The sequence below is a fragment of the Petromyzon marinus genome, chromosome 31, assembly GCF_048934315.1.
Source record: "Petromyzon marinus isolate PM22_M1 ecotype Great Lakes invasive population chromosome 31, UKy_Petmar_22M1.pri1.0, whole genome shotgun sequence".
In the NCBI taxonomy this organism is placed as follows: domain Eukaryota; kingdom Metazoa; phylum Chordata; class Hyperoartia; order Petromyzontiformes; family Petromyzontidae; genus Petromyzon; species Petromyzon marinus.
In genome coordinates, this window is record NC_133697.1 from 12,087,605 (window position 1) to 12,375,962 (window position 288,358).

The 288,358-nt window shown below is 46.8% G+C and overlaps 1 protein-coding gene and 1 long non-coding RNA gene across 4 annotated transcripts; both read left to right on the top strand.

Moving 5' to 3' along the window:
* Positions 1-28,431: 28,431 nt before the first annotated feature.
* Positions 28,432-143,376, top strand: LOC116947861 (kinesin-like protein KIF26A). Its single transcript, XM_076071096.1, has 14 exons — positions 28,432-29,177; positions 32,112-32,447; positions 67,103-67,350; positions 99,142-99,331; positions 108,557-108,802; positions 111,868-111,961; positions 112,880-113,148; positions 114,256-114,436; positions 115,047-115,203; positions 117,980-118,142; positions 120,986-124,772; positions 135,645-135,829; positions 136,354-136,507; positions 137,154-143,376. The coding sequence occupies exons 1-14, from the start codon at positions 29,127-29,129 to the stop codon at positions 137,291-137,293; spliced, it is 6,201 nt and encodes a 2,066-aa protein (XP_075927211.1). The 5' UTR covers positions 28,432-29,126; the 3' UTR covers positions 137,294-143,376.
* A 9,758-nt stretch (positions 143,377-153,134) lies between these two features.
* On the top strand, positions 153,135-172,002 carry LOC116947862 (uncharacterized). Of its 3 annotated transcripts, none has more exons than XR_012945738.1 (3): positions 153,135-153,351; positions 170,966-171,047; positions 171,858-172,002. It is a non-coding gene; the product is annotated as an uncharacterized LOC116947862 (long non-coding RNA). The 3 variants fall into 3 exon arrangements; XR_012945739.1 differs by having other exon boundaries at positions 171,885-172,002; XR_004403730.2 differs by lacking the exon at positions 153,135-153,351 and adding an exon at positions 164,343-164,518.
* The last annotated feature ends 116,356 nt before the right edge of the window (positions 172,003-288,358 follow it).

A 288,358-nucleotide genomic window follows, 5' to 3' on the forward strand; every position in this document is an offset into this window, starting at 1 on the left:
GTACTCAGCTCTCACTCGTAAGCTTGGGTCCACTCAGCCTATAATTGTTTTCGGGTCAATACAATTGGTACTACTTTGGGGAAAGCCAATGGTTGTTGTCCTATGGATAGTCCCCGCCCCTACCACGGGAATGAAGAATTTCCACTACTGAAAACATAGACCATTCCTATGCTCATTCGATGATGGGACACTTTAATATTTACATGTCGAGTAGACAGTTTTATTTTGCTCTGAAACACATACAGTGAATACAAATGGCCTCTTTCCTGGTTAAATAAAGGACACCGAATGGAACTAAAGAGAAACTGACTGGTCAACGTGAACACGTACTTCCAGACTCTCTGAGATCGAGCTGCCCAACATACAACATTAGCATTCTGCGGCACAGAGTGACAAGCATGAGTGCTTCTTCAAATGAAACGTTCAAGTCGTTTCTCCCCGAAAGCTTCTTCAGCTCTGCATCCACACAGCAAGTGGCCACATTTTCTGCTGTTGCTGTGTTCGAACGCATTTTGTTTATCGGGCCACTTTAAAACAAATGTACACGCAGCGGGGCCAACCCTCCATGAAATGAGAAGCTGGTTGCAGCGTACCTCGCTCACGGAATGGATAAACGTGACCGACTCAGCGGTGCTCAGCCATGCCAAGAAATAATTGCGGACCCATAGCGCAAAACAGCCGAGTGGCATCGTGGTTAGAAAATAAACTGCGAACACACTCGGCAACAGAAGTAGTATTGTTGACGAGTTTTGTTGTTGTTGGTAATTGCGCTCGTCCACCACTGCCAACGCAGCAGCGGCATCACCAAACAATTTGAGGTGAGGCAGCTCGACTCACGTTCGGAGTAGGTTTGCGAGTTCGAATCACGGCCGAGGGCTGACCCACCCCACCGTTCATTCATCGACGGTTTACAAAGTGAGTTCCGCTTATTTTTTTTGCAGTCGCTCGTGGTGGAACGATTCAGTTCCACTGCTGAGTGCGGCGGAGGCACGCGTCTGGTCAACGCACCCGCAGCATGAACCAATGGTGGCCTATAATAATAGGGGTTTTCCCCTTTTTTTCTGGCAACAAAACTGAAACCATTTTACAAGGATTCATGTCTGTATTAACCACAATACCTGCAGTCAAAATGCAAACAAAAAACATACTATTATAATATATACATTGTCCTTGAAACTGATTGGTCCACACCAAGGGACGGCTTTCTTTTGAGCATCGACCCAATTGGTGCTCGACCAGATGACGCCAAAAGGCGTCATCTGGTACTGGCAAAGGAGGTCTAATGATGCAATGGTGGCCTCTTGGGGCTCGAGACAAACGACACACGCGCGACTGCTATAGCGGCCGTTCGTGTCGCCGCAATGGAAGACGAGAAGCTGATGTCATTGCGACAAAAAATAAAAACGCCACAGTTGACAATCAACCTAACGGAGGTTCTGGGAGCCAATCATTTTTGATCGAACGCCTCCATCGAACTGAATCCAGTTCTCGCATTGCGAAACATGCATTGCGATTATTTAGATGATTTTGGCGCTATGAATATCCAAATGATGGGCCCACTTTTTTGAGCTATAATTTGTGGGAGCCAGGTCGCTTCTTAAAAATAAGTTAATACCTCAGTGGGCTTTGCCTGGTAGGATGGGGATGGTTTAGTTTTATTTGTATGTTTTCGGATTATTTGTTTACCTTTCCTGTATTACTATCACGTTTTTGTACTGTGTGTTGTTGTAACGTTCTTACCCGCCCCTACTGGACATCTGTGAAAAAGAGCTTCATAGCTCATCGGATTCCTCCAGTATAAATATTCTGATTCTGGAATAACGGGAGACTTTGTAAGGCACACACTGGCCTTTGTGCGGTCCAATGGGTTACATTTGATGACACCTGTGGTGTTTATTTTTTAACCAAGTTACGAGACACTTCATTGTACCCACGTGGTATAGATTCACGCCACCAAATGACAAATAATTGATTTTGTGATCTTCGAAAGTGCCGAGTAAATGATTTATGTTTCCCCGGCTGCACATACACGCCACTTTGCAGAACCAACTCGCAGTATTTTGCGCTAAAGTGTGATGAAGTGTGACGCGTGGACATTCTTGCACTGCAACGGAATGCCACGCTCTTGCTGATGATTGAGAGTAACTTATCTCTTTTAGCGTATAGGCCATTCCACTTACGTGACCTAAAGTTGGTTGTAAGCACAGTTTACACATTTTACCAAAGCACATTTTTTTAAAAACTCCCACTTGCATTCCGATTTGTGCTATCCGCATCGTGCGACGAGATGAAGAAACGTCCGGTTTGAAGCTCGCGGAGAAATGCGTCCACCCGTCTTAGAGAACAGGCCTGTGGAAGGTGACATTATAGAACTACTTCTGAGATTCCTTCAAGTGACCGCTTTGCCAAACAAAGGGGTAGATGCACTTTTATACATGTAACTGTTATGGAGATGTTTAGTTTGATGGTTGGTTTGCTTTATTTTGGTTGTGTTTGTCATTGTCGGTGACCAATGTCACTCTTGTAAATGAGATTCATCCGGTCACTTTAGCTCTCGCCTGGTTTAAAACAAAATCAACTTGACTTGTTGATCGGCTGGCAGTCAAATTGAAATGTTTCATTCTCAAAGCGGGAACTATTTACAATCGAGCACAAATGCCGAATTCGTATGAGGCAGTATTTCTTTTTTTGATGCATTTATCAGTGAGTGAGCAGAGGCCATCAGCTTTGTACACTGAAGGGCCCAGTTTACTTGAAAGTGGCTGAAACCCCGATTTGAACCCAGGCTTCTCAGCAGTGTCGGTTACGTGCTCTGACCGCTGACCCACATGATCCAACCTTGAAACCACACTGCATTTAAACAATCTGCCAATGCATTATCTTAGTTTGTAGCCCGTGGACCCAGTCTACCACTTAAGACCAGCAAATGGATAAAGCACATTTTTTTCGAGTTTCAACGACATTGGCCGCGAAGGCACGGGTAAGATTGCGTCGTGGTTTTTTGAGACCCGTCGTGCTCACACTTGCACAACAAATTATCTGTCTCTAGAGTCCACACAGATAGCAGTGTGGTGTAGAATGTTCGACTCGCAATCAGAAGGTTACGACTCCATATCCTGGCTTATCTTCCCCATGGGGTCAAGAAAATGAACGCGACTTTGTGGGAAATGAACGGTTGCCGTGCTGCGCGGTGACTAACCCCTGCCATGGTAATGTGTAATATCCACCACTGGCTCAGCGGGGTTGAGCAGGACTGACCTTCAAAAAGTGGCATTCACACTGCCGTACTCTAGAGGCATCTGGAATGTGAGGTGGTCAGCTGATGGTAGTACAGCAATTGATTGTTTTTACCTGTTTACAGCGCCTCATATGCTCCTGGACGTCTGTGAAACTACTAGAGATCTGTGGAAAAGAGCATCATAGCTCATCGGATTCCTCCAGTATAAATAAAGATTCAGATTCTGACATACGCCGTACCTGGGGACTTCAATGTTCTCCCACTTGCCAAACATTCTTAAAATACCCGAATGAAAAAAAGTGTTGAGACTTGGTAAGGCTTCTCTGGATAGGTAATGAGCATTATTATTATGGCTACTACACGCAGACACTTTGACTTACCTTTCAGTATAGTCCAGTCATCGTCGATATGTATGAATACAAGAGATCAATGACAGTATTGTCTGCAATCATATCACTTCATCTAACACGTGTAGCCTTTCTCGACCAGTGTTATGATACGAAAAAATGTTTGTTCGTTGTTGGTCAGATGGCGTAAATGAAATGTGTGCCCTGAACACCACTCCTCCACCCGACACAAGCCAAACCAATAAAGTTGTCCTGACCACCTCACGTTCCTTTTGTGTTGAAGCAGTCAAACACTGGCGCATTTGTTCATCACACTAACAACTTCATTCATTGGCTGTGTCGGGTGGAGGAGGGTTTTACGACACACGCATTACGTACGCGATCTGAGCCCCCCCCTTCCCCCCCAAAAAAAAACAATTATGAATCATGACCTCATATTCTTGGTTCTTTCGGTAAAGTCACGTTGAAGGGAAACAATAAAATAATAATATATATAAAACAATAAAATTCTCACGACGTTTCGACTGTAACACAGTCATCATCAGGTGTGAAAACCAACGGCAAGAAACATTTGAAACGTCGTGATAATTTTATTCTTTTATATATATTTTATTATTTTATTGTTTCCCTTCAACATGACTTTACCGAAAGAACCAAGAATATTAATTACTGCAGTCACGAAAGCTTTAAATCAAAATCATGACCTCATCCATTTAATTTGACATGGTGAACTGTGCGGAGATACGACGCTTCCGAGTTCAAGAACAGCTCGTTTGCACCACGCACGTATTCACGTTTGTTGAACTTCTTTCACACCGTACGTAGCCTACCGTCCTGCTCGGAAGTGCGGGCGTGGGGGGGGATGAGAACAACAACACAACTAAATACGAAAAACACCACGGCGCTTACGGAGAGACCATCGCCGCCTCGTTTCTTGCAGCGCGACAATGCGAAGACGCGACGCTCCGTCTTGAAGCGGTGCCGTTGAGAACCCCACTGATTCGAGCAGATGCTGCCACATGGCACGCGCTTGTGATTAACCGCGCACGTGGTGTCTGCGGCGGGCGAAAACTTGACGCAGCCCAAGGTCGACACGAGTAGTGCGATCGATTTCGTGCGCGTTTTGTTTTTCCGAGAAAACAAAGGGGGGTGGATGGGTGGGTTGGGTGGGAGTAGGGGGTGTCAGTTTTCTCACCAAACGAGGGGGCTCTCGTAAAAAACAAAAAACGTGCGCGATGCTCGTCAATGAGATGGTGCATCGAATGGATATGCGCACGTGGCGTGCAATGAAACGACACGCGGTTCAAAAGGCGACGATCGCCAAGGCGAGGACTGTAAGCGATGCAGACGTGTCTGGTGCTCTGGTGAACATTCACACGTAGAGCTGCTTTAAGATTGGGAAAGGTTTGCAGCATTGCCTCTTACAGCGCGGAAACACATTTACAGGGACTTCTCGACTTACGAGCATTCGACTTACGAACTTTCAGAGTTACGAATGAACCTGGTCCGTATGTCCAGTTGCCTGTTGGGACAGAGAGTCGTAAGTTCCACCGCCGCGCAATAGATGGCCGTGGTGGCATCTACATCTACAGAACGTGAAGAACCAGTGGCATACACATCTACAGGAGATTGCACAACCTTTAAAGGCATTCCCCGTGTTTAATGTACACGCCGTACAACACGTTCGGAATCGACAGGAGTAAAGTTGGACTTATGAACAAATCGACTTACTAAAATACCTCTGGAATCGAACTCGTTCGTAAGTAGAGGAGTCCCTGTAGAAATGGCAATGTAGCTCAGGTGTCACTCATTGTTCACGGGCCTTGAATTAGAGTGAGCGCCTTTGTTAATACGCTGCACCCGATCTGCCTTTGTGGAATTAGCTTTAAAATACATGTACATTTATTTAATATGGCAGAGTTAACAAGCGACATTAGACGTAGCATACCCGCACTAATTAAAACTAAGCAAGGAGGAAGATTGATGCATGGGTTTTATCATTCCGACCAATTTGCGTTCGTCCTCGGAAATATTTCATGAGCGGTGATAATTTCACCCTTTTAATGTTTGAATATGAGATTACGTCGCCCATAATGACATCATCAGGGGTGGGCAATTGCACGCGCACGGAGAGTGTGATGTTATTTCCTGGGTTGTAAAAAATGCTTAACCCATTTTGCGTTGCGCAACATCAACAGAGCATTGTGTTGTCGTCGATCAATGAAAACTGAGTGAAGGGATCGAACAGAGATGCTGAGACCCCTTGGTTTGAATGTGCGGAGCCGCTGACGTTTAAACAGGATTCTCAGGTATAGCAAATTGATGGTCTTGGTCCAGTAACCAATGATACAGAAAAAAAACCCATCCTATTAAATTTGGTGTCGAACTTAATTTGCATGAAACCAATCTCTGAGAATTGTATAAATCACCTTTGCCTGTCATGTGACAATCTCAAAGCGGAGTGTATAGCACGGTGCAGGCCCCCCGCTATGTATGGAATACAAAGCCGCTCAAAGGACTTTTCTGGAGAAGATCATGTGAACATGCGTCCATTCTCTAACACGTGGGGTGCACTGCCATGCAGGATTTCCCAGTGGGGGCTTTTCTTCACCTTATGCCAACGCAGGCCCGGATGAAGGTTCTTGTAGGCCCGAGGCACTTCTGTTTCGTAGGCCTCAAGCGATAACTCCCTGCAGTTGGTGCTGTTGGTGCTGCCCCATGTCACTACCGCTAAAGCTGATTAAAAAAAATAGAAAGAAAAAAAAACTGTCTCCGATCAACCAAAGGACGCTTCTCTTCCCTTGGACTGCTCTCTATTGAGAATGAGATTGTGCGAAAAACACCGTTTGAATATGTTTTTTTTGCTAATTTTTGCAATGAAAAATATATTGTTTATTTTCTCTCTCACCTTATGAAAAAAATGACATGCCTCTGCCTCTTTGTATCTACACTGCGCCTATCCTTGTTATATAAATATATTTTTTTCAAGAGGATATATTCGTAAAACATTTTTATCAAACAAACATAAAAAACACACACTTTTTTTCGTAACCCTTTAGTTTTCCCAGGCCTAGGTACAGATGCTTCCTGTGCCTATTGGGTGATACGGCCCTGTGCCAGCGCTGCATTCGGAAATAATTTGAGGATAGACTTGATTGTTAGACTCGCATTTGCTCATCTGCGCTATTAATGATATGTTAACGTGTGCACGTGTAAAGCCGTGAACTGTTGTTTTCCATTAAAAGTTTTTCAACTCTTTAATTTTACCCATAGGCTAATATGTACGTGTGCGTGCGCATGTGTGTGTTTGTGTGCGCGCATGTGCTGCGATGTTCATCTAGTACAATGCAGATAATCATTCATGAATGCGTGCTCAGAAGCGAAGGTCTGATAAGGAACCCCATTCATTTCGGCTTCATGGCCACAATGCAAAGAATTTCAATTACAAATATGACTTCAAAGCCATTGTGTTATTGTTTTAGCCATAGGTTTACGATCCATGATTTAAGACTGTGCCGAGGGGAGTGCTTATTTAAATTCCATTCGTACAAATGAAATGTATATTTCACCACGTACAATAACCGTGGTGATGGAGCGGCGGAACAGTGGTTAGCACGCTGCGTCACGACGAGCATCAGCAGTGACTGGATGTGAATGTGTCCTGGCTAGTGCGGTGAAGTATGGTCAAACAAGACCCACCATTGGCACGGCGTTCGGAGGCCTTCATCAAGCAGTGAATTAACAGTAAGCCTATAACACAATAACATTGCACCATCTATACAAGCTCACGCTTTGGCCAGCGGTGTCATTCACGATAAAGTTACCATTCTTGATTTGGAAAATGCATTGCCATTTTATTTTGCCACCATCGAAGCTGTCGATTGCCGGGCTGCCAAGCAGTCGTCAAACGTTCTGACAAATGACAACAACGCCCCGTTATGAATGTATGAAGATGACCCAGTCAAAGCGTCTCCCTCTGCTCAAAGGAGCAATGGGGTTGTGGGCGGCTCACACCTCAGTTTGGATGGCCCTGAACCACTGGCGGTCAGAGTCCGCATTCCGTACAACGATCTCTCTTGACTTTCCACGTAAAAAAAGTGTCAAAATGTTACACAAATTTGAGCGGTGCCAAGGGGGTTTAAACTCACCCCCCCCCCTCCTCCCCAGAATCCGCATTCTCACTGCGGATGAGGGAGGCTCTTCCGCACAACGACCGCTCTTGACTTTCCACAACGAAATATTACGCAAATTGTAGCGGTGCCAAGGGGTTTAAACTCACCCCCCCCCCCCTCTCAAGCTTTGTCGAGTGACCGTGCCTGCTCACCGCTTCACGACATCTGAAGCTTCACACGGTGCACGCTTCTTCGCCTGCAAATGTAATAGGCGGTTTTAAAATAATGCGACTGCCTGCTACCTGCTGCTGCTGCTGTTGGTGCTGCCGGAACTCTTGAGGACCAAGAGACATTGTTGCCTATTCTTTTACGTAAACATACCAAAGTATCCTTGAGACGCAGCGATTTCAGCCACCGCGTGAATGCAAAGACGGCTGCGGTCGAGCGCGTTCTAGGCGAGCGCTGCCTGAACGCTCGCGCGCGGACTACCTTCGTCACTGTGTGCACAGGTGCGGAATCTTGGGTTGTATACAGGTGCAGCATCCCTTTAAAGGTGTAATTCCGTCCTCGAAGGCTTGCGGGTAAAGGGTTGCGTATCCCTGCAACAGACGGACAGTAAAACCGTGTTACGCAATCTCACGGTTTCTCGTTTATGCTGCACGTGATAGCTCAACTTGCAGATCGCGTTATAAGAAGCATGCGTGTCTGTTGCATACATACATACATTGGATGTACTGCGTTAAATGTATGCCTGCCTGTCGTACACTAAATATGGATGACTTGAAGCGTTGTCTGGCTGACTGGGTTGCCCGCTTTGTGTCCATGCACAGTGCAGGGTTCACCGATGTATACCCAATGGGAGTTTGGCTCTTTGGCAATGCGATGCGGGGACAGTCACACGGGCGTCGCTCTCCGGTGATGTTTTGTGGGCACGCAACGAAATCCCGTGACATTGCCGTGTCAAGGGCCAGTTGCTCCCGCTGGTGTATTGTCAAATGTGTATAGTTATGCAAAATTATGGATAACCAGCAGATTCCCCCGCCCACCCTACCGCTTGGATATCACCAGAGAAAAAAAAAATTGCTAGCTTATTATACAACTAAGCTGACTTTTAAATTTTGATTTAAAGCTTTCGTGACTGCAGTAATTCATATCCTTAGTTCTTTCGGTAAAGTCACGTTGAAGGGAAACAATAAAATAATAAAATATATATAAAACAATAAAAATTCTCACGACGTTTCGACCATAACACGACTGTTTGTGTTATGGTCGAAACGTCGTGAGAATTTTTATTGTTATATATATATATTTTATTATTTTATTGTTTCCATTCAACGTGACTTTACCGAAAGAACTAAGAATAACTAAGCTGACTCTTGTTTTGAACCAATTACAGTATTTTATAAATATATCATCTATCTACCTATGAGACCTTTTTGCCAGTATCCAAAATAAAAATAAAATATGAATTCGCTTAATTATTTTGGATACTGGGAAAAAAGTCTCATAGATATAACTGCTCGACCCGACATCTACGTGTTCAGATAGTGGCATTGTCTTTGTACTGTTCGCCATTTGGCGTTCTCTGGTCTGGCACCGGTGAGACAAGGCCATGAATAAGACTGTCTCTGGTGTAGGCCAATCAGTTTCAAAGGCAATACCATATATACATATTATCATCAGAGCATGTTTTGCCACAAGTACGTGTGGATAATGCAGACTTGATGCCTTGCGAAAAGGTATTTATTTGGTGTTTGAACATCTTAACACCTGTTTTATTGCCCGAACGGGTAAAACCTATTCTTATGTAAATAAATATATATCTTCACCCGCCGAACATGGTCATCAATTCCTTCCTTTCCTCAGAAACTCCTCTACAGGAGTGGCCTCCGAACGTTGGCTTCATCTCCTCACCAACCTTCTCTGGGTGTATCCACACTTCACAGTACACCGTGTGTGTTATACGCCACGAGGGGCATCGGTGAGATGCAACGGTTCTCACACTGCGCTATGAACGTGTAAATCCGAGTTGCATGCACCGCGGTGGCTAGGAGATGTTAACTACCTCGCCCGGTATGCAAGGAGATCGTGGGTTCGATCCAGACCCTGACGCCTGCTACAGTATATTTGGAGTTTGCGCGTGTCTCTCTCTCTCTCCCCGTGATCGCGTGGATTTTTTTTCTGGGTGCTCCGGTTTGTGCCTCCAGCAATAGTGAAACATGGTAAAATAACCTCCATGAGTGATATGACATTTTGAGGCCTTCGTCACATTGTGGTGTATAAAAGGGCTTATTTTTTTACTATTATGAATGTGTTTTTAATGTACAAGTTGTGGATTATACCTGCAATCCAGCCCTTCGGAGACAAGAGTGTGTGGCTCGTGCCAACACAACGTGGATTCAGATCGCGTCTGAATGTGACTGAACCTCCAGTCGCTGCACAGAAACAGCGGGTCTTGTTTATTTTAAAGACAGAGACAGTCAGTCATGGGCAGAGTATACAAAGAAGCGTCTTGAGTCTGCACTTGAACAGCAGACGGGGGACTCGACAGCACGGGCTTTGATACAAATCCTTAGTTTGCTGAAGCAGAGAGTAGAGCGAGACGAGCGCGCAGAGGTGTGGAGGGGCGAGCCCGTGGGGGGGAGGGGGGGGACGTGGAAATGGATCCACGATTGGATTCGGAGCGATGCGCGATGCAATCTCACTCACCGGTGTGGGGCAGAAACCGCGTGGCAGCGGCTTTTCGGAGCTTGGAGATGAGGGTTTGGCAGAGGCCGCGGGAAAAGACGAAGGCGCACGGTTGCCGGTAGTCCAGTCGTGATGTGACGAAGGCACGGATGCAGCAGGGCTCGGCATGCGATGACGGTGGATTTGAGGTGAGATGTTGCGAGGTCCATGCCGAGTTGAGGTGCGTGCGGTGTAGAGAATGTTGCGACCTCCAAAAGGTTTCGCGCATTCTTCGACAAGCGCAGATGCCTGCGTTTAGGACGTGCGCACTGAAACTCACGATGCTGTAATTGTGATGATGACGATGATGCAATTGTTACGCCAGAGTCGGCGCAAAAGGTTAACAACGTGTCTGTAAAAGGAAGAGACGGAGCACTTTTTTTGTTGTTGTACTGAACAGGAAAAAAATCAAACGTATTTCTCGAGGCGTGCACCGCAGGTTACACACCGAGAGCTCAATCAACGTTGATAAGGCATCGCTCCCTAAAGGGCAATCCCACGGCAGTGGGCGAAAAATCAGGGATGAATAGCGGAGATAATTTGAATAAAACGGCGAGTTCGGACGACAGGGAAATATATGGCGCATGGCCCGCCCTGGCAGGGTTCTCTGCTCACATGCTGCGACTGCACACACTTCTAAATTGCCCCATAATGTCTCGTTTATGATCTTTGAACATTTGGCTCGGTACCCGATGCACTTTTAAGTGATGTAGGCAGAAAAAAAGAATACGGCGCGGAGGCTGATTTTATTTATTTTACATGCGTTGCTGCGTTTTGTTCGCTGCGATGTGTACGCGTCCGCATCTTGGGGAGCGGTCGAGCAGCGGTGAGCGCACCGCGCTACGAACCCGGCGACCCCGAGTTCAACCCGCGCTCACGATCGATAACAGTGGAGCATACCTAAACCGGTCCTGAGCCTCTCCCAGGTCGACTGAGCCTTAAATGAGTACATGCCTGGTCTGGTGTGCGCACATCAGCAGTGGGGAGACAGGTGGCCAGGCATGTTGCTGGCCACACACCTCCTGTTGTGTGCCATGCTGGTAAACAACACCATGGTGGCTCTTCTGTTGTGTGCCATGCTGGTAAACAACACAATGCCTCTGTTGTTTGCTTGGATGAGCACCTAGTTGATTCTCTCGTTTTGGTACCGAGAGCGCAGTGTGGCGGGTCGCACACTGCACTACAATCCCGGTAACCTGGGTTCGATTCCTGGTCTGGGTCTCTGCTGGGTCTAGTTAAAGGGTATACACGTGCAAACCCGTCGCCGCTGGTGGAGGGGCCTCCACTAGAGGGAGCTCTACGAAGACGTATTTGGCCTACTCTTCCATGCTGGCCAAACATCTTAAATATTTACGAGCGGGAATACCCACACTTGACCCCACCGCGGGCGATCTTTCGATCGACCAAATGCTGCCGGGTGGGTAGAGGTAGGGGGTTAAACGTGTCCATCGTTTCGACTGTCACGCCGAGAGATCGAACCCGGCGACCTGTGGAGTTGAAAGTCGTAGGTCTGCTCAGCCTAAACTAAATACATGGCGCAGTGCGCAATAGCAACAGCAACACAGCGGCGAGATGTTAACTGCCTCGCCGGGTATACAGGAGGTCGTGGGTTTGATCCCGACCCTGACGCCTGCTGTATATTTCACATTTAGAAGCAGGCGTTTGGATTATTTTGGCTGCTGTACATTTCCACCAGGTGATAAGCCACTTCCTTTAAGCTGTCTTTTGTGATCGCCAGGTCTCTTCTGAAAAAAAATAGCTTAGTGGGCCTTACCTGGTATTTTTTTTTTTTTACAAAGGCCTCCCGGGGCATCGCGCTTGAAGGTGCTTGACGAACAAATCTGGGGCCCAGTGGCCCATGCGGGACAATCGTGGTGCGGCGGCCTCCGGGGTGGGGTCTTTGTCTTTGTGTGCGTGCGAGCGAGTGTGTGTGTGTGTGATGTGTGCGTTCTCTTTATTTATTATTTATGCGAGCTGATCGAAGGTGATGGGTGAGAAAGGTCGCCGGTACGTGCCCCCCCCCCCCCGTCTGCTTATTGAAGCGAGGTGAGCCAATACGAACATGTGTGCGTGTGTGTATGTTGAACTTATTTCGTAGCACACGTAGCCAACCCTTGCCAATAGACGTGCGCTTGCACTCAACATTCCTCCTGTTTTTGAACGTGAGCGCAATAATTGGGCGCAGCGAAGGTTCTGTTTCGCCACGACTGCAGTCGTGTTGGGTTGAATTTTATTTTATTTCCGTCCGAGTGGGTTTTTGGTTTTGGTTTCGTGAAAGGAGAATGAATACTTTTGATTTAAAGCTTTCGTGGCTGCAGGGATTCACATTCTTGGTTCTTTCGGTAAAGTCACGTAGAAGGGAAACAATGAAATAATAAAAATATAAAACAATAAAATTCTCACGACGTTTCGACTTCAACACAAGGAATCATCATCATCACACAAGCAATCATCATCACACCTGATGATGATTGCTTGTGTTGCAGTCGAAACGTCGTGAGAATTTAATTGTTTTATATTTTTATTATTTTATTGTTTCCCTTCTACGTGACTTTACCGAAAGAACCAAGAATGAGAATGAATACGTTGCAAATTTCTGGTTTTACGCGGTTGCGATTTTGAGGGCCACGCTTCTCAACACTCTGGTCAGTGTTAACACCCGCGTAGTCTAGCCAACGCACCTTGCAACACCTGACAGAGCCATGACCGGTGAACACTTAGCGCAGCAATCGGTGTGTGAGCTACTTCACCAACATTAAGAAGCGGTGACTACATTTCCTCAGATCTCAGCGCGTTGCACTTCGCAGTGTTTTCTCATCGTACCGCCCTTTGTAACACAAATAAAATCCGTTTACATCTTTACATTTTTTTCTCTCAATACATGGACTCCTCTACTTACGAACATTCGACTTACGAACTTTCAGAGATACTAAAGAACCTGTCCGTATGTCCTGTTGCCTGTTCGGACCGAGAGTCGTAAGTTCAACCGCAGCGCAATAGATGGCGGTGGTGGCATTTGCATCTGCAGAACATGAAGAACCAGTGGCATCTACATCTGCAGGACGTGAAGAACCAGTGGCATCTACATCTGCAGAACATGAAGAACCAGTGGCATGGACAGAATATGAAGAACCAGTGATCTCTACATTTGCAGAACCCGAAGAACCAGTGGCATCTATATCTGCAGGAGATTATACAACTTTTAAAGCCATTCCCCGTGTTTAGTGTACACGCCGTTCAACATGTTGGGAATCAACAGGAGTAAAGTTGGACTTATTAACAAATCGACTTATGAACAGAACTCTGGAACCTGATGAAATCGAATTTGTCCATCAGCGCTGGGTGATTCCTCACAATTAAAACCTGGATGAGATCCTTGCAGCCATTGCAGTTGTTTCTATGGGCAATCTCAATGTAAAAATTTGAATGCACAAACGCAAGTGTGCAAATATGCATATAAATGTGCATATTTGAGATTTTGCCATGACGTAATGACGGTTGGCACACTTGGATGTGCAATCCTGAGGTCGCCGATTCCATCACCTGGAGGGGCAGTGGAAGCAATGGGAAAGTATCTTAAAATCCACGCCCCCCCCCTCCACCCACCCACCCAGCCACATGAATTGTCCCAGCGGGAATTAGTGGGGCGGTAGGTCGTGTGTGTTGGGGTAAAGTAGTGTGGGTACTCTCACTCATTATTCGAAACGTCTGGCCAACGTGGAAGATCAGGCGGCAAACGAATCCTCTAAAGCGCCGTTCTTCTTTGCAAGGCGACCGTGGGCCAGGGGCGCCCCCCCCCCCCCGATCGCCTTTAGTGGGGCCCCTGACGTGCGGCCCCCGACAATACGCAACAATGAGAACACCACCCCATCATCATCATCGTCGTGGTCGTCGTGCTGCTGTCAAACTCCAATGGTTTCAGATGTGTGGCGGCCCTCACGCTGATGATGTCTTATTGGCGAAAGTGCCCGCCACCCGGACGCTGCTCCAGAGGTGCTCTCCAGAGCTTCCTCGAGTGGAGGCCCTTCTGCCAGCAGTGGCGCAAATGAGCAATTGCAGGGCTGCACCTTGACCTTTAACCCGTTAATTTACCCAGGTCTCTGATGAAAAAAACGCGTCTCAAAAGTGTGTGTGTGTGGGGGGGGGGGGGGGGGGGGCGGCGGGGCGGGCGGGATTTGGCCTCTTTATACGTGAATATTTTTTATAATGATATTTAAAAAATAGACAAGCGACAAATCAATTGAAAGCGGATTTCCCTGGTGAATGCTTCACTGAAAATGGCGCGGGGTGCGTGCATTTCGGACCCTGATATTTGCCTGCAACAGCGCTCGTTAATGCGCTCGCAGTGCGCTTTCTCTTTCGTATCGCGAATCGACTTGTGCCTCGCCGCGGAATTTAATAAGTCATGGAGTGCAGGCGAATTGTCAACATAAACACTGTATAAACGCGATTGCTGAAAGTGAACGTGATTATGTGTGTGCTTGCACCCGCCATGTGTGTGCGGGGAGAGGTAGTGCAACGGCTTAGCGCTCTGTGCTATGAACCTCGGCTTGCCCGAGTTCGATTCCCGCTCACGGCCAAAATCAGTGACGATTATCTGAACCGGTCCTTTTGCCTCCCCTAGGTCGACTCAGCTTCAAATGGTGCGGTGTGTAAACATCGCCACTGGGAAGACAAAGGCGCCCGGGCGTGGTGCTGGCCCACCCACCCCCCTCGTGTACCGTAAAGGCCTTCATAGATGCTCGCTAACAGCACTTGCCCCAACAGTCTGTTCAGGCTATGGGGAGCGGTAATGTAGTGCGGGGAGTGGTAGTGTGGTGGTTAGCATGCTGTGCTATGAACCTGGCAGCCCGGAGTGAGTGGGTTACAGTAACCTAACACGTACGAAATACTGTATACAAATTAAGACACGTTGATTCTTATGCTTGCGATTTAATGCGTGTATCGGGAGCTTTAGTGTTTAGTTGTTGTCCTTCAACTGGAACTCTGATTAGCACGGTTGGCAACGTATGGTGCAAAAGAAGGTCAAAATACATCCGCACATACACACATTGTGGTCGTTACTTAATGTATGTATGGGGCGCCACAGTGGTGAGATGTTAAATACCTCGCCTGGTGTACAGGAGGTCGTGGATTCGATCCCAACTCTGACGTCTGTATATTTGTGAGTTTGCATGTTCTCCCCGTCGCCGCGTGGCTTATTCTGCGGATGCTCCGGTTTCCCCCCCCCCTCCACATTGAGAATCAATATCACGCGTTTGGAGCTCCCGGCTGCTATGCATCTCCACGTGGTGATAAGCCACTTCGTTGAGCTGTCATTTGTGGCCAGGCCACTTCTGAAAAAGAGCGACATCAAATATATAGTTTAGTTGAAAAACATAGTTCAGTTTAAGTTAATCGATCAATGTTACGCACCGTTACGTCCCTCATAATGTGCATTCGTTATCCAGCAGGGATCGTTGCGGTGCGTGTATTTACGTGGCGCTGAATGTCTTGTGGACGTTGTGCATTCGTCAAGTCGACAACGCAAACGAGCAATGGAGTTGTTCGCCTCTGCGTCGGCAATTCCTGAACCAGCGTTGAAAACTCCGCAGTCCCCATTGCAGAAGCTCCTCAATTCTGCACCCTTACATTTTTGTTTTTTTTACACTTCCCGCAAAAATGGAATTCATTTTATTAAGCCTGAAGGGATGTTAGGCTAAGTCGAGACCTGACGGGAATTTGAAATTGCGACCCCTCTCACCGGGAGTCTTTTCCCCCTCTAACCAGTGTCATCCATCCAAATTACCCGTTAATAAGTCTTGAGGTGCGCCTTCTTTCTTAATTTTTTTGTTTTATGAAGATTACCGCCAGACCACCCTGAATACACGTGACCTCCGTCAGATCTCGGAAGCGAAGGGCGGGTTTGAGGTCTGCGTTTGCACCTTTGTGTGGGAGACCGCCTGGGAAGTGCCAGGTGTCGCAAGCTTGAGCTGCAAAGCTAAGCCAGCAGATAGCAGCACAGCAAAGGGATTTTTTTCTAAATCTGTGTGGAGCTTTTCAGTGTTAGCCCCATGAGATGCGTGGTCTTTTCCCAGTGTTCTACATATGAAGCCACAGACACACACACACGCACGCGTTCGTGGGATTGGCCAAACATCCCAATTTGCAGAACCCGAATGAAACAAGTCTTGAGACTGAGTGGGGCTTCCCTTAGGTCAGAGTATTTGGCTGCTATAAATGTCCACGTGATGATAAGCCACTTCACTGTGCTATCATTTGTGGCCAGATCGCTTCTGAGAAAGAGTTCAGTGGGCCTTATCTGGTAAAATAAGAAATGGTTTAGTTTCATAGTTTACTTTTTAGTTTCAGAGGTCGGTAACCAAAATACCAAGATGAACCATTTTTTTCAAATTCGGCAAAAAAACAACAACTCAATGTTCCAAGAGCCATGCAACTAAACTCTTAAAGGTAAAATCAAAGCGTTGCCAAAACGTTCAGGTTTTTTCCACCCAATATTGTCTATACAAGTGAAGCACTGGTATGTAACGGGTCCTCTTTAAACGAAACAAAAAAACAATCAGCTGAATACTTTAAAATAACATTGACTTGACTTGCAGTCCCTTTGGCTTTGGTTTCACGATCACAAGTCTAGCTTAATAGACCAGAAAATTGCCCGCTAACATCCGTAACTGTTTAACAGCGCATTCTAGAGAGATTCTTTCTACGCAGATGCACGGAAGGATGAACAAAGCGCTACCCGTTTTATCGACCTCAAAGGATTGACGACCTGAGTTGATCCCCAACTGGGATTTCAACTCGTAACCTTCTGCCGTAGTGCGGAAGTCTTGAGAGAGGTGGTAAGCACCCATACACCGCATGTACGCGACCTGCTGATCGACACATTCATTCTGCCGTGTGGACAGATGTCGGGGTTTGTTTAATAAAGGTGTCCGTTGTTTCAACTCCCGTGCCGGAGCAACGAACTGGCGACCTCCGGATTGAAAGTCTCAGCGTGCGAAACTATCCCTCCACAGCAGCATTCCGAGCTGCTGAATGCTCGAAATAAATTCGAGCCACAGCAACTTCCAGCGTATGAATTTCACCCAGCGCAAGAGCCAACAAATGAAGTAGGCTAATACGTTCACTACAAACGGGGACATGTCCCCATAACTCATTGTGCATCCCACACAATGCCGAATGCGAATAAATAAATAAACCCCTCCGGTATATGTAGACAGACAGCGATCTATACCCATTTATCGATACGGAGCACAACGTGTGTCAATAGTCTCTAAAGACTGACTTCCCCCCCCCCCCAACCCAACCCTGGAGGTAAAAAGGCATTTGTAAGGTGCATTGGTTGCTTGTCCATGCAGAGGCAGTGCAGTGGCAATTTAAACGTGCGACGCTTTAACAAAGAATGTTTGGCCAGACGCCATGTGCTGAAAATCCTCGCGGCCCTGCAAATGTGCCATCAAATGTCGCAGCCGCGATGCCCCCGAGCGACGCTTTGGCCGTGAGCTTCACAGTGCGACCCCACTGCGTGTATTGGGCCTGTGGATGTTGGCCCGCTTGCAGAAGAAGAAAAAAAGTAATAATACGTGGAGCGTATTTCGGCAAAAAGTTTCGTTTCGAAAAAAAGTTACGCAATTCGGAAGGCATGAATCTAACGTAGCGGGAAGGCGTTATATATGTAATCAGGATGGAGGGGAGAATGGGGCAGGGGGGGGTAGAGGTTTGAATGAGTGGGATAGACGTGCAGGATGGAAAGAGGGCAGCATACCGAGACAGGCATCAAAGTGTGGGCACCCAGAAGTTGGTGACCAAGGCGAGAAAAACCTAGAGCCAGATGTGGGGAGATTGTGAGATTGCCTCTCGGAGGATGGGTATCAGTTGTGCTAAAGCTTTGGGATCTGGCAGAAGGAAGGAAGTAAGTGATGGAAAGGTTTAGTGGCACCAATGGCTGTGATGACCTTTTGACTTCATTATTCAGCACGCCCTCAGACAGACAGTCTGATCGTCCTCTGGAAATGACTATGAAACAAAGCAAACGGCTTTCGGATGTTGAATGTGTAACAAACGTGGGCACTGGAGGACGGAGACAAGTGACGATGTGGCATTGTGGCATCAGTGGCGTTGGCCGTGATGATCTCTTGCTGGATAATGTTTTTATTGTTTGTTCACTCACGGCTGACATAATAAAGCTTCCCTGCACAACAGAGTCTCGATCAGCGTTCTTCACTAATTTTCAGAGGGCTGGGGGGGGGGGGCACTTTCGTCGACAAGACATCACCAGTGCGAGCTCCGCCACACGTTTGAAACCATTGGGGGTTTGACAGCAGCGCGGTGATCATGATGGTGTTTTCACCATTTGTATATTATATTCTTGGTTCTTTCGGTAAAGTCACGTAGAAGGGAAACAATAAAATAATAACAATATCAATAAAACTCTCACGACGTTTCGACTGCAACACAAGCAATCATCATCAGGTGTGAAAACCACAGCAAGAAAATTCAAATTCAAATTTTCTTCAAATTCTAATTTTCTTGCTGTGGTTTTCACACCTGATGATGATTGCTTGTGTTGCAGTCGAAACGTCGTGAGAATTTTATTGTTTTATATTTTTTATTATTTTATTGTTTCCCTTCTACGTGACTTTACCGAAAGAACCAAGGATATGAATCCCTGCAGTCACGAAAGCTTTAAATCATTTGAATATTGTCGGGTGCCACACATCAGGAGCTGCACTAAAGGCCACCAGGGACAGCCAGTGGCCCGCGGGCCTTGCAATGAAGAACACCGGCATGAGGCATTCTTTCTGTGCGCGCATGTGAACGAGAGGTGTAACGGAAACGCGATCGTTCGTGTACTCTGCACACGTACACGGTGATCTGAGTGCCATTCCCAGTCACGGCAGACGTCAGTGGCGGCGAGTGATATCTGAACCAGGCCTGGGACCTTCGTTCGCGTGGTCAAGTGCGGTCGACCAAGCGGCACGAACAACCGCGCTGTGGGCAGGCCTTCATCCAGCAAGTGAGATGACAGTGAGCGTGCACATTGTATTGTTGTGACGGGCTATATTACGTAATCGCGAGCCGTAACATGCAATGTTGTAAACATGTGAATCTCCGTATTGGTCATGAGGCAGCGTTGATATCCATTGGCGGTTCGTGGGGGGTTAAAATTCCACATTGCGATGGCAGGGGCCAGTGTTAGACACAGGACAACTGCTGTTGATTTCCCTCAAAAGTGGAATGCTATATGACCAGCATTAAAGGGAGCTTTACAATACGTGAAATATTACATAGAAAAGGCCTTTATCCTTGGATCTATTAAAGCTGACTCCATCCCTCTGTTCAAGTCGTTTCTTAATAAATAAATAAAAACCCTATTCAGTCCAGAATTCCTCATTCCACCGTTCCCTCCTCTCCCCAATTCCTCCCTTTGCTTAAAAAAATCTCCCTCATCCCCCACCCACCCCACAGTCCCCCATGGTAATGCGATGTCTTTCTTCTCACACAGTGTCTTGAGATGCAGCCGAATTCAGGCGATGTACACGTTCAAAGAGGTGCAGCGGTGGTGCAGACGTTAGCACAGTGCTCTATGAACCGGGCAACCTGAGCAAAATATATTTTTCCTTTCCAATTCTCGCGGGACATACTTGTTTTTTTTTTGTCCTTATTTCGATTTGCTTCATTATTGGACTTTTTTCTCTCTCTGTAAACGAGTGTTTTTGTTTGCTAAAACTATTTTTTTTTATTTTTACCAGGTAAGGCCGAGTGAGCTATGCAGCTATTTTTCGGTAGCCACCTGGCGATCACAAATGATAGCTCAATCAAGTGACTTGTCAAGATTGGAAATTTATAGCAGCCAAAATACTACAAACGCATGGTTCTAAATGTGGAGGCAATAGCCGCAGGACCCGGATAAAAATTTTTTTCCACGCGACCACAAGGAGAACATGCAAATTCCAAATATACAGCAGGTGTCAGGATCTGGATCGAACCTACGACCTCCTGTATACAGGGCGAGGTAGTTAACATCTTGACACATTGGCACAGAAGCTCGCGTAGCAGAGCTGTACACTCTCACTATCCTTCCAATATTTCCACGTTTTAAATTTACCCCAAAAATTACTCAAGTGGCATTATGCATAGCAATAATCGCCCCCTACTGACAGAATAATGGCCCAGATCACACTTACAAATGGGACTTATCCTGGTCTGAGTTCTCAACTGGTTATCCAAAAAAAACGAGACTTGACTAGTCTTGACTTGTTTCTATGGCTAACATGAGTGACGAGGCATATCTGAACTTGTCCTGGGCCCCCCAACCTTTTCCAACATGCGCTGGCCAGAATGGTGAAGTATGGTTAAACAACCCCCATCGACTGACATGGTGTGGGTGGTGCGCCCTTCACCGAGCAGTAGATTAACAAATGGGGCTTTACATTACTTTCATTGTATAATCTGTGCATTACATTTGTATCGTCACTCTAATTCACTGGGCACTAAAGCATGCCACAACACGTGTATGTTGTGTATTTGCGTTGTAGGATGCGTGGTATTCGTTGCCATGGCAGTAACTTTTCTAAGGGCAGGGGCATGCAGGGCAGAATCAGGAACTAAGGTATTATGCTCCGTTCTTCAACGCCCTATGTGTGGTGATTCATACATTAAGTACATACATCGGTGTTGTGTAGTGTGTAGTGTTTGATCTTGACGGGGAGCATATTTGTACTGTCCTGTAACAAGTGGCCTCCGACGCTTTTTCGACGAATTGTTTCAACTGTGGATCACTATTCGATTCAGGAATCTTTAAGTGCTATATACAGGGTACTTCAAAAAAAATGTTAACACTATAGTTTTTAATGGGAAAATAACGGATAATAATACACTGTAACATGATACCAATTGTATATCAATAGCTTCAAGAAGTCAAAGAGTCTCCCACTTGTTCGCCATCGTTGTCAACACGTAGCCTGGAATCTTCTCCAGGTGGTCTCCAGAGCCTGGAGGTACATTTCGTGTGGTATTGTTGCAAATTCTCAGAAGTATAAAAACAGATTTGAAGCGCCCTGTATATTAAGTATTGAAGTGCCTTTTAGCACCTCTAGTGGCTGCAAGGGGGGTCATCATCATATGAACTCATCTAAAATAAATTAATTAAAAACTAAACAATTTTTTATTTTACCACGCAAGGCCCACTGAGCTATGTAGCTGTTTTCATAAGCCACATGGCCACAAATGAGAGCTCAACAAAGTGGCTCATCACGTGGATATCTATAGCAGCCAAATAATCCAAAGTCATGTTTCTCAATGTGGAGGGAAAACCAGGAGGATCTAGGGAAAAAATTCCACGCAACCACGGGAGAGCATGTAAATTCCAAATATACAGGCGTTAGCGTCGGGGTCGAACCCATGACCCCCTGTAAACCAGGTGAGATAGTTAACATCTCGCCACCGTGGCATATGGGTGTGAATTTAAAACGGAAGTATCGCGAGTATAAACGTCACCGTATATATCAATGATCGATGCATCATGACACCCCGAGTAACAACAGATATTGGACAAAATATTGTACACATTAAATATATAAATATATAACAATTGCAATCTGATTAATCAATTATCATTACTTGCTGCCAACAAAGGAAGAATACCTTCTCTAAAAGCTTAATTGGTTGGACACGATGAGCGATATATCTTTTCTTGTAATTTGCAAAAATTTACAAAAAGTACGGGAACATTGGATTCTGAGCGTTATAATGTACACATCATATTTCATTACGGGCAATGACGTCTTTAAAATTATCCGCCTTCCACGGCATTAATTACGAGCAGATTCACTCATTCACAGCTGGATTAGCGTAGAAGAAAATGATGGAAACACCATCATCATCATCTGTTGCTTCCGTCGGCTCATTAGCGATGGGTAGGTCGAATTAATTTCCAACACGGATCACTTTCTCGAGTGAGCCTCATCACTTAATTCAGTCTCGATCCTTTCTCTTCTCGAGCTCCAACCGCTGCGTTTATCCACCTGGGTTTCTGTTCCCCCTTCTCACTCTGAATTCTGACTACTTTGAATCAAAGTAAAAAAAACATTCTTAATTATTCCTATTTATCGTAACTCGCGTGTTAGTTCACGACTTTAAAGATTTATGCTGCTGCATTGTGTTCCAGTGACGTTAGGCTGAAGCGTCTCTCTGCCGACGCTTCACGATTAAATGAAAGTTTAGTTGCCCCCTGCTCAAACAAAAGTGGCAAGCTGGTGCTCGGTCATCTCTGTTGACGGTGCTGAGCAAGCGGTGGAAATTCCACATTCCTAAGGCGGGCGAAAAAAACAGTATTATTTAATCAAGCAGTACATTCGTACACGTTGCTATTCGTCTTGTGCAACTGAACATCGTATCATCAGATGAAGTATCCCCATTGGGAATCATCGCAGAGTGGTGCAGCGACCCACGTTAGGGAGTGGCCGTGGAAAGGGATATCACAGAACTACTTCTGATAAACCTTGGAGTGGCTGACTCACACATTGGCTCGAGACCATCAACCCACGACACTTGAGACCATCAACTCACTCCAGTTGCGAATCTGGTTCAATCATGGGTGGTTTGCCTGGGATCGAACCCAGGTTCTCTTCAGTGACCGCTCATTGCACGTACGTATGTACGTATGTACGTACGTATGTCGAACTTCTTTCTCGCCGTACGCAGCCATCCGTGCTAACCAACCATTTAAACATGTTAAAATCTCACCAGAAAGGATGTAGAGCGTACACACAGAGGGGCTTTGTTAGGAGGCTGGTGAGTGGCTGAGCATAGGGCACACGTACAGCGCTGGATAAGGAAAAGATTAGGAAGGGGTGGCTTGACAGTTATCAGTTAAGGCTTTCAGAAATCTACTTTGGATTAACAAATAACTCGGCCGCACAGCTTTTAAACACAGTAATGTTCGTTGACATTTAATTTCATAACATTCGCCGGCACGTTTCAAATAGCTACGTGCAGATCAATAATATAGTCTGGATAGCCTCTTGGTGATACATTCGAGTGCATGAATAGATTGAATACCGTGTCCGATGTCTGTTGATGAAGTGTGAGTGTACGATGTGAGAGAGGTCTATGTTGCTTGACCACAGCATTCGACGGCCAACAACACAAAGCCTCATTCGAAGCAAGGTGCACCCATTGGAAAGTTGCGTACACCGAATTGAACTTCGCGTGCCACTAAAATGGGCCAACAGTGGCACAGTTGTAAGCCATTGAGCACCACTTTGCAGGAACTCGAGAGAAGTCACCTTTTGAAGAGACTGACCCATTCATAGAAATGTCAAATTTCCATCACTGGTCAGGCACTGCAGATGGATATAAGTGCCACTCCATACTCGTTTGAGCAGGGAGATACTTTGGCTGTTACGTTTTAGATTAGTATAGTATTGCTTACAACAGAGACAACATGCGGTCCCCTTTGTAAATTCATACTTCACCACGCTGTTAAGAATGGCTTGGTTGAATATTACTATTAATAATTTTATTTTACCAGGTAAGGCCCACATAGCTGTTTTTCAGAAGAGACTTGGCCACAAATGATAGCCCAAATGAAGTGGCTTATCACGTGGAAAATGTTCATAAATGTGGAGGGAAAAACCGGAGGGACCCGTGGAAAAAAAATCCACGCAAACACGGGGAGAACATGCAAACTCCAAATATACAGCAAGCGTCAGGGTCGGGTTCGAACCCACGACCTCCTGCATACCAGGCGAGGTAATTAACATTTCGCCATCGTGTTGAATATGGTGACAGCCATTACCAGGAATCTAAATTCATAATACAACGTCCTCACCACTGTGCCACTGGTACACACCACTATTACTTAACCAGGTTTTGTGTTTTTCAAAAGGAGTTATGGAAAAAATAATTCAAATTCGTAAACAGAAAAGTTATGTGTTGGTTTCAACGTAAAGGTTTCGTTGAAGTTGGTATACAAGTATGTTCGCGTGTGTATTAGCATTATAGTGACAGGTCAAGTGTTGACGCTACAGGGTCCACATTAGCCAAATTCGAAATTACCCGCAAATTACTCAATTGGGATTATGCACAAATACATTGTCTGCTCCCTACTGGCAGACTAATTGCCCCAGGTCACGCTTGCAAATGAGACCGATCCTGGTCTCTTGAGTTCTCACCTGGTAAAATAAATATAAACTTGAACTGTAACTTATTTTTTTTGTAGTTTTCTGTTTACATTCTAAGAATATTGCTTGTATTTACAACTAAACCGTTTTTCCCATGTTTGGACCTGATCTACAAAATACCAGTTTGAACACGTAGATTTTCTGCCATAAAGTGCGTGGACATTAACAGAATGTACTCATAATATGGACACAGTGGCTTTCCTGCAATAGCTGTTAGGGAAATGGTTAGTTCTGTTGGAGTCTCTGACCCAGCGTTTGAAATTCCACATTCCCAAGGCAGGGCCAGTCCGTATCATTGTTAACTTCCCACAAATTTGTATCTATGTTTTTCTTTTTATTAACACCAGTGAATGGGCTAAACCATAGAGTGCAATCATAATTGGATTACGGTCCAGATTTCTGACAACAGAACCATGAGTGTGTGTGCATGTGGGTGTGTGACTGTTGACCACCCACCCCTTCGTGTGCCATCATAGATGTTACTCGCGAACGGCTTTTGTCCCAACAGTCTGTTAAGGCTATACGGGGGAAGTTTGTCTTTGTAAGACTTCCTGCATGAGACAGATTGCATGGTCTGTGTATGTGTGTGCACATGTGTGTGTGTGTGAAAATAGTTTGATAGTTTGCATATCTCTCCAGCATATCTGACCAGATGGCACCGCTGTTCAAAGCACTCAGCTCAAAAAATTGCAAGGTTAGGAGTTCAAAACCCGGTCAATGGGATCAACTCACCCAATTGTCCCGCGCGGGCCAATAAATTAGATACCACTGAGAAAAGTCAGCGGTGGGTCATCCGATGGGGGAGACTGGCAACCGTCATGGAAATGTGGAATTTCAGCGACTGACTCCGGGCCGCAAACGAAGATGAACAACTGACCCGCCCGCCGGGGTCAATTGCGCCCGGGGGTCAATTTTGCAATTGTCAATGAATTCGCCCAAAACGCATTTTGGTAACGCCATTACCTTGAGAGAGACATTGGCTACGTTTGCGTGGAAATATTTTTTCGTGTTGGAGACATTTATCCGGATTAACAAAGTTCAACAAGCACAAATGGAAATAATGCACGCACATTTTGGTTTTGCGCGAATCTCAAACATACCCCAGGCTTTGGTGCGTTTTGTAAACCGCGCTTGAATTGCTACCTAAGGCAAATCAACTGGTCTGCGTCTCAGGTGCATTCAATGGAGGTGAGTCCCTTGCGCTCGGAACGAATGCAACCACGTTAACCGTTTGTTCAATTATTAGACGCACATTCCAGATAATTCGCTTGAAGGTTAAATATTGCAATTAAAACATTCTCAGTTTAACACGTAGGCTTTCGCGACCAATATTATTCATATTACCATTCTGGCGAATTGCTTGATGATGCTGGATGTATTTACCAGCGAAACGTCGTACTCAAACTGTAAATGTGGATTAACTCTTCAACACACCGGTGGGCTGAAGTAGTGAATTATTTGTCTTTTGTCAACGTGACACTTTTTTTGCTGATTGGCCGTGTCGGGTGGTGGAGGGTTACGACACATTTATAAATAAACGCGATCTAACCCTAAAACATTCTCTCCGACGTGGAGTCGCCCAGAACAGAACAACGGAGCGAACGCCCCCTCGGCTCGATGCCCCCCCCCCCCCCCATTCACAAATGCGAAGGAGGCATCACAGCAAAACCCACTCGGCTTCCCACCTGACGCGATTGTCATCTGGCAACCACCTCAAATGTGAAACCATCGACGCTGTCTCAGTCAACATCTACAACATCAGGCGCGCGGAGGCGAATATTGCAATGGAAATGTGGCCGATGAGAATCATTCCACAAAGTTGTTGTTGTTGTTTTAGATGTGGTCACGAAGAAGGAGGAGAAAACAAACGCACGCTGAGAGGTAACGCGCGGCCGAGATGCTGAATGGTGGTGGTTGGGTGGCATGGCGTGAGGAAGAGGCGGTGGAGACGGGGGGGGGGGCGCGGAGGGGGTGGTGTAGGGCTGACCGCTACACCACCCGCTCACGGCCAACGACCAGTGACGATTATCTGAACCGGTCCTGGGCTTGGCCTCGGTTGACTCAGCCTCAAATGAGTACCTGGTGCGGTGTGTAAGCATCCCCACTCGGGATACTAATGCGGCCGGACGTGGTGTTGGCCACCCATCCCCTTGTATGCTGTGCTTGCCCGTCATAGGTGCTGTTCGCTAACAGCACTTGCCCCAACAGTCTGTTAAGGCTATACAGGGGATCCTTGTCTTTGTTTGGTGTGGGTGGTGGGTGTATGTATGTAGGCGATCGGGAATTAGCACACTCCTCTTTATTTAAACGCAAGCACGCAAATCCCGCGTTAATGCTGTTGTCGGATTAAGACGGCCTCGTCATCCCCACAGCCACTCGGGCACGAGCCTCAACCCCAACAATCACTCACTCGATACCACCACCTCCTCTCTCTCCCTCCAGGCTAGACCCAATAGCGGGCTAGAGTCCGCCCCGGGGGACAGACCCGAGCCCAGCCCAGCCGAAGCCCGGCCTCTTTGGTGTGCGTGTGTGTGTGTTTTTTTGTGCCTGTTTCTCTCCCCCCCCCCTCCTTGTTTTGTCGTCTTCCCCTTTACTCCACCCCCCCCCCCCCCCCCCCCATTGATCAGCCGCCTCCTATTGCACCGCATGTGGCTCGGAGCCATACATATTATCGGCGGGGTGTATAATAAGAGAGAGAGAGGATGGACGGGAGGGCGAGGGGATGGGATGGGCGAGTGAGTGAACAGCAAAACGTGGGACGTTAGTGGTTTGACATGCGTGTGCGTGTGTGTGTGTTTTTGTTTTTGTCCGTGAGCGACATCGAGTAGAGTGCGAAGTGGTATCATCTGAGCCTGTCCCGTGCGTCCTCGAGGTCGACTCCGCTTTCAAATGAGCCCCCTGCCGTGTCACGTGGGGGGGGGGGGGGGTCAGACAAAAGGTCATGCCCGGCGTCGCGTCGTGCTGGCCTTGACAGGTGCTCGCCAACATAACGTGGACCTACGATATTTATATCAAAGCCTAAACGAGGGATCTTTGTCTTTGTTGGTAAGGTGGTTGGGTGTGGGTGGTGGTGGTGGTGGGGCTGCTGGGTGGAGATGAGAGCGCGATCCCAGTGGTGTTGGTGGAGTAGAGGGGCGGTGGGGCAGGCGGTTAGCACGCTGCGCTATGAACCCTGCCACCCGAGTTCGATTCCCGCTCACAAGCCAACACAGTTACAATTATCTGTACCTCCCCTAGGTCGACTCAGCCTCAAATAAATACCTGTTGTGCAAATATAGCCACTAGGGAGACAAAGGCGGCCGGGCGTGGTGCTGGCCACCCACCCCCTCGTGTGCCGTGCCGGCCTTCAATGGTGCTCGCTAACAGCACTTGCACCCCAAAAGTCTGTGGAGGCTTCCATCGGGGGGGAGGGGCGGAATCTTTGTCTTTGATCTTCGTTGGTGGAGTGGGGATGACTGCGTGAGTGGTGGACGTTCAGGAGCGAGCGGTGCAGCCCGGCTGGGTAGATACGCCTGGGCTGGGTGCGCGTGTCTGTTTTGGATGGGTGTTGGGTGAGTGGGGTGGGGTGCCGTGGGGTTGAGTGCCGTAAGTGGGGGGGGGAGGCGGGGGGAGAAAAGGGAGGCACATGGATGGGAGCGAAGGGAGGGAGGAGAGGGATGGGGTGGAGGGTGCGGCTGGCTGTTTGCTAAGGAGAACGGCGGAAGGAGCGCATCCTTTCCACCCCCCTCCTCCCCGAACACCACGATCCAACTCCCCCTCCTCTCACCCACAGTCCCCCACCCACCCAACCCCCACCCACCCACCAACCCCCCTCTTAAGTGTAGCCGTGGCTTGCGAGTTTTGCGCATAGCGCCGAGGTGTGCGCGCGCGCGCGTCTGTCTGTCCGCGTGTGTGCGCGCGCGCGAGTAAGGTATATAGCAAAGCCCTCTGGAGTTATTCTTTTGTAACCAAATGCAGCAGATTTGTGCATCCGAGGGGCTTGTTGGCTCGCGGGCGAACGCCCCCTGCGCTCGTTAACGCGACGACTCCCACTCCACGGGAGTTTTCCCTTCGCTCCCTCTTCGCTACAATTGCCGGGGGAAGAGTCCGTCCCGACGGAGAACACGAAGCTTACTTACTACTATCAAGACTTGGGAGTGAAGAGGCAGAAGGAGAGAGAGAGAGAGAGTGACCGCTGAAGAAGAAGTGAACGCACGGATGAATGTGCTTTGCAGTCACATCTGAAGGAGAAGATGATGGTGATGATGATGCCGACGCGTGCAGATGATGTGTGTTCAACGCAAAGGGCAGGGTCGTGACGTCGCTACGTCGGCTGATTGATTATAGCCACGGTGACAATACACTCTGATCACACGCGAGTGTGCAGTTTGCCGGCCTCTGTCGGGAGCGAGGCTGGTGGTGCTTCTTCTTCTTGTTGTTGGTGGTGGTAGTCGTGGTGGTTTTTAATCTCTGGTTCTGGGATTACGGCGGACCTACAGCTGCCACCACTGGCGCTGAGAAGACTCACGCGCGGACTATGAGTAAGGAGGGCGTTGCATCTGCAGTCGGGGATTCGAGAAACTTGGTGGTAAGTTTTGCTCCCCTTACGCCGTTGTGTTTTTGTAACAGTTGAGATAAACGAAACCACGTTGGCCGTGTGCGTGCACGAGGAGTCTAAAGCGGTTGGCGCGCTGCGCTACTGAACCCGGTCAGCCGGGTTCGATTCCAACTCAGGGCCAACGACCAGTGACGGTTATCTGAACAGCATCCCCTAGGTCGACTCAGCCTAAAACGAGTACCGGGTGCGGTGTGTGGGCATCGCAACTTGGGGGAGACCAAGGCGGCCGGGCGTGGTGCTGGCCACCCCCTCGTGTGCCACAGTGCCGGTCTTCATAGGTGTTCGCAAACAGCACTTGCCCCAATAGTCTGTTAAGGCTATACGGGAGATCTCCGTGTTTGTGAACAAGCATGTGCTGTATATGTTATAACGATTCTGCAGAGCTTTTGTCAATCCATCGGTTGATCAATGCTTCCCTACGCTCTTGTCGGTCATCTGTGGAGGGTATTATTGGACCATACTTCACCGCGCTGGTCACAGCGAGTTAGTGAAGGGATCCGTGTGTTGGCTCGGCGACGCTTCTGATGCCACTCGCCGCTGATGTGAACCGTGGATTGGGTGGTGGTGGTGGGGGGGGGATCGATCTAAGACGATGCCGAGTTAATCACAGCGCAGCGCGCTCACTAATGCGCCACCGCTCCTGCACTTACACATTGTTCACATAGATACAGAAACATTATTCACAACTCGGCTCACAAGGTGGCGGGGTGTCTCGCATCTTCCGTGCAGCAGTAACGCACGTGTAATAACAACTGCTTCACGCGCACGTGAGTTGAGATCGACAGAGGAAGAGTACACACACACACAGTATGTACTGCGAATAGCCAATACGTGGATACAAGCCGCCCTTTGCCGTGTTGCCCAGACACATTATCATACATCGTAGATGTGTTACATTAATAAAGTATACTTTGTGTTGGACAACGGCCAGGCGTGTAAGTCAGCGTCCTGGTGAATTACACAATCGCCCCAATTAGCAGTCCTTTGTAGATTCATACTTCTCGACCGATGCGATGTCGACCGCTGTCGCGAGACCGGTTAAGGAATGGCAGACCAAGGCGAGTAACCGCGGACCACGCGCGCAGATGGATCGACGAGATGATCGGTTCACGTACAGGGGGAATCAGACGGACGGACGGACGTCAGCAATGAGCGCTGGACCGCGAAGGGTTAGCGACGGCGTTGGGAGATGTCTTCTTCATCCAGCGGTGGATAGACAATGGCTGATGATGATGATGGATGTGGAAGCTGCGGATACGCGCTTTGGTCTGGGGGTTAAAAGACAGTGTTGTAGTGTAGCTAGTGACTGCTGCTCGGCGAGGTGATCCTACAGCTTGAGATCATTGCGGCCCATTGTCGCATATGCATATTGGGCCTCTTTTTTTTTTAAAGGGAACCCAATACGCATCACCACGTGCACGGTTCAGCAGGGTTTCTGTGGTTCGGCCGAAAACCTGAGCGGCCAACTAGGTATATGATTTTTTTTTTAATAATAATTATTTGGTGTTATTATTGATCGATGAAATCTATATCAGATACAGCGGTGCAAATAATAATTGGCGTGCTAAATGTTTTACCATATCCCATTATGATGTTCAATGTGTATAAATTGGATTTGTGATGTGCGTACATTAGAGGGGCATTTCTCGATTATTTCACGCGGTAGTAATGTTTTTTGGGCCATTTTTACGTAAAAAAATAAACAAATATCCAGTAACGAACAGTCATTAGCGCGTTTTCAGACTTGTTATGTATTGGGTTTATAATTGGAGTGATGCTGCAATGTTGAATGGCTTTCAAAAAAATCCCTCTTCCATTCAAAGACCACAAGCATGCACCCCATTCCTCTGTAGCCCTGGCGTTTGCCAGTGTTCTATTAATAACGCCACGTGCCCTATTTTTACACAATAGCTGTTAGTGGTGGTGGTTGGTCTCATGTGAGTCTCAGTAGAAACTACTGGGCTGTGCTAATTGCCTTTGTTCTGAATAATAAAAAGGTGTCTCGTGCAAAACTGGACAAATTTCACCTGGGGTGGAGAGGTTAGCGCCGCTGTGTTCTGAACCTGGTGATCCGAGTTTAATCCCCTGCCATGGCTAACATCAGTGGCAAGTGATATCAGAACCGGGCATGCCCTCACCCTCCTTCTTATATCCATATTGACCAGCGTGGTAAAGAATGGTAAAAATAAACACACCCCACATGACTGGCATGGGGTGGCCTTCATTCACTGGTCGATTGAGAATGCCTGAATTTTATTATAATAAAAAAATGTACGTATTTGTAGTCAACAGTCTTACTAACAGTCTCTGTGTCTCTGCGCGTTTCATCTGTCAGTTTTTACCAATTGTGCCCATTGATATGTGGCGAGGCCCTAAAGATTTTCCGTTGTTGGAGGAGAGTTGGGAATGTGCAGTCTCGGGAGATGAGCAACGCCGTGAGAGAGGATCACACGCTGCCCAGTATTCGATATATATGCACGTGTGGTCTCTGGTGTACAGAACAGACCTGCATCAGTCGGTAAATACTTTAAAAGCCCCACCATATATATGCATCTAGGCTGTAAGTTGAGTTGCTTATGTAATACAAAGCCATGGTGGCGCGATGTCTATAGTCAAGCTCTTTTGGTGGAGGGGTGAGAATCTGGTAGATCACTCGGAGGTCTCATAGTGCTACGAAAGTCCATTTTTGTCTGAATTTTAGATGCCCTACCACCACCGCCGCAGGCAAGTGAGCCACCACACACGTGTGTTTTGCCAGGCGGCCCCCGGTTTAGTCCCACGTGTGGGACAGTCTTTAAAAAGAAAGTTACGCGTCCAACTAACACCCCCCGGCGCGGCACGCTTTCCGAACCGAGCCCTAACTTCACGCCACTCCCGGTGGACTCTGCCGTCACGTTGGCACAGGTGGGCGGCGGAACCGCGGTCCGGGGCCCAATGCACGCCGACGTGGGACCCGCGTCCACTCCTCTGGGTCACCCCTGGCATTCGCCTGTGGCCTCCCGAAGCTCCAGCCGCCCAGCCCCGGAGGGCTCGGCCCCCGGTTCCGGACTCAGGGGGCCTTGCCCCGACTGCCCCGCGCGACTGCCCTGCCCGACGGGAAGCGGCTGCCCGTCGTCGCAGGGCGTCCCCTGCCCTGGGGAGAGGGGCAGCGCCTGGCCGTGCGAGAGCTGCTCGCGGAGCAGGATGGATGACCTCAAGCGGCAGGTCCACGACCAGACGTCGCCCGGGCACACTGGCAAGGTAACGTGGCCGGGATGCACGGCGCTTCGGTGGCCAGATGGTAACTACCTCGCCTGGTATGGCAGGAGGTCGTGGGTTCGATCCCGACCCTGACACCTGCTGTGTGTTTGAAGTCTGAGTGTTTCTCTCTCTCTCCCCATGGTCACGTGGATTTTTTTCCAGGCCCTCCTGTTTTCCCCCCTCCACATTTTGAATCGACGTGCGTTCAGAGTATTTGGCTGCCATACATTTTCACGTGATAAGCCACTTCGTTGGGCTATCATGCGTGGCTCGGTTGCTTCTGAAAAAGAGCTATATAGCTCAGTGGGCCTTAGCTGCTAAAATAAAAAAAAGATTTTAGTGTGCTTTATGGGTGCGGAGAGATCCGTAAAGGTGAAGGCGTTGTGCAAGGGAGAACGGTCGGAGTGATGGATTGAGATGTGTGGGAAGGTTTTAAATGGAGTTATGTGGAGAGTTGAGCAGTTGGAGAGGGTATACGCTTTTTTTTACGTAGTTTACTGCCATTAAGGCCAGCAGTAAATATTGTCATTGTCTCTTGCCTCAAACAAGCGTTGGGGCTGTGCTTATCTCGGTTCCAAAGGCAAGGGGCCAGTCTTACCATAGCATAACCACCGGTATGGTTCTCAAAGCGGTGCTAATTTTTTTTTTATCTAGGAGGGATGACTAGGCAAGCTTAACTCCCCCACAACTGAGAAATGAACTCACAACCCTGGCAGTCCAGACATTGCGTTTATTAGACTTAGATAACAGTAGTAAAATAACCAAGTGAACAAGAATGTTAACCATACAGCCTTTGTGTATAATGGTTTATTGCCTTCCCGTAATTGACCAATCATTTGATGTTGCCTTGAGAGTCCACTTGTGGCTTTCATAGACAAGCTCCCTACGCTAGTTTTGTGGTGTCGTTGTTGCTGTTGCAAGTTGAGCCCGCGTCCCTTAATAGAAAAGAAGAACAAACCCTTGTCTCTTTTTTTTGGCTCTACGCGGCATCCCGCGTGGGCGACAGGGCCACGCTTTTTGCCGAGATTGACAGCTCCTGTCGGCGCAGCGCACACCGCCGGGCACGTTTACATCCGTACGAGGGACAGGGGGGGGACCCCTTAAGGGGGTGGCTTTTCACCGCTCCCGACCAACCGCACCCCTTCAACCGCACGCTCCACGCATTGTCACAACACACCCACCCCCTGCACGCCTATTTTTTACTGCGAGGGCTCAAAACACAGAGGTCCAGCCCCTGCAGCAAGCGTCCGTTCGTCTGTCGTGCTACGCTCCGCACACTCCCATTCACACCGTTTTGCCTCTCACCCCCCCCTCCCCCTTTCCAAAAAAAAGACCCAGCAACAATAGACGTCTCCCCAACCTTTGCTCGGCTGACCACCTGGTTTACCCCGATCGCAGAGAGTTACTTTGTTGGTGCACACCGGGAGGGGGGGGGGGGGGTTAACGTGGAAAGCCCTGTTTGCCGGACGGTCGTGTGTGGTGGGTGGTGGCGGTCTTGGGCTGTCCCCGGGTGTTGCCGCTAGACGGCAGCACTGAGGCGCGATCACAGAGGGCCCTTTTATTGTAGCCACGTCTGGGGAGGTTTGCACGTGAGATTGTTCGTCTTGACAGAGTCGTTTTTTCAGCACGCTGCTTTAGTGAGCCACAATTATTTTGCGGCGATTTCAAGAAGGAGGAACGGTGGCACAGTGGTGAGCCTGCTGCGCTTTGAACCCGGCGACCTGAGTTCGAGTCCCAGCCCAGAGCTGAAAGCAAGTGGCGAGTTATACATGCAATGTTCCTGGCTCTGCCCCACCCCTTCCCTTCGCCAAACCCGCAACTAATCAGCACGGTGAAGTATGGTAAAAAAAAAATCCTCGCGATTGGGAAGGCATCTTATTTCGATTTCACCAAATTCACGCATCACAGATTTGCCCATTGCTTCTTCTCATCTATTTCATTCACGTTATGTCCACCATTACATTCACGTGTGCACCGTTGTTAATTCTTTGCAAAGTGCCTTGGTTAAAGTGCCATATAAATTCCGTTAATATATGATGGGACAGAGTACTGTAAAAAATATTGTATGACTATTATAATCATTGGCGTGATTTCCCTCCGTAATTCTGCAGTCCCATCATAGAAGTTATTCAAAAGTCTATTATTTTCTTTCCCAAACGACCCTGGGAAATGCGTCATCTCAAATTGGTCTTCCTGAGACAGCGCGGCGGAAACTCCACGTTCCCATGGCAGAGGCCAGTTTTTCTCGAGCGCAGCCGCCGTTTATGCCCCACAAAGGAGATTTCCTATTTTTTCGACCGTGGATGGAGGATGCTGGGCCGAGTTGACCACCCTCTCCCCCCACCGATGAGCAACCGAGCTGAAACGCATCCCATTCAAATGACTGCAGCTCTGTTTGCAAAAAGTTGGCAGAAAAAAACGTATGCGACATTGAGTGACTAATGGCACGGGTATTTATGTAAATAAATATAAAAAACAATAAAACCCAATGTTGCACCAACTCGTGTGCGGAATAACCTATAACGAGGGCATAAATTTCACTGGATCCTATAGTGATTTTGGAAACATCACCCATAATTATTATTGGCCATAAGTAATTTTATTGGCAGAGGTATCTTGTTTTACAGTGAATACAATGGAGCCAATGCCGTGTTTGCTAAATGTGTTCACTTCTAGCCACTAAACAGAGTTAAGAGAGACAAGTTTCTCTCTGCTCAAACGAGTGTGTTTACCTGGCTTATCTCTGTTAACAACCCTACCCACACCAGCGATTACGGAATTTCTACATTCCCATTCTTTAAGACAACCACTTTATTAACCCAGGTCTCCTGTGCAAAATCTTGATATTTTTTGGTGTTCGTAACCTTGCTCATCTCGTCAAGGAGCATACACCAGCACGCGAACTTCGGTCATCCTCGCAGCAGCTCTTGGCTGGCCATCAAACAAAGGCGGTCACTGAATCACTGCTTTCAGATGCGCTTCTGTGGCCGTCTGGAATGCTCTTCCTACCGATATTAGCAGGCCACTTGAGCAATGCACTTTTAAATCTAAACTGAAAACCAATTTCTTTAGAAGTGCTTTTAGTGTTAAGTTTGTTGTCCTCCGCCCACACCTCCGATAGGCATCGTTGGCTACTTACGGTGTAAAAGAAGTCCAACATACATACATCATCATACACTGTTTGGTCTCAGTGGTCTGCGCTCCGGGCTTCAATGAGGAGGGAAGGGAGTTGGACAGGGGGTCCGATAATATTCCATGCACCAGGGAACCATGCCAACCGCACTACACCACTGATGATTCGGTTGATATAGCCAAAGGACCGGTACATAATTACCAACTCTAAGGAAGCTTGACAGGAGAGAATTAACCACAACATTTTCCTTAAAAAAAAAACACGGCGCGTTGTGTGATGCTGGCTGCACTGAGTTTTTAATTAATTCTCCACATGTTGACTTGGAGTGAAGAAATGGTCAAATTACCCAGCGTGTACTTAATTTGGCTCATTACGCTGTAACGCAGCTCATTTTGCTTTGCGAGCAATGCGCACATTTCTTAGCTGACGTGAGAATGGACGAAGCGAACAAGTTGGTTGTCGTAAGAATGCAAATGGTAAACAACAAAAAAGGATAAAACAGAATTCAATGTAATGCAACGCCAAGCCAAGTAATGCTTTCTGACAACGTCGTGAATGTCACAGTGTAAAGGTGTACATTTTGGAACCGGGGAATTGAGTTCTTGCGGAATCATTGATAGCGTATGCTCGTTGTTTTATCATCACTGAAATGGTTTACAAAGTGAGAAGCGTGCGTTGCGGAGTGCCCCAGAAGTTGACTGTGCCTTTCCGTAACTGCAGCGGCACGAAGTGTGTACCGTCTATGAAGCTGGAGCACGTGTCCCTTTAATGGAATGATGATCGTGCAGCAATCACAGCAATTCGTAACGCACAATGGAAATGTCAACACGAGTGCGAAACATTCTTACTGCGCGCATGTGCGACATTGCACTTAATTGGAAATTGCACACACAAAATAGCCAATACATTTTCAGAAATGTTTAAATCCTGGGAGCATGCGAGACACAAATTAAAAGTTTACAAAGGCGAGAGAGCGAGAGAGAACTTGCGTTTACAATGCGTGCCTTTTAAGTCTAGATTGAAACATAATTTATTGAGAGCTGCTTTTTGTGTTTATTTATTATTTTCCTTCCCCCCCCACCACTTCTGATTATATATACATACATGTAAATTATCAAGCATGCCAAAAACACGTTCAACTTAGTTATCCTTAGCATCTGTAGGGGGCAGCTGCTGTGAGTGAGTGCCATGTCAGGCCAAAACAACTTACGTGGGGTTGATGGGGTGGCCAGAACTACACCCCCTGCCAACCTTTGCATTTCCCAGTGCTGATGTTCGCACACGCCGCTTGCTATTTACAGTATTTATTGAAGGATGAGTTGACCTCGGGGATGCACAGAGCAGTTTGAGATACTGCTTGCCACTCGTGCACTGTGCGTGGTCAGGAATTGAACCTGGTCTGCCAACATTGTAGTGCACGGCGCTAACGTTTCACGCGCGCACGCACACAACACTATATTTATATTCTTGGTTCTTTCGGTAAAGTCACGTAGAAGGGAAACTTTAAAATAATAAAAACATTGTTTTTTTATATTTTTATTATTTTATTGTTTTCCTTCTACGTGACTTTACCGAAAGAACCAAGAATATGAATCACTGTAGTCACGAAAGCTTTAAATAAAAAAAACCCACTATATTTGTTTAAATAAACGAAGCAGTCGGCAAATACACGTACCTTTATTTTGAAACCACTTTGCAAGTGGATCTCAATAATGATAAGCAGGTGGCAGTCTGGAGATAGGGCCAAATTCCAAAGTGTGAGATCGGCCAGATTTTCAAAAGATACGCCCCTTGTCATCTTCAAGACGTTTCAACTTTGCATTGGAGGGCACATAGCGTAGATCGTTTGTGCCGGTGGCAATTCTCCTTGATATGCTTTGTCTCTGATTTTTACATTTTATTTTTACGCTGCTAGCGAATGTGATGAAATAAACGCGATGTCCTGATTATCATGATGTTTTTCACCAGTGTTGGAACGCATAATTATTGTTGTGCTTAGACAGAAATATTTCGACCTTCGAAGGAAGTGATCTGTTGTCCCCTCATGAATATTTTGGTCATTGCCATGGTAAAGTGGACATTTCACCGGTAGCTCAGCGCCACCAAATGCAGATGAGCACCTTCCAAATTTCCCCCGAAATGTATGGGGAGACACCGTGACTTGAGTGACTGCTCGTGAAGTGTGATGTAATAACGCATGCAAAACGTTTGCAATCGATCCCGTTGAACCTCGTCGCCGTATGATTGTCTGCTATGGGAGTGGGCCGCCCAATGAGTGTAAGACGAGTGAGCCAATTCATGCGTTAATTGCATATGTAATGAGGAGATAGACTTGCTAATCAGGCTTGCCGTTGGTAGACGCTGCTCAAGTAGCGATAGGTATTTCCCTTTGCCTGCCCTAAGCCATTATAATTCCACATTCCTATGGCAGCATCAGTCTGTCGTTAAGTTGGAGTCTGTACGTAGGTAGATTTGTCCTTTTGAGGTTTTCGTCTGTAGAAACTTCAAACAATTTTATTGAGTTTAAGAACAAACGGCCTTTGCACCTTTCAGCTAAATGCTTTTAAATTCCAGTGAATCGCATTCCTAACACGTTTACAGCCATGCTTCTAAACAGGTCTGTGTTAAACCGTTTGCCCCCCCTCCTCCTCGGCCATAAATGTTAAATTGTTCCACGCCACTGACATTTTCCTCTCCTCTACCGCCCGACCTCCCTCCCGTCTCTTCACTTTGAAGTACGTTTGTCTTGTCATCATTGCACAATGCGTCATTGTCCACGATAGAGGTTTTTTTTTTTTGTCTGGGTTACATCGCCTGAATATAAATGGTGTGTCGTTGAACCGGCCACCACCTGACACAGCCAATTAGAAGGGTTTGTCACGTCAAAAAAACGGGCCAATTCGATAGCAGTTCAGCACATCGGCGTGTTGGAGAGTAAACCCACAACGTCTACAATTCGAGTACGCCGATAATTACAACAAACGGCATCATCCGGCGACAGCCACTTATCCTCATGTTTCGGTCTTAAATAGAGGGATTGATGTAACGTCGTCACTTGTGAACCAATCAAATGCGAATCTAACCCCAAAAAAATCACTTATGGATGATATTGGTCGCGAAAGCCTACGTGTTAAACTGACAATGCGTCATCGTTTGAAATGCAAATAGATGTTTTCATGACGCGGTATCTGAGAGTAAGTGCCTTCGTCGTGACATCATTGAGTTAAGACTTCTCACACGTGGTTGAAAGTAAGTTCCTCATTCGTGACGTGAATGGCTTCATTCTTAAAAGTTTTAAGTCTCCGTGCCTGTAGGAAAGTTCTGCAAGGGAGACAGAGGTGGCATCGCCCGTTACATGAGGCGGTCGTAAAAAAAGATATAACCCCCTAAACGTTTCAATTTACGACGTGGTCACAACAGCCAGTGGTGCAGCAACTTTAACACTGGAGCAGCAAATCCAAAGTTCCACGTTAAATTCCCGGTCGAGAATCTTTACGGTCAGTCCTTCCCACTTCGTCTCTTCCCACACGGCGGTGACAAAATCTAACTTCATTACAGCTGTGTTTTTTTTTAAATTTGTCCATTAATTACGAAACAAGCATTAGAATTACAAAAAATGCATATGCTGTGGCATACTGAAACTCGTTGCACGGATCTCCGTTTGTAAAATAGCCACGCGACTGGCAGAACGAGATCGCCCGTGTAGATCAATCGACCAAACTAAAACTTTCCAACATGCCTGTGTCTTTGGAACTGTTTAAGTGGCAGCATAGACGCTGATTAATGCCTTGGTGGGCAATACAGGTCATCTGCATATTTCCGGTTCGTGTCTCGAAGTTTTTGGCATTGACTTTTCTTCAACAAAATTTGTTTATTGTCGTTCAAGAACCCAGAATACAAAGTAGATTTCAAAAAGAGAGGGGGGGAGGGGGACCCCAGCAGGTAATGTGTAACAACTTCGCGAGCAATACACCCTCAAAATTAGGGATCGATCGTGGGGGGGTGGGGAGGGGGGATGTCCGGGCTCGCTGTCCCTGGGGTGACGATCGGGAGCACTGCATTTTGGACTTCCTTGTAATGAACTTGCCCGGTTCTCCTTAGGGCAAGTTCCTAACAGCAATGCAACTGTATGCTAAAGTTTAGTTAACATCGGGGAAACTTTTTGACAGTTGACGTCCTCCCACCCCCTCCCCCCCCCCGAGTTATATTCCTGCTCACGACCAATAACAGTAGCAAATATTTGCACTGGTCCTGGGGCTCCCCTAGTTCACACTGGATCATCTGCACCCCCCCCCCCCAGCCCCTTCCCCCACCCCGAGTTACAGACGAACAGAGCTAATGCATGACGAAAGCGTTCTACGTTACTGTTGTCTGCAAAGCGTTAAAAACAGGGAGCAACCTGGTGGCTCAGAATCAAACGCACCTCTCTGTGTGCTGTGCTGCCGTCTCTCTCTGACCCGAGTAACCCTTCCCAAAGAGACGCATTGGCTCAGCAGGGGTCCTCACCTAGCGAAACAGAGTCTGCTAAGACTTGCATAGTATTGTGCGCAGAGCATGAACTCTATGTTTTGAAAAGCAAACACGTGTTTTAGATGTAAAAAAAAAACAATAATCTGACGGAGATTTACAACGGGTGTTGTTCAGAGTCGCGGGGGCGCCACAAGCTACCGTTGCAATTTTAAAGCACATTCCTGAGACTCAGTGGGAATCCCCAAGACTCAAGGACCGCGCTACGGAAAACCCACCACGAATTCTAACGTGGCAGAGATCAGTCTCCCACGATTATCTTGCTTGCATCTCTTGTTGGCAACGGTTGCCTTTAAAAAAAAGTCACATTTATGCACGTGTCTCCCCCCCCCCACCTCTCTCCCTGGGTTGTTGCTCATTTTTCTGAACACCCCTCGGAGGCCGCGGTGAGGATTCGACTTTCCCAATGGCAGGGTCCACACAGTTCTCTCGTAATGACGGACACTGTTGGCGTCCGATAAAGTGGAACCCATTTAGATTAGACCCCGGAAGGGACGATGGCGCTCCCTAACCGCAGTGGCACCCACACGTCACCTCTCTTATTGGGAGTCGCCGTATTACTGCTGCCCTCCGTTTGTGTCAGAAACCTAACATTTGCCCGTGAAACAAAGGCGAGAGAGGCGCCTCACTTGTAAGTCCCCCTCTTTTTTACAATTTTAATGGTATCTTGAATTTCGCACTTTGAAAATTGTCGTTTGTTTTCTCTCCATCTTATCTATTGTGGAATGTGACTCCGTGCCGCCACCAGCACAGAACCGTAAACCGATGTTGTGTCTCAACGAGTGCATCCTGTCGAATATTCGGGATAAACAAACGGGGTTTAAATGGGGGTTCGTCGCATGCGAGTGTATTGTTATTGTGGTGGGGAGCGGCGGCGGCAAATGGTTAGCACTACGCTGCGCCGCTACGAACCTGGCGGCCCGTGTTCGACATCCCGCTCGCGACCAACAATAGTGGCGAATATCTGAGCCGGTCCTGGGCCTCCCCTAAGTCAGCTCAGCCTCAAACGAGTACCTGGTGCGGTGTGAAAACATCGCCACTGGGGAGACGAAAGACAGCCGGGCGTGTTGCTGGCCACCCATACCCTATTGTGCCGTGCCGGCCTTCATAGGTGCTCGCTAACAGCTCTTGCCCTTACAGTTTTGTTAAGTCTATCCGGGAAACCTGTGTCTTTGTTGTACGGTACGGACAGTGACTCGTTCAAGTAACGTGCCGGCAGTCACGGAAAGTGCTGCGATTCAACACGTTGTTTAAAAACAGAACTGACTCTTGTAATTGATTGATTCGAATCGCAACTCCGAATTACGATAGCTGATCAGAACCGCGAGTAGTGGAGGATCATCATAGACTCAATGGGCGTGATTTGATTCCAGCCATCGTTGCTCTGGGGTACAACACACGAGCCATGGTTGGGTTATGGTTCGGAATCGCTGGCACCCGCCATGAGAGTGTGGAATTTCCACTAAAGACTCCAGACCATCGGCAGCGATAACGCGCAGCGTCCCGTGTTCATTTAAGCATAGGGGGCGAGGGGGGGGGGCGGTGGACGCTTTGACCCTTGACTTTATATCTCAACGTTGCCGGACTACGGTGGGACGGGAACGCTCGAACCTCCGTTGAATGGCGAGCACGATAACCGACCGAGATACGCCGATGGCCCTGCGACACCGCAGTCTGTGACACGCGGGCCTCGACACCGCAGTCTGTGACACGCGGGCCTCGACACCGCAGTCTGCGACTCGCAGTCTGTCCGGAGCCGCGTGCGTGTCAGAGCGAGGCGGCGGCGGCGGCTGCTGCTGCGAGCTGATGTGGGCACCCTTATTATGGACCCCCTAGGAGCTGAGATGACAATCGGGTCAGGGAAAGTGGAAAAGTGCTCCGGTGTTGACTCAGTGCCCCATTTGCACCTCTCTCTCTCCTGCCTACAAGCCACAAGCACCACCACCACCACCACCCTCGCTTGAACTTCTCTTTAACGTCACGTAAGTGAGAGGTATGCTTTACACAGTTCTGGTGCCTGCAGCTCTCCGTTCTGCTGTGCTGCGTTGTTCATCTGCCGTGTTTTGTGGGTTTGGAGGAAAAAAAGTCACGTCCGATTCGAAACAGATATACAGCGAACAAAATTCAACGCCGAGACAATGTCATTTGCTGAACGCGTTGAATAGAAACAATGTTTGGCCACGTGGCACTGTCATTTGGAGCGTTCGACTCAAAATCAAAAGGTTGCGAATTCAAATACCATTCGGTTGCCGGACGAACCCACCGTAACGACTTTGGGGGATAAAATAAGTACAACTTTGTCGGTGAATAACAGTATTTGTCTTCTGTACAAACTGACTCAGCACCACAGGAATGTTTCATTTCCTCCACCAGATCAGGGCTGCCTACTTCCCTTGACTATTTTCAGAGTAACGTCCGCTGTGACATATACCGCTGAAGTGCACCAGAGGCGCCAACTTTAAATGCCCCTCTGCCCCCCTCTCTCTCCCACCACGCCTCACTTCATCCCATCCGTCCACAGCCCAGGCAACCGCCCCCCCCACCCCCCTCGAGACGATCGGAGGAGCTAGCATTGTCACACCGACTGGCAAAGCGAACACCCGACCGGTAGTAATTGTTCGGCTTTACAAGCGAGGTACTGCTGCAGGCCCTGTGGCACGCCATCGCTTGATTGTGAAGTGTCGTCTGCGGCCGTGAAAAATCTGCTATGGCTTGCCCGTGACCCTTTCTCAATTCGTCAAATTTTAGAGCAGCGGTTAGCTCTGGAGTATCTGGAGCACAACGTGTCAAAAGTTAATCTGCTAATACAAGGGGGGGGGGGGATTAATTTGTGAAGGATGTCACGGAGTGGAGCTCTGCAGCAGATAAGTCGCGCTCGTTTGGATCTGCTTTGTTCCATTCAAGTGCAGAGCTGTGGTTATATTTGGATAAAGGTAAAAAAGTGTATCCCCAATCAAAGGAGCAATGGGCGACGCGCGTCTTCAGAGGCAGCCCTTGAGCTACCGGTGGATATTACACCGCCCTCTTCGTACAACGAGTGCCGTTTAATGTTTGTGTGGGGAATGTTAAGAGTTTACAGAAACCCCCAAACCGAACAAAACATTCATAGTTTATTGCACGGTTAATTGGAGTAGGTAAATCTGCTGTAGTTAACAGAGGAATCTTGGTTGGCGGTTATAGGAAAGTTAATTGTTTTTCATGAATGTGTGTGGTGTATGCTTTCGGTGGGGTATATATACACACGTATATTATATGTCCCTTAGTGTGCATGTGCGCGTGTGTTTGTGAGTGCGCGTGTTCATATGCGTGGGGAGCAGTAGTGTAGCGGTTAACACGCTGCTCTACGAAACCGGCGTCACGAATTCGATCCCCGCTCACGGCCCACACCAGTGACGATTACCTGAACCTATCGTGGGCCTCCCCCGAGGTCGACTCAGCCTCAAATGAGTACCTAATGCAATGTGTAAAACACCCCGTCGTGTGCTGTGTCGCCCTTCACAAGTGCTCGCCAACAGCACTTGGCCCAACAGCCTGGTCAGGCTACACGGGAGATCTTTGTCTTTTTGCATGTGCGTGCCCATATTTGTGTTTTACCGCGCGCGCACGCGCGAGCTTGTTTGCGCACACGGGCACGAAGCGTAAACTTCTCGTGGAATATTCACGCACCATTAAACACGAGAGTACACAAGGGGACAACTGCTTCTTCTCGGAGGGAGGCGGGGGGGAGGGAGGGAGCGAGGGAGGGATGGAGGGAGGGAGGGAGGGAGGGAGGGAGGGAGGGAGGGAGGGAGGGAGGGAGGGAGGGAGGGAGGGAGGGAGGGAGGGAGGGAGGGAGGGAGGGAGGGAGGGAGGGAGGGAGGGAGGGAGGGAGGGAGGGAGGGAGGGAGGGAGGGAGGGAGGGAGGGAGGGAGGGAGGGAGGGAGGGAGGGAGGGAGGGAGGGAGGGAGGGAGGGAGGGAGGGAGGGAGGGAGGGAGGGAGGGAGGGAGGGAGGGAGGGAGGGAGGGAGGGAGGGAGGGAGGGAGGGAGGGAGGGAGGGAGGGAGGGAGGGAGGGAGGGAGGGAGGGAGGGAGGGAGGGAGGGAGGGAGGGAAAGCGGCGAGTGGACTATCAATTCCAAGCCCCAGCGTTTGGGCCCCCCCAACTTGTCCAAACCAAATTTCGCGGCGCATCCGTGGCACAGCCGCCAGCGTTGTGTCTTCAGGGGTGCCAGTGCGGGGCGGCGTTCGTCAACTTAATTAACGTAGCAAATTAATTACCTCCTTGCGACGAGCGGGCCTTTGTTCGGAGTTAAATTATAGGTTGCCGACCTCTCTTGTCTGTGGAGACCACCGCTGTCCCAACTTTGCCCGCGTAGCAAACCAGCAGATGCGCGGCAATGCGCATTACCCAATGTGCATATGAATTGAACGCCAATTTGCATATACATAGATGCTTAAATTGCATGTTATGGGAAAGACGAGCGAAAGTAAAAAAAAAACTTGGCATGTGTTGGTCTCAATGGACCAGGGCTTGTGCTAATCGTGCCGCTCTCCAATACAATGCCTTTTCCGCGATATAATTTCATATAAACAGTGGACGATGTGCTTATTAACCCTTTCCCGCTCCGAGACGTCTGCAAGTTGCAGGTTGTGTGTCCCGTTCGCCGCTGAATATCGGAATGCGCAAACGGCTCAGCGTGTATTTTATTTAGAGAGCCGTAGCACCACTGTTTTTAAATACATTGTACTCACCGCAGAGAACTATAGCGACACGTCTGCACTCCATGATAGCTGGCGCCAAACTGGGCCACACGCCCTCCCGCATTGCCTTTCACTTCTGATTCCATTCCGATGACGTACTGTACATGTACGTCATCGGACTTGTACGTCATCGGAATGGAACATGAACGGGTTAAAAGACAGCGGTTCCAGCAGTGCTGTAATTTTCTATTGATGGATGTTACCAATTCAAACTTTCGTTTCACGCAGTAAATGTATCCTTCTGTTGTGATTCACAGCTTTACAGCGAGAAATATAATTTAAGAGTCATTAATCATACGGTAATAATTTGAGCCATTTTGTCAATCCACTGCTGGATGAAAGCCGCCTCCGCCCCCCCTCCCCCCTCCCGTGCCACGTCACGATGTTGGTCCGTTGAAATGGTAGGCGAAGGGTCACAGGATGTAGTCAGATATCACTCGCTGTTGATATTATGTTCATCATGACAGATAATCAAAGTAAGGTTGCTGGGTTCACAGCATTGTGCGCTAAACACCATGCCACTGCATGCTGCTATATTTAAATGTTCATCGATGATCACTCATGTGATACTTTTATTCCATACATATAATGTCATGATTCTCCATGCTTAAAATGTACATTGAGCATTGCTCATATCTTGGTGGTCCCGAGTCAGTGATTAAAACATTCCTCGTTACTGTGACAGGGACCAATATACTCACAGGGAATCAATCATATTCGCTCCTGCAATCTGTCTGTTCGTGACAAAGAGACAGCTGATTACAGCATTGCTGTGTAAAACTGAGTTACCTACACGCAGATCGATTCTCCTCAATGTAACACTGTTAGTTCCTTTGTCTTGTTCTGCAAAGTTGTAATTCGCTTAAGATAGATTCCACTGCTCCTGATAATTAATTCTGCCTCTAACCATTGCCGCTCCGGTTGTTAATGCATGTTGGCTCACTCACTTTAAACACAATTGGCGTTCTCCTCCTCCTTCTTCTTCTTAAGCCGTCACGCAATTGCGGAGAGTCTACAACTCTGCTACGTGAGCTTGTGCGCCATGGTAGCCAGATGTTAACTCCCTCTACATTTCGAATCAACATCACGCGTTTAGAGTCTTTGGCTGCCATAAATGTCCACGTGATAAGGCGCTTCCTTCAGCTGTCATTTGTGGCCATGTCGCTTCTGAAAAAATAGCTCTCTAGCGCAGTGTTATAACACGCACAAAATTTGCTTTGAATAGTTTACAGTTTATCTGCGTCGTTCACCCCACACAGGTGCATGTTTTGTGTGCTTTATTTCACATGTGTTTTGTTATATTGTAAATACATGTGGGCGAGGGGCAGCTCGGGAGAGTTGGGGCGTGCTTATTTCAGCCTGTGTGGTCCCAAGTAACGATAGCACGGGGCCCCCTATCCGGGTGGGATTCGTATGCGCGCGCTTTATTAAGCAAAGAGGCAAAACAGCCAGGAGAGAGTGAGGGTCGATAGGGGACGGCACCGGCGGTGGTCCTGCGGAAGGGGACTGGGATACCAGCGGAGGAAGATGTCGAGAAGGTCATGGCTAACGGAGACATCAAGCAGGAATCCAATGACTCACCGATAAAATAGGTTCACAGTGGGGTGGGCGGGGGGGGTGTGTGGATGTGTCATTGGTGGATAGGCAAGGCTGTTGAGCCGCACCGCCACGACCTTCAGGTCTCACGGGGTGGGGGGGGGGGTCGGCTCCGTGATTTCGGCGTAGGAGGGAACCTTGGTACCTGCATGGTCCGTCTGCTCACGGATGTTGAATGTTCGGCTGGAGCCGCTGATCAAAGCTGTCTGGATATGTCTCTGTGTTTGCTTCGCTGTGTTGTTTGTGCCGATATCAAAGGCTGGAGATTATTCCCAGGTGTTACACTCCAGAAGGATTAAGGGGCGCTAAGACTTGGATTGTCAAGTAACCTGCGTGTGATTGTGTATTTATTTGAACGTGTGCATGCATGGACAGAGTTGGGGAGCGGTGGTGCAGCGGTCCGCGTTCTACGTGACGAACCTGGTCACCTGAGTTCAATTCCCGTCCGTGTCAATGTTTTCCGCCTCTGTGTCGGCTGACTCGGCCTAAATGAATGAGTACCTGGTGCAGTGTGTAAACGGTTCTGGGGAGATGAAAGTAGCCCCGTGTGTGTTACTGGTCGCACACTGCTTATCACGTACCATGCAGGCCGTAATAGGTGCTCGCTAATATATAGCCACACAATTTGTATGGCCGTGTGAGGGATCTTTGTCGAGACATTTCCGGGTGAAAGTGGTGAATTGGCGGGATTAGCAAAATGCCCTCTGATCCTGATTACCTGGGTTGGATTCCTGGCTATGGACAGCAACTGGTGTCTGAACGTTGCCGGATGATTGGGGCTCTCTGACGTCAACTCAGCCTGCGATGAATTATGTTATCGTACACGCACTTTACCTGTACCTTTGATTATGAATCATTGCACACACATTCTGAAGCATCGAACGGTTAATATGCAAGTGTTACATACGTTTAAAATACGAATGCAGCACAGTGTGCACACAAGTATGTGGATGTTATACAGTGCATGTATTAACAGGTGTGTGGCCCTGTTTGTTCCGCAATTGGTCATCAATACGCAGCGGTTGTGAATTTTCACGGCCTGTGATAAAACCAAAGTAAATGTTCGCCAAGACAAAGAATTCACGTGGAGGTGCATGCTAATATGCGCCACGGTGGCGAGATGTTAACTACCTCGCCTGGTATGCAGGAGGTCGTGGGTTTAATCGCAACATTGACGCCTGCTGTATACTTGGAGTTTGCGTGTCTCTCCCCGTGGTTGCGTGTATTTTTCTCCGGGTCCTCCGGTTTTTCCCTCTAAATTTAGAAACACGCGTTTAAGTATTTGGCTGCATTTCATTTACACGTGATAAGATACTAAGTTGAATTCTCATTTGTGGCCAGATCGCTTCTGAAAAATAACCATATAGCCCAGTGATCCTTACCTGGTAAAATAATAATTTTTGTTGTTTAATATTGTACTTGGTGATCAGCAAGGCACAACTGTGATTCGGTACACGTCCTCTCGATGCATAGAGCTAGTGTCACGCATGAGCACCGACAACCGCAATGCAAACGATTCCCAGCATGCAATTTCCAATTTTTTCACATTCTTGAGTTCATATTTTTGCTAAATGCGGTGTTGTACTACCAAGATGCCTTGGCAATCTGTTAATCCTTACAGGGAGTGCGACATAAGTGTGCTAACATATGATATCCGACATGATACATTATACACTTAAATACCCCAAATGGCAATTAGCGGGTATCAGACCTAACACACCAGCGGTGCATTCCATTGCATTCCTAAAAGCTCTTTAATTCACTGTAGGCCCAATTAAGTCTTTAGCAAGGAAAAATTAATTAACTATAAAGCCGAGTAAATGGCCTGATGCAAAGATGATTGGAACGTCATTTCACTGCGGTCATTAAGCTCGCCATCTTCACCACCTTTTGTCTGTTTCTCTAGGCCATTTGGGGGGGAGGGGTGGGCACATTACGTTGAGAAGAGAGGCACTAAAACAAAAATTTAATGATAAAAAAATAATACCAATAACCGCAGCGACATCCATTCGTTAGGCTTGGCGGCTATGAAATCGTGCATCGCGTGTTTGTTGGGAGATTGCTGCTCGCCCCGTGGTTTTGTTGTGCTTTGGCGTGTTGCCCCTATGTCAGCACAAACACACACGTGCCTTTACAGTGCGGGCCTGCTGTGCCACTTAATTGTGACTATCCCCAGTCCAAAGGGTAGATGCTGCAGATAAACCGGAGCTAGCTTTGAGATAATAAACCCCACCCCCCACCCCCCATGTGTTTTATTGTATTTATCATGGGCTGATCAAACAAAAACAAAGCTTTGGGAGAGGAAATGAAGTCGGCAAGGAGGGTTGAAAGAAGGGTGGTGAGGTGGCACTAGAGGCAAGGGGCTGGGTGGAAGGGGGGGGAGTCTGGATTGGTGGGGATGGTTCTGGGGCTTCAATGACCTCTTTCTATGTGGGCCACGAACCGGGGCCCCAACCCCCAGTATATAATTCCAGTATATGGGGCGCCGTGGTGGCATGATGTTAACTACCTCGCCCTGGTATGGAGGAGGTCGTGGGTTCGATGCTGACTCAGACGCATGCTGTATATTTGGAGTTTGCGTGTTCTCCCCGTGGTCGCGTGGAATTTTTTTGTTCTCCAAGTCCTCCGGTTTTCTCCTCCACACTTAGAAATATGCGTTTCGAGTATTTGGCTGATGTAAATGTCCACATGCTAAGCCACTTCGTTCGTGGCCAGGTCGCTTTTGGAAAATAACTGTAAAAAATATGTTTTTATGTTTGTGCTGCTTCTTAAATTAAAATGTGGATTCGTTCACCTCTGTCAGTAGCCCTCTATGAATATCAGAGCTTCTTACTTTTATGTAATAATGAACTCCAGTACATTTTTAGGGGACCTTTTTTGCCAGTATCAAAATGATGAAACAAAAATAAGAATATATTTTTACCATATCTGGCAATAAAACAAGGTGGTAAGATGTTCAACACCAAATAGATACCTCTTGCAAGGCATCAAGTCTGCAACAACAAAAAACATGCCAACATCTCGAGTACAGTTGATTGATACTGATGACGATGGCCGTTAGCATAACCGTGTCACGATCATGAAGTGTTTCACATGTGTCACCAATCACTGTGACCTCTGTATGCTGTACTTATTTTGCACCGTACGTAGCCAACCGGGCAAATCGAAGGGGCGGAGGATGGTGGGCGATCGTGGTGGTGCTGGTAGGGACAGCACAGCTGGCAACCCATACGGTTTACCCGTATTCTTGTACAGGGAAATTGAGTTTCTAGGTCCGTACGGCATGTGTTTCTCCCTTGTGATTGGACTTTGCAGGATGAACGTTGCGATTTAAAAGGGCACCACGGGGTGACCACTCAGGTCTGAATCGATCTGTAATAAGGTAAGGCGCTGATGAGGGGTCGACAGGTATGGGACACCGTAGCCTCGCGGAGCGGCCTGATTTGTTTTTGCGTGGCCTCGAGGGCAGGAGCCAACCGTGCCCAAAGCTGTACGAGTTTCTGGAGGCCCTGTACTGCAGCAGAAAGAGAGAGCTGGAATTTGTTTAAGTAATCCTCTTAGCCCGACAGTGACCCCCCCTTGAGGTTTTTTTTTATTATTATTATGTGGCCAGTGGCAGTGATAGAGCGGTGCGGCGGCCGTAGTAGCAGTGACGCAGGTTCATTTTATTGCTCACGCGGACAAAAAGGGTGCACCTGGAGGTGGGTGGTGTGGGGGAAACTCTTGAGTTGCCCGTTCATGGTTATGGTCAACGGTATTTGAAAACCTCAGAAGCCAACGCTTTTCCGTTCCACCCCCTTTGGCCTCCTACACGCCAGTTACACGTTCGTATAATGAAATACAAATGCCGTAAAAATGTGTAAACAGCACGTACATTAAAACAAACCAAAAAAACTAGTGAGGGCTACTTGACCTCCTTAATTTCCAAATAGTATTTGTCAAGCCGGCTAGTGCAGTGGCATAACTGCTGGACCTAGCCTCGGGGGTGGTAGGGGCGGATCACCTCAGCCCATCATCGCTGCAGGGTTGCATAAAATCACTTCCGCTCTGTGGAACTTCAACAATGCTCGTCGGCCAAACCATGCACAGATACACGTGGACTTTGTACCGACCGTGTTCTAAAAGCAGCCAGTGCAGACGTGGATCACCTCGTGTCCCTGCCACAACACAACCCAGCCAGACACTATACACACACACATATTAAACGTGCTTGACTGATGGCTTAAACTTGTGACATTCTCGTAATTCACAACCGCGCTTTTTTGTTGTTGAGTTTTTGAAATAAAAGGCAAGAATTGCGTGCTCTGAGTTAATCAAAATCAACCTTGCTTGATCTTTGTAAAATTTTATTTAAAGGTTCTTGTTAATCGCACCGCTCTATGCCTCGATTTGTACTGGGCGTGAGTGGCGATATACATAATTCGCAATGACCACAACGACCACTGTTATGGAAATAATAATAATAATACTGTCAAATTCTTTTAAAAGTTTATTGTCTTTCCTGCGTACGGCGCGAAGAAGTTCGGAAATAGATTTCATTTTTCTCATCTGTATTCCAGTGTTTGTATTCTCAATCCGTCTATTCTGTAGTCTGTCTCATCTGTTCATTGTTTTTGTTCAGTCGGGATAAATGCTACCACATTTACCATGTCATTTTAATAGTAAACGAAGTCATTGTTAATGCAGCAATCGATTCTTACTGGCGCCAGTGTTGGGAGCGTAATCAATAGGAATAGATTAATCAGTGCGTCGTCACATGTTGATTAACTTGCGGGATCGCCGATTCCACATTAATCTGCTTCTGTTTCAAGAAGAATCGTGCAAGCGTTGTGATAATTGGGTCCTCATTGAAATGTTGGCAAATGTTACCTTTTCAATTTGACGTGGCTTTTTTTTGGCGCGATAGAACTCCAACATCGTACAGACGTCAACAACAACAACACAAACACGTCACAGTATAGGTTGGTCAGGTGACAGGGGTGGAGAGGGCCCTATGCTAAACAACGTAAATAAAACTATGAACTTCGGTGCCTGCTATACGTCCCTCACCCCCACGCTGCTCGTTAATCTGCAGTGTATGCAGGTGTTAGTTGTGGCAGCTATTATTTGCCGAGCGATAGCAATTTTGCCCGCTCGCCCCCGCCGTTTCCCACGTTTTGGTGGAGTTTTCTCTCGCCTTGAACCCTTAATTGTGCGAGCGCGGATACCTTGTTTTAGTACTTGTTCAGCTTTTGCCTTTTTTTTATTATTAACGGCAAAGTGAATAGGTGGGATAGGATCCCCCCCCCACCAACTCCTCCTCCCACAGTGCATGGCTACAGTCGCCTCAACCACAGTCTTGTGCAATGGAACAACAAACAGAGATCCCCCGTATAGCCTTGAACAGACTGTTGGGGCAAGTGCTGTTAGCGAGCACCTATGAAGGCCGGCACGGTGCACGAAGGGGTGGGTGGCCAGCAACCACGCCCGGCCGCCTTTGTCTCCCAAAGTGACGATGTTTACACACCGCACCAGGTACTCATTCGAGGCTGAGTCGACCTAGGGGCAGGCCCAGGACCGGTTCAAATAATCGTCACTGGTGTTAGTGGCCGTGAGTGGGAATCGAACTCGGGTCGCCAGGTTCGTAGCGCAGCACGCTGACCACTACACCACCGCTCCCCAATGTGCGTGTGTGTGTGTGTATGTGTGCAATGGAACGCACACACACACGCGCACACTCACTGCTCACACCCACCCCCCCTCACGACCGCGACACATTTCCCACCCGCCCTTCACCAACACTCAGCATTCATGTCGATTATTTCTAAACGTTTGGCACCCAAGGTGCCTTTACGGGAGGGGGGTTGGGAGCATAACATTTGAAAGGTGAGCGTCACGTGTACGCGTTCTAGAATGCGTTGACATGTAACATTCTGTCTACGAGTGAGTTTTGGGGGGTAAGCGGTGACCACGGCGCGCAGCCTCCTCCGCTTTGAACTTGGCCCTCCCAAGTTTGATGGCAAGCCGCGTCTGCAATGATTGTGCGAGCGATGTCCGATCCGGTCCATCCGCACGCCCCTTCGTGAACGCCTCACTGACCAGCATGGCGGAGTGCGGTTAACATTACCCCGCCTTCTCCTTTCGTATCGGCTGATGTGGACGCATAGCGACGACCGCAATCTCACATTCGGTTGGGTCAAGCCCAGATAACCGCGTCAGGAGCGAGCGGGGTGGCGTATCGCTGCGATGATGTCTCCTTCGTGTCTGTCGATCGGGTAACCATTGCGTCGTTATGCGCTGTGCGGTCTGCCCTGGATGACCACAGTCGCGCCTTGGAGAGTTTTGAACGTTCCATTTGTGCACCAGGTTACCCGCATCTGCCATGGTTTTGTGCGGACGCGGTTGAGGGTGGACCATCAAAACCCATGGTTGGTGATGAGGTTGGGGAAGCCTTCACTTTTAAAAAATGTGTACATTCAAAAATAATTACATGAAAATAACATGTGACTTGCGAGTTAAACGCCTCCCTACACTGTGTCAGGCGCCAGGCAGTATTTGCTATGTGAATGGGGGAGGCTTCTGGCCTGTTCAGATATCACTCACCACTGATGTCAACCACAGCCGGGTATCGAACTCAGGTGAATCGGTTTTATTGCACAATCTGCTATATGGCGCGCACCCTCCCACTGCCCCACACACACGTACAACATGTACACAAACACAAAAAGAAAACTGCCTCACGTGAAGTTCAGTGCAGGTATCTTGAGCTTAAATATGAATGGCTGAATCTGCATTGTCCCACTCTGCACAGCACACGCAGTTGCATCCACCTCCATAGACCTCTACAGAACGGCGTGGAGTGATCTGCTATTATCCGTAACAAACACCAATCACGAGTGGCGTCGTCGACAATATAAGTAACAACATAAATAAGCAGAGAATGTATCCCCTTTCATATATTTGTCCCTCTTCACAAAAACTAAACATATGCACACTTTTACACTCCCCATCAACCACAACAAGAGCTTCCGGGAGTGCCATAATTTCCCCAGCATTGGTTCAATGCAAGCAACGCCTTGATCGGTGTCGACATGCAGTGTCTCATCGTTATCCAGCTTGGTGGTGATGTCAACTGGCATTAGAAATGTTTTGCTCGCCAACATCAACAACCCACTATGGTCGATACAACGAGTACCAGTTTGTGGTGGGAGTCAACGTTGACTTTTCGTTTGTGGAGAGACTGAGCCCAACAATGACAATAGGGCCTAATATTTGTTTGAGCAGGAAGGCACCTTGACTTTTGCCTTTAATATAACTCCAATACTAACTACTACGTCCCTTCACCTGATGAAGGCCGCTTGTGTTGTGGCCGAAACGTCGTGAGAATTTTATTGTGTTATTTTATTTTATGAATTTATTATTTTATTCTCATTCTACGTGATTTTACCGAAATAACCAAAGAAGATGAATCCTTGCAGTCACGAAAGCTTTAAATCGAAATTTAATTTGTATTTATCAATAGCCAGTGGTATGCGTGACTTGAGCGATGTGGGTGGTGCGTTGGCGTTAATCATCGTGATGTCATCCACTTTATGGTGAACTGTGTCATGGCGAAGCGTGTAAAGGTCTACTTTTGGTCAAAGGTTTTGCGCGATAGAGTATTAAGTGTTTGGTAGGAAAGACAGATAACATAGTATTATTGTGGCACTGGGGATGCGATCGAGGGAACACCTTACCGCAGTGCAGTATCTTCTTTGGTTCTTTCGGTAAAGTCACCACGTAGAATGAGAATAAAATAATAAATTGATAAAATAAAATAACACAATAATATTCTCACGACGTTTCGGCCACAACACAAGCGGCCTTCATCATGTGTTGTGGCCGAAACGTCGTGAGAATATTATTGTGTTATTTTATTTTATCAATTTATTATTTTATTCTCATTCCACGTGACTTTACCGAAAGAACCAAAGAAAGATGAATCCTTGCAGTCACGAAAGCTTTAAATCGAAATGCACTGCGGTACTTTTACAGAGGGCGATTCGCAATTTCCTTCGCATTGTCGTGGCTGGCCAGATCGGCATCGTGACAAGAAGGCGCAAACACCTTCGCCTTGGCAATGGCCAAGTTGGCGCGGCATGGCACGGTTGGAACCGGTCCTGCGCACCTCTCTCACCAACCTGCCCTGGCCAGGGTGGCGAAGTATGGTCAATAAAACCTCCGCAGCCAACACGGCGCGGTGAGGCCTCTATCCAGCAGTGGATTGACAAAGCGGGCTGCTCTATTCCCGCACGTGGCGATACGTTGCGGAGCTTAATGCCAACGTTGGGGTCTGCGAGTCGCAAGACGGCTTCAGGAAAGAGTTTGTGTGCGTGGTGCTTTTTGTTGTTGCTAATCCTCCACTGACGGAGCGCACAGCGGTTTGCTATACGATGCACAGTTTTTTGGTCGTGTGGCCGCGAGTGCACTGTGTCTGGTCTTTAACTTTCCATTCACGAAGAGGCCGTAAGTTATTATAGCGTAACTAATTTATTTAAACATTGCGGTGTTTTTCTTCGTTAAACAAGATGAGAGCAGTGATTTGCCTCAGTTGGCATCCCCGAGCCAATGGGTGGAAATTCCACGTTCTTACGGCGAGGGCCAGTACGTCCGTATTACAGCCTCCGTTGACTTCAGACAGCGGTGCTCGTTGCTCTGCCCTTAAAGGGATGATGAGCTGAGTTGACCCCCAACGAAGATTTGAACTTGCAATCTTCTGAACGTGAGTCAAGCGCTGTAATCACTGCACCGCCAAAGTAACAGGAATTATGGGAGTGCTTTGTGGTTGTCCAGTATATATATAGTCCTGCGGCTCAGCAATAAATAGTTAAGCAGTATGCGGCTGCAATAAATCTATACTTAGGTATATTAGCACTGTGTCATAAGGATGCAGCGGTACCTACAATATGAGTTATCTTAAAACAAAAAAAATACACCATTTATCGATGTTTTTTTTTCCGAGCAGTGTTGTTGACTTGAAACGTAGTCATGAATTCCTATGTGAAACGTAATTTGCCATTTCGCCTCATTCACATATAGTATACAGCATAAAGAAAACCATTACACGGTTTGACCATTTGACAGGGCCGGCACGGTAAAGTGGGTGCCTATTCAGGGTTGGCATGTTCACATCGCACAACGGTGGGGGGGGGGGGAAATATTCTTACCAAGGGCCGAATAGGACCTTTGGCATTACAAACATGAGCACACACACACACTGCTCCGTCACTTCTGTCACTGCAAGATTTCTTGCAGTGCCCGAAGTTAGTGACTGAGCATGGTGCTGAAATGTGAAACACATTCTCAGCCAGGTCCCAAGGAATCGCCCTCCTGTACCGGATGAGTGCGGCCAAGATCCAAGATGCATCCGGCGACGGGATGAATATCATTCGCACGCGCTTGGTTGTACGAAGAGTCTCATCTCCGAATCTGCATATGTCTGCCCAGGGGGGTTGGTGACACAACAGTGTCAGATTTTGGAGAGTTCCATTTGTTCACAAGCATCTCGGGAGTGGCGGCATAGAATGCTGCTCCCGTGATGTGCTCTGGTCAAAGCTCGCTAAAGCTCTTTAGGACCAACAATAAAATAAAAAAATTCCATAAGGAACACGCTGCCAACATTTTAACCGTGCCGTTCAAGCTGCCGTCTAATTACAGTGAGGGAAAAAAAGTATTTAATCCCCTGCTGATTTTGTACGTTTGCCCACTGACAAAGAAATGATCAGTCTATAATTTCAATGGTAGGTTTATTTGAACAGTGAGAGACAGAATAACAACAAAAAAATCCGGAAAAACACATGTCAATTTTTTTATAAATTGATTTGCATTTTAATGAGGGAAATAAGTATTTTACCCCCTTTCAGTCAGAACGAGCTGAGATTAGGAGCACACTCTTAAAGGGAATGCTCCTAATCTCAGCTTGTTACCTGTATAAAAGACACCTGTCCACAGAAGCAATCAATCAATCAGATTCCAAACTCTCCACCATGGCCAAGACCAAAGAGCTCTCCAAGGATGTCAGGGACAAGATTGTAGACCTACACAAGGCTGGAATGGGCTACAAGACCATTGCCAAGCAGCTTGGTGAGAAGGTGACAACAGTTAGTGCGATTATTCGCAAATGGAAGAAACACAAAATAACTGTCAATCTCCCTCGGCCTGGGGATCCATGCAAGATCTCACCTCGTGGAGTTGCAATGATCATGAGAACGGTGAGGAATCAGCCCAGAACTACACAGGAGGATCTTGTCAATGGTCTCAAGGCAGCTGGGATCATAGTCACCAAGAAAACAATTGGTAACACACTACGCCGTGAAGGACCGAAATCCTGCAGTGCCCGCCAGGTCCCTCTGCTCAAGAAAGCACAAAAACATGCCCGTCTGAAGTTTGTGAATGAACATCTGAATGATTCAGAGGACAACTGGGTGAAAGTGTTGTGGTCAGATGAGACCAAAATGGAGCTCTTTGGCATCAAGAACACCATCCCCACCGTCAAACATGGAGGTGGAAACATTATACTTTGGGGGTGTTTTTTTCTACTAAGGGGACAGGACAACTTCACTGCATCAAAGGGACGATGGACGGGACCATATACGTCAAATCTAGGGTGAGAACCTCCTTCCTTCAGCCAGGGCATTGAAAATGGGTCGTGGATGGGTATTCCAGCATGACAATGACCCAAAACACACGGCCAAGGCAACAAAGGAGTGGCTCAAGAAGAAGCACATTAAGGTCCTGGAGTGGCCTAGCCAGTCTCCAGACCTTAATCCCATAGAAAATCTGTGGAGGGAGCTGAAGGTTCGAGTTGCCAAACGTCAGCCTCGAAACCTTAATGACTTGGAGAAGATCTGCAAAGAGGACAAAATCCCTCCTGAGATGTGTGCAAACCTGGTGGCCAACTACAAGAAACGTCTGACCTTTGTGATTGCCAACAAGGGTTTTGCCACCAAGTACTAAGTCATGTTTTGCAGAGGGGTCAAATACTTATTTCCCTCATTAAAATGAAAGTCAATTTATAACGTTTTTGACATGCGTTTTTCTGGATTTTTGTTGTTATTCTGTCTCTCACTGTTCAAATAAACCTACCATTAAAATTATAGACTGATCATTTCTTTGTCAGTGGGCAAACGTACAAAATCAGCAGGGGATCAAATACTTTTTTCCCTCACTGTATGAATCTTGATTCATGGATGGTATCTTCACAGATTCCCCCGTGGTTTGCCTGTTGTCGTGCATTTCCGTTGCTGGTTGCTTCACATCACAGTCAAAACGCAGATTGTGGCATTGCGTCATTGTTTTAAGAGTTCATTGTTTTTTTGGAACTGCATGCTATCGCCGGAGGTCAGGAGGTGATAACATACTTGTTTAAGTCGTAATGGAACCGCTATATACTTTACCGTTTACAGCTCTATCCTTTATGGCTATACGCGTTAAGAGCTCCGTTTTTTTTTATGGGGCATTTGCATGCTGAGGCTGCAGAATGCGTGCCTGGCTTATAACCCCTGTGGTCTAGGGAACCAAGAAAGCTCCCAAACACACCGACAGAGTGTGTCGGGCCCACGCAGGAGATGAACGCAGGCTGCAACAGGTGGAGACATGCAACGTACAAAGTAGCGTTCCCGCTGTGATGTGCAAGTGTGCCCTTGGGTGCTGGGTTACGCGCGGGTCTGATTGGCTGCAGACGATGGTCACCACCTGTGCAGCACGGTAAAAATCAGGACTATAATGGCAATGAGAATATTTCACGACACCGGAAGAGGGGAGAACTCGGTGGCCCAGATGTTAACTTGGTGGCCCAGATGTTAACTACCTCTCCTGGTATGCAAAAGGTCGTGGATTCGATCCTGGCCCTGACACCTGTATATTTGGAGTTTGCATGTCTCTCTCCCCGTGCTCGCGTGGATTTATCTCCGGCTCTTCCGGGTTTTCCCTCCACATGTACAAACATGCGTTTAGAGTATTTGGCTGCTATTCTGTAAATGTACACTTAATACGCCACTTGGTTGAGCTATCATTTGTGGCCAGGTCACTTATGAAAAAGAGCTATACATCTCAGTGGGCCTTACCTGATAAAATACAAAATAAATGTAAAAAAAATATATATAGTAACTAAATGTGATTGACTTAAAGCTTTAGTGACTGAAGGAATTCATATTCTTTGGGTCTTTCGGTAAAGTCACGCAGATAGAAATAAAAAATATCACGACGTTTCGATCGCAATGCAAGCAATCGTCATCAGGCGATATAAATAATGTAAATGTGATTGCTTTAAGTGGTACGTTGTTGCCTAACCGACACAAAAACGGGACTTTTTGAGTCCCGGAAAGACGTATTTCCCAGGAGGATACTCGTGTAAAAAACACACAAGAAGCTGGGAACTCGGCTGGAAATCCGGTTTTTAATTCTCAGCCATGCCACGTCAGTTGCAAGTGATATCTGAAGCTTCTGTGAGCCTTCCCTACTCTTTAGATGAGTGCCTGTCGCAGTGCATGAGCACTGGTATTAGAGCGACAGAGGTGACCTTGCGTGTGATGAGGGATGGACGGCCATACCACCCACCTCGATTGTGTTCCCGAACAGCACTTGCCCCCTATGTCCTTAAAATATAACTTGTTCATTTCACGTTGATTTTAATTTGAGGAAATTCATCTTGAAGGTGATCAATTAATACGATTGCAGCCCACAGTGAATTTTGAAAACATCAACGGAAGTACATCAGAGTGTGTTACTTCTAGAACTTTGAGAGACTGGTAAAGCTGCTGGTCACTTTACAAAAGTAACAGTCCCCAGACCTTCCAACAGATCACGTTGCTCTGTACTGCCATGTTGCGGCAGGTTTTCTCAGATGTGGCTTCGGGTCTGTTGTTCCGCACGGTGTCCAACGTTCTTTGCTCCACTTGCCGAAGATACTTCATCAGGAGTTCCGTCCTAATATTCCCGAAGAATCTGGACAAACACGTGTAGTCTGTCGCTCTCACTCACTCTAAATGAAAATGAAGTTAAGCAGGAAATTCGAACGGTGCTTTTACAGGCAGCGTTATTTATTTAGTGTACAGGGTCTCTCTCAATAGCCTGAATAAATTGGGCTGCTTAGGGACAGTGTGTGTACGACTACAGCAGTTGGAAGTGAGTTGTGCTTGATATGACATAAAGATGTCCCTTAATTAGAATTGTTTTCAAGAAATTACCACTGCCAATTGTTATATCTCTCACATGGAGCAACAAAACAATGTTTTCATAATCAAAATGCATAATGGTATTTCCCCCCCCCCCCCCACTCCTTTGATGAGAATCGAATCGCTGCATTTAGAGAGAGGTTCAAAGAGCTGGCTTTTATGTATTTGACATTTTGCCCATGCTATTAGAATTCTATTAAATTGTTGGGGTTTTTTTGTTCCCGTTTAACTTTTTTAATTAACGTGCTAGAAAGAGAATTGTGGGCGAATAAATTAAAAACAGGAATACATTAAACCTGAGCAAATGTAATGCAGGGACAATGGTTCAATAGAGAAATAAGACCCACTGGTAATTTGAAAAAAAAAACCTCATAAATTAATTGACCCACATTTTTGACTGAAATAATTAGGCTTAATACAGGCATATTGGTTAGGTAAATAGTGTCTGTGAAGCCACTAAAGTTAACATATTCATTTGGAGTTACAGTAGCCATCTAGGGTCATTTAACAGCACCAACAAGAATAGGGTCAAATCATTGTCCCTTTGCTTAAATGGGCATTGGAAATTCCACATTCCTATGGCAGGAAACCGTCTACCCGTGCAAGCACGACTTACAGCATAAACAGATGGTACTCATGTTATCTGCATCAGGGGGTGATGATCATGGTGGTAATGACGATGATAGTGTTTGTGAATTTGTGATGATGGCAATGATGGTAGTTGCCTGAGTTGGCCTGGCCTAGTACTTAATCTCTGCAATGTAATGATAATACAGCAATAAAAAAGCATCGGTCTTTATACTTTCTATTCAATTTAATCATAACAATAATGATAATAATTTACAACCTTTTGTCAATTGAATGTTGGGATGAAGGCCCACCCATACTGGGTCGGTCACAACGAAGAGGGGGGCCCGCTGTCAGTCCGGATAAAACTCGCCACCAATGTTAGCCATGGCCGGGACTCGAACCTCGGTTGTGTGGTTGCTCATTGCACTCCAACCATTGCTCCTCACTTGCTAATTATTCTTCAAATAAAAAAATAATAATAATAATCAAATTTTCAATATCTATAAACTACTTCTCATAACTAGAGCCTCCTCTGGTCAAAAGTAATGAATGAGGCCAAAGAAGAATAAGAAGGAGGGGAGGGGAGGTTGGGGTGGAATAGAATAAAAAAAAGCACAATCATCTGCACCTATTCAAAGGCTCTGTTTCAGGTGCTGCCCTCCTGAGACCCCTGGTCTAATGACCAGAGGACCACCTAGGAGAGGGATTTACTGCACACAGTGCCACCATTGTTGGCCAGCCCAAGGTGTACACAGACAACCCCGCCATTACCATCAGCGGGGTGCCGATGGAGTGTCGGCGAGAGGTGATATTGCAATATGGGGGCTGCTGAAGGGGATGTTCGGAAGGTGGATGGGGGTTGGGGGTAGGGCGAGTTAGGTGGCCGTGAGTGGGAGGACACCGGAGGAGACGGGAGCCCGGCAATTGTGGGTTATAATATTGCACTATCGCGGGCGATCAGCATGCATACACCCCGAGACCTTGTCAATAATGTAACGATAGCCCGGGAGGGCCTGAGGAGACATGTGGCGAGCGGGTTGCCTTTTGTTCTCGCTGGAGGGTCCCCAGTGTGGATTGCGCGCGTGTGTACGCAAAAGAGGCGTGCGTGCGTGCGTGCATCGCCCCGCGCTTTAGTGAACGCTTCCGCTGGGGGTTCTCGCTGTTGGGGGGATGACGGCCCTCTTTAGATTATATCATAACGGAGGTATAAGCTCATATACATACATATAGTACTGTAGTTCAGAAGTCAAGAGTTGGTTGTCTCACGTTGAAATGAGCGTCAGGGGGCAATCGTATATATTTGTGGCCCCGAGCCAGTGGTAGAAATTCCATATTGATAAGGCAGAAACCAGCCTCTCCAAGGGCAACGACTCTTGACTTCTGCCAAAGTGTTACTCATTCAGTCAATCCCTGGCTGAAGTTTTCGAATCGCGAATCACCACCTGGTGAGATGTTAACTACCTCGCCTGGTATGCAGGAGGTCGTGGGTTCGATCCCGACCCTGATGCCTGCTGTATATTTGGAGTTTGCGTGTCTCTCTCTCTCTCTCTCCCCCCGTGGTCGCGTGGATTTTTCTCCAGATTCTCCGTTTAATCCCCCTACACATCTAGAAACACGCGTTTAAAGTATTTGGCTGCTATACATTCCCACGTGATACGCCACTTTGTTGAGATATCCATTTGTGGCAAGGTCGCTTCTAAAAAAGAGCTCTGCAGCTCAGTGAGGCCTTGCCTGGTAAAAAAAAAAAATAACAATTTAGTTTGAACTTAAACCAAAGTAAAAAAAACGTATTGCGGTAGATTCTGCGGCAATTGACGGTCTATTCCAACATAGCCGACGTGTGCGTTGATTGCTACCTTAATGTATATATATATTTATAATCGCATGGGGACGTCTTTCTCCCTGTGTGGTCCTTCAAAACAAAAGCCACTGTGGTTCGTTCCGTTCCACGACAAGCCGTGCGGGCGGGGCACACGAGCCATCAGCGGCTTTGCGTCATTCACCCTCGACGGTTGGCAGGATAATTGCGAGGCTGTTGTGTTGGCCATTTCGTCAGGGGTAGCCTCCCCATGCACGGGGCGCCTTGTTCTTTACCCCAGGGGGGGTGGGGTGGCCCGAGAAGTCTCCGCAGCACCTGGTTGAACCTCCGCCCCTGCCGGCGACTCGCGTGATTATAAATTTTATATATATTTAATTTATATTTTATTCATATTTTATTTTATTTCCATTTTATTTAATTCATATTTTACTTATTTATATTTTATTAATATTTTATTTATATTTAACCGCCGCCCTCCCTCCCTCCCCTTCCCCTTCCCCATCACGCACCCAACCAGCGGACTGGCCCTGCCATCTTTCATCCACTTAATTCCGATCCGCCACACACGACGCAATGTAATGGGCCGACTCGCGCAAGAGAGAGAGATCAAGCCCCGGCGTGAATGGAGCGATTATTGCCCGTCGTCCCGTTATAGAGAACGTTTCATTTCGTTATTTGGACGTTCCTCGGTGCAGTTCGCCGCAGGTTTGCTTGTTTTGAAGGTCATCAACGGGCTGTGCAGCGTTTATGTAAAACAAACGACACTCCACGCAACGGTCCCCCAAGGAGCACAGCAGTTTGGTTATATCAGCGGTAGTCGTCTGGATACAGTACACAGAGATGCTATCGTATTACATACTAGCTCTGTAAGCAGGGTTACAGGCCACTGGCTTCCACGTGCTGGGAATTAACATCCCATGATGTACCAAACAAGCTGATGGCAGGGGGACCTTTTTTATAGTAGAATTAGGGTCATGTAGCTGCCTGTGCTACTGGTAAGAAGTCGAGCAGATTCTGCCATGGGTACAGGCTTTTTAATAACTGACTTGCGTAGAGTTACGTGTTATCAAACTCAATGTGTTTGTTGTTGTTGTTATTTTATCAGATCAGGCCCACTGAGCTGTATAGTTCAACGAAGTGGCTTATCATAATGTGGACATGTATAGCAGCCACAAACTCGCGTTTATAAATGTGGAGTGGAAAACCAGAGGGAGAACATGAAACGTCAAAATATTCAGGCGTCAGGGCCGGGATCGGGATCGGGATCGAACCCACCACCTCCTGTATACCAGGCGAGGTAGTTAACATCTCCTAGCCACCGTGGCACCAGGTGTCGACTCACGATTTGTAAACTTCAGCCGGGGATCGATTCAATGAGGAACTCTTTGGCAGACGTCAAGAGGCGTTGCCCTTGGAGAGGCTGGTCTCTGCCTTATCAATATGGAATTTCCACCACTGGCTCAGGGCCACAAATGTACACGATTACCCCCTGATGCTTATTTAAACGTGAGACAACCAACTCTTCACTTCTGACCTACAGTACTTTATATCTGTATATGAGCTTATACCGCTGTGATGATATAATCTAAAGAGGGCCGATGACGGAGACCGGCCGTGACTCCAAAGAGGCTGTTTACCAGCTGTGAATGTAAACAATATGTTCAAAGTCAAGTGAAAATCAAAGTGTCTCTCTCTGTTTGAATGAGAAACGGGGCGGTACTTATCCTTGCTTAGTGGCCCGAAAAACAAGTCGTTAAGCTACAACGTTTGGATGACAGCAGTCGCTCACTCCAGAGGATGATACTGACGATTGCCCATAAAGGAGTGATCACTTTATTTACCCCTTAGGGACAACACTCCAAGTTAGCCCATGACCGTGATTTGAACTCGCATGCTGATTGTGAGTCGAGTGCTCTAACCACAGCGTCAAGCCGCTGGATAATGGCTAATGTGGGTGAGGCAAAGATGATTTGCTGCATTGAGATCAAGTGGCAGTGGTGGTGCATTGGTGATCGCACTGCGCTGTGAACCTTGACCCCACCTGAGTTTGAGTCCCAGCCTCGGCTAACATCAGTGGCGAGTTATATCCGAGCCAGTCTTAGCCTCTTGCTTCTACAAAACTAGTCATCAGCACGGTGAGGTATTGCCAAACAACCTCCACAACTAACACAGCTTGGGAAGTGGATTAACATAGGGCTGTAAATTAGTACATACGAATGTTGAAATTAATTATCACCGTACGTAGCCAACCGTGCTAATTGGAGGTCAGTACACTATCGTATCGGTTTAAATTAAATACGGTTAACCAAACGCAAACGACAGCCCTCGCGACCCACGATCCGGTCACGCAATATAGAGCACGGACGCGTTGTTGCGCTACGCGCACGCCGGCCGGTGGAATTTCCACGGGGCGCTTTATCCAAGCGTTGCGTCAACACGCGCATGGGGTGGGCGCGCAAACAGGAAAACACACGGGGCGCAAATACGGTCCCGAGAGCAGTGGACTCGTGCGTGCAAAGGTCTGCCTCGTCCGCTTGAGCGCAGCGCGCTCTCTCGTTGTGCAACCTCCACCCCCCCCCCCCTCCAACCCCCCCCCCCCCCGCAGTTGCGCGCAGGGCAAAACAAAGTCCGAGAAAAACTCGGGCGAAGTGGAAAAATTAGTTGCAAGCAAAGTAGCGATGATAATACTTACATTGATATACAGTAGCGGCTTTTCATCAAGGGTATCAAAGTGCTGTACAGAACACAGCAGCAGCAGACACTCGACATAGAAATAATATTATAAATACATTTAATTCATAATTTACTAAATTAACTAAGCATTTAATAAGCGGAAGTATATAAATAGATTTTTAAGGCGCCTTTAAACAAAAAATGTCCACAGACTCAAGAGATTCTGATATCTTGTGGAAGAGCGTTCCATAGCGTGGGGACAACACGGGAAAAATCTCGGTCACCCATAGACCGAAATCTCGACCTGGGAGTGCAGAGAAGATCCTGCATCCCCACATCTTAGGGACCTTGAGGGGACATCTGGGTGAACCATGTCAATGATGTAGGCTGGAGAAAGATGGTTCACTGCTTTGTAAGTCAACAATAGGATTTTAAAACTGTATTGTACGTGAACCTGGAAGCCAGTGCAGGGAGGCCTAACAGGGTGTAAATAACAAGATGCGTCAAGCGGTTAAATGGCTGGGTATGACGAAGGCTGACCTCGGTTCTACGAACGGGCTTGCGTGTGTTTTCCAGTGACGTGATGCTGGTGGCGCTTATATCCCATTCGTTGATTCGCAACATCATCGGGGCCGTTATACATTTGCAAACGAGTCCGTCATTGTTAGTGATGAGGGCACCGGGACAATGGGGCATGGAGAGGGCCCTGCGACTGAATATGAAAACTGAAGAGCGTTTTGTAATAATAGGCGCAGCTGTCTGTTGAATTGGAGAGCTTCAAATTTAATAGCTAGCTGGGCTTTTTTTTGGCAGACTGAACTACTTGATTTAGTAACGCGGCTGATTTTGTTATATTTGACTGAGATTCCCTCCCACCTCCCCCACCGCCGTGTTCGTTTGTCTAATCAACATCATCACCTGTGCCATATTCGCTGGCAGAGGAAGGCCTTCCCCAATAATTCGCACCCGTCACGGTGATCTCACTATGCAAGAAATCCATATGGATGCTGTTCATGAGCTGACGTCATCGCTCCTCTGTCTGCCACGGGAACTTTCCATCCGTTGATTGCCACTCCTTTGTGAGTCTTTCCCCCCATTGATCCGTATCTCTACTGGCGATGTGTCCTCTCAATACAAAACTAAAGTAAGACGATGGACGAGTGACAGTTTTTTTTTGTCTGAACTACTTTTTATGTTTAGTTTGTTGTCGTTCCCCAGCGCCTTTGATTAGCAAGGTTGGCTAGGTAGGGTGTGAAAGAAGTTCAACATACATACGTGTCGAAACAGCTCCTTGTAAAATGTATTTTTGAATGTTGTGAATTTGAGCTTCAGACAAATCCTGAATATAAAAAAAACCATGAGCCGCATTTCAGAGGGGCCTTGGACCCATACAGACTTCTATGACACAAACATTTATACACGTCCCTTTTAAATTTAACTCCTGTGAGATGTCTAGAATTGATAAAAAAAAAATCTGCTTGTGTTTTATAGGATCCCGTAATAAATGATAGCCATAGCTCATAAAATATGCATAGGATTTAAAATTTTATGTTTAATTTGAAAGAGCAGTTGTAGGAATTTTAAATGTCAATAAAACCCTATAGGCAACCTTCTATGGGGATTTTGCTGGCCTGCATTAACAATATATTTCTGAGCACATTTCCGATAAATGTTTAGTGAGCAAGATATTTCTGAGTGTCAGCCTCACCAGAATACACTTCCAATGCAGAACTTGCTGCAAAGAATCCTGGTGTGAAAGCACACTGTGATGTAATAATATGCGCTGTACTACATTCTTTCTGCAGGATATGAAAACTTAAAACTTTCTTAAAATAATCATAAACAGTTTCTATTAGTGTTTATAATTAGTTTTTTGCTTCCAAAGTGATTTCTTACATTGGATGAATAATTCACTGTGAAGATCATGTTTATTTAATGATTTGCCAAACGCTTGGCTTGAATTTGCGGTTTCCTATAAAAAATGAGCATAATCGCAATAATATCGTGGTATACAAGCCCAACAATCTGGCTAAATTTGATTCCTCACAGAATAAGCTAGAAGAAAAAAAAACATCCATTAAAAATTCATCTTTGACAGTCTGCTTATAGTCACCCCCAAAATAAAAGTGGCCAGTGCAATTTTTTTTTTAAATATATATTTGAGTGTTGGCAATCACGTTGGTGCTGTAACTCGCTAACCACAGCCCAAGCTGAACACCTGCGCAAAAAGAGCTTCCTTGCTCATCGGATTCCTCCTACAGTCTAAATAAAGACTCTGATGGAGAAACATCCTGAAAGGTTCCAGACGCCGAAAGAGAGAGAGAGAGACTTTCCCCCTTAGAGCCTTGCGTTAAAGCCCCCCCCCCCGCCCCCCCCCCTCCTCGCGTGCCCTCTCGTTGTCGCAGGTGGCGTCGCTCGTCGCGGAGGGCCGTCGCGAGGGACCGCGGTCGCAGCAGCGAGCCGAGGGCGCCCAAGCGGACCCCGAGCAGAGGCCGTGCACGGGGGCGAGCGACGCCTCCTCCTCCTCCTCCGCCGCCGTCCTCTCCTCCCGCACGCCGGCGTCACCGTCCCTCGCCCGCTGCCCCTCGCTGCCTCCCGGCGGCGCTGCCCTGCACCTGGGGAGTGGCTCCATCGCCGCGTCGTTTTTCGCGAGGTGAGCCCGCCCGGACGCCCGCCCGCCCGCCACGTTGTTGTTGTTGCTGTTGTTGTTGTTCGTTCGTTCGTTCGTTTTGCGGTTTTCGTTCGGATGTGGAAATTGGCACGCGCGTTTGGTTTGTTTATGTCGGTGACTGGCCATCGTTATGAGCCATGATCGATCCGCTGCTTGATGGTCGAACCGAGCCATTGCCATCCCTTACGAGCCTGTGATGCACCAATTCACCCAGCACGTGCGCACGGGAATTTATTACACACTGTATCGCTTTGTCGCCCTGCTGTTGGATGTGAGCATCTGTCTAGCCGAGAGTTCTTCTCCATAAACACTTCTAATAACAATTTAAATTTGTAAGATACGATTCATCCAAGGAGTCTCGGACGATTTCCACACTTCAGCATCTTTCATAGAGAGCACTGTCCAACCTCTCACAAAGTCTCACCAACCGATAATTTTCTTGCCTCTTCCCCTTCCTCCCTTCCCTTTTTTCACCGTTGGATTATCTTCGTATCATCTCCAGCTATATCCCTCTTAGGATATGCCTTACGCTTACCACCTCATCCCATTTCTCAGTAATGCTCGCTTGTATCTGTATGCCCCTAATGCACACACACACACACGTATGCAGGTTATTGTATTCTGCGGTTATATTTCTAAGTGAATAAAACTATCAGAAAGACATATATATAACAGATGGAGTGGAGCAGTGGCTCAGTGGTGAGCGAATGCATGTCACTGATATTAGTGGCGAGTGATATCTGAACCGGTCTTGGGCTCGTCCTTCAGCCCAAACCCACACTGACCAGCGCAATGAAATATAGCCATACAACCTCTGGCTCGTGGAGGCCTTCGTCCAGCAGTGGATTGAGAAAGGACTGAAACCTTTTTTTTTTGTTTATATATAACAAATATATATTTTACATAGCAGCTGCAGATGGGCTTGTTGTTAAACACTGGCCGAACATTAGTGTTGTTGTTGTTGGTGGTGGTGGCGGTGGTGAAATTCAACTTGGGGCTTGCTTGCATCTGTGCACAGCTCAATGGGGCTTGCACATTCCGCGTAATCTGCTCAAGAATGTGGGTGGGCAGCATTGTGCCCTTAGATGATGTTGCCTCTGTGCTCTTGAGTTTATGGTCAAGAGCAAAAGCCAGTTAAAATATCTACATTTGCACAGAATATTCATAAGCCATGGGTTTTGTTTTCCCTTTGATGAATGCTATTTAACTGAATTGCAGCTAAGGTATCCCTTTGTTGTAAATTAATTATAAATTACTTAAACATTACTAGTTAATTTTAACGTGGCACTTATAATCATCATCATTTATGTGATCGTTTCATATTCACGGAGCAACGACATATATTTTACAATCTGCTCGCGTGCTTTTAAACTTTATGCTGCAAATATTTACGTGGTAAAGTCAAATAATCCAGTTTCTCTGCACACATATTCGAGTGTGGTAGATGCTTATCAGCACTGACTGTCCGGAGTCAGTAGTGGAAATTTCCCGTTATCATGTCGAGGCTAATCCATGTATAGGAAAACCACTGTTGAATTACCATTCAGCAGTAGTACCTATTTTATGGACCCTGGATATCATAATGGGCTGATTTGACCCCCAACAGAGATTTTAAATCGAGATTGTGAGCTAAGCGCTCTGCCAAAGTGCTCTTGAACGATTTAAATCAGTGCCTACACGAATCTAAATTTCCATGTACCGTCACTCAACCTATATTTCTATTAAGGCATCGTTTATATATTAATAACATTGTAGACGACCCACAAACCCGATAACAGCAGCTGATTATATTATTTAATAAAGCCTATATTGTGACGCAAAATAAATAACTATCAAAGCCATCTATCTACCTTACATTGCCGTATTAACTTTCATATCTGACTTCTACACATGTATTTACGTGTTGAGTGTAAGTGGCTGTGAAATAATCGGACATAATAGAGTCTGCGTGCGTCTAAGCATTCGTCTTTCTTGCAGGCGATGCCTGTGCTAATGGCTCTGCTGCAAAGTAACCATTTGTTCTGGCGATGTATTTTCGAGTGAATAAATACGTTGCTCAGGACCGTTTTTTGCCTTTCGTGCGCATTTATTGTGTGCTTGCCACCCCTGAAAACGGCAAATACGTTTGAACTAAACCCTTATGCATATATTCAACCGCGACCATTACTGCCTTTTGCGGGGCAAAGCGAAAACCTGGTTATCAATTTCACTAAAAGGCTGGAGGGTGGCGGCGGTGCCGAAACTATTTTTCAGAGCAAATTAGAAATAATTATACCCAATCAGCATTTGTATTCTTTTATGTCTTTTTATTAATTCAATCGAGACGGCGGACGTAATTATGGAAATTGTTAAACATACTCCAAGACGAAATCCCCTTTTGTGGGCTCTGGCTTTTCATTATTAAAAGCTTGGCCCGTTTTTTTTTATATAAACGTCAAAAATGACCAGAGGCTTAAGTGCAAGCGTGTAGTGCTTCATAATTGCTGCAATTAGTGCTGTGCCGTGCCTCGAAATAAACAGTCTTATTCAATCACAAACTGCGATCCACACACAGGCAGACTCAATGTGGGGCCCGTATTGAAGTCTTGAGTATTATTGTAATGATTGTTTTCTTGTTTTAACACCGGAGGAATATTGGTGCACGTGCATTGTTTAATGCACTCACAATAGTGAAGATTATCATTATTTACATCTCTATGTAAAGTCCACTCCTGAATGAGTGAAGGCCTTATACATGCCGTGTCAGCCAAGACTCGGGGGGGGTGGTGAAGTACGGTAAAACAACTTGCCACGACGGGAAGGCATAGGGAAGGCTTCATCCAGCAGTAGATTTATAAAGGGCTTTACATTTTTATCTCAGAATCAGAATTTGGATTCATGCTGGAGGAATCCGATGAGCTATGAAGCTCTTTTTCACAGATGTTCTTAATATGGGTAGGTCAGAAAGTTACAATAACAAACAATTCAAAACACGATAGGAGAGGTAAGCAAACCACGAAACTAAACTTTTTATTTTATTTATTTTACCAGGTAAAGCCCACTGAGCTCTTAACTTATTTTTTTTTTCAGAAGTGACCTGGCCACAAATGATAGCTCAACGAAGTGGCTTATCACGTGCACATTTATAGCAGCCAAATCATCTGAATAATCTGAACGCGGCCGAGAAGGCAGCAATCGAGGAGATGGAGCGATGAAATCAGCTCGTGTGCAAGGTGTAGATGCTTAGATTGTGGGACCGTGAGAGCCGGTGATGGAGGTCTTCATCCAGCAGTGGATTGCTCACGGCTGATGATGGCAATAGAAGTGGGGGAAGAGTACCGGACGTCAATTAATCCATGCTACATCATTTAGGCATCGACGTAAAATGTAAATGTTGCAATTGTCCTCACAGTGTCCTAGTTTTGTTTTTGTTGTATCGATATCCATGGACGTTGGGGGCAAGTCACTCCAGAGAATACTTTTCACTTGGGACTCTGCAGGATAGGCCCATGCTTTACGTGATTTGGAATTAACAGGCTTCAACATATCAAGTAGAACGTTTTCTTTTCCATAAAAAAATCACTGAAAAACAAAACCCCACTGCTTTCAAGGGGGGATTTTTTCCCCATGGAGCAGCGTGTGTGTGTGTGTATTTCAACAAGTTCAATCATAACATAATGATGGCAGCTCTCGCGGTTTTATTAATAAAGAAGTAAGGACTGCATGTAAATGGTGATTGACTGTAATAATTAGCGCTGTGTTTGTAACTGTGGCGCTGATCATTTGTCAGACCCTGCCTTCCCTTTTCTGCGCTTGCCACTTCGCCCTGGCACCTGCCCCGGCTTTGTTTCACCATGAACCAGATCGTGACATTTACCCCTTCCTCACCTGTTGTATCCCCATTGTTGTGGGCAGCATTGGTATATAAATACGCTGTGGAGATGAGATAACATAAAGCGCTGGTATCCAGAACACATCATGATGATGATGAAGCAGTGTTGTGGAATTTGTAGTAAAAATCACAGAAGCATGTCTGCTCTCCATATATCAAGCTAGATAGCCAGAGGCAGATGGGCCCATCATCAACACCACGAGTAATACACGTGCATAGGTTCTTGGTTAATTCCGAAAAAAAACCAAATTAGCGTATGATAAATGCAGGAGCCTAGTCAAAGCATCTTCGCACTCGAACGAGTGCTAGGCAGTGATCATCACCATTGATGGGCCAGTGTTGGGAATTCCTCTTGTCTGTGGCAGGGATGAGTTCGAATGGTGCATGACCGTGAAAATCGTAATTTCCATATGTGACATTTCCACATGTGAAATCTACACATTTGACATTTCCCAAGTAGAGCGAAGCAGTGTCCTGAGTTTGATCAGGTTTTTAGCAAATAATTTAGAGAACATGGTTTATTTTGTTTGTTCTTCATTTAAGAATGATGATTAAACTCACTTTCGTCGCTTGCAGTGCTCTCGCAGTGCTCAATATGACCTGAGTGCCATACAGCAATGCAGCGTCAATGCAATGCCACAAAGGTATTGTGCACTGCGCATGTTTTGCGTTTTTTGTTGCCGTGTTGGCTTTCCGATGTGTTACTTCAGGTTGCACCGCGTGCTGTTCGACATTATGTGCAGCATTTTGTGCCACGGCCTGGGAGCTTCTTCACCTTCTTTTGAGTTTGAATTGGGACCTTCATTCAGGTCCTAAAGAAGCTTTGTCACTGGCAGGACGAGATGCTCAAGCTTTATTGGCATTACATTGGCATGCAGTGACCTAGATGGGATATAAACTGTGGCCTTTGCACGGATGACTGAATGTATTCCCATTGGAATGTGGCTAATGCTCACAGTTGCGCTGCCTGTAGCGTGATATTTGTAAACCAAAAGTAGATGTTTTGCATTACTAACAAATCTAGACTCAGATGTAGGCTGCTGGCCCAGACAGCTCATTCCATATCAGGACTTAACCTGGGTTTGAATCCTGGTAACCACTCATGAATTAAACTGGTTCTTAAGTATAGCAACTTTATGCTCTCAGCCTAAACCTAAATAACTGCACAGAAAAAAAAAACATCACGTTAAATTTGGTATGTCACTTAACCCTTTCCCATTCCGAGATGACTGAAAGTTTTCAGGTCGAGGGATCCTTCACCGCTGAATCTCGGAAAGCACAAGCGGCTCAGCGTACATTTTTTTCAGAGGCGTAGCGCCGCTGTTTTTAAAGGCATTGCTACTCACGACCCGACTGCTCTTTACGATAGCTGGCACCAAACTGTGCCACAAGCCCTCCCGCAAGGCCTTGTGGGAGCCTCGGTACCAATAAAGTTACTTACATTTTTTGTTTTTCTTCTGACGCTGTAGACTTATAAAAACACATCTTGTCAATAAATGCGTGCACAATTCATAGTTTGAATGTAACATGCGAAAATATAATTGTGGATCACAAAATTTGTGAGCCAACAACGTACGGTGTGAATGTAAAGAGTTTCAGTTTTGCTTCAGTGGATTATGAAATGAAAAAAAAGTCTGCCAGATATTGAAGTCATATGTGTAGAATTAAAACCCGCAAGTGCATTGAAGTCAGTTGTGACAATCAATGACGTTATAAAACGGTATAAAGTAGAGTCACAAAAGCCATGTCAATGAGAGAGGAGCACTACAGCTCACAGAGAAAATGGCTTCATGCACAAACAAGACCGCTGCTGTGTCCATGTCGCGTCGGTGGGCCAGAGCCCACAGGTTGAACTGCCACATTTCATCGCAGGGGCCAGTCCCCTTGCATAGGACGGCAAACGTCAACTTCCATGCGAAGAGAAGTGAACATTTTTTTCATCATCAAAAAGGAATGATGAGCTCCGTAAACCCTCACCGAGAATTGGTCATGTGAGTTTATGGCCTGTCATGGTATATTACGGGATATCACTGCAGAGGTGATTATTCGTAGTTGCCTCTCTTTCAATGCAGCCTCTACTGTCCCAATTCATGCACGAATGTCGACATTATATTTCGATGGGAGCCATCTGTTAAACTCAGAGGCTTGGACACCTGTTCTCACGAGCGCGTGTAAGATAGAGATAAAGGCGTGCGTAAAAAAAGAATGCGTCTGAAGAATGCATCTCATCTGGACACAATTCGGCCGTTGGATGTTTCGAGGCAAGCGGCTCTGTCGTCCGGTTTCCCATCGTAATTGCGCCCCACGGTTGACTCCCTGAGCCCGTGGGCATTTGGCTCTCAATGGCCGCGAGAGTCGGTGCAGCGTTTAAGAGATCGTGGGGCCCAATTACTCTGAGGGATGGCGAAGGGTAGCCGTGGGGACAATGGAGCGTCCCTTTCCATACAAGCCGGATGGACACACTACATTTGGCTGGCGTAATTACACCTGATGCAAGACAACCACGGCCATTCACAGAGCAGTTAGAGACACCAATCCCTCCCCGGGCAGTTACACCACCTATTCTCCAATTTTTTATTATTATTTTGACCTTATATTGTTTCATTTTCAGATGTGTATATTTTATGATTCGTGCCGTTTCAGGCTTTTGGTATTATCGTTCTCGCTGAATATGTTAATGCTTTACAGACCTTTGAGTATCCGCTGATGGGTGAAGGTCTATCCACACCATGTCAGTCATGGAGGGTGCTTGACGATACTTCACCAGGCTGGTCAGGACAAGTTCAGATATTACTCATCACTTACGTTAGCCATGGCTAGGAATCAAACTCAGGCAACCAGGTTCACAACACGAATGCTAGCCACACGTGAAAATGAGAGATGAAAGTGCCTGCTTGCTCGAATGACCGTGGAGTCGTGCTCATCTCCGTTGTGGTGGCCCTGAACGAGCGGTGAAAATTCCACATTCCCATGGCTCGGAGCCATTGCGCAAAGGGAGACGCTGGACCTTTTCAAGCTTTACACTCTTTTGTCGCAGGGTTTAATCGCGGTGCCGAAATTATTCAGCAGCGTGGGAAAGAAGTCAGAGGTTTTTTTTTTGCTTTTCTTCCAGTTACGCTTCACCCTTATCCGAGCCGCTCATGGGGATCTAATGGATCTCGCTCTCACAATCGGCTCGTCGTCAATTTTTTTAAGCGTTCAGTTGGTGGTCGCCTTTTCCGGTCTCTCGTCACCGAATCCACTCCAGGTGTAAGAGGCTCTCGCGGCTGTCACCGAGATGAGCCGCGGTTGTAGCTGTGGGTGGCTCAGGGGACTGAGTCCGATGTCAAGATACGGAGCAGCCTTCCCCTCCTCCTCTGTGATCCTGAGCTCAAGCCTCGAGGTGGATGAGCTTCGAAAAAAGAAAATTGTTTAGCCACTTTTGTCCGAATTTTTTTTCCATCTGTGCCAAAACCGATTGACTAAAAAGTGTCAATGCTGGTAGGCGTTCACACGGGCGCTGTTGTTTTTTATATATAAATCTCGGAGTAACTGTTAGTTATGTTTGTATTGTTTATTTACTCATTCATTGATTCTGTTGCTTCATCGGAAGCTTCTTCATAAGGTCATGAATGGACGTTTGGATTTATAGCATGCTTTAATGAAATATACGCATTTTTGAGGCTACCGAGCATTCTGAGCGGAACTTCATGGCGATGGTTACACTGATACTAAATATTTCCGAAAATGAAATCGGGCAAAGAAGGTCCCTCCAGAAAAAAAAGTCTTTAGCATCAGTGAGTCTGTTCTGTATAAATGATAAAAAAAAACAAAGCGAACGTTGCTTAGAGTATTTTAAATATAACAATTAAGAGATTAATTGCGTAATATAATGGGGAAATAAAGTACCAATGGCGTTTATTATTGAAGAATAACGCAACATCCATATTTGCGTCTGATTTACATCTGTTGCTCAAAACTATTTTTGGGCACCATTCATGAGGTTTGCGCCGTGCACTAATGCCGGGAATTAAATTTCTTCGAAGTCAGAGGTCAAAATGTCTCCCTGCTCAAGTGACAAACGGGGCAGCACTCATTTCCTTGAAAGTCTTGAGCAAGCCGTGACATTTTTAAATACATTTTTTATGGCGGTACGTACGTTGAACTTCTTTTGTACCGTACGTAGCCAACCACGCTCATCGGAGGTGCAGTGTTGAGTCTATGGGCAGAGTTACTCGATGTGCAGTATGTATGTTGAACTTCTTTCGCACCGTACGTAGCCAACCACGCTCATCGGAGGTGCAGGGGAGCCTTCTCTCTATAGAACAAGCACTGTAGACTCATTGGTTTTTTTCGGTAAAGTCACGTACGGAGAAATACAATAAAGTTGTATTAAAACAACAAAAACAATCACGACGTTTCGATCACAACGCAGGCGATCTTCATCAGGTGTCAAGAACAAATCACGGAGGTAAATACAACAAAAAGATGAGAGACGAGAATTCAACAAACCTGAAAAAAACATTACGTGAAGCACATCCAGTCAGGCCAACAACACAGTTAGACACTTCCTGGCGGACCACGAATTTCAGAAGTGTTAAATTTCGTGTTCAACATTTGGATTGAAAATACCAGCATAGATAGAATTAATAGAATTAATACTTTATTAAGCACTGTAGAATTTCAAAGAGGTGGTGATCAAAATATCATCCCTAGAGGGACGATGGCCTCGTCTGGGATTTGAACTTATACCCTTTTCAACTGCTGAACATCTTTCACACCGTACGTAGCCAACCGTGGTCCAACCACGTTCTGTTTTGCTTGGGCAATGATAATAATACTGAAGCACATAGTAAAATGATACGACGTTGTACAAAAAAATCGCACGTTATAAAAACGTTAAAAATTATTATAATAATAATGACAATTACGCTTTGCGATAAATTAGCCAAAAGCTGGCGCATTCTAGAAACGTTGGTAGACACCGTACGGGCGCTCGTCCCCTTGGGGAAGTCGGGACGCTGTCGCGCCGAGGCCAGCTCATCGATTGATCTCGCTTCACCCGCGGCAGTAAACGGACGGTTAAAATAAAGCGTGATCATAAAAATGAAATAATGCAATAAGCGAGCGGTGATATAGATGTCTGCTGGAATTAATAGAGGCGAAAGCCAGTGGCAAGAGACCTCCTTGGAAACCATAAACTCCAAACTACTCGTCGCAGGGGCTGACCGGCATGCAAGAGTCACTCAGTGTTTGCTAATTCGCTCGCCCCACTCTGCTTTGTGCCCTCGTTTTAAAAGAAGCGCGCCCTCCTTAACGGAGTGTTTGAGATGGGAAAAATAACCATGCCATCATCACCTTAGGAGCTGTAACTTAACAGCAGCTTCCAAAGTGATGTTCGTTGTTGGAGATAACGTGGCCTTATTCTTAGCTAAGAATATGAATTACTGCAGTCACGAAAGCTTTAAATCAAAATTTTAGGTGGCCTTGTTAGCTTTTTCGAGGTACGTTTAGTTACTGTTGGCACGTACGTGTTTGTGCGTGAGTATTGGGGCCTCAAATTACACCTAATGTGGCACAAGTGGTGTGGTGACATTACCGCCACTTAGGAGAGAACAGCGGTTGACGTTGCGTGGAGAATTTTGTAGGGCTGTACATGCCGGCATCGTCTGAACAATCTACAAAAAGCAGCAGTTTTCCTGAAGTCAGCAGAGGTTGCCTGTGGAACAGAATGGCCCCTGTCATGGGGTGAAGGAATTTCGAACCCTGGCTCAGGACCGCCAGTGGCAATGAGCGCTGCCCAATTTGCGGACGCTAACTTTTGGCCGTTATCTAAATGTTGATATGTTCCATTTTTTTTAATTTTACAACCCTGAGATTTTGACAAGCATTTTACGTGTAATGTTGCTCTTCTCTACCATTTTTTCCCGGAATTATTCTGCAGCTCAGCATTGAAATTGGAATTCCCCACAACATGCTGGGATGATGTTTTATTTATTCACAGAAATAAAGAAAAAAGCATCAGCTGTAGCACGGCCGAGGGCTCATATTAAAGACACCTCCACCGAGGCTTATATGAAAACCCGAACGTAAACGGTTTATATCCACTATAAATGTGGCGGTGTATGGAATACCACATCAACGGGGCATGCATATTGAAAAGGTCCAAAACTACAATAAAAATAAACACAACCCTGCCAGGTTAGGTCACGCACGCTAGAATATTTTTTTACGTGTGAAAAGACGTATTGCCTGGCATGCATGCATTATGAAGTGATTCATAATTGGTTATTTTTGGTGCGAGATCACCGTCTAGGTATAATGTCAGTTTTTAACGTTAACCCTCCACCACCCGAAGTAGCCGATCAAGTAATATTATACTTTGACGATGTACAATGCCAAAATAAACTAAATATGAATCGTGATATTCATCGTGAGAGCCTCCGCATAAAGAGAGGGATGATGCGTTGCAAAATACAAGCACGGTACCACCTTTGCGATGCATGGCTGCATGGATATTTGGTAATTTCGTGAAAAGTGTCCTCCTTTTAATGCATCCAGCAATTGCTCAGTGAGCCTCGAGACTCGTTTTCATTTGGATACTCCTTGGCATAGTTGTTCATCCCCTTTGGCAAACACGTTTGTGCGTGGGAGGAAACCAGAATGCCTGGATAAATCTCCACAATTACGAGGGGATATCCGTGGAGATAGGCCAGCAAACCTTGTCGCACTACCATCGCCTACTTTGTCGCTGTGCAAGTTGGGTGTGTCACACACGTGATTTGTGTTTGCGTAGTCCATCAACCCTTGTTCCAAAGAATTGGGTGACCATATCCTCATAATTGTCATCATCACGCGTTTTTAATCCAGCATTGGAGTGGGAATATCTGAATATGCATGCTGCATCGTTAATTCGCAAATAGTGCGTGTGTCTATGTGTTTCTATACCGAGTGGGGAGCAGTAGTGTAGCGGTGGGCACGCTGCGCTACAAACCCGGCGATCCGAGTTCAATTCCCGCTCACGGGCAAGACCAGTGACGGTTATTTAAAAACGTTCTAGATGTCCCCGAGGTCAATTCAGCCTCAAATGAGTACCTGGTGCGGTGAGTAAACATCACCACTCGGGAGACAAAGGCGGCCCAGCGTGTTGTTGGCCACCCACCCCGTCGTGTGCCCGTGCCGGCCTTCGTAGGCGCTACTCGCTAACAGCACTTGCCCTAACAGTCTGTTAAGACTATATAGGGGATCTTTGTCTTTGCAAACACCAAGTGGAGAGCAGACGAAAAAGTCTGCTGTGCATTTTTTTTTTACATACAAGCAAGCATAGGTATGCATGATAGCAAGGAATTCCATTATGGATCAAAGCAGACATCACTTAGTGCAAACATTCAGAAAGAGAAACTTCCCTGCGATTGCTCCACTATGCAATGGCAGATAAGAGGCTTCTCAAGGTCAGCCAGCCGTCGATAAATAAAAAGATGAATAAAAAAAAGAACCTCCGCCCTTCCCCCCCCCCCCGTACTGCAAACGCGAATGCATGAGACACATGGGTCGGAAGAGATTACATTTGCCGGAGCCGTCTGGCTACCTTTTAGTGGAGCTCCTGGACCCGGCGGAACGTTGTCGGCTGTGGAAGAGGCCCGCGTGATGCTCCGCGCGACATTAACGCGGCGGCGTAAAGGTAACTGGAGGAAAGTTATCAGTCATTCCCACCGGAGCCACGGAAAGTCCCCCGGATTATTCCGTGTATGTGTGTGTGCACGCGTTCGGTTGCCTTGTGAAATAACACACTGGGAGGGGCTGGTGTAGTGGTTAGGGCACTGTGCTGTAAAACTCGGGTTGCCTCAGTTCGATTTTTTGACCATGGCTAACATCAGTGGCAAGTGATAACGGAATTGGTCCTGCCTCTGCCCTCTTCTGACCAGTGTGTCAAAGTATGGTCAGTCAACCCCCATGAGGCCTTCATCCAGCAGCGGATTGATTAAGGGCATTATGTTGTTATTGTTGTTATTATGATACTTGAGGGAACTTATTTCAGCGTCGCTTTAGTTTGATCTGGCCCCGGATGGAGATGTGAGGTGAGGGCACCAGACTCTCACATCCCAAAGCTCGGTTAGACCAAAACTACCACCGCCTCCGTTGGAAGCCAACCATATCCCTTTGGGGAGACTGGCCCCGTCTTGAGAATGTGGAATTTCTGCCACTGCATCAGGGCCGTCGAGAACAACGAGCACCAATCTGTAAATGGTTAGCGGAGAAACATGTACTTTGCCCCACCCCTCGAGAGACGGAGGCGGCGTGGTTGATGATTGATGATGAAATAATCAACTTTGGGTGACAACTCAAAATGTCCCCCCCAAAATTTTTTTACTGAGCGAGAAAAAACAATAAAAATGATCATCACATTCATTCCCAGTACCAACACGGAGTAGGAAGAGGGCCGAGGTTGTACCCGTAATTGCATTGGTCGAATTTAAAATATTGTCACAATGCGCCGTGGTATTTAACACCCCATTAATTTCATAGCGTGCTATTTCGCAGAAAAGCGTTAATTGGGCGGGGAGGCAGTCGGTCGGTTGGAGGCCCTCTGTCCGCTGGGTCCACCGTCCGTCCGTGCGTCCCGCCCAGACAGCCCCACACCATCGCCCGACGGCTCGCAGCCGACTCTCGTGACCGCCGCCGGCAACGAGCCGATTTACGATGGCACGACGCGACTGGAGCGATGGCACATGACTGACATCGCCGGTGGCAAAATTTGTCGACAGCCATCCTCGGCTTGCCCTCCCCCCACCACCACCACCGCCATCCGCCACCGGCTTCCTGTAACTCTAAACCGCGGTTGTTTGAAACGCGGTTGCCAAGCATGCGAAAAGCGGTTCACTTGGTCCGCTCGCTCTGGCGTTGAACTGTACACTTGTTAACAGACAGCACTCACAACAATATCACTGAAATGGAAAACTATCGGTACGTTTTTTTATTTTATTTTTTTGCTACTCCCGGTAAGGATTGAATTGCCAACCCCCTGTCAAGTCCTTTTTTATGCATGCACAGTTGAATCAAAGTAATTTATTATGTTTTGTGAGTGGCGCTAATTTTATTTGGCTATCGTCAGCTATTTTTGTGAATTCCACATTCCTATGATGAGAGCCAATCTTTGCACATGACAACTGCTGATTACCTTCCCGCATAAATGGGATGTTGACGAGCATGAGGGACTCTGGAGCGGGATGATCAGCTGAGTTGAACCCCAACCGGGAGTTGAACTTGCAACCTTCTGAATGCGAGTGGAGTCCCTTTGCTACATCACCAGCGAGCCAGATGGTGTTCATACAGAGTAGGAACACAAATATTTTTTGTGTGAAAAAATATAGTTTTTTTTTCAACAGCGCGCACAAAGGAAACACAACCAGGGTGGCATGGCACCGACGCTGCTGTTACAATCGAGTGGAGCTAATAGGAGCTCAAGTTTGATTTGAAGCTTCCGTGACTGCAGGAATTACTCTTTAGTTCTTTCGGTAAAGTCACTTCCCTCTTGCTTCCCACTTGCTTCCCGCGTGCTTCCCACTTGCTTCCTGCGTGCTTCCCGCGTGCTTCCCACTTCCTTCCCACTTCCCACTCGCTCCCCACTTGCTTCCCACTCGCTTCCCACTTGCTACCCACTTGCTTCCCACTCGCTTCCCACTTGCTTCCCACTTGCTTCCCGCGTGCTTCCCGCGTGCTTCCCACTTGCTTCCCGCGTGCTTCCCGCGTGCTTGCCACTCGCTTCCCATTTGCTTCCCACTTGCTTCCCACTTGCTTCCCACTTCCCACTTGCTTCTCACTTGCTTCCCACTTGCTTCCAACTCGCTTCCCACTTTCTTCCCACTTGCTTCCCGCGTGCTTCCCGCGTGCTTCCCACTTGCTTCCCGCGTGCTTCCCGCGTGCTTCCCACTCGCTTCCCATTTGCTTCCCACTTGCTTCCCACTTGCTTCCCACTTCCCACTTGCTTCTCACTTGCTTCCCACGTGCTTCCCACTCGCTTCCCACTCCACTTGTTTTCTCATTCATTCATACCTGATGACGGTTGCTTGTGTTGCAATCGAAACGTCGTATTCTATTATTTAATTAATTTTCCTTCTACGTCACTTTACCGAAAGAACTAAAGAGTGAGAGCTCAAGTTTGGTTAACTGTTTACAGTCACCGCAAGGTAGATGCATTTTTTACAGTCAAGTTGTTCATTTGTACCTATATTTCATCAGTCACGCCTCTGCACACTAGTCACACCCGGTACGCGACAGGCAAGACACAAACAAAAAAACACGGTGCAGTGGGGGGAAAGGGCTCCTCAGCCACAAGGCCAAAAAGGCAGAGTTTGAATAATACATTAGCGAAAAATCCGACGACTTACTCTGCCCTCCGAAATATCGCACAGACTTCTTGGCTTTCAGCCTCTGTGAGCTGTCGGCAGTCGTTATTCATGTTCCGCGCGAGACTCTCGCCACTCCGCTCGCAAGTGCGTGCGGGGTCGCGAGAGCCGGCGAGCGAGCCGGGGGCAGTTTCCGAGTTGCACAAGAGAAAAGCCCCTTCCCAAAAAAAAGACACCGTTTCGATTATGTTTTTTGCCACCCTTTATTTATCCCGCCGCTTTGTTTCCACTTCTCGCAAGGTCCATCTCGATAGGAGAACAAGAGAATCTCATTTATTTTCTGGGGCTTGGCCAGCCCAGCTTTAGCTGGGTTTGGACAATGCGGGGGCGGGGGGTGGAGGTGGTTGGGCGACTTGAAAAAGGGACCCAATGATTAATAGGAGAGTGGTTAAACTGCAGACTGCGTTACGGAACTTTTGCAGCATTGTTGGGCACTGAATTAACCTCGGGCTACAGTTGCGTTATCCGGTGTTGTGGCGCTAACGGCGAGAGTGCCCGCCTCGCATTGGGAAGGTTGGCGAGTTCAAACTCCGGTCATCATCATTGTCATCGGCGCTTTATTCCAAAGCAAGTGAGAGTCCTTTGAGGAGTAAGCGCCTGACGTTGTTTGTGAGCTATGCTGGCCGTCATTCCAACGCTTTCTTTTCAGGGACTCCACCCATTGCTGCGTGGCGAATCGTGCCAATAGCTGGGCGCGTGAATGAGGCGGAATTTTTACTCCGCAGAATTTGTACACGAAGGCAGGAATGCCGCAAATGTATCGAAGTAAACTCGACACGAGTTGAGCGCTGGAAGTGTCTCTTTCAAGGGAGGCTTAGCCCCCGAAGCAATACATTACACTTGTGATTGAAAGAGATTTTACAGCATCGTAAAATAATAATAGCGATCATGTTTAGCCCTTTGTGAGTTCGCTGCTGGATGAAGGCCTAACTACGTGACTACTCGGTCATGCTGGGGGTAGTTTGAGAAACGTCCTCCAATGCCTGTCAGTAGCCTTGGTGAAGAAGGGGGCCGACGTTAAAGGACACAGTTGCTAGCCACGCAGCTGATTCTGCAACGCATGCGCGGCTGTCCCTGGACCCAGAACATGTATTTATACTGGAGGAATCCGATTAGCTACAAAGCTCTTTTTCACAGATGTCCAGTAGTCGCTGGGCTTCCGGGCCTGGTTGGCAGTGGTCACAGCCATGTTACACATGGGATACCAACAGATACACCCACTTTAACAGGAACACTCAATTTTATAGGCTCATATTAAAAGATATATTTTTCACTATTAAAAAAAAAGTTGCCATAAAATGAAACTGCATTTTATACGCAGTCGTAACTGAACGTAACTACGTTTTGCAAACTCGCGAAGCCAATCTCGACATCCCGAATTAAAGGGGCGCACGAGGAGGCTATCGAGCGATCCATCAAGCAGACAAACATCTCGCTTCCGCCACTACTCCGAGGACGTGTGGCCCCTTGCCTGCTATTGGCTGCGGCTTCTCAAAAGGAAAGAGAGAGAGAGGTCCTTCCAGGTCATTTGCCCGCTTGTCTCGCCAGACGGTAGCCCCTGCTTATGAGCCTTCCCACTGGGATCGGCGAGCACAGAAGAGAGAGATGGAAAAGGGGCGCGCGATTAGGAAGCACGTCCACGATTACATCCCTCCTGCCCGGCAGAGATACGGCCCTCCACCGGCGGGGCACATGCCGCATTACCACGCCCTGGCCATTAAGGGTCATTGTGTGCTCGCCACCGATTGTGATCTGATTGCCGAGGCTTAAATAGATGCAGTGGTTTGCCACAGTCTGATGCACATGGACTTTGGCGGCCAACCTTTTAAAATTCATTTATTTTTGTTACACCCCCCATCCCCCCCCCCCTGCACTGTACATTCGTCATCTCGTAGTTACATATTTGAGGATTATTGAAGCGGGGTCGGTGGACTGAGACTCTTATTCTCCAGCGCCGTGATGTGCCCTGTAGATAACAGTATAGCAACTAGGTTGCTGATCACCTTATATGGAATATTTAGGTATCATCTAACAGTTATATGTAGATATTTTTTCTCTCTCTCCAGGTACTCTGGATTACTCCATCCTGTCAATAGCTCATTGCAATTAATTAGCCGAACCCAATGCACACCTCTCCGGAAAATTGTCTTCATTCTCAGCAAGGCTTCATGGATATCATCGTTATTTGCTTATTTTTATTATACCATGCCTCCCGTCCAGTACATATCGACCATATCGACGCACCCAATAACAACATTTTGGGTGGAGCAGTGGTAAAGTGGTTAGTGCCACCTGACTGCGATTCCCAGCCATTGCTAACATTAGCGGCTAATATTGGCCGCGAAAGCCTACATGTTAAATTGAAGTATATGCTTGCACTCATTAGGTCTTCCCAGATGTGATAATTTTGCAGAAAGAGATGGGGGATGGGAAATTAGTACCACTTTGTTGGAATTCCACGTTAATTGCCCGATGGATTGAGTGGTTCCAGAACGAAAACGTGAAATTGCCATCACAGCCACAGGGCTGCCAACCCAATGGAGCACCTCCTCTCACGGGGGGCCCGAGACGGTTTTGACACCTTGCGACTTTAACATTTTTTTAAGCCGGAAGTCGGCATTTCTGAGTGAGAACTATTTGTACGGAGGGCGCTGGGACGCTTGGCACATGGAAAGGATGAGGTCAAATGAAGGGAAGAAAACACAAGGGGGGTGGGAGAAGAGTGAAGCAGACAGGGGGATGGGGGGGGGGGGTGGAAGACAAGGGATGTTGCTGCTCGCCGAGAAGCGCTGTTGCTTCAGCCGACGATCGTTGAACAGGGCGCAATTTTCCACTGGAAACATTGTCTGTCCAAAGTAGCAATCACAGTGGAGTGACTATTCCATTTCTTATTTTTTTTTTGCCCACGAGATAAGGCGGAGGGGTTGAGATGGGAGAGGAATATAGAGGGATGCAAGGCAGTCTGTGACAAATGGGGCGCCACGGTGGCTATGAGATGTTAACTACCTCGCCTGGTATGCGGGAGGGCGTGGGTTCGATCCCGACCCTGGCGATGTCTGTATATTTTGAGTTTGCGTGTTCTAGCTCCAACGTGGATTTTTTGTGTATTTGGAGTTTGCGCATCTCTCTTCCCGTGGTCGCGGGGATTTTTCTCCGGGTCCTCCGGTTCTTCCCTCCACATGTCGAATCAACGTGCGTATTTGGATGATGTAAATGTCCACATCGTTGGGGCTATCATTTGTGGCCAGGTGGCTTCTGAAAGAGAGCTGCAAAGCTCAGTATGACCTTACCTGGTCAAATAAAAAAACATCGTTTAGTTTTAATTGAGTTGATTTCTTTTTAAACGTCTTGCCCACGACACAAGGCTGAATGGCTGGGAAGGGAGAGAGAGAGTAGTCTGCGACGCATCGGCGAAAAGTACAAGGTCAACAGCAGGAGTGGGAAGCAAATGAAAAAAAAATTGCAAAGGGGGAATCGTGGCGATGTAAGCCCGCCGCTCTTGGGCACAGGGGGCATGGAACGGTGCCCTCTCACGCGTTGTGCGCGACCTCCTGCACAAGTGGACGACGCGGCTCCTCAGCCCCGCTTTGTTCCCAGGTCCATTGCTCACGCAGCGTCGTGACAACTGAAATCGGCTGCTCTGCACAGGAAGTTGTTCAACTTGGGGGGGGGGGGGGGGCTTGCTTGATTCATCGTCGTCATCATCATCTGGATTGAAGGCCTCCGTACACAGTCCAGTGCTGCTCCTCCTGGCACGTGAACTGACCTCAGCGCTTCATCTCCGCTGGCAGTCGCCCCTCTTGGAAGGGTTAGATCGTCTCGCTGCTGTCCATCAGCAGTCTGGTCGATCGTCCATCATCCCATCTCGCGATGCGTCCAGCGCAATTCCCGTTTACTTTTCCTCATTGTCAATATGACGTCTCTGATTTTCGTATGAATCTGTGTGTTGGTTTATTTGTGGATATCTGCCATATCCTCCACTGATATCCCACTGATTCACCAAATGTTGCACAACTTAACTTTTCAAAACAAGATGTAGGGTACCATCTGGCTTGGTGGCACTGATGGAGGGCTTCAGAATCAGAATCAGGATTTTTATTTAGACTGTAGGAGGAATTCAGCGAGTTATGAAGCCCTTTTTCACACATGTCCAGTAGGGGTGGGTCATACCTAACTGAATACCCAGGTGTACCTGAGTCGTGCTTGACTTGCGATCGGAAGGTTGAGAATTTTGGCGTGTGAATTCCTGCCAACGCATCATTGCGGGAAGGCAACAGCGGCTGTCCTTAGGATGGACTTATCCCCACCGTTGGAGCTTGGAATTTCCACCGCAAACACTCGAGTCTACCGGGATCAATGCCACAACCCCCATTGCTGATACCGCACGTGGAGGAAACCACTTCGACTTGACGTTGCGACCCATGCCTCAGCGTCAAAGCGGTCCAGGTTCTTAATTGACAACTTGAGCGCGCGTTGGTGCCGCGTTCACCGGCGTTACGTCGAGAGAGGTTTTGAGCGGAGGAGCTCCGCAGAGCGACGGCATTGTTGTAGGAGCGGCTGGGCCCGGGGTCAAAGATCAATGACTTATGCATGCGACTGTTGGGGAGAAATAGTCACTGGAGGGTGATGTTAAGAAAGCGCAGCCCTCGGCTGCCCTGTGTCAACACAAACAGAAGCGGGGCGAGGGGGAAGCTGCAAAACAAAGATCCTTTCCCCTCCCTTCCCTCTCTGCGTCTGTTCAACCTTGCGCTCGCCTTTTCTCCTCTCTCCGTCTTTACTCTCTCGCACTCGGGACTCCCTCCCGGAGACACACACCGACAAAGCCTCGCGTATGTACACACGCCTGCCCCCCCTCCTCCCACTCTCCCCACTGCCCCCCCTCCCATTAGGGCAGCCACTGCTCCCGCGATCAAACAGTGCCATCATGTACTGGCCCCCTACCAATAAGCATCAGAGACTCAGTCCCTCGTGTCACCACCCACTCAATCGCCACCCAAAAACGCCCGAGCTCCGAAGCTGTCGCCGCGTCGTCTCCTCTCGCGAAATCGCAGCGCCGTGCTGGTTGTCGCACGGCGCTGCGATCCACGCGCCCTTGGGTTTGAGTTCCGCGAAAGTCATAACACCAATGGCAATTGTAACAATGGTCTTCTTTGCCCTGTGTCTCCGTTAGGTTGACAGAGGGTTCCTCTTGCGGTGACTCATTCTTCGGATATTGCCCGTGTAATGAAAATCCGCAAGCCGTGTTATACGCAACGCGTGTTAAATCCAGAGCCGTAGCAGGATGTGAAAAAGAGAAAGATATTTCGTCCATCCTCAGATGGATTTTTCCCATAAATGCACTTTTTCTTTTGTCACGGATAAGAGGAGTGAAGTAAGTTGGGATGCGCAATTCCTCCGTCTCGAGATGCGAAACGGCCAACAGGGCAATTGTGATGCAGTCATGGGGAGGCGGGGGGGGAGGTGGTGGGAGATTGGTGTTTTGGAATCCGTGGGCCTTTCGGGGAGAAAGACGCTTGCGATGCGTCTTCCGAGATAACGATTAACTTTATTGCACGTTGCTCTGCAGAGCCCCGGGATTTTTTTTTAATGCGGAGTAAAATGGGATGACGTCGCAGATAGTGTTCGTGTGGCGAGCACCACAATTTTACAAGTAATGGCTCTGCTGCTGACCCTGAGCCTGACTTTATCTCTAAGGACAGCGAGTCTGAAAAGCTTTTTTTTTTAAGTGGCAAATAAATAAATGAAACTGTGCAACGCAGCCCAAAACAAAACTGGCTCTCTGGATGTGATGTTGGTGTCCAGTTTACGGACAGGAAGAACGTCAGATAAAAAAAAAACGTTCGGCAATTTTGCGATCTTCCTCGTTCGCTTAGGATCAAAGTGCATTGTAAGTTTAAAAGTACTGGCTTTGATTCACCACAGGCATGGACGTTTAATATAAATCAATGGGGCAGGTGATTCATATTTCTTTGCGATTCGTAACATTTCTGGTTTTGTTGTAACACGTGTGAATGCATAAGTGTGTGTTTGTGCATTGCACCTACAGAGTGTGCCGATATTTTTAAATAAGGCAAGCGTTTCGCGTGTGTCAGTATAACCAGCCGGCGGGAAAGGTATCAAATGAACATGCCACCATCAGGAGCTGATGTACGGTCTGCATGATTGCATTTTTTTAAAGGCGCCTTCAACACACTGCTTTTTTTTTTCCCCAAGGCTAAGCCATTACGAAACGTAGATTCGTATCCCTGGCATGAGATCGTCATTCTCGGAAAAAGCAAAAAAAAAGTTCGCTAAAGCCATCGGCCGTAAGAGATGTACTGCTGCCTGGCGTCCTGACCTTTCAACCCTCGGCACCCGTCAAGAAAGAAAATCCGTGCGATGTAACGGAGTCCCCCATATCCCCACCCGCTCCCCTCCCCACCGAAAAGAAAACTAAATTTCGGCTTTCATTTTCTTCCATGCAGTGCTACAATTTTCCGTTCGTCGATTCAACCGAGGTTGTCATGACCCCGCACAGGTTTCATGGGATGGCAGCTGCAGAGTGTGCGTTGCGAGTGAGATCGTTTCATAGGATGTGGCAGCCGTAACCTTCGGTGACTTTGGCTTCTCTTCCTCTTGACGAGGGCAAAGATGCCGGCTTCACCCGTGCCTCAATGTCAGACTGCCGCTGGTAATGTGCTGCAAGAGGAGGGCCACTGTTCCTGCAACATTTTTACGTATTCTTTCTTTTATTTCTCATGAAGGATTTCAGCCGTACCGACGCTCGCACTTATCGGTAACCCTCCCTTGGACTTCGACTCCCAAGTGGCTGTTGAAGATTCATCTTGTGCCCAATCGCACCTTTGACACTGTGACCACCGCATAATTTCACACGGCCGGTGAACATCTGGGCCTGATTATAACCGGCGTGTTATCTTTTCCTTATTCCGAGCCATGCGGTCCACTCTGCCATTAATAATGGTTGCCCAGCTATGGGCAAAAGTGAATATGGAAAAACACGTGTCCTGTTTTTACACATTGTAAAAACAGAGCATTTGTGGAAAGAGAAAACGCTAGTGCACTCCTTTATTCATCCCCCATAGCGTCGAAAGGGAATGAGCCCCCCCCTGCTGAAAGCTCAGCAACCCCCCCAATCCCCCCACCCCTCCACCCCTCCACTAAGTTTAACATTTGTCATACTACAGCACTGTTCTTAACTTATTTTCAGAGATGGCACCACTTTTGCCGATAAGACATTATCAGTGTGAGAGGGCCGCCACACATTTGAAAACATTGGGGGTTTGACAGCAGCAGCACAATGATAGGGTTTGGGGGGGGGGGGGGAGTTGTCACTCGTTGTCTACTGTCGGGGGCCGCACATCAGGGGCTGCACTGAAGGCCACCAGGGGCTTCCAGTGGCCCGCGGACCTTCCAATGAAGAACGCCGTGCGACAGGATCGTCTCTACGTATCTCTTGCTCTAATTTTATAAATGTGTGGGGTTGCCAAAGCAGATGAGCGCTAACCCATTTTGCTTTGTCTCACTCAACAGTGAATTGTATTTTTTTAACAAATGCACTTTGTACATTTTAAATGCGATAATTAGATCTACCTTGTTTCGTAACACGTCTCTCCCTCGATTTGAAGCCCATCTAATTTACACGTAGGAAAAACACACTCTGGCTGTCAAAATGTTGAACCGGATGTATCACCTATTCTATCAGGATATCAAATAGGTTTGGCACAATGAACAAATAGGAGACATGCTACGACAGAATAAAATAAGAAATCATAAATTAATTAAATGTCCACAAAAGACAGGTTGATATATGCTGCTTTACAATATCGTTCATGTCATGCCCTGAAAAGCACAGCAAGTGTTCCCTTTGCAATCAATAAATAATACATAGAATCCCACAGTATTGCATACAGTTTGACTCACGTTTGGTAAATATATAAAAAAACTAAAACTAGGTGCTGTTCTTAAAGTCACGGCATGGGAGCATTTTAACACGTTGGCTTTCGAGACCAATATTATCCATAATAATAATAAAGGTTCATATTCTTGAATCCCTGCAGTCACGAAAGCTTTAAATAAAAAAAATAATGAAGGTTGTGCAAATATAAATGTGTCATTAAACCCGCCACCACCCGACACAGCCAATTAGTAAGGCGTGTCACGTTACCACACGTGGCAATTTGTTACTAGTACAGCACACCCGTGTGTTGGAGAGTAAACTCACAACATGTGCAATTGTAAACCCCTATTATGGATAATAATCAACCGGTGGTTATTTTATTCGGGTACTGCTGCCCTCCGTGGGAACGTGGTAAGTCCACCACGTTCATCATTGTCAACGGAGATGAGTACTGCCCTCGGAGACAACGCTCATTTGAGCTTTGGAGACGCTGTGATTTTTTTTTGAGTGGTGAATCACCAAAGCCTCCGGCAACGGATTCTGGCCGCTGCCCTACAAAGCCACCGCTAATGGGACCTACTATGTGCACATTTTAGCTTTCCGCACGAGGAATTTCCATGAGAGCAAAGCCACTCGCCGTTAAAGTTTTGGCGGGCTCAAAGCGAGCGCTGTCTGCCCATGCTCTTAATTGCTTGGCAATGCCAGCGTATATTTTGCAGTCCTTGGCACCCAGGCCAGTGTGATTTCAAGTTCAGCTTAGTTTCGTGGGCTGTTTGCCAAACCAATCATGCAATCCATCATTCGGACAGGGATACAGCACGCGACTGGAATCCTCATATTTTGGTAACCTTTGTGACGTATATTAAAAAAAAAATGTTCGTGCCTATGGTAGCGTGTTGTTTCATGTGCAGCACATGAAGTCGTTGTGGTATATATGTTGTGTGCGTATTTATCTTCGGTGATGTACTTTGCGTGTGAATGTGACACCAAGGTTGAAGTGTTTTCAGGTTCAAATGAGCTTGGCATGGTGTTTATCTTTTTATTGCAGCCCCGTGATCTATTGATGGCAATTCCACATTCGCATGGCAGGAGCAAGTTATGCTATCAGACGACCACTGTTTTGTGTCTGTAGCTACAGTATTTCATTTTTTTTGTTTTCTTTCGTGTTTTTGAAGTTGTTCTTTAACCAACACGACCGTCCTCTTTATGAGACCTCCTTTGCCAGTAACACGATGTAGGAATAGGTTTTACCCTTTTAACTGGCACAAAAACTGACACCTTTATTCAAGGCATCATGTTTGCAATAACCACAACACAAGCAGTCAAAATGCAAACAAAAAAGACAACTCTGATAATAGGCTCTAAGAAAAGCCGTCTCGGGTGTGGACCAATCAAATTCAAGGACAGTATCAATATTATTATCAGATTTGTCTTTTTGTTTGCATTTTGACTGCTTGTGTTGTGGTTATTGCAAACATGATGCTTTGAATAAAAGTGTCAGTTTTTGTGCCAGTTAAAAGGGTAAAACCTATTCCTATGACCGTCCTCTTTAACTACAATAATACGAACCGAGCCACAAGATTTACTTATGCAGCCAATGCATATTTTAATGTAATGAAGCCTTTCATTGGTTCAGTCAGATATGTATTCATTTAGATATCCTATTTAAGATATCTATATAAATAAATATGCAATTGGGATTTAATTATTTATTCCCCCCAGATATGTGATGAACTGTCAGGATTTGGGGGGTGGCGGGAGGTCAAAATTTGATTCATGAAGAGGCTTTCTTTCTCGTTTTTATCATCCCGTTTGTATTATTGCATCTCATTGTTGTTGTGAACAGTTTTTTTATTATCTTTCGCCTTATAATAATATCTTGTGTATTATTTTTTCTGCATATTATTTCCATACATCGTAAATGCGCGTATACGATTTTAACGTATGATGTTACGGATGCAGCATGAGCTTAAGAGTCAAATTTAATCTACGGATCAATTCATCTTCGCATGCTATTTTGCAACAACGTATGGCCTCTACGCGTAAGTGCAACGTGTAAAGTGTGCCTTCAATTACCCTGTAAGCCTCTCAAAAGGGCACCGTTAAAGCAAAGCATGGTAGAATGTCATAATGCGCAAAGAGCATTTTGAATATTGCAGTTTGTGAACACATTTTCCACTAAGCTGGGTTTTGAAAATATTTGGTGGTCCCCACAATATTTCTGTACATGTGGGGCGCATTACCAAAATTGTTAATTTGCCGTGAAATTGAAGGTTAGGAACCCAGTTGGCATTATATGTAGTCTGAATTTACCCCACTCCAGCATTTTAAATTGCGACATTTGCATTCGGGGCAGAATGCTTCACCACCCAGTGACATCGATTATTCAAGGTTTCTTGCAACTGTCAAATATTTGTAAAACTTCGTGGTGAATGGTAGTACTTCTAGAGGCTGCTGCGTGTGGGTGATGTGAACCCCTTACATAACCAGATACGATTGAACAAGAACAGTGATTCTTGCACGTGTGATTTGACGCATGCGTGGTGAGCTTTCGAATGGATATTAATACATGCATCATTAGTATACCCTTTATCGTGATTTGAGTTATACATGTTAACCTTTGTGCCACCTGGGGAGATACAGTTAGCTGATTTTGGTGCACTTTTCCAGGAGCCAGTTCACACAGCAGTTGTCCATGAGTCAGTGAACATGGCAACATTTTGCAAGGAATCTTTTTTTTTAAAACATTATATGGGACGTATTTTCACCAGTCTCCTCATGGGAAATCCACTTTTGGCATTCTACAGCGTTGTACTCGTTGTATCGACCTCGGAAACACGAGAGGCCGATTCCACACTCAGCTCACAACATTCTGGAGTGAGTGTTGAGCAGCCTAAGTAGAGGGTCACTTGACTGGACGTTCCCTCTTCTTCACGGTTCAAGGTTATATAAGGTCAAAGAGAAAGGCGCAGCCCTCCAAATTGTTCGCTCACGCCGCTGCTGGTGGAAGGGTCTCTACTAGAGGGCTCTCTGGAGACCCCCCCCCCCCCTCTAAAGTGGGTATCTTGGCCTACTCTTTACAACGCTGGAAGAGGTGGGAGAACCCGACACGTTATTCCGCAGCACGTGACCTGCCGATCGCCAACTTTATCCTGCTGGGTCGAAAGTGACAATAGTCTAAAGTTTATCTGTCCGGGACCAGTTCCAAGGTTTGCTGCTCGATACCGTTGCGCTAGACAGCCAAGTGATAGCATGCGAGATAAACAAAGGCACATATGGCCGTAGGCTCCAGCCGGTCACACGCTTTCCTGCGGAAGTTAGTAATCTCACGGTACCCTGCAAAGATCAGGGCACGGCGTGTCGGTATCGTGGCCAAATTGACCGCGCCCCCCAGCAACGTAATAAACAATGTTCCACGTATAAAGAATCGAAGCAAAGTTCACCTGGTCAACAAAATGTGAGTGGTTGAATGTGGAATCGGAGTGGGCGTGAGGACGTGGCTCGGTGGTTTTCAGCGTGCTACCCCTGTGAGCCCAGTGACCCGACTACGATTCCCAGGCAATTCTTAACATCAGTCGAGAGTGAGATGTGAACCAACCATTCACCCATCCGCACTGACCAACGTGGTGAAGTGTAGTCAAACAACCCTCTTGGCCAAATCGACGTGGTGGGTGGCTTCATCTTCCAGACGTAGTTTGACAAAGAACCGTCGCATTGTCGTGCGCGCGTTTAATAAGCAATTGAATAGCATTGATCTTTAGCACCAAAACAATAGGAGGAAAGTACAGGTGCATCGATTAATCGATTCATAATTAATTGATTAATAAGTATTAAGCAATCAAGGTATGAATGATCGATTAATCGATTCATAATCACTCGATTAATAATAATTCATAATAAATTGATTCATAATAATTAATTTATTACTAATTATTAATAATTGAATTGCTTAATAATTATCAATCAATTAATTATCGATCGATTAATCGATCATTAATACCGTAAACGGTTGAGGTTCCACTACTGATGACAGAGATGAGCCAATTTGAGTCAGGGGAGGCGGGGGGATGGGACACATCCACCCCGTTTGGAATGCGCGGTGTACGTGACTGACAGCACCATTTCGGCCCCATAGTCTTATCCACGGCTCGGCTCAATAGGAGGCGGCTCAAAGCCACGCTTAGCTTGAGGCGGCTCTCGGCGTACGGCCCTCCGAGCCACGCTCGGGATTCCCACGAGCTGAGGCTAAGCCAGGCGATGGCCGGGCCCGCTCACTGCTGCGTCTGCGAGGACAGCTGAGCGGCTCAAGGCTGAGCTGGGCCGCGTTCGAGATTGAGCCAGAGTTGAACTGCGATGAAGAACACGGCCTTCTCGATATCACGTGGCCGTGTCGACCCACACGGTTTAGTCCATATTCTTGTACATGGAACTTGAGTTTCCAGGTCCGTACGGCGCACAGCCGTTTCAATACGGGTAAAGATTTGTTCTCTTTGTTTGTGTTTCTCCCTTGTAATGGGACTTTTTAGGATGAATATTGAGATTCATAAGGGGCACGGGTGACCAATAAGGTCTGAATTGGTCGATAAGGGGTTGACAGGTATGTATTTGTATGTTTTGTTTTATATAGGTGCGTCAATAAAGGTTTTAAGAACAGGAACTTAACCATATGAATAGAACGTGTGTCGATTTTAAGCCGTGCCGTACTAAACCAAGCTGTTGCACGTGCTAATCGACTTAAGATTTTGTTTTTATATTCTCCACCCTCTAGATCTGCTTTTGCTGCTATTTTCATTGACATTCATGAACGCCGTAGCGGGCTTTAGCTTTGGTACTTGTGAACTGAACGTGCGGTAGGGGAACAATCTTTCTTACGCACAAAGTGTTGGACAATTAAGTCAATTCCTCAATGGTCCATTAAAGATTTGCTGGCCGTCTACAAGCGGCTGAGCTAATCGGCGTCCGCCGGTAAGATTTAAATAAACCTCTTTATGCTTGTTTTTTTCCATTTCCCGGATCAATTGCGGTTACTTTATTTTAGATGTGTTCGTGTTGCTGTGGGAGACCGGGAGTGTAGTGGTTACCCCGCCGTCCTATGACTCCCGGCTACCCAAGTTTGATTCCCGCTCACAACTGGTGTGAGTTGGCGGATATTCGAACCAGTTCTGGGCCTTCCGCTAGATCAACTCAGCCACAAATGAGTACCCGGTGCAGTGTGTGAAACGCCAACACTGGGGAGACACACAACCGTCTCCGTGTGAGGCTGGCCACACCACCTCACGCATCTTAATAGGTGCTCGATATAGTAATAGGTTTTACCCTTTTAACTGGCACAAAAACTGACACCTTTATTCAAGGCATCACGTTTGCAATAACCACAACACAAGCAGTCAAAATGCAAACAAAAGAGACAAGTCTGATAATAATATGCACTGTTCTTGAATTTGATTGGTCCACACCCGAGACGGCTTTTCTTAGAGCCTAGTCTCCACTGGTGTTGGACCAGAAGACGCCAAAAGGCGTACAACTCAAAAACAGCACACTATCAGAGTATTGAGGGCTCGGGGTGAGCATTTACATTATGAGACCTCCTTTGCCAGTAACAAGATATAGTAATAGGTTTTACCCTTTTAACTGGCACAAAAACTGACACCTTTATTCAAGGCATCATGTTTGCAATAACCACAACACAAGCAGTCAAAATGCAAACAAAAGAAACAACTCTGATAATAATATGCACTGTCCTTGAATTTGATTGGTGCACACCCGAGACAGCTTTTCTTAGAGCCTAGTCTCCACTAGGTTCTAAGAAAGGGTAAAACCTATTACTATATCTTGTTACTGGCAAAGAAGGTCTCATAAGGTGTTCGCTAATTGCCCGGAACCGTCTTACGTATCCCGCACGGCCGTCTCAGTGCTATGGTAGTTCAGAGCATTGGCAGGGCCGGATGAAGCCAGTGTGGGGCCTGTAGCATGATGTTATAAAGGGGCCCTGAATAAATAAAAAAAACCACGTAAATATTAAAACACAATTTTTTTACATGCATAGTAAAGTATTTTTTTTATTTTTATTTTCCATACAGCCCAGATAATACGACAAATCGGTAACCTTAAACAACCAGTCGTTCATAAAAGTTGGAGGCGGTATAGTACTATAGTAATAGAGCGAGTGCAGAATCGCTGAACCGGAATTGATAGCTTGAAAGCGTTTAGCGCGGGGCCCTTGAAAGTGCGGGGCCCGTAGTTTATGCAGCTACTTGTGCTACTCGGATAGTCCGGCACTGAACATTGGCCCTACAATTGTGGCAAAGCCGGCTTCCGATTCCTTGGAACACTCACACTGCCAACAATTACAACTCTTGCCTTATTCTAAGCCTGTGGCTGCTTCGAGGTTGACCTGAGTACCAGGGCACGAAGTGCCAACACCAGCAATGGGGGAGACAAAGGTGGTCGAGGATTGTTATGTACAACGCGCCACCTTCATCCTTAACGGGAGATTGCTTATTGCACTTGAAGCAAACGTATGATTTATACTAAGAGATGCTGTTCGTTATTGTCTCTCGCGTATGCGGGCACGTGCTTGTGTGAGTGCAAGTGTGAGTGGATGTTTGTTGCTCTCCTCTTTTTACACCGTCCTGCCAAACACATCCCGCTATATTCTACCATGTAGGAATTGTTATGTGTGCGTGTATGTAGCCATCTTCGTGTGTGTTTCTGTATGTTGCATACGTAAGTGGGGAGCGGTAGTGTTGCGCTACGAACCCGGCGACCCGAGTTCGATTCCTGCTCACGGCCAACGCCGGTGACGATTATCTGAACCCGTCATGGGCCTCCGCTAGGTCGACTCAGCCTCAAATCAGTACCAAGTCTGGTGCGTAAACATCACCAGTGGGGCAATTTTTTTTCTCGTACAGCACTCCGGTGTGTTGGAGAGTAAACCCACAACATGTTTAATTGTAAACCTCGATTATGGATCATATGCAACCGGTGGTTGTTTTATTCGGGGACTGTTGCCCTCCATAGGAATGTGGAAAGTCCACCATTGTCAATAGAAATGAGGCTATACCGTTGTTGCCTTAAATGAGTACCTGGTGCGGTGTCTAAACATCACCACTGGGGAGACAAAGGCGGCTGAGAGTGGTGTTGGCCACCCACCCGCTCGTGTGCCGTGCCGGCCTTCATAGGTGCTATTCGCTGACAACACTTGCCCCGGAAGTCTGTTGAGACTATACGGGGGGATATTTATCTTTTGTCTTTGTGCATACTTATAGTCACGTGTGTGTGTATGTGCGTGCGTCCGTATGTGCTATTTTTCGTGTGTGTGTTCATGGTCGACCGGAAAGTAGTGACCCATTAAGCCAATGCTTTGATCGGGGGGGGGGGGGCATTTGCTGACAGACTATCATGTTAACATTCATTGATTGACCACTTACTTACCTCCATTAGTGCACTTAAGCATCCAGGTCAGTGGCAAAGAATAAAGCCCCGGCTACTTTTGCTTTGCGTAAGAGTGAGGCAACAGCAAACGTCATGCAAAGTGAGATACTCATTGAAGATTACTGGGGAATGGGACAATTAAAGGCCCTCTTATTTGGCGGCCTAATGCAAGAATTCGACTTTTAAGCCCTGCATTTTCCAGGGCATAGCGCATTAATATCCTCCCCTTTAGAACAAGAACGTACAGTATGTTCCCCCAAACATGAATGCAGTGCGATTCATTGCATCCACTTAAAAATATAAACAAAACAGTGTCGAATGTTTTGAAAGTGTAAATAATGCATATTGCGTTTAAAAATAATAATAACTTGCGAGTGATTTCAACTCTCCGGGCGTGTTATTAGGGTTGGCCGCTTGATGTGATTGCCCTGCGTTGTTATGGGTTCAGATCAGAGTTAAGAGTCCACGCCTTTATATAGATCTTTCTTGCTGTGCGTTAAAACAGTTCTCCCCAAAAGATCAACCAGCAAACTGTGGAAAACTTTAAATGAGAAATTGAATATTGGTGGCACGCCATGCGTAGATGTTTTAAAGAAATCTATGGATGGGTACGTGCGTCTATGGACATATTTACGAACTCACACACGGGTGCATGACTCCTTTAACATCGCTCAGTGGTTTAGCCTCTGGCCGTCATCGTGTATGTATGTTGAATTTCGTTGGCTCCATACGTAGCCAACCACGCTAATAAGAGGTGCGGCGGAAGGGCAACAAACTTAAAACAAAAAGTAGTTATAAAGAAATGAGTTTTCAACCTAGATTATTTAAAAGTACACAGCTCCAGTGGCTTCCTAATATCAAAAGGAAGAGCGTTCCAGACGGCCGCAGATGCGCATCTGAAAGCGCGCAATGTGGTGACCGTCTTCCTTTGACGGTTCGCCAAAGGCCGCTGCGAGGACGACCGGAGTTTGTGTTGACGATTTATGCTGCGTGACGAGATCAGCGAGGCATCGTGGGTTCATTTGTGGCGAGCGCACAGTTGTGTCCCTCCAAGAAACCTTTCGTCTGGTAAATTTTCCGTATGTGAGTTTTATTTTTTTCTCTCATTCATCTTCATACCCACTTCCCAGTCTTCTCTGTCAAGTTCTTCAATCATTTCCTGCAGCCCATTATCATTGCTCGTTATAATAACTGTGTCATCTGTTATAATTTGGAACCTGCAACCTCTCTTCTGTTTCAGTATTCTCCAAGCCACGTTAAGTGTAATTGAAAAAACAATAATCAATTGTGGGATAGTATCGTTTTGTATTCAATCATCTTTGACCACCAACAATATTATTTATTAAGACAAAATCATTTATACCGGTGTGTCGTTCTGACAAATATTGATAGTGGTACGGTATATACAACTGCTTGTCTAACATGTTTTTTTCTCTTCACAATTTCAATAACTACGGTTTACAAAAACGGTATTTGTTATATTTTACTTTCATGCTGTTTTTTTTCTTCCCGGTTTAACGTGGTTGTTTGCCTCTCAAAAGGAGCTTTGTTATCTCAGTGAGCATTCACCTGCTCGTAAATGAGGCGACCGTCTCCGTCTGTCTCAAAAGTCAAAGAGTCAAAGAGTGTCCCTAATCACATCAGCATTGCGTGCCGCTTATCTCCGTCGATGGCCTTAAGCTTGGTGCGAAATTCTATTTTCTGACGGCAGGCACCAGACCACAACTGCTTTCGACTTGCCAGAAGAGCGATGGTCATCTTTATCACTCCCAAATAGGTGATTGACTCAGTCGACCCAGACCCAAGATTTTAACCCGTGATCTTCCACTTGCGAGTGGAGCTCACTGCCTCAGCTTCACCTCGCCAGATGCATATATTCGCATCGTATCGATTGTTGTAGTTGTAGTTTTAAGTTCGTAGAGAGTAAGTAAGCGTGTCTGGCCAGGGCACTTTACTTGAAGGGATGACGGCCGGCGATCGAGACCAGCGACGGTGAAATGACGCCGGCCTGAAAATAATTTACCGCCGTGATTTATTTTCGCGTGCAATTGAGGAATATGTGTGCACGCGCGTTAAGGCGCTGCGAAAAGAAAGACTTCTTACGCGTTCGGTAAGTTAACAGGTGCAGCGTTGGCCACCCGAACGCACTGAACGCTTCACGACCGGCCCCTTTCGATGTTCCGCAGGGCGGCGCAGAAGCTGAACCTGGCATCGCGGCGGAAGAAGAGGGCACTTGCGCCGACCATGCGCCTGCCCCACGAGCCGCCCGTCTTCCCCACGAACTTCAGCGGCCTCCTCCGCGTGAGCCCCCCGCCCGCCCCCCCGTGCCTTCTGCGCGGACTCTCCAAGACCAAGGAGAGCCCCGGCATCGGAAAGGTGCGGGTGACCTCTCGACCTTGTGACCTCGCGGCCTTGCGACCTCGCGACCTCGTGACTTTGCGACCTCGTGACTTTGCGACCTCGTGACCTCGCGACCTCGTGACTTCGCGACCTTGCGACCTCGTGACTTTGCGACCTCGTGGCCTGGTGACCTCGCGACCTCGTGACCTCACGACCTCGTGACTTTGCGACCTCGTGACTTCGCGACCTCGTGACTTTGCGCCGGTGCCGCAAGTGATGGGCGGCGGCGGAGCGGCCGTGTGGGTTGGCGCGTTTGTATGTATGTGTGTATGTATGTGTGTATGTATGTGTGTATGTATGTATGTGTGTATGTGTGTATGTATGTGTGTGTATGTATGTGTGTATGTATGTGTGTGTGTATGTATGTGTGTATGTATGTGTGTATGTATGTGTGTATGTATGTGTGTATGTATGTGTGTATGTATGTATGTGTGTATGTATGTATGTGTGTATGTATGTATGTGTGTATGTATGTATGTGTGTATGTATGTGTGTATGTATGTATGTGTGTATGTATGTATGTGTGTATGTATGTGTGTATGTATGTATGTATGTGTGTATGTATGTGTGTATGTATGTATGTGTGTATGTGTGTATGTGTGTATGTATGTATGTGTGTATGTATGTATGTGTGTATGTATGTGTGTATGTATGTGTGTATGTGTGTATGTATGTGTGTATGTATGTGTGTATGTATGTATGTGTGTATGTATGTGTGTGTATGTATGTGTGTATGTATGTGTGTGTGTATGTATGTGTGTATGTGTGTGTATGTATGTATGTGTGTATGTATGTATGTGTGTATGTATGTGTGTATGTATGTATGTGTGTATGTATGTGTGTATGTATGTGTGTATGTATGTGTGTATGTATGTATGTTTGTGTGGGGAGCAGTAGTATAGCGTTTAGCGCACTGCCCTATCAACCCGGCGATCCGAGTTCGATTCCCGCTCATGGCCAACACCAGTGACGATTATCTGAACCGGCCCTGAGCTTCCCCAAGGTCGACTCAGCCACAAATGAATACTTGGTGTGGTGCGTAAACATCGCCACTAGGGAGACAAAGGCGGTCGGGCGTGGTGCTGGCCATCCACCCCCTCGTGTACCGTTCCGGCCTTCATAGATGCTCATGCTCTTCCGACTGCGAGTCCAGCTCTCTCTAACCACGGCGCTATCCGGCCGGATTGACTTATACTGAATATGTATTTATACCGGAGGAATCCGATGAGCTTTAAAGCTCTTTTTTCACAGATGTCCAGTCGTGCAGACGCCTTCATCCAGAAGCCGATTGACACGGGGCTGTATATGATTATTTATCACTATGTATTATTATTATTATTACACACGCGTATAAGTGAATAACAATATGTGAAACGAACGCGCACACCGATCCTTGAGGCTGTGCACTGCATGGAAATGTTCAAAGGGTTGTTAATAAGATTTGAGAGGGACATACTAAAATAGGAACCCTGACCCACTGCAGGGCTTATTTGTGAAGCCCCATGCCTGTAGTTCATACATATATAAAACAAGGAGTAAACAAGATGGAAAGCCAATCCATTAAGAGAAGACCATGCATTGAAATACGCGTGCAAAACAAAAAACTACCGTGAAGTCTGGATTTATAAAGGCCGAGCCTATGTGTTACGTATGAAAGGCTGAGTAAAAAAATGAAATGGTGAGGCAGGTCCACTGACTAATGAGAAATCCGACAAGGTATATAAAAATACAGTCAACATGTTTTCTCGACTAACTTGAAGCAAATGTTGACGCTATCCCACAATGGCGATTTATTTTCTCTATATTTGGTCACGTTGCAATGCGAAGCAACGTTTTTCAAAAACTATCCATCCCATTTGCCCTGTTAGTTTATAGTTAAATGGACCCACTGATTTAGATATATGCACACTGGAATAATGATATTAATGATATTAGCATGAAACGTGCTCCACGTTTCAAAGTGAAAAACAAGTCACAGGCAACGTTTTTTTGTTTACTGGCACTAATTTTTTTGTAACGTTGCCAATATCCAGTGCGCGAGGTGACATCGGGGTGCCGAACTGTTTACAGCTCTCGTGTTTACACCACAATTGTAGCCAACTGCAATCCATTTGGGAGCCAAGTCTACAAAACCAACAGGCACCGGCAGTTGCTGCAATAATGAAAAGCAAAGATATGCTCGCGAATGCATTTCCAGCTCCATTGATTGCTTATTGAAGTGATCGCATGCACGGAGACTGGGCCTGTCTTTAAGCGCGTGCACACGCGCAGCTGTTTCAAGGTGTGCAGTCAACGAATGCAGCAGAGTATACAGATTAAATGCTTAATGAACCAATTACACGAATTAATGCAATCATGTATTGTTCTCTCAACCGGTCGCCATGTACACCGTCACTTTAGATTCCCCTGTCTGTTTTCGCGAGGCATTCCACCATAATCACGGCAATATGCACAGGGGTATAATTTAGTTCACACTTGAGTTGCAGGTGATTAACAAGTGGTGGATATTGTTGATATTACTATGGAGCGTAATGACCTACTCCTGCGGATGATCTCACATACACACACGAGTGTATGTATGTGTGCGAGTGTCATCATGTGTGGTAGTGTAGCGGTAAAGGCGCTGCGCTACGAACCCAGCGACCGAATCCCGCTCATGACCAATAACAGCGACGATTATCTGAACCGTCCTCAGCCTCCCCTAGGTCGACTCGGCCTCAAATGTATAAACATTGACACGCGGGAGACAGAGGTGTACGGGGCGTGCTACTGGCCACCCACCCCCTCGTGTGCCATGCCGGCCATCAAAGGCGCTCACGAACAGCATTTGACCCAAATGCCTGTTTAGGCTATGCGGAGGGATCTTTGTCTTTGTCATCATATATCATCCCCAATGGGGGAATTGACAGCCTTGGATCTCCATCTCTTCCTGTCCCTCATTGTTAGTGCCACCACCTGTCTGTCAGTCCTTGTAAACAAACCGCTTCAATCCGTTGTCCAGATACTTTGTCTTTCCTTTGATCTCTTGCCCTCCATCTCACCCGTAATGCACAAGACGTCCACGTGCCATTGTCTCATCACGTGGCCAAAAACGTTTGCCTCCCTCGGTCGCTGTACCCATTATAAGTTTTTTTTTTACTTGGCTTTGCTCTTTGTAATACATACTTCAAGTGGCTCTTTCATCCCACCTCATTTTCAAGTTTTCTACTTAGAACCCTCGGCAGGTTCAAGTGTAATTTGTCTAACCAGGTGAGAACTTGGAGAAGAGGATAGTCTCATTTGCAGACGAAAAAAACAAACGTGTTGCACGTATCAACTCACTTCAAGTATCTGCCGGCTTTTGTTCAATCCCTGTCTTAGTAACAGTCCACGATTCAGAGTGCATTTGCGCAATTTGGCGTGTGGGCATTTCGCGCAGAAACGCGGTGTGTATTTATTTGAATCGATGTATTTTATGGCGATAAAAACCAAAATACATGCACAGGTCCACCATTTGCTCTAAATAGACCATCGAGAGAAGTGCTGTTAGCAAGTACCGACCAAGGCGCTCCACCTGCACGGAGATTCGTTGCATTGTCACGAATCGAGGGTTGTGATTGGATTCAGGAAGAGCCTCTCTTTTTGTTTATTTACTGTGGTGAATACAACAGCCGCTCGTGGAGTCGAGTAAACCCAACACACGCAGCAGCGTCTATATATGAATAAATAAGCATATATGCCTACACACGCTATTCGATTAATCGATTGCAGGCTTATAAACCAATTTTAATCGGTGTGCAGAAAGATGATTTCGACTCTGCAGCGCACACAAAGGGAGGTTGTGGCCGAAAACCAATCCTGGCCGTCTTTGTCTCCCCAGTGCTGATGTTCACACACCAAACTAAGTACTCATTCGTAAGCCTCAGTTGGCCCAGAGGAGGCCCACAACAAGTTCAGCTTCATGGTTTAATTACCATTTGCGAGCCATTTGTTTGGCCATGAAGTTGAAGCCAGCTCGTGGGATGGTGGCGCAATGTGCAAGCGGCTGCAAAGATCCCCCGTATAGCCTTCGCAGACTGTTGGGACAAGTGCTGTTAGCGAGGAGCACCTATGAAGGCCGGCATGACACGCGAGTGGTTGGGTTGCCGTCACCACGCCCGACCGCCTTTGTCTCCCCAGTGGCGATGTTTACACACACAGCCTCATTTGAGATCGGCACTGGTGTTGGCCGTGAGCCGGAATCGAATTCGGGTCGCCGGGTTCGTAGTGCAGTGGCAAGGGACTACTGAGCCACCACCACACAAACAACACCTATATATAATGTTTTACGTAAGGTATGTTGTTCTTTAATTGAATACTTGAATATTCTTATGGATTCCTCGGCACGCAACAATATATTCAATTGCCTCTTTTGCGATGCGTCTTCGCTTATCGATCCGTTAGATTCCTTGTGTTTATTTCAGTAAAAAAAATAATCCTCAGACCACCCCCATGCCTCACGCGCAGCCTTATTGAGTGAGGTTGGTCATCATCATCGCTTATTGAGTGAGGTTGGTCATCATCATCATCGCTTGCCACCAGTTCTACAACCGACCTGGCGATACATCATGTTGCACTCCGTTCACCGTTGTTTTTTGTCATTCTATTGTAGCGGGGGGGAGGGGTCAAACAAAGTGTGATGTTTTATGACGCTCTGGTTATACGTCGTCATATTAAATGCATTGCCACGTGCTGTCGTTTTCGTCATCACAATAAAAATCAATCTGATGATTGAAATTAGACCGAGTTAGGAGAAACTGACGATATTATCAGCGCATGTTTGTTTTGCATGTTCACCACAAGTACGTGTGTCGATTTAAAGCTTTCGTGACTGCAAGGATTCATCTTCTTTGGTTCTTTCGGTAAAGTCACGTGTTGTGTTATTTTATTTTATCAATTTATTATTTTATTCTCATTCTACGTGACTTTACCGAAAGAACCAAAGAAGAAGTACGTGTGTGTTTAATGCAGACTTGATTACTTGAAAAAGGTTTATTGTTGGTGTTTGAACATCTTAACACCTGTTTTATAGCCAGAAAGGGTAAAACCTATTCTTATTTTTCATAAGGAGCAACAATGTTGGGATGTTTTCCCCCTCTGAAATGCAGGCCTATTACTGTAGTTAAAATAGGTAACTATTCAGGTGCTATTTTAAATTGTATTCATCTTTAAAGTGTAGTCTCTAACTCATTCTTATCCACTCTATCTCTATGGCCTCTCTATGTATGTGCTATGAAGTAGGGTAATTGACTAAAACGTCAGCTATATTATATTTTTCCTTTTAGGGCCATGGGGTGTGTTTTTTTCAGTGTTTTTCTTTTAAACATTTGTGTCTGTGCCACATTGCCAAAGCTACATTTAGTTTTTATTGTACCCACCTCATTTATAAAGTTCCTGTATCTAATATTTTTCTGCATCGAACATTCAACGTTTAAAGTTCCTAATTGACTTATTGACAGTTGGTGTTCTCCGATTAAAGATTTCCCCACAACTAACATGAGAATAAAATAATAAATTAATAAAAATCAAATATTGAGAATGTTATTGTTTTTTATTTTATTAATTTATTATTTTATTCTCATTCTATGTGACTTTACCGAAAGAACCAAAGAAGATGAATCCTTGCAGTCACGAAAGCTTTAAATCGAAAACTAACATTCAGTTTGGGCGGTCCTCTGAAAATTATTAAATCAAGGTCTCACCATATAAACAAAACGTTCACATGCCATCATGTCATATTACATGCTGTCAAAAACCAAATCACATCACACAATTGCTAGTATACCTTAACTGTTCCTTTAAATTAATTTCATATAATGAATATGCCAAACATCACATGAGAGGACTCCCTTGAAAAATAGTCTTGGGATTCAGTGAGGCCTTCGCCAGTTATACGGAGGGCGTTTGTTCGTTGTCATTAATGCTGCCAACATATTTAAGTAACGTCATCGACGAACGTCATCGACACGTGCATGTTAACGCACGCACACGTTCGCGCGCATCTCGTGAAGAGAAGCGCACGCGAGACGATGTTTGAGGGCCTCCCAATGATCGGTGAACAATCGCGGTGTTTCTTGTCTCATTGTGCGCGCGCGTGTGTGTGTGTGGTGACGTCACCGCCACTTAGTGGCGAATGGCGGTTGTTGTTGTTGTGTGTTATAAAAGATCGAGGGGAATGGAGGACATGAAGTGGCGCCTATGATTCAGCAGGAAGGCTCGTTCCGGGATTTTTTTTTATAGATTCTTTATTAATTATTCTATTTTATATCTCATTACTGAGCCGAAGCTGGCCGTTAAAGGAAGCTCAACGGTCCCGCTGTGCCCATTTGCCGCTGAGTGTATGGGTGATTCCGTGCCGCGGGGAGGCGTCGAGGGGGGGCATATTTCACGCGGGGCAGCATAAACGTGTCAGCCGTGGCTGACCCGCGGGGTCTACTCAGGTGACAGAATTATGGCTTCGGAGTCTGGGACCTTATTTCCATATGCCAGCGCTCGGGGAGGAGAGGAGCGGGGTAGGGGTACACTCGGGGCGAGCCCGAGAAAATCAATAGCTTTATTTGACCGCAGTGCCAACCCCAGCAGTTAGAATTGATCAATCACAACGGACGATGTAAAAAACATAAACCCCCAGCCAGTGTTGTAGAATAATGTGAAGTTAGAACCATTTTTTTGTACACGTGTAGATCTGCGTGTGTGCGTGCGTGTGAGTGAATGGGGAGCGGTAGTGTAGCAGGTGAGCGCGCTGCGCTACGAACCTCGCGACCCGGGTTCGATTCCCGCTCACGGCCAACGCCAATGACAACTATCTGAACCGGTCCTAGGTCGACTCAGCATCAAATGAGTACCTGGTGCGGTGTGTAAACATCGTCACGAGGGAAACAAAGGCGGCCAGGCGTGGTGCTGGCCATCCACCGTTTTGTGCACCGTGGTGACCTTCATAGGTGCTCGCTAACAGCACTTGTCCCATACAGTGTGTTAAGGCCATACGGTGGATTTTTGTCTTTGTTGAATTATTTGTGCGATGTATTGAAAAGTTTTAGCGTACAGGGTTTTGAATCAATTATCATTTTTATTGCATTAACATTGTCTCTGTGGATAGATCACGGGTGACAGATACGCAGATGCGATATCCATTTGTAAATTATATGACGTGTTTAAGAAACGAAATTATGTGTGTTTTACAGCATTTCCCAGCTCTATGAAAAATCTTACAATTGGTGTCTTTATTTTTGGCAATTTGAAAAGCTATTCAAGTGATAATAAAATATCGGCCAAATATTAATGCCAGTAAGTAAATAATGCACAGTAATATGTCAAAGAGCGAAACGTACACTCTTTTTAAATTCAGTTTTCCCCTTTGAACATTAGCGTTTGTTTTATGAAAAAAAAACCTTCAATTTAAATTCCTATCTTACCTATGAAATAAAATACGTTTGGATTATCACCATTAAAAAAAAGCAAACATTTGCGCTTCTAAATTTCCCTGTGGGCTTTCTTTATTATGCATCTGCAAAACAATTTGAAAGAAAGAAAGACAGAAGAGGAAACTGGCAGGAAAAAAAGGGGGCGGGGGGGGGTTTCTGCGACTTGCCCCCCAGCCCCACCCCCACAACCGTGCTGGGTTATTTCACGAATGAGCGCTAATGTGGATAATGTAGCGCCGGTTCCTATTCACCAACCAGGCTCCCCCTCCACCCCGGTCCCACACCAAAACCCAAAGCCAGCGAACGTCAATACTTTATGCCAGGAGCGTTGGGAGCCGGTCATTACTCATTTGGTAATTACTTGTATACATGCTCGTTAATCCTGATGCTACATCGCAACCCTGCAGCACGTATGCCTCCCTTATTTTAGCGCTGCTGCTGCTGCCATCACCGCTGTTGTTGTTGTTGTGTTTTCTCTCTCCGGGCTTGTGGTTGATGTTAATATTTAGCCTCTCCGAGAGAATGTCTGTGGGGGAGCGGTGGCTCTGTCGTTGTGCTCACACACCTGGCGAATTAGAATTTGATACTTTTTTTCCCAGCCGTGGACATCTTTACCGGATCATCACCCCCCCTCCCCCCCCTTCGCTTCACCGACCCACGCTAATGGGCAGCGGTGAAGTATGGTCAAACAACCCAACACTTAGTGTGGGGAGGCCTTCATCCGGCGGTTGGATTAGCAACGGGCTGTACATTCTTGGAATTATAGGAGGCATTGGGTGGGTATTGTTACGCGATCTAACCCAAAAAACCTCAATCGTGGATGATATTGGTCGCAAAAGCCTACGTGTTAAACTGATTGTTACAATGTTTCAGTCATACCATTATATGTCTCAAAGTCGTAAGGCTGCATTTAATATTCACGAACAAATATGATGCCATTTAAAAAGTTGCCGGTCACAGTGTCTCCCTGTTCATATGACCGACCCCTGTGGCTCACTCTCATGTTACCATAATCAGCCCTGAGCCAGTTATGGAAATGTGACATTCTCATGGACAGTGGCCAGTCACTCCATCAGGTGATGCATTTCTCTTACAGCAACGTGAAACTTATTGCATCGTCTGTGGATGCACGAGAGGTTGAAACCAAAATAACGACATTATAATGTTTTCCCCTCATGCTGTACTTAATGTGACGTTACATAGAGAGTTTGATTTAAGCCCGTGTGCATTTTCATCACATGCAAGCGCATTCACACTGTTGCAAACATAAATTGCGCGATGTATCAATGCAGACTTTGTTCCAACTTTAATCACTTAATGTAACAGGTACAGACAGCTCACGTAATAAGGTCATTTAAACTTGGGGCCAAAGACAAGTTAATGAAAGTTTTGGGTCAATAAAGCCTTTTACCAGCGATGCTGATAGGGCAAGGAGGAATGGAGCTGTTATAAGAAACAAAGTGCATGGCATTTGAAACAACAAGGCTTTGGGGTGGTGTTCACGGTTCACCGGATTTATTGTGCAAACGTCTGCTTAATTCTAACTTGTTTTCTTCACTCTGCAATTACTCTTCCCCCCTGCACAATAACCTCCATCAACTCCCATCATTAACATTACCACCGCCACCGCCACCATTGCCGCCACCTTCACCGGCACTGTCGCCGCTACCGCCTCTGGCGCCCATCGCCACCGCCGTCACCGAATGTCGCCCCGGCATCTGTCCGTCCGTCCGCCCTCCGCAACACGAACCACGCGCAGGTAAAGGTGATGCTGCGCATCTGCCCGTCGCACAGCTGGACGGACAGGGATCTCGACGCCTCTTCCTCTACCTCTTCTTCCCCCTCGTCCTCGTCCTTCCTGAGGGTGGATGGGAACAAGGGGCAAATCATCCTCCAGGACCCCAGCCCCCCGAACGGGTTGCTGAGCCCCCTTGCGCGTCGCACCGGGGTGCTGGCACCCAAGATGTTTGCCTTCGACGGCGTCTTCTGCCAAGATGCTTCACAGGTGTGGTGCCGCGGCTCCCTCTGGGCCTCATCGGTTTTTTGGCTGGCCATCGAACAAAGACGGTCACTTGCTATCCTTACCCCCGCACCTCCAATTAGCACGGTTGGCTACGTACGGTGTGAAAGATTTCAACGTACCTACATACTGCATCACGCGCTTTCAGATGTGCTTCTGGTCTGCGACCGTCTGGAATGCTCTGTCGTCCGATGTTAGGAAGGCACTGGAGCTGTGCACTTTTAAATATAAATTGTGAACGCATTTCTTTAGGACTGCTTTTTGTGTTTAGTTTGTTATCCTTGCCGCCCACTTCCGATTAACACGGTGGGAGTTCAACATACATCCGTACATCAGCCGATAATTGCCTGCCGAAGTCAAATTTACTCGGGTAGTGTACAGCTTCTTGGAATTGCATCGAGAGAACAAACACATGCAGATTATTGACGGCATTCAAAGCAAAGTCGGCTTTGGGCAGGATGGGTCTCTTGGAAGGATGATGATGACGATGATGGTCGAGAATGATCATGGAGTGGCAATCAAGGAACGGAACGTATCCGGAGAGGACGTCAACCTCTGACGTGATCAAATCAGCTCGTTTGCAGGATCATGGCTGCCGATGATGATGAAGTGTATGGTTCACTTGGAAAAGTTAAAGTGTCTACCTGCTCAGGGTAAAAATATAATAAATACAGCTGCCATGCCCCATTTACGATCAGATTTGTATTTTAAGTCCACCGACGCCGATTGCACAATTATTAAGTATTAATGATTAAGTTGCACCTCTGATTATCACGGTTGGCTACGTACGATGCAAAATAAGTTCAACATACATGCAGAATTCGTGTAACTACTTAATGAACTACATACAGCAATATATTTATATGTATATAATAAATGGATACGTTTCTTTTTTTTATATAAATTAGATTTCTCCTAACATGTGCTTTTAAATGTTCGCGTTTGTTTAATTAATTTGTCTTTTAAAAATGTCATAGCCTACGGTTGTGAACAATGACATTCATATATGTGTGTGTGTATGTGTGTGGTAGAGTAGCGGTTAGCGCGCTGCGCTATGAACCTGGCGACCCGAGTTTGATTGCACGGCCAGCACCAGTGACGAATATTTGAATAAGTCCTGGGCCTCCCTTAGGTCGACTCAGCCTCGAATGAGTATTTGGTGCGGTGTATAAATATTGCCACTCGGGAGGCAAAGGTGGTCGGGCGTGGTGCTGGCCACCCACCCCCTCGTGTACCATTCCAGCCTTCATAGGTGCTCGCTAACAGCACTTGCCCCAACAGGTAACTACACTACCGCTCCCTACGAACCTGGCGGCCTGGGTTCGATTCCTGCTCGCGGCCAACGCCAGTGACGATTATCTGAACCAGTCCTGGGCCTCCGCGAGGTCGACTCAGCCTTAACATGAGTACCTCGTGCGATGTATAAACATCGCCACTGGGGAGACAAAGGCGACCGGGCGTGGTGCTCTGCCACCCACCCCCTCGTGTGCCATGCCGGCCTTCATAGGTGCTACTAGCGAACAGCACTTCCTCCTGCAGTCTGCTCAGGCTATACGGGGGATTTTTGTCTTTGTATGCATGTAATACATATACACTTTTTTTATTACTAACAGCCAGTCAAGTATATGCCACTATATATGCATAACACAATGTGTGGTGTCCCACCAGGAATGCTAATGCAATTTTAATCAGTTACGTTATTTAATTTTTTTCCCACTAACGTAAATTTAAATCGAGATTATTTCCAATCTCTGTGGGGAAACCGGCACTGAGATCGGGGAGCCTTCATTCAAAATTGGAGGAAGCAGAAGAAGAATAAAAAAGTCGGGGAAGCTTAACAGGTGTGATTATTTAATTAGAATCATTCGATTATATTTTTTTATTTGACCGGCCGCACTGTGAGCATAAAGCCATTTAAATTCAAAGTATGTTGGCCCAGGACAAGTGTGCATTATGGCTACAGCAATGAGCTCAACTTTTAGAAATCTGCTGAAGCACCTTGCAGAAGTGATCACTTCTTATCGCCGTCAAATTAATGCAAATTTTAACTGCGTGAACGGGTTTAATTGTAAGCCAAACCGATTCGTGTGATTTCGTGAAAAATCCACGCAATTTTTTTAAACATGATAATGGGACAACGTTTAGAAAGGAAGCCGATATTATTCCAACTATTAATGTTTAATACATTAACGTGGGCTGTCATATTCAATGCAACATTTTCACAAACCCATTGTTCAAATAAATTAATATGCTTAAAATGTATTAAACAAACTTTTCTGTAATTATACTCACCTTCATAACAGCAATCAAACACATATGCACGTACGGAGTATTTATTTTTGCATTAATTTCATTCCAAAGTGAAAGCTCCCTTTTCTCAGGAGACTGGAGAACCAAGAAACATTACCGAAAAAAGTTAACTCAGTTCATGAATAATTTTCACCTTTCAAATCAGTCATTAGCAACAGCAACACTTGAGAGTCGTTTGATAATCCACTGCCGGATGAAGGAGGCCTCTATCCCGTGCCGTACCGGTCATGCCGGTACGGCACGGGATGGGGGAGGGGGCAGCCCTAGCGCAGTTCGGAAGTTGCGGAGAGTAAATTGCACGTTTAACTTCTTTCGCACCATACGAAGGTGTTTCGGTGGAAGGACAAACAAACTAAACACAGCTTTTCAAGCTAGATTTCAAAATATATAATTTCCCACCGATGTTGGCTGTGCTTTGTTGTGCAGTGCGCCAACTGCTGACCACTACAAATGATTAGCAAAAACACACCTCAAGTTGATAAACTAGCCGCACCCACTACCGAGCATTTATAAGCGCAAAACCAGCGGCGCCATCAGACACTCCGCAATTGTCATCTGCCGCAACGTAGTTCGATGGTCGAGACGTCAGCAGGAAGTCGATGCGCACTGCAGCGATGTTTTCGAATTTCCGAAAGCAGAGCCGAGCGTTCGCCCGTTGCTGCGACGGCACCTTTCCGCCGGGGTTGACCTTTTCCCCCTCCGCCTCCTTTCCCCTTCTCTCTGTGTGCCGCTCGCCGCAGGCCGAAGTGTGCGCCGGCACGGTGGCGGACGTGGTGCAGTCCGTCGTGAACGGCGCCGACGGATGCGTCTTCTGCTTCGGGCACGCGCAGCTCGGTAATGCGTTCCCACGCGCACCGTCAGTAGCCGTGCACGCACATTGACGCGGGTGCAGTTAGGGGTGGGCAGGGCGGGGGGGGGGGCACGGATTATAATCTCATTCCCCTGCCGAGACGTCTGCAAGTTGCAGGGTCGGGGTCCCGTCCGGCGCTGAATCTCGGAACACGCGAGCGGTTCAGCGTTCATTTTATTCATAAAGGCGTAGCGCCAATGTTTGTGAAGGCATAGTGCTCACCGTAGTGGACTAGCGACACGATCGCACTGCACGATAGCCGCACGGTACCTAAAAAGTAATCATGTTAGATTTTTTTCTTCCGATTCCACTCCGATGATGTACGTGTGTGGGCACTGATGCCCACACACCGTGTGCTCGCTCAAGGCCAAGGCAACCTAGGAAAAAAAACAATGACCTCGACAGCCAGATGGTGGTAACCAGCCGAGGTGCAGCAGTCGTGCCTTGCACATGGGCATAGGCAAAGATAGACAGGCACACTAATGCATGCATATATATGCAGACATATACATGCACAATACAGACAACAGGTGTGCACACTGTTGGCCTGGTGCCAACACAATTGGAGCAGACCCTCAAAGTTTTCGGCATCAAACGGTGCCCAGTGCACAACACTTGCACGATCTGGCAGAAGGAAGGGAAGGAGGAAGGGAGGAAGCGATGAACGAGGTGTGGGGGCCACCAGCAGCGTTCAAAAAGTGACCACTTACCTGACGCAAGATTTAAAAGGGGGAGGGGGGACGACAACCTTTTGGACGTCGTCAAATTGAGTGACGCCCGCTGCCGAGACAGCCAGACCCCGGCCCGTGCGAACGCTTTCCCCTCCTCGGGCACTAGCGCAGCAATGAACCCCCCCCCCCCCACCCCCACTCCCTCCCCCCGGTCTTTGTGCTCGTCGGCAGGCAAGTCCTACACCATGCTGGGATGGGACGACGGCCCCCAGAGCCTGGGCGTCATGCCCTGCGCCGTTTCCTGGCTCTACCGGCTGATCGAGGAGCGGCGCGAGAGGGCCGGCGCCCGCTTCTCCGTGCGCGTCTCGGCCGTCGAGCTGTGGGGCAAGGACGAGCAGCTGCAGGACCTCCTCGCCGACGTGGCCACGGGCCGGGGCGCAGACTCCGGCAGCCAGTCACCCGGCATCTACCTGCGCGAGGACCCCATCTTCGGCACGCAGGTGCTGATCCCCACGGGGCGACGTCGTCTTCTTCGGCATCCCCGCGCCCGTCGACGAGTTGCCTCCACCGGCGCCGCCGTTGCCCGCCGCAGTCATTGCCGGCGCTGTTCGGTTGTTGGGGCGCTATCGGCGTCGGTCCGTGCGGTCTGCGGTTGCCTTTCCGGGGTGCGGTTTGGTAGAACGGTCGGTTCGTCGACGGGGGGGGGGGGGAATTTCGCCGGGTCAAAGCGCGTCCCGGTCAGGTGTTGACCTGTAACAGGATCTCAGCAGGGATGTATTCAAATGACCTCCCCTTTAAGGAAAATGACCGGTGGCTTTATGCTATTCGATGGGAGATTGGCCCTGCCAGGAAAATGTGGAGTTTCCACCACTGGCTTACCCTCCCACAGTCTCCCCCCCCCCCCCCACTCCCTGCCAAGTTATTATTTTTTTACTCATTTTAAACCACTTCTTGTACCTCTTATGTTTTATTCCGTCTCATTTGTGAAGCTCCATTGCCTAAAGGTAACATTTGTGTGCAATTTGCGTATCATTTGATCCCTTTCATTATGCACAAATAGATGCGTGCATGTATCTGAAGAGTCTTAAAAATCCATTTAAATCGATAAACGGATGCATTGTTGCATGAATAAGAAAATAGACTTTGCACACCGCTCATATTGACTCAACATCCTCCCCCTTAGCCTGTATCAAGGCGCCGCAGTGGCGAATGTGAACTCCCTCGCTTGGTATGCAGGAGGTCATGGGTACGATCCCGACCGTGACGCTTGCATATTTGGAGTTTGCATGTTGTCTCTGCCCATGGTGGTCACGTGGATTTTTCTCCGGGTCCTCCGGCTTCCCCCCCCCCCCCCCACATTTCGAATCAACGACACACTTTCAGAGCATTTGCCTGCTATCATTCGTGATAGCCAGAGATCGCTTCTGAAAGATAGCTCTACAGCTCAGCGGGGCCTCAACTGCTAAAACTGAAACAGTTAAATGGCAGTACCACCGACACCTGTGCCTCCTCCCCCCCCCCCCCCCCCCCCCCACTCCCACAACCGCCGCCGATCGCCGATCTTTGCCATCCGGCCGTGCTGACGGCCTATCGCCCGTCCGGCGCAGCTGCAGAACCAGAACGAGCTGCGGGCCCCGACCCCCGAGATGGCCGCCTATTACCTGGACGCGGCGTTGGCGGCGAGGAGGTCGGGCCGGCCCGTCTGCGAGGAGGAGCGGCGCAGCGCGCACATGCTCTTCACCCTGCACGTGTACCAGTACCGCATGGACAAGACGGGCAAGGGCGGCAGTGAGTCCGGGGAACGTTGGTGACACCGGGCCGCCTGGCCGCTTCGCTTGCTAGAGGCGCCGCAAGCAAGCGAGGCGAATTTGTTGCTGGAAGGGAAGGGAATCGATTTCACCCACACACGAGAGGGTGGTGTGGTCAGCACTCTGTCCGGCTACCTTAACAATATATAATGATAATCTGCATGTGTATAGAGCACTACACTTCCACAGATTCTAAGGCAATGGTGGTTACTTAGTTTGCTTGGACTCCACCACTTGCTTGGCGTCGAGCCAGATTTAAGATGTCTTTAAGAGGCCGGTAAATATCCAGCGCAAAACCCACCTGCACCCTGACTGCAACTCATGCTGGTGGAAAAGAAGGGGGGGGATGGGGGGGGGGTGATGATGGTGGTGGGACGTGCCATAAGGGAAAGACGTGAAGCTGATGTGACTAACGTGGGTGCACTTTTGGAAACCCGGTTGCAGTGACAGGCTAACAGCAGCGCGATTTCAGCGGAAGGGAGGGCATCGATGGCGAGCCGTCGTGCCGTCCTCGCTTCGGTAATAACCCCAGCGGCAAACGAACGTAATGAAAAAAAAAAACTCCCACGTCCTCGCTCGCGCGCGCGCAGTGACGGGCGGGCGGAGCCGACTCCACCTCATCGACCTGGGCAGCTGCGAACGACCGGTGCCGAGCCGGGGCGCCTCTCAGAGCCCCGCGCTCTCCCTCTCCTCCCTCGGCAACGTCATCCTGGCGCTCGTCAATGGCGCCAAGCACATCCCGTACAGGTGGGGGGGCACCGCGGAGGTCCCGGCGGGGGGTTTGGCTCCCCCGGCAGTTGAAGTCAGCGGCAGACTCACGCCGGGCAGTGTTCTCGTTCCACGCGGCTCACGCCGCGTGCCATCGCCGTCACTTTGCGCTCCCGTCGTGTGCTCTGGGGACCGTTCGTTGTTGTCACGTTGTGAGCACGTGGCCCCCGACTGGACAACTGTGAAAAAGAGCTGGATAGCTCCTCGCATTCTAAGGAGATAACGCGATGGCAAACGTTCCGCCTTGCTGACTGCGGTGGCTTTATTTCTCACCGAATATATTTCCGCCTCACTGGTCGACTTTAATTCGGAATATGTGACTAGCAGTAAGCCACAGCCGTAGCCAGAGGTATACTGGATGTAGTGTGCCAGGTGAGGAAATGCTTCACCTGGACGGACCGGGATGCAAGTGAACTTTTGCCTGCGAGGCAAAGGAGGTGCACCCTGTAGGCACAGCGGCTGTGCTCTGTGCAGCGTGCGGACGCCGCTGCGAGGTGTTGAGGGTCAGCGCCCATTTGACCTTCGTTAGTCCCGTGGCAATGCGCCAGTTCGCACATTTTCAAGGGCGATCCCTACGCCCGTGATGCGCATGTCAGATTCTCCCCTGAGAATCGGTTACGTGCGCTGCGTGCGAGTTGAGCAGCATCGCACAGACGCCAAGTTTCTAACATGGACTACTCTTTCTAACCCCCTTCTAATATGTTCACCCAGAGGTGTACATTGGAACACCGGCACGTCACGTTTGGCAAAGTGCGGTTACTCCTACCTCTTCCAAGCGTGGAAGAGAAGGCCAAATGCCCTATTATAGGTGGTGGGAGAGGGAGGGGAGAGGCTTTCACCAGCAGTGGCGTGAGCAAGCAATTTCAGGGGTGCACCTTTAGGTGTTTAACCTTTACTTAATGTGCTCATACCCTGCCTTAGCTTGGCAGGAGCAGGGAGTGAAGCCTGAACATATATTGAGGAGGGATGGTGGTGAGGGAGGGGGGGGGGGGAGGGTGTGGATGCGGAGCAACAAACGATATAACCACGCTAGCGGAACCGATGTGGGTGACGGGCGAGCGGCTAGCGGGGAGTCTTGGGTCGGGCGGTCGGTGCGAGGGAGTGGACCCACCGATAAAGATTTTATTTAGCAAGGGCGCCGGGCCCCGTCTGCCCCGACCGCTCTGAATCAATAAGGAGACATCAGGACTGACAGCCGCTGTATAACAGCCCGCAATCAGGGTACACGAACGTCAATGCGCCGGCAACGCACCCCTATTGAGCGCCTCGGCCACAGTCGATCGAGCCGTCGACCGAGCGGCGATGGAATCGGGAGGAGGAATCACTTTGGCAAAATTGCGGCACATAGCGAGATGGGGGGGGGGGGGGGGTGGGGGGTGAGAGGGTGGGGTCCTAGCAGGCACAGGGCGTATTTCACGGGGCTCTATCACATCAGCCGGAGTGCATTTGCCACCGAGGAGTGTCTCAGCGCGGACGTACTGAGGTGCGGCGTTTGCAGCTTGTCCTGAAAGTCCCACTCCCCGGTGTGGTTTTTTTTCACGAGCGAGAGAGACGCACACCACGGCTTGACGGCCGTTTTCGGCTCGTGGGGTTGCTGTGCCCTTCGAGAGACTCAATCTCGCAATGGGAAGGGCTCGAGACCGACTCCTGCTTCGGCGGTCGACGCTGATTACCTCACAGCTCCGGCGTAGTTGATATGAGGATCGCCTCTGTCGGGGGAGCATGGAAATTTCCACCATCAATTACGCACTGGAATCAGAGCAGTGTGATAGGATTATGGCTTCCGCCTTTGGTGAATAAGTGTCAGCAACATGTCTTTTGTACGAATTGGTTTTTACCATTTCTGGCAATGAAACAGGTGGTGTTAAGATGTTCAAACACCATAGAGAAACCTTTCGCAAGGAATCACGTCTGCATTAACCACACGTGCTTGTGGTGAACATGCAAACAAACATGCTCTGATAATTATATATGGGCATTGCCTTTGAAACTGATTTGCTTACACCAGCGACAGCTTTCTTCATGGCCTAGTCTCACCAGTGTCAGACCAGAGCAGTACCAGGACAATGCCACTATCAGGACATTCATAGCTCGGCGTGAGCAGCTCACCCCAGTTTCAAAGACAATGCCCATATATTATCAGAGCAAATTTGTTTGCATGTTCACCACAAGTACGTGTGGTTAATGCAGACATGATTCCTTTGCAAAAGATTTATATTTGGTGTTTAAACATCTTAACACAACTGTTTTATTGCTAGGAAGGCTAAAACCTATATTTTTTTTAATGTCATACTTTGATATTGGCGAAAAGCTCCCAACCTGTCTTTTGTAACGCATCGCTCCTGAAACACTGATCTTGAATAGCTGTAGGCTACATTACCTCCAGTCTACATACAGGCAGTGTGGGAATTAATATTTTAAGGGCAATTCTTTCAGCTGTAGTGTAAGGTCAATTCTGTATCGATATACTCTGATCTCGGGCACATTTTTGATCCACAAACTTGGTCGGTCTTGCTTGCAGCATGTACGTTGACTCATATTGGCATCACCAACCACTGTCATCCATTACCATCCGCAATTTTTACTCTCGGTCTCCTTAATCGTAATTACGGCTGCGAAAACCCACGTGTTCACTTAAATGTATGTACCGCGACTTAATAACGATTTTCTTTGACTGTGTAACGTTAACGTCCCTCCACCCCCCCGCCCCCCCCCCCCCCCCCCGTGCGCTCACACGTGATCCCTGTGTGTTTAGAGACAGCAAGCTGACAATGCTGCTCCGAGAGTCACTCGGGAACATCAACTGCCGCACCACAATGATCATCCACGTGTCCCCGCTGGCCGCACACTACCCCGAGACGCTGTCGACCGTGCAACTGGCCGCCCGCATTCACCGAATGAGAAAGAAGAAGCCAAAGGTGGAGAGAGATTTTAAAAAAAAAATCTAATTTCTTTAGAACTGCTTTTTTTGTGTTTATTTGTTTTTTTCCTTCCCCTGCACCTCCGATTACCACTTTTGTCTACGTACGGCGCGAAAGAAGTTCAACAGTTTTATTTTACTATTTTTATTTTACCAGGTAAAGCCCACTGAGCTATACACAGTAGCTCTTTTTCAGAAGCGACCACAAATGATAGCTTGACGAAGTGGCTTATCACGTATACATTTATATCACCCAAATACTGTGAACGAATGTTGATTATAAATGTGGAGGGAAAAACCGGAAGACCCAGTGAAAGAGCCACTCAACCATGGGGAAAGCATACACACTCCAAATATACAGCAGGCATCAGTGTCGGGATTGAACCCGCCGACCTCCTGCATACCAGGCGAGGCAGTTAACATCTTGCCAACCACGGCGAGATGTTACGGCCACTCATCGTATCCACTGTCATCATCAACGTCGTCGCCATCGATAAACTGCCGGATGAAAGTCTCCACCAAGTTGTTCACCGTCTCTCACGGTTCTGCGATGGAGGTGACCGTTCACCTGGCGGCCTGTGGATGATGAGCTGCGTCCATCGTTGCGTCCTTCTCTGGATGTCTTCTCCGATGCGTTCCATTCCTTGGCCGCTACTCCACCATTCTTCATCAACATTTCATTTTGCAGATTTAACTACGAGTTGTCCAAACATTCCACAGCTCTCTCGCAACACAGTGAGGCTTTCTTGAATATATGTAGAGCTGTAATAATACTAATAATTATATCTACATACAGTAGACTCTCGATTATCTGTGCTAATGACGGGGAAAACGGTCGCGGATAATTAAAAATTGCGGATTATCCAAAAATATAAGCATTCTCGATACCCAAAACCACTAACATAGCCGTAAATTAAAACTCACGAAAAAAATGATTGGATAAATTACTCTTTCGATTTAGAGTACTAACGATCAACCGATCGATGCCCATGCTCAGTGATGACGCTTTCCTGCTCGCACGCAGAAGAGCCCGCCCACTAAGTGGATAGCAGAGCTATGCCAATCAACATCAACCAAACTCTGTAGTCACGATATGCAACTACTGTATTGTAGAGGCGATCACGTGGATTTTAGATAAACCGTCGCACATATTTGTTTGGTTTAAGCATGTGACTTGTAATGAAACATTTCCAAGAATAACAACGTAGAACAGTTCTTAGATTATTAATTTGGACTTAAGAGAAAATCAATGAGTTATTAATTCATGTTAAAAAATATCACAGGTGCGCGGTTAATCCGCAAATCGGATAAATCGCACGTGGATAATCGAGAGTCGACTATATACCTTCGATGGATGACACTTCGGTTAGATTGCTTAGACTCGTAATCAAAAGATCGCGAGTTCATATCATGCTCAGAAGTTGACTGAGCCCATCATCTCTCGGGTATCATGGAGCATTTTTGTTGTTGTTATTGTTGTTGATAATTTCTTTTTACGGTTGTGTGATTAAACAGATGACATGTAAGTGTAGGTGCATCACCATTTGAAATAATTGTCAACTGATTTAATTTGAAAAGAGGAAAAAAAAACCAACATCATATTTTGAGCGTTATGGATATTTTGTGTTTGCACGTGAGAATGCGCTCATCTGATGATGTGGTTCATTTGGACACGTTGCACATTGCATTGCCTCCTTGCGCACACATGTTACATTTATTTTTAAACGTGAAAACCTCTTGCACTATGCCATTGAAACGAAAAAAATGTTTATACATTTTTTAAGCCAATTAGCTCGTAATTAATTATACACGGAACGATAGTTTTACTTGGAGAGAAAAAAAACACTAGTTTGAATCGACTACGACATTTTTTTTGCGAAAATAAGTTGCTGTTTGCTCTCTCCTGAAAATGACAAACGTTATTAAATGAAAAAATTACCATTTCTATTAAGTATTTTTTTAATGCGATATGCAATTAAAGTAAATTATAATAACGCAATTAAAGTTCGCGATGGATTTGATTAAATTGATTTAAAAACAGATTTAATCCGAATGAGACCGAACATGAGATATGGGTTACCATTCGCGTCATTAAAATTACGTAACCTAAGATGTAGGTGATGAACCTTAAGTGTTTATTGAAATGATGAAGTCGAGCATGCAAGCGTTAATGTCATTGGACATTAAATGACATTAACGATCTAGGTTATTGATAAGACTGAAAACACCGGTCAGCCAATGACAGGCGTTGGTGAACAGTGTCCCTTGAAAACATTGGTCAGTGAATAAACGAATGAAGTAATGGCAAATGAGAGAATGAATTATGTACAATCAGGTACGAAATAAATAAAAAACACCGCCTGGAAAATGCACGTATCAGCGACCACGTCAGCCAATTCAAAATGAATGAAGCAATGCAAAAGAATTACCGTAGATCATGCTTCACCTTAAAAAAAACATTTGGAAATTAATGAAGAGTACGCCTATTTAATGCAACTCAAAGTTAGATTATGAACCAAACTCAAACTTTTATTAATTAATTGTTAACAAATATACAAATATATGTATGATCATTATAACGAATTTGCCGATAATAAAACGTAAGCCACTTCAACATTAACGATTAAACGTGCGGCCCTTTGTCAATCCACTGCTGGACGCAGACCACGCCACTCCATGTCAGTTACGGAGGGGGGGGTGGGCGGTTTAACCAGGGGGGGGGGGGGGTTAACCGGGGTGGGTTTAACCATGCCTCGTTGTGGCAGCGACAAGCGGGCGAGCGGGTTGAGTCACGCCGAGCGGTAAACTGATGCTCGTCCCGCTGTGCGATCGCCCCACCAGTACGCGTCGAGCTCCTCGGGCGGGGATAGCTCGTGCGAGGAGGGCCGCGCCCGCCGCTCGCCCCTCGCCCGCCCGCTCCACCCTCGCCTCGTGGCTCTCGACCCGGACATCCCCTGCGGCGGCTCCGGCTCGTCCCCCCGCTCGTGCCGCCGTGAGCAACGCTCCTCCGAGCCCGACTATTCGAGCAGCAGCGAGCAGTCGTGTGACACCGTCATCTACGTGGGGCCCGACGGCGGCGTGCTCTCCGACCGCGAGCTCACCGACAACGAGGGCCCGCCCGACTTCGTGCCCATCATCCCGTCGCTGGGCCGCGAGCCGGCGCGCCGCGAGCCGCGCTCGCCCGCTGTCGGGGGGCCCCGGGACACCGACCGCGACCGCCTCAAGTGCAGCACGTTCGCCGAGCTGCAGGAGCGGCTCGAGTGCATCGACGGCAGCGAGGAGCCCGACGAGTTCTTCGTGGAAACAGCGCGACGGGAGGACGATGACGACGAGGAGGACGACGAGGAGGAGGAGGAGGAGGCGACGGCTCCTGCGGCGGCTCCGGTGGCGACGATGGAGGAAATCGCCGCGTCCTCGCCGCGGCAAGGGGCCGAGAGTCGGAGGGTTCCGGGAAAGTCGGCCCTGCCCAAAGCGAGGGGCATCTCCTCCTCCCTCGTCACCGCCACCGTCGACGCCGCCGCCCTCTCACCGCGCGGCGCCGCGCTCGGCTGCACCGCGGCCAACATCATCGCGCAGTCGAGCCGGGCCGCCATGCTCAGGGACGCGTGCAAGCAGCAGTGCCAGGCGGTCATCGCCAGCGGGGAGCGAGCTCCGAGGAAGCCGCAGGTCGGCTCGCCGCAGCTGCGCAGGGCGAAGCCTTCCGCCAACGGCAAGGGGCCCCTGCCCAGCCCCGCGCCCCCACCCCCTTGCTGCAGCAACGTCGTTTCTACCGGCAGGGCAGCGCAGGAAGGGCCGGCGGTCGAGCTCCGCGCCCAGGGGACCCGGACGCCCCCGGTGGGCATGAGCCTCCCCATGAAAGCGGGCGGCGAGGCGGCAGGCGCCGGGGTGCGCGCCAGGACGGTGACCGTGCAGCAGCCGCTGGAGCTGAGTGACGAGGATGTGCTGGTGTTCGCGCTAGTCGAGGAGCTCACCTTCGGCGAGGTCCTGGGACTGCAGGACGCTCGAGGTCGCCCGGCAAGCATCATCAGCTTTGCAAGCAACTGCAGTGTGCAGGCGCTCGCCTCGGGCTCGAGGCCCGTCAGCATCATCAGCAGCATCGTCGACGACTCCGACTATGATCCTTTCCTGGCCGTGTCGCCCACGAGCCCGGTGGCCGCGCGCGCCGGGGCGGTGGCGGCGGCGGCGCAGGACGGCCGCGGCCCACCTTGCGACGCCGCATCTGCCGTGAGCCGCTGCTCGTCGGTGAGCTCGTGGCTGAGCGAGGTGAGCGCTGAGAGCCTGGGCAGCGAGGGCGACCAGTCGTGCGACAGCTTCGTCATGCAGTCCTGCGGCAGCCTGGGCAAGGAGTCGGTGGACGCGCTGTCGCTAGACTCGCGCGACCTCATCCCCGATGGCCTCAGCGGCGGCGGCGGCAGCAGCTCCGTCGGCGGGCAGAGCACGCTCCACGACAGTGGCTTCTCCACGTCGGAGGGCGAAAGCAAGAGCTGTAGCAGCTCCTACAAGCTGTCGTCGACTGGGAAGGCGAGCAAGTCTGCAAGCAAGCTGCCACCGGCGCCCCCCTGTAAGCCGGCAAGCGACGGCAAGAGGACCGCTGGGCTCAAGAGCAGCCTGCCACAGGCCGTGAGGACAGTCGGCCATGCGCCATCGAAGCCGGAAGCCGAGAGGACTGACGCGGCGCATGGCGGCCACAAGCCTCCATCGCCGCCAGCTGCTGCCGCTCAGCAGCCAAAGTCGACCGCCCCGGCGGCAGCGGCGCCCAAGCAAGGCGGTGGCAGCGGCCGCTTTGATGACCCTTGGAAGAAACGGGATGAAGGCATTGGCTGCGGGCTGGCGTCTGGCCGCGCAGGCAAAAGTTGCTCGGGCCAGTCGAAACAACAGAGCAAACCGAGCAAAGCCAAGCTTTTACTCGGCGTCGCGGGAAGCTCGGCGAGTAAAAGCACGCCGTCGCCGCTCGGCGGTGGCAAAGCCTGCGACGGGGGCATCGTGACATCGCCGCCCGAGAGTCTCGCCGCAGCCGGCGCCACCGCGCGATGGGCCGGCAGTGCAGAGAAAGCGGGAGCTCCCGCTCTGCTGCCGACCAGAGGTGCGGAAACACACGGAATTGCCGTGATGGGAGCGAGGACGATGGCTTCAAATGCGAGGGGAGGTTGCGGTGTGTACGAGACGCGGCCCAGCGGGCCGGAGAAGGCCGCCTCTTTGCCGAAGCAGAGTATGCTCCCCAGGCTCAAGGGCGCCCCTCCAGCGCCTCCGGTGCGGAAGTCCAGCTTGGATCAGAAGAACAGGGCCGGCCTTCCCGTCAGTGCGCTCTCAGAGCCCGCCTTGTCCTCGAAAGCTCTGGCGAAGAGGCCGGCGCAGAGCGACGTGGAGGCGAGGGTCGTGGTGGGAGAATACGGCGGTGGCGGGCGCTCGCAGCAGCAAGGGAGGGGCGTGGAGACGGGACAGAGCCAGGCGTCTTACGGAGCCTACCCACACAGGACTAACGTGAGCCTGCATAGCAGCATCCTATCCCTGCACCGAGCAGATAGCCTCACGTCCTTGAGCTCCCGAGGCAGCCTCGGCAGAGAGAGTAGTGGCAGGAGCGGCGGGAAGAGCTCTGCGAAGGCGATGATGATGATGATGATGGGAGCGGCCGTCACCTCGAGGGGGGGCGGCGGCGGTCTGCCTCCGCTCAACGGCTCCTCCAAGCCGTGCGGCGGCGCCGCCAAACCGCCCCCGTCGGCGCTCGTCGGCGCCAAGTGCTCGCCGGCGTCCTTTGCCGGGACCTCCAAGCCGCGGAGCATGTCGGCCAGCAGCTCGGCGAGGACGGCGCCGCAGGGCGCGCCGAGGAGCGCCAGCGTACCCTCCACGCCCAGGACCGTGGCTCGGACGGTTCCGTGCGGCAACAACAACGCGGCCGCCGCCAAGCACGGCCGGGGAGGGCCGGCGGCCGCGGGTGGCATCGGTTGTCCCGGCGGAGGCGGCGGCGGCAAAGCGTCGGCAGGCGGCAGGATCGTGACCAACAGCCGGGTGACGGAGCTGGCCCTGAACGGCGCCGCCTCGCCCACTCCGTCACCCCCCAAGGTGAGCCACCCGCGGCGCTCCACCGACTCGGACAGCGGCAACGACAGCGGCGTCAACCTGCCGGAGTCGCCCACCCCGCGGTTCGGCGGGACGCCTGGCGGCGTGGGAGGAGGCCCCGCGGCGCTGGGCTCGCCGTCGGCGTCCGCGATGCTCCTGCAGCTGCCGTCGCCCTACAGCAAGATCACGGCGCCGCGCAAGGCGCGCTACAGCAGCGGCCACTTCAGCGACAACAGCAGCGTGCTCAGCGGCGACCTCCCTCCAGCGATGGGCCGTTCGGCCATCTTCTACCACGCGGGGGGGGGCGGCAACGGAGGCCCGGGCGGAGGAGGAGGAGGAGGCTGCGGTGGAGGTGGCGGCGGGGGCGGCGGCGGCGGTGGCGGTTGTGGCGGAGGCTCGGGGGGCAGCAGCGGGTACGAGAGCGTGCTGCGGGACAGCGAGGCCACGGGCAGCGCGTCGTCGGCGCACGACTCGACGAGCGAGGGGGGCGGCTGCGGCGCGTCCGGGATGGCAAGCGAGCGCTCGCGCAGCCTCAAGTCGCTCAAGAAGAGGGCGGCCACCGTAACTTCCGGTACGTCTGTGGTTGATGGGTGCCGTGCAGTCGTGGCAGGGGGCCAGTCTCTGCCATCGGACAACCAGTGTTGACTTCCGGCAAAATGGTTATGCATTTTATCGGCCGTGGAGGATCTGATCTGTGATGAGTTGAGTTAACTGCCACTGCAAGGATCGAATCTGGTAGCCTTGCGATTGCGAATCGAGCTCAGCCATGGCCCTGCCTGGCTGGGCGAGTAACTGACATTGTGTGTTGATTGTATTAGTAAGCATGCCATCTGCCTCGATATTATTTTATCAGTGCTGCCCTTCTGCTTTTTTGTTAATCAGAAGAAGATCCCATGGTGTTTCATTGTCAACATGAATTAACCTCGATACAGTGCCTGAGTGCATTGATAATTAACAAGTGAAAGACTAATAAATACAATTAAAATGACATAATCACACGGAAATGCACGTGCTTCCTTAATTATCTGCAGCGTATTAAAAAACATTCACACACGGTTTGTGAAATTTAAACGGACAGTTTAAGGTACTCACAACATTTAGCAGCACCCAGCGCTGCCTGGAGCTATAAATAAATGACACGAGGGCAATTTTGTAAAATTCGTAACACGCGATGAAGAATAAACAAAGTGAGAACAAGAAAGGTGACCCATTGGCCCACTTGTGATATTAAAATGCACATGATAAAATGCAGACATTGAAATGGCATTCCGACTGATGTGGAGTGGCATTTTGAAAATGCAGACATGCCAAGTACAAACCGACTGCCTCTGTTCCGAAAAAAAAAAACTATCAGAATGAATTTTCGCAAATGCTATTGAAAATTCAGGAGCCGCGCTCTCCTTATTTATTTATTTGCTCGCTTTCTCATCTTATATTTTATCCCCGGTAAGCCTCAAGGGTAGAAAGTTTAATATTCATCCAATCTTTCACCCTTTACACAACTGTGCTGGATAATGGCAAAAATGCGCTATAACGTTGAGATAGAATGGGGGGGGGGGGGGTGGAAAAAAATATTGTGCAGTATCTACTTCGACTCGATATGCCCGCAGAGTTTACAGGAGTACAAAAACGGCCGAGTCTTCGCCCGGCCAAAGTGCCGCTCCTCTCTTTGCAGATGAAAATCCCAGAGCGTTGGTTTTTCTGTGTGCTGCTGCTGGCATTGCCTCACGTTCATCCACAGCACGGTTCCACAAAGCCGGCAGTCATTGCCTTGTTGACACGCGTTTGATTGAGGAAACAAAATTCTTGATCCTCCGTTTGTGCACAATGCTGAGGTTTTCGCAGCCGTTATTACTTTTATTATTAGTCTCATTTTATACAAAGCGCTCACAGAAAATCGTGCACCTTACGATTTTCGGGTGAGGTAGCTTAATGTTCTGGCCAAATATTTAGTTTTTTGTCATGTAGCCCTCCACCACCCGACATAGCGAATGAAAAATGTGTATTGTCGCATGTGCAAGTGGTGCAGTCTTTAAGGCTAAATGGAGAATATTTTACTCTGTGTGTTGATAACAGTGGGAGAGCAAATGTTTCACCAGGGTGCCAAATTCAACTCATGGTAAAAAAAAATCGACCACGTGGTTTGATGCTAACATGCAATGGCCGGCATCCCGCAAAATAAGAGCGACTTTGACAATATTCACTTTTTGACCTTCATTCGTGCGCGTCAAAAAATGTTACACGCTGCATTAACTGCTCGGCGCCTTTTACCGAGCACATAATTCTTAAACCCTAAATGAGTTCAAAGCGTGACCCTAACCAGAGAAAAGAAACCTGTGTGGCCATAACCCCCCTGTCTCTTATTAACATGGGCCCACCGTCAGGGTGGCCTCTGGCCTCTAACATTTCGCCCAAATGTGTAAAGTAACCCTGTGACTTTCCAGTGATTTTACGGAATAGTTCAATAATTTGAAAGTGTTTCTTTTTTTCAAACATACATCGTGCTTTTAGCTTAGGACAGTGTACATTTCTATTTGCCTTTTTTCACATTCCGAGACCACTACAAGTTGCAGGGTGGGTCCCGAGGGGGGTTAGTGTGGTCAGCACCATGCCTGGCTATCTTTATTTCTCTCACGTTGGTATATACACACCGTATAAGGTGCCACTTCAAGGCTGAGCAGATCTAGAGGAGGTCCAGGACAGGTGTAGATGTCACTCCACCGGTCCTGGACTGGTGTAGTGACATCTAGTGCTCCCCGCTCGCACACTCACAATTTCTGTTCACAAGCATTTATTGGGTACTCATTTTGGGCTGAGCTGACTTAGAGGAGACCCTGGGTAAAGTTCTGGCCTAGCAGCAGTTGGTACTGCAGTGCAGTGAGTGAGTAGTCTCTCGGTGAACTTTTTTTGAATCCGTTCCACGAAAACTACCGTTAACCAATTACATGTTTAAAAGCATGACTGTAATGTAAACAAAAGCCAGTCGAGTTTTAAACGCTCACAAATGAGCGTCGCTGATTGGCTGATGCATGCTCAGCCCCACTTACGAGTGCTCGGATTGGCCGAAATAAGCGCCCACGTGCACAATGTAAACATACCGTTAATCAACATTGTTAAAGCCATTCGAAACCATGGAGTCCTATGGGCGGCGAAACGTTAACCTAAAAACCGTTAACCGATGTCACTGTTTACCGAGGGACTACTGGTACTGCTTACCACTACACACACGTGCATGTATATATGCACACACTCACTTAGAGGGTTATTAATACTTTCAGGCAATCGACCCATTTGTTCACACCATGTGGGACGTCTTTGAGCTTTGATTATACATTTGTACTCCACTGAGGTACCAGTACTTCGGTTCGGTAATATATTATGCATGACAAAATTAATTATACACAGGTATTTGATTCCTGCGTGAGTTAAACATGAACAGAAGTCGACTTTTTTACTTAAGAACTTTGCTTGCTGATTTCACCTTCAATGACCTGGCATTGAGGGATGAGATCATTTAGTGATTTTAGTTTTCTTTCTCCATCATCATCATCGTCATCCTTGAAGTCATTTGAAGGATCTTTCAGACTGAGGGTATGCATTACGGTCCAGGGAGCTAATATAAAGTGCGCAATTGTTTAATGGCTAAATAGCAAATAAAGTCAAGGTGTCTCTGTGCTCAAACAAAAGCAATTTGTCAGCTATCATCTCCATTGACGGGCCTAAGCCAGTGGTGAAAATCCACATTCCCATGGTCGGAGCCAGCCTCTTCTCGATATGGAACGATTCGTCTTCTCTCCGCCCACTCAATTGAGTGCTGAAATGTTGATTCAAAGAACCATTGTTACGTGTTTTTATTTTATTTTGACGTTATCGTGAATGTTGAAATAGGGGCGCATGTTGAACCCATTACATGCATCATAAACGAATGATTTGAAAGACATTGTCCTTCAATGCGTGCATCGTAAGATAACTAATCAATATTAGGAATGCAGATTAATGGGAACATCGCTCCACCCCTGGTTATGACATTAAATAAAATGCACGTCAAGTTACTGTAACAACATTTTGGACCATATCAGAACGAATATTGCACCTCCGATGAGCACGGTTGGCTACGTACGGTGCCAAAGAAGTTCAACACAGATACCTACGAAGAAATGCAATTGCATGAATATGCTTCTCCCGCAGTCTATCGGCAGGTCGCATGTGCTGGAGTAAAGTGGGGTTACTCCCGCTCTTCAGAAAGTGGCGAGCCAGCGTGGAAGAGACTGCCAAAATAACCTGCAGAGGTGCTCTCTCGGGCAGGGTCATGAGCAAGCCATTGCAGGTCTGCACTTTCACTATACTATATTAATAGCTTCCCTATAGCTCTATAGCTATAGAGAGGCTATATATCAATAGCTTCCCTATAGCTATAGAGACACGCACGCGCACAGATACGACGCACATGGCAACGTTTCCAGTGGATGGCACTTTTAAAGATATAGCTATAGGGAAGCTATATATCAATAGCTTCCCTATAGCTATATAGCTATAGGGAAGCTATTGTTATATTGCTGTAGGTGCTGTATTACTCTAAGAATGCAATAGCTCAATATATTTCTGCAGGAATGCTATTGCCAACCTAACTGTCAGCAGAGAAGAGATGAGCACGGCGAGGTGCTCACGTGAGCAGGTTGGAACGCTGCGACTTTTCAATCGTTGATAATCGGTTTTTACCATTTTTTTCTGGCGACAAAACAGGTTGTTAAGATGTTCAAACACCAAACTGAAACCTTTTACAAGGAATCATGTCTGCATTAACCACAATGCAAACAAAAAAACACTGATAAGATGATGCATTGTCCTTGAAACTGATTGGTCCACACGAGAGACAACTTTCTTTTGAGCCTCGTCCCAAACGGTGTTAGACCAGAGGGCGCCAAAAGGTATTGCGCGTATCTCTAAAAGTGCCATCCACAGGAAATGTTGCCATATGCGTCCTATGTGTGGGCGTGCGTGTGTGCGTGTGTGCGTGTGTCTGTGCGTGCGAGCGAGAGCCCATGTGTTTGCGTAGCCCGAGGTACTTAAAACGATGCCGTTGCAAATGAATGCTCTGCTGCACATTCGGCCGCTCCGTGGCTGAGTGTACAAAGTTTAAAAAAAAGTAAATGAAACAAATAATGACCGCCGATTTCGCATCAGTCCAGAAGCGCACAGCAGGGTGCCTGCCAGCATGCATCAGCAGCAGCACTAAGGGCAATAATCAGCAGCACCGCAGCTCACTGCTGTTTTATTCCTTTTGTGTGCCTCTATGTGCACGCGTCTTACTGTGCAAATGTTGCATTTTTAACGGGAATTTTTTTTGCTGCCGTACCAATGATTAATTTGTGTAAATGTGTCCTTGGAATTTTTTCTCGACTTCTCACTTCGGATAGGGGTTGGGGGGTGGGTGGTAATTTGACGAACGTGAGGCGGTTTTGTTTAAAGATGCTCGCATGTGTCCTCATTCCGGCGGCGAATGAGTCCCTTTGCTCCGGAGGATTGCTTGTCGTTCTGTTAGGTAAACAGACGAGAGAGGATCCTATTGCGAATCATTACTTCTTACAAACGAGGTCCGCCACCCCCCCCCCCCCCCCCCGCCAAGTAACCCAAGTTGCTTTAGTTTTGTGTCATCGTAGCAATTCGGGTTGATATAATTGCCTACTTTGGAAATGATGTCACCCGTTCGTTTTAACGGCACGCAGCTATAGCTCTGTCGGATATTACGTTATTTTGCCATCTTTCAGTTTTTTTTGGGGGGGGGGACATGATTCCTTCATCGGTCTTCCGCCTCGTGCTGGACTTTAGAAAATATTCTGTGAGAAATTAAGCCCAGGGTTGTCGCGTGCATCTTAGCTGGCAGTCTTAAACTAACTAACTAACTATTAACTAACTTTTTTTTTATTTTACCAGCTAATTTGGGAGCGTTATAGCTCTTTGTTAGAAGCGACCTAGCCACAAATGATAGCTGAACGAAGCGGCTTATCACGCGTAAATGTATAGCAGCCAAATACTCTTAAATGCGTGACGTTGATTCTAAATGTGGAAGGAAAATAAAACGGGAGGAGCCGGAGAAAATTCCACGTGACTACGGGGAGAGAGAGAGAGAGGCACGCAAACTCCAAATATACAGCAGGCGTCAGGGTCTGGATCGAACCCACAACCTCCTGTATATCAGGCGAGGTAGTTAACATCGTGCCACCGGTCATCCTGTGGGGAGACCCTGGCCTCGCCCATGGGAATGTAAAAACATCATCCGCTGGCTCACAGCTGCTAAGAGGGACGAGTGCCTCCCCACTGCTTTTCTGGACACAGAAACGCTTTGACTTTGACTTCATGTTGATATAATAACTGTAAGTTGGTCACCCGGCGGGGAAATGTCCTTTCATGTCAAGCCGCTGATATTTCATTTTATTTTTTGTTAGCATGAAGGAAAACGGCAAAGTGTCGAATGCACGCTGTGCAGCTGAGCGGGGCCACGGAGATGGCTAATTAGTCAGCTTGTTAGTTGGAGGCACTTTATTGGGGACATGTGTGTGTTCTTAGCAACTCCTGAGCAGAGAGCTCGACTCACATTCACAGAGCGCTACTCGTGTTATTGATCAAAGACGGTCACTGCATTGCGCGCTTTCAGAAGCGATTCTGCAGCCGTCGCCACTGGAGCTGTGCACTTTTAAATCAAGATTGAAAACTCATTTGCTTTAGAACTGCTTGTTGTTGTGTTTAGTTTGTTGTCCTTCACCCGCACCTCCAATTAGCACAGTTGGCTACGTTCGGCGCGAAAGAAGGTCAACATAGGTACATTCAGAAGGTTGTGAGTTGAAATTCAGAGCCTGACTGAACCCATCCCCCCCTTAAGCATCAATAAAATGAGTACCAATTTGGGAGACGTCAGCTGTGGAGTTCCTTTCCAAGATTATTGTAACTTTTTGGAGGTTATTGCATCAATATGTAGTGTTTATTCGCCAAATGGTATATCTTTGCACGCTTATATGATCATTAAATAAGGAAGATCACAGCAGGGTGTAGTAAAAGGTCATGCTTGAATATTTGATAGTTCGGAAGGCAGTCTTGCACAACAGAACGACGAAGAGCTTGGGGCGGCTTTTCGTTTTTTTTCAAAAATATCTTCACAGAGCTGAAACCTGCTGCATATATTTTTCCTGCAGAAGTGAGCAACCCCCCCTTTGTGTAATTTATTTGTGAGATCCAGTCATACTTGCTTTAACCGGTAGCAAATAAAATTATGTGCCCCGAAAGTGTATTTGTAAAAAGAAATATATTATTACTTATTTTTGGTCAGTTAAACATTTAGTGAATCCATAATGCAGGTTTTTTTTGGGGTTAGATCGCGTAAATATATAAATGTGTCGTTAAACCCGCCACCACTCGACACAGCCAATAACTAAGGTTTGTCACGTAAACAGAAAGTGCCAATTCTTTACTAGTACAGCACGCCGATTGTAAATGTTGTGGATTTGCGCTCCAACACACCGGTGTGTTGTACTAGTAACGAATTGGCACGTTCAGTTTACGTGACAAACCTTACTAATTGGCTGTGTCGGGTGGCGGCGAGTTTAACAACACATTTATATATTTACACGATCTAACCCAAACCCTCTATTATGGATGACATTGGTCGCGAAAGCCTCCTACGTGTTCAACTGGGCGCCCTCGCTGTTCACAAATGAGTGCATGTGGGACAGTCGTGCCCACAGTGGTCATCACACTGCGCTTTGAACCCAGCGACATTTAGTGAATCGGTCACGCCACGCGAGGGCATCTCTCCGTCCCAGCGATCCACGGTCGCATTTGGTCATTGCCATTGGTGGCCCCTTGAGCCAGCTGTGGAATTTACACGCCCCACATCGTGGGGGACCAGCCTATCTTCATATTGGGCAGCCGTGAACTTCGAAAGCTGCCCGTGGTATAACTTATTTGCGTGCTGGACTTCCAGAGGTTTTCAGTCGAGAGGTCGCAAGTTCCATCGGCCTGGTGAAGCAGCTGAAACAATGAGCTAGCTCCTAAACTCCCCCCCACCCCCCCGCCTCTGTCCACCCAGCAGTCTAAATGGGGTCGCCGCAGCTAGTCGACTGGCGGGTCACGTGTGCAGTTGGGTAACATTTGGGTACTCCCACTTCTTCCCCCATGACATCTGACCAGCGTGGAAGAGTAGGCCAAATAACCTTGAAAGAACAGCTGCCTCTTAATGGAGGAGACCCTTCTGCCAGCAGTAGCGTGAGCAAGTAAATGAAAGGGCTGCTGTACCTTTGCCTTGACCTTTCATATCTCTTGCCTACACATCCCTGTCCGCTCTTAAACCGTGTATTATTCATATTTAAATGTGTGTTCATTAGCCTTCGAACCTTTGCCCTGGTGTACACCAACCAAGTCCATTGATTTATTAACATTTCTTTTTTCCCAAATACGTCAATAATGCCTTGAAGCCACTGGCGTTGTCGCTAATGAGCGAAATTGGGGAGAAGGGTTTGCAATGTGAGCTGAGTGGCTTCTGCACTCTTAATTGTGCAGTAATTATGAGGGTTCACACGGGCAGATGCAGGCACTCTCCAATGCCCGAGTTTCTGCACGAGCGAGCTGAAAGGCTCAGTGGATTGTGTTTATGAGAATGATCGTGCGTGGCACAGTGACAAAAAAAAATATAGACGTCATGTGCATTCTTAGTTGCGCAACTTAATGGTTCATCTTGCTGCCCATCACTTTATTTTTCTCCCCGTGTGCCAAATGCGCCTCGACCACCCATCGTTGTCATTCGTCCGGGGGTCAATAAAAGGAGGAGCGCTTGATGAGAAACGAACGGTGGATTGCGTTGTTGTTGGATGTGGAATTTCCGGCTTTGGAGATGGGCACCACCTCCATTGCTTGCTTAAAAATGGAGACACTTTGACTCTTTAGAGTTGGGCACTCCGACTAATTGAGTAATTATCGGTTCAATCACGCACGCTTATTGGATAACACGAAAATAGTCGAATACATTAAAAATCGCCCCTTCTGCTCCCGCTTTGTGCCGCTGGACGGGAGGTGATGTGGGCTCGGCAACGTCATCGGCACAGTCAGCTGCGTCGCAGTGGGCGTGGCTTCTCGGGGGTTTCCCACCTTCGATAGGCAGGCGGTGGGAGGGGGTGATCACAATTTTAAATTGACCCAAGTCATCGACCACAGAGTGCTCAATTACAATATTTTTGCTCAAAAATTCATCGGCTTGATCGACTCATCGACTCAGCTGTCGGCTTCTTGACCTTAGGAGTCTGGGCACCTGAATCCCTTTTTAACTGAGGCTAACCGGTGTACATTCTCTGGGCCTTAATTAACATGTTGGCAGATATGTTTTAAAGGCATTTTTTGCTGAAAATTAGCTTCCGTCTTCCATTACCAACACCAAGGAAATATAACTATGGGATGGGTTTGAGCAGCTTTGATAACTTGTCCCCTATATCTCCCGTGTCTGGATTACTCCAAGCAAGTCCCTACTGGCTATTCCTTGCGTTGCGATTGATGTATTCAAATCAAACCAGTGGTTAGGCTATACCTGTGTAATAAGTCTGATTTTTTTTTTAGGTCACGCTATATTATTATAGAGCCGTGCTCACAGCTTTAAACAGCACCCCTGTCCATGACGTATTCAAGCATATAATTGGCAAAATTGAAAGCTTTAAAAAAAAAGAAACATTCAAAATATCGAGCCTTAACAAGATGAAGAAGAAGAAGACTGTAAAAATGTTGAACAGAAACATAGTTCCCTATAAAGGTTTTACATCAGATTCATTTGCAGGCGCATTTTAACGAAGAGCAATATTTGAGATTTACACTCACTTTCGTAATGAGGCCGTTTATAGTGACATTTTATTAAGCTTCCTTCTGGCGTATTTTTTTTAAGCCTGAGCAGCGGTTGAAACGATCATCTTGCGAAGATCTATAGGAAACCTGGCAGAGTGTCGTGTGAGAAAATCTCTCGCCAGGGGCCTTATCGCAGTTGCAAAAATAACGTGAATTTGACATACATAGAGAGCCATGATTTGACTGCGTGTTGTGAGTGAGTGTATGTGAGTGTGTGTTTGGTTTGCTGTACTCTGAACCAACCCCTTACCTGTGTTCAATTCCGAGCCGTGAACAAGATCAGTGGTAGGTGGTAACTTAACCTATCCCCAGTCTATTTTAGTTCGACTGAGTCTGAAATGAGTACCTTATTCACGTGCTATGCAGAAGGGTCATTTGCTGAAACGTCGACAATAATATTTATTTTCCTTTTAGGGCCACGGTGTTATTTCGTATTATTACTATTATTATATTCTTGGTTTTGATTTAAAGCTTTCGTGACTGCAGTAATTCATATTCTTAGCTATTTCGGTAAAGTCACGTTGAAGGGAAACAAAAAAATAATAAAATATATATGAAACAATAAAAATTCTCACGACGTTTCGACCATAACACAAACGGTCGTCATCAGGTGCAAACCGACACACCTGATGACGACCGTTTGTGTTATGGTGGAAACGTCGTGAGAATTTGTATTGTTATATATATATTTTATTATTTTATTGTTTCCCTTCTACGTGACTTTACCAAAAGAACTAAGAATATTCTTAGCTCTTTCGGTAAAGTCACGTTGAAGGGAAACAATAAATTAATAAAAATATGAAACAATAAATGTATTCGCTTTATATTTGTATTATTTTAATATGAATCCCTGCAGTCACGAAAGCTTTAAATCAAAATGTACTATTATTATTATGTTCAATGAGTATCTGGTGTGGTCGCGTACATATCACAATTAGAAGGACGAGTCCTGGCCACACCACCCCATCGTGTGCCATGCTGGCCTCCCTTAATAGGTGTTCGTGTCTCCTTGGCGTGAGAGGCAATGTTTAAACATATGGTAATAACTAGCTGACTAACACCACCTATTTTCGATGAGGTATCACAGTAGGCATGCAATGATTCACTCCCCGGGCAGTTTGATGAATCTTGGTGATTTGGGGTTGTGGTTCGAACCAAAAGTAAAAAAAAATCCCTTCCTTCCTTCGCCAGCCTTTTCTTCCTTCAGTTTCCTTCGCTCCACTTTTCCCCCCAAAACGTCACGTCGCAATTTCCTCGCGATTGCGTCATTTGCCGCGATCGTAAATAATCGATTGTCACGTGCGCGATTCAGCGCGCGCGTCATATCGAGCATCGCGATCAGCTCCGGTTGAGCAACCGATGCATCGGTGCACGCCTAACAAGCGGGGAGGACGACCGTTGCCCTCGCTTGCTCCTGAACCCAAATATATTCGTCACGGCGTGTGCAACCAAACCGATCTCCCGCCCCTCGGCCATCGCCGCCGGCCCGCAATTTCCCGTCCGCAGCCGGCGCGTGCTGACCCACTCGTTTCATTTTGCCGCCGACCGTGAACGCGTGGCGAAGGCTCCCAGCGCGGCCGCGCCTCCGGTGTCCAGCTCCCCGCCGCGTCCACGCTCGCCGGCCCGTCGGCCCGCTGGGTGGACCTGCGGCCCATGCAGAGAGCTCTGCACGAGCCATTCCAGATCACCGTTTACGAGATCGACGACCTCGAGCGGCTGGAGCAGAGGAGGAGGCCCGATGACACCGAGGTGAGAGGAGCACGCCCCCCCCCCCCCTCACCTCCCCCCTGTCATCCCCCCTGCGGTTTGTCCTGATGTCATCGAATGTGAAGTTTCCCCCTGTGCACGATGGACGCTGCTGTCGGTGCCGCTACTTTGCTAGAGCCGTGCCATGCAGCTGCGTACGTGTTTACACGTTTGTGCATGCAATCGTGTATGTATTTTATGTGTTCACGCACATGAATTCATACATCTCATGTGTCTATAGATATGTCCTACATGCCTATGTCTATCCAGATTGAATAGGATGCCAGTCATATTTAGTATTTAAGTCAAGATATGTTGTCACTAACAAGTTCAGAGGTCATACTTGTCTGTATGCATGTTGAACTTCTTTCACATCGTACGTAGACAACCGCGCCAATCAGAGGTGTGGGGGAAGGACAACGAACTTATGTATACATAGCTACATATGTACGCACACGTTGATTATATAAGGGAGGCCTCCTAAGGTGTATGAACCCGCTCCCTGATGGCCTCGTTGGGCCTCGCAGGCCGGCCTGCAGGACCCAGAGAGCAAGCTGCGCCTGCTGGAGAGGCGGCAGCGCGTGGTCGAGGAGCTGCGGGCGCGGCACGGCCTGCTCCTGGGCGAGCTCACCCACGCCAAGCGCCTGCTCATGCTGGACCCGCTGCAGTGGAACGACGAGTGTACGGAGCTCACACGCTCGCACGCACACGTTCATTCACGCACACGGAGTCGCACGTGTTCATCCACACGCTCGCGCATGACGAGTGTACGGAGTTCACACGCTCGCTCACCCACTCACTCACTCACTAGCACAAAAAAAAAGCAAAGACAAAGATCCCCAGTATAGCCTGTAACAGCAAGTGCTGTTAGCGAGCGCTTATAAAGGCCGGCACGACAGACGAGGGGGTGGTTGGCCAGCACCGCCTTTGCGTCCCCAGTGGCGATGTTTACACACACAGCACCAGGTACTCATTTGAGGCTGATAACCGTCGCTGGTGTTGGCCGCGAATAGGAATCGAACTCAGGTGGCCGGGTTCGTAGCTCAGCGCGATAACCGCTACAATGCCGCTCCCCATGTGTGCATACACGCATACACCCATCTGCACGGCACCAAACCGCAAAAAACCTCACGCGGCAGTGTACGGCCAGTGGTTGAGTTTGCGAGGCTGACGTATCGAGTGCGTTTCCCCGTGCAGGATGTGCTCGATGCGCAGGGCACCGTTTGCGAGTGTTTTTTGTTCACGTCGTTTAACGACAAAAGGCAGAGCACTAATTGCGTTTTGCCATCGCCCTTGTTGTTGTTCCCCTACGGTCGGTGCGCTGCAGTCGACATCGAGGAGAGCTTGGAAAGCTGCTCGCTCGAGTACCTGGAGGCTCTGGAGTGGAAGACCGCACGGCTACAAGACCGTCTCGACCTGTGCCGTGCCAAGATCATGATGGTCACCTGCTTCGACGTCACTTCGTGACGCTCGCCGGCAAATGTCGGCGGCGCACGTCGCGACTTTTAGTTTTGTTTTTTAACGTGACGACTCTTGCCTCGTTCTCCGGCGCCTCCTCTCGTCTTCGTCCTCTCAATTTGCTCCGGATCGTCCGCGTCACAACCGACCCCGCCGGGCAATCAACGCTGAGCCCGCGCAAGCGGCGTGCGCATTGCGGCAAGGTATTTGAAGCCTGTTTTTTTGGTCAAATGGTGTCGTGTGTGCCAGTGACGCTGTGGGTGGAGAGCACTCGACTCACAACCTGAAGCTTCAAGTCTCCGTCCGGCGATCGATGGAGCTTTCGTCATCACTCAAACCGATGGATCGCGAAACCGCTCGGTGGAACGTCAGCCAGCGAGCTTCCTGCGTAGAGACTGGCACCCGCCATGGGAATGTGGAATCTCCATCACTGGTTCAGGCCTGCCAACAGAGATGAGCACGTCTCCATTGCTCACCTGGGCAGGAGGACACTCTTGACTTTTGATTACTGTCTATGCCTATACAGCATATCATTCTCATCAGCCATATACCAATTATTGCCTTGTGGCAGTTTGGCCAATGGGGAATACCGTTTGCTCAGTGGACATGTGTTTAACCCCAGCAAAGCATTCAGACTGAAACCATTGCTGTTAATTTTCAGTAAAATCTACACTTTTTTTGCGTTCCATTGGCAAAAACCTTTTCATGACCCCCCTCCCCCCCTCTGGAATGTACACTGTGTAACGTAAGATTGGCGGCCTGTAGGTATCTCATGGACTTTGTGGCCCGCCGCTTAAGTGAGCAGCCCAAAGAGTTCTGTTTTTTTAGGCCTTCATTTTATTTGCGAAAGCAGTCGGCGGAACACACCGCAGCACTTCTTCCACCACGCATCAGGCCCCAGCCACACGGAGGACGGCACAGGGAGTGTGTATCGGACTTGCTGTGCGCGGCCTCTCTTTGGGGTCAATCGTAGCAGAGCGGCCACTTTCACCGCGGCGGGCCCAAACCCAACGGCGTCGCGCCGAGGCCGTGCGGGATTGAAATGAACGAGTCGAGCAATTAAATCGGATCAGTTTATTCGGAAACGGCGGCATCGGCCATCATCGTGGCACCGTGCGAAGTCGTAGGTGTCTTTTTTATTTTACTTCCCCGTGTCCTTTGCGCACGCGCGGAAGCGCAGTTTTTGGAACTGCGATAGTTCCATACTGTACGTGAGTAACAAGGAGACACTCGACCTGCCGTTTGCGTTTTTTACGTGGGGGGGGGGGGGGGGTTGGGACGGCAGCAGATTTGAGCGCTGCACGGGACCGGAAAATATGAGGAAACGCACACGCACGTGCGCGTGCACGCACGTGCATGTGCACGTGTGAGGCGTACCGTGCATGTGCACGTGCGTGTGGTCACTCGCCAAGAGAAGCTGAGCAAATCGTCATTCGCTGCCCGGAAAAAAAAAAATACGGCCATGCACAACCCCGCAAAAACCACTCTGAGGAAATTGCCTTTTTCGTTTAAAAATGTCACTGTGGAATCCCTTTGAACCTCACTGACACGGCGTTCCACTGTGACATCCTCTATACAATGCATGCTGTGGTGGACGTTCCCTCTGTAAACTCCTCCCCGGGGGAGGGGGGGGGGCGGTGCGGGGGAAGTTTCACGTTTGTATCGTTTTGTCGCCGTTTGAGGCGATGGCAGGCACAGGTCCGAATTTTTGTCGCGGATTTGAGGGGGCCCACGATAGATTGTTCCCACACACGGGCGACTTGGAATTCCAAGACGCCTCCAGAACTCGCACGCGGCGACAAACAGTGTGAGGCGTACCGTAGTCCCTGCGAAGCGTTGAGAGAGTTTTAAACATTATGACGACACTCACGCGGTTTATGAAGACCGCATAAGTGAGGTGAACGTGCTGTACACATTAATATTTCTAGTTTGTGAAAATACAGCATCGGCATCTAGCGCACACACACACACACAGAGACGATACTTGGGCTTCTATAACATACTGTTACACCAAGCATCGATATGAAGATATTTTTTTCTCGTTTAATTTAGATATGCGTAGTACGCAGTCGCCAACACAACGGCTATTTTTTTTGTTCATTTCTTTGTTCAGATATGTTTTGCACACGTGATATTAACGCAATCATATCGTATATTTGCTAAGTTAATGTAAATATGCACACACAATGTAATTTATTAATAACAGACAGACTAATCTTCAACGCCCATATATTGCGCGCGCGTGTGTGTGTGTGCTGTGTGAATATTAAGGCCATGCCTGCATTGGATATTTGTATTAACGTTTTCTGAAATCAGGAAAGTATTTATTTACGATACATCAAGTGCCTTATACAATTTGTTTCAAGAGTAAGAAAGTTATCATGTTTCTGTGTAAGGTGCTACAACAACAACAACAACTAAAACACACACACCAGGACGCCCGACAGGTCATTTGCTGCCAACTCGTACGTTTAATAATTCTCAAATATTTTGCGTCATCCTCTTACATTCATTCACGGCAAACTTTCCGCAGGGCCAGTTGAATGCTCCCAGTTCCACTCCCGCAAAAAAAAAGCAAAAACATGAGCACAGTGAAACAAATGTTGTGTTTGTTGTTGTTTCGAGTCACGTTCTATAACCGCCTTCTTTTTTTTAAATTAGCAATAAAATTTTGTATTGCAACGCGCAAGTCCAACACTTTTATACTTTTACACTGTTTATACAAATACAGCACAGGGTGATCGTAAAGTCCCACCCTGGATTTTCTGGGTTTTTTTTTAAACTACCTTATCTCCACAAACAAATGAATGTTGTTACAAATTTGAAATACTTGTACACCTCGTGATGGACGGGCGATGCCGTGGTGTTGATCCGCTCACGGATCTTCTACTTCTGCGCTTCATCTTGAAGTCCTTCATCGAGCTCCTACGTTCGTAACCAGGTATTTGCAATATCGCCACAACCGTTTTTTCAACGCCAATTTTATTTTGTTTTTTGTTTAGCCGCAGCCCTTTATCCTCCCGTTGAGTTCTTCTGCGTTTGCTTGGGCTTGGCTGTCCGGCGACTTTGGACTCTGATTAGATGATGCCCGTTCAACACCGTTAATATCCTTGTCGTACGGCCTTGAAGGACACACTTCCAGAACTCCCTGGCGCACCCGACGCGATTTCTTTAAGCTTAATCGTCCATGCTCAGATTACGCCTCGCCTAACAACAACAAACAGAAAACGTTAAATGGGCAATCTATTGGATTATTATCTGTATTGATAGAACATATTGTTTCTAAAAATATAGGAGTCAAAGACTCGGGGAGTGACTTCACAATTTCCCTGTATGTAAGTTTATCAACGGCACTTCTTCCAATTGTTCCATTAATTTGTTTCAAGTTGTTTTTGGCTGCCTTTGCTCTGACACGTATCACGACACGAGCTTGCTATGAACTTGGCTTGCCCTTGGTTGTTTCCCGACGCTGAGTAAACGTTTGTTTACACGTACCTACTTTCTCCATACCTCACGCGAACTGGCTCGGATGTCCAATTACCGATAACCCAGAAGGGCAATGCAATCTTTAAAGACATATACTGTTAATTACATCTGCGTATATATCTACGCACATGGTGCTTCATAAAAATGTTAACACTTCCGAGAATTTGCACCAACACCACGTGACATGTGCTGCTGCCTCCGGCCTCTGGAGACCACCTGGAGAAGATTCCAGGCCACGTGTTGACAACGATGGCGAACAAGTGGGAGACTCTTTGACTTTTCGAAGCTTTTAACGTACATTTGTTATCATGTTGCAGTGTAGTATTATCCGTTCTTTTCCCCATTAAGAAAGATCGTCCCATATAAGTGTTAACATTTTTTGAAGCACCCTATATACACACGATGGTGTAGAATTACGGGGTGGTGCAGTGCAACAACAACAACAAAAATGGTGAGGAATTGTTGTCTTTGGATGGATGTTGTTCTGGTGGCTTATCCAGCAGTGTTGGTGTCACGTCAAGATGCACGTGGCAGCTTTTTATTTTTTATTTCCCACCGATAAAGGGCACCGCGTTTGTCCTGTTATGGCCGTTGGGCACGGTTTTATGATCACAGCAACTGGTTCCAGACGAGTGTCGCTGAACCCTGAGGTCTTTTTGACCGCGTCATTTTCGTCCGTTGGTTCAGACTCAATCGCGGGGGTAAAAAAACAACAACACGGCACATGTTCCCGCACGCGTACATTTTTTATTGCTTTCTCACCGTGCCAAAGGAACAGGTTTTCATATTTTCCAAGACTTTTCACACATTTATTGACAACGCGAGTTTTTTTTTCAGTCCTTTCGTTTATTGGTTCTACGAAAAAAATAAAACTTTGGGTATTTATAGAATTTTCATTATGCGGTTCATTCACAGCCAGAGATTGTTTTGTTTTTCAGCACCAAAGCTGCCTCCCAATGCTGTCGGTTAACCTGTACGTGTTTACGTGAGCAAATATTCACCATTAATTTGCTCCCCCCCCCCTCCTGAAGACGATCCAGAGACCATGCAAGCAAATAACAATTGGTTGAAATGGCACGAAACACACCTGAGAACTTTTGAGGATAGGTCATTTTTTGATAATCACTGCCACGGCACAAACTTGGCAGACATCATCATCATCATTTGTGTTTCATTATCTTCATTTTATCATGCACCGTTCAATTACAAAAAAGGCGTTTGAACGTGTGATACATTGTCGGCCATTGTGCTCGCACTCTCTGCTGCCGTGTACCTTTCCTCTTTTTCACGATGTCGTTCCAGACAAAAACAATCTGGCTTCCAACTTCGCACTGGTGCATCGACGATAGACGAAACACGAAGGTGGTCCACGGACACAGCGTGATATTTTTTTTTTGGTTGATGGAAGGGGATTCATTACGGAAGGCGTGAAAAGTGGGGAATATATGTGATCTGCCACCTCAACTCCAAATCACCTGCAGGTGGGCCCGTCCTATCTCCTCGTGTTACCCCACGGATGCATCGCTAGGTGAAGCTAAAATGCTCCTTTGGAGACATCGCAGCCACTGACATTCTGTCCATCACACGATCCATTTGGAGATGTTATTTCTTGCTGCAGCGAGTGTAACCTATTTAATGCCATACCTCTTGGGATTTTAAAATCAGCGCTGACAGACAATAATTCGTAATAATACGGCCATCTCTGTCCATAAACTGCGGGATGAAGGCCTTCCTCTATGCCGTGTCGGTCATGGGGTTTGTTTCGCCATACTTCACCGCGCAGGTCGATGTTTGGTTTGTAAAGGTGGGGGAGTGTCACGTGCGGGCTGGCAGTGGCCAGGAATCAAACTCAGGCCGCCAGGTTCATGGCGGTGCGCTAATCACTGCACCACCAGTCGCAACTGTTGACGTATACAAATGAGTACACTTTCAAGGGTGATAGAGATGCATTGCCCCTGATTATATATAAAAAAAACAATGCTTAAAAGGGACATTTTGATATTGAGTGATATTAAGCATTTTTCTATGCAGTTGAAAGTATTTTGTTAATGGTCTGTGTAAGTGGGCACAATTGTGTGTTGGTAATTATTGTTTAACTTGTATTACTGTGCAGGACACCCTCAAGTAAGATATTAGGTAAGACTGTAAACTTATTACGTTGTTATTTTTGTATGCATATAAAATGTGTCAAATCGAAACATTGATCTAATTTTTTGGTTAGAAATACTTTGTAACTTTCTGCTGACAGTAATGCAAAAACGAAGTTGTGTATTTACAGAACGTGTACAATTTACAGACGTGGCTTCCATCGTTGCCAGAAAATGCAACAGTTTAAATGGACATTCATTGTGATACAATCATGTTTTCTGTTTGTTTGTAATTGCATGAAAAAATAGCATTTAAATACAGCCGTAGAGTAAAAACGAATGGGAGACAGAATTGTATAGTTAAAAAAAACACATACACAAGAAGATAAAGGTACATTGAACAAAAAATGACTCTTGTATTATAAGTAATCTTTATTGCAACGGTGTAATATTTTATATCTATTTTTGAAATGTCATTCATTTTTGGAAAGCAAATAAAAATGTTACATTTTGATAATACACCGATCCTTTTGACTTTGTGTGCATACTGAACGAAAAACACATCGAGAAAAACGGTGTAAGACCATTATATGGGTTGTGTGATGCTATGATGTCAATTATTAACAATTATTTTCATCCACAAAAGCCTCACTGAGCCGTTAAGGCTGTTTTTCTTTTCAGGATGGCCCTCTGGATTGGGATAATTGGGCCAATTTCGCGGCAGTGATGAGTGTTTGAACTGTGAGAGTCCGCTGAAGTAGATGAGACCCCCCTTCCCCCACACACAAACGTGGGGAGTAACACTCTATCCCACCATCCCCTGGCCACCTCGTAGGCCAATCTGTAATAACTGGTATTCCCAGAAAAGTCTACCATCCAACTACCAAAGCAGACTCAACCATGCTTACCCTTTGAGATGTCGTGAGGTCGGCCACATTTAAAAGGGGATTCGGTCACGCTGCTGTAGGTTGCGAGTTCACATCGCGGTCAGGGGTCAATGCATCCAATCATCGTTCCCTCCACGGTCAACACAGTGACTACCACTTTGTGGAAAGCAACAAACAGTTGTCACCGTGGACAATCTATCTTCTGCCATGGGAATGTGGAATTTGTCTGACCGGCTCAAGGCTGCCAATGCCACCATATTTTGCGTACAAGCAGGGAGATGTTGGCACTTGACAAGACAGCAATAATAACAATTATATCCAGCTTGCGTTTTCGATTTTAGACGAGCCCCAACAGATATGTTACTTAAGAAGTGAACATAATTTCTGACTAGTATGCTTTCGTGGTCTCATCGCTCTACATTTGCAACGCATTTTGGCGAAAAAAATATCCTTCGACTTTTTTTGTACTAAAATTTGGAATAGCGACACGATTAATTAACCCTTTACATGCTTACCAGGCTCTTTAACTCGCTTCACTAAAACACTGCACCAGTGGTCACAGACGAGGTAGTCCGTGGAACACACCAGGGATCCGCAAGATCTTGTGATATGGTCCGTGAAACTGCTTCAAGTACTAGGATTTTACTTTTCTCACAAACGCCAGCATTTTGTTTTTACTGGCATGGTTGTCTGCAAAAAATCATTGAAAGCTGAGAGAATGGTCCGCGTGACTAAATAGGTTGATAAGCATTGCTCTTCACGGATATGTTTCTGTAAAGCAAGGCATCACAATCAGCCTTCCTCTATCTGATGCTTGATTAATCAGTTTTGCTTCCTTGAGCTACTATTCTTCGTCCATACGTATACGGAATGATAAATAAAAAATATTAGTTTACATTGCTTATATTATCTGGCTGCTACCATAAATTTTCACATGCTAAGCCACTTCGGTGAGCTATCGCTTGTGGCCAGGTCGCCTCTGAAAAAGAGCTGAAGGCTCAGTGGGCCTTACCTGGCAAAATAAAAACAGTTAACAGTATCGTTAATAATAATAGTGTACATTCCTTTTCCATTCCACCGCTGGATAGAGGCCTCCCTACACCATTCTCCGTCACGTGGGTTGTTTGCCCATACTTTAACATGCTGGTCATTGCGGGTGGAAGAGGCCAGGTGGATGGGGTGGCAGGGATCGTTCAAATAGTGCCACTGATATTAGCCATGGCTGTGAGTCAAACTGAAACCACCGATTTTGTAGTGTGGTGCTCTAGCCACTACTCCACGCCACCCTTGTGTATAATTAAAGCATATACATACATTAATGGGAAATTACATTGGCGGTACACATACACGCTCGTAATTACAATTTACACTTCTATAGCGCCTTTCACCCGAAGGTCACCAGGCACTGTACACAACATACAGTGTTACATTGTTTTCAATACGTTACCCATAAAAATGCTCAATGTCATCTTTAGCAAATCGTGTTATAATAATAATTCAAATATATAATGGCCGTTCCATCCTAGGATCCCAATGCGCAATGCATGAAAAGCAGCAAACAAAAACAGAACCAGGGGCAACCGCCCAAACTAAAGAGGGAAGGCCACTTTAAAGAGATGGGGTTTTCAAAGCAAACTTAAATATATCTGACGACTCTGCCTGATTTCGACTGGCAAGGCGTTCCGTAGCCTGGGTGCCACGCGAACAAAAGCCGCGGTCTTAAAACACCACCATCATTGTCGTCGTGATCCTCGTTCCCATGTGTACACTGCATGTGCACATTGTCACCTACGCAAGGGGACACGTGTCCTTAATTTGAAACGGGATCTTTTGAACGCAGCGTCCAAGCTGATGCCTATTCGAAATCCCAATACCCCCCCCTCTCCACCATCCACTACCAAGGGACTCTCCCTTTGGAGGCTGCCTCTGCCACTCGATAAATCATGCAAACTCCGATCGATACCTTTGGCAAGAGTCCCCAGGGACCCGTCAAACCTGCTCCCCTCCCCACGCAAATCGTTTAACTTGCGCAGAACAGGGGGGGGGAGGTGAGTTGTGGGAAGGAGGAGAGCTCTCCTGCACCCCGGGCGGGCTCTGTGTGGTTTTGTTCGACGTTTTTTTTTTTGGTGCTGTGCTCTTTGTGTTGTTGTAGTTGTTGTTGTACATGATGTGTACCGCAGCATTCATCAGCTCCGTAACGAGGCTGTTTGCTCCGTGCAGCTTCAGAGGGGCCTGTTCGTGATCTTTTAACGGGCAAGGGGATCCGGGCTGACGTGGGGTTTTTTTTACGACTACCAGTGTCTTCACAGAGTGAATGGGGGAGTGCACGTGACAACAATGTTGTTGTTGTTGCTGCTATTTGTTTTTGTTTACTCGGTAAGTATATGCCGGCTGTGATATCGGAGTTGTGTGTTGGTACGAGTCCTGAGAAGTGTCCTTCCGGGACATTCCCACGGCCATCCAATTTGACCCTGGAATATGATTACATGACAAAACGACTCCCGAGAAACCCTGCGTCAGAAAGAAATGTCAATTGCACGTCGGTTTTGACATGCGTTTCATTAACTTTAGTCCTGATTAGTTCAATTAATCGACAACAACAAACCCCTACACTGTATGTGGGCGGATACAATTAGGATGATACGTTTAAGAAACCAGCCTGACCATAGGTGCTTGCCCTGATTCAATCGCAGGATCTCGGCAATAGCTGGCCAGCCCGCGCACGAGACGTCCAGCCTCCATCCACAAACACAGGCATCGATTCGTGCTTCTCAAACTTTGTTTTCCCCCTCCAGACCACTATCCAACCATCTAAAGTGCAGGGGCTCCTCTACATAGCAGCATTCGACTTACGAACAGACCTAACTCGTTCGTAAGTAGAGGAGTTACCCTGCACATCCGACCATTGTATTCCTCACTGAGAACCCTCTTCCTCCTCATTTGGCTGTCAATGACTTCCCTTATGTTTAAATAATTTAGTTAGCTTTTAAGTGGGTTTTTTTTTTTGGAGCTGGGGTGGGGGGGGAGGTCTTGACTCTGCCACGTGACTTCTTAATGACCTAATGGATTTTTTTGGAGATTTTTTTGTTAATGTCCAGAAGCCATCGGAACCCGATGAAACTGTTACTGATGCGATCCTGACCCATTTTTTCATCTGTTGTATAATGTGTGTATGTATGTTTTCATTAGGAAGCCACTGGAGCTATGCACTTTTAAATTCAGATTTAATACTCATTGATTTAAAAAATCAGTTTTTTGTGTTTAGTTTGGTCTCCTTCCCCCACACGTCTAATTAGCACGGTTGGCTAGGTATGGTGCGTAAGAAGTTCAGCCTACATACATCTGTTGTATAATGTGTGTAAAGGGTTGGACATTATGTCCACATTCAAGTGAGCCTAGTGCAGTCCTCATCTCTAATCGCAGCCCAAAGCCAGTGATGGAAATGCCACATTCTTGTTATAGCAGGAACCAATTGGTCACACTCTCTGCATAGGAAATTTCACTAAAGTGGTACTTATTGTAAAGATCCCCAGTGAGACGATGGGCCGAGTCATTTGCTGACCCTGATGTCAACTTCAGCCGTCCGAATGAATCAAGCGTTTTTTGCTTAAAGTTGCCAGCAAGCATCGTGCCAGATCATCCACGGGGTAAAAGCTCAAGGTAAAGGTGCAGCCCTGCAATTGCTTTCTCACGCCACTGCTGGCGGAAGGGGGTTGCACGAGAAGGCGCTCTAGGGAACAGAACCCCTCTCGAGGATATGCGGTTTCCTCTTCCACGCCGGCCAGATGTCTTGCTAGAGGTCGGAGTAGCCATCATGCTGAAAAAAACCCCTATATTTTTATGTTACCAGGTAAATCCCATTGAGCTATTTAGCTCTTTGTCAGAAGGGGACCTGGCTTTTACAAAATATAGCTCAACCACGGTGGCTGATCGTTTGCAGATTTAGAAGAGACAAATACTCTCAAACGCGTGACGTTGATACTGAATGTGGAGGGGAAAACCTGAGGACCCGGAGAAAAATCCATGCAACCACGGGGATAACATGCCAAAATCTCAAACATATAGGCGTTCAGGGTCGGGATTGAACCCATGAACCTCCTGCATACCAGGCGATGGAGTGAACATCTCACCACCGCAGCACCCCATTATACTCCCAACTTCTCACGACCTATCAATAGGCTAACCGATCATGCACTACTGGTGTACAACACGATAGTAGAGACTGATAAACTACACGGAGCCGCGTACGAACATTTGTGTTCATATTTGCAGCCTTTGAACATACAACCACGTGCACGCTTGAAAATATAAGCCACGGTTCATAACGTGGTGCATTTTAAATGATATGGCAAACATTATTAGATTAAGGTTAAAAATTAGCCGAGAATTCTAAATGCGCATTAGTGTCACATTGTATAAAAATTACTGTAAATACACAGCAGCTTTAGTTTCGTGCTGCAGCACTGGGATTGAAGAGAAATATATGCACAATTAATGCACGCATAATGTTTTTTTTCTTCCCTGAAAAATTGTATTTCATTTCTCCAGAAAATGTGTGTGCGCAGCTGCGAGGGGATATTCAGGATGTGATGATTATGATGATGCACATAATAGGTGATGTGTTGGTCGTGTATATGCTGGTGTGTCTTTGCTTAGGTCTCTGGATACTACAGTGCACGTGAATGTCATTTTGAAATTGTTCATGTTGTGGATTTGCTCTCCAACACACCGGTGTGCTGTACTAGTAACGAATTGGCACGTTCTGTTTATGTGACAAACCTTACTAATTGGCTGTGTCGGGTGGTGGCGGGTTTAACGACACATTTATATATTTACGTGATCTAACCCTCCAAAAAAACCTCTATTGCGTATGAATGTCATTGAATGTATGTGTGCATACCGAATTGTATACACTCCACATGCATGTATTCGCATGTGCACTTGCACGCACGTAATAATGTACAGCCCCTTCTCAATCTCACACTGACCGGTGTAGTGAAGTATGGTCAAATACCCCCCCACGACTCACATGGCATGGGGGGGGGGCACCCGCGCTGACTGGTGTGTGTTTGTCGGCTTCTTCTTATTAATATTTCGTACGGCTGCTGATGTCGATGCAGAGCAACGACTACAATTTCACGTTCAGGTGGTGAAGCTCAGATAACACAGCGTCAGGAGCAGCGGAGTTGCGTATAACTGTGATGTCTCCTTCGTATTTGTGGATCGGGGCCATTGCGTCGTTGTATGTTGTTGTGCGGTCTGTTCTGGATGAGCACAGTCGCACGTTTGCAAAGTTTTATTTACGTATTTTCTTTTTAGGCATCAGGTATCTGCATCTGCCATGATTCATACCCATGCGGTTTACGGTGGACCATAAGCCTCGTGGAAGATCAAACCAAGGGATCTTTTGTATGGTCAATTAACCCCCACGACTCACGTGGCAGATTTTCAGAGAGTGTGCGGTGGCATAGTCCTTGGCACACTGCGTTACACTCTTGGCAAATGTGAGCGTGATTCCCCAGCCATACGGATGAGTGGCAAATAAAATATCTGAAATTATCCCAAGGCCTCCCCTAAGTTGTTTCAGCCAGGAATAAGTGCTCGCTCCAGTGTATAAACATCAGGACTGGGTGTGGTGCAGATAACAAGGCCCCATTGTTCGTGCCTTTGCTGGCCTTACGAGGAGCTCACTAACGGCACGTCACCCTCTGGGTCTACAGGGCTAAACGGGAGATCGTCGTCGTTGCGTGCATGGGGGATAGGGAGAGGAGGCGGGCAGGGGAAGGCCGAGAAGCGTGCGGCAATATGCACAAATAATTCTTAGCGGCTCATTAGAAAAATTAAACGGCGTTAAATATACGTTGTGAGCTCCGCTCTGTATTCTGATTTAATGAACTAAATTTAATGTTTCGTCGTGTTTAACTGCATTTTAATAGCCCACCTTAAATTAGAATGCAAAGCAAAATGAGGTTAGTAAAGGAATATATTGATATGGAAAGGTAAATGGGTGGGGGGCTATAACCAAAGCATTACAAAAGGCCATTTTAATTTTAGTTTTGTTATTACATTGAAAAGGTTCATTTTTCTTTGTTGCTTTCTTTGGAGCGAACATTGATTTGAAATATAACTTCAATTGTTGCATATTTTTGCGCCCTTCCAATGCGTCTATTCGCTTATTTACACCGTAACAAAAATGCGCCGATGCTCATCACGATAGATGTTTTTTTCTTGCCCCACTCCCCCATCGCCACCGCCCACAACTTTCTTGATAACTTTCGCGCCGCTGATAAATACTGCATGCGGCTGATGCCCATTGCGTAAACAGCTGCTCGAAGTGTCAGCCGGAGGTAGGTGGGGGGGGTGGTGTCTCGCGGAGAGCCACAGCGGGAAGGTGCGAGGGGCCTGCACGTTGACACCGCGAGGGCGCAATGACGGATGAAAATGAACGTGGGGGGATGATGATGATGATGATAATTATGATGATGATGGGCGGTGGTGGCCGTGTTCGTGGTGAGCCAAATACTGTCTTGGACGACGTTAGGCAAAGGCTATAGGGGTGTAAATGCTTGAATTATAAACAGGGGGCGAGGTGCTATAATGAGTGGGTAGAGCACCACACTACAAAATCAGTGGTTAAAGTTTGACTCACAGCCATAGATAACATTAGTGACAATATCTGAGACGCTGGCACTCTCAACCCCACCCCGCCTCTCCCACCCGCACTGACCAGCATGGTGAAGTATGGCCAAACAACTCACACGACGGTGGAATGTGTAGGGAGACCTTCATCCAACTGTGCAATGGAAAATGAATGTAAACTATATTTTTATGAAATACTGTATACTATTAACTATTCTTTTCCAGGAAAGGTCCACTGGACTATTCGCTTTGACCACAAAGGATAGCCCAACGAAGTAGCTTATCACGTGGGAATGTATAGCAGCAGCCAACTACTCTAAACGCACGTTTATAAATGTGAAGGGTAGAGAGACACACACATTCCAAATATCCAGCAGGCGTCAGGGTCGGTATTGAACAGACGACCTCCTGCACACCAGGCGAGGAAGATATCAGAATCTTCATTCATCCTGGAGAAATCCTACGAGATATCTTCTCGCCACCGCGGAGACACCAGGATATGTGTTCACGCGGACACGCTTGTGCCACGCGGATTTCTGTTTCGGGAGAGGGACGAGGGGAGTGGAGACTCGAGGACTCGGGGACTGATGATCGGAAGGGAGGTGGCGGCTGCTTGGCTGGCTGGCTGTTGAAGGAGGACGAGGAGAGAGGCCGGTGATGACATCAGGAGGAGATCGATAATGGGCTGCTGGTTGAAGAGCCCAAGTCTTAATGAAAATGCAACAGTATCGACCCCGCTGCACAGCAAATAATGCGTGTGCGTAGCTTGAATGTAATGGGCCTCATTTGCCAGTGGGGGAGAAGAAATGCCGTGTGCTGTCCGTCGTCTGTTGACGGCGAGATTCGTCGCCCCACACAACAGAGTGCACATAATTGCGTGACATTTAATTCCTCGGCGCGCACGCGTTATGCGTGCGCGCGCCGCGTCTTTGCGTTAATGAGCGTGTGCGCGTGTGCGATGCGTGCACGTATGTGTGTGTGTGTGCGTGCGTGGTGCTCGCTAACAGCACTTGCCCCAACAGTCTGTCAAGGCCACACGGAGGGTTTTTTGTCATTTGTGTGTGTGGGGAGCGGTAGTGTAGCGGTCAGCGCGCTGCGCTACGATCCCCTCTCATGGCCACACACCAGTGGCGATTATCTGAACCGGTCCTGGGCCACCCCGAGGTCGATTCAGCATCAAATGAGTACCTGGTGCGATGTGTAAACATCGCCACTGGGGAGACAAAGGCGGCCGGGCGTGGTGTTGGCCACCGTCGTGTGCCGTTCAGGCCTTCATACGTGCTCGCTAACGTTAACAGCACTTGCCCCAAAAGTCCGTTGAAGGCTATACGGGGGACCTTTGTATTCGTGTGTACGTGCGCCTTTGCATGCAAGCGTGTCCTGATGTAATTGCGAGGTCATAAGCCTGTCTGTATGATAATCGGCACGCTAATTGCGCGGCGACCTGGAGGAATTGGCAAAACACCACCTGTTACCGCGTTGCACGCAGCTAACGCCGCGCGCTCCCCACCTGCATGCCATCACGGATATAACGCACACACAATAAAAACACCGGCACAAATTGTGCCACCTGTAATTTTGTGTAAACCCGGGTTGAGGAGGGGGGGGGCACTTCAAGACTAATGGCAGATGCTTGGTTTGCGCGCGGTAATTTTCTTGCAATTGAGCACGAGATATTTTACTTCAATGCTCCGCAAGTTCAGGGTTTGTGCATCTGTTTGAGGTGAAGATCACTCAAAAATGCAACACTCGCCCGTGTAAGAATTGTGCCGTTGTGTTCACACACGCAAGGAATGTTGGAGTGGACCAAGAATAAGATCACTGAATGATGTTGCCGTTAAATAACAATCCTCTTTAGTTTGGAGCCTTGAAATTTAACCAAAAAACCTCAACACATTCATCAATAACGCTGTGCCCTCAAAAGGAAAAGTATGTAATGGGCGACGTTTCAGGCAATGACCCTTCTCCAGACCTTTCCGCCAGCAGTGGAGACCCTTTCATAAGCAAGCAATAGCAGGGCTGTACCGTAATCTCATTTCAATTAATCAATTAATACTTTGCACAATTATCAATCTTATCGTCAATAATACAAGTTTTTTTTGGGTTAGATCGCGTAAGTAGAAATGTCTAGTTAACCCACCACCACCCGACACTACCAATTAGTAAGGTTTGTCACGTAAACAAAACGTGCCAATTCGTTACTATTTCAGCACACAGGCTGTGTGTTGGAGAGTAAATCCACAACATTTACATTTTGAGTATCGTGACGTTTTACTGGTGATTCGATCCAGCATAATGGGGCGATCTTGCCAGAATTGGCTGTGTCAGGTGGTGGCGGGTTAACGACACATCTATTTTTACGCGATCTAACCCAAAAAGCCTTCATTACGAATAACATTGGTCGCGAAAGCCTATGTGTCAAACTGAATCTCAGCGTCATATTGGCAGACACGTTTGGTTTCATGATGGTATTGCCAATTGCATCATAAAACCTATTTTAAATTGAAACGCACACGGTAAATGAAACCTACTTTCTGCATTTTAATTTGTTTTACGTGCGTATTTTTTAATATATATTTTTTAATTGTATGCAGCCTTGTAAAAATAAAAATACGCAAAGTGTGTGCAGCTGTGAAATTTATCTACGGCCACATTGCAAAATGTGGTTATGTTATTGGATGGTGAAGCATGTCGGTCCCATGGCTCATTAAAAAAAGCACCACCCAGATTTCCTCCCCCCCCCCCCAGAATTCTTTGCTCAACATATTGTGGTTCAACTAGTCGAGGCTGGAAAGCCAAAGAAAGAGAAACTCTGCAGTCACAGCAAAGAGAGAGTTTAAAACAAATTAAGACTAACAAGTTACAACATGGGGGGGGAATAGACACATGTTAAGAAAATTAGCAGGTTTTTTTTTACACAGATGCCCTTACAGATGTCTCTGGGGAAGCTTCCTCAAGATAACAAAAGGTATAGTTAATTGAAGTGGTTCATGTAGCTGTACCTGTAACATTTGATCCAATCTTAACCCTATTTTAATTTAACTTTCTTCTTCTGTTCTCACGTGTGTTACGTGCTCCGTCATTGTCGCCAGTAGCTCTGCGACATTTGCTGTTTCTTCCAAATTATTTGGCATACACAGTTGTTCCTGTGGAGCGCCGAAAGATGCTTCCAGTATTAAGACGCTAAATAAACCCAAATTATTGCAATTAAAGGTACCCTTGGTTTTGTATTTTTTGCTGCAAGCTTTGAATCTGGATAGAAAATAAATATATTTTCATAGTTTGTGACAATGCGTCTCTTGGCTCAAGCAACCATGGGCCACTGCTCATTTCTAACTGGTGGCCCTGAGCCTAGAGTGGAAATTCTACATTCCCAAGCCAGGAGCCCGATACAGTACGTGCTGTAAATCTAACAGGACAAGCATTGTTTGCTTTCCACAAGGTTGTACTTCTTTTTATCAGCCCTGGAAAGATGATGGGCTGCACATGCTGCTTCAGAAACAATATATACAGTACTAGTAATGAATGTAACTCGTGAAAAATAGTTTTCCATTGCCAGCCAAAAACGATGCAATACTGTGTCTAAATACGCCTCAATCAGGTGCTTAATATGCAATATACCTGATGGAAAGGTGTGGCTAACACTCGCTAACTGCTGGTTATCATGCTGTATAGCTTCCATCGAGGCGATTTTCAGGAGTTCGATGTATTTAGTGACGCTAATGCCTCCTATTGCTGTGGCGCGTGACTAAAGCGGGCCATCTGCTACGCGACGAGACGCAGTAACGATATGGAGACGATGACGTGCCGGGGTTATTGTAAGCGTGTCAAGATTTCTGGAGCGCTTTTCGGTTCACGCAAATTGGCTTCGCAGCTTCGTGCAAATCGACGAACTTATTTATCGGCTACTGTATTATTTATCTGGCGTAAGGAGCCTCTTTGCCGAGCCAGGAGAATTAGTTTTTGGTCAATACCGCCACGGAGCAAATCATTGACTTAATGTGAATAAACGAATGGATGAGTGTGTCTTTGGTTTTGTGCGGGGAGTTGCAGTGCATCGGTTAGGGCTACGCTGCGCTACGAAATCCGGCGACTCGAATTCGATTCGCGCTCATGGCCAACGCCAGTGACAATTATTTGAACCGGTCCTGCCTGGGCCACCCCTAGATCGGCTCAGCCTCAAACGATAACCTGGTGTGGTGTATAAGCATCGCCACTGGGGAGACAAAGGCGGCCGGGCGTGGTGTTCGCCCCCCCTCCCCCCCCCCCGTATGCCGTTCCGGTCTTCATAAGTGCTCGCTAACAGCACTTGCCCCAACAGTCTGTTAAAAGGCTATATGGGGGATATTTACCTTTGTGTGTCAACTCAGCCTGAAATATGTCAACAGTTTGAGGTAACTAACATCAGCTGGTCAACAGTTGCTTGTGTTGAACTAATTCTGCTGAAATATTGCACTCCCAGAAGGGCTGAATGGCTGTGATGTGTGGAAAAAAAAACTTGAATTACAGATATGGAAAGGAGGCATATAGTCTGATTATTTATTTTGTACCGAATGAATCCATGACAGCGCTAGTTATAATGTTGTGTCATGACGTGAAAACACGGGTACTGGGAGTAATCGCACGCTGGATAGCGATGTACTAGCATCTTGGCAACTGGGGTTGAATTTTGTGACCAACCACATAAGTGGAACCTGCTACCATATTTGGATCTATTCTGGGCCTTCTCAGTCTTAAATTAGTATAGTTTATGGTGTGTGCACATCAGTACGGGTGACACAACAAATGGTCAATTATTCAGTGGCCCTTGCTAACTAACTCTAGTGCCATTATAGCTTGAATGTGCTAGCTAGCAAAACAACTGTCTTTAATGCTAAATAAGTTGTATCGTAGTTAGGAGTAGTAACATAGATTGACTCTGTAGGTTAATGGATATGTTAACAATGTGCACATTGTATAGGTTGATGTAAAAGGTTAAAGGTACAGCCCTGCAAGCCACTGCTGACAGAAGGGCGCCCACTAGATGGAGCTCTGACGAAACCCCCCAATGAGTATTTGGCCTACTCTTCCACACCGGCCTTAAACAACTCGTGAAAGGGTGGACGTTGCCCACACTTTACCCCATCCACACGCTACTGACCCATCGACTAACGGTGCCGTGCCCACTTCCACTGCTGGGTGGATAGAGGCCGTGGGGGTGCGGGTTTAAGAAAACTCCCCATTATATCAACTCTCTCTCCAGGGCATAGACTCGTACCCGCGAACTCTGTGTTGGAGGTCCAGTGTTCCCAGCGTTACACCACGGCATCATCCTCCCCCATTGCACGATTAGACGCACTATTATATTGCATTATCGGACCGCGAACACTGTGATGGAGGTCCAGTGTTCCCAGCGTTACACCACGGCATCATCCTCCCCCATTGCACGATTAGACGCACTATTATATTGCATTATCGGACACGCTGTAGTTCCCGCACAGACACAAACAATACGAGCAAAATGCGTGCTCCGATACCTGCTGTAGGACAGTTGATTCGCTCACCCCAATTCCTGCGGGGAATTGACTAAATGCAGCACTCGCTTCATTTCCATAATTGATTGCGTTTGCTTGACAGCTTGGCACTTCCTTGCCGAACCATTGCTCCGTAAGTACCCAGCCCGCATAAATTTCCTGTCCTTTTTTCTTTGCTGGGGGCCAAAAGAATAATAATAATAAAAGTGTTTCCCCCATTATTAGCGGTGATTTGTGGACGTCGGCGCAATGGATGTGGTGGGCGCAGAGACATTTTCGGCCTTCCATTTCTCTCAACAACCCTCCTGCTCGTCCATCTCTCCTGCTCAGTCTTTGTCTTTCTCTGTGCCCCCACCATCTCTAATCCCCTCTGCCCTTAATTTTCTTTCACCTTTCTCCCCACCCGAACCGCCTCCCCCCCCCCCCCCCCAGCTTCCGTGCTGCCATTCCATTTACACCATTATCTTCACGTCCATCATTGTCTGCTATATCCACATTTTGCCACCCCCTCCCACTACCCGTTGCCCTTCCTATCATCACCTCTGCCTCACCTCCATTCCAACTTATTCTGCCAGCACAGCACTGCTGTTCATCTTCCACACAAGTTCAGAACGTATCAACTACCCATTGCCCTTCCACCCCAATGACCATGACATTGCAGACTGCAGCGTATAGACAAGTGAATGCGTAGTTCCGCCCAGTTGAGCAATGCGGTTGGGGCTTATTTTAAATCGTGGATATTATACAGCCGTGGAACATCCACATTGCAATTTTTTTTTTTGGGGGGGGGGGGGAATCAGTCCTTCCACAGTTTAACAGTTTGAACCTTTTTTTTAGAATTGTCCTGAGCTAAGAAGCTCTTGCATTGGGTTTCATCAACAACAACAAAAAAAAACCTGTAAATTTTAAAACACAACGTTTACAAGAGGTTGCATGAAAATTATAAGTACAATAAATACAGCAATGACAAAAGGCAACAAATTGAAAAAAAATGCACAATATATTACTTAATGATGAATTAAATATTTAACTAAAGTGAACATTAATATTAGAGAAACATGTTGCTAAATAGTGCATCCAGAGTGAGGAATAAGATTCCATAAAATAGTACAAAACAAGCAATAGAAACGCCTTGGGTAAAATAGATTTACGACTGTTAACTTCCCATTAAAAGATAAGGGTTCAGCCCTGCAATTGTTTGACGATGCCACTCAACGTCAAATATATACAGTATATAATATTAAAATTAATTGCAGCCCTTTTGTCAATCCTCTCCTGAAGTCCCCCCATACCCTGTGCCCATCATGGCGTTGTTGGACCATACTTCACCATTTTGGGCAGTGTGGGTTGATGAATCGGGGGATGCGGGACAAGTTCAGATATCACCCGCCACTGCTATTAGCCATGGCCGGGAATCCAACTCAGGTTGCCGGAGATTATATTCAGAGGGATGGTATGCTCAATTTACCCCCTGACTAGGTTTGAACTTGCAAACCTTTAAATCGTGAGTTCAGCACTGTTGTTGCCACACAGCGACCCAGCTGGAATTTCTGTTAAAATTGAGGTGTCTCACTGATCAAACGAGTAATTGGGCAGTGCTCATAGCCAGCGGCATAAATGTCACATTCCACATTGCAGAGGGATCACATTCTTAATATTTTAACTATTTTAAATAAACATTTTTTTATCTTCCAGGTAAGGCCCACTGAGCTATTTAGCTGTTTTTCAAAAGTGACCTGGCCACAGATGATAGCTCAACGAAATGGCTTATCATGTGGACCTTTAAAGCAGCTAAATAATCTAAAATCACGTTTCTAAATGTGGAGGAAAAACCGGGAGGACCCGGAGAAAAATCCACACTACCGCAGCGAGAACACGCAAACTCCAAATATCCAGCAGCAGCAGGCGTCAGGGTCGAGATCGAACCCACGACCTCTTGCATCCCAGGCGAGGTAGTTCACATCTCGCCATCGTGGTGCGTTTTCATTATTGTACCTCTGTGATAAATGACAGATAATGCCCTTGACCTCACCACGCAGTGTCCTTCCCCTGCGCGCAAAGCCACGGAATTATTCATTTCTGCACAAATTAGCAGCCAGTGCTTTTATTTAATAATGCAGCCACTGGCATATTACCAGGAGACTGAGGCCGGATTCGAACCGGTGACCCTGACCACAAAGCCGAGCACCTAAACCACTAAAGCCACCACCACTGACCTATAAATAGCGCACACGTAACAATGATATCGCCATGGTAGCAATTTGTGATGAATATTAACCGTCTCATCCGCGGCAATTGAACTTTGCCGCTCTGACTTTAGCCGTCAGGAGCCATTTGACATTTTAAAAGGAACATTCAAGAAAAAAATATTTGAGAGTCCGCATTTAGGTTGGGAGGTGTTGTGGTAGGTCAGTCTGCTGAAATTGGCGTCAACATTCCTGAAATAAATCCAGCAAAGGCCACAATTCAAAAATGTAACACTTCTCTCTCGATATATATTAGGACTTTGAATGCGAATTAGTTAATGTGAACAGGTTTATATATTTATTCTCCTATTAGTTTTTGACTGTGCAATTTGTGTGTGTGTTGCACCATTTATTTACCCCTGTTGCACCATTTATTTACCCCTCCTGAATTTTCCGACTTTCCTGGCCCAACAGCTGTTTAAAGTTCCATCAGACATTAGATTTTATCATCTCTGCTATACATACTTTTTACTATTTTGCGAATCTCAAATGTTTAACGATGTAACGTTATGTTTACATGTGAAGCGCGATTATTGTATTGTGAAGGGCGCTACATTAATTTCAGGTTGATTGACCGACATCAGACTTTTCTTTAAAACGGCTGTGCAAACTTCCTTTGAAAGATTTGGTTGCATTTCTTAAAATTTTAATTTACACAAAAAACAACAACAGTGTGTGAGCCAATTCATTACAATGCTCGTTAAGGGCTCATTTTCTCAGCTCATGATGGTACCCAATCCGAGCCGGCGCTCATTTGATTGATGGAGCTTAGGGCCTGAAAAATGCAATTGACAAATCTTGGCAAAGTTGGTGCAGTGATTAAACCTCACTGTGCATTGTACAATAACCATAAAAACATGATTCATTGTTTGCTTCCATATTGCACCACAGACCATGGTTTATATGATTTTCATATAATTGCATTTTTGATATGAATTGTGTTCATAGCCCCATTCTAATGTGTCGTAGATTAAATTGTAATGTTAAATCAGAGTTGTTTTTAATGCTTGGCAATGTTTGTGTTCGGTGAGCAGAGGTTTACTGGGAGGTGGGAATTTTTACTTTTTTTAAATGAAGATTTGTCTCGGTGCACGATTGTGAATACGATTGTGTGTGTGTGTGCACGTGTTTGCGTGCGCCTACTTTAGCGAGGCTTCCTATCTCTGTTGGGCAAGCGTCGTTAGTGATCATCCGTTAAAGTCAGCACAATCCACAAAGGGAATGGTGCCTAGGCTGCGGCAGCAGCGGCAATGGCCACTGGCATGTTACAACAAATTGCAGATCGACTCATATTGGAATACATTTAACTATAGGCGGCCAAGCTGAATACATATTACACATTAGCAGTCTCTACAGTGTGTGCATGTGTATACGTGCGTGCGTGTGTGTGCCAGCCTTCATAGGTGTTCGCTAAGAGCGCTTCCCCCAAAAGCATGCTAAGGCCACATGGGAGATCTTTGTCTTTGTGCTGGCCACAATTACCCCCTCGTGTGCTTTGACGGCCTTCGTAAATGCTCGCTAACAGTGTAGGCTACCGGGGGGATCTTTGTCTTTGTGTGTGCGGGAGCGGTGGTTTAGTGGTTAGTGCATTGCCCTGTGATACCGGAGACCTGAGTTCGATTCCCAGCCATGACTATCATCAGTGGCGCGTGATATGTGAACCGACACTGCGTCCACGCGCCTTCACCCACCAGTGTGGTGATTATGCGGTCAAACAATCCCCTTGACCAACACGGACGTGAGGAAGCCTTCATCCTGCAGAAGATAGACAAAGGAGCTGTGAGTTCGCGTGATTGTTTCCTACAACGCAGGCTTGAGAATATCAGAAAGTAGTTCACTTTCATTGCTTGGAAACTAAATATTTATCAGGTTTTTTTTAAATAATAACCGATAGTGTAGTACTAAAGCACCACCTCATCGCAGTCTGGGTTGAACATTCTGAGTAATGAATGACATGGATAAAAACATGTATTTTCAATAATTCCGTATTTTGTTTTTGCACGAACAGCACATTGTTTAGAGGGAGTGCTCTTGCCAATGTTACCTGGCAAACCAGCAGGTGTGTTTTTTTGTTTGTACATGCCTGCCTACTCATGAGACCCAGAAGGTGAAAGCTAACTAGCGTTTGTGTGTTTACACAAATCATGGTGGTTAACGTAAGTCAGAAAAGCTAATAAGCCGATGGACCAACACATATACGGGTTTTCTTATATGCAGAGATATAGAACGCTTGTCGATTTCTTTAGTTTTGTCACGTTAGCGGAGGCTGACTTTTCCAAAAGAAGTGAGGAGGTTATGTTCATAGCACTCCAGCGGAGTGATTCAAAATGGGCTCGTGTGATTTTTAAAGACCCTCTTAAAGCTTCGGGGCCCTAAAGATTCGTCCTGGGGGGTAAATAAACAGGCCTCACGGCAGTGCCGGAAAACAGAGCCACCTCAAGGGTGGATTACAGAGTAGCAATTCATTAGTTAAGGCTTAGCGTTAGCCCATTTGACATAAGTGTGTCCCCGCTGCAAGGAACCAAAAACTTGGTGGCTGTGTAGCTTTAGTTGTTGTTTTTTGTTGTTGCTGTGAGGCCGCAAGCATCGCTTGAGTTTCTGCCTCTTCAAGCGAGGTCATACTGAGCGTGCTGGCACGCATCTGTGCGCGCATGCGTAAAAGTTGCCCGGCGGTGGTTCTGGAGGTTAAATAGCCCGGTGGCCTTACAATGCTACCAATTTGTGCACCGTTACCCAAGCGTGCAAAAATACAATTGACGATGGGCATCTGAAGCTGACTTTTGTTGGGTGTTATGATGTGTGCCGAACTCCTTTCGCACCGTACGTCGCCGACCGTGCAGTTCACGTGGCCTAGAACATGTTGCAACCGCGCGACACACTGTGGCAACTGGCCATGCCTTCGGTCACAATGACTCGAACCACACGTGCGTAACGTCGACGCCGGCTGCCTTTCGCCGCTCAAGCGCCTTCGATATCGCCGCCGCGTCCTTTCGCCATGCCCAGGTACACTTTGAGGACACGTGAATTGTGAGTGTCTTCACCGGCAGCGTGGTATAGGAGAGGAGCCGTGCGCCTGGGGGTCAACTGAGATGACTGGCAGATGCAACCAAGGGGGAGAGGCCACTCCTTGCTGTGTCAACTTGCTGTGTTTTAGCCACACGGGCGCTTTGCCCATTGTCACCGCTGTCCGTGCCTCCCGTCTCCCATAGTCGCTGGAGGGTGGCTCCTGCACGCACGCACGCACACGTGCACTAACAAGACGTCCAAATAAACACACACACACGAAGATTGCTCGTGCTAAGGCAGAGACCATAGCGGGCAAGGGCTGTTCATAAGCACCTATTTAGACCAGCATTTAATATGATGCGGTGCTGTGGCCAGCACCATGCCCAGCAGCATAATGTCTCCCCAATTCTGACGTTTCACACACTACACACCAGGTACTCATTTAAGACATGCTGTATGGTGGGAGGCCCTGGACATGTTTCCAATATCATGCTCCACTGTTGTTCGGTATGGCAAGGAGTCAAACTTAGGTAGTAATCCAGATCGTAGTTCAGGGTGCTAATTACAAGCCACGAATTGAGCTACTGATGGGACCTAGAAGGTCGAGAACCGATCCAGAGTTTTCTTCCTTGAATAAACGCTGCCGGGTTATATTGGACTGGAAAGCCAATAGTCCGACGAACTATAGAAATCGATTTTTGGGGGATTTCAATGTGCAGACAGAGCAATGTGAGCGCGCTTCTGTTTGCGTGCATTCTGCCGCAGTGTCTCCGCACATCACGTACACACTGAACGCTGGTGGAGAGAGAGAGAGAGAAAAAATATAAAAACAGAACACAAATAGTGGCACCGGTAAATTTCTTTCGCATACACACCCGCGCTCGACTTTGTGTGCACAGGGTTAATGCTAACCCCCTACTTACAAGTCATCGCATTCACGTCAGGACACAGCGGGCAGCTTAGGCTTTGGGGGCGGGATGGTGGGATTTAGCGTCGGCAGCTTGCTCAGTATCACTTAAGAGGGGATTAAACCTGCGAGCAGCGCAGCCCTCTTTACGGAATCCCTGCGAAAATCTCGCCGCTCACACGCGTATGCACGCACACGCGCCTTCCTCTCCCTCCCCCTCCTCGTCCTCCCCCTCCTCGTCCTCCCCCTCCTCGTCCTCCCCCTCCTCGTCCTTCCCCTCCTCGTCCTCCCCCTCCTCGTCCTCCCCCTCCTCGTCCTTCCCCTCCTCGTCCTCCACCTCCTCTTCCTCTCCCTCCTCGTCCTCCCCCTCCTCTCCCTCCCCCTCTTCGTCCTCCCCCTCCTCGTCCTCCCCCTCCTCGTCCTTCCCGCCTCGTCCTCCCCTTCCTCTTCCTCCCCTTCCTCTCCCTCCCCCTCCTCGTCCTCCCCCTCCTCGTCCTCCCCCTCCTCGTCCTCCCCCTCCTCTTCCTCCCCCTCCTCTTCCTCCCCTTCCTCTTCCTCCCCGTCCTCTCCCTCCCCCTCCTCGTCCTCCCCCTCCTCTTCCTCCCCCTTCTCTTCCTCCCCCTCCTCGTCCTCCTCTTCCTCCCCCTCCTCGTCCTCCCCCTCCTCTCCCTCCCCCTCCTCGTCCTCCCCCTCCTCTTCCTCCCCCTCCTCGTCCTCTCCCTTCTCTTCCTCCCCCTCCTCTTCCTTCCTCTCCTCTTCCTCCACCTCCTCGTCCTCCCCCTCCTCTTCCTCCCCCTCCTCGTCCTCCCCCTCCTCGTCCTCCCCCTCCTCGTCCTCACCCTCCTCGTCCTCCCCCTCCTCTTCCTCCCCCTCCTCTTCCTTCCTCTCCTCTTCCTCCCCCTCCTCGTCCTCCCCCTCCTCTCCCTCCCCCTCCTCGTCCTCCCCCTCCTCTTCCTCCCCCTTCTCTTCCTCCCCCTCCTCGTCCTCCTCTTCCTCCCCCTCCTCGTCCTCCCCCTCCTCTCCCTCCTCGTCCTCCCCCTCCTCTTCCTCCCCCTCCTCGTCCTCTCCCTCCTCTTCCTCCCCCTCCTCTTCCTTCCTCTCCTCTTCCTCCCCCTCCTCGTCCTCCCCCTCCTCTTCCTCCCCCTCCTCTTCCTCCCCCTCCTCTTCCTCCCCCTCCTCGTCCTCCCCCTCCTCGTCCTCCCCCTCCTCTTCCTCCCCCTCCTCTTCCTCCCCCTCCTCGTCCTCCCCCTCCTCGTCCTCCCCCTCCTCTTCCTCCCCCTCCTCTTCCTCCCCCTCCTCGTCCTCCCCCTCCTCGTCCTCCCCCTCCTCTTCCTCCCCTTCCTCTTTCTCCCCCTCCTCGTCCTCCCCCTCCTCGTCCATCCCCTCCTCGTCCTCCCCCTCCTCGTCCTCACCTTCCTCGTCCTCCCCCTCCTCGTCCTCCCCCTCCTCGTCCTTCCTCTCCTCGTCCTCCCCCTCCTCGTCCTCCCCCTCCTCTTCCTCCCCTTCCTCTTTCTCCCCCTCCTCGTCCTCCCCCTCCTCGTCCATCCCCTCCTCGTCCTCCCCCTCCTCGTCCTCACCTTCCTCGTCCTCCCCCTCCTCGTCCTCCCCCTCCTCGTCCTTCCTCTCCTCGTCCTCCCCCTCCTCGTCCTCACCTTCCTCGTCCTCCCTCTCCTCGTCCTCCCCCTCCTCGTCCTCCCCCTCCTCGTCCTTCCCCTTCCTCGTCCTCCCCCTCCTCGTCCTCCCCCTCCTCGTCCTCCCCTTCCCCGTCATTCTCCGCCTCGTCCTCCCCATCCTCCACGCCCTTTCTCCTCGTCCTCCTGCTCTCCCTCCTCTTGGCCCTTCCTCCTCCTTCCTCCACCACCGCCACCCCCCAGAAGCGCTTCAAAGGGGTTTCCAGCGCAGGTTGTCACGGGGTGACGAGACCGAATCCCACCCGAATCGCGCAGCAGGCCCCGGTGCCCATCTGTCGAAGCGAGAGTCCCCGTGCCTCCTCGCGGTTCATCTGTGACGCGTGCCGCCCGGAGGGGCCTTCTTGTGCAATGGGCCGCACATGAGAGCCGTGGAAATCGAGCGGGCCGATTATTATTTTTTTGGTAACGCGTCCAAATCCTGCGATAATCGTTCCGCGGGATGTTTGTCAGCCCAACTGGAAGACACCCCCCCCCCTTTCCCTCCCTCCTATTGTCATGCTGGTCATGGGGCGTTGCTTGATCGAACCGAGTTGTACCACGTTGATCAGCGTGGGTTGTTGAAGTCAGCTGTGGGGAGAGGGGGGGGGTGGTAGGAGTCTTCTTCTTCTTCTTCTTCCATACGGCTGCTGATGTCGATGCAGGAACGACGACGACAATTTCACATTCAGGTGGCCAAGCACGGCGACCGCGTCGAGAGCAGCGGAGTGGCGTCGCTGTGGTGACTTCTTTCGTGTTTGTGCGTTGGGCCATCGTGACGTCGCGTGTTGTGCAGGTTTGTTCTGGATAACTAGAGTCGCACACGCATCGAGAGTTGGTTCCTTTTCAATTTGTGCATCAGGCATCCGCGTCTGCAACAGTCTGTGCAGTGGATGCGGTTTTAGGGTGGACCACGAGCTTCGTGGAAGATCAAGACCAGATATCATCTGCGTTGGGTGCTTCACAGAGCGTTTGTTTATTGAGTTATTTTGAACGCCATTCAGCTCTCCATGCCTCGTCGGGCTTTGAACTCGCATTGTGTAAGGTTAAGTGCATGGGTCCTAAAATGCTTTGCCTGACTTCAAGCGATGAAGAGGGAACTTATTGAGGTCCTGATGAATGTGATTGGGAGTGATTGGCACTGACTTCGCCATCCGAGTACTGACGCGAAGTGAACCTAATATTAGTAAGTTCATAGTGCAGCGTGCTAATCATTGCGCCACCGCTCCACCTCGCTAACACATTCAGGTCGCCTCGATTAAAAAAAAACGCGTTTATGATGACAATAATAACGATGAACAAAAATCAAGTTGGGTGGCATTGTGGCTGAAATTTGCAATTGGGAGATGGCTAGTTCATATCCAGGTTAGGGGGCCGACCGAGTCCATCATCCCTCCGGATCAATAAAACAAGCTACTGTTTTTGTCAGAAAATCCACCATAGTTGTCCTATTGTCGAACTTGCGCCCGTCGCAGTCTTATGGAATTTTCAGCTCAGACTCGGCGCCACCAGCTTCGATAAAGCACAATTTGAGCGTGCGGGAAAAAAAAAAAAACCCATGGCAAATTAGTGTTCAGGCAGGCAAGATAAAAATAATACCCCCCATCAATGGACATCAGAGTTCCCGTTCAGTGTCTAAACCAGAAAACCTTTCACTTAAAGGTAACTTGCAGCACCTTTAAGTCACCCACTGACCCCTAATTTAGAGGCAGCTATTTGCAATCGTAGATCGGAAAGGTTAGATTCGGCAGCGCCAGCATCGTGAAATGTGTAGGGTTCAGCGTGAAGTCAATTGCACAGGTTAAGACATTGACGTAGGTGACTTTTGAATTATAAATACGGTGTGTGCCCGTCACTGGAAAGCAGTTGAACATTAGAACCATATTTCTGCCCCCTTGTCGACCTATTACGCGGCTAAATCTTCCTATCGAGCTTTGCAGGTCATCCGTTTTCACAACAAATTTGAACGATTTGTATGACCGGGCCTGGACAGATGACAAGCAACGCAAAGCCAAACAAGGGGATGCGTTGGATTTTCACCTGTTACCACATTCTCACTCTCCTGAGTTCGCCATGAACGAAAAAGAGTCGCAATATTTACACTATCGTTGGCTCCTGCCGTGGTGTAAGGCTCAACTCACTGGACTTGCAAACCAGGGTCGATGGTTCGATTCAATCTCCCGGAGCGGCAAGTTGACACCACGGGGCACATTTCTTAAACACACCCAGCAGTGTCACCTTAAACACACCCAGCAGTGTCACATTAAACACACCCAGCAGTGTCATCTTAAACACACCCAGCAGTGTCACCTTAAACACACCCAGCAGTGTCATCTTAAACACACCCAGCAGTGTCACCTTAAACACACCCAGCAGTGTCATCTTAAACAGACCCAGCAGTGTCACCTTAAACACACCCAGCAGTGTCATCTTAAACACACCCAGCAGTGTCACCTTAAACACACCCAGCAGTGTCATCTTAAACACACCCAGCAGTGTCATCTTAAACACACCCAGCAGTGTCACCTTAAACACACCCAGCAGTGTCACCTTAAACACACCCAGCAGTGTCACCTTAAACACACCCAGCAGTGTCACCTTAAACACACCCAGCAGTGTCATCTTAAACACACCCAGCAGTGTCACCTTAAACACACCCAGCAGTGTCATCTTAAACACACCCAGCAGTGTCACCTTAAACACACCCAGCAGTGTCACCTTAAACACACCCAGCAGTGTCATCTTAGACACACCCAGCAGTGTCATCTTAAACACACCCAGCAGTGTCATCTTAAACACACCCAGCGGTGTCATCTTAAACACACCCAGCAGTGTCACCTTAAACACACCCAGCAGTGTCATCTTAGACACACTCAGCAGTGTCACCTTAAACACACCCAGCAGTGTCACCTTAAACACACCCAGCAGTGTCATCTTAAACACACCCAGCGGTGTCATCTTAAACACACCCAGCAGTGTCATCTTAAACACACCCAGCAGTGTCATCTTAAACAGACCCAGCAGTGTCATCTTAAACACACCCAGCAGTGTCATCTTAAACACACCCAGCAGTGTCATCTTAAACACACCCAGCAGTGTCACCTTAAACACACCCAGCAGTGTCATCTTAAACAGACCCAGCAGTGTCATCTTAAACACACCCAGCAGTGTCATCTTAAACACACCCAGCAGTGTCATCTTAGACACACCCAGCAGTGTCATCTTAAACACACCCAGCAGTGTCATCTTAAACACACCCAGCAGTGTCATCTTAAACACACCCAGCAGTGTCACCTTAAACACACCCAGCAGTGTCACCTTAAACACACCCAGCAGTGTCACCTTAAACACACCCAGCAGTGTCATCTTAAACACACCCAGCAGTGTCATCTTAAACACACCCAGCAGTGTCACCTTAGACATACCCAGCAGTGTCACCTTAAACACACCCAGCAGTGTCATCTTAAACACACCCAGCAGTGTCACCTTAAACACACCCAGCAGTGTCACCTTAAACACACCCAGCAGTGTCACCTTAAACACACCCAGCAGTGTCACCTTAAACACACCCAGCAGTGTCATCTTAAACACACCCAGCAGTGTCACCTTAGACACACCCAGCAGTGTCACCTTAAACACACCCAGCAGTGTCACCTTAAACACACCCAGCAGTGTCACCTTAAACACACCCAGCAGTGTCATCTTAGACACACCCAGCAGTGTCATCTTAAACACACCCAGCAGTGTCACCTTAAACACACCCAGAAGTGTCATCTTAAACACACCCAGCAGTGTCACCTTAAACACACCCAGCAGTGTCATCTTAAACACACCCAGCAGTGTCATCTTAGACACACCCAGCAGTGTCATCTTAAACACACCCAGCAGTGTCACCTTAAACACACCCAGCAGTGTCATCTTAACACACCCAGCAGTGTCATCTTAAACACACCCAGCAGTGTCACCTTAAACACACCCAGCAGTGTCATCTTAGACACACCCAGCAGTGTCATCTTAAACACACCCAGCAGTGTCATCTTAGACACACTCAGCAGTGTCATCTTAAACACACCCAGCAGTGTCACCTTAAACACACCCAGCAGTGTCATCTTAAAAACACCCAGCAGTGTCACCTTAAACACACCCAGCAGTGTCACCTTAAACACACCCAGCATTGTCATCTTAAACACACCCAGCAGTGTCACCTTAAACACACCCAGCAGTGTCACCTTAAACAGACCCAGCAGTGTCACCTTAAACACACCCAGCAGTGTCACCTTAAACACACCCAGCAGTGTCATCTTAGACACACTCAGCAGTGTCATCTTAAACACACCCAGCAGTGTCACCTTAAACACACCCAGCAGTGTCATCTTAGACACACTCAGCACTGTCATCTTAGACACACCCAGCAGTGTCATCTTAAACACACCCAGAAGTGTCACCTTAAACACACCCAGCAGTGTCACCTTAAACACACCCAGCAGTGTCATCTTAGACACACTCAGCAGTGTCATCTTAGACACACCCAGCAGTGTCACCTTAAACACACCCAGCAGTGTCACCTTAAACACACCCAGCAGTGTCATCTTAAACACACCCAGCAGTGTCACCTTAAATACACCCAGCAGTGTCACCTTAAACACACCCAGCAGTGTCACCTTAAACACACCCAGCAGTGTCACCTTAAACACACCCAGCAGTGTCATCTTAAACACACCCAGCAGTGTCATCTTAAACACACCCACCAGTGTCACCTTAAACACACCCAGCAGTGTCATCTTAAACACACCCAGCAGTGTCACCTTAAACACACCCAGCAGTGTCATCTTAAACACACCCAGCAGTGTTATCTTAGACACACCCAGCAGTGTCACCTTAACACACCCAGCAGTGTCACCTTAAACACACCCAGCAGTGTCATCTTAAACACACCCAGCAGTGTCACCTTAAACACACCCAGCAGTGTCATCTTAAACACCACAGTCAGTTGATCGACGTGTCGCGTGTGGTGGGGGTGAAATTTGGGTACACCCACCTCTTCCAAAATGTGCATCCAGCGTGGAAGAGTAGGCAAATGACCCCTCCCCCCCCCACGAAAGGAGCTCTACAGAGCTCCCTCTTTTCGCGGCGTCTCATCTGCCAGCAGTGTCACGCGCAAAGCCATTGCAGGGCTGTACCGTCCCCCCCCCCCCCCCCACCTTCACACGTCACTCATTGCCCTGTACGCTTTGGTGTCGTGCTGGGTCAGGGCCTGGGACGGCTCTTGACTCGACAATTTCAAAGGTCGCAATTTATAATTCTGCTCATGGGCTAACTCACCTTCTTGTCCATTCACGATCAATACATGTGAGCAGCACATCGTGGGAGGTGAAGAGTTGATTGTCCTGTGGCACCCGACAGAAAGCATTGCATATTCACCACCGGCTCAAGGCTGCCAACAGAGATGACCACTTTCCCAGCTCGTTTGAGCATGGGGCCCACTTATAATTCTTCACTCGTAGAAAGGAAGTGTGTTATCAGTGACTTAAAGCTTTCGTGACTGCAGGCATTCATATTCTTGGGTCTTTTGGTAAAGTCACGTGGATAGGTTCAAAGAAAACAACAATAAATAACAAACGATACCTGCGACGTTTCAATCGCAACACGAGCAATCGTCATGATGATGACGATTGCTCGTGTTGCGATCGACAAGTCGCGTTTTTTTTGTTATTTTCTATGAACGTTTCTACGTGACTTTACCGAAAGACCCAAGAATATGCGTTATCAGTGTCAAGGATATTTTTTTTTCTGTTCACTACGATTTAAAAAAAATTCACCTCCCTTAGTGATGTTTTTGCCAGTTTCTTGAATATTTTTTTTATTGTGCAGCGTGAGGACATCAAAGTGCCTGGAGATACCCCACTTGTATGCAGGAAAACCGTCCAGATTTCCCGTAGCCCTTTTTTTGTTATCAGACACACACTCACTCGCAGACGATGTCATTGCCCTGCAAGTGGTGCAGCAGCATGACCAGACGCCCCAAAAAAATGCAAGACCGTTCTGAAACCAAAAAAAAAGTCTCAGCGATGCTCTCCTGGATAGAAAAAGGGGAAGTATTTTATTATTCGCTGTGTGTCCCACGAACATGATGGCTGCGCATCTGTGTAATCCCCGGCACGTCTGATGAGCACGGTCGGCTACGTATGGTGCCGAACCAAGTTCAGCGTACACACACACATACAATAATCCGCCCAATGCTGCTGGATTACAAGCGTTGGCCAATCCGTCTGGCACATTATAATGTGGGCCAATTAGACATTGAGGTATGGCCAATAATAAAGCTGTCCTTTCGTGGTAGCATTGCTTGCACGCCTAATGAGGTGGGCAAGCAAGGGCATTTAGTGAGTGGCTGTATCGTGGTGTTGGCAGCTTATTACGTTGGTTTGAGAATTTACATCTATATTACTGTGTATTAAATGGTAAAGGTCAGCCTGACACATTCCACTTAAACCACTGCCAGTAAAGCGGGTTCCTTGTTTTTTACGTGAATGTGGTCACCTCTCCCATCAGACATGACGTCATCATGAGCCATAGTCAATCCACTGTTGGATGAAGGCCTTCTCAAGCCACCGCCACCTCTCACCAGTCTGCAATGCGATAATCCACGCGATCATCGGCCGGTGTGATCTATGGATGGTCTCTCAGTTGCGTGGTCCATTCCTCGGCTCCTGATCATTCTTGACTATTGTCCATCGAACCTTTCGAAGCAACGTGTCCTGCCCAGGAGCACTTCCTTTTCTTAACAGTTTTAATTTATGTTGTTTTAAATATGTCATATTCATAGTGTTAACTGTCTGTTTAAGCTATCGGTATCATCTAATTGACATTCCTATTTCTGTCTCTTAGTGGAATTCCAAGCCATGCATCTGTCTGTCATTGTCTAGGCAAAAAATGTGTTGGTCATGCTCACAGATACATGCACACGGAACACACCCACCATTCCCCACTAAGTGGTGTTTATGCCGCCACAGCACTTGTGCCAGGCTAGGTGCACTGTGAGGCTACGTGAATGGGGAAGGCTCGCTGGAAGAGGGTCACGGGACAGACCCAGGTGTTTTGGGTTAACTGAGATAGCTGGAAGATGCATCACCCGTGCTACTCACTGCTGCACACAATGGAGCACATGCACATACGTTAAATGTATTTGTATTCTGTATTTTTTTTTTACGTTCTGCTTTTCCTGTGTTTACTTTTTACCCAGATGTTTGTTGAAAAAGAGGATCTCTGACCTCACTGGGCTTCACGGATCGACTACAACTGCCATGCCACCACAGTCCTAACCGGTAAACACATGCACATTGGTCAGCAAAAGTGTTCACCATGTGCTAAGACAATATACCAGACTGCCAACACAGCAGGCTGCAGTTTGCTCGAGTATGTGGATGTCATTGGCGTTGCATTGTATTTGGAAGGCTTTCTGCGTTCGCATTTGCACACTACAATAAGGTACATTCCAAATACTCTTTGGTTCTTTCGGTAAGTCTACCTACGTGACTTACCGAAAGAACCAAAGTATGGATTCCTGCAGTCACAAAAGCTTCAAATAAAGATTACATTCCGAATGTTCACAATATGGAAAATAATCGCGATATCAGTTTCCCATAACTTTGTATTTGTGGTATAGATGATGCATTGCTTTTGTTATTTTCTGTGTATTCAATACGAATGAAGCTTGCTTGAGAGTTCTTCAACTGATGTTGACTCAACTTTTAGCCTGCCCGTAAATCGTTCCACCTTCCCCCCCCCCCTGTAAAAATTTGCGAGGCTAGAACTGTAAATGCTGCTGTTGGTTACACTAAAAACGGTTAAATCAATGACAAAAAAATAAAATACGTCATATTATATGTCGGGTGGTGGAGGGTCTTAACAACACAAACTTGACCCCAGATCATTACGCGGCCGAACCCAAAAATGTATTACCGGTCATGATATTGTTCGCGAAACACATACGTGTCAAGATATAACTTGGTGTTTACGCTGGCAGCGTCTGTTGGAGACGCACTGTTCGGCAATAAGCCCAGGTTTATTTATCGCCTTATTTCGTTGTTTATATTTTTTTTTTCCGTACGGGTCATTTGGCGTTCTCCACGCAGCTTTTCTAGATTTTTTCCCCCTGGCAGTGAGAGGCTCCCGCTGCATGGCAAGATGCGGGGGAAAAACCGGGCTTGACGCTTTACAACCGGCCATTCGTCACGACGTAAATGCAGACTTCAACAACAACAACAAGAACAACAAAAACTCCACATCGTTGGAAGTTCTTTGCCATCTCGCAACGCGTGTCACTTTTACGGCACGAGACAGTAAAGAAGATGACTAAAATGTCTCGTGTTCTACGGTGTATATATCTATTTTTTTATAATCGTGTGTCATTTACGCAGTGTCCTAAATCTAGATTTTTATCGCAACGAAGTATGTGATCTTTAAACTCAAAAATTATCACTTTGGTGGTTACACACAAGACGCTTTTCAACTCGTTCTGTTTTTTTTCCAACGCCTCCTTCCTTGATCCATGATGTGACAATCGTTGTCATCTTCTCCTACGACCACACCATGGTTTTAATGTGCGCTGATGTTAAATTACAATACCGGTTGTTGCATTTTTTGGTTTTGACGGGTGGATGATCCACAGAGCCCAAAAAGTCGTTATTTTAATTCTCCGCCACCAAACAATTGCAAATAGTAACTCTCGACCCAGTTTATGACAAGGCCAAAACAGGGAGTGGAAAATAAGAATTTGGTTTTACCCTTTGTTGAAATAAAACAGGCGTTAACATGTTCAAACACCAAACAGATGCATATTGCAAGGCATCACGTCTGCATTCACCACACCTACGTGCGGTTAAAAATGCAAACAAACATGACAGAATGTAACGGGCAAAAAACAGTTGTCCATCCGAATACTTCAGCCACATGATTTCAGGTATCCCATGTACATGGAACCCATGAGCACACTGCAGTGTCAAGATGTAAACTCCCTCAGCTGGTATGCAGGAGGTCGTGGGTTCGATACGGACCCTGCGCCCACGGTATATTTGGAGTTTGCATCTCCTCCCAATGGTCGCGTGGCGACGGTTTTTTTCCCTCCGCATTTAGGAACATGCGTTCTGAGTATATTTGGCTGCAATTCATTTCTTAGGTGATAAGCCACTTCGTTGAGCTGTCATTTGTGGCCGGGTCGCTTATGAGACAGAGCTAAATAGCTCAGTGGGCTTTACCTGATAAAATAAAATATAATAGTAGCAGTTGCTTTGCATGCAGCACACTGCTCTACAACTGGATTACCCTCGTATAAGAGGATAACGATCTCTGGATGATGCCACTTTTTGGTGCTCAATAGCCACTCCGTTATACAATCTTTGGAGCCACTTCTCTGTGCAAGTAGCTGAGTGTTCATCCTCGGTGCAGTAAATCTTCTGTTGATACATTATGTTTGGGGATGCCCAATATATGCATGGTAAGAAGCACCCTGGAACGTTTTGCTTGGAAGATAATTACCGTTACGATGTGGAACTCTTAAGTTTTAATATGCATGCACTCCCGAACCGTTTGCTGTTGTGATAATTTACGTTACGGTGTTTAACTCTATGGACTAATCTGTTGCACTGGAACATGTCTGTTGTTACAATATAGCCAGTTCTCTCTTTAAAAAAAAACAACAACATATTTAATATATTTAATAATCCTGCTCTATGACCATTTATTTTAAACAGTGTATACGTAATGGTCTTTGTGTTCAATGAACGCTGTGCAATACTCATGCCCACTGCTATTCTTGAGCCACCGGTGTAAATGTTGCGTTGTTATTGCAGGGGGCAAGTTTAATTCTTCCGAAGTAGTTCTCAGGTTAATCGACCGTAGAAGGTCGGCGACCGGATGCTACCCACGGTGTGATGGTTCGCACCACTGGACTCGCAAATCCAGAGGTCGCCAGTTGAATCAACGGCGAAGGTTCTTTATTCCGCCCGCCGCTGTCCACCCAGCAGTATGAATCAGCACGCCACATTTGGTTATATCAGTAGGTGGCGTGTGGTGGGGCAAAGTGTGGGCAGTCCCGGCTCTACCAAGACACGCATTCAGCATGGAAGAGTAGGCCAACATCCCCCTCCAGAAGAGTGGGATCATCCAGAGCGCCCCTATAGTGGGGGCCTTTTCTGCGAGCAGTGGTGTTCGCGAGACATTGCAGGCCTGCACCTTTACCATTCTTGTTATTTCGGGGTGATCATTTAAGTCAACCTTGGCCGCGATTTGAACTTGCATTCTTATAGTTGGGAGCCCTGGTATTGTAACAACAAAACAAACATGACACCCTGCGCATATTTCAAACTCAAGACGGGAAAGAAAAAAACTCACATCAGTTTGATGCGACTGCACTTCATTTCTCTACATTTTCTGAGTAGTCCTTATACACACACACAACATGTGCATTCAATGCCCTTGCATTTCATATTCGTTGGCATATTTGACATTTTACCCTGTAAAATATGCCAAATAAACGTTTGAATTATATTGATCGTAGGAAAGTGTGCGGCGATATTTAATGCCCGATGAAACAAGCATTTAGAGACTCGGCTAAATAAACAAATCATATATAAAACAGAAAGGTTAGGCTGGCAATAGGGGGGGGCGGGGTGGCGGGGGGGGGAGGTGGTGGTTAGGGGAAGCAGGAAAAAAAAATTCGTGAAGAACATTACTGGAATAATGTACAACGTTAAAGTGTTGTTCTACGGCACATGGAGGCCATGCATCGGATAATCCTTTAGCGATTATTCTCTTTTTTTGTTTTAAATAATGAAACAGAACGGCGACAAAAAGGAGGAATGGGACCACCGCATAAATTACGGTAACAAAAAAGACATTGTAACGCCAGCTTATCATGAGAAGCTGGTGCAAGCGCGCGAGACTTGTGCCCGTGCATCGCGGCCACTGCTTCATTTCGCCAATGCCCCCCCCCCTCTTTGGGGGGGGTTGGCGGGGGGAATGGGGGGGAGGGGCTTGCGGGGGGGTTAGGGTGGGATTGGGGGGTTAGGGTGGGATTGGGGGGTGGTTGGTGGGGTGGTTGGTGCGGTGGTTAGGGGGGGGGGGGGGGGACCTGACCCAGCTGTTGCCGTGCCTCTCAATCTCGAGGTGGCCTCGGAATGGTAGGCTACGATCGTGGGGGGAGAGAGGAGGGGGGTGTGTGCAGATAAATAAATAAATAACCTCACGAATAAATAAAACTCACAGCACCCCCACCCACACGCCTCGCGTCCATCCTGCAAACTGATCATTCCCTCATTAACTCCTGCCACTTGTTCCCGAGCCGCCGACAGAACGCATCCGCACAAACGGACAGCTGATAAGCATTAGTCACGAGTGAGACGACCGCAAGGAAATGGCGCCAGCGCTGTGGGGTTTTTGTTGTCCCCCTCGGTGTTGTGCGTTTGGGTTCACAACAAGAGAGCGTGCCCCCCCCCCCCTTCCTCCCTCCACCTCCCCACCGTCACCTCTCACCACAATCACCCTCCCCACCCCACAAACTCCCAGCTCCTTAATTCTCTCTCCGCCACTCTCCACCGCCAAATTCAACCTTCGCACCCTGCCCCTCCAACCCCTCCTCCCCAATCCGCACCCGCCAACCCCAATCAAGCGATGCAAATACGCCCGATGCACTGCTAAACGCAGATGTGTCTCTGGGTCCTCGGTGTATACACGGCCATTAAAAGACTGGTTGTTTAAATGGTGATTAATGTGTTTTTTTTTTTTAAAACGCTCTCCCTTGCAGCATGGCACACGGCACCGCAGCGTCTATGTTTCACTGTTTGTGTAATCCTGAAATTCCTATTTAAAAAAAAAATGTCTCAATCCAGGAACGCCTCTATGGGTCTCAAAGCTCTTTTTTCAGAAGGGTCCTGCAATTGCAGTTGTTTGGCCAATTTTCTTTAATTATTGCAAGTGGGAGAGAGCAATCGGTGAAAATGCAGGCCTACCTTGTAGAAAGAGTCGTTGTTGTATCGCCATCTCCTAGCCCACTTTGCTTTGTTTTTGAAGTGAATACAAGTAGCCTTTACTTATTTATAACTACACTTTACACACATTTTTTTGGGGTTAAAGCCACGTATCTCTGCGTGACATTTATGTATGTCTCATTATGTGTAAATGCTGATGATACTTACGATGATAATGTTGCTATATCAAAAATAAGATATTCTGTGTTGAATATGATGACGATGAGGATGAAGATAAATGCGTGAACTTTCACCCTTCAACCGTCCCATAAACTCGGCCACACTCAGTCCCTACCAAACAACAAACCACGTGATAACCATTGCATGATTCAGAAACACTGTTTATACAGCATGTGTCATCATCATTATTATTCTTATCATGATCCATGATCTCTCCACTGCTGAATGAAGGCCTACCCGGAGTCATTAATCACAGGCTCGTATTGCACCAATCCATCTCATTCCTATTCACGAGGTGATGTCATCTCCACGGTGGTCATTCTCCCGACCTTTAGCTGCTACTCCGTCTCCAGTCTTGGACCGTTGGCCCCTCGTCCCTTATCACAATGTGCCCTGCCCAAGCCCACTTGCTTTTATTAATAGTCACTTTAGGTATCATTCAATTTGCAGCACCAGCAGAAACACGAGCAAATAAAGTTTAACAAAAGCTGAAAAGTGCGCAAAAAAATTCGTAGAGATATACGTACGCGTGGAATCACACTAAGGGACAGCAAGAGGAATCCTGGGATCAGAGGTCAAATTCCTCGTCTCCCAAAACAGAAATGGGCAAGTTCAAACCCCAGTACGGGAACGGATCAGCACGTACGCTTCTGGGGCAAATGAAGTGAGAACTACTGCAGGAAATAGAAAGTTCCCACAGAGGGACTGGTGTGCACAATAATAACGTGGAATTTACACCACGAGCTCACCACGGGCAGAGATGAGCGCTGCCGAACCCTTGTTCGAGAATGAACACTTTGAGTTTCGGCTACTTATTATTCAGGGCTTATGGGTGTTCAGAATTGGCTTTTTGTGGGTTGTGGCCGTGCGCGGGGACCCGTTGAGGCTCCACTCGTTAACGCCACCGACGTTTGTGATCACTCCCTGACCGCGCGATTGATTGCGTTGACGCTGCGGAATTGAGATGCCCCCCCCCACCACCACCACCCCACACGCGCGCGCACAATTGTACGCGCACACTCTGCGTGGCACATGCTAAAATATTAAAACATCTGCGGCGACGCGGGGGCTTCAAAAGGCAACGAATGGCCAAGAGCGTGAACTCAAACTCACCCTGTTTACCAGAGAGAGTGGAGGGGGGGGAAAGTAAAAAAATATATAAAACAAGACTTTTCAAAGTTCATCGGAAGTGTACGGAGCTTGGTTTACATTTCAGTCCGTGAAAAGTGTCACTCTGTTCAAACAAGTGTGCGGCGGCCCTGAACCAGAGCTGCAGTTTCCACATTTTATGGCAGGGGCTCTGTCTGTCTATATGACAGCAGCCACTGTTAACTGCCCAGAGAGAGAGAGCGGCAGGCACTTGTTTTATTGACCCGCGAGCGATGATGGGGCACAGTTGACCCTTGAACTTGAACCCCACGGCCTTCTGATTTTGAGTTGGATCTAACCGCGAGCCAATTTGGAAGCCGCGTTCTTGTGACTGCCAGTCTTTTGAACGTGGCCTTGTCCGATCGTAGGGGGAGTTGATTCGGACCTTCGTCCTCGTGATTGCGAGGAGTGCATTTTTGGGATCCTGGCTCAATTTGACAAAAAGTGGCATCTTCCCCGTCGCGAGTCGATGCCGATTGTGAGTCGAGTTCAACTTTCAGCCTCGCTGCCACCGAGAGTCGATTTTGAACTCAAGCACTCGGGACCTACAGTAGCAGCCCCAACCCAGCTAGATATGATTCCTACCACTGCACTACTGCGGGCGTTGTATAAGTGGCTGACGGAGTGAAAATGGAACGATCAGTGAGAGGTGGCCCTACGAAACCATAATTAAACATTTAATGCCTTGCCTCAACGCATGGCCGCTTTAACTCATCGCACCACACGAGGCAATGAAAAACACACGGCAGCATCTTTTACGCTTTTAGAAATATCCTAATATGATGGGGGGGGTTGATGAAAAAACCGAATCGAGAACAAAATTTCTCAGGAGCCCAACTGGTGCAATATAATTAATTCCCGAGATTCGTCTTTATATTCCTAATCGAGTAAATACTGCATATTTATGGTTTTGTGGGGGTTACCGGCTTGATTTGTACTTGCTGTTATTATTCTCTCCCATCGCCACCGTTTGGCCATCTCTCATATTTTATGAGAGATTTTGACAAGAAGTGTTTAGCCACGTAAATTAACGCCCTTTTTTCGTGAAACCTTTTTTTTTGTCGGAACATTTTTCTTAAATTGTCATTATTCACGTTTTCCGACGCATGGTACAGTTCCAACAATAAACACCACGGCTCGAAGCTACAAGTCGTATGCAACTTTAATTACACATTTCTGTGAAATTATGAACGTGTAATACATTGTCTGTGGCTCTATTAACGTGTCAACCCGTAACGCTAACTCTTGTTTTTTTTTTTGTATTAAGCTTAACAAGTCTGCATTATTTTCCCACAAACCGCTATATTTATATCCGATTGTTTTTATCATCACTTCATCATCGCCATTTCTCGCGGTTCTGCGATGCGGCGATCTACCCAACACCCTGTATACTGGCTGATTCAGGCATCTGGACGTCGGTCAAAAAGAGCTTCATAGATCATCGGATTCCTGCAGTCTATATAAAGAATCTGATTATGAGTTTATCGCTCCATCTTCGAGGTTAAAAACAAAACAAAAAATCCTCTACACTTTAAATTAAACTCAACCCGATTTTAACTCTGGCATGTTGTTGTTGTTGTCAATTAAATATAAAAAATGTTTGTTTATTCCGAATTACTATTTGAATTGCTGCACGGAACAAGTTCGTATGTTTCGCCGATTTTAGACCACAATAAAAATAAAAAAATCTTTTCAGTTTTCTGCCTTTGTCATTCCAAAGTGGCATTAGTCCAAGAACACACCAATGTAATCGTATTCTTTTGACACACACACACATATATATAAATAACCAGGATGAAGCATGCGTTTAAAAAAAACCCTTCATTTTTTCTTTTGTCTTCGAGAATATAAATTAACTGAATATATGTACTTGAATTTAAACAACATCTAAAATATGAATATTTAAGCACCGTGTGTCATGCTCAAGCTGCATCATTTGGTCGGTAATTCCAGGCCGTATGTAACGCGCGTAGCAGCATCACGTCCCACTTTGTGTATTGTTCCAACACCTGTCGGGGTGCAGGCAGAGTCGCGACACCCATTCCCTTTATTCATTCGGTCCCTGAGAACGTGCATCATCCCCCATGTACATCTCACCGATTGGACCAACATTACATGCAGTTAGGCTCCTGATATATATAGCCTAGCATTCAGAATTGGACTACTTGCATGGAGGTTCCTTTTAAATTCCAACAGCCGCCTGTAGCTATAGTCTCCGTATTGTATGCATGTATGTATGTTGAACTTCTTTCGCACCTTACGTAGCCAACGGTGCTTGTTGCAAGCCACTTCGGAAAGTAAGACGTTTCAGAAAGGAAGACGCTTCAGAAAGTAAGAGACGCCCAAAACTTTGGGGTAATAAGAAAAAAAAAACGTATTTGTTATATAATGGGGGACGATACGGAATTATGGAGAGCCGACTTCCAGCAGAAGATTATGAACGCGCCGATTTAAATTGGTGTCTTCTGGAGCATGATTCTGAACGGCTGGTGTTGTGTCACCTGGGTGGCCGTGCACTGGGATGTCTGCCGTCTTCTAGAAGACGATTCAAATTATTCAGATTCAAACACATCTTCTGGATGATAATGCATGCTCCAGTCTAGAAGATGTATCCCCCAACTATAGCTTTGAACTGCAGGGGTGTGGGAAGTGCAACTTAACATCCGGGGGAATACAGTATGCATTTTGAACTTATTTCGCAACTTAAGTTTATCAACTCTGCTGATCGGAGGTTGCGGGGAAAAGACAACAAACTAAACACAACAAAAATCAGTTTAAAAAAAATAAACGCGTTTTCAATCTATGATTTGCGTGGAATTATCTGTCGGGAAAATGGGTATGGGAAACGTCGTCACGTGAGTGAAGCCCAACCTGCAGTGAAGTATAACAGGCTTAGTACGTCGTCACCAGCCATGGTCTATCCACTGCTGGATGAAGCCCTCCCAATGCCGTCGCCATCCCTCACAGTCCAGTGCTGCTGCTGCTGCCACCCACGTCACTTCGATCCGAAGCGGATGGCTGCGTCTCCTCGGTGGTCGCGCTCTCGCGCTCCCTTCTTTGGCTGCTGTCCCATCACCAGCCACGTCCATCAGCCGTCATCCCACTTAGCGAGTGTGCCCTGCCCCAAGCCCATTGGCACGTGTCACAAACCCAATGCCAACATGTTTACGTTGCATACAATGCACTGTAAATTGGTTAACTGTTAGAGATTGGGAAGGCGTTCATTTGCTCACAAGCTCGAGATTAGAGTTTAAACTCCACGTTCCTATGGCGGGGTACGTCCATACATAGGCCAACCGCGGTGATTACATGTACAGTAAGCTAATAATGAATTAAAAGCAGTTTGTCCATCCACTGCTGGATGAAGGCTGCAAGGTGCTGTTATTCGTGCGGTCATAATAGCTTTAAAATGTATGCCGCTTGTGAGGTCGCCCTTACAATTTACAGACATTAGGAAGAATACAATGCTTCTGGAAGACCTTCTGGGTCACTCCTCTTATCCGTGAATAAGCGTGTGGACGATGGGAGTAATCTATGTGCGTAAAACAGATTTGTTTTCCCCGTTGGCCGATCCGGGCACTGGGTAAAAAGGAAGAGGCAGATTACAGGGCCATGAATGAGATTCATATTACGATGATGATGATGATGATCTCTGTGCCTACCCTCCCCCCGCCGCCGCCGCCGATTGCCAAGTGACGGCTTACGGCCGCGCCCACACAAACACCATTCTGGCGCCTTATAAATGGGGGCCCGATCCTGAGCTTTATGGAAAAGTGCATATGAAGCGGAGTTAAGGCCGTTAATTTTTACCACCTTTTATCCGTTTGTAGCGCGGGCATCAAGCTGCGAGCGCTCCCTGCATGACTCTCCCCAACTGGGGCCCGCCGAGATTTACAGGAGCACTTAAGAGAGAAGGCGAAAAAAAGCCCCAGGTCCAGCGGGTTACATTTCACGCACGCGAAGCTTGATATATATATTTTTTTATCGCGTGAAAAATGGGTTGCGGGATGGGACGGCGCTGTGCCCGTCGGTTTCCGGCGTAGATACCGTTACGAGGGCAAAAAAATGAAAGAATGAGATCTAAATAAGTGTGTATATATATAAGATAGGATGGTGGGCCCACACCCTGCAGCCGGGGAAGAGCCCATGTCCGATATGCGGGTGCTGATTGTCTCTGTTTACATCAGCATCTACTGGCGCGGGGCAATCGAAACGGTTCAGTGCAATCGGATGATTATTAATAGTTAATAATAGTTAATCATTCATAGTATAACTTTTTATTATTCATCATTATTAATTGTTATATTGGCGTATATTATATGTAATATCGGATTCTGCAGAAGCCCTGTCTGAGCTGAGCAATTGTTTGCAAAGAGTCTCTATAATATGGACGATGATTCGTGGTCATAGGATCCGTTTATGACACTCAACCAGTGCTGGGAAGTTTACACTTAAAAACCAGCCTCTTCGCAAAATGATCCCTGTTAATATCTGACAATGTGGTATTCACTTAATTAATGCTTGCTGTATTGGAATATAAACAACGTGTACGTGGGTGTATGTTTCTAGTTCCATGGTCAAATTTCTTTGTACCTCGTATTTGTGTTTAACTTGCTCAACAGATAGCATGTAGACACACTGGTCCCTGTCATAGGAATGTGGATGTGTTTTTTGTTGTTTAACCAATCGCTCAGGGCGACCAATGGAGATGGACGCTGTGCAGTGCTCATTTCCTCATGGCCACATTTTACTTTTGCAAGCATTATTATCACCACATTTAAAATATATGCGTAGTAAACATCTATTGCGCGGCGGTTGAACTTACGACTCTTGGTCCAAACAGGCAACTGGACATACGGACAGCTTTGTACGTATCTCTGAAAGTTCGTAAGTCGAATGTTCGTAAATAGAGGAGTCCACGTATTTGTTTTTTACATAAACTAAAATATTTGTACAGTTATCTGAAATGTCCCAGAAACAAGAGCACACCTGGATGTACTGTAATTGCGTGATCTTTGTGAACGTGTTGGCTGTACTTGTATTACAAAAAATAGCACTCGGAGCTGTATAAATGCCAGACAAAAAAACAGCCATTACAGACGACTTCGTGCAGTTAAGCATTCCTCGCCACCTCTTTATTAAAATGTCTCACAATGTCTGCGGTAGTTTGGGGTGTTGGCATGCGTGGTTTGCACGAGTTCATGCCGCAGTAATTTCTCTCGGCGTGGAGTCATTGCGAAGTGCAGTTACACGAGGATCCTGGATTCTTAGGACACCATGCATATGGTGGATAACATAGCACTTGTTTTTTGTGAAAAAAAAATGTGTTATCAAATATACAATCATGATGAATGGTAAATAATGGTGAACACATCATCACTTTTCAAATATATATGTGTAAAAAAAGACACTTTGGCGAGGAGCTGTATTTGCAGTCGGAAGGTTGCGATAATCCTGTGTAGGTTGCCGTGGTTGTGCTGTACAGGTCTCCGGTATATTTTCAGGTTGATCAACATGTTTATTGGCGTAATGGCCTACGTTCCGGGGCTGCCAAGCACGAGGTTGCAAAGTATCGGACATCAGGCCGGACAATGCGCAGCACAACCCGGAAACACAGCGGAGCGGTAGAAACGGTCGCAAGTTTAAATTTCTGGTCAGGAGTAGACTCGAACCATTTGTCCGGTTCCCATTTGCACGGAAGTGAAACGTTGCCTGTCCTTTCGAGAGAATGGCCACTTGTGTAGAGATGTGGAATTTCCAATTCTAGCTCAGAGTCCCCTGAGGAGATGGCATCACCTAATGGCCAACCGAGCAAGGAGACAATGTGACCGTTCACGTTTGTATTCTTCGGCCAACGCACCTGGGTTAGCCACCCTTAGTTGCTTTTGATGTGTGACGTTTGCTGAGGTAATCAGACTACTGCCCAAGGCTGTTGGTAAAGAGTCGCTATTGGCATAGCTCTGATGGAACAAAGGCTACTTTATATTTAGAATTTCAAGAAAAAATACCCAGAAAGTTCTGCTCATCTTGAAAATGACCTATGGTGTGCACACTTCGCAACAATGTCACAGCAGAGCCATGAGACGTTTATCTGCAGGCTTTACAGATACATAATTGCCTCTCGGTAGCAATGATTGAATGCAATTGCGTGCAGCACGTGCGTGGTCGGTACAGAAAATCAGACAGAGGCACAAAGAGAGAGAAGAGGGGCGGGCGGATTTTTTTTTCTTTCTTTTAACAACATAAAAGCAAGATGAGAAAGAAAAAAAACATACAGATGGTGAGTGCTTTCATTTTCTGACATAAAATGGACATTGAAAAGGGCAGCCTTTACTTGGAGAGGGGCACGTGGGTGATTTGTCACGTGGGGGCTAGGGGGGGATAAACGTGAGCCTTGCGTGATGCATGAAAAGGTATTAAAACGACACCGAAAATTAATTTATCATGATAGAGAGCTTCATGAACGCTGTTAGTGGGGGGGGGGGGGGAATAAGGGAATTAAAATGACACTGAGGAAGAATAATACAAGATGGGCCAAGAGCTTGTTGCAGGATGCTTTATTTCAGACTTAATATTTGTGCCGATAACAAACGATGCACAGCGGAGAATGATTCACCAGAGTGGCGTAAAAACACTGACGTCTTCTTTTTCCCGTGGTCTTTCAAGATTTGAAAATAAATTGCTTTAAGATATTTGTTCTCGTTTTAGTTCATTTTGTTATTTACCAACTACCTGACAAAGTTCAGCACGATATGAGCATACATACTGCACGTAAGCACCCGTACACCTACACATCTGTTTGTCTACGTATAATAATGGCAATATTTAACCTGGGATTGTCTCAAGACTCTTTTGACGAAGGTCCTCCATTTGGAATGTCTGGTGAATGAGTTGTCGCACTCATTTGGGAGGAAACCGGAGAAGCCGGAGATGCCCCCCCCCCACCCCCGCATGTAAGGGGACAATGCTCGATATCTCCTAGCTACCTCGCAGCCTCGTTGCGACAACACCTGGCAAGTCGGAGTGGTCGTTCGCTCCCATCCAAGCACTTGCCAGGCTCAAGCCTGCTTAGCTGCTGAGATCCGACAACATCGAGTGCATTCTGGGTGATTTGCTCGTGGATCATGTTTATAGCTTCATGTGAAAAACAACCTACCTATCTGATAACCTACCCGGCTGGCTTTCTGACATTTTCAACAGGACGGTTTGGGTGGAGAAAAACTCAATATGATCTAAATGTATCTTTACGTCATTATCTATGCATAATACTGTACTGCGTGTCTGCTTAGAAGTGATATATTGTTAACTATGATAAAAAAAAAATTACAACTCTTGTTTAATCCACTCTTGAATGAAGGTTTTCTTAAACTGTGTCGATTTATGGGGATTGTTCGATCATACTTCGCTGTGCTGGTCAGCGAGGGTTGGTGCAGGTGTGACCCCGGGAACAAAGCTCAAGTTGCTGGACACTGCAATGCTGCGATGCCCGCATCCCAAACATAAATAAGTCTATAGAGTGTAATAGGATAAATTATTGTATAGAGCAGTACTAATATGACCCTCCCCCCCCCCCCAACCCATTACATGTCCCCCATTTTGGCAATGTGTCGTAGCCCTTAACGCCTTTCCCCTACGTATTCATAATTCTGAAATCGTGTACGCAGCCGCGGGGTGTCGGCCGCTCTGGCTCACTTGAGTGTGAGTGCGTGTGAAGAAACGATTTACATAATAAAAATACAAGTACAGTACTTTAACAATATGTAACAAAAAAAATTGTAATAAATGCAAGGGATTATTGGTTTTGATCTCACTAAAAAGATGACAAGAAAACGGAAAGTCTGAGTTAAAATAGTTTTCTTTAATAACACACACACACGAAGAGAGAAGAGCAAAGATCCCCATTGCTTTAAATTACACCTTCACACGGAATGTATATCGACACAACATTTATCTTTCAAGTCGAGTCTCCTCCCAGCACGTGCCTAAAGTAGAACTATACATTGGCGGCGTTCTTCCATCTCTTAATTCCCTCATCTCTCTCGCTGGCTGGCTGGCTCTCTGGCTGCAATGTGGTAATTGTCGTGGTCATTGCTCAAGGTTCTGAACACATTCACCGCCATTTGATGTAAAGTTGTCTTATGCAGAATCATATATATATGCTCATGCTACATCGTTAATAATCTCATTATCACTGTTACCCAGGGCAGGGACCGCTGGGCATGGTGCAAATGCACACCAGCTATCGAACGTTTCTTGACAAAAGACTTTTTATTCTCTCGTTTATTTATTTTCATCTTTTTTCATGATTTTCTTCCAATTGCGAGATCGGCGGTGATTAATTAGAGACGTCCTCTCTCGCTTTCCCTCTCTCTCTCTTCAGAACTCTCGCTGGACGAGCGCACCACGCCACAGCGGCTAGAGAAAACGGCTCGTGTAAAAGTTGATGTTGTAGAACTACTTCTGAGATTATTTCAAGCGACCTCATCCACAATGGGTGCTGCCCTTTTCCACGTGCCCTGTTGTGGACATAAATCTTTGTCGTTGGGCAGTTAATTTCAATATTGTTTGTAATTCTTAGAGCTTATATTTTTCACGAATAAAGTTAAACATCCGATTCGTTCTATTGGTATTCTGTGTAGTTCTCAGCAACTGGCCTCAGACCAGACCAGTCTTCCTTTTTGGAGTCATGTGAACCCATTACATACAACGCTTACGAATACAATACAAAAAAATTGAGTCATGCAGCATGTTGAGCTTCAGAATGAACACCAGTTGTCTCATCGATGCATCGTTACACCCGTAATGCAATGCAAGATAATGGTGTAAACACACACAAAGCGGTCTAGTTTTGCGATCACAGTCTGGGATTTTGTTGAACGAAGCTCGGCGATTACTTTCACAGGCCCGTCGTTCTCCTGCCTCCATATGTTTACTAATTGCCCGTGCGAATATCTTACCGGCACTTTTGCGTGGACATGATAACACTTTGCTGTATACATTACAACTTCGTATGGCGCACTCCCGGGGAATGGACTGCACTTGTGATTCGTTTGGCCATCAAAGCCCATCTCATCTCTGGCTCTGCTCAATGAGAGGTGTCGCAGAGGAGGCATTAGGGAGCGCGATTCCATTTCCTTGTGCACGTTAACGACCCTCCGACACTGCTCTGCAAGACTACCGGGCCATTGTGTGCCAATGTCCTGACCAAATGAACCGTACTCCTGAAAAGCAATGTATAAGTCTCCCCGCCGTTGCTCAGTAAAATATGGTCGGCTTCAAATGTGTGCCATAGAACCCTTCAGGCGCCCTCACTAGAACTGTACAAATACGCTCCCTCTGTGTACTGTTAAATGTAATATCCTCTGGTTATATAGACCATAATAACAACAGCCATGTTTAACAGCTACCGGTAGCCATATATATTATAGATGTGTATACCATATACGGAAAACAGGTTTATAGACAAATAAGAGAAATATTACATGAGATTAGGTGCATGACCACCAGGATGGAGCAGTGGTGCCATGTGCCCTGTGAACCCGGCAACCTGAGTTTCATTCTCGGCCAGGACCGGCATCAGCGGCGGGTGATATATCCAAACCTGGTGCCGACTGCGCTCTTGTTACAAACCCCGCGTTGTTTGAGACCAGCGTGGTGAAGTGCGGTCAACTAAATGCCACGGCACGACATGGCGAGGGAAGGCCCTGATCCAGCAGTGGGTTTTACGCGCAGCTGTAGAAGGAAAAATAAACAGCATCCGGTCACGCAGTCATGCCATCATTTGTGTTGGACTCGTAATTGGGATTTAAATTCTGGTTGGTGGTCGACCCAGCCCATCGCCCTCTGGCGGTACCACTTCGTGCGAAGCCAACAGTGCTCGTTCCGTCGGAGATGCGCTGGGCCCTCGCCATAGGATTGTGTAATTTCCACCACTGGTTCGGAGCCGTGAGCAGAGATCACCAACTGCCTAGTTGCTTGCTTGAACAAAGAACAGACTGAAGTTTTTATTTATTATTATTATTATTCCATAAATAGCTCAAACTATTGTGCATTCTTGAAAAACGTTGCACTGAAAATAATGAGATTTCATTTTGAAATGCAATACCATTCCTTATTTGGGTCTCCTCCTTGGCCAACTCACCCTTCAACGAGCGCAAGGCTGATGCAACGTTTCAAGAATGTCGGCAGCGGACACAAAGGCAGCCAAGTGTGTCATTGCACACACCACACCCCTGTTGTGCTCAATGTGTAAGTTTGCGAGTTCAAATCTCGGTTGGCGGTCACCAGCCCATCATCTCTCCAGGGAATGTGTGTATGCATGTTGAACTTCTTTCCCACCGCACGTAGCCAACCGTGCTAATCGGAGGTGCGAAATGGTAGATGAAATGTGCGTGACTTTATGGATGCCCTCCACTGTGCGTTCGGGATGGACCACGCGTTGTTAACTCGAGATAGAGGCCCCCAGCGCATGAAACGGAACGTCGGACAATGGAGCCCAATGAAACGCAGTATGAGCTGAAAACGCGACAGAGAGTTGTGCAGCACAACCGCGAAAATCCTACACAGTAGCGGTCGCCCTGCGGAAAGACTGACTCCTACCATGAGAATGTGGAGTATACAGTGTCTACTGCCAGTCACCAATGAAGATGATCACCGGTCACCACTCGTTTGAGAGATGAGATACCCTTTGACATGACTTTGGGCGCACGAGCAGACGAAATCCTCTCGTTTTTAGTATGCATTCGCCTTCGGCAAGACTGATTTTTAAGGCCTCGGAAGCACTAATAGCCTGTTTGGCATTCAGTGTCAGCCCCCGCTCCACTAACACATGACTAATCTGTGCTACGGTAAGGTGAGGCATGGAACAATTTTGTGGGGGCATGTTTGGGCAGTGCCATATTTATGAAATGACCCGGTATAACCTTCGCGTCTGCCTTTCTATGTTTGTTTGTTTTTAACCAGCGTGCACCACACACACTCTCTATCTCTTAACCGAGTCTCGGCGAGAGCGCCGGTTATGGGTTCATCGTACAGGTGATCTTTCGTCGCACCTCCGATTAGCACGGTTGGCTACGTACGGTGCAAAGGAAGTGTAACATACACACGCACATACACTAAAAACGAGTGTAAGTTGAGGATTCCATCTGGAGCACCACACACATGTTATTGTATTTAACATCACATTCATAGTCTTCTGTCCAGCACTCACTCGCTGGAGAAGCAAAAAAAAATGTCCAAAAAACCTGGTATCTGCTGGACTAATGGATTCAAGGAACACATTTTTCAAAGGGGCCCAGACGGAGCATCCCATTGTAAACATTACTCCTAAATCGTTCACGATGCCAGGCCTAATAGGGTTGTGTGAGATATGTGGCAGAGGTGTGTGCAAAGTATCGCGTCAATTCAAAAGATTCTGGGCGATCGAGGGAAGGCACCGTCCAAACCATGAAAGTACTCGAGATGGTATCGTGGATTAAGCATAGGTGTTCAAATTGTATATGCGTCCTACAATGTATTCTGTACATGAAGTGTAATCTCGCCGTACTTTCTTCACTCTCTCTACCATTCCTATGTTCTCTTCCTTACCGGTATATTGTACGCGATGGAACATCGTATATGATATGTGCAAAAATATTATATGTCAGAAATATGTACGACACATCATGCCCAATCGTAGTCGTTCGATGGAAAGACTGACTTCCTGCCACGCGAATGTGGAATGTATACCACTGGGTTTGGGCTGCCAACAGACAATCGTTTGCCCTCCATCACACATGCCGATCATGTGTGATGGAGCAAAATGTATAGTTGTAAGTAAAACGCTCCCAGAATAAAAAAATCGCAAAGACCGTGGAAAGTTAAAATGTTCGTCAGTTAGTTGGCGGGTGAGCTCTGAAATCTTGAGTAAAGTTATCATCCAAGACAAACCCAGTGTACGTATATCAAAGACTTCCTTGGGAGGAACTTCGGTGAAGGAAGCGTAAAACGAAAAAAAATCGGCGTGCGTTTGAGGTTTTTTTTCACCCCGCGATGCAGTACAGCTTTTTTGTTTTGCAAAAGAAAAAGGCAAGGAGGCCCTTTTCTCTTTACGACCACTTGTGAAGAGGATGTCAATTTATGCTGGGAAGGAAACGACAGAGGGTGGTTACCACGAGGATGAAAGTGTCGGCAGAGGTCTTTTATTTACCGGCCGCCCACTTTTTTGACAGTTTCCTGCAACATTGCTCCCAGACCATTCTCTTCGGGAAAAAAATATATATATTATTCCCCTCTGCAAATGTTCACACCCACAAATTCCTACCCAACAAATACCTTAGTCGGCCCTCTTCCCGTTGTGTGCGCGCGTGTGTATACGTGCGCGCAACACGAATGTCACCAACATCTTGGCACTCACTCGCACCCACTCTGGCGCCGAACCCAGTCAGACGCCCTCCCAACCCACCCAACAGAGACACTGGGCACATTGCCGGTATTCAGTGTTTTATAGCTCAGCTGCAATGAATGTTTGATCAGCCGCCCGACTCAATCGTGACCTGCATTTGACCTTCTGTTACTCAAAACGCAGGCGACTCAATTATTCTTGAGGTCTTTTTTTATCAGACGACTAAATTAATTCTACAATGCAAATAAAGGAAGCTGAGAAAAAGAAGATACGGTGTAGGAGATACCATGAATTTACAAAGCTTCTTTGATGTTAAGGGGAGAAAAAAAATCACAGTATGAGATTGTTCAATTTGTACAATTTTCAAATAAATTCATAGAATGTTTAGATATCTTTAAAATTAGAAAGTTTAAACTTCACTTAGTATTCTGCGTGTTTGATAAACACTTTGTTCACTTTTCTTATTGACCCAGTGTCAAATCGTGATAAAAGGTATGGAAGCTGCAGAACAAATTCCAATTTATTTATTTATTACAACCAAAGATTGTTAATTGTACCTGTTAACATGACTGTATTTTTTAAGAGGTGTTATCAACACCATCAGATTACTTTGAATTATATTTTTTTCAGTGCCAGAGGAAGGAAATGTTGGATTACGTAAAATGTTATTGTTTATACTTAAAAAGTAGTACGTTATTAACATTTCCATTTCAGGAAAAATTTAGATTTGCTGATTGAAAGTTAAAGGCAAAGGTACAGCCCTGCATTTGCCTGCTCAAACCACAGCTGGCGGAATGGGGCCCGCTATAGAGGGTAACTTGCCCTAATCTTCCACTGTGGCCAAATTTCTCGGAAGATGTGGGAGTTACCCACACTTTACCCCACCACCTCCGATATGCCAATGAACTAACTGTGGCGCTCCCATTAATACTGCTGGGTTGACAGAGGATATGGGAATAAAAAAAAACTAACATACCCATCGTTTCAACTGCCGAGCTGGGAGATGGAACCAGTGGCCTCGAGATCGCAGATGTGGTGCGCTAAACCGTTACGCAGCAGCAGCAGCAGCATCCCAGGTGAACATTTCGTTTGGCCACTGAAGAGCTGCAAGCGGTATCCCTGACAGGAAAAGAGAAGGAAAATCAAATGCCGCGCAAATCTTTATTTTGCAATGCCGGAGACATGAGTGATAAAATGTATTAAACATTCAACTGTGTGTATTGTGAAACCATGTTTTAGTCTGGCGGGGCTGTAGTGCATATCTTTCTTTTCCGGCGTCTAGGTTTGGGTTGATGTGTTTTATTACGGCAATTTATTACCGCCTTATACATCAACCCCCGCCAGATGTAAAATTGCCACGAGGTCGAGGTTGAATGCTTTAACCCCCTTTTCACCAATTTCCCCTGCACGCAAGGAGACACGAAACGACACGGTGACACTGTGGAACCAGCACCTGTTTATACCCTGGACCTGGTGTCAGTCTCCTGGAGTAAACAACCGGTTTATTTTCAACTTTGCTAGGGGAGTACAACATTGGGTTTCTTGGACGGACAGAGCAAAGGTCAGCAGTGGGTTTTTTTAAATCAAGCAATCATATACGTTTCGACCCAACAATCACTGTCTATAGTCCGGACATGTATAGACTCTAATTGCATAGCGGGTTTTAACCCTGGTGGCTGAAAGGAGTCATTTAGCTCTGAGGTTACTGTTATATTGGAAACTTGTCATTATGACTTAAGTCTGTCATTTAATTTTTGTGCAATAGTGGCTATTCTCAATTACGGTACTTATTCTATCTTCGAGCGGGGGGGAACGGTCGCAATCTCTTCAGTAATATATCTTCATATGAGAATAATTGAGCACATTTATTCGGAGAAAAAAAAAACGATAGCCTTAATAAACATTGATTGTTATTGTGATCACTCATATATATAAAAATTATAATGCAATTCTACGAGACGTCATCAACTAGTTTTAAAAGCACGCCACACGTGCCAACACCTCCCTTCTAAAATAACCAATGGGGCGCTGATTATCGACATCGGCAGTGCTGAGCCAGTGTGAAATTCCAAATTCCCATTGGCACCTCCAAAATCCATCCATTTAGCAAGCCACCAACATAATGTCGAGCTCATTAATTGCCCCTCTCTACAATTGCAATATTGGCGGCTGCATTATTTAAAAAAACGAAGCAGTACATACTGGTAATGTGCATCGATGGAAAAATGCTTTAACTGCCTCGATCGTGTGCGGGTTGTTTTTTTTTGCGGAGAATAAAGGCAGTCACAGAGGGTTAAGACCGTCATCTATTGGCCGGATGAAAATAAATAAATAACATGAATAAAACGGAATGAAAACGCACTCCGACAGCCCCATTTATTAGCATGGAATGCGGTGAATTTCCAAGCGATCATTTGTTAAGTCTGCATTTAGTGGCGCTAGATGAATGCCACGGAGAGCCGGAGATTACCCGGCGAGTTTGTCGTCCATTTGGGACGATTTCCCAATTTCAGTACGGCAGCGTGGCCACTCTTTGAAATCCAATGATGCTTATGGAACATATTATTTAGAATTTGAGCGTACGAACGATTGTCAAGCCCCATTTGTGAACAATCTGCTTGTAAGCGCCTCCCATCGCTCTCATGCATTCCTTGCGAGGTGCTCAGCAGGCTTACAATTTTTTTTTACTTTCACCAATATCAAAGCTGCCAAGCCATAGCGTCTCCCCCGCCTCAAACGAGCCAACGGGGCGGTGCCCGGCGCAGGAAACTCCACATTACCATGGAGGGAGCGAGAACCTCCGACTGATGATCATTTGCCGATTCCTCACAAGGTGTGTAGACGTGTTTTTTTTTTATTTTTACCGTGAAAGAACGACGGGTCCAAAGTTGGGATTTCACTGTGAGTTGAGTGCTCTTACCATACCGCCACCTGTCTGGACGCGCGCAGTTTTATACCGCGGTTTATTAGAGCGCGTCCATGGATAAATGTTCCCAATTGCTGGCCTTGAGCAGGGAGACTTTGGCTTGACTACTTCATGCGGTGCTGCTGGAACAGCTTGATAACACGACGACACCCACGCTGGTCCATAATGTGGAGAATATCGTGCAAAGCGCGCGACACCAAAATGGCTTCTAAAAAAAAAACCTTCAAGGCATCCTCAATATTGCTGCTCTCCCACACTATGGCTACGCGCATTCCTTTTCCGCTGTGCAAAGCGAATAAATAAATGAATAAGCAATAAATAAGCCATCCTGAATTTCCCCCCCCTCCCCATAACCTGCAAAATTCTAAGATGCCCTCCTCCTTTGTGACCCTACCATGTGTACACACAGACACACACACAACAAAAACAACCCGTAAAGAAAATCATTCGGTAATGAGGGCTGGGGCCACAAAGGGTTTGGCCACGGTGACACATCCATCGCTCTATTCCCGAGCTAAACATCACATCGCTTTCTCTCGATAAAGGGGAACCTTAGACAGCAGATTGGAGCCAGTCACTGTATTCCATTCCCCGCTATGACAGCTGCCGGTTGCGTACTGGCCGTCCGTTTATCTGCCGCGTGAGCGGTCACACGTGGTGGTGGTGGTGGCGGTGGTGGTGGTGCTGGTGGTGGTGGGGGGGGGGGGACGTGTTGCTTTCGCCGCAGACTCGTCGTGATTTTTTTGCGCAGACTTTGCCACGGCTGAACATTTTTCACAAACTCCGGGTTGTGAGTGGCCACATTGGATGTTCTTTCTCCATGTGCTTTCCACTCTGTGCCTCTTCTCTTTGCACATGCCGCTGTCCTCGTATCTAATTCCAACGTATCCTGCCATCTCACCCTCCATATCCCTCTACCATTTCTTCCATCCACGCACCGGTGGCATCTCCAGAGACATTCTAATCTTATGAGACCTCCTTTGCCAGTAACAAGATGTAGTAATAGGTTTTTACCCTTTTATCTGGCACAAAAAACTGACACCTTTATACAAGGGATCATGTTTGCAATAACAACAACACAAGTAGTCAAAATGCAAACAAAAAAGACAACTCTGATAATATGCACTGTCCTTGAATTTGATTGGTCCACACCCAAGACGGCTTTTCTTAGAGCCCAGTCTCCACTGATGTTGGACGGCGCTAAGAAAAGCTGTCTTGGGTGTGGACCAATCAAATTCAAGGACAGTGCATATTATCAGAGTTGTCTTTTGTGTTTGCATTTTGACTACTTGTGTTGTGGTTATTGCAAACATTATCCCTTGTATACAGGTGTCAGTTTTTGTGCCAGATAAAAGGGTAAAAACCTATTACTATAACATTCTAATCTATTGGTCTCTGTGTGAGTTTCTGTTGCAAGTGGGTGGGTCTCTTATTTCAATAGCCGTTCTAATCTATAAGTATCTGTGTGAGTCCGTGGGTTTATGTTGTAAGTTTGTGGGTCTCTAATTTCCATGGCCCTTCTAATCTATGGGTCTCTGTGTGATTCTGTGGGTTTCTGTTGCAAGTCTGTGGGTCTCTAATCTCCATAGCCGTTCTAATCTATGGGTCTCTGTGTGAGTCCGTGGGTTTCTGTTGCAAGTGTGTGGGTCTCTAATCTCCATAGCCCTTCTAATCTCTCGGTCTCTGTGTGAGTCCGTGGGTTTCTGTTGCAAGTCTGTGGGTCTCTAATCTCCATAGCCATTCTAATATATGGGTCTCTAAGTATTATTACTTCAAATGCTAATTTATTTGCAAGCCTCCTTGGTTTAATGATCGAATAAAATTTTGACTTGCAGTTAACTCATAATATTTTAATTTATGTTTGGTGAAGTATAGTGGGCGACAAACCTTTCCTTTGCTCTATTGGTGTTTTATATATTTGAAGCTTCATCGACCATTAACGTTCACCTGCAGACCACTGCCCATTAATTGTATAACAGCCGCACAGAAGCGACTGCACAAATAAAACATGGAAAGAGATGCAAAAGCACAATCCACAAGACGTGTTTTTATTTGTAACCGGGGTTTTCGAATTTAGCATTTCACCATTAAGTGCAGCGATGGTTGAGTTGCGGCTAAAGATCATTTAGTTTTATGTTGTATGTGTTGTAAATGTTGATGGTGGTTTTCAGACCCCCAGAGCTACAATATGAACTCCAGGAAGCTCCAACAACCACTTATCTCACCAAGAAATTATCTTCCCCATCATTCCCTTCTCCCTGGGGGATTTGAATATTTCATGAATACATTCAAAGTTATTTTATTTGTCCCTTGTAAATGTTGAAAATTGGTGATGCAGTTTCTTTTTTATCGTCACCCATTAATTACCTGCCAAAGATGCACCAGGTAGACTTCGTTGAGAACGACAAGGTGTCTGCTACGAAGAATGCCTTTTGAAAAAAAGAACACAAGACACATTAGTTCGTAGCTCCTACAAAAAAAAAAACTGCGTCTTAAACGGGCAAGGTGGGCTTTGGGCAGAAGACATTGGACGTCCGTCTGGAAAGTCATCAGATTCACAACCAAACTATCTTCGCAGCTCCCATTGTACCAATGAAATGGCGTTATCCATCTACCGAGTATGGTATTTCACGAAGAAAACATATCCCAAAGTGGACCGGGGGGGGGTTGGGTGGGGGAAATGATCTGGCCCCCGTTATTAATACCATTTTACATTTCGACGTGGCCCCCACACATAAACGAACGATGGACGGTGCCCCACCTCCATCGGCAGCTCTGAGTTCACCGTCCGTATTTTGCATCCCTGCGGAAATGTCAACAAAACGGTGCGTGGTACTTGTTTATCAACTCCGGGGGAGATAATGAGCCGAGTGGATCCCCGAGCTGGGATTTAAAATCACAATGATACGGTGGTGAATAGGGCGCTCTTGCCACACGGCCTTCGCATCATGCGCTCGCTTCGATAAATTACCGCGGAAGTTAATGGCCAGCCACGTGGCATTGTAGTTATGATGCTTAAATTTACAATCCGAAGGCTGGCAGTTGCAACCTCGACCAGACGATAACTCAACCCATCTGCCTCTCAGGATCAATAAAGCAAGGGCCGCATCAATGGTGGTCATTCTGTGGAGAGAATTTCATCCGCAAAAGGCAATGTGGAGTTTCCACCTTTGGCTTTATGACTGCCGATACAGAAAGAGCACCACTCCATTGCTCGCTTGAACAAGGAAACCCCATCGGGTCCCAGCTGAGGAAGCACCCCCCCCCCCCCCCCCCAAGCGAGCTCCCTTCCTATCCCCATGTCAAGACAGTCGCGGTTGATCTCACGCATCCACGAGGCCTGTGGAAAACCCCTCTCAGGAGGGCATTCGAGCAACAGAGAACCTGGAGGGCAGTTTCACGCAACTAAACTACTTTTATTTTTTATATTCTTGTTTCTTTCGGTAAAGTCACCACGTAGAAGGGAAACAATAAAATAATAAAAATATAACACAATAAAATTCTCACGACGTTTCGACTGCAACACAGGCAATCATCATCAGGTGTGAAAATCACAGCAAGAACATTTGAAAAAAGTGGCGCTTTTTTAACGTTAGCACCACGGAGAGCGATTTGGCAGTTATTCAGATGGACGAGTCCATCTATGTTCGGAAAAGAGGAGGGGGGAGACGAAAATAATGGATGCGGTCTGAAAGCCACCGTAAGCATGAACAATCAATTAAGACCCAAAATGGTTTATCAAATCCTTCCAATGATTGCTAAGCCATAATCCATCTTCTCGGTTGAAATTGTCTCTGTGTTTGTATATGTGGATAGCCTCATGAACCAATCTCTCATGGTAGCCAGATGGCTTGCAAATAACCTCTGTCTTGGAGAAGTCAATGTCATGTGAACCTACTGAATTATAACAGTGATCTGCCACGGCCGAGGTGTTGGTCCTACCGTGTTTTAGGTCTGTTTTGTGTTCACGAATGTGGTCCGAGACATGTCGTTTGGTTTCTCCAATGTAACTACTACCACAGAGGCAACTTAGTTTGTAGACGCCAGGGTACTGTATGTCCGGAATTACATATTGTACAGACAGAACCAGATCACGGATTTAATGTAATGTGTTGAATCGGACCTGGATCTTGTGTTTATTCAAGATGTTGGAGATCTTTTTTGTGATCCCCGCAATGTAGGGTAAAGTGATGGTTTTGAAAGGCTCCTCAAGAGGGTCCTTCTTCATGGTTGGAGTGCTAGCTTTGCGGATTGTGTAGTCGGAGTAACCATTAGCCTTAAGAGCTTAGTGTGCGTGCTTGAGTTCACTGGCTATGTGTTCCTGGTCGGATATGCATTGGGGTCTATGGTGCAGAGTCTTGATGAGGAAATTCTTTTGGGATGGATGGTGGTGGGGATCCGGTTTCAGGTAAGCATCCGTATGGGTAGCTTTCCTGTAGACAGAGTGGCTCATTGAACCATCATGTCTCTTTTTTATTAGGACATCCAAAAAAGGTAGCTTGCCGTCTTTTTCGACTTCCATGGTAAAGCTGATGGCTGGGTGTATGGAATTAATGTGGTCGAGGAATTGGCCTAGAGCAGGCCGGCCATGTGGCCAGATGACAAAAGTATCATCCACGTACCTCTTCCATAAGATTGGGCGCAGAGTGGCAGTCTGGATGGCATCAGTCTCAAATTTCTCCAGGGAAATATTGGCTACAACCGGAGATAGGGGGAGCCCATTAGGGTGCCCTTAGTTTGTTTGTAGAAAGTTCCATTCCAAGTGAAGTATGTATTGGTTAAGCAGTGTCTCACCAGGGGGGGTACCTCAGTGTTTAGTCCTTGATGAACCAAGTCTTCAATGGTTGCGATGGTGTCAGGTACAGGAACTTTGGGGAATAAGGAAACTACATCAAAACTGACAAGCAGGTCGTCTAGGGACAGGGAAATACCCGTGATTGTCGATACCAGGTGAGTAGAATTTCGTACCGCAGAGGTGGTTTTTCCAGTGAAAGGCCGCAGGATTTCAGACAGAAAACGAGCCAATTTGTAGGTGGGGGAGTAGATAGTAGAGACGATGGGACGAAGGGGTGTATCTACTTTATGTATTTTTGGTAAGCCGTATAATCTTGGTGGCCTGGCAGCAGAAAGTTTCAACGAGAACTGTTTGGTTTGATCAATTAATGTGGTTGAATCAGAAATGATTTTGTTGGTTTGTATGACGAGGTTGTTGGTGGGCTCTCTTTTTATTTGTGTATACTGCCATCGTTGAGTAATTCTTGAATTTTGTTATATTCTATTTCATCCATGATGACAGTGGCATTGCCCTTGTCGGCTGAGAGAATGATAATGTCATCCCTCTTTTTTATTTATATAATTCAAAACGCTCATCTTTGCTGAGGTTGCTAGCTGGCATCTTAGCATTTTAAGAACCGACCTGGCTGTCACTAATGATAGCTCAACGAAGTGGCTTATCACGCGGACATGTATAGCAGCCAAATGCCCAATCAAAGCGCACAGAGTGCCGTGGTTGACTCGAGAGCTAGAGAGGAATTGGGAGACACAATCGCTTTTATTTACGGACATACCTTTAATAGGAGTTCCGATCTAATGTCAAGATGCAGGCAAAAGTCTGCGTGGAATTTTCTATCAGACATTGATGGTAGAGATCATGGGGAGACCGCTTTAATGCTTAACAGGAAAAAGAAATTATTAAATGAAGAACCTTCTGTATTCGATTCGCATGCAATTCACCACAATTCACAGCTACGTGTCCCTTGAGAACGGAGTTATTGATCTCTGAAATGCAGACAATACTTTATAGACATCCCCTCTATGCACTCGTACAACGCAGTATATTCAGGTAATAAAGCTAATGAGTTATCGTTATAATATACCGTGGTGCATAATTAATTCATATTGTAATTACATAGAAATACCAGTTGTGCATCATATGCCGGTAATGAAGAAAGGGTCTGTTTGAGAATGAGCGTGTGCGTGTGTGTGGGGAGCCATAGTGTCGCGGTTATAGCTACCCTGCGCTATGAACCCGGCTACCCGGGTTCGATTCCCGCTCACGGCCAACACCAGTGACAATTATCTGAACCGGTCCTGGGCCTCCCCGAGGTCGACTCAGCCTCAAAATGAGTACCTGGTGCGGTGTGTGAACATCGCCACTCGGGAGACAAAGGCGGTCGGGCGTGGTGCTGGCCACCCACACCCTCGTGTACCATTCCGGCCTTCATGGGTGCTCGCTAACAGCACTTTCCCCTACTGTCTGTTAAAGCTATACGGGGGATCTTTGTATTTTTTTATATATATGCGTACGTATGCGGATGACATTACAATCGCTGGAGCCCGTTTGCATTTACCTTTGTTCGACTTAATTAGCAGTCAATTAGATTGTTTCAACATTTTGTATTTAACAAACAAACAGAAACTCCGCAAGTAACCCGTATGAAAGATGTGGAAGATTGGGTACCAATTAAAAGCAGGTACAGAAGATGTTGTCGTGAGTAAATGTCTAGATCTGTTTGTAGACTTATAAAAACGAACGAAACCCCTTCTTGCCTTAGAGCTTTTTGAAGTTTATTTGATGCTAATATTACCTTATTGATGTTTGATCTTTTTTTTAACAGGGGGTGGAAAATCCTTCAAATATCTTCTCAAAGTAACACAATATCAATGGTCATCATATGGGTACTAACTACGTAATATTTTTTTTTTACCAGCCCACTGAGCTCTATAGCTCTTTTTCAGAAGCGACCTAGCCACCAAGGATAGCTCAATAAAGTGGTTCATCATGTGCAAACGTGGAATTTCCCCCACTGGTTCAGAGTTTGCAACAAAGAGCTGTTCAGTTTTGATTTAAAGCTTTCGTGACTGCAGGGACTTTACCGAAAGAACCAAGACAGCGCTGTCTTCTGGACAGTCCTGTTTCTTCACCTGAAGAAGGCTACTTGTGTTGTGGCCGAAACGTCGTGAGAATTTTATTTTATTATGTTTTATTTTTATTATTTTATTTCCATTCTACGTGGTGACTTTACCGAAAGAACCAAGAAGATGAATCCCTGCAGTCACGAAAGCTTTCAATCGAAATTTAAGAATATAGCTGTTCAGTTGTTTATTTTGATTTTCTTAGCACAAACTAACCAGAGCAGAGCATTTCCCTATTGCCAAATATAACAACAACCCTTTATTTTATTTAGTCATTGTCTTTCCTTCGATCATGAAACCTCACTAAGCCTCATGGGGCCTTTGCAGTAAGGTCCTGCCGTGGAATATTTGATAAATTTCTTCACTAATAGTTTGCATATGTGAGGAAACTTTAGTACCCTGCCCAGACATTTGAAAACCCACACAGGCGCCAGAGGATGGCACACAACAAGCTCGACATACACAGATATTTCCTGAACCCACTTGCTGTACTGCCCTCTCCTGGATACTTACCAGCCCAGCAGTGTGGAAGTCTCACGCTCGTGATGGTCTTTGCACGATCCACCAACCCTGCCTTCAGTGTGTGGACCACTGGGCCGGGCGATAGAATGGTAATAAATAAATAAATACGCCACCACGCTTGGCCGTTATTTTATAATTAAAACCCCCTAAATCTCTCATCACACCTACAATTAGCACAGTTGGGTACTTGCAGTACGAAAGACGTTCAAGATACACAATACATACTGGGACTCGACTTACAAACATTTGACCTATGACCTTTCAGAGCTACGAACACACCTGTCCTTATGCAATTGCAGGGTTGCGCCTTTATCCTTCGCCTATAAGACAGTGGCTGTTCCTAAGCGGTAATGGGGTCCTGCTATGAAAATGTGGTATTTCGACAACGAGGCCTGGGCCACAGAGGTGACGAGGGCTTCGCACTGCGGCGCTTGTTTGAGCAGAGAGACGGAATAATAATGAATAATGTTTCTGTAATAACAATTAGAATCATTTCTATTATTTTTTTACAAAGCGCTAATCACGACAGGGCGTTCTCAGCGTGCTAAAACGTAATCAAAAAATTGTTATTTTTTTTGTTTAAAGAATGGGTTAAGATAGATGAAAGGACGTGAGGTGACCGAAATAAATAAATGGCTTGCTACAATCAAGGGGGTTCAGCAGGGAAGTACGGGTCGTGGAAAAAGAGGTTCAGGGAAGGGAGGGGACATGGGGGGGCGGGGGGATATCCAGTTCCCGTTTCATGTATTAGGTGTAGTCTTGTGAGCCGTGCGGCTCTTGACTCGGGTGCAACCGCAACAAACAAAAACACGAACAAAGAAACATCTTAAAGTGACGACGAGCAACAGAAACATCCAGGAAAAACCGGCAAGATCTTCCAGAAAATAACACTGGGCATACAGACTTCTTTGAAGCATTGTGACCTGCAGCTGTATATGTGGCGGCAACATACGAGGAGTAGATTGCAACGTCTTTCCAGTAATATTTAACATGTGGTAAAAAAAAAACCGAAATAAGTTATAGCAACAATAAGGAATCAATTTAATATCTTGACGCTTACAAGCACTAATGCATAAACACACATGGCTGTGATCGCCTATTTACTAGTAAAAGTTTTTCTTGCAGAATTAGGGATGACTCCCGGTGTTTGGTGATGATCTTAATGCTGCTGTTAGCTTCGCTCATCCTCGGTTGTAAACGGAGCGTCGTTGGAGTCAGGTCATACATACGAGAGGCAGGGCCTCGCAAAACAAAAGAAGGCTGCCCCAAGGGCTGTTTGTCCACAGGGATGCCACCGACAGCGCCTCCTCTCGAGGTTTGCTGGTCGAACCTTTGAAAAGGAAAACAAAAACGTATAACGGGTTTGTGTAATAAAGGCTTTTCGTGTAGACACACTGCTATAGTATAACACGAAAACACGGACAGTGTTAGCAACAATGCACAAGTGCATTACCGTATTCTCTGGATTGTAAAATGCACTTTGACCCCCCCCACCGCCCCCCTTGCATTTTAAAGCAAAAGTTGCAGGTGCGTTTTATAATCCGGTATATGTGTATGTGTGTGTGGAGAGCGGTAATGGGGAGCGGTAGTGTAGCGGTTAACGCGCTGTGCTATGAACCTGGCGACCCGACTTCGATTCTTGCTCACGGCCAACACCAGAATCCATTTTCTGAACCGGTTCTGGGTCTCCCCTCTAAGTGGACTCAGCCTCAATTGAATATCTGGTGTGGTGTGTAAACATCGCCACTGGGGAGACAAAGGTGGCCGAGCGTGGTGCTGGTCACCCACCCCCTCGTGTGCCTTGCCGGCCTTTATATGTGCTCGCGAACAGCACTTGCCCCAACAGTCTGCTAAGGCTATAAGAGGTATCTTTGTCTTTGTTTTGTGTGTGTGTGTGAAGGTATAATCTCAGTCAGTCAACCCACGGTACCTGGGTCTGTCCCGTGACCTGTTGCCAGCGGGCGCTCGACACTTCTTGTGGCCTCAACGTGCACCTAGCCTGGCACACGCGCCGTGGTGACGCCACCGCCACTTAGTGGCGAACGGCGGTTTTTGTTGTAGTAATTAAAACAAAATTTACACCGGGCACAGGTGTTTTAGGGGTGTTCCTTACTCTCCAGAGCGTCTTATAATCTGGAGAATACGGTGTATGAAAAAAAACGAATGACCTCTGGCACTACATCATTGCCTGGCAATTACCATTGCCTTGCAGCTAGAAAAAAAATATATGTATGACATAGAAATGTTTCAGCCGAGGGCTCTGCATTAAATAACCACCACAATTATTTTACAGTGTATCATAGCGTGCTCAATAGGTTTTTTTATTCCCAAAATCTCAAACTTCAAAATGAGACTGGCAAAAAAAAATTTGCACGTCTCATTTGCCAGTAGCACTAAATACTGTCATAGTTATATCATACGAATACTATAGCGCACACGACTGGTATAAATACATGTGGACGACGTAAAATTATTCTATTGAGAGTCAAACCCCGATTTTTCGTCTCCCCCTTTTACATCGTTTCGCAAATGCGTCGCCACTTTATTAAAACCACAACCCGATTTGTGCCACCTCAAACCCACCCTTACGTCGCTGACATCATCATCATCATGTCCCGTCCTCTCTCGTTATCCGTCGCCTCTCAGCCTTCGCCTCCACCACCGCACCCTGTAGATCGCTTCGCTTGACGTCGTTTCGATATTCGTCGCCGCACCTTCCAGGAACGCATCCCCGACGTAAACCGGAGATATCGCTGGACAGAGCGAGAGAATGGTCCCTGCCCATCGTCTCAATCCACCGTCCGTCCACTGCTGGATGAAGGCATCTCGGCTCTTGCATTCACTCGTGGGCCCACGATGAAGGCACTCCAGACGACATTTCCATCGCTCAGGGTCTTGCGATACCACAATCGGTTTCAAGGAAACCACTGTCAGTTGTGTTGTATTGCTCACTTCTTAACATTTTAGTGTAACTGTCCCAAATGTAGGTTAGTGTAATTTTTATGTATCTGACTACATCAGTTTCTGACTCCATCAGTTTCCGATAAATCAAATTCCATTTCATAATCTACAAATGCTAGATAGAATGGCATATGATATTAATTCGTTCTTACTAGATTCTGAAAAATAGTAAATATATATATCATAAGCGGTATAACTCGTGTATGCTGGGCTATGCCATGAAACAGAAAGGAGAACAGGTGGATCAGAGTCAGAATACAAATGCAAACTAGTAGCATCTTATTGACTGGTTGTATGTATGTAGGACTTCTTTCGCACCGTATGTAGCCGACAATGCGAATCGGAGGTGCGAAGGAACGACAACAAACTAAACACAAAAAGCAGTTCTAAAGAAAAGAGTTTTCAATCTAGATGTCAAAAGTGCATAGCTGCAGTGACTTCCCAATATCGGACGGAGAAGAGCGTTCCAGACGGCCGCAGAAGCGCGTCTGAAAGCGCGCGATGAGGTGCCCCCTCTTTGTTCGATGACTGAGCCAAGAGCCGCTTCTGTGACGATGGCCGGAACTGTGAGGATGCTTAACAAAGGTAAGTTGGGCATGGGCAGGACACATCACTAGAACGTAACATCTCCGACGGATGAGACCGCTGACAGACTGGCAGTCGGAGGAGAGAATGCGCCCAAGAGGATGGCGACTGCAGAGATGGAGCGACGAGATCTTCGGATATGCAGGCGCGAGGTGCATAGTGGGTACTACAGGACTGGTAGGGATAGTAATGAGTTGGGGAGGAGGCATCTATCTAGCAGTGGATAGTAACAATACATGAAACGCAATGATTTACTGCGATTTGCATATAGTAATTGCCGGAATCTTGTGGATTCTATTCAATTTGATTAAAATAAATATAGCATTGTGTATACAGAGGAAACACTAAATTGCAAGGGTGAATGCTTGTGTGTTTGACTTTGTTACGTGCTATGTACTCTTGATGCAACCAGTACAGCAACGCCATGGCCATTAACGTTTTATTTTGTGAACAAGAGAACATCGCACAGTGTCGTTGAGCTCACAAGCCAAGTAGCACCTCAATTCAGTCAAATGTTAATATCCTCAAAAATGTGTTTTGTGTGTGTGTGTGTGTTATTATGCGCAGCCAGTATATATCTCACAATCAGCATTATGCAACGATGATATAAGTAGTATCCTCTGGAGCCCAAAAAATCAATTCCGTGCGTGATCGTTATGGAGAGAGAGAGAGAGCGAGGGGAGCGAGCCAGCGAGCACAAGCGTAATGAAGGCATGGAAAGAAAGGTGGCAGAATGTCATTTTGAAGCAATCACAGTTAGCTTGGGGGCAGCAGGAGAACTGAATTATTTCTGGATCTCGCACGCTAAAACGGCTAAACACACACATACAAAACACCCCGCCAACGTGACGGGCTTATTTTCGATGGCGAATGGCCATTGCATTATTTAAGAGCGAAATCATTTGCCAGACAGTCATGTGGATATTTCGGTAATCCAAAATGAAGGGGGTTGGTAAAGGGGGTGGGTGGGTGGGTGGGGGTGGTGGTGAGCGGATGGGGAATTGGGGATAGGTCGTAAAGGGGTTACAGTCATATAGAACCCCCCACTACCAACCACACACCCACCCACCTACCTACCCACCCACCCTTCAAAATCATTCGCATTCCCACATACCCATGGGCGAGAGCAAACAAATTTCGAATCTGTCCCCAAATTTGCGGCAGGACTTCAATTTTAATGTTGATGGATAGCGAGACGGAGTAAATAATTCAGGCGCAGATTATTATGCCGATTGTGAGAGGGCCCTCGACAGTGATTAGCTGCCCGGCAGAGGTCGATGAGACAGGCATCTTGAGCAAGCAAGGGGGCTTCTCTGTCGCTGTCTTGAATCTGCGACCAAAACGAATCACGGCGTAAAAATAGGAGCGGGTGTAAAGAGAAATAGTTGTCTTGTGGAAGAGCGCTCGGGTTCACAGTCACAAGGTTATGAGTTAACATGAGCAGTCGGAGGTCAACCAGGCTCATAGCCAGATGAGATGGAGTGGGCAGCCTCTGGATAGAGTAGTGCCGATGGCCACGTCATTCCAAAATGTGACCGATGTCATCACATCACGGAAGCTGAGCAGATGTTGAGCCTGCTCAGTACTTGCTTGGGTGACCACCGGGGCCTGCCAGGTGTTGCAGGCATGGAGGAGCGAGGTGGCCAGGAGATGGCGGTGTTCAGTGTCACCCCCTCCCCTCCGCGCATCGCGCTCCCTCGTATTCGCTGTGGGTTTTCTCTGGTTTTTTTAAATCTCTCTCTCAAATTCCAACCCACATGAAGTGAAATTCTCATGAATAGGAATTGGTCAAATGTAAATATCGGAATATTTATTTATACTGGAGGAATCCGATGAGTTGTTATAAAGCTCTTTTTCACAGATGTCCAGTAGTTTAACAGATGTCCAGTAGGTTCACGGATGGCCAGTAAATGCAGGACCCTGCCGAAATGTTTTTATCGACACATAGCTTTCGTAGGTAAATTAGCATTTAGCATTCTGACTATTCTTTGGGCAAATGACAGCGTTTGTGTATGGGTGGGGCTACTGCTTGGAACATAAATAATCTCACTTCAGTGGGAGGGAGACGCACTGATTTCTTGCAGAGAGCCACGTAACGATGCAAACATTAATATATTAATATCGATTCTTAAACTACGGTTGCCGCCTTTTAAACTAAACTAAAACTATTTTATTTAACTTTACCAGATAAAGCCTGCTGAGCTTTTTAATCTTTTCCAGGAGCGACCTGGCCACAAATGATAGCTCAACGAAGTGGCTTATCACGCGGAGATTTATAGCAGCCAAATAATCTGAACGCGTGGATGTTGATTCTAAATGTGGAGGGAAAAACCGGAGGACCCGGAGAAAAATCAGCATGACCACGGGGAGAGAGAGATATGCAAACTACAAATATACAGCAGGTGTCAAGGGTTGGGAATTAAATCCACGACCTCCTGTATACCAAGCGAGGTAGTCAACATCTCACCACCGCGGCGCGCCCGCAGAATCAATTCTTGAATAGAATCGTGACCTTGAATTCTGGCCAAGGCTGTAATTATAAGATATTGTGGGGGACACATATTTGAATATTGGGACACATCCCCCCCAATATTAAAATATGCTCAAAATGTCCCCCCCCCAATTGCTATAAAATAGATTTCTGTTTATATGATTGTGGTTATGGTTGTACTTTATCAATCCATAATCTCTGCCATTACATACAATGAAACAAGAAAAGGTAAAAAACTAAAAACAGCAATGTAACACAATACACTATGAGACACTATTGTAAAAAATAAATTAAAAGTTTTGATTTAAAGCTTTCGTGACTGCAGTAATTCAGATTCTTAGCTCTTTCGGTGAAGTCACGTTGAAGGTAAACAATAAAATAATAATTATTGTTTTATATATATTTTATCATTTTATTGGTTTCCCTTCAACGTGACTTTACCGAAAGAGCTAAGAATATAAATTAAAAGTGTTAGTGATTTTTTTTTATATTTTAGGCAGGAAATAGTAGGAAATTCGTTTTCAAATTTAGATTTTTTATGGGGGGGGGGGGGGGGCAGACACCCTGTAAGATTTGGTCCTCCCCAATGTTGACTCCATGGCTACGGCCTTGATTCTAGCTATTCAATGAATCGCCAGTGGGGTGAATATACTTCCACCCCGAGTGTGCTTGTGCAATTGGCACACATGCCCACGTGTGAGATTTGTTCAATGTATTATTAAAATGCATGCAAGCTGTTCGAGGAAAACAAAGCTGGCACCAATCGGTAACTGGCGCATGTGTGTGTGTATCTCTGTGTGTGTACATATGGTGGGGAGCGGTCATGTAGCGGTTAGCGCGCTGCGCTACGAACCTGGCGCCCGGAGTTCGATTCCAGCTCACGGCCAACACCAGTGACGATTATCTGAATCAGTCCTGGGCCTCCCCTAGATCGACTCAGCCTCAAATGAGTACCTGGTGTGATGTGTAAACATCGCCACTAGGGAAACAAAGGAGGCCGGGCGTGGTGTTTGCCACCCACCCCCTCGTGTGCCGTGCAGGCTTTTATAGGTGCTCGCTAACAGCACTTGCCCCTACAGTCTGTTAAGGCTATACGGGGGATCTTTGTGTTTTTGTGTGCATATGGTGCTGTGAGCTAGGAGCTCCAAGTCTCGGTTAAGTGAAAATACAATGTCGGTTGTTACAGCTGTGTTGTTTTAGTCGGGTTTTCATAAATACAGCCACAATATTGCCCGAATGGTGTTGTGTAAATGGAATTACTGTGTTAAACGTTGTGGAACGAGCAGTAATACTCCAGCAATTATTTGTCTAATAATGCATCTCCAGACCGCTGAGCACGAAACATTATTACATACATTACTGCTATAATCAAAATCCTGATGGGATAAAAAAAAACTTAGCGCCGTAAATTTCTGTTTTGTAACATCTTTTTTTTATTGTATACTCGACTTTTGGATAATGAGAACATGCATGTGGTAAAGGAGAGAGAAATTAAGTGTGTGTGTCTTTGTGTGAATATGTGTGTGTCTTTGTGTGAATGTGTGTGTCTTTGTGTGAATGTGTGAGTTTTTAGCTGTGTGGTTGCAGGGAGCGGTAGTGTAGTGGTTATCGCGCTGCGCTACAAAACTGGCGAACTGAGTTCTATTCCCGCTCGAGGCCAACACCAGTGACGATTATTTAAACTGGTGCTGGGCCTCCCCTAGGTTGACTTAGCCTCAAAATGAGTACCTGCTGCGGTGTGTAGTAAACATCGCTACTAGGGAGACAAAAGCGGCCAGGCGTGGTGTTGCCTACCGACCCCCTCGTGTGCTGTGCCGGCCTTCAAAGGTGCTCGCTAACAGCACTTGCCCCAATAGTCTGTGAAGGCTATACGGGGGGTCTTTGTCTGTATGTGTGACAGAGACAAAAGTATTATGGAGGAGTCGTGGGGGTAGTAGTTTTCACACTGCATTATGATCCCAGTCACTTTGGATAAACTTCCAGTCATTCAATTCACATCCACATTTGAATGGAACCTCTTCTAAACTTGACAAATACGAGTTCCCGGATCCTCGTCGTTCGCGAAACAATGGCTTAGCGTTGCAACCCTATTGTCTTCATCAACTCATCGTGCGTCGCTCTGGCACCAATAGGTCAGTGCATTATAAACGGGTGCATTGATGCATCCTTAATCACTTTCATATCATTTGTATTCCTGTAATTAAGCCAAAAGTCAAAGGGCCAGATTCACATCCCGATGAGATGGGTGAAACACGTCCCCTTGGTGATTTCTTACATCGTCGCGGATGGAGGTAGCGTTGTGGTTTTTCTTTTTACGTGGATGTTGCTGAACGCTGAACGAAGAGGGGGGGGGGGGAAATGAAATGCACGGACGCTTGAAGGTCTGGGTCTAGATTTAAATGTACATGGGAGTCGTGCTCATCCGTGCTGGCGCTGCTTTGAGTCAGTGTTGGGAATTCCACATTCCTATGGCGGTCAAGGCTGACCGTAAGATGATCACTGTTGATTAAAATGCCGTGGCAATCATTTTTATTGACCTCTGTTAGGATGGTTGACGTGACCACTCCGCCCGGAATTCGCTGGATTCCATCAGATCTCGGAAGCTGAGCTGGCTAGAGGCCGGATAGTGGTGGGAAGTGCAGTGACATGAATTTGTCCGTAGCGTAATTTTGTGCTCTCGCGTCGATGCTACCTGGCTTCACCTCGACGAGCAGTTGATTAGCACGGGGCTGGACGTGAAAGGACAGGAGCTGGCTCGGCCACCAACCTGGAATTTGAATTTGCAACCTTCTGAATGTTAGTCGGACACGTGGGCCAAAGTGTAACCGGTCCGAGTAAACAGCAGACGATTCAAATTACGGAAGAAGGTGAGCCAAACACTTAAATGTTAATTATTTACTTCATGAATTGTTACAACATACATTTTAGCTATGGTGCCAAAACATACACTGCAATAGACCGGCACTGCAACTGCATAACAATCACCACGCCTCGCATAACTAGTCTGTTCATTTGAGATTACTACTTTCAATTATTGCATTTAACACGATATTTTAATGAGACTCCAGCCACTGAAATCGGAAAGCCCAGTGGTGTAAAGAAAAAAAATGACCTCACTTCAGAATTTATATGTGCTTAATAATGGATGTGAGTAATGGAAATTGACGGTTTATAATGAACTAAACAATATCTGTATTTAGATTGAGAGGAGTGGATATTGAGTGTTTCGCCCACCACATTATCAGTGCTTGGACGACTGTTGGTCAGATCTCAGAAGCTAACCAGCGTTGAGCCTTATTAGTACTTGAACGGGTGATCACCATAGCTTGCCAGATGTTGCAGGCAAGTATGAGGCAGTTAAATTTCGATTTAAAGCTTTCGTGACTGCAAGGATTCATCTTCTTTGGTTCTTTCGGTAAAGTCACGTAGAATGAGAATAAAATAATAATTTAATAAAATAACACAATAAAATTCTCACGACGTTTCGGCCACAACACAAGTGGCCTTCTTCAGGTGAAAGGAACAGACCTGTCGGGACGACAGAGCTTCATTGAAGCTTCATTGAAGCTCTGTCGTCCCGACAGGTCTGTTCTTTTCACCTGAAGAAGGCCACTTGTGTTGTGGCCAAAACGTCGTGAGAATTTTATTGTGTTATTTTATTTTATTAATGTATTATTTTATTCTCATTCTACGTGACTTTACCGAAAGAACCAAAGAAGAAGTATGAGGCAGACGATAGATTCCAACCGGCAAACCTCTGCATTACAGGTCCAGTGTGCTAACCATTACACCGTGGCCTTATGAACCTATGCTGCACAAGAGAATAGAGGTAAGATCAGGCCCCTCAACCACTTACTCCCTGCTGCTGCCTTGTCTTGGATGGCTGACTGCCATTTACACTTGCCTGATTTTCCATGGTCCATTTCAATTGCTGCCCTTCCTCACGACAGCAATTGAGATGAGCTGCCCTTCCTCAGCTTTATCTCCTTTCCCTCCTCATCTACCCTCCTCCTTCAACCTCCTCATCTCTATTTCCTCCAATCTTCCCGAACCCCTTCCCCCGTCCTCTTTCCCAGTAGCCAGCATTCAGGCTGCTCCATGAATCAGCGAGCAGGCAGAAGTTATTTAGTGGCTCGCTTCCAAATGTATTCAAAAGCGAAATGGCTGGGCTGATCAAGGCTTCACCCCCCTCCCCCAACCCACCCCCATCCACTGGAATCCTAAGGGCTGCCTGGCAAAAAGACTCAAAGGAGCATAATGAGCATACGGCAATCTATATTTAAGCTTTGACAGTTCAAGGACGGTTGACTGCAATGTTTTTTTCTTCGGAAGTGGGCGTTTTTCTCTCTCTCTCAACGCTGCCGCCAAAGTACCACAGAGGCGACCTTCCAACGAGCTCCTCTCGACCCAGCGGCAATGAATGCGGCAGCGAAAACAAGCCGGCAAATCCATGAGAGAGGTTCTTTTTTTCGTTGGGTTAGATCGCGTAAATATATAATTGTGTCGGTAAACCCGCCGACCACCCGACACGGCCAATTAGTAAGGTTTTCTCGCGCAAACGGAACGTGGCCAATTCGTTGCTAGCACAGCACACCGGTGTGTTGGAGAGCCACGCCGGAACATTTAGAATCTGAGCACGACGTTTCGCCAGTAGATGTAGATCTACGCCTCTATTTAAGGAATGAAAGAGGCGGACTTCTCCACAAATCTGGCTGTGAAGATAGTTGTAATTACTGGCAAAACGCCGTACTCAGATTGTAAATGTTGTGGCGTGGTTCTCCAACACACCGGTGTCCTGTGCTCGTAACGAATCGGCACGTTCTGTTCACGTGACAAACCTTACTAATTGTCTTTGTCGGGTGTTGGCGGTGTTAAACGACACATTTATATATTTACGCGATCAAACCCAAAAAACCTGTTTTATGGATGATATTGGTCGCGACAGGCTGCTACGTGCTAAAGTTTTGGCAAATGTTGCTTTTTTAGTTTTTTTGGCTTTTTTCAGCAAAACTTCCCGATCTTTCCGTCACTGCCAATAGGACGATGTCTTCCGTTAATGTCTTCAAGATGTGAATGTCCGGTTGCAACTGAATAATAATAATAATAAATCCGATTTATAGCAGGCAGAATTTGCGCGGGTAGTTGCTAACGCAAATGAAGTGGTGTAAGAGCGTTTGGCGGTACTGTATTGGAGGTGGTGTCAAAAATAAATGTTGAATCAGGTACAGCACATCGATAAGAATATATTGACAAAATGTTTATTTTGAAGCCCCTAGCAAAATGTACAAGTCACATATAAATTACAGCAATGTATGCGTTGGTGTGCATGTAATATGGGGAGCGAAGGTGGAATGGTTAGCGCATTGTGTCAGATGACTCGACAATCTGAGTTTGATTCCCGGTCAAAAGCGGTGGGTGATATCAGAACCAGTCCTGGGCCTCCACTAGGTATTAAATGAGTGTCTGATGTAGGGTTTGAACATCAGCACCATAGATACCACAGTGGCCAAGTGTTGTCCCGGCGATACCACCACCCCATCGTGCGCCACGTGGGCTTTAAAGGGCGCTCGCGAACGCCATTTGCTGCAAAGGTCTGTAATGGCTCTACGAGAGAAATGTAAACTATTACCAGTTAGGGTTTTAAAAGAGCTGGGATGATCATGCGAAGGATAAATAACAATGAAATTGGTTGGCTGACCTCAGACCTTTGAAAAATATAAATGATTGGTATGCTATTGCATAGCTTTAACCAATTTATAAGCTCACAACAAATCTCTTTGTGCTCCACAGCATTACAATTCTAAGAAGCCATAGATTCGATTGATATTTTTTTTTTCCCATAAACTATTTTATGTTAAGTATAAATCAATCTTTACGAATCGGGACGGGCTTTTTGCAAACAAAATGTCGCATCACGCCTTACAGCCCCGAGCCAGTGATGGAAATTCCACATTCCTATGGTGGGAGGGGGAGAGAGCACTTCTTTCCATAGAGCAACCGCTGTTTAGTTCCCCCACGAAGTGACAGCTGTGTTGTCGTCCCCGGTAGGTTGAAGAGTCTACTCCTAACCGGGAGCTGAACTCATGCTTTCAAATGACAAACACCACCACCACGGCGCACTTTGCTGCTGTGCCCCTCGGATCGATTTGTTTTTCTGGCACCGTAATGTTACAAGGGAACGTTGCAATTAACGGAGGCTTTTATGCCGAACAAACAATATACCGCAGTAATAGTGCGCAGAATTAAACCAATTTGTAGATTAATTTTGGTAACATCGGCTGGGAAAATTATTCAACTAAAATTGCTATCGTTGAGAACCTAATTAATTCACAATGCGAGGGGCATGAAAACCAGTAATTTTGCCGCACATTACTGGTACTGTACACTTCACCAAATTACGGTCCTCATTTTGTGACAGTGTCCTAGTTTGGCTTGGAGTACGTCACTTCTAATGAAACTAATAACAATAATAACACAAATCCTTATGGACCCTGCCATAGCAATGTAGAATTTCCATCAACATCTAAAGGCTCTGAAACATAACTAAGCAACACCCAACGCTCATTAGAGCATGAAACATCACAATTTATTTCTATCATTCCAACAAAACAACGTTACACTATAAACATCATAAACATGTCAACGACATCTTTGGACGAAATTCTTAACATGTGACTGTCAAAAATAGTTTTCGTTTAGTTTATATGCATATATATTTTTTTAGTTTATATACATATATATATTTTTAAACAAGTGTTGTTAGGTGCAGCGTTAATTGAGAGTCTTTGCATACTTGGAATGTCTCGATTTCAAAACTATTGTCACTAGGGAGACAAAGGCGGCCGGGCGCGGTGTTGGCCACCCACCCCCTCGTGTGCCACAGTAACGGCCTACATAGGTGCTCTCTAAAAACAGCACTTGCCCCCACAGTCCGTTAAAGGTTATACGGGGGATCTTTGCCTTTGCATACGCTGCTGCCCATACGATTGGCTGCCGATGCCTCGGCTGCACCGTAATCCATTCTCACCAACGGCCGTTCAAATTAGCGCTCACACGTCACTCCCGCAAAATCATCCCTTTCATTCACTGCAAAGTGGACGAATGCATTTAGGTAACGCTATCGTGCGTGCACTCATACCAATAATGCATTGTGCTCTCCGTGACTTTACTGAAAGCTCCGTCGCATTGAGGGCCCGGCTCACTCTCAAAGGGGAGCAGTGTAATGATGGCGACGTGATTTGTGACACTCGGGTTCCCTGCATCGCACGAAACCCACGCCGGGATGTTTTCTCCGCGCATAAACCCCATACGCGGTATGAGATTTTCAAAGAGCTGCCCTTTTAAAAAGGGCTCATTAAAGTATGTAGATTGCTGGAACAAATTTGGTTTTAATCATTGTTCCAGATAAAATACGGGAACACGTTAATGAGCCTAATTTTATGCCATATTAAGTTCAGATGAAACGAATTTCAGGCCCCAACCTCGTATTTACTCTCCAAATGGCCATTCCTGCAGCTTGCCTTTGATGCCAAAAGATGCTGGTGGTCTATCTTGCAAACGATGTACGTGCATAATACAAATACGGGACTTCCAGCATAGTGCAGAAATAGGTATTCCCCGTATGAGAAAATTGATACATATTTAATGGCGATTCCATGCATCGTCTAGAAAATGTAATTCAGTTGTTTTTGTCTTTTGGGTGTCAGCCAAAAAAAGTCTTAAAGGTTCCTCCTGAAACGTTTTCAAATATCAGCCTTGCAGCCTTCATCGCACAATATTGGGCTGCAACCGTTTGCACTCAAACGATTCAAGACGGCATCGGTCTCCTTTGTCTATTCACTGCCGGATTGATGTTTTCCCCATGTTGTCACTGTCCCTTATATTTACTCGACACCACAGTCCATCTCACTCGTGTGCCATAGACTGACCTCATCCCTCCATACTCCTGAGTGAATTCCCTCCCTCGGCTGCCGCTCTGTCACCAGTCCCGTCGAGAGGCCTTGAGCCCCTTCTCGCGACGTGGTGCTACACCAGCCCACTTACTTTTGACAAAACGGTAAACCGGTGTCTCTTGATTTTTGCCGAAACAATCAGATCCATCTGTTTCCCCTTGCTGTCTTTCAGTGTAATTCCCAAGCAAGTGTCTTTCCCGTGCTCCTTTGGACACGTATTGAATAAAAATCGGAACCTAATTAGAGGAGGTCAACAACATAATGTGGTCTGTCGTGAACTCTGTGACCACCATGGAGCAGCATAGCCGTGACCCTTGACCTGGAAGTGTACGTCGTTGTGCAGAATATACCTTAAGTGTGACAGTTTAATAGGCTATGATTAAGTTCAAAATTCGCGAATTATATGGCCTGGTGTTATGAAATAATACACATAACAAAAGTAAATACCGAATGATAATTGTAAATACGAAATTGTAATTGTGAACAGCATAAATGAAAATATTGTCGAGCATATCCTGTTAATGTCTAGTGAAAACATGTCATTGATAATACCACATGGAGCATACTAACAAAATTATACCCTGCAAACACAGGCATTATATACACTGAAGATGGCTATGTGCATATGTATGCACATTAGTACTAAATTATTTACATGGAGTAGTGAACTGAAGTCTCCAAACGACACTAACCATGACTGGGAATCGAACTCAGGTGGGCCACGGTTCATAGCCCAGTGCACTCACCAATGCACCAACATTATTCTAACAACTTTTTTTTCTCTCTCACTATTATCATCATTATCAGCAGCCATGATCAATCCACTGCTGGACGAAAGCCTCCCAAAGCCATCGCCATATCCTCACGATCCTGCAATGTAATAACCCACCTAAGCGATGTACTGATCTATTTTTATTTTCATCCGGATAGATTAATCGGACAAAATTCTGGAATTGTAAACACAGCAATTGGCGCGACTTTCGAAAAGCAAACACGAATTGGGGATAACGTTGCATATCCGCATCGGATACAATTTCCACATCGGAGAGAAATAACAAGCATCATTCACTACGAACTGGCAGCGATGTCTCCTTCGGCACCTTCGTCTGGATTCGTCCACTTTAGGGGGCGAGCGGAGCAGTTTGAGGACCCGCTGACGGACAGAACTTATTAGCCGAGCGGAAATGCTTTACTAACGCGGGCGAGCGAGCGAGCCGCGAGACTGCGCAGCCGTCAGCCTCCCCCCCCCCCACTCCCCCCCCCCCCCCGAATCTCCGAACAGCAACGCAGAGACAAAACGTTGAAGCCGCCAGCTGTGCGTGCCGCAAATCGCCCCGCTGGCTCTTGCTGGAGCTGCGCGCGCTGCTCAGACGCGGCGGAGATCCCTGCCGGCAGACGGGGCCGCCGAAAAGTGTTCTCGAATGCTGCTGCCGGGCGTGCCGCGGCGGCTGACTGGCAGATGGTTTGATGAGCCTTTGTCTGCCCCCCCTTTCCGCCTCCGAGGCAGCGTTGCCAGCGGATGACACTTTGCTCCCCTTGCCAAGGTGCGAGCTGAAAGTCTTCACCGAAGGACGCGACTCTCGCTGAGAAGGCCACCGCCTCAACGGTTAACCCATTTGAGAGGGAGCTGCCTGGACGAATGATTGATGAGTTGATCTTTTGTTGTTGTTTGCTGTCCCCTTTGTCCGTTCGACTGCTCAATGGATGAAGGCCTCCCCCGCGGCTGTATCGGTCATGGCGGGTTGCAGATTTGGTGGCGATGGATGGATATTGCTAATTATATGCAGCACCACATGCATGCATATCTGGTTGTATACGTGCAACACCCTTGTGACCCTGGTTCCCCTTGAAAAGGTACACTTTAGTCTCAAAATGTTTTGATATTCATCATGAAGATTTTTTGGGGTTAGATCGCGTGCATGTAAATGTGTCGTGAACCCACCTCCACCCGACACAGCCAATAGGTAAGGTTTGTCAAGTGAACCTGTAAATTATAATGAGCTATGTTGATATGCAATTATGCAATACATGTTACCGGTTGGGTAGGCGCACAGTGATAACATCGCGTTACTCTGTTTAAAACCGGAAACAGGAAGGCGTCTTCACAATTCTGGCAAATCACCTGATGAAGCTGGTTGCAATCGCCAGCGAAATGTCGTCGACTCAAGTTGTGAATGCTGTGGGTTTACTCTCCAACACACAACCGCCGTGCTGAAGTAGCAACTCGTTGGCACGTTTTGCTCCACTTGACAAGCTTTACTAGTTGGCTGTGTCGGGTGGAGGTGGATTAACGACACATTTACATGTACGTAATCTAACCGAAAGCACTTATGGATAATGTTGGTCAAGAATGTCTACGTGTTAAATTGCTTTCGAATATATATGAAGGATCGAGAACAAAAGAGTGATTTAAATCTCACTTACCACTGATGTTGGCCGTGAGCCGTGGCCAGGAATTGAACTCACATGACTCGGTGTGTGGGTGGGAGAGGGGGTGGGGGATATAATTGGACGAATCTGTACGTTCCTAGGAGAAAACGTAGGGGAGAATATTTTACTAACATCACCATCGATTGCCGATGTAATGCCCGCTGGCTGAGCGCTTGGCTCGCGATCAAAAAGGTTGTAAGTTCAAATCCCAGTTCGGGGGCTGACTGGTCCCATCATCCTGAGAGCCACTTTATGGGACGTTAACAATGGAAGTTAACAATGGAAGTTAACAATGGAAGTTAACAATGGTTTTCCTATCCAGAGACTGCAACTTTGTCAGAGGAATCTGTAATTTCACCCCACTAGCTAAGAGGCACCACAGAGATGAGCACCGCCCCAATGTAATATTCGTTACTAGTACGAATATTACAATATAATGTTAAGGGATGAGGGCCTCCCCGTGCTAAGCCACTTACGGGGATTTTTTTTAACCATACTTCACCACACTGGTCAGTGCAGGTTGGTGAAGGGCAGCCTGGGAATCGATTCAGATACCACTCACCGCCGATATCGGCAGTGGCTGGGCATCAAACGTCGGTCGCCAGATCCCTACCTCTGGGCCATCAGTCCATTGCCTGACGGCCATCATTAACAAAACACGTAATGCGGTCCAGTGTTTTCTAGAAATGATCCTTCAGAGACAGGGAGACGTGAGGCACACAATTGTTATTTATAGTTGGAGACGGACGTTTTCAATGCGTCACCTTGAAAAAATGATGTCTTCATTCATGTCAACGTCTTATTTCCGTTTCCTTCCTCTCCTCCAATAAAAATGCTCATCGCGCGGACGCCTCGCATATTTGTAACGGTGTCGATGACGTGTGCCTATGTTGTGGCAGAATTAAAAAAAAGCAAAAACGAACAACGGTGGATAAACAAAATATAAATGTAAAGAGTTGTCTCCCCACTTGTGTACACATTATTGAATGTTAACTCTTGCCACTTAGTGCATTCTAAGAAGAATGACTTTGCCTCTCTGAGTCAGTCCGTCAGTCCACAGCGTTCTCTCGGCACGTGAAATTCGACATTGTGACCAACAGCACGCGGTGCAACCCGAGGAAAAAAACTTCAGAGAGGTGACCCTATCCAGACTTTAGGCCGAAACAACCCCTGGCTCAGATTTGAACTCTGAACCTTCCAGTTGTGAGTCACGTGCTCTAACCACGGTACTCCACACGCTTTAAACGTGCGCGCGTGTGCGTGGGGAGCGGTGGTGTAGCGGTTAGCGCGCTGCGCACGAACCCGGCGACCCGAGTTCGATTCCCCCTCATGGCCAACACCAGAGGCGATTATCTGAAACGGTTCTGGGCCTCTCCTCTAGGTCGACTCAGCCTCAAATGAGTACCTGGTGCGGTGTATAAACATCACCACTGGGGAGACAAAGGCGGCCGGGCGTTTGTGTTGGCCACCCACCCCCTCGTGTGCTGTGTTGGCCTTCATAGGTGCTTGCTAATAGCACTTGCCCCAACAGTATGTGAAGGCTATACGGGAACCTTTATCTTTGTCTTTTGTGTGAATGCACACATTAAAAAAATACACACCAATATATTACTCTCCACATAATACAGGGTTTTATAATGAGCATTCACGCTTTAAAAGGTTGCCATATAATTTATCTTTCCTGATATATTAATATTTAAAGAGCTGGAGCTGTTTCCATGTTGCTACTAGGCAAACCATTAATAATGCGAACCACCCTGGTGTTAAAATATTTGAATGCAAAAATCAACTGTCCGTCACGGGTTTAATTATATCTTGATTATTGCACTGGGGATGTGGTTGGTTTTACTATAGCAAATTCTCTTTAATATGCATGAATGTGTGTAATGTAGCCATGCATACATGTATGTAAACTACATTTATACATAATTATATGCTTTCACTGACCAAAAACGCATTGTCCACATTCCTCACAAAATAAAACAAAAGTAATTTTCTCCATATTCCGATGAACACTGGGCATTACTGATCCCAGAGCTAGTGTGGAAATTCCACCTTCCTAAAATTAATAAAAATGTATACGTAGGCTCACACGACTTATATAATGATTCATAATGTTTTTTTGGAGGGTAGCTACATCGTGTAGATATAATAGCAATGTATCGAAGATGTAACCCTCCACCAACCCGTTAGAGCCATTCAAAGCAAGTTATCAACATTTTGACAATACCGTTTCTAAAATTGTCAAAATCGTTATTGTCTCAACACCTAGGCTTTCGCGACCAATATTATCCATGATAGAGGTTGTCTTAGGTTCGATCACGTAAATATCAATGCGTCGTTAAACCTGCCACGACCCGATACATCCAATTAATGAGGTTTGTCACGTGAACACAACATGCCAATTCGTTACTAGTCCAGCACAACGGTGTGTTGTAAATGTTGTGGGTTTACTCTCCAACACACCGGTGTGCTGTACCAGTAACGAATTGGCATGCTCTGTTTACGTGACAAACATTACTAATTGGCTGTGTCGGGTGGTGGCGGGTTAAACTACACATTTATATTTACGCGATCTAACCCAAAAAAAAAACTCTTATGGATTTTGATCGCTTGTCAACATTCCTCTGGTTTGCTGAAAAAACATCAATTGTAACATTTGCCCACGTGTCAATCGTAACATTTGCCCACGTGACAACATCATTTGCTTGTCTGTGTCGGGTGGTGGAGTGTTATAATGGAAAAAAAATGATATATCTGCATAATCTAACCTAAAATAAACTAAATACAAATATGAGTCTGTCCATGAAACGAGAAATGTTTAGCTCACTCAAAGTGCTGCTTATTGTACGGACCCCAGAGGAACACAAGGAAATGCATTCATATGAAAACAATGTTAGAACTGTTTTGTTTTGTTTTAATATAATTTTATTGTATTTCCACATACGTGACTTTACCGAAAAAAACAATGAGTCATTTTATGCAGTCACGAAAGCTTTAATACTTTATTGATGTTAGAACTTGTTGACACCAGAAGTATCTTTTGAAAGAGAGCCCTTGAATAGAATAAATACAGGAGCAGCTGGATATTAGGATGCTTCTGATAGAAGCAACACGTGATTACAATACACTATGGGGGCGGGAGGAGGAGGGAAAAGGATAGCGTCTTATATAAGCACACATCTTCGCACATGAGCACACGTGGGACGTGCATCCTATTAAAATGTGGAATACAATCTCATGACGGAATGGAAACGTTCTGGAGCACAACACATTGAAATTCAAGATTCAACTTTTGAACTGCCAAATTAACAGCAAAAATGGTCCTGGAATTGTGCAACGAATGCAAACACAAAGTAAAATATTATACCAGGGAGCATAGTAGCCGACTCCTGATCAGGACTCCCGATAAGGATCTGAACCCGCAACCTTGCCATTGTGAGTTGGTCGGTCACTCTATTAAAATTCCAAATCACGTGATTCTCACCACTTTTAATAATTGACAATAAGCAGCGCGATCCATTCATAGATACAGTGAGGGAAACAAGTATTTGATCCCCTGCTGATTTTGTACGTTTGCCCACTGACAAAGAAATGATCAGTCTATAATTTTAATGGTAGGTTTATTTGAACAGTGAGAGACAGAATAACAATAAAAAAAATCCAGAAAAACGCATGTCAAAAATTTTATAAATTGATTTGCATTATAATGAGGGAAATAAGTATTTGACCCCCTCTCAATCAGAAAGATTTCTGGCTCCCAGGTGTCTTTTATACAGGTAACGAGCTGAGATTAGGAGCACACTCTTAAAGGGAGTGCTCCTAATATCAGCTTGTTACCTGAATAAAAGAGACCTGTCCACAGAAGCAATCAATCAGATTCCAAACTCTCCACCATGGCCAAGACCAAAGAGCTCTCCAAGGATGTCAGGGACATGATTGTAGACCTACACAAGGCTGGATTGGGCTACAAGACCATTGCCGAGCAGCTTGGTGAGAAGGTGACAACAGTTGGTGCGATTATTCGCAAATGGAAGAAACACAAAAGAACTGTCAATCTCTCTCGGCCTGGGGCTTCATGCAAGATCTCACCTCGTGGAGTTGCAATGATCATGAGAACGGTGAGGAATCAGCCCAGAACTACACGGGAGGATCTTGTCAATGATCTCAAGGCAGCTGGGACCATAGTCATGAAGAAAACAATTGGTAACACACTACGCCGTGAAGGACTGAAATCCTGCAGCGCCCGCAAGGTCCCCCTGCTCAAGAAAGCACATATACATGCCCGTCTGAAGTTTGCCAATGAACATCAGAATGATTCAGAAGACAAATGGGTGAAAGGGTTGTGGTCAGATGAGACCAAAATGGAGCTCTTTGGCATCAATTCAACTCGCCGTGTTTGAAGGAGGAGGAATGCTGCCTATGACCCCAAGAACATCATCCCCACCGTCAAACATGGAGGTGAAAACATTATGCTTTGGGGGTGTTTTTCTGCTAAGGGGACAGGACAACTTCACCGCATCAAAGGGACGATGGACGGGGCCATGCACCGTCAAATCTTGGGTGAGAACCTCCTTCCCTCAGCCAGGGCATTGAAAATGGGTCGTGGATGGGTATTCCAGCATGACAATGACCCAAAACACGCGGCCAAGGCAACAAAGGAGTGGCTCAAGAAGAAGCACATTAAGGTCCTGGAGTGGCCTAGCCAGTCTCCAGACCTTAATCCCATCGAAAATCTGTGGAGGGAGCTGAAGGTTCGAGTTGCCAAACGTCAGCCTCGAAACCTTAATGACTTGGAGAAGATCTGCAAAGAGGAGTGGGACAAAATCCATCCTGAGATGTGTGCAAACCTGGTGGCCAACTACAAGAAACGTCTGACCTCTGTGATTACCAACAAAAGTTTTGCCAACAAGTACTAAGTCATGTTTTACAGAGGGGTCAAATACTTATTTCCCTCATTAAAATGCAAATCAATTTATAACATTTTTGACATGCGTTTTTCTGGATTTTTTTGTTGTGATTCTGTCTCTCACTGTTCACCTACCATTAATATTATAGACTGATCATTTCTTTGTCAGTGGGCAAACGTACAAAATCAGCAGGGGATCAAATACTTTTTTTCCCTCACTGTACCACACTTCAAGAATATGGCAAAATTATGGGAAAAAAATAACATTTTAATTCCTCAGCCTCTACACACGTCTCCTACCAATCTCACTCGACTGACACACTTTGTCCAACATAAGCCGGTCTGATGCATAAGCTGAGGTCATTGATATCTCAGTGGGCTGTCTAATTGACATATTAGGGAAGTTAATTGACTGAGACAGTGACATGATGTAATCTTGGCTGTGTTATGAGCAAAGATAAAAATTGATTTGAAGGAGTGGTTTGACATATTTCAATTGTAGTCGTGAGAATACCCATGTTGATAAATGTAAAAAAAAATGACGTCAATTTTTTTTTTATATATACCTACCAACAATATAATAGTGTATGTTCATAGGTAGTTGCATCACAGTGGTTAGTATATCGTATTACGATCCCAGTGTCCTGAGTTTCATTCCTGGCCGTGCAGGAATGCTTGCTATTGGCAAGCACTTCTTCGGGCTGCTCATGAGGTTGACTCAGCCTAACATGGGTACCACGTTCCCAGGTACAAATATCCTTACTGGATAGACAATGACAGCTGGGAGTGGTGTTGCCCTTCATAGGTGCTCACGAAAAGCACTTCCTCCTCAGCCCAATAAGACTGTAAGGGGAATCTGTCTTTGTGCATCTGTCCACCGAGATAACAAATAGCCTCTTGTGGATTAAAAAAAGGGGGCATATGTTGTACAATATTAAATATCAGGTATGAAATCACCTCAATAGGTTTGTGTCTGATTGATTTCTCTACTATTTTCTCACTGTATCAAAGAAGCAGTTGTTTTAACACGTATATTTCAACGTAGGATGGTATCCATTATACAATTATAATAATTAGGGGAGACACGCTAATTGCGATACAGCTGACCCGACACTGGGGGTAATGCGCAGGGGGAGAGCTGCACTGGGTGGAGACAGGGACATGAGGGGCTTTTACTGCTGTGGTCGAGCAGCAGATGGAACGTTATATTTTTTATGCGATCATTTTTTATAAACATGATTTAATGAACTAATCAATTAATAGGTGGTTTGGGAGCTCATGGTTCCGTGCCTCCCATCAGACCACTGAGCCAGCGCCACTGCGATCCTATGTTTATTAAAGCAAAACTCGTCTTTGTGCGCGAAATTCACACAAGGCACCAAAGCACTTGGCATGGAGCTGCTTAAGCTATGGAGATAGCCTTTTTTTTGTAAAAACGGGTGAGTTATAAGACGCAATATGAAAAGTGTAACGCGCTCAGATTCCCCAATGGAGCGAGGAGGTAGGGAGAGCCACGATCGCGGAGCCTGGCTCCATCTCCCACAGAACCGTCTCCCATTAATTGGCCGATAACACCTTTATATGTTGAGGACTGCAGAGCTCGGCCAATTGTTGATGCTGGCTCAACGCGTGGCTGCCTTCCCACTCGCCTGTATGGTTCCACCTCGCGCCTCTGAGCCGTTCTCTCTCGACGAGAGTTGAGTGAGCACTGAGCACTTTACCCTTTTGAATGGTATTAAGCCAAGTTTTTAATGCAAGTGTGTCCACGAGAAGCGGGAATGGTGCTGGCTCAGTTCAGCCACCGGGTTCGCTGGCTCGGTCTGTGTTCCCACAGCAGTCGCACTTTGTCAACCCAACACCGAGCGGAATTGTAACGCGTGCCTTGGGGTTCACCTGGGCCGATCTGCAAACCAGTCGTGACATCTCGGGGCGGGGGGGGGGGGCGGGCGAGGGGGGTCTCCGCGTTGACGGGGCCGCGGCCACTGAGTCGAGCAAGGTTACCGTAGGGGGCTTGGGAGCGACGTCGGGAGAGAATTCCGATGTGTGGAGCAGTGCCAGGAAAGGTACCGAAGGGGAAGGCGGTGAGTGTCTTAAACACCCACCCAGTGTGCCAGTGAGAGGTGTGTGTCACCACCTTGGTGGGAGCCCCTTCAGGTACTCTGAAGGGGCTCGCACCCTGGTTCATGTTTACCTGGTTGAGCTTACCAGCCAGTACCTGGTTGAGGTTGCCAGCCCAGTACCAGGTTGAGGTTGCCAGCCAGTGCCTGGTTGAGCTTGCCAGCCAGTACCAGGTTGAGGTTGCCAACCAGAGCCTGGTTGAGCTTGCCAGCCAGTACCAGGTTGAGGTTGCCAACCAGTACCAGGTTTAGATTGCCAGCCAGTACCTGGTTGATGTTGCCAGCAAGTAACCGGTTGAGGTTGCCAGCCAGTACCTGGTTTAGGTTGCCAGCCCAGTACCTTGTTGAGGTTTCCAACCAGTGCCTGGTTGAGTTTGCCAACCACTACCTGGTTGAAGTTGCCAGCCAGTACCTGGTTGATGTTGCCAGCCAGTACCAGGTTGAGGTTGCCAGCCAGTACCAGGTTTAGGTTGCGAGCCATTACCTGGTTGATGTTGCCAGCCAGTACCTTGTTGAGGTTTCCAACCAGTACCTGGTTGAGTTTGCCAACCAGTGCCTGGTTGAGGTTACCAGCCTGTGCCTGGTTGACCTTGCCAGCCACTACTTGATCTACTGTATGATCTTTCCACTCTAGCTGTAGCCAGTATGTCTTTTCATAGTGATAAAAAACGCAACACATCCGTCAATACCACTGCCTTAAATATAAAAAGGTATTTATTCGGCGACATGTCTGGCAATGGTCCTTCTTTATAGCGCCTAGAAGAGCAGGCCAATTGCGGCCCAACCTTTCGTAGTAATTCTACCGAGTTTCGCAGTGAGTAACCGAGTTTCCCAGTGCTTTGGGGAGGCTGCCTCGTCAGCAAGGTGTATAACCTGGAGTTGTCTGTTTTGTGCCAGTCCATGGCCTGGTGGGAGATCGAAGGAGATGATTTCTGGGGGCACTAGAGAGGTCACATTCGGGAATGAAGTAGCCTTTGCCTATATTTGCACCGGCTATACTGACGAGAATAGCTAACTGGTGAAAGTCTCGCAAAAAATATAGCTTTATATTGATGATAAAAAAAAATATTAAATATATATCGACATATAACCTTCAGACAATATGCGGAAAATGATAAGCAAGCAAAAGAAAAGCTACAGGGTGTGATATAAAGAAAAGCTATTGGGTGTAATCTGAATGCAATTTGTGTTTTATTACCATTTCCAAAATATAATTTTCAATCAAAGTGTCAAAAAATATGCGCATCGGGCCAAACAAATGATTGATTTCGCCACGCTCGTACGTGCGTGCGTGTACGATTATACTAAATTCACCTTTGAGACGGAGCAACGTAAAGTGAACAGCATCCTCGTTGCGTTTTACTGTGCAGACTTTAGACAGCACGCTGACACTCCGCACCAATAAACATGCTCTTCTCGGTAGAATTCAACGCACATGGCTTGGTGTGTTTTTCCCCGTGGCATGGCTGTTATCTAAGGCTCCAGTGCTGTCATTTTTTCGTAGTGTTTTCACATAAGCATCACGATTATGCTAATCCCAGCTCAACCCTTTGGTAGATCTCTGTGTAACAGCTCATTTGTTTAGGCTGGGATAATGATCGTTCTGTTGCGCCACTTTAGCTCAAAATGCCTATTTCGTAAATAAAAAAAATCTCCATTTTGAAAAACTCAATTTTAAAAATACCATTCGCAAACCTTTCCTTAGGCCCCTCTTTTTTTTCTAATTTGAGCCACGGGAAATATCTTCAGTTGTACGTGATGCCTCAGAAGAGGAAAAGTGACAATCTCTCATGTTGTGTCCTGGCCGAAAAATGGCACCTCAGGTGATCAGGAGGAATATGCATATATATAGTGAATAGAAGAGAGAGAGAGAGGAAAAAGGAACGTTGTTTATTCCATATCAGCGGTATGCATTTAAGCTGAGGGCCGTCCAATATTAAATCGCATAAGCCAAACCGTCGCTACGATTTTGGAAGATGCCCCAAATTGCAGGGCAATTTTAAAACCATTTTTCCATTGCTGGTAATAATAAGCGCGGTGACTGGTGCCGCGTTTAGTTTCGTGGGCTCGAGAGCGCGATCGCAGTAAGGTGCACCATCAGGAGAATGGATTTAGCTGCTGCGAGATCCTAATGACGCCAAGCTAATCAACCGGGTTAATAATTTAGCTCCTTATTTGATTTCAGTTGCGTTCAGCTCCATTCGAGTACGACGTTTGTGTGTTGTGGTGGCTTTATTAATTTGCATACAAAATCATATGTATTGTGCCGAGAGCTATCCTGGAGGTGGGGACGGGAGGGGGGGGGGTAAACACGTTTTCTTTTTTTAAAGAATATGTTGGAATGGTTTGGGGACAAGGCACGGAACGTGATTTAAGTCGCGACACTTTGACACCAGGTTTAACTTTTTTATCGTCGCGATTACGGCCCGGCGAGGTGTCAGCAAGGGGCAATGTGAAATTTATTGCCGTGCAAAATCCAGGGCAAAAGACACTGATGATGCAAAACAAAGCTGATCGCTGTGCACACATGCCCTCGGTGACGACGTTACTCAAGAAACTAACACACTGGCCCGCGCGCACACACACACACTGGTGTGTTAAACCCGCATATCACATGTACACAAGACAAAGATGAAGACAAAGATCCTCTTTATAGCCTTAACATACTTTTAGGGCAAGTGTTGTTAGCGACCACCTATGAAGGCCGGCATGGCACACCAGGGAGTGGGTAGCCAGCACCACGCCCGGCCACCTTTGCCTCCCAATTGCCGATATTTTACACACCGCAGCAGGTACTCATGTGAGGCTGAGTCAACCTAGGGGAAGTCCAGGACCGGTTCAGATAATCGTCACTGGCGTTGGCCGTGAGCGGGAATCGAACTCGAGTCGTCGGGTTCGTAGCGCAGTGAGCAAAACACAGAACCATTGATTGAAATAAGAATCAGGTCTACCCGTTCAAGCAATAATACAGGAGGTGTTAAGATGTTCAAACGCCAAATAGGCATCTATTGCAAGGCATCAAGTCTGCATTAACCGCACGTGCTCGTGGTAAAACCTGCAACACCAAAACCCGTGCTTTGATAATGTATGCATTGTCTTTGAAACTGATTGGTCTACGCCAGAGAACTCCAAAAAGCTAACAGTAAACCAACACACCTGAAGACGACCGTTTGTGTTATGGTCGAAACGTCGTGAGAATTTTTTATTGTTTTATATATATTTTATTATTTTGTTGTTTCCCTTCAACGTGACTTTACCGAAAGAACTAAGAATATAGCCCAAAAGGCATTGCAAATATCAAAGCATTACTATCACTGCTTGAACAGCTATATCTACGGGAGCATTCTTTTTTTGTTGCAGGTTATCATCGTCATCGTTTTGATACAGGTAAAATATAAATAAAAAAGGGCCCGTATAGCGAACAACTGCAATTGTTTTTTAAAGCTCCTTCCTTTTCAACACAGGGGTGCCACTTGAGTAAATCTGCCGGCGGGAATTGCTCGGCCACACTATATTACACACAGGTGCCAACTTCCAGACCACGAGTTATAGTCGGTGGGAAAATGTTTCCACCGCCGTCTCTGAAAAATCGCCACTATTAAAAACACTCAGGATAGACACAAAGAGATTTCTATAAATCTCCCTTTGCTTCCATTAAAATACACTTCTGTAGTCTTCCTTTTTTTATTCCTTAAATATTAAATCATTAAAGACACCTCATTGCAACATTAGCCCGTATAATGTAGGCCTTGCTCCATTTAACATTCTCAATATACCCCGAGGCAATAAAGCACCTTTGTGTGCATGTCATGCATTCATTAAGCAGAGCGTGCAATCCTCTAGGAGACCACTGCACACACGTATGTGCCAGGCTCGTAGTAAAGGTGCCGAAGTCCCTAGTGCAGGGTGTGGCACAGTATGTTACGGCCGCCAGTTGTTCCCGTGTGTTAAATCCTCGCCCTTTGGTGTTTGTGGCTTGGCAGGGTCTGATCCAACAAGACACAGCTCAGTGAACCAGGAAACTGGATTCCTGCCACAGGGATGGTTTGACGGCATGACCATGAAGATTTATTCGAGTGACCTTACATATGGGGGAGGAGTGGGGGGGGGTTACACCTCCCTCTCTCGCTCGCGCGCCCGTTATAGGAACACAGTGTGAGTTGTTACAGAAGCAAAAGCGCGAACGGGTGCCCTTCGGATTTAGTTTTTTTTTTAAGTTAGCCAGGTGACCTCGACGCACGGCGGGGAAGCTGAATGTCACCCTGAATGTGTACGATGCACCAGTCCGTGAACCACTTTGGCCAAATCTATGATGTGCAATGCTTTGAGCTGAGCGCAGGCCCCAAAGAATCAAAGTACCAAGCGGCCAGCAACAACCATCACTATTGAGGGGTGCCTTCGATAAAAAGAGGAGGTGATTTTAAGTGTTCATGATCATGACCAAACGAATCATTACATTTGGCAGACAAAAATCTTCATGGGTAATTATCTGCCCCTGGTGGGTGGCTTTACAACAACAATTAAAATCACCAATGATCCTGCGATTTTTTTTTCATCAGCTGTTAGCACGCTACGCTGCGAACCTGGCTACCCGAGTTCAATTCACGCTCACAGCCAACAAAAGTGACCATTATCTGAACTCGTCTCGGGCGTCCTCCCTGGTGATCCAAAAACACGCGTAGAATAATTTACGTGGAGGAATGAACGTGGCAGTGGGTAAAGCTGTAACAGGGCGCCTGACTCACAATCGAATGGAATTGCTGCATTTTCAGATCCCAGTCAGGGGTAGATTAAACTGGTACTACTTTAAAGTAAGTCAACTATGGCGATCTCATGGAGAGCATGGCCCTAACCATAATAATGTGGAATCCTCCCTACCCCACCGCCCCCTACTCAGAGACATTTTTCATACCAACTCTTGGAGTGCATTAAAACATGTTCAAAAACTGATGACTCTATAGGTTGCCAACGTTGTGGCTCAACAGCTCTCCGATGCGTTTTCGGGTTGTACCGCGTGTCACGGAGTACCGCGTGCGACGTCTTCGCTCTGCGTGCTGGGAGCACCTTCCAGAACCGAATCCTCTCTGCCGCAGCTCCATCCGCGGCCACATGTCAGGGACTTCGGTGGACGAGAAAAACTCTCGAGCGACAGGAATCGAACCATCAGACACCGTCCAGCCTCATGCCACGTCGGAGAACCGATGACGCGCGTCCACATTGACCACCGACACCAAAACATCGAGGTTTTATGTTCGCTGCATTAACAACTTGTAAGAATAATTTCATTCAGCTGATATTTCACGGAGACATGTGGCCCTGTATGCAGTCTTTAGAATGCATGCTAAGTAACAATACAGTGAGGACATCTGTGAAAAAGAGCTTCATAGCTCATCGGATTATTCGTGCAGTCTAAATCAAGATTATGATTCTGACTCTATTCTGCCATCACACACTACCGATAAAATAACACAAGATAAAAAAAATATTCCAGAATTTTGTCGATTTCAATGCTCTACGAAGGCTACTCCACAGTATGCTGGTCACAGGGGTTTTGTTTGACTATACTTCACCTGCTGGTCAATGAGAGTTGAAGGGGAGGGCCATGGGCCAAGTGACAGATCACTCGCACCTGGCGTTAGCCATGATCGGGAATTGAACTCCGTTAATTAAGGTCACAGCAGAGTGCTAATCATCGCCCCGCCACTACATCTTCACCGCAGGTACCCCGATAAAAACACTGCCACGCATTTTTTTTAAATCTTTTAAATCTCACCAAGTTTTTAAGGCACCGTTTATTCGGACGGTCCTACACATCGAGAAGTTTGACCAATTCCATTCACAGTGCGTGTAGCAATCCGATTGCGGTTACACGTCTCGGCGCGCTGCGCGGTGTTTATATCACGCGCGTAGGAGCGAGCAAAGAGGGTAGCCCATAGGAAGGTGGCTGTGCGCTTGCGACCGCACGCACGCGCACGCGCGCGTGCCCGCGCATGCCGTTTCCAGCGAAGGCGCGCGCTCGTCCCTCGGTTGTTGATCGTGGACGGCAAACGCGCCCTGATCTCAACGTCAATAGTGGTCCAAATGCAGGTGATGAATCATTACAATTGCCAGAACAGATTCCGCACGCGTGATTGGCTACCCCTGGTGGGTGGGATTGGTTTTTTTTTTAATCGCAGATGATTCTCCGATTGATTTCCCAGTGAATCATTCTCCGCTGTTGTAAATTTTAAGTGTGTCCTTCTGAAAAGAATAGGTGATGATTTTTTTTCATCTCCCCAAAATAAATGCCAATTCGTTTATATATATATGCCCGCACATTCATGGGTTGCGTTGGTGTAGTTTTTTTGGATAGTGATGCGTTGGTAATAATACAGCACAGTAAAAGGTCACATATTTGTATTTAAACGAAGGTTTAATATATTAAAAACTAAATTAAACTTTACTCATATTTACATACAGTCTAGTTTTTTTGTGTGACAACATGCATCATCTTATGTTTATATGTATATTTAAAAAAATCACTAAATATCACATTTATCGGCTGAATAACAATGCAGGTACAGCCAATAGATGATGTAACAACAACATAACAATTGAAATGTTAGAGTGGAGCAGTGGTTAGCTCACTGCCCAGTGGCCCAAGCGACCTGAGTTCAATTCCAGGCTCGGCTCACGTCAGCAGCAAGGGAAGATCTTGAAGCTGTGTGTATTCCCCATTGAGTACATTTCAGGTGATCTTTTCATCATTGTGATGTTTTTGCCAATAACAGTTACAATGTATGGTATATTTGTTTTAGCTGTGGGAGGAAACCGGAGATTCTGTAAGAAACCCATGAAGAACAAGAGGTGGGTGGAGGGGGTGAGCACGGTAGCGAGAATGTTGACTACCTCGCCTGGCATACAGGAGGTGGTGGGTTCGATCCCGATCCCGACCCTGACGCCTGCTGTATATTTTGAGTTTGCGGCGTCTCTCTCCCCGTGGTCGCGTGGATTTTTCTCCGGGTCTTCCGGTTTTTCCCTCCACACTTAGAAACACGCGTTTAGAGTATTTGGCTGCTATACATTTCCACGTGATAAGCCACTAAGTTGAGCTCTCATTTGTGGCCAGGTCGCTTCTGAAAAGGGATATATAGCTCAGTGGGCCTTACCTGGTAGAATAATAATATACATAAAAACTCAGCATTAAAAGGAGCCCCAGTCGGGAATCGAACCCAGGGTCTATCATGCTGCTAGCCACGAGTGTTACCACCGCCCTAGCCTGCCACCCGGAGAGAGGTGCACAGCACCTCCCCAATTAGCACGGTTGGCTACATACATACGGTGCGAAAGAAGTTCCAACACCAATCTAGATTTGAAGTTTTCGTGACTGCAGGGATCCATACTCTTTGGTTCTATCGGTAAAGTCACGTAATTTTAAAATAATATGAATTAAATCACGACGTTTCGGGCGCGACACAAGCGTCCGTCATCAGGTGGGACAACCACAAGAAGAAACAACTGCTGAAGTGGGAAAAAGGGGCCGCTGTACCAAGAGGCTTTATAGGTAAGAGAGGGGGGAGGAGCAAGGGGGGAGAGATAGAGAGGGGGGGGGGTGCTGCGAGAACGTTTAGAGGACAAGCAGACAAAATTCCGGGGGGGGGGGGAGTGGGTGGGGCTTCCCCCCCCCCCTCTCTATCTCCCCCCCCATCTCTCTCCCCCTGGCTCCTGCCCCCTCTCTTACCTTCATAGCCTCTTGTGACAGCGGCCCCTTTTGCCCACTTCAGCAGTTGTTTCTTGCTGTGGTTGTCCCACCTGATGACGGACGCTTCGTGTGTGTGTTGCGCCCGAAACGTCGTGATTTAATGCATTTTACTTTATACCTACGTGACTTTACCGATAGAACCAAAGATATAAGTTCCAACACACATAGTTTTTATCTTATAGCACACCAGTGGACACCGAGACGGCAGTAACAATGTCTTTAACCCTCGGCACACGATAGCAATGGGTTCAAGACCACCAACAGAGATGATCGCCGCCCAGCGCTTGCTTGAGCAACCGTGACGCTTTGAATTTTTTTTGTTCCTTTCCCGATGACCACGAGCTACGTTCGTCGCTCAGCTTTGTTTTTGTTTGCCTCTCTCTCTCTCTTTATCTCGCTGTCAATTTCTGACCTCGTCGAAAAACAGCCGGGTTCAGTTTGCAGACGTCACATTTTGACAAGAGCCTGCCAAGTGCGATGTGCCCTTGCGTCTCGTCGTCGTGAGATGTGCTGCTGCTGCTGCTGCCGCCGCTGCTGCTTTTTTACTTTCACGCAACAACAACAACACAAAAAAAAGAGTTGAAGAAACCCGAAACCTTATCTCGGTATACGTGACTTCCTTATCACTCAAACTCAAAGTCTGAAAGACTTCACAAAAAAAACATACACACACAGGGCCACACACGTTAGCAGCCACACACGGCACGGACACTAAGTCATGTTTTATATGTAGAATGTTTAAAATGTGACGAACTAAAGGGATTATAAAGCTTTTTTTCAAACGCATTTTTTTAATTCGGAAGTATTTTACCTTGTGTTTATATTTCTGTCTCCATGTTCCATTGGATACGTGTATAAGTATCTAAACTAACTCAACCCATGTAGCTTGTAAAGAAGATAAAGAGCATCCCTCTTTGGTTCTTTCGGTAAAGTCACGTAGAAAGAAAGAAATTAAATAAATAAAAATTCCATTTTCTTTAAACGTGACTTTACCGAAAAAAAACAAAGAGTAATTCCTGCAGTCAAGAAAGCTTCAAATCAAGTTTAAGAAGAGCATCGTTTTGTTCTGTTTGGACTGTCATCTACTGTTTGTAGTGCAGCCTGATGGTGTAATGTAGAATTATTAGGATTCACTAAATATGTCCAGAGATTGGGAACTTGATCATCCACCTCCCTTATCGACTCAACGAATTGTCACGATTTCAAGTCAATAATCAATTCACAAATATATTTTATTTACACATTCCGGCAAAATGTAGCGGCCTCTAGTGGCTGCAGAGATAATAGGAACCCGTGACATACGACATATACACATCGAGAAAACGTCAATTATTTTACACGTGTAAATTTGATGCACGGTGAGCTTCATAATCAATACTCATCGATGCATCATCACCCCTCCACTCACGTGTTTTGCCATCGCGGTGCCACTGAATTATAGCTGCGGATTTATATATATTTTTATCAACGTCAGCAAAAACAAAAAGCGGTTAGCCGGCTTCACGTCTCCTTGTGAATGACAAGTTCACGTTATGACAGTGCCAGTCACCCGATGGAGAGAGTCAACTGAGATTACTTGCCTCAATTTTCTTTTTTAAAGCTCTGAGCCTGCAGTGATGTTTTTTGTTTACTGAGCCTGGCAATAATAATAATAATGATACCCAGTAATCATCGAGGGAAACCCTCATTGACTTCTCCAGCCTACTCTTTCAGGAGGATTCTGCACTTAGATGTTTGGCCAATTCAATTTATGAGTATTAGTACAGTATGTGAGAGGAAACCCCACATTGCTGAGAGCAGGTAACAGCCACAGCCCTCCACAAGTAAATTCCATTGCTCTGCTGCCATATCTTGATCGCCTGAGCCCAAGACTACACCCAGCACCAGGTATTCTCCCACGCCAATGCTATCCAGACTGGACCCTTCTTAGATTTTAAGATCTGAGCAGATCGGGTACAATGAGGGTGATTTAGTCTCGTGAATTTGGAACGACAGCGTTGATAATTGTGCTATGTGACACCAACGCTCACGGTGGCTAGGAGATGTTCACTACCTCGCCTGGTATGCTGGAGGTCCTGGGTTCGATCCCGACGCTGACGCCTGTCTCTCCCCGTGGTCGCATGGATTTTTCTCCGGGTCCTCCGATTTTTCCCTCCACATTTAGAAATATGTGTTTAGAGTATTTGACTGCTATACATTTCCACATTACAAGCCACTTCTTTGAACTATCATTTGTGGCCAGATCTTATGTGAAAAAAGAGCTATATAGCTCAGTGGGCCTTACCTGGAAAAATAAAAAAATAGTTTTGTTTTAGCTTAGAATGTAAACATGGAATTCACCCCATAAAGCACTGCTTTTATAAAAATCGTATTCTAATGCCGTACCAAGTATGATTTTTGTCAAACGCAATATTTCCAAATAAGCACCATTTTGTGGCAGATCAAAAGTGTTCATCCCACAGATTCTGTTTCGACCCGGTCTCCATCATAGTAATGTGGAATTTCCACGACTGGCAGCTCAAGGCCGCCAATGGCGATGATCAGCGCCCCACTAAAGTGGGCTCAGACTCGTGTATCAAACTTCGGTCTGCACAGCACAGTGAGCAGTGTGTGCAGCGCAAACTATCTCCTCCTTTACACTTACCTAGCGAGCTTACTGAGGATCAGAGTCCATCTTTCATAGGCTTAGCCGTAAAGGCGGGGTCTTCCCTATGCACACACCAGTCCTCTAGTGGTCTTTATTAAGGTCAAGATATATCCCTCCCACACCTTCAATAATTTCATCTCGCTCTGCTTCTTCCCGTCGTCTCCGCCATCCACCGACCCACCCACCGGCCAGCCCCCCAACCCAGCCAACCACCCACCAGCCCCCCAACCCAGCCAACCACCCACCAGCCCCCCAACCCAGCCAACCACCCACCAGCCCCCCAACCCAGCCAACCACCCACCAGCCCCCCAACCCAGCCAACCACCCACCAGCCCCCCAACCCAGCCAACCACCCACCAGCCTCCCAACCCAGCCATCCACCCACCAGCCTCCCAACCCAGCCAACCACCCACCAGCGCCCCAACCCAGTCAGCCACCCACTCTCGATTCGCCCCTTCTTTAACCTCCCCCCCTTCCCCCCCCCCCCCCACCAACGCTGTTCCCCATTCCCTGCAATCAATCGCTGAATGACAGGTTTCGGCGTGCACGTGACAGGCGTGTAATTTGAGTGTCTCTCCCTGAGGGGCAGTGCGGACCGCACAGGCATGAACGCTGATCTTCAACACGGCAGGGGGGGGGGGGGCAACAACCGGAAACCTGCTCACAGCGACCTCCTCCTCCGTCTGGCCTTTAGTGTGCGTAATCGGTGTCCACTTTGCTGTTGCACTTGCTGTGTGAGTGCAGCGAGCGAGCGAGCGGGGGAGCGGTGGTGTAGCGGCGAGTGCCACACCGCGCTACGAACCCGGCGACCCGAGTTCGATTCCCGCTCGCGGCCAACACCGGTGACGATTGTCTGAATCGGTCCTGGGTCTCCCCTAGGTCGACTCAGCCTCATGTGAGTATCTGGTGCGGTGTGTAGTAAACATCGACGCCGGGGAGACAAAGTCGGCCGGGCGTGGTGCTGGCCAACCACCGCACGCGTGCGCCGTGCTGACCTTCATAGGTGCGCGCCAATATCCCTTGTCCCAACGGTCTGTTAAGGCTAAACGGAGGATCCTCTTTGCCAAGTGGCGGCGCAGTAGCTCACTCGCTGTGCTCGGATTAAGCTCGCCATCAATGAAGTACAAGAAAAAAACGAGACATGTCACGAGCAGAAGAATAACTCACAACAGAGGAGGGGAGAACTACATTGCCAATACAACGCCTTCACTGGTGAATTATTACTCAGCTGAAAGAAAAAAAAACCCAGGACTTTCCATGTCCCCGGGAAGACTTCCCAACTACCGCAGCAAGAGGACATCCTGGGAAGACCAGTAGAAGTGGAAACCCGAGCTATGACCCTGGTAACCTGCCTACGCGCAAGATGAGTGGACAGTTGCATCTTGAGCTGGCCTGGACACCCCCATGGGGTAGCTCAGTCTTCAATGTTAACTACCTCCCCGTGGTCGCGTGTATTTTTCTTTCAGTGCTCTCCACATTTAAAATCAACGTGCGTTTATAGTTATTTGGCTGCTATAAATGTCCACGTGATAAGCCACTAAGTTGCGCTATCATTTGTGGCCAGGTCGCTTTACCTAGTAAAAAAAACTAGTTTAGTCATAGTTTTAAATGAGAATCTGGTGTGGTCTGTAAACCCCAGCTATGGGGAGACAAAAGACAGGCCGGTAAAGTAGAGTGGCCGCCTTACTATACCAGGCAGGCCTTCATTGCTAATTACAGACAGCACTTGCCCCGACAATCCATAATGCTAAATAGGTGATTGCCGTCGTAATGTGCGTGTTGTATTGCGCATTTAACCCCATAACACCTGAGTCTGTCTCACGATCTCTTGATGGCGAATCGTCACCACTGCACGTGGCCTCAAGGTGCACCACGCTGATGTCACTGCCACGTAGTGCCGAGAAGCGGCCCTTTGTATTTGCGTGTGGCCATTAAAACAGGGATGGATAACACTCGCCCCTGCAGTCTATAAAAGTCGACGTATGGCGTACGAGGATATTTCAATGGCACAGCACTTTAGCGTGCAGGAGAGGTCAAGGCATCGAGCTAGGAAGAGCGCAGGGAGGGAATTGGGGGAATTGGTGCTGTCAAAAGGCACCAGGCCTCATGCCATCCACGCTACACCACTGGGAAGTTTGTCGTCGTTGTGTGCGCGTGTGAGGCACAGACCTGCGGTGTCCTGTTCCTGTTGTTGCTGTTGATGCGCTGCGCTACAATCCCATTGGACCGTCGTAGTAGGTTCAATTCCTGGACACGCACAACATCAGGAAGGTGTGGTATCTGAAGCACCACTTGGGCCTTTCCTAGGTTAACTCGGCCTCAAATGAGTACCTGCCATTGTATGTCGAGATCCCCAAGTGGGAGGCGAGAGCGCTGCGCTACGACCTCGACCTCGATGTCAAACGTGGAAATATTGTCCCTAACCCGTACCGGTGGCACATTCCCTCAAATTGCATTCTATTCGTGTGGAAGTTGTTTTGTTTGAGTTGCGCGTGCGCATATCGGGTTGGAGGTATGACTACCAGTACAGGCTGTTCTCCTATAACGCGGTAGTAGTTACGTTCCTGAAGAACACCGCGCTATGGAAAAATCGCGTTATAATTAATCAAATGCAATATATGGTAAAGCACAGTCCGCGATAGCACGTGAGATTTGTACGCAGGCTGAACAAAGACGGAGGCAAGTGGGTAGCATCTAGAAGCATCCAGCAGCATCCCGCCTTGTGCGATGTTACACCGAGGCAGCCATAACGACCGCTTATTCCAACTCCTGCAACGTGGTTTCGTTCACTTGCTCGCGCTATATCCAATTAGTATCCGCATTATAACAAAAAATGTGTTCCCTAATACATTCAACGCTTCATATCCAATTCGCGTTGTGAAAACACACGGTGTTATAGGAGAGCAGACTGTATGTCGATAAAGGTTTTCAATAGGCATCATAGTCTAGTTTGGTGACGTAGAATCCTCGCTATTACATTTTGAAGAGCATCTTTTAGAATAGATATGAATCTTAATCATATGAATCGCAACTTCAACCCAGCCAGTGATTTCTCTGGAGTCAATAACATGAGCCCCACTTGTTGGGAAGTCAGCAAGGGTCATTGTAATGAACGGTTCTTGCCACAGCAACGTGGACGATTCAGAACCTGCTCATTGTCACAAAACAACAGACCTGCTTTGTTATTATTATTATTATTTAAGCAGCGTTTGACGATTGATGCTGACAATGCTGACAACGCTGACGATGTCGGTGATGAAGATGCTGATGACGATGCTGATGATGATTGGTAACAATGATGCCCTTTACCCCGGGGTATATTGGGCCAATTCCATTAACGAGTTCTTGGCACATTGGAGAAAAATGTTCACAACATAGAATGCGTCTTAAATGAACCTCAAATATAAATGACGTTCAACGCACACCATTGTTTATTCTCAACAAGATCATATTACCTTTAACCTGTCGGAATCGTTTTTTTTTTATGGAGAAGGACAAGGCAATTGTGAAAAAAATAACCCATCGATTAAAATCTTTGAAAGGTAAAAATGTCTCATGTGTGCTTTGAGTGGTTCCGGTCATAAAGAATGTATAACGTTTTTTTTAAACTACATTATGCAAGTGTAGTCTTTTTGACGTAAGCGTTTTTGACAGTGCCATCTGAATATATATTTAATATTAAATGCAATATATGGATTGCATTGTGCGAACATGTGAGAGCAAAATGCACTGCCAACATCTGAATGATGTTCAAAATGAGTTGAAAGTGTTGGAGACGGATGCAGAGCGATCATAAAAAATGCATGGACAGCACAAAATATTAACGTGTAAATGTATAGACAGCACAGTATGTGTGTATATACAACAAATTATATATACGTGTGTTTTCAATCATTGAGATGAGAACACGTGTATTATGCAGCCCTCGAACAACATCCGAGAATATCTCATGAGATTCGTTAAATCTCTCATGAGATTCGTTCATGAGGCTATCCACATATACAAGCACAGAGACAATTTCAACCGAGAGGATGGATTCTGGCTTAGCAATCATTGGAAAGATTTGATAAACCATTTCAGGTCTTAATTGATTGTTCACGCTTACGGTGGCTTTCAGACAGCATACATTAATTTTTCGTCTCCCCCCTCCTCTTTTCAGAACATAGATGGACTAGTCCTTCTAAATAAACTGCCAAATCGCTGCGCGTGGCGCTGACGTTTTTTTATAAATAAATAAATACACCGTTTAAAAATAAATACATTAATGCAAACCGACACACCTGATGACGACCGTTTGTGTTATGGTCGAAACGTCGTGAGAATTTTTATTGTTTTATATATATTTTATTATTTTATTGTTTCCCTTCAACGTGACTTTACCGAAAGAGCTAGAATAGGATTATTAAAGGTGTGTTAGACACCAGTTCGTGCATTTCTTTAGATTGAGTAAGGGGGTTATCAGAAGCCGGGGGGTGCGGGGGGGAGGAGAGTAAGGGGTGGGAAGGCATTCCAAAGTGGAGCGGTGCGAGAGGAGAAGAAGAAGCATAGAAAGAAGGGAGGAGGTGAGACCCACAGTGTGAGTTGCTTCGGACGCGGAGTTGACGAGACTCAAGAGTCAGTCCGGCAGATGTCGGTGAAACCGTGTGATGGTCACTGCATTGGGGAGCGGTATTGTAGCGGTTAGTGCGCTGCGCTACGAACCTGGCGACCCGAGTTCGATTTCCACTCATGGCCAACACCAGCAACGATTATCTGAACCGGTCCTGGGCCACAACCCTAAGTCGACTCAGCCTTAAATGAGTACCTGGTGCGGTGTGTAAACATCGCCACTGGGGAGACAAAGGCGGCCGGGGGTGGTGCTGGCCACCAACCCCCTCATGTGGCGTTCTGGCCTTCATAGGTGCTCGCTAACAGAACTTGCCCCAACAGTCTGTTAAGGCTATACGGGGGATTTTTGTATTTTTTGGTGACTGCGTGGCGTGCCATTGCTCGGTGATACGAAATGCTTCCTTCGGTCTCCAGCAGCACTTAAATTCTTTGAGTCCGAAATCTGGTGTTTAAATTATTTAGATTATTTGGCTGCTATAAATTTCCACGTGCGTAAGCCAACTTCGTTGAGCTACCGTTTGTGGCCAGGTCGCTTCTGAAAAAGAAGCTCATAGCTTAGTGGGCTTTACCCGATCAAATAAAGCATTGTTTAGTTTATTTGCATTTTTGTTATGTTATTTGCTTACTTTTCCTCTACTTTGCACTCCTATCGTATTTTTTTCGTATTGTTTGTTGTTGTAACATGCTGACGCGCCCCGACTGGACATCTGTGAAAAAGAGCGTTATAGCCCATCGGGTTGCTCCAGTATGAATACATATTCTGATTCCGCTGTAAATCAGGGAATACACTTCTCGAGTAACATTAAAACTGACGTGTGCTTTGAAACAAATGTTTTAAGGGGGGGAAATACAAGAGTTATTATTGGCAAGTGATCTTCTAAAGAACTTGGGATGGCAAGTGATGAAGTGCATTGCATTTCAGTGCCACTGGGTTACAAAACCAAAAACTTAACAATTTCATGAAGTGTAAATTTCGATTTAAAGCTTTCGCGACTGCAGGGATTCATCTTCTTGATTCTTTCGGTAAAGTCACGTAGAAGGGAAATAAAAAATATTATTTTATTATTTCCCTTCTTCATGAAGTGTATTTATTTATTTATACGGCCAGGCCGTTAACTCTTCAGTCACCCCTTGTGTGCGCTGCCACACGCTGCAATGTGGACGGCGGTCACCCATCCCGAATGCTCCATAGGCAGGGTAGCACCTGGACAGCGCTCGTATGGGTGAGCAACACAACACAAAACGGCAGCAGAGGGGCCGTGTGGCTCCCGCACCTATACCCCTCCCCCACCACCACCCCTCGCCTTCGCCAAAGCCACGCTGACCAGAGTAGCGAAGTATGGTCAGACAATCCCCCGTGACCCATGCCGCCGTGGGGAGGTCCTCATCCAGCAGTGGATTGCCAAAAGGGACTGTGAACATGCAACAATCCCCTGAAGAAGAATCATAAGTAGAAACAATTGTTTAAATTAACTGCAACGGGTGGTGTCTTGCTGTCCGCTTCCATTTGCCGTCCGGGATAACACTTGACGCAGAAATCGTGCGGTTTTTCGACTTCATGATTTGTGTTGGTTTAATCCAGGTGTTGACAAGCCAGTTGGTAACGCGGCGCGACGGCTAGCCCCCTGAAATGTTTTAAGCTCGCAACGGTCATTGTTTTCCGCCGACAGTCGGATTGAAATCATCGCTACGTCATCTCGGCAGCTGCTTTACGTGAATAGACAAATAGCTGTCGGCTTTATGAAAGGTTCTAAATTATTTTGTTCACGTTGTTTAAAAAAAAAAAACTGCAGGATCCCCAACCCCAATGTCAGCGCTGAGCATGGTAAGCACCGTGATCTTTTCCCCCATTCATCATATTCACCAACACTGCGTAAGTTGATTTTTTTCTAAGCTTCTGAGTTAAAGCTCCCGAGTATGAAAACACCGGAAGCATTTTGCCGTTGTTGTTGTTGTTGTTGTTTTCTACTTAAATAAATAAATTCCACAGAGTTCCCTTTGACCAGCTTGCGCAGCTAATTATACAATGCGTACACTATATATTCTTGGTTCTTTCGGTAAAGTCACGTAGAAGGGAAACAATACAAAAATAAAAATATAAAACAATAAAATTCTCACGACGTTTCGACTGCAACACAAGCAGTTTCGACTGCAACACAAGCAGTCATCATCACATCAGGTGATGATGACTGCTTGTGTTGCAGTCGAAACGTCGTGAGAATTTTATTGTTTTATATTTTTATTATTTTATTGTTTCCCTTCTACGTGACTTTACCGAAAGAACCAAGAATATGAATCCCTGCAGTCAGGAAAGCTATAAATCAAAATTTAATGCGTACACTAATTAATGTATTTTATGCACGATGATGGGGAGAGCGGTGGTATGACAGTTGGCTCACTGTGCTATGTGTGCGTAAAAATCTGAATTCCATTCCTGGCCATAGCTTACACGAGTGGTGAGTGATAACGGAACCGGTCCTGGGAATAATGATATTCAGATAATACAATTCATAGAGTCAGGTAAATATGTGTGCTCCTACCAGCTACTTAAAGCGACACTCGAATATATTTTCTGAAAACGGATTTGGAAAATCAAGGCATCACGATAGATTGTGCAAATATTATATTCTTGGTTCTTTCGGTAAAGTCACGTAGAAGGGATATAATAAAATAACAAAAAATAAAACATAATAAATATGCGCAAATATTAACCACATCACATCCACTGACGACATAGCCATTTAAATAATCGTAATGAACTACAAGAAATGGTTGAAGATATTATCAATGAAGGTTTCCAAGTTAGGTTTTTGAGTAAAATCCCTCGAAACATTATTCTAGCAGAACAAGTATGCAGGGTAGACGGGTATCAAAATTATTAAAACTGCTAATGAGTGACCTTGAAATCTGTCCAAGTGGCCCCGTAGTTATAGTGGAAGACTTGGAATGTGGCACTTACAATCCCAGTTGGTGGAGGCTATCATCGCTCCAGGCGATGTTAAAATTGTTGTCTACTTTGTCAAAAGTTATCAGTTGCTTTTACTTTGGAGTTTCTTGTCAATTTCATGGCTCAGGACTACCGGTATAATTACGTGACATTGACTGTATTATAAATAGCAACTGCATATGCTATAGACGAATATGTATTCATCAACCAGCCGACCGTTCCATAATGGTGGGGGCCTCTCTGAATGTTTCCTGGAATTGTTAAAGTTAAAACGGCAACACGTACACACGAGACAATTAAAATGCTGCTCCCGTTGGCAGCTCCCTTATAGTTTGTGCCGAAGTAACGACGGATTGCTTATAACCAGCAGTAGGCAGGGAGTCTCACTTCAATCTGGCTTTGATCTTTATGCAATACATTTGCATTCACCCAAAATTAAACCTGATTATTGCGACCTCTCTTTCTCGGGTTCAACGCTACATTTTTTTTTTACTTTTATCGCTGCACAGAAAGATATGATGGGCTTCCGACGGGGGGTCACATGTCCAAGGCTTGCCAAAGCAAAATGTGTAATGAGCATCGCTCGGAACTGCAAGCAGATGGTCTGTTATGCATCCGTTTTCCATTGCAAGCTGAGAAGGATGGCATTTTTTTCTTATCAGGGTACAACCCTCAAACTAGTTATTTCCAGCACGCAAATACAAAAGTAAAATGCACGTCCACATAATTGAAAGTATCTCTCCTCAAACGAGCAGGTGGGGGAGGTATTTAATAATTAACATTCCTAGCCATGATTGACGCAGTCGGGGAAACTTGTATATTTGGAGTTTGCATGTTCTCTCCGTGGTCGTCGGGATTCTTTTTTCTCTCCAGGTCCTCGGGGTTTTCCCTACACATTTAGAAACGTGCGTTTAGACTATTTAGATAATTATTTTTGCTGCAATACATTTTCACGTGATAAGCCACATTGTTGAGCCATCATTTGTGGCCAGGTCGCTTCTGAAAAAACAAAGTAATACCTCAGTTTGTAGCTTTGCCCGGTATGATGGGATGGTTGAGTTTTATTTGCATGTTTTTGGGTGATTTGTTTTGTTTTACCTTTCTTGTACTTTGCACAACTATCGCATTTTTGTGCTGTGTGTTGTTGTAACGTTCTTACCCGTCCCTACTGGACATCTGTGAAAAAAGGGCTCTATAGCGCATCGCATTCCTTCAGAATACATACATATTCTGATTCTGAACTTTGCCATGATAGGGGCAAGTCGATTAGGATATTGAAAATAGAGTGTAACAGGCTCCCTTACCCCCCCCCCCCCGACCTCCATACAAATTATGAATGTATTAGAATCACAATCAGAATAATACTGGTAGGAACCTCCTGGTTACACCAGCCCACAGGGGATTATTGTGTCCGTGCGTCTGTCGTGCATCCAAAAATGGGAGGGGTGGGGCAGGGTGGAGAGGGGAGAGTGGGGAGGGTGGGGCTGGGTGGGGAGGGGCTGGGTCGGGAGGGTGGGGAGGGGAGGGTGGGGAGGGCCTGGGTCGGGAGGGTGGGGCTGGGTGGGGAGGGTGGGGCTGGGTGGGGAGGGTGGGGCTGGGTGGGGAGGGGAGGGTGGGGAGGGGCTAGGTGGGGAGGGTGGGGAGGGGCTGGGTGGGGAGGGTGGGGCTGAGTGGGGGGTGGGAAGGGTGGGGCTGGATGGGGAGGGGCTGGTCACCCCGTGGTGCCCTTATAAAACTCAACGTTTAACCTACTCACGCCGGCTTGTGCCCGCCCTCACAGTCGGGCATATTGTGTGAAATACACCACGTGGTGCCGCCGTTGACCCTGGCCATTGACCGAGCAACCCAACGTTCCTACCAGCTCCGTCCGCAGGAATGTGTTTTTTTTTTATACTGGACGAATCCCATGAGCTACAAAGCTCTTTTTCACAGATGTCCAGTAGGGGCGGGTAAAAACGCCACAACAACAAACATTAGCCTTAGTCAAAGCCTAAGTGTATCGATCCCTGTCCTTGCTCAATGAAACATTTGGCAATATTCGTATAAATTGTTGCCCACCCCCCCACCCCCCCCTCCGAGCTGATGGCGAAAATGTCACACTCGTATGGTTGAGGCTATTGTCTGCAAAAGACAATCCGCAATTTAATTCCCACAATGCGGTTGATAATTTTGGCATCTGGAACAATATCATAGACAGATGTTTGAGCATGTAGCCTTTCTAGATATGAAGCAGCACCACCCAGCAGGCCAGATGAATGCAATGCAGTGCAAGATTAATGTCCCAATTGTACTGTATGTCCCAGATGGTCCATCTCATTCTTTGCCACTGGTATTGTCTGTCTCGTGTCTTCTTGCTGTTTGTTTCGTTAGATCCGTCTCATTTTGTATTGTCTAATTTGTAGTATTGATCTCATTTGGCCTGTCTGTCGTGTAAGTTCAGTCTCATTTGTACTGCCGTGTTTGTACTGTCCCGTGACATTGGCATATGATTTGCATATGCCGTACGTGCATTGTAAACAGCTGATTATTGCACGTCGACTTTGATGCTTGCGTCATGGCTATAAGAATGCATTTTTATCATGACACTCTCAACATGCCCGTGTATTGAATTTCCCCAATCTTTAACGGCGCTAGGCGGGGGCCTTCTAAACTGGAAGAGACAACGGCCGTTGGTCTCTCACCTGCCTGACCCAGGGCCTTGAACCAGGAAACTCACAGAGGTTCTAGCTCAGAATACCGACACCACAGCTTTCGCTCCCTTAAGTCCCCCAAGCATTTACAATCCTCAATCTTTTTTCGCTTAACCGTTCAAAAAGAGAAAAGTTTACACGTTTTCGCCTTTTTTCCTCGGCCGTGTTTTTTTTTTTTATCACAATACACATACTGGCAACTTCACCCACAGTTCTGTTTTGCTCAATGTTTATCAAATAAGAGCCTAGCTTTGTGGAGCCACATGTTTACTCTTTGAAAATGAAATAGCTTCGTATGGTACGTAGGTTCGAGTTTTCTGTCAAGGGTTATTGAGAATAGCAGTGCAGTTGTGTTCATGCTAAATATCTGTTTTTTATATATATCGCAAGCAAAGTGTACGTGTTAATTCTCACTTGCAGTCCTTTGGGGCCGTCCATAAATGACGTCACGCGATTTTGGGCGATTTTTGACCCCCCCCCCCTTCGTCACACGGCGTCACAAAAAAGTCAGAACCCCCCTCAAATATGACGTCACAAAGCTCTGCCCCCCCCCCCTCAATTTTTTTTTACATGCTTCAAATCGCTTTAAACTATTGTCATTGTAGTGTGTATTTAATGTTAATGTGGCGCTGCACTCTGATGTTGTAGGAGAAAACATTTATTAAAAATTATATTTAATTCAGTAGAACGTGTTGTCTATATTTATTTAAAGTTGCGCATTTTGATGTGACGTCACATTTCTCAACCTCCCCCCCCCCTCGTCACACATCGTCACAAATGTCTGACCCCCCCCCCCCCACCCCCTAGGTGCGTGACTTAATTTATAGACGGCCCCTTTGTCCATGCTGTGTAGACCATGGGGGTTGTTTGACCATACTTCACCATGCCGGTCAGTGCGGGTTGGTGATTGTGGAGAAGGGGAGGCAGGAAATATTGGTCTAGAGCATGGATAGATTCAGATCTCAATTGCCACTGACGTTAGCCGTGGCCGGGAATTAAACAATTAACGACCCTTTGTCAATAAACTAAAACTAAGCTATTTTTTTAATGTTACCAGGTAAGGCCCACTGAGCTATTTCAGGAGCGACCCAGCCACAAATGATAGCTCAACAAAGTGGGCTTATCATCATCACGTGGAAATGCGTAGCAGCCAAATACTCCGAACGCGTGACGTTGATTCTAAACGTGGAGAGGAAAACCGAAGGACCTGAAGAACAATCCACGCGTTCACGGAGAGACAGAGAGAGAGAGACACACGCAAACTCCAAATGTACAGCAGGCATCAGTGTCGGAACCGAACCCACGACCTCCTCAATCTCAGGCGAGGCAGTTAGCATCTCCTAGTCACCGTGGCGCACCCACAGTCGGCTGAAGCCCTCCCCAGACTGTGCCAGCCATGAGAATCGTTTGACCATACTTCACTACGCTGGTCAGTTGCGGATTTTTCGACAAGGGGAAGGAGTCCAGGAGGGGTTCAGATATCACTCACCACTGATGTTGGCCGTGAACGCGAACTGCACTTGGGTCACCGGGTTCACAGCGCAGTACGCTAGCCATTGAGCCACCACACTATATTATGGCTTATACATGATTGGTGTTGTTATTATTATGCTGCTGTTAAGCTTAGAAAGGCTGGTTGAAATTAGTTGGAAGTAAATGTGGAACGAATACAAATTGTATATAATTACAGAATAATTGCAATGGTGTTATGAATTATTTGTAAATACAAATTCGTGAACCGGAGGACTGCGTGCCCTTCTGGTCGTGTTCCAAATGTTCATTGCTCTTTGCAGATATGTACACACATTTATGTACATTATTGTACGAGTCAAAGATTCTCTGATCAAAGAGCAACGTTGTTCAGCTCTCCGTTGGGGGGCCCTTTAAACAGTGGTGGAAATTCCACGTTCTCAAGCCATGGGCCACTTTATGGCTGTTCTTCCACCCCCCCCCCCTCCCCCAGCATAGGATGATGTGACCCCTGATATTAATGCACAACCTAGGACTTAGATCGAGGCTCGAATTAACATTGTTCGAGTTCTTTACAACTAAAACACGATGATGATGACGATGGACATTCTGATTGTGATTTAAATGCCCGAACCCTCACCTGAGCGCAAAGTACAGCTCAAACATAACCCACGACTGTGTTATGTCAACTGTGTGTATGTAGTAGCTGACGTTGCTACCTGAACATTCCTCTCGCTCTCTCTCTCTCTGCATGTCAGTGAATTGAATTTGTTCAAACTAGAGCCGCAAATAATTTGCAAGCTCTTCCCCCACCCCTACGCACCCCTCCAAATCTGTCATCATCCATCACAGTGAGATTTATAGCCAATCGACGATTCCGCAAAACTCTGGGCACAGGCTGAACAAAACGAGAAAGCAGCTACAGCTACTGCTGCTTCCGTGACTTTAATGCAACCAAAGTTGCTGCCGTGCTGTGCTGCGTGCACGATACAAACAGCACGCAGGCGCGGTGTCCTGTAGTGTGGTCAACGCATTCGGCCGGCAAAAAAGTGGGACGGGTTCGAACCCGGGCTCCCCGGAGGTCGAGTGCAGCCCTCTTTCCTCCATGAAGGCCGATTTTTTTAAGGGGGTTAAGCATTTTCCAGGTTTGCTTCGATAAGCGCGAGGAATTTGCCCCGCTTTAATGTATACAAAACAACGTCTTCAAATACGTTGAGTCGTTTCGACTGAATTGTTTGACTTTAACAGCCACGACATGGTGTCTTTGTGGCGATTCAGCGAACTTGCTTTCACATTGTGTTCTTCAGTGCAACCGTGATCGTATTGAATTTGTGAAGTATATGTCAACTTACATCGTCTTTACCGCATCCCCACGTGCATGCATTTGACTCAAGGGTGTATCCAGGTCTATCAGGTTCGTGTGTAGGATAAGTTATTTAGAAGGAAGTACACGTTTCATTGTTTGTCCTGTAGCTTTTTCTGAACAATTTCCATCTGAATAAAGACTACACCTGTACAAACACAAATCGTGGTGTCACGTGTGGGTGCTCCCACCTCCTCCAAGACGGCTCGCCAGCGTGGAAGAGTAGGCCAAACACCATCTCGAGGATGCTCTCTACAGCTCCCTCTATTGTATTTCGAACTTCTTTCGCACCATACGTAGCCAACCGTGCTAATCAGAGGTGCGGGGAAGGGCTTACAACACTAAAAATCGGTAGGAAAAACGCGGCGATTAAAAATAACCCCACAATGGGAATGTGATATTTCCACCCCTGAGTAAATAGTTTTGACATCCCATAAAAAAACACATGGAACTGCTAATCAAATCGCAGTGCGGCGAGAGACATTTAACCCCAGTCCTCAATTTAATCTTGAGCACGAGATCGCGGTGACTTCGTGACAATCGGTTATATTACCGATAATTACCGCCTTCGACTTCGCCTTAAGGGTGGTCTCACGGATGGGGCAGATGCTGTCGAAAGGAAAAAAAAGAGGACCAGGAAAAAAAACTCCTTGCCAAGAGTGGCCAAAGGGAATTCCTCACATAAAATAAAAGCACCAAGGCTGTGTGCATTCCAGGGACAGCAAGAGGAGGAGGAAGAGTCGATGGGGGAGGGGGAGGTGAGACAGGAGTCGATTGCCACCCCAGGTAGGTGTCTGTGTGTGTGGCAGTCTGACTGTCAGTTATCCTTTGCCTGGGTTAGAGGGCTTTTAAAAAAAACGAGGGAGACGCATGCATTCCAAACCACCTCTGGGCTCCTCGCTAATTATAGGAAATGAGGCAACTGCAGCACAAAGGCGCATCTCAGTCAGCGGGGAAGTGGTGGAGTGCTTTGTTTTTTTTATTTAAAAAAAGGGGGAAGCCAGGAGTGTGGCGGTTGGCCAGGCATGCTGGGGTGTTATTGGGTTGAGCAAGGCGGAGGGGAAAAGCCTGTTCGGCTGAACTGGGGAAGAGAGTGCCTTCCACTTTAGACAACATCTGACGCACTCCATCTCCCCACCCCCCCTCTTCCCCTGTTGCTCTTTTCCTCTTGAGGTGCTCCTGCCCAGCGAGTGGCGGTGGAGGCTTTTAACAAGCTGCCATCCGTTCAGGCGCACGTACACCACACGCAGTTGATGCGTTTCAATGTAGGGTGCAATGTACCCAATGATCCGGTAGCATTACACTTTGTCTACATTCAGAATAATCATCATCATCATCATCACCACCACCACGATTCATGGGCAGATATAGTCCCGTAGGTGTAGACTGCACAATTCGTCATCGTATCGTTCAGTTTATTTCTGCAGTTACATGACCCTGTACACTTTAATTTGAATTCAGTAATGGGCACCCTACTAGTCATGGGGATTGTTTGACCATAACCTCACCTTGCTGGACAATACAGGATGGTGAAGGGTACATTATCGTGCGCGTGTTATTGGTCCACAGCTCGGTAGGTCTTCTCTTCTTTCGTATGGCTAGGCAGCTAGGTAGTAGACAACTACAAATTAACAATCGCCTTTATTTCACTAAACCAATCCTCACGTAGTCTCAAGAGTGTTTTTTTGTTGGACATTGCTGCGTTGTTTTGTTTGACCAAGTCAATTCCCCGCAACCTCCGATTAGCACGGTTGGTTACGTGCGATGCATGAGAAGTTCAACATGCACGAGACCAACGTGGGACCAAGCCAGAGTGGCATAAGAAGCCCCCACGCTATGCGAGGGGATAACACACATCAAATCAAGATAACACACATCAAATCAAGATAACACACATCAAATCAAGATAACACACATCAAATCAAGATAACACACACTCAATCACGCAGCCTGACCACCCTGAAACCCTGGCTCTTTGCCTTCGCGGCAGACCCGTCGTGATTTTTTTTGGCGCGCCGACTTTGCCGCGAGGCCTCGGCCAAACATTATTCGCAAACTCCCGGTTATGAGTGGCCACGTTGGGAAGCAACAGAATGTGCGTCTACCTGAATACGCTATCTCTTCTTTACCCTTCTACTACCCCTTCTTATTCTTATTCTTCTTCTCCTCCTCCTTCGCCTTGTTCTTTTTCGTCGTCGCTCCTGTCCAACCCTCTACACGTTGTCTTTTCCCAATATTCTGCACAGGCCACCGATTCTGGTGTTGGCATCGTCAAATTTTGAGGTAGCGCATTGTGGTTGCTGCAGGGCATCTCAAAAGATGCTCCACGGTTGGTTTCTCCTGACAAGCCCATTGGTCGGTTGCGTTGTATGCCCTGGCCTGCAACACTTGATATTCTCTGGAAGTCTCCCATCTGACTATGAACCAGACTCAACCCGCCTTAGCGTCTGAGATGTTATGAGATGGGGCGCAATCGGGGTGACACGGTCTCAAAAAACCTCTTCCAGCACATAGCCGTGAACCTTTGCGGATGTCAAATACAAAAAAATATAAACAAACATCCACTTTCTATACGCATATACATTTAAAAAAAAATCATGTCATGCCTTCGATCTTTCCCACCTAATGGGGGGCAGGAGATCGGCGTGGAGTATAAGGGAGGTCGCGGTGCGGTAACACGCGGGGAAATAGCTCGACCTCAACTGCATCTCTGACTTGCAGCGATGAGTGGAATAGGACAGCTCGCCTCTCGGGGGAGCCAGCCTCATCTGCGTTCACGGTGGCCGCGGCGAAACGCGTCGCCAGGGAAGTCTCGTCTCCCAACAAAATAGGGCTCCGACCTTTGCGATTCAAATGCTGACGGGGCTTACGAGAGAGCAGCTCCGAAAACTTGACATGGCGGACGGTACTCCGGTGATCCTAGCGCATACGCACAAAAAAAACCACACACACATATCTTGTTATCCTAATCCGCGACCAATTGCCGCTTTGAAACAGCACTCCTCTACATTGGTGGCCCTGGAGCCAGCGGTGGAAATTCCACATTACAGTGGCAGGGGACAGTCGTATATTCATAGGTTGACACAGCAGTACTCAATTTTATTCCAGCCAGAGAGAGGACGCGTTGAGTTGATTCCGACTGGACCAGATGCTCAGTTGTGGGGTTTTCCGATTAAGGGAAAATGATCTTGCCGTGACACACAATCCTGTCCACTATTTATATGCTGGATGGAATCTGTCCATAATTGGACAGTGAAAACGTTACAAGAACAGGACACCAGACGTTTTACCAACCGAATGCTTATTTGAAGCAACCCAAATGAGAAGTTACAGTAATGAGACGTAAACGACAGCACAGTGGGATTCCAGGGGTATGGAGTGATGATGTAAGCCCCTTGCCCCCAACTTCACCAATTTGTATTGACCAGCATGGTGAAGTATGGTCAAACGGCCCTCACGACTAACAGCATGCGGCGACCATCATCCTGCCAAGAATTGCCAACGAATTGTAAACTGTTATTAACAAAAATACATGTTTCATTCAACACGGAAATGTACTATGTTTAGGAAATTGACAAAAACCTGGATTTAATTATTATCATTATTATAGTGCGGTATTATGTGTTCGTCTCTTTTGAATATCCTGCTGCCAAAATTGCGTTGCCTGGTCTCATGTGTACGCTCCAAGATAAGTGAGCGAAGCAGTCCAGGAGCGGTCGTGGGCCACGGAGAAGATCAAAACCACGAGGACCACCGCGGAAAAGATGCTTAAAATAATTAAGGAATGCGGTAAATTGAGCCCTTACGCTTTACTGATTCTTCCGTTCTCTTCCCCCACGCATCCTCCAAACCGCTACCACACCCGACGTTTCCCACACCCCACTCCTCAATAACCACATTAAAGGACCTCTGGGCGCCTCTAAACACTTCACGGACGCGTATTAACGGACTGCCGGGAAATATGGCTGGCCACCTCTGATCTATGTATAGCGGGGGCGCCGTTAACATAGCGGCACTTGCCATTTTACAACAGAGCTCAATTTCCAGAGTCCTTATGTGTCGCAAAAAAACGAGCCAGCGTGTATTAACCAGAGGGGCCTGTGCCAGGTGTCGCCATTGCAGCCGATGTTAATGATTGACAGTTTCCCATACGCCACCGTTGACCATCATGAGCCGTGGTCTATTTTGCTGCTGGACGGAGCCACTCGACAACCCTCGAGGTTCCTGCGGTGCCACAATCCACCTCGTCCCTCCAATTTGGCGGCGGTCATCCCCATGGCTTCCTTCCGTCTTCATGCTTCCATTCCATCAGCAACATTGTCTATCGGTCGTCGTCCCTTCTGGCGACGTGTCCTGCTGAGCCCAATTACTTTTAGTTTTTTTCACCATCAGTATGATGTCTCCAGATTGTGTTTGATCTCTCGTACAATCCTCTCCGTCTAATTCCCAACACGCATCCCCTTCATCATTTCACGTGCATTTTTTCAGCTTTTTTTTGTTGCTCTCCATTTTCTTCGCCGGTGTCTGTGTTTTCCATAGGTGACGGCCGGTTTATATGCACCGATTTAATTCTCAGAGATGGAATGAGCCAAATGTACTGAGCAACAAAGCCACATTTTTTTCGGATGGTGATTTTTCTCCTTCTTGTGCGCCACGGTTTAAACACGGGTGGCTGTCCGGATTTGAGACGAGGATCTCGGCAGTGGACGGCTCAGCGCCCCCTGACCCCCTGAACCCACTCTCACACCTCTAGTGAAGCGTGGTTTTTTTGTTTTTCTTTTGTTGCATTTATTCAACGGGGTGGCACTGCGAATCGAGTGCTTTGACTCGCGAGCTTGAAAGGTTGTGAGTTCAAATTCTCGTCAGAGATTGAGTCAGCCCCATCGTCCCCCTGTGTGGCGATTAAGACAACAATTTAGTTTATTGGGAAGTCAACAGTGGTTTTCATTGAGAGGTTACTGGCCAACGCAAAAAAATAATGTAAGGTCGAATATCCGTCGCACAGTGATGTTGCTATCACTGTTGCTGAAATGCATCATTTTTATAGATTTTTTTTTAATTTGTGAGATTTTCACCCATATATATTGACGGAAATGTGCAGTTATTTTATTTAAATGCACAGTATATGCAGAAGCTCTCTCTGTAAGTTTATAAATGCCTGTGTAATAGCTTCTGCTCCCAGAGAAATAACCACATATTGACAGATTTGGTCTCATCATTAGACCTCCTTTGCCAGTACCAAAATGTAATAATAGGGATTTTCCCCTTTTTTTCTGGCAACAAAACTGAAACCTTTTTACAAGGATTCATGTCTGCATTAACCACAATGCCTGCAGTCAAAATGCAAACAAAAAACATACTATTATAATATATGCATTGTCCTTGAAACTCGATCAGATTATGCCTTTTGGCGTCATCTGGTCGAGCACCAATTGGGTCGAGGCTCAAAAGAAAGCCGTCCCTTGGTGTGGACCAATCACTTTCAAGGACAATGCATATATTATCATAGTATGTTTTTGTTTGCATTTTGACTGCAGGTATTGTGGTTAATGCAGACATGAATCCATGTAATAAGGTTTCAGTTTTGTTGCCAGAAAAAAGGGGAACAACCCTATTATTAGATTTGGTCTCGTTGAAACCAGAATGACTGTCGACAGATTACAGGACAGCAATATGGGTTAATTTAGTTTATACTGTCAGCCATTTCAAATGTTTTATCACAATGCATGGAGTTGAGTGATGGAGCGACAGCATTTTTGCAAACCTGAACATGATCATCAAAAGCAACATACCAGTTTTCTAGTAGACGGGGTGTGTTTAATCAACGCGCGCTATCTGCCATGACATGAATCAGAAAACTTACTTGGGAAATAAACTTCTGATTCCTGACTTGGCACGATAATGAACAAAATGGAATGCACTACTGAAGAAAAAGCGCCCAAAGAAGCGTGGAGAGACGCTTGCTTCGAATTACATTGGGAGACAGAAAGAGGAACACGTGGATTAGAGACTAAACACATTATTTTAAGAGATCCATCTGTTCTGAAAAAGTCGATGCTCAGAAAAGAGAGGGGGTGTCGCGGTGGCGAGCTGTTAACTACCTCGCCTGGTATGGAGGAGGTTGTGCGTTCGATCCCGACACTGACGATGCCTGCTGCTGTATATTTCGAGTTTGCGTGTCTCTCTCTCTCATCATCATCACGGTGGCTAAGACATGTTAACTACCTCGCCTGGTACGCAGGAGGTCGTGGGTTCGATCCCGACACTGACGCCTGCTGCTGTATATTTGGAGTTTGCGTGTCTCTCTCTCATCATCATTATGGTGGCTAGGAGATGTTAGCTACCTCGCCTGGTATGCAGGAGGTTGTGGGTTCGATCCCGACACTGACGCCTGCTGCTGTATATTTTGAGTTTACGTGTCTCTCTCTCTCTAATCGATCGCGTAGATTTTTCTCCGTTTTTTCCCCTCCGCATTTAGAATAAACGGCATGCGTTTTTGAGTATTTGGCTGCTACACATTTTCACGTGATAAGCCACTTCGTTGGGCTTTCATTTTTTGGCCAGGTCCCTTGTAAAAAAATAGCTCTGTAGCTCAGTGAGCCTTACCTGGTAAGATGAAGAAAAAAAAGTTGACTTTACAGTTTAGTTGAGATTGATGACTGATGGTCCAGAGCGGTGATAGAGTGACAGCCAGGGGATGAAACTCTTCCATTAAAAAAGTCCACCTACGAGTTTGAACACGAAACCAGCTCATGCCAAGGTTGCTAGTCGGATCATGCCGTCGTGATGTCATCTGGGGTGGCGATGGCCTTCAATCAATCCAGCAGCGGATTGATCACGGCCGATGTTGATGGCGATGATGGTGAATGCGCGGAGTTAATTAACTTTATACATTGCAACTAAGCCTTATCCGACCCCTAGCCTCGCAATTTAAGTAAATTCGTGGTTTCATATATTTATTTAATTATATGTGGTACTTGGTTTCATTCGCATCTGACTTTCTGATCGGGCAGAATACCGAAAAAGCTAACGTGCCACGCGCGTGATTTCCCGTCGGTGCTCCTGCGACTGTGAAACCGATCTTCTCCAGTGCATTCCTTCACCAGTAATCCCTCCCCGCTAAAGCGATGTAACCCTAGAATTATTTTTCAACAAACATATGCGTAATTATACTGAAACTTCCCCTTCGCTGCTTTGAAGCTGTGCTTAGTCGCCGACGTATCGCGGTTGCTTGCAAACTCTGGTGGGAATTAACCTTGTCACTTTACAACGTTGCCAAGTTTGTCCACAGATTTCTCAATTTCCGTCTAATACACAGCAATCATTGCAACCCCCCGCTCGCCCGCCCGCCCGCCCCCTCAATGGTGCGGCTGACGCCCCAGGTCACTCGTGTGAATGAGACTACCCCCCGGTCTCTTGAGCTCTCAAATGGTTAAAGCAAAATGAGCCCAACCTGAACTGCTTCGAAGTGGTGCAACGCCGAGCTTATTGTACGCGTGTTAGCCGGCGATCCTGCGGTTTACTGGCTACAGCGACTCCACTCGTGTGGCGTAATTGGAGCAACACCCTCCGATGCTTAAGACCAGTCCGCAACACGAAGCGACATGCCTATCCGAGATGATTATCGCACAGATGCGAGTGTTTGAAAGTAATAATAGGTGACGGAGTAAATCAAATGTCACCTAGACAACAGAACGGCATAGACCAGGGAAGGGTCAGCAGCCAAAATAACAAGAAGAGACTATTTTTTCCCGAATTCGCTATATATAAAAAAAAAATCCGCATCAATATTTCAAGAGGCGCAATGCAATGCCAATACGAGACGGCGCGGTCCTCAATAAATATCCGCCACGAAGCCAGTCCTTTCAAGAGCCGCATGCGCCTCGGAGCCGCAGGTTTGCCGACCCACGGGCATAGACTTTCACAGATATTGCTGCTGTTTGTGAGCACACATTAAGAATGAGAACAGCGCTCAAGAGAGTCGCGTGGGGACGGGCAGGCGAGGTGGGGGGAGGGGGGTACAGCGGCACACACGCTGAGCCAAGTTTGTCGACTCGCTTTCGGCTGAGTTTACCTGGTAGTGGCCCAGGCCAGGTTGGGGTGCCCATTGTCGGCTGTTCATGGCCTCGAATCCAAACCTAGTGTTGACCATTGCAGCGCAATAATGCCATGCACTGCACCTCACACTACCGCAGTACATAAATGCGTGTCTGTATAATCCCTGCCGTGAGAATGTGGAATTTCTCACGCTGTCTGTGGACTGTCAATAGAAATGAGCACTACCTCGTGATAGCGTCCAAACACCTCGAGTTCACAACACGTACATGATACATACTGTTGGCTGCTCCAACACGCGTCAATGATGATTAGCAGGCAAGGACCAATGCGTCCGTTCACCCGATATTACAATTGGGCCTTGCACTCACAATACACGTATCAAGTCGTGTAAGAACCGATTATTTACAATTCGTAAGAATTATAGTGCTATGGTCTCTCATCCATAATGAGGTCAACAAAGCACACTGCAGGTCAAGAAACACTTCCCATGAACTAATTCTCTACTTGCAGCGATCAGCCTTGGAATTCCTTCCCCCTGCATCGTTATTTTCCCCAAGTTTTTACAACATGACTCAATTCCAACTCTTATCTATTCTGCTTTCAAGAGTGATATTATTTTGTTGCTGGCTACTTGGTACTCTGGGCCTTCCCTGGGGCCTTTGCACCTGTGCTCAACTAACCGTGATTTTATATATATTTAATACAACATAAAATGATAATATTTTTGCCAAAAATACGTTTTACATAATAACGCTCGTGTTAAATCTGAAGAAATGCAGTGAACGAAACTGTACAATCGGGGGAATAATGGAGTTCACTATTTAAACAAAATCGAGACCAACAAAACCAACGGAGTCTTGGAACGAATCGTAGCCGGTAATCTAACAAACCATCAGGGCGCTGCGTGCCTCTAATATTTATTCGTAGTGTATAAACTATGACAGACGTTATATAAACGCGTTATGTCATATAAAACACAGACACAAAAGATTTACGAAAGAAAAGAGCAATTAGATCAGCTGCTCACTGTCGTGCTATTTCCAGAGTTATGCAGGGCTGTGCACCGCTTTTCATTTAAAGATTCTAAAAATACTTGGAACAACATTATCCCTTCTGCTTCGGCAACCTCGCAAAGGGAAATGGCCATCAATGATCACACGAGTGCATTTCGCTGGCACTATTTTAAAAATCCGTTAATGATGAAATTACCAACAACAAAATTAATTAGTTTAGAAAATTGAGACGTCAGGATTATCTAGGATAGTAGTGTCTTCCATAACTCAAACGTGTGTTGCATGAAGCTCAACTCCATTGCTCGTCCTAAGCCAGGGTTATCAATTCCTCATTCCTATGACAGGAGCCGGTCTTTCTCACCTGGCCGAGTGACGGTACCGCAGACGGACGCCAATAGCAATCGGAACGTTCGCAAGTTAAAGTCACATTTGGCTGTCAACTTGACCCATCATCTCTTTCTGGGGATCGATAACATATCCGTACCTTTTTGTGGGGGAAAAAAAAAACCCAAAGCGACTATCCAGCGGAGAGTCAGGTGTCGATCATAAGAATGTGGAATTTCCACTACTGGCTTCAGGCTGCGTGCAAACTTTTGGTAATTGACTTTGTGTGCTATCGGCTATGATAGTGGAGCGGCGGTAGAGTGGCCAGTGCACCGCTATGAACGAGGCGACCCGAGTTTGACTCCAGGCCACTGCTATAATCAGTGACGAGTGGTATCATAACCCCCCCCCTCCTCCTTCACCCACCCCACACTGATCAGCATGGTGAAGTATGGTCAAACGTCCCACGTGACACATATGGCATGTGCGTGGGCCTTTATCCGTTGGTGAATTTAGCATGGCTGGAATTGAACATTGTTCCATTATGGACATTGTAAAATTTGGATACTTTTCACCCTTGGTGGTACATATCAGCAAGTCATGGCCTGCAAACTGCCTTTCCGCGATTATTTGCGTTTTAATATTCATTTCACAAAGGCCGCGTGTTTCCCGTGCTTTATTTATACGTTTGTATTTCACACTCAACTGAGCGCGTATGCGTCCACTTTTCGAAAGCGATGGCAGAAGCGTAGATCAATTATCTGTGAAATTTGCAGCAGACGTTATCAAGTGTAATGAAATTTAAAAGATGAAATGGCGCAATAAGCGTTAAACGCATGCAGCTCGGACGCATTGAACATCTGTTGGGTTTGGTGCCATTTCAAAGAGAATCAGGCACAGCTTGTCTGATCACGAATTACAGCCGTAATGGATGTGGGACCTCGCATTTTCTAGGTTTCCATGAACTTCTCTTAAGAACCTTAATGCTGTATGCTTGTCTGTGTGTCGTCTGTGTGTGTTTGCTCGTGGGGAGCGGTCGTGTAGCAGTTAGCGCGCTGCGCTACGAACCCGGCGACCTGGGTTCGATTCCCGCTCACGGCCAACACAAGTGACGATTATTTGAACCGATCCTGGGCCTCCCCTAGGTCGACTCAGCCTCAAATGAGTACCCGGTGCGCTGTGTAAACATCGTAACGAGGTAGACAAAGGGCGTGGTGCTGGCCACCCACCCCCTCGTGTGCTGTGCCGGCCTTCATAGGTGCTCGCTAACAGCACTTGCCCAAAGAAGCTATACGGGGGTGTACAGGCTATACGGGGGATCTTTGTCTTTGTTTGTGTGTGTTTTCTTGCGTGCATGTGTGTGCACACCATGAACGGCAAATGGTATCTGGACATGTCCTGGGCCTTTCCAAGGTTGGCTCAGTCTTAAACCTGTACTTGGTGTCATAAATAAACATGTAGACTGGGGAGGCAAAGGTGCCTGGGCATGGTACTGGCCATGACGCTCCTTTGCGACAACGTCAGCCTCGCTATTGGCTCACTAACAATACTTGCTACCAGAGTCTACAAGGCTACGTGGAAAACGGTTCCATGCGAGTGTGGGGAGCAGCGGTCAACGCACCGCGCTGTTAACCCGACCGCGTGAGTTTGATTCCAAGTCATACGGCTATGATCAATGCCAATTCGCACGTGTACTGGGGCACCTCTGATGAGCACGGTTAGCACGGTAGGGTGCGAAAGAAGTTCGACATACATGTTATACTTACCCTTCAATGACTACCCTGGTCTACAAATCCCTTCATGGCCCTGCCCCACCATATCTTGCCACGCTTCTATCGTTCTCCTACGTCGCCTTCTCGCCCTCCACGTTCACAATCTTTGGTGTTACTCTCTCTCTCTCTGTTCCTCCTCCTCCTTGTACTCTATGACGCTGCCGCTCTCTCTCTCCCTCTCTCCTCGCCCCCCTTCACTGGAACAAACTTCCCCCTCCACGTGAAGCAGTCACCTTCGCTCAAGACGTTTCCGCTCCTCACTCAGAACTCACTTCTTGTCCCCTATATCACTCCACGACCCCCCTTAATGAACCCCTCGTAACCACCGCCGTTTACTGTCCCCTCTTCATATTCTCATTATAGGGCTCTCACTCATTCCCCATCCATTCAATCCGTTCATCATCAGCAGCATGATCATTGGCCGTCATCAATTTTCGCTTTCACCAAATTCACGCATCACAGATTTGCCCGTTGCCTCCTCTCGCCAATTGCATCCACCTCAACTCCACCATTACATTCATATGTTGTGCTATTGTTAATTCTGTGTAAAGGGGCAATATACATTATTTTAAGATCAAGATAATGACTGTCAGCACTGAGGACATGCGGCTGGCTCCTTGATGTGGTGCTGGCAACACCGCTTAGCGAACCGTACCGGCCTTATTAAGTGCTTGCTTGACAGCACTTGTCCCAGAGATCTTTCGGATCTTTGTCTTTGTACCTGTGGTGTGTGTGTGTGTGCGCGCGCGCGTGTGTATACACACACACGTGTGTGTATGCGTTTGTTATACTTGAAAACCACTTCCAACTCTTTGAAACGGCAGCAACAAAAGAAGCCTGCTACGACACAATTGCCACGGCGGCAAGGTTTGCTTTTTTCTTGCAGCTTCGGTGGAAAAAATAACAAACAAAATAAACCCCTCCGACGTGGACGGAAAGAAAAATAAAGTCTCCTGAGGCTGAAATACCTTGAGGCGGGGATCCGAGGCACAACAGGTTTGAGTGTATGTAAGGACGCCACTTTAGAACGCATGCGAACAACGACGAGCAGGCAGAACGAGGGGAAGCTGCATGTTTTTTTTCGTTGAAGGTTCAGGAGACTAATTGCCCAACGTGGCAACGGATTTGATTTCCGATCGTGCACGCACGGGCTCCGTGTCTCGCCCGACGCTTACAGGCACCGCGCGTTGTAATTAAGCCGCTGCACGGACCCAGCCTCTGAGGGCTTTAGCTTGAGTTGCAGGGGTTGGAAATTGTGGCAAGAGTTGAGCAAGATGCTGTCGACTGCTAAATTAATAATAATATAATCATACTAATTTAGGCAACTTCTTTGGTTCTTTCGGTAAAGTCACGTAGAATGAGAATAAAATATTCTACGTGACTTTACCGAAAGAACCAAAGAAGATGAATCCTTGCAGTCACGAAAGCTTTGAATCGAAATTTTATTTAGGCAATTTAAGCAATTTAGAGGGAGACTTTACACAGTGTGACTGCAAGCATTAGCACTCTACTGCAATCAGATATCATATCACGTGAAAGTTATGATGTACTTGTTGCATGGAGTGCATCGGTGGCGAGATGTTAACTACCTCGCCTGGCGTGCAGGAGGTCGTGGGTTCGATCCCGACCCTGACGCCTGCTGCTGTATATTTGGAGTTTGCAGCGTGCGTTTAGAGTAGCTGGCTGCTATACATTTCCACATGATAAGCCACTTCATTGAGCTATCATTTGTGTTCAGGTCACTTCTGAAAAAGAGCTACATAGCTCAGTGGGCCTGAGCTATGTAGTCAGTTAGCATGATACGTCAATAATAATTCTTATTATGGAGTAGCAGCAAAGGATATCAGGGCGACCAACAAGGAGAGGGGGCGATTATATCAACTCATAGTGTCCGGGCGATAGGTTTGATTATTACATCGCAGGATTGTGAGAGATGGTGGAAAATCGGCGGAGGCTTTCATACAGCAGTGGATTGACCAAGACTAATGATGATGGTGACGATAATGTACATATGCAGGACTGTGTTGATACAGAAAAGTGTACCTCCTTCATCGTGAAGAGTATTGTACGTTAATAAATAGTAGGTTGCGTTCCTATTGGACAATGGCTGTAAGAAGGTGTTATTGTCTCAAACATTAGCCAATTATGCCACTGGCTGTGTCAGATGGCTGAGGGTGTACGACACACACATTGGCATTTGATTCAGGCAATGCGACGCATTGTGAATCATACTACATACGGGCACATACACAGACAAGCCATACACATGCATACAAGCATGCATTTATGCATACATGCAGAGGCTTCGGTGTACACACGTGTAAGCGTGCGAGTGTGTTTTATATTTGCATGACTGCAAACGTTGAATCGGCCACGTGGGTTACAGCTTCAAATATTTCCCTTCATGATGAGAAAGGTAATTTCTTTTTCGGGATTTTTTTCTTACTTTTTTTTTAACGTGTGCAATTAATAACGCGGCGCAGCGTTGAGGCGCCGCCGCCACCCCCAACTTCCTCTACATATAAACCATAATTTAAAATCACGAACGCATTGCAGAGGATTAATTTTCTAGCCAGAGGGTTTGTGGAAAATAAACCGGTCATCAATGTGACAACACACCCGTGATGTATTAACCCCATCAAACGGAAGCACAACCCCCCCACCCCCACATCGAGGTGTAAAATCAACGGGAAGCGGTCGCGGCTTTTTAGGCTCGCAAATGTTTTGTTGTTTTTATTTTCTCCCGCCGACTCCTAAACAACTCCGAGCCTCTGACTCTAGCATGAGACAACAACGAAAAAAGGCCCACGAGGAGCCGCCCTTTCGAAGTGCAGTTCGCCACCTTTCACAAAGGCGTTCCGGCGCGGGTGATCGTTTATCGAGGTGGGTCAGCGTGTGAACGAAACGGGTTAAGTTTTAACCGTAGATTAGAGGTTCGTGATTTACGTTTTGGCCCAGCACTGGGGGAGGGTTTTCTGTTTTTTTCCCCTTCCCAGACGAAATCACGAAGCTGGCCCTGTCGCCAATATAACCGCAGGAAAGCTGTTCATCCACCTGAGCCGCAAGTGACAAAATAACTGCTGCGAAATTAACTGTTAATGTTTTAAACCTATTTCTGCGTGTGCGTGCCTTAACAGTGCAAGGATATTACTCATAGTTTGCCACCAGTGTGGCAGCATGGAGGCGCCCGGGGTCACCCTGCGCGCGCGCACACGCACACACGCACGTGGCATGGGTCACAATATTACCAGGGCTGCAAGTAATGTCGCGGGGCCTTATCCGACAGCATTGCGACAGCAAGCCACGTTCTTGACTCTTTCCCTCTCTCAAGCGTCAACCCACTTACTCCTTCGTGGCGAAAGACGCTCTTGCCCACTGCCAGCGGTAGACGAGTGAATATGTCGCGCACAAGTGCGTGGCGAAAGCTTCGGGGGAGATTAAAAACTATTTTAAAACCTATTAAACTGATTTTTTTTATTTTCGCAAGTAAGGCCCACTTAGCTATATAGCTCTTTTTCAGAGGCGACCTGGCCACACATAATTGCTCAACGCAGTGGCTTATCATGTGGAAATGTATAGAAGCTAAATACTCTAAAGACGTATTCTTAGCTCTTTCGGTAAAGTCACGTTTATTGTTATATATATTTTATTATTTTATTGTTTCCCTTTAACGTGACTTTACCGAAAGAGCTAAGAATATTAATTACTGCAGTCACTAAAGCTTTAAATCAAAACTCTAAAGACGTGTTTCTAAATGTGGAAGGAAAAATCGGAGGACCCGAAGGAAAATCCACGCGACAATGGGGAGAATGCAGAAACTCCAAATATACAGCAGGCGTCAGTGTTGGAATCGAACTCACGACCATCGTGTATACCAGGCGAGGTAGTTAACATCTCCGAGCCACCGTGGCAACCATGAGGAAGATAAATTGAACATGTGGACACATTTGAACCCCACACTATTCAAAAAATAAACTCGGTTCTGGTTTGGGGGGGTGGCACATTTGCCAAATGTAAAAAAAATATATGTTGCAATGAAAAATAAAGGATGTGAAAATATGTTCAATTGTCGGTGCATGTGTTCGCAATATTAATTCGCTCGTAAGAGCATCTGGTAGTGCTCATATCTGATGGCAGCACTGAGCCACGGGTGGAAATTCTACATTATTATGCTGGGAACCAGTCTCTCCAAAGGATGACCATTGTTGACTTCCCCCAAATTGCAAGCAGATTTTGTGATATAAATTCGTAAACACTGCAAACGGTTTTAAAGATATGCATTTACAAAATATATAAGAATGTTTAACCTTTATTTCAAGATTCGTGATGAAAATAGATATTTTTAGTCATTTGTAAATTCAAGGTAACTTTTTCTCGTACAGTGTAAAATCTGCCGTGTTACTGCATCACCTCCACTCCTCATATATACATTGCACACAAAGTCAGCGATACACATACACGCATATGTGTGTGTGTTAGGTTTTGGCAACTACCATATATTATATTCTTGGTTCTTTCGGTAAAGTCACGTAGAATGGAAACAATAAAATAATAAAAAATAATAAACAATAAAATTCTCACGACGTTTCGACTGCAACACAATCAATCATCATCCCATTATCCTTCTCATATGCATGGCTTTTCTCTGATTATTGTGGTTTAATGGAAAATGCAAAACACCAAAATTAAGCAATTGGCCAAACTTCCCAATACAGAACGCTCACGGAGACGAATTTGGAGACTCATTGAAGCTTTCCAGGATGCAGAAAGCACGACTGGTATTATTATTCCTATTTGCATCCTCATCGTCATCATCGCATCAATCAAGGCCATCGCTACCTGAATGGGCACCTCGCTTCGTTATGAATAAAGCTTATCGATCGCTAGGTTGATTGATGAACTCAACTTTTTTTTAAACGTATCCCCCCCCCCCCCGTTTCCCTTGCCGTTTGCTCTCTTCACCCCCCCCCCGACCCGACCCGCGTCCCTTATCTTCGCTCAACGCCGGGTCCGTTTCCTCCCACTAGAATTTGCCACGGATGACGCTGAAGATCCCAATTGGGGCGGCACATGGGGCGCGTGCGCGCGTGTGCGCGTGTGGCGCTGCAGATTGGCGCAGCTGCTACGCTCGTGGACAAAACCCACGGCCGGCTGCCACCGCCACCGCCGCCACCTCGGATGCACGGATCGGCGATGCGTGTTGTGGCTTACGGCACTTTAAGCCCGAAACGCCTTTTAGCCGAGAGCCAAACGCCCATTGAAGACTGGATCCTATTCAACGTTTATATGTATCTGCAGGCTAACCTGGCAATGGTCTTTTTTATTTATATAAATATATATATAGACACAAATGTGCCGGTGCCTTCCGGCTAAAAGGAGCAATGATTGCGGCGCCAGACTATATTTGTGGCTCTGAGCCGAGTGGTGTCAATTCCACATTCCCATGGCACGAACCAATGTCTCCATAAAAAAAGGACTTCCCACAAAGTGGTTCTCATTTCTTTTTTTCGACTCTAAATGGTCGATGATAGGCTGGATCGACCTGTGACAGAGATTTACATTTTCAACAATACCAGTTGTGAATATAGAGCTCTACCCACTTTGGGTTGATTCGTCGATGCTTAAGATTGTGGTGCGTGCATCAAATCACGTGTGTGTAAGGATCGACGGTTTTCAATTTGTGTATGTTGGTGCATACTGTCATTTGATCACGTGACCCCCCGCAGCCAGTAGGGACCACAACGTTCACAAGAATAACGACTAACAAATTGGTTCTTGGGTCACTGGAGGTCAAAGTGTTGTCTCTCTGCCCAAGAGCGCTATGTTCTGGTGCTGATCGTTGGTAGTTCTCATGCAGTGGTTGGAAATTCCCCATTGCTGTGGTGGAGACCAGTATCTCGGTCGAACAGTAACTTGCACTGACCCAAAACAATTGGCACTCGCTTGAACGGATGTTTGAACCGCATAAATATTACTATTTCTTTATGTGCCTCAGGTTTCACAACTGAATCAGAAAACCTTGAATACTTAACAAAGTTTTGAGTCGCACACATTAGAAGCACTTATCTAACTGGCACATATTAAACGTAACAATATTCTCATTCATGCTGGATAAATGACTATATGCCCGTGCTTAATTAAATGTTATAATTTAACATCACTTTGGCTTATGAATGCTTACAAACCGCGGCCATTAACGACTTTTACGCGGAAATTCATTAAACCGCGACTTTTATCATGTAGCGTACCCGCTAAGCATATCACTCGTCGCGAAAAAATAATTGCACTTTGTAAATTCATGAATTCATTTCGGAGATGCTGAAAAACGCACGCAGCAAAAAAAAAGCAGTGCATCTTGACGACAAACTTAATCCCCGACGTTGCAACCGCGCTTAAGACGGTTAGCCACAGCCACCGACACTTTTCAACGGTTGTCCCAGGACAAACGTATAAGCCCTTTCACGCGGGAGGCGGCGCTAACAAACAAAAAAAAATAGGGCCAATCATCCGAGTCGCCCTTGCCGCAAGCTTGTTTATTTTATTAAACTGAAACCTCCGCCTTTTTTTAAATTTATTCTACACAAATCGGTCACAGATGCTGATCGAGCTGATGTGCGCTTTGCAAAAGGACATTATTATTAACTGCTAATCCAGACACACACACACGCACACGGATTCGAGAACATACGCAGGTCATTCGAGTCGTTCCAAAAGTTGGCTTGGGCAGGACGCGTCTCTCACAGGAACGTTTGGCCGATGGTTAAGAATTCAGAAGGGAGTGGCAGCCAAGGAGCGGAAGGCGTCCGAGAGGATGTCCAACCAAGTGGATGGAGCGATAACATGCGTTCGTCTCGCGGCTCCGAGGTGGAAAGCAATATCTCAGGATCGCGAGTGATGGGCGGCTGCTTTTGGATAGCCTTCATCCAGCAGTGGGTTAGCCGTGCCTGATGATGATCTAACAACTTGGCAGGCCGGCTACGGTGGGGGCTGTCTTTCAGCTGTGGCACAGAATCTCAGTCGCCTCGGCGGGAGAGGCCCACAGCGAACTGGAATCCTCGGCGGGCTTTAAGCTGGAGAGCATGTGCTGCTACTTTTGTTTGATTAATGGTTTGTCAATCTTTGATCCCGCAGGGCTGTAAGTGTTTGCTCTTATGATGCACACCTAATTAAACATTAGCATCCGCCCGAGAGTTTATACCCAGTTAAAACGCTTCGCTCGTGTGTCTTCGACATTTCTGCATTTCGATTGCACCGTTGTATTCCTGGCACATCGAAAGGTTCAGAGTTCTCTCTTTTTTTTTCTAGCCCGCTGAAAGTCAATTCGAAACCATTGCCCATCTTTGTTTTCACAGACGATGGTAAAACTGACAGATATTTTCTAATTAATTTTCATTTCATTCAAGAGCAAATACAATCAAGAGCAAATACAATCAACACGTGATGCTTTCGTGACCAATATTACACATAATAGGAGTTCTTTCGGGGTTAGATCGCATAAATATAAATGTGTCGCTAAAATCCGCCACTACCGGACACAGCTACTTAGTAGTAAAGGTTTGTCACGTAAACAAAACATGCCGATTAGTTACTAGTTCAGCACACCGATGTGTTGGAGAGTGAACTCACAACATTCACAATTAAAGCCAGATTTGGCTGTCGCCTGATGAAGCTAGTTGTAATTACTGGTGAAACGTCGTACTCCAACTATAAATGTTGTGGATCTACTCTCCAACACACCGGTGTGCTGTACTAGTAACGAATTGGGACGTTTTGTCTACGTGACAAACCTTACTAATTGCCTGTGTCTGATGGTGGAGGTTTTAACGACACATTTATATTTACGCGATCTAACCAAACAAAAAAACTGTTATGGACAATGAAAGTGTTTTTTTTATTGAAGATATTTTTCAGAATTTCACAAAACACAATGGACTTGTGAATGTTCCCAGCACCACGCATACTCGTGCCTTAGCCACATTCGTTTGCTCACCAGCTAACTCAGCTAAGGCTGCATCCACTCAGCGGAGGTTCGGGTGAGATTCAATGTTTTGCCTCTTAGCTTTGTGCACCATGGTCAGGCATTAAACCCAGTTCGCTAAGTTCGCAGCGCAGTGCGTGTGCTAACAACAATGCTAACACTCCCGGCTACATCATCACCTCCCCCCCCCCTAGTCGCCTTTTGGATTCTGTGATGTGTGGAAAAAAATGTCTGGCTCCGATACAAGGGGAACGATGAAGATGGCGACATTATTCATGAGGATATCCTTGCCGTGTGCCAAATTGTGGCCCAGAAGCTAAACTCTCAAACAAAAAGAAAACTGGATACCATTATACAAGTTGAACAATGTGCCATAGTTGCACATATTCAAAATAGATCATGTAAGCTCAACACATGGCATATGAAACGCATGCTCCAGTGAGCCTCTTGGTCAGTATATGTGCTATGTATGTATGTTGAACTTATTTCGCAGTGTCTGAAACAGAGCCTATTATATGCTGTATATATGTTTTAAGAACACAGTGTTATTGAAGAAAATTTTGGGTGTGTCAAGTCAGTACTACTTTTATTATTAGCATTCTCCAATGTACGATTGAATCATTTATCCTGGTATAATAATACAGTAATTATATTAAATTATTACAACCCTCCGTCGATCCACTGCTGGTAGAGGGGGCCTCCCCTTTGCCGTGTCGATCACGAGAGTTTTCAGTTTAACACGTAGGCTTTCGCGACCAATATTATTCATAATAAAGGTTTTTGGGTTAGATCGCGTTTATTTATACATGTGTCGTAACCCTCCACCACCCGACACGGCCAATCAGCAAAAAAACGTGTCACGTTGACAAAAGACAAATAATTCACTACTTTAGCCCACCGGTGTGTTGAAGAGTGAATCCACATTTACAGTTTGAGTACGACGTTTCGCTGGTAAATACATCCAGCATCATCGGGCAATTCGCCAGAATGGTAAAGCCCTCGCTTGCTCCCGGTTTTATATAGAGCAGCAGCAGGGTGACGTCATCACTTAACTCATATCAGGTGCAGTGATTAGAGGCGGGGGGGGGGGGGGGGGTATTGTAATTATATAATCGATTAGTAATCAGTCATTGGTTATGATTAGTAATGAGTTGTAGATTAGTAATTCTTTAAATCAAAATGTAATGTGTATTATTTAATAATACGCTTCCAGGCCGCACTAAGCCGGTAGCTGTCAGAGCGATTAAAGTTATTCTTGTTCCTCTCAATTTCAATGGATTCTCTAATTAGAACATGCTTGTCAACAAGGACACTCAATTGATTTTGACAATGTTGCAGTGGTGTGTAAAACTAATTATTACTGGCAAAGACTAATTAGAGAATCCATTGAAATTGAGAGGAACAAGAATAACTTTAATCGCTCTGACAGCTACCGGCTTAGTGCGGCCTGGAAGCGTATTATTAAATAATACACATTACATTTAAAGAATTACTAATCTACAACTCATTACTAATCATAACCAATGACTGATTACTAATTGATTATATAATTACAATACCACCCCCCCCCCCCCCCCCCGCCTCTAATCACTGCACCTGATATGAGTTAAGTGATGACGTCACCCTGCTGCTGCTCTATATAAAACCGGGAGCAAGCGAGGGCTTTACCATTCTGGAGAATTGCCCGATGATGCTGGATGTATTTACCAGCGAAACGTCGTACTCAAACTGTAAATGTGGATTCACTCTTCAACACACCGGTGGGCTAAAGTAGTGAATTATTTGTCTTTTGTCAACGTGACACGTTTTTTTGCTGATTGGCCGTGTCGGGTGGTGGAGGGTTACGACACATGTATAAATAAACGCGATCTAACCCAAAAACCTTTATTATGCACGAGAGTTTTGTTTGACAATACTTCACCATAATGGTTCGTGCGGGTAGCTGCTGCAGGCCCTCATCACTAATGTTACCCGGAATTTGATGTTCGCTTTGGCTGGGAATCAAACTCAGGTCACCAAGTTCGAGCCACTGCGCCACCACTCTGCACCCAAACCGATGTGCAAAAATACTTTCTTAACTAGCATATATACACAGTCGATCATCGATCATCCGGCACCGTGCGATTTATCCGGCTGCTGCCATAATTATCCGGCGGTCCCGGGCCAATCCGGCGAAATCGGCAAAAAACGCCCCAAAGGCTGTTATCCAGTTTGGCGATTGGCATCGTATGCTTGAGTTCAGTGTAAAATATTACATAAAGTACATTATACACTACATACAACTACATGCAGTTTTCGAGATTGGAGTGGTAAGTACAGTAACTATGGTAACTTTTTTGATAGCACATTTGTTTGTCTTTGTATATTTAGGCCAATTTCATATAATAAACACATTTTAAACTGCAAACATATAACAACACCTAAAAACAGTATCATACAATAATGTGCAAAAATAAGCTATTTTAAATAACGATTATTTGCGACTATCCGGCGTTTTAGAAAACCCGGCACCCCCTCTCCCACGAAGCCGACGGATCATCAACTATCTTCTGTATTGTTAAGTTATATATAGATTAAATGTGTTTAAAAAATATATATATTTCAATAACATTCCTTCAAATGAGCCCCCTCACAATAAACTTTTCCATTAGCGGCCCTAGAGCCAGTAATGGATATTCCTCATTCCTATGGCGAGGGCCAGCCTGTCCCTAAGACAACCGCTGTTGGCATGGGACAAAGCATGGCTCGCCTTATGGCCCGTGGGAGGCTCAAGAGACTCAGCTGACCCCACCGCCACGATCTGAACTCCAAATGTGACTTGCAGGCTTAAGCCGCAGTCGCAAACAGGTCAGATGTGAGAGTTTGGCTTTGACTCTCGTACGCGTTGTGAGCGCTGGTAAATACCGCCTCGGCGCTCGTTATTAATAATAATAATCAGTTTAACACGTAGGCTTTCGCGACCAATATTATTCATAATAAAGGTTTTTGGGTTAGATCGCGTTATTTATAAATGTGTCGTAACCCTCCACTACCCGACACGGCCAATCAGCAAAAAAAGTGTCACGTTGACAAAAGACAAATAATTCATCCAGCATCATTCGCCCGATGATGCAGGATGTAATTACCAGCGAAACGTCGTACTCAAACTGTAAATGTTGTGGATTCACTCTTCAACACACCGGTGGGCTAAAGTAGTGAATTATTTGTCTTTTGTCAACGTGACACTTTTTTTTTGCTGATTTGCCGTGTCGGGTGGTGGAGGGTTACGACACATATATAAATAATGCGATCTAACCCAAAAACCTTTATTATGAATAATAATAATATCACGCAATGCGCTCGTGGATTGAGTCGGATTCAAAGACAAACATCGCCCGTTTCAACGTGACGAGATCTGAAAAACCGTGAACAAAGCCCGCCTCAAAATGCAAATGCGCACCTGAATGCAGGCGTTTTGAACTACAGAGACACATTATGTGTAATTATAACCTAATGCATCTCTAATTACTTGCGCGTAACTGCTGAGAATAGATCTAAATTCTTCCCCCCCCCCCCCACCTCTTTTCGCTGCTCTATAAACTGCTGAGTTTTTTTCCCGTCCGGATTTGTTTAATCTATCGTGTTCACACGTGTGGAAAAATGCTCGAATAACGAGCAATTAGACAAAACAACGGTAACAGGGGTACAGCTTTACGTAATCGCTGCTTCGGAGTGAGGATTTAGGTTCTCACCCATGACTGTTTGAAGCGTCGAATCAAATTGTTGCGTTGCGTTGGCGAATCATGAGCGACCAAACAAACAGGTAATACGGGTTGTTTCTCTTGATGTTGGGGTGAAGTTGAAAAATAAGGAGTGCACACACACGTGAGAAATAGAACAGCATCATGTTTTACCTAAAAAAACAGATTTTTTTTTTTTACGAGTAGCATATTTTTGTTTCTCAGACAAAACTTAAATATGTCTGGATAATTTTTCAGGAGGATCCTGCATTGGGATTTTTTTCCCCAATATATTGTGTATTTTTGACACGAAACACTTACAACACAATCGTTTAGTAAATATTATTTTTTTAACGAACGTTCAGACAAACTGTACAGTGTTTTAAAATAGTGTGTACACATTATCGGACATTGTAAACAATATTTCAAACGCAGTAACCAAATGAAATCAAGAAAAATTCCTTTATGCTAACTTAAAAGGAGGCACTTTTAGGGTGACTTACAGATGTCTACAGCAATGGCCACCATGAGTGACGTGTGATGTCAGAACCTGTGAACTCAGGTGAACTCAGCCTGAGCATTGGTGCCTGGCGTGGTATGGGAACAATGCCAGCAAATATTCACTTTGGAGGCATGGGTGGGTGAAGCCCACCGATTTGACAGCACAGAATGCACAGACTCACTTAAACATGAATTGCAAAAATGAGAAATGAGGCCCATTTTGACCCGACAGACGAAGGGCGTACTGCCAAAAAAAGTGGCGCAATGATGGTCAAAATAGCCACGCGAATTTGGGCTCCACAATTCTCTCCCATACCCCTAGGTGTACTCTTTTTGCATCGGTGGCCCTAAACCAGTGGTGGAAATTCCACATTCCTGCCAAGTATATCTGGCTGTTTACGTACGGCACCCGTGCAATGCCCTCGCACCGATGGCTCTTTCTCAGGGCGCACGGCCGAAGCGACCGTGCGTTAAACGGCCGTGCGCGGCGTGGCAGCAGCTCTAACGAGGGCCGTGAAAGCCTCCGTCACGCGAGCAGCAGCAGCAGCAGCAGCGGCAGCGCCGCTGGCAGCACTCTTAATTGCGGACTCATCGTCGAAGCGGGGAGCCACCGGGAGTCTTTTTGGCTGCATCCTTGACGCGGCTGGCTTTCCCATCCGTCTCGGGCGTAATCGCCGCACCAGGGGAGACAGCGACGAGGTGAGTCGCAGGGTTATGCCTCCCCCCCCCCCAAAACACCTCCCTGCTATTCCGCCCCCTCTCGCCCCTACCTCTCAGGCTGGCTCTATTGCGCGCATTTTTATTTTGCTTAATCGGAATTTCATTTGCATAATAAACTCATCAGGGTCCAATCGGCGCTGTGCACATGGACACGGGCGCAGACTCTCGGTCGCGGCGGCTGATTAAAAGGCACCGGGTGATTGAATGTGTCAGATCGTCTCCCTGTACAGCTCGGCTCGGCGGAGAGGAGGAAGGATGGGCGGGGTGGGGTGGTTGGGTTGGTTGGGTGTGGGCGGGCGGGCGGGCGGGCGGGATGGAGTGTGGGTGGAATGGGTGGGATGGAGTGTGGGTGGGATGGAGTGTGGGCGGGCGGGTGGGTGGGATGGAGTGTGGGCGGGCGGGTGGGTGTGTTGGTGTGCTCGCACCTGCACTACATCATTGTCTGTGCTTCCCCGCAGCCCTTAAGATGGGGCATGGATTTCAAACCTCTTGATCCCTGACCGTGCCACGAACACATGAACACATGCGTGCGTGCTCACTCACTCTTTCCTCTCTCTCTCTATCTCTCTCTCTGTCGCTCTTTATCACCTCCGATTCATTTTGTTGTCCCTCTTTATTCCGTACGAGGTGAGAGCTCAGTTGAACAAAAATATAACAATGACAATTGCGGATAGCTGTGCAGTGACGTAATTCTCTTTAACTCTCTCCGATGGGTTTCAGTTTGTACCGTGTTTTCGTTTGGCACGACGTCCGACGGTTCACTTCCGAGCTTCTCCAGGAAGCGAATTAAAGAAGCTCCCAGCAAGTGGAGCGAAATGTCAGACAAAATCAGCGCATAGGTACAAATGTATTATGTTGTTTAGTGAGCTTACATCCAGCTGGATAGTACTGGTTCCAGAGCAGTTGACTCACAATCAGCAGGTTAAATCCTGATTCGAGGTCGACTTCCACACCTCCGATTAGCACAGTTGGCTACTTACGGAGCAAATGCAAAACAAATTCAATACACATATACCAATCTTCCATCCAGGGTCAGTAAAATGTCTACCACTTTGAAGGTGGTCAACAGTGGTCGTGCTATAGACACAGCCCCCCCCCACCCCCTCTCCGTGAGAAATGTGGAATTTCCATCACTGCCTTTTGGCTGTTAATGGATAAGATTAATATCACATGCTTATTTCAGCAAATAGCTACATATTAAGAAAAAGTATAGCATACGTCAGGGTTGTACAGCTAAAATGATGCATTATCATTGCTTGCTTAGATCATCAGATATATTTAAACCACCACGTCAAACATAAAAAAAAATTACGTATTAAGTCATCGAGATGGTTGCAGCAGTAACATCGTATTTTACCGGTAGGAAGGTAAGCCACTGTGGAGAGTGTCTTGTTTCAAAAAGCCTATCTTTTACTTTCAAAAAAATGTAAACATCACATTATACAAATAAAAAGTTACGCTGGGGAATTTTTTTTAAACAATTAATCCAAAGCATAATTTCAAAAAAGGGCTGCCTTACTCACAAGTAAATTCATTAATAGTTGAAAGAGGCATTATAAATTGTACTCTCTGGTTCTATTCGGTAAAGTCACGAATAGAACCAGAGAGTTGAACACGAAAATTAACACTCTTCTGAAATTCGTGGTCCGGCAGCAAGTGTCTGTGTTGTTGGCCTGACTGGATGTGCTTCACATAATGTTTTTTCAGGTGTGTTGAATTCTCGTCTCTCATCTTTTTGTTGTATTAACCTCCGTGATTTGTTCTTGACACCTGATGAAGATCGCTTGCGTTGTGATCGAAACGTCGTGATTGTTTTTTGTTTTAATATAATTTTATTGTATTTCTACATACGTGACTTTACCGAAAAAAACAATGTTTTAAGATTTTAACATTTCAAACGTTTAATAACAACCTTGTGTTGAAGCTAAAAAAATTTTCCCATCAGTAGCCAAAAGTGTCTCCCTCTTTAATTGGAACCGAAACGGAGATTTAAGAAACTTGCCCACTGTTGCAACTTGCCGCACTGCTACAACGAAACGGTGACCCCTTGAAGTCCCGCGTGCTACCCATTGGACCACTGTGGCAAGACTGTGGAAAGAGTTCCTTGGCTTGCAATTCCCGTGTGCTAACCATTTCATCACTGTGACAAAACTTCTCAGAAATCGGTAGGCACTTTATCGACCCCCAACCCCAGAGTGATGATGTGCTCCGTGGACAGCCCGACCAGGATTTGTTTTGGTACATTTCTCAAAATCAGAATATTAATTTATACTCAAGGAATCCGATGAGCCAAAAACTACCTTTTTCACAGATGTCCAGTTAAAACATTTCCGCTTGTGAGTCCAGCCCTGTCGCCACAGCAACATCCGCCCAGATAATGTAGACATCTATTATATTACGTGATATAAGAGTAAAGTAATAAGCTTGTGTGTCCTTTATTGTCCTGTTTTCTAAATCAAGCGGTGCACATTATGCATTTTTTTTACTACATTCTCAGGCAAGGCGCTGGATATGCGGCGCAGATGAAAAAAAAAATGAATTTTCTGATCGCTGACCTTCCGTATGTGATTAGCTTAATTTATATCATCATAATATCAATAAAATAGATAGGCAATGGCGTGCTCTGCGTATATCAAATGCAGCACCGCATTTCTACGCAAACCCTAACCCAATTAAATGCCACGCTCGTATGGAATTGTCCTTCCGATGGGCAGCACTTCGCTTTGGGATCTTGCATTATTTAACATGTAAAACACACCGTAATCAATTTAAATATCGGCTTCATTATTCCGACTGCCCTCATAAAAGTAGAATATTTGCATAATTCGCGGCGAAAACTCACAACCCATTTAAATCAATGGGGTTGCCCATAAATAAAACCAAATGAAACAAAGCTGTGCTCCAGCCTGTGATGTGATCATTAAAAAATGTACAATTTTTGTACATTTTGCTCACTTCAACCTGCTCGCCTTTGATTTCTGGAATTAATCATTTATAACCAGTGTGTGTGAGGAAGTTTTTTTTGTTACTATATATTACTTTTTTTTACATTCATGCGCAGAGTTTGAAATGATTTTAAAGCGCTGTCAATTTTCTCTGCCTTTTTTGTTTGGGGGGGGGTGTGGGGAGGGTCTGGGAGAGATTTTGATGTTAGCAATAGAAGACCGTCGGATAATGAATCCCTGTGTCCTTGAGATGAAAGATTTTGGAGGGAAAAAAACAATTAAGAGAGCATGTAATGACAAAACGTCTTCAACTTTTCTGACTTTTATCTGATGCCTCTGATTCAATAAACAATGATAATATTTAAATATCTGTACCACCGTGAAAGCGGTGCGTCTTATTTTTCTTCCAAACTGCATTATTAGAGGGCGTTCGCAATTCCCTGTTACCCCCACGCTACAGGTTACTTACGATCAAATATAAGTTACAGACGACGCAGCTCTTCGATGTGATTCCACCTCGTGACCTGGGTGTTATTCTTCACAATTTCCAACGACCCGCCGAAGAAGCTCCCCGGGCACATTGAGCAACTTTGAAGCATCGCAAGGCGCGGGCCGCAACGTCGGACACCGCGCCGAACAACGCGCGGATCGACCTTACAAACAAAAAAAATAAATGTCATCGCGGGCAGCCAGACCTTACAGCGCAGCCGCGAAAAAAAACATCCGCTGAAAGGCTCGCGCGGTGTGATTGAGGGTACCTGCGACGTGTTAATATGAAAACTCACACACACACACACGCATCTCGGGTAGGGTCACAGCCACACATTTCACGCCGTCACAGAGTCCACTTTGGGCCGTCGCTTGTCCACGGCGTCATCGTGTGTCACAATCACTCCTCCCGACAGGGTCATCCAACGCCACATTGTTAGTGACATTTTCGCATTTCACTCGCGAAGAGAAATATTGCAAACAATTGCGAAGCCCCTATTGTGTCAGTTCCCTGCTGGATGAAGGCCTGCCACGCCATGCCAATCGTGAGGGTGGTCCGATCATACTTCACTGCGATGGTCAGTGCGGGTTATTCAAGAGGGAGGTGGGGGGGGGGTTAGTTTACCAGACTGGTTCAGATATCACCTGCAAGTGATGTTAGCCATGGCCCCGAATCAAACTCAGGTTCCAAGGGTCGTACCGCTGTGCCGCTACCCATCGCTCCACCACTGTGACCCTCCCACTCGCACCTGCCATTCTGTCACCTGTAACAGGCGGACATGGGTAAACGAAACGCACACGGAGGCGCCCTGAGTAACAGAACATAGCAGATACTCCGCGTAACAAAGTGTGTGCAGCTGTGCATTGGCTGACGATATGAGAATGTAGAGGTGAGTGCATGCCTTGTGTCAAGTGACCCGCTTGTGCTGCGAATACAAAGACACGTAATGTATTGATATATACAGCATATGTGAGTTTGAGGTCATATGCAATAGCTGCAGCTATATCCCACTGCTGGGTTGAGGTTGGTTGTAGAATTCAATACAATAACATCAACTCTGACAGCTGACAAACAGACAGCCCTATTTGTGAAAAATAGCTTTTTAGCTCATAGGATTCCTCCAGTATAAATTAACATTCTGATTCTGATTCAATCCGCTACTGGGTGAAGGCCTCTCTGAGCTCTGTGGGTCACTGGGGGTTTGTTTGACCATACTTCACCACTCTGGTCACGGCGGGTTTGTGAAAGCAGGAGGCTCAGGTGGTAGCTGAGACACGAGTCCATGCACACAAGGGGCATCTCTACTTTTTTCCGGTCCAACCTCTTAGGTTCACTTCAGCCTTAAATGAGTGCTTGGAGAAGCAATGTCAGTCGGGTTGGTCCACGCTGCGACATCATGTTCTGCACCAGCCGTGCACAAACAAGTGCCCGCGAACAGCAGTTGCCTGTGCACGGTAGCTGTTTATCACATTGATGTGCGCATGGGCAAATAGCTTACACATTGACATTGTAGAATGGTGATGTATGGGAAACGCTCCGTCTAAACATTGGTGAACATGCCAATGTATTGTTCCAACCGAATTTGGGCCCAGTTCTGTCTCAGGCTCCGAGAACAAACACAACGTGTGCTCAATTGCATAAGAAAATAAACCCGCGAACGTTTCTGAGTGATATCATCCGCGAACTCCTTCCTGCCACCCTCTCCCAAAAAAACACTGCCCTTTGTTAGCCTACTGTGCAGCATGATAAATGACAGCTTTTAAACACCAGACCCAGAGGGCAGCACATTGCACAGTCTGCACCCCCCCTCCCCTCCTCCTACCCCCTCCTCTTAAGTCCCCCTCTCTCCCATCACCACATCCTCACCCCCCCCCCCCCAAACCTCCAACCCATATCCCTCCCACCCACTCTCAACATCCGACGGATAAATGATACGGATGAACCCACGCTCGACTAACGCACGGGATTATGTGCACGCGAACACCCAACCACAATTACATGAAGACGAAAACCAAAAGGACGCACGAGATGCTCTTCTTCGTTCATGGCAAACGATAGCACCCCCACACCCCAGCAATGGGATGAGTGTTTAACCCCCCCCCCCCCCCAGCAATGGGATGAGTGTTTGAAACCCTATGTTTCTGTAAATAGCAAATACTGTACTCCTGATTAATCTCGAAAATACCTGCTCTTCAAGCTGCAGGAAGATGTGGCACCATTACACATTTTAAATCGCCCCTGCTGCCCTGCACCCCAACGACTCACACCTCCACGTGCTCGGCTCCATCGGATATCATAGCGGGGAGTGGCTCCCAACAAGCAGTGCGCATTTCATGATGATGATGATGCAAGCCGTGCATTTTGGCTCTCACCTTGCGGATGGTCCGCATAGTAAACCGGTGTCGTCTGCGCTCCATCAACAGAGAAAAAAATAGCAAAACTACACGCAAACTCTCTCTGGTTTGTATTTACATTCTTCTTTTTGTGTGTGGTTTTCATGAAAGACACTCTTGGATTTCCAATCTCACCTGTTCATCTTTTTATCTTGTTTGTCTTTCACTTGTCTTTTTATTCGTGCGAATTATTAAATCAAAACTCTAATATTTAAGAACGAAACCGAAGGAGTATTTCTACCACAACTCTGGCTGTTGCCTGATGATGCCAGTTGTCAATACTGGCGAAACGTCGTACTCGAATTGTAAATGTTGTGGATTTACTCTCCAACACACCGGTGTGCTGTACTAGTAACGAAGTGGCATGCTCTGTTTACGTGACAAACCTTACTAATTGGCTGTGTCGGGTGGTGGCGGGTTTAACGACACATTTATATATTTACGCGATCTAACCCAAAACACCTCTTATGGATGATATTGGTCGCGACGAGCCTCCTACGTGTTAAACAACAAATCAAACCTCTCTCTCGATCTCTGCTGAAGCGCTCTCGTGGCCAGCCGAGCACGACGTTGGCATTAGCTCTTGAACATGTCGCTCGAACGCTAGAATAATAGAAACCTCGTGAGTGGAGATGAAAGTTCCCGAGGGGGGGGGGGGGGGGTAGCAGGCTGTGCATCGGCGCTGTGGCTGAGACGCGCGCTGGGCGTGTGCGTGGGGCAGCCCTTGCCACCGCTCTCGATCGCGCGCACTCACCCGTCGACTGATAACGCGACAGCGGCGGCAACCGAACCCCGGTGCCGTCAGTAGAGGGTGGGCACGTGCGTATGTACGTTGAACTTCTTTCGCACAGTACGTAGCCAACCGCGCTAATCGGCGGTGTGTGGCAAGGACGACGAACAAGACACAAAGAGCAGCTCTGAAGAAATGAGTTTTCAATATAGGTGATTTGAAAGGACAGGCACACCTGAAACACTTTCACACGAAAGCATGTGTGTGACCTTTTCCCAAAAAGTGGTCGTACTTTTCCACCCTCCGGCAGCAATGAAAACTGAGAGTTTTTTTTTTCAAAACGAGGATTTCGACTCGCAACATTCCAATTGCGAGCGGTTGCTCGAGCCGCAGTTCCACTCGGTCATGGCACGCATCAGAACCACTCAACCAATGTCTCCACGTAACCAACACAAGCGATCAGTTCGTCACTTTCAGACAAACAGCTGCCGATTCCCTCCGGCGGGAAGAAATACGTGAGCATTAGCAATTCCGCAAAATATTGCCAAGGACGTGGTCAAAACCAACTTATCGGCTCTCTTTCTCTCTTCTTTTTTTTTACAGGCGATATGTCTATGTGAATCTGAGCTACCCATCCCCGGTCCTAATTAACCAAGAAAACCAATCCCATGGGAGCTAATGCGAAATGAAGTTCAATTGAACTATCGTTCTGCGTCAGCAGGCCACTACGTGACACCTCCTTCCTGAATGAAAAATGAAGGACAAACCACGGGAGCATATACAACACCATGCACCCCAAACTTTGAACCATAAAAGTAAACCACTGTAGTCTGCGCTCCTCCAACGGAGGAGGAGCAGGAGGAGTCTCAAAACTTCACAAACTCCCCAGAAGTCCCTCTCGTCGTGGCGAGCTAAGGCCTCGACATTTGGCAATTCAGCTGCTGAACACATTGCCACCATAAGCGAGAACACAACAGGGTTGCGCAGCATTCCCCTTCAAATCGTCCTTGTGAGACGACTTTTCATTCGCGACAAGTCGCGAGGTTGCCTTCAACGCAGGGGGTTGGTCCTCGCCCATTGAAGGACTCGGTGCCGGTCAACTCTTCCCACCGTTACCCGTCTCTCCCCCCTCCCTGCCCCAGTCCCCACCCCCTCGTCTCTGTCCGGCGACGAGACAGTTCCGACCCACGAGCCGGATATTAAACACATTCTCTCCCTCGTCGATTGCTCTTGCCATCAGCCTGACAGCGCCTCCCGTCCCACAGCGCCTTTATCTGCCCCGCGGATTTAGCCACATTTCTGGACAGCAATGAAGACTGATGATGGCAGTGGCTTTTTAGAAAGAGCGGGAGTGAATAGGGGGTAAGGGGGGTGGTGGAGGAGGAATTGAGAGGGTTGCGGGAGGGGTGGAACAGAGTGAGATGGAGAGCGGTAGCTAAAAGAGCCTTTAGAGGCGCACTTTGCTAAATGTGTTGGTCATTTACATGGTGTGTTAACCCTCAAACCTTACTGCCAGCTCTCGAGCGCGGTTTTGTGGCCAGCATCCTAGATTACCATTACCATGAACCATGAATCATGAACTCCAGTTCCTCTGGTGGCCGAGCTCTGTACGTGCTCGTGTGCGTGTGTGAACGTGTCTAAACGTCAGGCAAAGGCGGCTTGCCGCAACGCATGCTGTGCCGGCCTTTATAGGTGCTCGCAATAACGGCCTCCAGCCACCGACGATGACGATCTCAATTGGACGGTTCTAAGTCAGCGGTAGAGTATTCTACATCGCTGTGACAGGGACCGGTCTATTCATAGGACAACTGCTATACACGCGGAGAGACAGTTGTGTTGACACTCACAGACTGCCAATCAAATGGGCTTGCAGGCACGGGTGTGCTTCCTGCCTTTAGACCAAACTCTAGTCTTCGTCTTTCTCGACTGGTAACGCCATCGTGTGCAGTAACATCACCGTCTTGAACCAAAAAAAAACAAACATCATTTTTCAACACTTAATTTGCTGCTTTTTTTCTCCCGACACGTTCGATGAACCACATGCCTGGTGGACTTTTGAGTTTCGCTCGGCTCCCCTGTTAAGTCACGGACAGATCTCGGCCCAAGTGGACATGGGGTAATGCGGTTGGGGGACCTGCTGGGTGCTGGGAGCTGGAGGGGAGGGAGAGAGGCATGGGAGAGGATGGGTGCAGGGTTGGCAGAGTCACCAACCCAAGGTCTCATCCATCTTGCCTTGACAAAGACAAATGGTCGAGGGGCAATTATTTTGATCGATCTGACGCACCGGTGACAGCGATGGGACGTCCGCTCGGTGCAGGCGCAAAACAAAATGAAATTAAAAGTAAGCTTGGCAGCCCAGCCACCCGTTAAAAAAAAAACTCAAAACGCATTCACAAAGATGCCGTCGCGTGCTCAGTAGATGCAAACTACCTCTGAGTGACGTTATTTATTTCTTGCGCTTACCTCACGCCTGACAACATCGCTAATTGCCGCGTGTAAAAGCAGGCGATGGCATAATGTGACCTCTGGCGTATGACCTAAAGCCATACAAAAGCATCCAAGGAATTGAACGATGAAAAAAAAACACGTTCGTTCATTCATCATACTTTTAAATGAATGACGCTCGCCTCGTGTTATTGAATTGTTTTTAATTATTGCAACATCATCATTTTGGTGTCTGTGTGAGTCATTTTTTTGAAAAGTGATTTTTTTTTGTCATCGTAAATTTGTCATGGTCTTCAATGCTGTTGGAAATTAAATGATTTATATAAAATCCTAATTCTTACAAGCACTGATTTGTATTATGCCCAAATGTATTCTACAAAATGCACTTTTCTCTGAATAAAGGCTTGATGTCTAACACTTAAACATAGCTTTTTTGAATATATAATAGCCTTGATCTGCTTCAAGGCAACATTAACAAAAAAACTAAAAACCCTTCCAGATTTGTTTCATTAACTGTTTTCTTCTCCACCAGCGAAATTACTGAGCCGTTAAAACGAATAACAAAACGTCTTCAAATCGAGAATCATATTCCTTCATGTATTCTTTCCTTCGTTTCTTCACTGATGAGCCTACACCCACCGATGCATTGCGACCACACTCTCCATCACTCTGCCACCTCCTCGTCTCGCTACGAGTGCCACTAGCGCGGTAGTTGCTCTCACGATCAGCGTGAACTCTCCTTCCTCGACTGCTTCGGATGCGGCCAAAGTATTTGACCGATCCTCGGACTCGTCTGCACTCTCGACGGTGGCCTCATAGAACAAATTGACATCTCTCCTCGTATATTTCTCCTTGCACGGTTCAACCTTTGCAACTCTCTCCCCTCTCCCCTCTCTCTCTCTCTCGCTCCGCTTTCTTCATTTTTTGGCCTTGTCAACTTCCCACAACCCTCACTCAATTCAAGGCCCATGGGCTGCTTCTCAACTTTGGCTGTCCTCGGCTCCGCCGGGTTCGTCTTTGTTGTAAGAATGGGTTTTACCCTTCCTGGCAATACAACAGCAGGTGTTAAGATGTTAAAACACCAAACTGAAATATTTTGCAAAGGAATCATGTCTGCATTAACTAAATATACTTGTGGTGAACATGCAAACAAAACAAAACATGTTCCGATAGTATCTGGTTTAGAGACGTTACGGCCACAGCTTAGCAACTGCGATCCCCCTCCTATCCGCCCCAAAAAAAATCTTTCATTGAGTGTCAGGAGGGCTTCAAATTAGCTGGCTTGCTGACAAGAATAACTCCCAAGTTCACAGCTGCCCGCGGTGGCCAAGCCAAACACACGGCAGGGACAATATCGGTGATGTGTCGCAGTCGGAGGAGGCGGGGATGTGGAGGGGTCACGGGAAGAGGCGCGGTTCGGGGCGCCGCTTCCGCCGTCCGCCTTCGGTGCGCGCGATTTGCGTCAGGATTTAGGAATGTGACCCCGCAACATCACCTCGAATTCCCTACAATGGTGGTGGTAGTGGTGGTGGTCAAACACACGCGCACAAAAAAAGCTTCCCAGTATTGTCAAAGTTGTCGGACAGACCAAGTGTGTTTACAAGTTTCGTTTGTTTGTTTGATTTTTTTTTCATTTTTTTTTTGCTGCTGCTGCTGTAAGTTCGCTGAATCACATTGAACACACACGAATCTGAACGAATGTGATTCTAACATTGAGCATGGCAGTGTATTTAGAGTCAGGTAAGAAGGTTTGTCACCACATCTACGCCTCCTCTATATAAGGAACAATACAGGCGGACTTCTCCACAGATCTGGCTATCGCCTGATGAAGCTAGTTGTAATTACTGGCGAAACGTCGTACTCAGATTGTAAATATTGTAGCTTGGCTCTCCAACACACCGGTGTGTTGTACTAGTGACGAATTGGCCACGTTCTGTTTACGTGACAACCCTTACTAGTTGGCTGTGTCGGGTGGTGACGGGTTTTAACGACACATTTATATATTTACGCAATCTAACCTAAACACCTCTATTACGGAGGTATTTTCACGTGTTAATAAATAAAACGTGGCACAATAGCAATCTGAATTTCAACATTTCAAAGTGGTTTCTCACGCAATTGAGTGGTTAGCGAGCACCTATTAAGGTCAGCACAGCACGGTTGATACGCGGCCAGAACCACACCCAGCCACCTTTGTCTGCCCGGTGCGGATATTCACACACTAATTTAAGTACCGAGTTAACCTCAGGGAGGCCTAGACACGTGGTTGGCTTTGAGCAGAAATCAAACTTAGGTGGCTGGGTTTGTGGCAGTGTACTCACCATGGACGCAAAGACAAAGATTCCCCATCATAGCCTTGACAGACTTTTGGGGCAAGTGCCGTTAGCTGGCACCTATGAAGGCCGGAACGATACACGAGGGAGTGGGTGGCAAGCACCACGCCCGCCCGCCTTTGTCTCCCCAGTGGCGATGATTTTACACACCCCACCAGGTACTCATTTGAGGTTGAGTCGACCTAGGGGGGAGGCCCAGGAACCGGTTTTGATATTCGCCGTGAGCGGGAATCGAACTCGGGTCGCCGGGTTCGTAGCGCAGCGCGCATGGTTCCCCACCGCTCCCCCACCGCTCCCCCACCAACCACCCACGGAAAACACGCCACACACGCACACATATGCGATAGACACACGCACGCGTGTAAGAAAAGTGTGTCGAATTATCAATGCGACGCAAAAAAGCTCCCCTACGCCCACGCTATCGGAGGGGAGAAGTGCAGCCACACATGGTGTTTTGTTTTCCTGAAGACTTGGCCGCAATGAATAGCGAGCCCGCCGATACGAGGGAGTGGCACGAAAACATAAACACGCCACCGCCTCTCGTATAATCTGCTTCCACTTTAAACATCAATGGTTGCGTAGGGACACTTGTGGCAAAACAGTAAGATTTGGTCACGCCTTGTGTGCATTATATATCTACATGTTTCACCGGCTTTGATTACAGAGCCCCGCTTTGTGACTGACAACGAGCAGAAGAAAGTCCAGCTCGCGGTCGACACGTGGCATATTGAATTGCAAAATAATCAACGGGTTGAATTAAAATGGACCGCCTAACATCTGCACGCGGCGCAATGCATCATCATCATCATCGGTTATTAATTCATCCCCCTCTCCCACTGCCGCATGTGGACGAACAAAAGGTCGAAGTGATGTTCCAGGCGAAACGCGAGTGCGGTTTTCGAGCCAATTTTGAAGTTGTCTGCACATGAAACCGATCACAGTTTGGTGGTTGATCATCGCTATCTCACGAGGCAAGTCGTAAGATTGCTGAGGCGACACTGCTACGGTACAATGGCCAGCATCGCCGTGAATCGCAGAGTCCAGAATTCGTCGTTTCGATCTCCCCGGTTCAAGTTGCTTCGAATACCACCTCGGGACGCATGCGTTCAACCGGCGGTATAAATGAGTGCAATTGCAGTCCGTCGATCGGCAGGTCGCTTGCGGTGGGGCAAAGTGTGGCTACTCCCACCTTCTCTAAGATCTCCGCCCACTGTGGAAGAGTAGGCCAATCAGCCTCGAGAAGGGGGCTCCCCGCTAAAGGCAGAGCTCATCAGATCCCGTTGACTTGCTTTTTAGAGCTCCCTCTGGTGGATAGCTGCCTGTCAACGTTGTGTGTGGGCAAGCGATTGCCAGGCTGTGTCTCAATCTTTACTGCAGCCCCTGTACCCCTTTGGTTCTCAATCTTAAAAAAAAAGTGTGATGTTAATACATAGATGTGTGATGGAGCAAAATAGTTGTTACTTACGTGGCCCTGCTTAATTTGTGTTTCGATGATTTACCTTCAAATAAAATCTGCCCAAGTCTCGTACCACCACCCCCCCCCCAGAAAGGGCATCTGGCACCCCCAGGGGGTGCGTGCACCCCAGGTGAAGAAGAAGAGCCACTGCTCTAGACGACTTTAGGGGCATGCATGATGCTGGCCGATTCGCTTAGGGGTTTGTGAGTGGCATTTTCTCCTTGTATATTTGTTTATATATTAACGAGCGCTCCAGATTCCTGACACAACACTTCCCAACAAGGCACTGCCAAGCAACCCAAGCAGTATCATCATGCCTACCAACACGTTGTGGTCATAAGAACGTTTTGTTTATGGGTTCGATCGCGTATATGAAGTGTTTCGTCAACCCACCACCGCCCGACACAGCCAATTAGTAAGGTTTGTCACGTAAATTTAAATGTGCAAAGTAGATACTACTTCAGCACACCGGTTGTGTGTAGGAGGGTAAACCCACAACGTTTACAATTCGAGTGCGACGTTTCGCTGGCGAGTACAAAAAAAACAGCTTCACCAGGCGATTTGCCGGAAATGCGAGGCATTACGTTGTTATGGCATTGCGTTTTACGCATGTTGAACTTCTTTCCCACCGTACGCAACCAACCGAGACTCGGATTGAGGCTCATCCTTGGCAAGTAACGGCACTGTAGCAGTGCCGCATACACGGAGCAGAGCAGTGAGGATGCACGTTGTTTCATGGAGACTGTCATTTTGTATTTGTTTGCTTAAACATTGTACTTTTATCACACGGAACCCCAATTAACCTCGTCTATCGCCAGCGCGGCCCCCTACGGGTGCATTTTATTGGCTGCAATCATTACCAAAAAAACGGAGCAATGCGCGGCGCGTGTGTTTGCTGGCTACGGCATTCAGTAAACTAACCAGGGGGGGGGGGGGAGGGGGTGGCTGGTGGGGGGGGGACTTTGTGTGGATAAAAATAATAAAATAATATCGGACTGGCGATGTCGATTTCGGCAAGCGATGACCTAAAAAAAAGCAATCAGCGACTTTAAACATTGCTTAAGATGCGAATGGCACCCGTAAGTACCCAAATTGCAAATTATTGACCAGCTCATCAGGCCCCGTTGACTTGCGGATGACATCATTGGCCTTTGGCGAGGAAGGAGCGAGGGGTGTGTGGGTGGGGAGCGGTGGCGCAGTGGTTATCGCAATGCTGCTGCAAACCCGGCGGCCCGGGTTTCAATTCACTGCCGCTCACGGCCCACATCGCTGATGAATGCTCATAAAAAGGTGAATTGATGTTAGCAACTTGGGCTCATATGGATATCATCCTACTGCAATGTGTCACCTGGTGCTGTTATTGCCTCTGCTAAATCAGCCTACTGCATCACGTCGTCCAAAACGGTTCCCAAGTTAATCAGATTACATCATTTTTAAGGTACCAAATATGAGAACGTTTCATTACCGCACCGAACAAGGGAGTATATATATGAGATGATTACTGAATAGAGTATTGATTGCACGCCAGTACAAATAATAAACACGACAAACGAGAATAAACTAAATTTTAAAAGAGCTAAACTACACGCGCGAACTGAAAATAATGTCTTCAGTCTTAAGTTGAAATACTTCAAAAGACCTTCATCAGTGATCATTGATCGGTGCCTTTTTCGGTGACTGGTGACCTTTCTAAAGTAACTCTGCCACGACTGGGTGGGTGGTTCTGTACGTAGGTGGTTCTTGGGAGGCCGAGTGAGTGGGTTGACTAATTTAGAGGCGGCTAAAGGACAAATCCTAACCATTTCGCTTAGTCACGTGCACACAAAGACAGAGACAAATATTCCCTCCGTGTAGCCTTAACAGACTGTCGGGGCAAGTGCCGTTAGCGAGTAGCACCTACGAATGCCGGCAATGTGGCACACGAGGGGGTGGGTGGCCAGCATCACGCCCGGTTCGCCTTCGTCTCCCGAGTGGCGATGTTTACACACCGCCCGAGGTACTCATTTGAGGCTGAGTCGACCTAGGGGAGGCCCAGAACCGGTTCAGGTAATCGTCATTGGTGTTGACCGTGAGCGGGAATGGAACTCGAGTCGCCGGGTTCGTAGCGCAACGCGCTAACCATTGTACTACCGCTCCACACACAGACTCACACACACAGACTCACAACCAACACAAAGACAACTTTCCTCGAATTGCCTGAAACAGACTGTTGGGGCAAACGCTGTTAGACAGCACCTATGACAAAGGAAGTTCTGGCCAGTACCACTGCCGACAGCCAATACACAGACACACACATACAAAGACCCCCCCCCCCCCACATAGCCGTTATATGCGGGAAGCGTTGTTAGCAAGCACCTATTAAAGCCGTCTCGGCACACGAGGGGAGGTGGTGTCCAACGCCACGCCTTGGTTTGCCCCGAGCGGTGATGTTTATACGCACCGCAACCGGGCACTCATTTAAGGTTGCGCCGATCTCTAGGGGAGGCCCAGGTCAGGTGCAAATATTCCCCGCCGCTGTTGGTCGTGAGCGCGAATCGAACTTGGGTCGCCGGGGCGCGTGAATGCAAACAAAGTCAACGCGCACTACACGGAGATGGACGCACCACCCTCCCCCCACCCCCCGCGCTTACGAGCACAAGTACACGCATCGTGCTCAAGAACCAGCCTCCTACAATCAGCCAGCCCGTGTGGGTTGCACAGACAACCAAGTGACAGCTTGATTGGGAGGAGGCGGTGGGGGGGTGGGAAGAGTGGGAGTGGGGCAGGCGGAAAAGGAAGATCAGAGGTCCCTGACAGCTGCAGGCAGGGACGGCAGCCTGCGATGTGAGCCCTGACAGGCACGGCGATAACTAAGGCTAAATTGCCCAAACGAGCACTGTCAAGCAACATCTTTTTTTTTTGGGGGGGGGGGGGGGCTAGGGGAAGTCTTAATTTGTATAAAGCATTAGTGTGTCACGGTGCTTATCGGTGGGAGCTAGGGGGGTAGGCGTTGGAGCCGTGGTTTGGTGTCTTACGAACGACCCGTCAGGTTTTGGTTCTGTTCGCTATCAGCTTCCGCGTGCATTCGTGAGCGCGCTTACAAGGGGGGGGGGGCGCCTCAAGCAACCTTTGACGCAAAACGATTCCGTGAGCTACTGTGCAACACAAAGTCCGCAGCCCTGGAGGTGCTTACTCAGACTAGTCGCTCACAAACAACGTTACTGCGGGTTGCTTTTATCTTTTCTGCACGGGCTTCCAGTTCAATATATTCAGGATCGATTTTTTTTTTATAAAAAAAAAATGTTGTGTACTATACTTAGAAGCTCCTCTAAGGTCTTGGGTCTTTATAGTTGTAGAGGATCTGCTGATAACATTTTGTCTCTCGGTAGCACATTGACACCGGTGAATGCTAAAATGATTTGCAGTTCACCGAAGCTGTTTGAAATCGGAAGGGTTCGACATGCTCCATGCCTTTCGGAACGCTGTCAGAATGACAGGCACAGTGGACATCTTTGAAGTCAAGTTTAAAAAAAAAAACAGTCATGTCCATGAGATGATCCGTGAGCTGGATCAACCGTTCCTGTGCTTTGCACACCTGCCGTGTATTTGTCTTGTTTATTGTAGCAACGTTCTGACCCCGCCCCTCCGGCACGTTTGTGAAAAAAGAGCTTCATAGCTTATCGGATTCCTCCAGTATAATATTCTGATTCTTATTCTTGTTTTAATGTAAAGCGCCCTGCGAAGCTTTGTACCTTCCCGCGTCATACAGCCACAATCTTGCCTTCCCATGAATGTAAACGTAAAACAAAGGTCGCATTACTTATTTATTTTCTTTAGCGTGTAGATGTCTTGTGCTATGTATTTGGTGCGCGCGGTTGCGTTTTATTTTGATCGGTCGGTGTTGGCCGCTGAGGTCGTGATGGATTTGGTTTGTCATTCCTGTTGCTGTATGGCCCTGTACCTGTCTCCATTCTACTCTCATCTGCACGGGTGCCTACTTTATTGAGGGCGATATTGGCACGCAAAAATAAAGATTGATTGACAGTCAAGTGTTTATTCAGTATCGGGCACGTGATGATGATGGTGCTGGTGACGGTGATGATGTTGGTGATGATGATGATGATGTTGGTGATGTGATCCGATTGTAGCCCTGGCGAGGTCCTCCACAGCCACCAATTCTCCTGGAGGTGACAAACCAAGAGAGGAGTGGCGTGGTGACGAGATGTTATTTCCCTCGCTTGGTCTACAGGAGGTCGTGGTTTCGATCCCGACCCTGACGCCTGCTGTTTGAGTGTCTCTCGTTCCCCCCCCCCCCTGGTCGCGTGTATTTTTTCGCCGGGTTCTACGGCTTTTGCCTCCACATTTTGAATCGACGTGCGCTTAGAGTATTTGCCTATCATAAATATCCACGTGACGAGCCACCTCGTTGAGCTATCATTTTTTTTTAAAAGAGCAACATAGCTCAGTGGACCCCACCTGGTAAAATAAAAAAAATAAAAATTGTTACGTTTGCGTTTCACCGCAGAGCATGCTTTGGATGAAGAGCGTCGTACAACAGCGATAACGCATTGCACGAAGGACGCTTGTTTAGCCTGCTGCACAGCAGCCTTCTGATCGCAAGCCGAGCGTTGTCCCGCAGTGCCAGTCGCCCGAATTATCACGCGACGGGGGGCTTACGCGATGGGCATCGGTGAAGATTTGTAAATGTACGCATTTAATTTCGGGATGTCGTTACAACTCCCGCTGCGGGGTGGGGGTCACGGAAGAAA

What these genes read in the sequence shown, in the direction of transcription:
- LOC116947861 (XM_076071096.1), top strand. Translation starts at nt 29,127, where the DNA reads ATGAGTAAGGAGGGCGTTGCATCTGCAGTCGGGGATTCGAGAAACTTG. An exon ending in TGAGAAAGAAGAAGCCAAAG is followed by an intron (nt 118,143 to 120,985) that starts GTGGAGAGAGAT and finishes TCGCCCCACCAG; the next exon opens with TACGCGTCGAGCTCCTCGGG. An exon ending in GCTGCAGTGGAACGACGAGT is followed by an intron (nt 136,508 to 137,153) that starts GTACGGAGCTCA and finishes GGTGCGCTGCAG; the next exon opens with TCGACATCGAGGAGAGCTTG.